Here is a 288,358-nt window from a genome sequence, read left to right as displayed (position 1 = left end):
AACAACAGACTGGATTTCTACATAGATTGCTTCCGTCAACGTGCAAAGGCTGAAATTGTGGATAAGCAACATCACTTGCCCCATAACCTCAGCCATGCTGAACACAACGCCATCTACAGCCTCAGAAACAACCCTGACATCATTATCAAAAAGGCTGACAAAGGAGGTGCTGTCGTCATCATGAATAAATTGGAATATGACCAAGAGGCTGCTAGACAGCTCTCTAACACCACATTCTACAGGCCATTATCCTCTGATCCCACTGAGGATTACCTAAAGAAACTACACCATCTGCTAAAAAAACTCCCTGACAAAGCAAAGGAACAAATCTGTACAGACACATGCCTAGAACCCCGACCAGGGACATTCTATTTGCTACCCAAGATCCATAAACCTGGAAATCCTGGACGCCCCATCATCTCAGGCATTGGCACCCTAACATCAGGCTTGTCTGGTTATGTGGACTCTCTCCTCAGACCCTACGCTACCAGCACTCCTAGCTATCTTCGAGATACTACTGACTTCCTGAGGAAACTAGAATCCATCGGTGATCTTCCAGAAAACACCATCCTGGCCACTATGGACGTAGAAGCCCTCTACACCAATATTCCACACACAGATGGACTACAAGCTATCAGGAACAGTATCCCCGATAATGTCACAGCTAACCTAGTGGCTGAACTCTGTGACTTTGTCCTCACCCACAACTATTTCACATTTGGGGACAATATATACCTTCAAGTCAGCGGCACTGCTATGGGTACCCGCATGGCCCCGCAGTATGCCAACATTTTTATGGCTGACTTAGAACAACGCTTCCTTAGCTCTCGTCCCCTAATGCCCCTACTCTACTTGCGCTACATTGATGACATCTTCATCATCTGGACCCATGGAAAAGAAGCCCTTGAGGAATTCCACCATGATTTCAATAATTTCCATCCCACCATCAACCTCAGCCTAGATCAATCCACACAAGCGGTCCATTTCCTGGACACTACTGTGCTAATAAGCGATGGTCACATAAATACCACCCTGTACCGGAAACCTACTGACCGCTACACTTACCTACATGCCTCCAGCTTCCATCCAGGACACACCACACGATCCATTGTCTACAGCCAAGCTCTAAGATATAACCGCATTTGCTCCAATCCCTCAGATAGAGACAAGCACCTACAAGATCTCTATCAAGCATTCTTAAAACTACAATACCCACCTGCTGAAGTGAAAAAACAGATTGACAGAGCCAGACGAGTACCCAGAAGTCACCTCCTACAAGACAGGGCCAACAAAGAAAATAACAGAACACCACTAGCTGTCACCTTCAGCCCCCAACTAAAACCTCTCCAGCGCATCATCAGAGATCTACAACCTATCCTGAAAGATGATCCTTTACTCTCACAGATCTTGGGAGACAGACCTGTCCTCGCTTACAGACAACCCCCCAACCTAAAGCAAATACTCACCAGCAACCACACATCACTGAACAAAAACACTGACCCAGGAACCTATCCTTGTAACAAAGCCCGATGCCAACTCTGTCCACATATCTATTCAAGTGACACCATCATAGGGCCTAATCACATCAGCTATACCATCAGTGGCTCGTTCACCTGCACATCTACCAATGTGATATATGCCATCATGTGCCAGCAATGCCCCTCTGCCATGTACATTGGCCAAACCGGACAGTCTCTACGCAAAAGAATTAATGGACACAAATCTGACATCAGGAATCATAATACTCAAAAACCAGTGGGAGAACACTTTAACCTGTCTGGCCATTCTTTGACAGACCTGCGGGTGGCTATCTTAAAACAGAAAAACTTCAAAAACAGACTCCAAGGAGAGACTGCTGAGCTGGAATTGATATGCAAACTAGACACAATCAACTCAGGGCTAAATAGGGATTGGGAGTGGCAGATTCAATGTTTGTAATGGCTCAATCTCCCCTTGTAAGTATTTTCACACTTGCTTCTTATCAAACTGTCTGTACTGAACCATCTTGATTATCACTTCAAAAGTTTTTTTTCTCTTACTTAATTGGCCTCTCAGAGTTGGTAAGACAACTCCCACCTGTTCATGCTCTCTGTATGTGTGTGTATATATATCTCCTCAATATATGGTTCACTCTATATGCATCCGAAGAAGTGGGTTGTAGCCCACGAAAGCTTATGCTCTAATAAATTTGTTAGTCTCTAAGGTGCCACAAGTACTCCTGTTATTTTTGTCAACAGCTAGTTAGGAGACTGCAATCATAACTCTCTAATGCAAACTTTGCAGAAACTTATTCATGTGTTTATTAACGTGTGAGCCAAGGTGGATAAAAAAAAAATCATATTTATTTAAATCAGTTTATTTAAATTAAATGCAAAAAAATTAAAATTAAATTAAATTAAAAAATAAATCAATTTAAAATCTATTTAAAATATAATTTGAAATTGACAACACATGTTAAGGCCTAAACTACTTGTTAAACTATTAAAATAATTTAAATTAAATACAAAAAAAACTAGAGTAATAGACATTTGCTGCCAAGTTTTAAAGAAAGTCAAACCACTCAACTGGGTGAAAAGTCACCTATAAGCACCTGGAACCAGAGTTTGTCGAGTGGCTAAACCAACTTTTGGCTGCAGTGGCCTCTTCTGCAGGTACAGAGACAATATTTTCTTTATTTCAGTTTATTTAACCAGTTTCAATTCAATGACAGTTTGCTCAAAGTTAAGAAGTCAAGTGAGAGTTGAAAAAGCAGAAAAGATTTTTTTTTTCTGTTCCAATCGAAGAATAAATAACTAGATGTGAGAGGATGAAATCTACTAGTTCTAAATCTTGAAGTACATTGTGACCAGAAACGATCAGTTCAGTTCACTAACAGCTACTTTGTATAGTAAATTAGTTTGCTTTCAATGCAAAACATGGTTTGATAAACTTCTTTCTTATGTATCCAGTACATCTAAGGTAGTTTTATTTAATAAAAAAATCCTACTTTTGTGCATTTTAATTGAATTTGAATTTCTATCCAATAAGTGCTTGATACAGATCACAAGTAAAAAATTAATCTAGCAAAATTTTAAGCTATACAATAGCTTAAATAAATGTGTATCGATCAGAGGCATGCACAAGGGAGGGCAAGAAAGGGCATGCCCCCCCCCCAATAATTGGCAGAGGCACAGAACTCCTCCTGACAGCTCCTCGGGCCCCAAGGTCACGTCGGGAAAAGCATGCTCCTCAGGCTTCCGGGGCTATGGGGGGAGCTGACAGCTCCTCCAGCCTGGGGCCATGGCAGGAGCACAGAACATGCTCCTCCAGAAGCAGTGAAATTTAAATTCCTGTACATGGTATAGATAAAGTGCATCCTTCTGGCTAGCAAAAAGAAGTACCAAGTTTAGTATAAAGGCTATATTTACTTGCAAATCAACAAGTTTCATGGTTATCAACCAATGAAAATCAACTTTTCTTTAGGAAAATAACTCAAAGGTAAAAATGCAAAACAATTAATCAATTATTTAAATCACAGTTTGCTGCTTGCTGATTTTAATCATGATTTAAATCAATTATTTATATGACTTTGATTTAAATCAATCCACCCTGGTGTGAACATATGAAATATGGTCAAGACTCTACATTGCTATTGTCTTTTCTTCTTGGTTCAACTCGAGATGGTGTTGTTTATGGGTTTCAGACCTTTCGGAGTTGGTTGGCAGTGGTTTTTTTGTTGCTGCGGTTATCATCATCATCATCATCTCATTTCTCTCCCTGTGCCCCACCACAGCAGCTACAGTTGGTTGGGATATGCTTGTTATTAGATAGGAGTTTGAACGCTCCAGAGCAAACCTTGGTTCCCACTGAAATCACTGGAAAAACTCCCATGGACTTCTGGTCTCAAACCCATTGAAATTGGCCCTCCAAATCTGGCAGCAGGACTCAGTTGAGAGTCCCCCATCCTTGGAACATTGATAGCCTGTCAGAGACAGAGTCTAGTGTCCGACAGGATAAGGAAGAAAACACATTCGTTGGCATTTGATTGACTGGTGTTTGTTGTGTGTTTTAATCATCTGTAATTTTGACTATTTTCAGAATGAGCATCAGAGGAACAATCCTAACTACTCAGCTGACAGTTTCTACTGCCCCCAATTCCCACTGAAACTGTCAAGAGTGGAGGATTCGCAGACGAGATACCAGAGAGAAATCTGCAATTTATTTGAATAATAATACAAACCTTTTAGTGTCTACAGGTAACGTTAATATACTGTATTAAAAACCTTCACCATCAGCATTACTTCAGGTTAGTTCAGCTTGCACACCAGCGGAGTGGCAGTGTTGGTGATGACTTGCCCATGCACCACTTCCCATTGCAGAGCAGTTTTTAAAATAACATGGCAATGCTAAACATCATGCTGACACACTATTTTAATAAATGGAGATCCCTGCAGAGTATATAGTACACCACATTTGTCAAGATAAGTGTATCAGTGAAAAATGTCATATTATCCTAGACAAAGAAATTGACCCAGATAGCAATGTTAAAAACAGAGTAAAGGGTCTAATTTAAACTGACAACACAAAGAATTTCAAAAGTTAAAGCTACCAATCTATTCTTAGCTCACTCCATTCTCCCTAGATATAGTAGGGCTCTCAAAACAGTAAGTAAATCTTATGTAAGGGATATTACATATTCATTTCTAATATGTGATAAATGATATTCCTGTCTACTGAACAATCTCCCACTGCACGTTTCAAGTAGTGCAGTGATGCATGTGGATATGCCTCAGATTAGAACTGAGCCTGTAATTTCCTTCAGTTCCTACATACATTTTTTTATAGTTTTGATGGATAAGATGGTTTATTTTTAAGCATTTGTCACAGTTGCATGAAATTATAGAGGGGATGTCAGACAATGGGGGTGTGGGCAATTATTTAATAATAGTATAAGTTGAGATTCTAAAAGTTAAAGCTTTATAATTGTTAAATCACAAATTGTTTAATGGAAGCTTTCCTCTTTAATTTTTTCAGTCTATATATGATAGTAGTAATAGTAATGTTCTAAATTCTCCTACACGTGGAAGAAAAAATTCTCAGGAGAGAGAAATAGGAAAATTTATCTGTGCCTATCTGAAAATTTTCCTTCTTCAAGTAATAAGGTTCACAGATCCATTATAATGGGTACTTGCCAGCTTGCAGCTTGGGGGCAGGACCAGAATTGTCAGTCACTGGCAGCAGGGAAATTCCTTGCTTCTTGAAGTTCCCTCTAAATGAGATAACTTGCACTGCCAAAATAATTCAAATCTACTCTTCTAAATAACATTGTGTGTTAAATATATTTTGAGAAAAAAGCACAACAATGTCTTAGTAAATTCCAGCTACCAACAACAAATCCAAACCCTTGAATGGCAATTTCCATCTCTACTCTGGATGATCCATTTTTCTCCACAATTTATTACTAAAAAAAAAACAAAAGGAAATTTTCAGGTAAGTACAGATAATTTTTCCTATTCTTTTGTACTAAGCTCCTCAGATCCATTACAATAGGATTTTCATAGCAGTGTGGCTCCAGGGTGGGAAGCGGGTTCACCCTTTAAATGGGAAAATCCAAAACAAGATAAATTTTATCTAAATAGCTTCTCTATCTTCCCCTAGGCACAAAGATCTGGAGAGACTTCTGCCAAAAGAAAGGAAATGGCATTAGCTAAGATTGGATGACCAATATGCAAAATTTGGTGAACTTATGTACTGATGGCAATGGGGCTGTCTAACAGTTCTCCATAAAGGAGACATGATTACTATGCCCTGAGACTGTCAGTGCTCCTAAGGACTGGATGTTGATGGATACCCAAAGGATGAATTTTTGTTGAATTCATTAGGGCTTGAATACTATGATAGTTGTGAGGACTACTCCTCTGAATTATTTTATCAGATACAGAGATTTGCACCACACCTCCTCTCACAGAACAGGCAGCAGATTTGTATCCCCTAAATAAGTACATGTCCTGGGATTCGCACAGATCTCTGAACACATATGGAGTCTGAGAGTAAATTCCTGGCTCCACTGAAATCAATGGCAAAACTCCCATAGACTCCAATAGAGCCAGGATTTCACCCTCAGTGTCTCCACACTACTTCCATGCCCTCCATTCTTTCCCACTGATGGGATTAGTGTTTTTTTTAAAAACTTGGTAAACCCCTGGGACATAGGGAAGTGGGGATGATGCCATATAATATAGAACTACCCATATGTCTTCTCTCTTCCTCTCCTGCTTCAGAGAGCCCACTATGGATGTACTACGGGGACTGGGACTACCACAGGATTGAAGTAAAGGAGGCAGCATGTTGCAGAATTAGTACTTCCTCTCTTTCATGCCCCATCCAACCTTGATGTACCCTATCCAGGTCCCCTCCCCTGAAGCAGATAGAATAATCAGAGCCATTAAGTTTTACTGCATGTTAAACATTTTCAAAGGATACTAAAGGCCTGATTATGCTGATCAATATTGAGAAAGAGGCTAAATTCAAGTACAGCATAGTACACCTCTACCTCAATATAACGCTGTCCTCAGGAGCCAAAAAATCTTACCGCGTTATAGGTGAAACCACGTTATATCGAACTTGCTTTGATCCACTGGAGTGCGCAGCCCCGCCCCCCCGGAGCACTGCTTTACCATGTTATATCCGAATTCGTGTTATATCGGGTTGTGTTATATCGGGGTAGAGGTGTACTACATACTCATATTCTGTAACTTGTTACCTTTATGCTTTAGGAGGATGCGGAAGTCAACATTTTCCCAGTATGTTTGCTGTAATTTTATGAATTATGGTTCTGAATCTAATACCATACATGTGAGGTGATATATTTGACATTCTTACACACACTTGGAGTGAACAAGAAGTCAAAGGGAAGTTCAGAGGTTTCTTTTCATTTCATAAACATTGCCTACAGCTTTGTTAATTTATTGCCATGAAAACATTGTTACTACTTAATGCACTACTACATTTGTCAATGGGCAGCTTTCCCTAAGGTATATTTCAGAACATTCCACTACTCATAGTTGATACAGGTATTCCAAAGCAACCAGATCTTTAGAGGAAGATTCATGTTTAAATCTAGCATGGGTGAGTGTTCCCACTTCTGCAAAGCACAATATTGCATTTGTTTCTTTATAAAGCATTGACCAAATTTTCAGTTTCTGGACCCAGTACAGCTGTTTAATTTAAAGGTGTATAGTTAGTAACCTTACCTCTTAGATATTATATATCTAAAAATATTCTATAATACCAAGGACTTAAACATATTGAAACTAATATCACAGTGATTAGCTCACAATTCTAATTATAGGATAGCATAATTGAAGAGTTGAGTCTTATTAGCATAGATCTTAAACTTCGGTGGGAAATGTGGGTAGATGTCTGCATAGATGCTCATTTGAATCTAGTTTATTGATTTTGAACATTTGTATGCACTCCTAATGTTATGACCTCAAATGTTATATTATTTTTAGTATACACTTCCAAGCATGCTGATAATCAGCATTCAGGAATAATATTGTGAATCAAGATGAGGTCACATAGGCCTATGTCACAGTACATGGTTTTATGAGAACTCTAATAAATATTGAAATCTATATCAGTACAAGTTTATTGCTGCTAAGCAAATCATCTTAACTGCTTGGGTTATTTTTTAATAATGTATGTATGTTTTAATGAATTTATTTTTATGTATTTGCAATTCTCAGTGGAAGAAAAATTGAATAAAGTTCCTCAAGAACAGGTCAGGTCATTCATTTCAATTAGAAGCAGTAATGAAATTTCACTATACTATTAGATGTCACTTAGACTATATAAAAGATAAATAGACTACTTAATTGCTCTTGACGTGTTCCACAGTTATATGTCCTGTAGTGAGTCGGTGTGGCTCCCCTCCTGTCCTGAAGAGGGAGCCCCGGCGCAAACACCCAAGTGGGCGGAGCCACCGCCACCTGTCCCCGCCCCCCGGAAGTCAAGGGGCGGGACAGGAAGTATAAAGGCCAGCAGCCAGAGCTCAGTCAGGCGCCGGCCACCGCAGGGAGCAGACGTGCGGTCGGGAGCTCCCCGCCAGGATACCTCGGAAGCCCGAGGTGGAGGCCCTAGCTGGCCGGAGCTGCCCCGAGCCCATTACGAAGAGGAGCCGCCGGAGCCCGTCCGCTCCCGTCGCTGGGAGGCGCCCGTGGAACTCCCCCACAGCAACCCTGAAGGGGAGGCCCCGCCAGAATCCTTCCCGCCCTGTTGTTATCCGGAGGAACCGCCCGAGGATCAGTGGCCGGATTTCCCTACAGAGCTACCAGACCTGCCGCCAAGCCCCGGCCGAGAGGAGTCCCCACTGATGGACTGGACCGCAGCCGATGCCACAGACGAGGTAGGCCCTGAGGGGGAAAATGGAAGTAGCCCGGGGGTAGCCGACCCCAGTCAGGCTACAGAGGCCTATGAGCCCATGGCAGTGTGTTTCGGTCAGGATACCCCACTGACCGGCAGCGACACTAATCGCTGCTAGGGCCCCGGGCTGGGACACAGTGGAGTGGGTGGGCCTGTGTCCCCCCCTGCCACCCCTACACACGGGTGGCAGGCTTCCCCCTCACCCAACGCAGGTAGGAACCTGAGCCCCTTTCCTGCCTAGGCTAATTGCCTGCTTGTGCTCCGCCCTGATCCAGGGCCAGAGCTCCTAAACTGCCTGTGTGCTCAGCCCCTGCTACAGAGGCCTGAGCTTATTGACTGCTTGTGCTCAGCCCCTGCTGCAGAGGGCCTGAGCTAAATTAACTATTGGTGCTCCGCCCTGACCCAGGGCCAGAGCTAAGGAACTACTGGTCTGCTCAGCCCCTGCTACAGAGGGCCTGAGCTTATTGATTGCTTGTGCTCAGCCCCTGCTCCAGAGGATCTGAGCTAAATTGACTATTTGTGCTCCGCCCTGCCTCCAAGGGCCAGAGCTTATAGACTGTGTGTGCTCAGCCCCTGCTGAAAAGGGCCCGAGCTTATTGACTGCTTGTGCTCAGCCCCTGCTCCAGAGGGCCTGAGCTAAATTGACTATCTGTGCTCCGCCCTGCCTCCAAGGGCCAGAGCTTATAGACTGTGTGTGCTCAGCCCCTGCTGAAAAGGGCCTGAGCTTATTGACTGCTTGTGCTCAGCCCCTGCTCCAGAGGGCCTGAGCTAAATTGACTATCTGTGCTCCGCCCTGCCTCCAAGGGCCAGAGCTTATTGACTGCTTGTGCTCAGCCCCTGCTACCGAGGGCCTGAGCTAGATTGACTGTTTGTGCTCAGCCCTGCATCCAAGGGCCTGAGCTTAGTGACTGCCTGCCTGCCCAGCCCCTGTTCCAGAGGGCCTGGGTTCTTGACTGTGGTTTCCTCAGCCCCCTGGACCAGAGGGGCTGAGTCCTGAGCTAACGGACTATTTAATTCGTGCAGTAGGGAGTCGGTGTGGCTCCCCTCCTGTCCTGAAGGGTCGAGCCCCGGCGCAAACCCTTTTACACGTGGCGCCCAACGTGGGGCCCGAGCCCCTGCCCCTGTGAGAAGGGGCCAGAAGGGGAGCGGCCGTTGTCCTCCCCCCGCTTCACCCAGATATGGATATGGAGCGTCTAGTCCAGTTATTGACGGAGAGCCAGGAGCGGCAGCAGACGGCCCAGCTGCTGCAGCAGCAGCAGCAACAGCAGACCGCTCAGCTCGCCCAGCAGCAGCAGCGAGATGCCGCCCATCTCCAGCTCCAGCAGGAGCAACACACGGCTCAGCTGGAGCAACAACAGCAGTTGATTCAGCAGTTGGGGAACCAGCTGCAACAGCTGCTGGTTACGCCCCCCCACACCGTGACGGGACCAGTGGGGGAGGCTGCGGGGATGCCGCGTTTGTCTGCTCCCCTTCGTTTGACCAAGATGGGCCCGGACGATGACCCCGAGGCCTTCCTGGTCACTTTCGAGCGGGTAGCCATCGTCGCCGGGTGGACCAGGGACCAATGGGCCACCCTCTTGGCCCCCTATCTGACCGGGGCAGCCCAGGTGGCCTACCGCGGACTGGCGGCCGAGGAGGCCCGGGACTACGACCAAGTGAAGGCCGCCATACTGGACGCTCTCGACGTCAGTCCGGAGACCTTCCGACAACGGTTCCGGAGTCAGATTTACCCTCCCGGAGCCCGACCACGGTTGGTGGCCCAGGCCCTAAAAGAGGCCTGCCGGCGGTGGCTGCAGCCCGACACCCGGACGGCGGAGGAAGTAACCGAACAGGTTATACTAGAGCAGTTTATATACACTCTACCCTCCCGGGGACGAACCTGGGTGCTCCGCCACCGGCCGGCGACGCTGGCCCTCGCCGTATCGCTGATGGAGGATTTCCTCGCCGCCGAAAATGCAGTGGGTCCCATCGTCCGACGCCCCAATGCAGGATCCGAACCCGCCCGCGGCGAAAAGAAAGGGAACCCCCCGAGCGAACCAAGGCGCCCCGAACCCCGGCCCGAGTCCCGCCGCGAGCCCCATGTCCGGCATCCGGAGTCGACCCCTCGGACAGGGCTATCGACCCCGGGCCAGGGGCCCCCAAGGGCTCGGCGGAGCCCCCCCCGGAGCCCGAGTCGAGGAGGACCCCGGAGCAGGCGGCTTGAACTCGGCCCATGTTTCGGCTGTGGAAAAATGGGGCACCTCCAGCGAGACTGTCCAGAAATGGAATGTAGTTATGCACAAGTATGGGCGGGCCAGAATCGGGCCCGGCCAGCCCTGAACCGCAAGCTGACGATCCCGGCGACCGTCGGGGGAAGAATTACCCAGGCGTTGATTGACTCAGGCTGTGGACAGACATTGGTCCGAAAGGAACTGGTACCGCCGAGCGATACCCATCTGGGATGGGTCTATTTACAATGTATCCACGGGGACGTCCGACCCTACCCCAGTGCCCGGGTGTCCCTGACTATCGGGGGGGTCACCCGGAATCTGGTGGTTGGCGTCGCTCCACACCTCGCATACCCCGTGATCCTGGGTCGCGACTGGCCGGCCTTCGAGGAGGTCCTTCGTCCCACGCCGGCCCTGGAGGCCGATAGGTTGGAGCCCTCCCCTGAGAACCCCGAGCAGGACTCAGCGCCCGAGGCGAACGACACGGACGAGGCGGGGCCGCAGCCGGAGCCTACCCCTCAGCCCCGCTTCGACACCGACTTCTGTCGGGACCAACGGGAAGATCCGACCCTTCGCAGTTGTTACGAACAGCTCGCGGCTGTGGACGGGAGTATCACGGACCCCCAGCAAGCTAATCGGTGGCCTCATTTCGAGCTGCGCCGAGACCGGCTCTACCGCGTGGACCGTGATCCCCGTACCCGGGAACCGCAGACCCAGCTGATGGTGCCTCTGTGCCACCGGCGGGCCGTAATGAAGTTAGCCCATGATGTGCCGGCCGCCGGACACCTGGGCCAGGAGAAGACCCTGGCTCGGATCCTGACGCGCTTCTTCTGGCCGGGAATCTATCCAGAGGTGAAGAAGTATTGCGCCTCCTGCCCCGACTGTCAGTTGGTTGCTCCGCCCGGGATACCCAAGGCGCCCCTGGTCCCCATGCCGTTGATGGAGACCCCCTTTGAACGGGTCGCTATGGACCTCGTGGGCCCGCTCCCGAAAAGCGCCGCGGGATTCAAATACGTTTTGGTGCTGGTGGACTATGCCTCCCGGTTTCCGGAGGCCATTCCCCTGCGGAGTATCACCGCCCGGACCATCGCGGGGGAACTCGTGAAGATCTTTGCTCGGGTGGGACTGCCTAGGGAGATTCTAACTGACCAGGGCACGAACTTCACGTCCCGACTGTTACGACAGGTCTGTACCATCTTAGGCATCAAACAACTCCGCACCTCCGTCTACCACCCGCAGACGGATGGGCTAGTAGAGCGGTTTAACCGCACTCTAAAAGGGATGTTGCGGAAGTTCCCAGCAGAGGACCTTCGCCACTGGGACCAGTTCCTGCCACCCCTGTTGTTAGCCGTCCGCGAAGTTCCGCAATCTTCGACGAAGTTCTCCCCGTTTGAACTACTATACGGACGCAGGCCACGGGGTCTCTTGGACTTGATGCGCGAAACCTGGGAAGAGTCGGCCTCCCCCGCCCAAGGACTCTTACAGTACGTTCTCCAGCTACAGGGGTACCTGACCCAGGCCGGAGCCCTGGCGCGCGAGAATTTGAGGGCGGCTCAGGAGCGCCAGGAGCGGAATTATAACAAGGGTGCCCAAGACCGAGAATTTCAACCCGGGGACCGAGTCCTCCTCCTCTTACCGTCTAGTGAATCGAAGTTGTTAGCCCGCTGGCAAGGGCCGTACGACGTTGTGCGCAAGGTGGGACCCGTCACCTATGAGGTACAGCAGCCGGGGAAACGCAAGGAGGCCCAACGGTACCATGTGAACCTGCTGAAGCGGTGGCATGACCGGGAGGGCCTCTTAATCAACCCGTACCCCCCCGAGCCGGAACTGGGACCCCGTGTGCCCGAAACAGATAGCGACTCGCTACCCCTGCTAGGCGACTCGCTTACCGAGGAGCAACTCAAACAGGCCAACTGCCTCCTGCAGGCCTTCAAAAAAACCTTTACGGCAGTACCAGGTTACACCTCCCTGGTCAAGCACTCGATCCTGACCGAGCCTGGGAAGGTGATTCGGGAGACGACCCGACCCCTGCCATATAGAGTGCGTGAAGAGGTTGAGGAAGAGGTAAGGGCCATGCTTGCTCTGGGCGTCATTGAGCCGTCCCAGAGCGAGTGGCGCAGCCCGGTGGTCCTGGTGCCCAAGCCAGATGGCACCCGACGTTTCTGTATCGACTTTCGGAGAGTAAACGCCGTTTCCCGCTTCGACGCCTACCCGATGCCCCGCGTAGACGAGTTACTGGGCCGCCTGGGGGAGGCCCAGTTTATTACCACCCTCGACCTCAGCAAGGGCTATTGGCAAATCCCCCTCGACGAAGCTTCAAAGGAGAAAACCGCCTTTGCCACCCCGACTGGCCTATACCAGTTTACGCGGATGCCGTTCGGTCTCCATGGAGCCCCTGCCACCTTCCAGAGACTGATGGACCATCTCCTACAGCCCCATCAGGAGTATGCGGCAGCCTACCTCGACGACGTAGTCATTTATAGTCGCCGCTGGGAAGACCATCTGCCCCGGGTCGCAGCAGTCATGAGGTCCCTACGACAAGCGGGCCTGACCGCCAACCCCAAGAAGTGCCGTATAGCCTGGAAGGAAACCACATACCTCGGCTATACGGTTGGGGGCGGCTGCGTCAAACCCCTCGTGGGGAAGGTCCAGGCCCTTCTGGACTGCCCCACCCCAACGACCAAACGGCACGTTCGACAATTCTTGGGCCTCGCTGGCTACTACCGACGGTTTGTTCCTCAGTTCGCTTCCATAGCGGCGCCCTTAACGGGGCTCCTGACTAAAGACCGGCCCCGGCAGGTACAGTGGACCCCAGAGTGTGAGACTGCATTCCGGACGCTTCAGAAGTGCCTCTACCAGGAGCCGGTTCTATACAGCCCGGACTTTAATCGCCCGTTCATCCTGCAGACCGACGCCTCCGAGGTAGGGCTGGGAGCAGTCTTATCCCAAGAGGTGGACGGAAGGGACCACCCCGTGCTATATCTCAGCAGGAAGCTGTTCCCCCGGGAGAGGAATTACGCGGTTGTGGAAAAAGAAGCCCTTGCCGTGAAATGGGCCTGCGATGCTCTCCGCTTCTACCTCCTCGGGGCCCCGTTCACTCTGGTCACGGACCATGCCCCCCTCCGGTGGTTGATGCGGATGAAAGACAACAACGCGCGCATCATGCGTTGGTACCTGGCCTTGCAGCCCTATGCGTTTACCGTACAGCATCGGGCTGGCAAGGACCATGCGAACGCGGACTTCCTGTCGCGCCTAGGGGAATTGGACGGACCTGGCCCCGGTATGCGGGAGCCAGTCTTGAGGGGGGGGGTGTGTAGTGAGTCCATATTGGTTGACCGGGAGGTGGGCGGGTTCACCCGCCCACTGCTAAAGGCCCCTCCCCCAACTTAGCGGGAGGGACCACTGGACCCAGAACCAAGTAATTCCGTGGGACAACTAATAAAAAAACAGGAAGTGAGGTAACAATCAAAGGTTCAAAATCAGGGAACCAAATGGGGACACCGAGCAAAGAACCCCGGACAGCGCCCACTGCTCCTCAAAGAAGGCAAGGGAGCCAGCGGACGCTGCCCAGTGGAACTCCGCCCGGAGACGTGAAACCAAAAAGGTACGAAAGTAGGCCTCACAGTCGCAGAGCACCCCCTCGGCCAACATCTTCTCCCTGGTATTATAGATGGTAAGCTTGGCTAGAGCCAGGAAGAGGTTGACGAGGAGGTCCCGCGACTTCGTGGGGCTACGAATAGGGTAAGCATAAATAAACAAGTGAGGGGAAAAATGCAGCCAGAACCTCAACAAGAGGTTCTGGAGGAGCCGGAACAGGGGCTGTAGCCTGGCGCACTCAAGGTAAGCATGCGCCAGGGTCTCCCGTATGCCACAGAATGGACAGGCTTCGGGAATGGGGGTGAACCTCGCTAAGTACACGCCCGTGCTCACGGCTCCGTGAAGGAGCCGCCAACCAACATCCCCGGCAGGCCGTGGAACCAAGGTGGAATAAAGACTGGCCCACTGGGGTTTCTCACTCTCCACAGGTATCAAATAGTCCCGCCACTTGGTGTCGGGGCGGGACACGAGGGTGAGAAAATGCAACGTGTGGAGCACGAGCGTGTACAGGTGGTCTCTGGGCGCGGTTCGAAACCGGACCGGCTGCAGAGCATGCAGCTGGCTCGGATTATGGGATCGTGGGAGCTGGGGGGGCTCACGGAGCAGGGGCCCGATAAAAAGATCTGGAGGGCCCGGGGTGAGGGGTGGGCGGGGAACGCCCTCCCGCAGGGCTCGCCACAAAAAGCTGATAGCGGGAGGTGACAGTGCAGCGCCCACCTCCTGGAGCACACGCAGAGGGGTCGTGAGGGTGGAGAGCCCCATGCGCCGACCAAGCGCACGGGGATCCACCCAGTCCCCTCCGGCATAGTCCAGGAGGTCTCCGACCCTAGTGATTCCCGCCAGGATCAACCTCCGGCTCACCGAGGGTGACTCCGCCACCTGCACACGGAGAGCAGGATTGTGTAGCAGGGGCTCCGCGAGGAGATCTGCACCCTCGGTGGCCACAGTGGACCTGGTCGCCGAGAAAAGCTTCCATGTCCGGAGAATGTCCTGGTAGAAGACCGGCAGCTCCGAGAGGTCACGCGGAAGACCTCTCGGGTGAAGAAAAAGGAGCTGCCGGTCGTAGCGGAGCCCTCGAAGGCGGCGGAGGAAGGCGTGCGCCAACGTGCTCCATGCCGGACTACCCGCACCATAAAGGAGCCTCTGCAGGGCCTGGAGGCGGAAGACATGGACCTGGCTACGAAGGCAGATCAGGCCCTGTCCCCCCTCCTCCAGGGGAAGACTCAAAACCCCCGCAGAGACCCAGTGCAGTCCCGGCCAGAAAAACTCCAGGGCTAACCTCTGGAGTCTGGCCAGGATCCCTGGGGCCGGGCTCAGGGTGTTGAGCCGGTGCCAGAGCATGGACAGGACGAGCTGGTTCAGCACCAGCGCCCTCCCTCGCAGGGAGAGACACCGGAGCAGTCCCGTCCATCTCCGCAGCCGCTCACCCACCCTGGCCTCCAAATCCTGCCAGTTCTCCGGCGGAGAAGGATGCGTGGCGGAAAGGTAAACGCCAAGATAAAGCAGCGGACCCGCGCTCCACCGGATGGCTTGAAGCGCGGGTGGGAGGGAGCTCGCCCGCCACCCGTCCCCGACCACCAGGCCAGAGCTCTTGACCCAGTTGACCCTGGCGGAGGAGGCCGCCGAATAAACGCCCTGGCAGGCCTCCACTCGCACCAGATCCTCCGGGTCCTGGACCACGAGGAGCACGTCGTCGGCGTACGCCGACAGGACCAGCCGCATCTCCGGCTCCCGGAGCACCAACCCCGCCAACCTCCGACGGAGGAGGCAGAGGAAGGGCTCGATCGCCAGAGCGTACAGCTGGCCCGAGAGGGGGCACCCCTGCCGCACTCCTCGCCCGAAGCTGACCGGCTCGGTCAGGGTCCAGTTGAGCCTGACCAGACACTCCGCCTCGGCGTACAGCACCTGGAGAAAAGCCACAAACAGGGGCCCGAAGCCGAACGCCCGCAGGGTGCCCAGGAGATACCCGTGGTCCATCCTGTCGAACGCCTTCTCCTGGTCTAGGGACAGGAGGGCGAACGACAGACCATCCCTACGCCCCAGCTCTAACAGGTCCCGGACCAAGTACAAGTTATTAAAGATACTACGGCCCGGGACGGTGTAGGTCTGGTCGGGATGGACCACGTCCGCCAGCACGGACCCCAGCCGCAGCGAGATGGCTTTCGCTACGACCTTATAGTCCGTGCTGAGGAGCGAGAGGGGACGCCAATTCCGTAAATCGCGAAGGTCCCCCTTCTTCGGCAACAGGGCGAGCACAGCTCGCCGGCACGAGAGAGGGAGGACCCCGCCCTGCAAGGACTCGGCCCAGACGGTAACGAGGTCCGGGCCGAGGACATCCCAGAACACGCGGTAGAATTCCACGGTCAGCCCATCCATGCCCGGCGACTTGTTGGTGGGCATGAGCTGGAGGGCTGCCGAGAACTCGGCTAGGGAGAGAGGCAATTCCAGCCGGTCTCGGTCGCCCGCGCTGACCGTCGGGAGCTCGGTCCAGAGCACCCTGCGGGCCTCAGCGTCGGTCGGATCCGGGGAGAAAAGAGCGGCGTAGAAGGCCCTGGCCCTGCCACGCATCTCCTCCGGATCCGTGAGGGGGGAGCCGTCCTCCGCCAGGAGGCAGGTGACATGCTTTTTGGCCCCCCTCCTTTTCTCCAGGGCGTAGAAGAAGCGGGAGCCACGATCCATCTCCCGAAGGAGACGGATGCGGGATCGAACAAACGCGCCCCGGGCTCGGTGATCTTCCAGGGCCCGGAGCTCCTCTCGCCTCTCCCGGTACGCCGCGCAGAGGGATGGATCCTCGGGGCCGGAGGCCAGACGCCTCTCTAACTCCAAGACCTCCCGCTCCAACTGCCCTATCAGCGCACCCCTCCGCCGGCTGGCGCCCCGGGTGTAGTTCCGGCAGAAGAGCCGCACGCGGACCTTCCCCACGTCCCACCACCGCCGCGCCGAGGGAAAGGCGCGCCGCTGCCCTCGCCATGCCAGCCAGAACACCCGAAAGGAAGCCACGAAGCCCACGTCCTCCAGCAAACTATTATTAAAATGCCAATAGGCCGGCCCCGGCCGCTCAGAACTGAGAGAGGCCGTCACGGTCACCAGATGGTGATCCGAGAACGGGGCCGGCCGGACGCTGGAGGCGTGGGCTTGGGCCAAATGAAAGCGGGACAGATAGATTCGGTCCAACCGGGAGTGACGCGACCGGTCGTCCTCCACCCGGACATAGGTGAAGGTGGTATCGTCGTCCGGGTGGTGTTCGCGCCAGACGTCCACCAGGGAGTGATGGTCTACAATCTCCCTGAGGACGCCCGCGGCCGCCTGGGAAGTCTCAATCCCGGAGCGGTCCTGGTCCTCGAGGGTGGTATTAAAGTCCCCTCCCAGGACCAGGCACTCGCTAGAATCCAGAGTGCCGAGGAAGGCCGCCGCCCGCTGAAAAAAAGGCACGCGCTCCGGGCCCTTGTTCGGGGCGTAAACGTTGACCAAATTCAAAACCAGCCCCTCCACGCGGGCCCGGACGTGCAGCAGGCGGCCCGGCACGACCTCGGTGACCCCCAGCACCTCAGGCCGCAGCCCCGGGGAGAACAGGGTGGCCACCCCAGCCGAGTGGGCGCTAAGGTGGCTAAAACAAACCCCGTCACCCCACTCCAGCCGCCAGCTAGCCTCGACAGCCGGGGCCGCGTGGGTCTCCTGCAGGAAAATCACAGAGTACCCCCCCTCACGAAGGAAGGAGAGCACCTGGCTCCTGCGGAAACCCACCCTACAGCCCCGGGCGTTCAACGAAGCAAACGTGGTGACCGTCATGCTGAGGGCTGGGGCGGATCCTCACTGGCAGAGGGATCGACGGCCTCCAGCGGGCCTCGCAAGATTCCATGCTCGACCCCGAAGGCCAACAAGGAGTCGCGGAATCTGCGGGCCCGCCGGTAGGCCGCGAAGTCCCGCCGATCGGACCCTCGCCCCTCCCCCAAAAGCGCCCTCACGGCCCGTAGAACGAGATGGAAGTCCCCCCAGCGCCGAAGGGCCATCGGCACCTTACCCTGGGAACCACGGAAATCTGATAAAAAGAGGCGCAGCTCATCCCGCAGCGCGGAGGGGGAGGCAGCGGCAGAGCCGCCGCCGCCCTCCGGCAGGGCCCCGGAAGGGTCCTCGCGGATGGACAAACAAGGGGCCGAGCCTCGGCGCTGCTGCGCCGGGCTGCTCGTCCCCAGTCCCGGCAGAGGAGAGGGCGGCTGAGCAAACAACACAGCCCCCACAGTGGCGGGAAGGGGAAACACAAAAGCTGCTCCCCGAGGGTCGTCCGTAGGCAACGGAAACGCGACAACCCCGGGGGTAGCAGGGGGACCCGAGGTGGCAGGAAAAGACACCTCGGGAACAAAAACAGGAAGCTGAACAGAAGAGGGGGTAGGACCAGGGATCGAAACGGGCTCCCCTTCACCCGCTGCTAAACCAACAGGGGCAGTAGGGACAGGGGAAGCTTCAGGGGCAGGTAAGGTAGAAGGGGTGGGATCGGGGGCAAAAACCGGCCGCTCAGCAACAGCCGTCGCCCCAAGGGGCTCGGCGGCTGTGCACGAGACGGTAGGCGCGGCCGGACTAGCAGGCAGGGCAGGTAAGGTGGAAAGGGCGTGATCGGGGGCAAGAACCGGCTGCGTAGCAACAGCCGTCGCCCCTAGGGGCTCGGCGGCTGTGCACGAGACGGTAGTCGCGGCCGGGCTGGCAGGTAGGGCCAAGAGTTCCCCCAAAACTAATCCGGGGGTGGCAGAACCGGGAATAGGAGGGGGAGGCGGGACTAAATCAACACCCAAATCGGGGCCCACTGGTGGAAGAGCGTCCTCCCCTTGGGTAACCGGGGTCAAACCCAGGGCCTCGATCTCATCAAAAAAGGAGGCGAAAGCGGTCCCCCCGGCCCCGGCGTCCTCCCCGCCAGACACAGGGACGAAAGCCGCCCCGGCATCGGCAGTGGTGGTGGGAGGCACGGACGAAGCAAGGACCGGGGAAACCGCCACCGAAGCTACCTCAGGTGGAGGCTCAACGATAGGAACAGAAGGTTCCCTAGCCGCTGCCACGGCATCTACGGTCTCCATGGCCAGCGCTTCCTGCTGGGCACCGTCCGGGGGCGCGTTACCAGAACCAGCAACTGCGGCCCCTCGCAACATCTTTCGAGGGTTTAGCTCTCCCTCCTCATCGGAGGGAAGGGAGAGAGCCTGCGATCTGTGGGCTCTGCGCTTCCCCCGGATGGTCACCCAGCCCCCTGAGGTGGAAGAGGAGGTGGAGGGCTGGTCAGCAGGGGCGGGGTCGGCTCGGGGCGGCAGGGGCAAAGGGCCACCAGGGAGAGGGGAAAACTCCCCCTGGGGCGGGCCCCGCCCCGCGGCTGGCAAAAGCCGTCCCGCTCGCTCCTCCACAAGCCTCGCCGATCCAGGGTCAGCGACGGCAAGGCCCGCCCGCTCGGCCGGCTCCGCTGCCAGAGCGGGAGTCACGGCAAAAGGAGGAGGAGCGGCGGTAGCAGCAGTGGCCGAACCGCTAGGATCGTCGGCGACGATAGGGCCGGCACCCGCTCGGGCCCCGGGGGTCTCGGACGCCCTACCAGAGCGGGCCAGGGGACAGTCTCTCCGGACATGCCCTGGCGCTCGGCAGAGGAAGCACCGGGCCTCCCCCGTCGAATAGTGCACCCGATAGTGGGCCCCGCGGTAGGGCACCAGGAAGGACCCTTCAAGCACCGCTCCGGCACCCGCCGCCGGCGGCAGCTGGAGCTGGACCTGCCGGCGGAACGACTGGATGTGACGGAGGGTGGGGTCCTTACAGCCCAACGAGAGAGGGTTTAGAATAGAAATGGGCTTCCCCATGGCGGAGAGGGCAGGCAACAGGGCGGCGTTGGGGAGGTAGGGCGGAACGGAGGTCAAGACCACCCGTACGCCCAGGTCCTCCAAGGGTTCCAAAGGAACAAACACGCCTCCCACCGCCAGGCCTCTTTCCACCGCCTCCTGCGCGGCGGCCTCCGATGCCAGGAAGAACACTGCCTTCCCATACATTTTGGAAGCCGCCACGATGGCCGTGGGCCCCACCACCCTCGCCAACGCCCGCACGTAGGTCTCGATATGGGGCGAGGCAGGCACAAGGTGGCAGCGGATGCCATGCCTCCTAGTTAGCGAGGGGAAGGGGCCCAGGTCGCCAGAGATGGGTCCGGAGGCAGCGGTCGGGGCGGAAGGTGCAGCGGTACGCGGAGGGGCGGCGGCCACCTGGGCGTACGCTCTGTGGGCTCGAGAGGAAACGCTCTCAGAGCCGGTGAAAGGGACGGCAGGAGAGGGAGGGGCCGCGGCCGATGTCGAGGCCGCGGCGGGGATCGCAGCCCCGCCCGCAGGAGGCTTGGTCCCACGGGCGGGGCCCTTGCCTTTCTTCCTCCCCTGGCCTTTCCTGCCGGTGGAAGAGGTAGCCGTGGTAGTGGCGTTGTCTAGGGCAGGGCCGGCCAAGGGGCCGGTCCCCGGGGCGGGCGGGGGCAACAGGGCAGAGGAAGAGAGCGGGGCAGGAGCAAGAACACGGGCAGGGGCAGGGGTGGTGGCGGGGGGAGGGGCAGGGAAAGAACCAGAAGTAGAGTCCCCCGCCATAACAACCTTCAGCTGCAAACGGGGCGGGAAAAAGGGGGGGAGAGGGGGGGGAGGGGCCTAACCACACCCTCCTAGAAAGCTACAGAGAGGGGAGGAGGGCGCCTCTGGGAGAATGCCGGCTCCTCCGGCTACACTGTTGGGGGGGGGGGAAACTACAACAACAACATAAGGGGGCAAAAACAATGCAAAAAGGGGGGGGCGCAACGAAACAGAAACACGAGCGCGCGCGGGGGGGAAAGGGGGGGGGGGAAAACAGAGCAGCGGCCCAGGAATATAAACAAATTCCCAGCCAACTGCAAAAACTTCAGCCAGCTGCAATTCAAGGACAAGGCCGAGAACACAGCCAGCAGGCTAGAAACCGTGGGGGGGGGGGGGAATGGGGGAAGGGGAGGGGGGGAAGGAGCACCAAAAGAACAAACCGAAGGGGCCGAAAAAAAGGGGGGGGGCGGGAGAAACGGGGGGCTACAGGGAGGGGACCCCCCCCAACTAAACGCAGCAGGGGGGGGGGGGGAAAGGTGCACCCACAGCGCTCGTGAAGCGGAGGTCCTGCCGCTCACTGCTGTAAACAAACAGTCCCGGACGGTGGAAGAGGGCGGGGGGGGCAAACAGCCCCGCCGAGGAACGAAGAGCAGGTCCAGGCGACACGCGGGACGGTGGAGGGGTTGTCGGCGGTGGGGGTGGTGGCAGATGGGGAACAGATGGACGAAAGGGGGGGGGGCACCGCGCCCCTCCCCGCGCCCCCTGCAATACAGGGGACGGGACAGAAGGATCCCAAGTCGACCTCAGAGTTTCTTGGCACGCGATGGCTCCCACTCCGAGGAATTACGAGCGGGAGGCTCAGTACCGTCCACACTCCACAGTCCGCTCCAGGGGACAGGATAAAAGGATCTCGAGCCGACCTCAGAGCGTCCTAGCACACGATGGCTTCCACTCCGAGGAATTACGAGCGAGAGGCTCAGTTCCGTCCACCCTCCGAACGCGACTGGAGGCAGCACCACCCCAGGAGCAAAGATGGCAAAGTCACTCAACAAAACACAGTTCTTAAGCAATCCCCTCCACAATCTCCCGAATCAGGAACCTAGTCTCCTCCGACTCCGCGACGGAGGCAGCGGCTCCCACACAGGAACAGCAGCGAGCGTCAGGCGTCCGGCCAGGCAAACAGGCAGGCAGGCAGGCAGGCAAACAAGCAAGCCAGCAAGCAGGTGGGCCCCCAGATGGTGTCGGTGTTGGTGTCGGGGGGGGCCGGTGCTTCTCCCTCCGGAGGCGAGGGGGGGGGGCAGGCCGGCAAGGCCCCCCCCTCCGCACTCACTCACTCACGCAGCAGCAGCAGCAGCAGCAAAGCCAGGGAGGGAAGGAGGGAGAATAGAGCAGGAGCTCTAGCACCAGGCGACCGATCCCTCCCTGTAGTGAGCCGGTGTGGCTCCCCTCCTGTCCTGAAGAGGGAGCCCCGGCGCAAACACCCAAGTGGGCGGAGCCACCGCCACCTGTCCCCGCCCCCCGGAAGTCAAGGGGCGGGACAGGAAGTATAAAGGCCAGCAGCCAGAGCTCAGTCAGGCGCCGGCCACCGCAGGGAGCAGACGTGCGGTCGGGAGCTCCCCGCCAGGATACCTCGGAAGCCCGAGGTGGAGGCCCTAGCTGGCCGGAGCTGCCCCGAGCCCATTACGAAGAGGAGCCGCCGGAGCCCGTCCGCTCCCGTCGCTGGGAGGCGCCCGTGGAACTCCCCCACAGCAACCCTGAAGGGGAGGCCCCGCCAGAATCCTTCCCGCCCTGTTGTTATCCGGAGGAACCGCCCGAGGATCAGTGGCCGGATTTCCCTACAGAGCTACCAGACCTGCCGCCAAGCCCCGGCCGAGAGGAGTCCCCACTGATGGACTGGACCGCAGCCGATGCCACAGACGAGGTAGGCCCTGAGGGGGAAAATGGAAGTAGCCCGGGGGTAGCCGACCCCAGTCAGGCTACAGAGGCCTATGAGCCCATGGCAGTGTGTTTCGGTCAGGATACCCCACTGACCGGCAGCGACACTAATCGCTGCTAGGGCCCCGGGCTGGGACACAGTGGAGTGGGTGGGCCTGTGTCCCCCCCTGCCACCCCTACACACGGGTGGCAGGCTTCCCCCTCACCCAACGCAGGTAGGAACCTGAGCCCCTTACCTGCCTAGGCTAATTGCCTGCTTGTGCTCCGCCCTGATCCAGGGCCAGAGCTCCTAAACTGCCTGTGTGCTCAGCCCCTGCTACAGAGGCCTGAGCTTATTGACTGCTTGTGCTCAGCCCCTGCTGCAGAGGGCCTGAGCTAAATTAACTATTGGTGCTCCGCCCTGACCCAGGGCCAGAGCTAAGGAACTACTGGTCTGCTCAGCCCCTGCTACAGAGGGCCTGAGCTTATTGACTGCTTGTGCTCAGCCCCTGCTCCAGAGGACCTGAGCTAAATTGACTATTTGTGCTCCGCCCTGCCTCCAAGGGCCAGAGCTTATAGACTGTGTGTGCTCAGCCCCTGCTGAAAAGGGCCCGAGCTTATTGACTGCTTGTGCTCAGCCCCTGCTCCAGAGGGCCTGAGCTAAATTGACTATCTGTGCTCCGCCCTGCCTCCAAGGGCCAGAGCTTATAGACTGTGTGTGCTCAGCCCCTGCTGAAAAGGGCCTGAGCTTATTGACTGCTTGTGCTCAGCCCCTGCTCCAGAGGGCCTGAGCTAAATTGACTATCTGTGCTCCGCCCTGCCTCCAAGGGCCAGAGCTTATTGACTGCTTGTGCTCAGCCCCTGCTACCGAGGGCCTGAGCTAGATTGACTGTTTGTGCTCAGCCCTGCATCCAAGGGCCTGAGCTTAGTGACTGCCTGCCTGCCCAGCCCCTGTTCCAGAGGGCCTGGGTTCTTGACTGTGGTTTCCTCAGCCCCCTGGACCAGAGGGGCTGAGTCCTGAGCTAACGGACTATTTAATTCGTGCAGTAGGGAGTCGGTGTGGCTCCCCTCCTGTCCTGAAGGGTCGAGCCCCGGCGCAAACCCTTTTACAGTCCCCACTTGTCTTTATATTGACAAAAGTGGTGACTCCCCTGTCCCATACCAAAGTAACTTTTTAGTAGCCATTAAGCAGAATTGTTCACAAACTTTAGGAGATTAGATATAGACTAACAAATCTGCTCTAGCACTACTACTTTGTAAAGAACAAATCGTGTCAAACCAATCTGATAGCTTTCTTTGATAGGATAACGATCCTTGTGGATAAGGGAGAAGCTGTGGATGTGGTATACCTAGACTTTAGTAAGGCATTTGATAGGGTCTCGCATGATATTCTTATCGATAAACTAGGCAAATACAATTTAGATGGGGCTACTGTAAGGTGGGTGCATAACTGGCTGGATAACCGTACTCAGAGAGTTGTTGTTAATGGTTCCCAATCCTGCTGGAAAGGCATAACAAGTGGGGTTCCACAGGGGTCTGTTTTGGGATCGGCTCTGTTCAATATCTTCATTAACGACTTAGATATTGGCATAGAAAGTACGCTTATTAAGTTTGCAGTGATACCAAACTGGGAGGGATTGCAACTGCTTTGGAGGACAGGGTCATAATTCAAAATGATCTGGACAAATTGGAGAAATGGTCTGAGGTAAACAGGATGAAGTTTAACAAAGACAAATGCAAAGTGCTCCACTTAGGAAGGAACAATCAGTTTCACACATACAGAATGGGAAGAGACTGTCTAGGAAGGAGTACGGCAGAAAGGGATCTAGGGGTTATAGTTGACCACAAGCTAAATATGAGTCAACAGTGTGATGCTGTTGCAAAAAAAGCAAACGTGATTCTGGGATGCATTAACAGGTGTGTTATGAGCAAGACACGAGAAGTCATTCTTCCGCTCTACTCTGCGCTGGTTAGGCCTCAACTGGAGTATTGTGTCCAGTTCTGGGCACCGCATTTCAAGAAAGATGTGGAGAAATTGGAGAGGGTCCAGAGAAGAGCAACAAGAATGATTAAAGGTCTTGAGAACATGACCTATGAAGGAAGGCTGAAAGAATTGGGTTTGTTTAGTTTGGAAAAGAGAAGACTGAGAGGGGACATGATAGCATTTTTCAGGTATCTAAAAGGGTGTCATAAGGAGGAGGGAGAAAACTTGTTCACCTTAGTCTCTAAGGATAGAACAAGAAGCAATGGGCTTAAACTGCAGCAAGGGAGGTTTAGGTTGGACATTAGGAAAAAGTTCCTAACTGTCAGGGTGGTTAAACACTGGAATAAACTGCCTAAGGAGGTTGTGGAATCTCCATCTCTGGAGATATTTAAGAGTAGGTTAGATAAATGTCTATCAGGGATGGTCTAGACAGTATTTGGTCCTGCCATGAGGGCAGGGGACTGGACTCGATGACCTCTCGAGGTCCCTTCCAGTCCTAGAATCTATGAATCTACTCCTCAAACACAGTGTTGAAATAGTCTGGTTTGCACTGACATCACCAAAAGGGTTTAATGAAGCAAAGGTCCTATCTTCTTTATTTAATCTGATTTAGTTGTTGCTAGCACTCTTCCCTCTCCCCAGAGAAGATATTCGTCTCCCCTTCATCTCACTTATTCCTCAAAAAAGGACTTTGTACTTTTCCTTCCTGTCTTTCATAAGGCAGATTCCTTTCAGAGCCTGCTTCTGGTTCTTTGAGTCCTGTAAGGTAGGCAAGTTAAGTCAGTAACAAGCTTCATTTCATGAATCTGTAATGGATTCCAGGGCTTCAATTCATTAGGGCTCCTTTTCACTATTAGAGCCATCTCCCAATAGTTGCTTTGTATCACATGTAATTCCCTCATCAATCAGAACAAAAATAATTAAAAACTGCAGATGTGAATTCTGTGAAGAGAAAGATTTCTCAGAATTTATTTTTTAAACCAGTGACATGTTTTCACACAAATCAACTGCCCTACTTGGCAGCTACTCCATACATGGAAACCCCCATTGATCTCAGTGAGGTTTCTATGTATAAAGCAGCTGCAGGATTGGGCCCCAACTGTAAACTAGAAATCCACCACCTCTTTAAGAATCTCACTGATACTTGTGACTTCTGAACGTGATCAGTCAGATATAGGGGACTTAAAAATAAAATAGGTAGCCTTCAAAATTCAAGAGCATTATTAGCAAGAGCAAAAATTTTACTTCTATGAAGTTTTCCTCAGTTAGTTTATCTCTGAAAAATAAAGAAATAATTAGAAAAAGTGCTTCCTTGCTCTAACTCCCATGTAAATCCACAATATGGTTAGTGATAGACCTGAATGTCTGAAATCACCCTAGGCAGATGGCTTGAATTCAAAATTCATTCTTCTTAAAGCAAGTCATATTAAATTATGTCAAGTAGTCATGACTGCTACTTTTAATTTGAGGCTAATTTTGTTTGTTCAGATTCAAAAGAAATACCATCCAGATTCTTTATCTCTACTGATGTGCAGATACATACTTCACCTGAAACACAAAAACAAAAATATCACAAGTGATGGCTTTACAGTCCCTCATCCCTACATTGCCATATAAGATATATATTCAATTTGGGTCTTCCAAGTCCACAGTTCACTAAAAAAGCTAAAGGACACAAACTAGAGGTGGTGGTAGTGTTTCCAGTTCCCAGAGACATTTAAAAATAAAATCCTATAAAACAGCCTGCATAAAATTTAATGTTTGAGGTCCTCCTAAAACATTTTTAATGGAAGCAGTAGGTATTCTCAGGAAACAAATAGAAATCCAAAAAATAAATATATTCTTATATAGCATTTTTCATCCACAGATGACAAAACACTTAGGAAAGGTAAGTATATTTTATCCTCCATTTACAATTGGGTAAACCAAGAGGAAGTGACTCGCACAATGTCACATAGCAGAACAATGGGAGAGCTGTGAAGAGACCTCAAATTGCCTGATGGCCAGTGCCCTACCCACCAGGTCATATTTACTCTTAGATTGACACACCTTTTGATGAATATATGCAATAAATAAGCAGTAAACCTTGAAAAGTTGTGTTTTATTACTCATTCAGCAAAATGTATGCTTAGCTTAGAAGATGATACTTGCAATTTCTTCTGAAATGCAGACTGTATATATCATCTACAAAAAATATAGCACAAATTTTGCTAAAGGCACATCAGATTTTCTTCTTCTAAAGTAATAAACTTCCAAAAAAAATTACTGCTGTCATACTAAGTCCATTTTCCACATTAGCTATGATGCAGCATGTTATTTTCTGATATTCAATGGGTGTTGTTCAGAGTAATACACCACAACGTGATTTTTTTCAAATGGCTCAAAGGGAATAGTGAAGACTGATTGTATTAATGGATGACACTTGGAACATGTTGAATAACATACACTTAAATCATGCCAACTCTATACTTTCTTTTAACATTATATGATATGAACTGGTTCATGAAGAGGATTTATAAAACCAAGAGGTTTTTCTAGTCTAAAAATATCATTCAAGAGTAAATAAGTTGGGAGACAAGCTGACGTAAATCTAGGAAATTTAAACTTAAGGCTGTCACTCTGTTCATCACCTACCCCTTTATACTTCAGTATGTTGCATTTGAGGCTAAAACCCTACCAACTTAATCATACAACTATACAAGTATTCCCATTAAAGTCAATGATACTACTTGCACAAGGTGAGCAGGGTTTGGTCTCAAGTAGTTAACCTGCACCCCATCACACATAAATAAAGAGAGAGTGAAAGAAGAAACAGCAACCATTGATTTGAAATTCCTTGATGCTGTGTGTGTGTTAGTATCTTAGTATTTTAATGTTCCAACAACACAGATATAGTAAAAGCTCTATTTGTAAGAAATGGGCCACATAATATGAAGATAGAACATTGGGAAAATGTTGTCTGCTTGTAAAGATCAAATATAATCGCGGAAATGGACAGCATGCAGCTCCAGTGAAACTTTCTGTGACAACTATTTAAAAGTTCTAGATTCAAGTGAAGGATTAAGAAAAAGAGACAGACAGAAAGACAGACAGAGAGAGAGAGAGAGAGAGACACCGACCTTTGATAGCAGTTTAGAAAACAAGAAGAGTCAGGCAAATCATAATTTGTGAGAGAAAACTCACTCTCATCCCAAATTACAGTTAATAAGTTTTCAGAAGATGATGTATTTACACACGATACAAGAATTCATATAGGCTTTGCCATGTCAGATCATGCCATTGGTCCATCAAATTTGATATGCTGCCTCAAGGAGCGGCCAATACCTGATGTTTCAGAAGAAGGTGAATAAAAATAAGCCACCACCACAATAGAGCTAGCCAACTGTTCAATACTATAGATGGGAAAAACAAGGAGAGGCCTTCCTTCCAGACCCCAGCAAGTGATCAATTTAAGTCCTGAAGCTTAAGATCCTTTCAGTCTTAGCATGAATAACTGCAACTTAATGGTCATAAAGTCATCCTTTTACACTTCAGAATACCAAGTTTCCTTTCTAGTAACTCTTCTTTCCAGTCTAGTTTTAGCAATCTCCATTCATCTGTAAATTGTGACACATCTCTGATCACCGTGAAAACTGTGGCTGTAACCTGCTCAAGTTCCTTGAAAAAGTTAAAATATTAAAGGAAGGTGAGTTGGAGCCTTTCAATTTCAACTAAATTTTACTATGAGGTGACCCAGTCTTGACACAGTTCTCCACATGAGGGTGTATACTGTTAGATATAGTATTACATTTTCTACTCCTTTTTAAATGTATCTAGACATCCTGTTCGCTTTTTAACTGGTTCTGCTGCATACCTGCCAAACATCTTCATTGAGCTATCTTTGACATCTGTGAAGTCTTTTCCACCCACAGAATACCACAAGCTCAGAGTCCATCAATGTATATGAGAAGTTTAGATTATTTTTAATCATGTGCATTAGCCTACACTTACCATAGTTGAGTCTCACTTAGCATCCTCATGTCCAATGCCCCAGTGGCAGTTACATTCATAGAGAGCTTCTTCACAATCCTTAATAGCTTTCACTAACCAAACCAATTTAGACTCTTCAGCAAGCTTCAACAACTAGCTGCCAGTTTTTTTTCCAATAAAGGCTTTTCAGAGGCACTGAGCACCCACAACTCTAACAGAAGTAAACGTGAATTGCAAGTGCTCAGTATTTCTGAAAATCAGAACCGAAATCATTAAATAAGATATTTACTAGCACTGGTCCAAAAACATTCCCCGAGGCACTCACCACTGACCTTTCTCTTAACTGTGAAGTAAACATACACCACAACACTTAGATTAAAAAACTGGTTCAGTGAAAGAAAACAATGGAATGACCTTTCACTTAACTACATGAGTATTTATTTTTCTTATCATATTTTCAGTACAGACTATCAAAGGCTTTATGCAATCCAAGTAATTTATATCTGCCAACTCACCTTCCGTTAATATTTTAACTTTTTCAAGGAACTTGAGTGGGTTACAGCCACAGTTTTCACAGAATGCGATTTCACCAAATTGGAATGTACTTTTCCAAGACCCGTACTTTTCTATCCTTTCAAATAGAGTTAGCCCCCTGTGCACAGACTAAATTACTCCTGGAATGGTTGATGAATAATCACACCACTCTCTAGTTAGCAAGAAAGTTAACAGAAGGAATTATTTTCTAGCATCCTTACACGGCGTTTTATAAAATATTAACCAACAGAAACGGACACCAAAAAATTAACTTCACCAATATGGATGATCCCTATAATTCCCATATATAATGGGGGAAAAAATAGAGGATAAAACTGGATTATGCCTATTTTTGAACTCAAGCCCCAAACTTTACTAGAGAACTAGTCTAGCCACTTTTACCACAGAGAATAAATAAATAAACCAAACCAAGATCTCAATACATCCCACCACAACAGCACCACAGAAACCTAAACTAAGCATTTGGATCCTGTTAGAACCAGCCAATTTTTGGCCCCACTGCTTTAAGTTCCTGTATTTAGGCAGTGAACAGGTTTATCCACTCCTATTGTACCCAGAAATCCCAACCACAAACGAAGGTAACTCAAGCAGATTTGGTACCTGGATCCAAACACAGTCAATCAATATTGGCACCTAACTCTCCAATTCCACTGCCTAAATACGGGGAATACGTTTAGCTCCTACAACAGTTTAAGACTCCTGACCCCGATGCACCCAAGCTGAGACGAATTACTGATGCAAGGGGTAGGGAGAAGGGAAAAGATACAGGATTCCCTTACCTTGTTGGAGTAAGGGGGCTTGCTCAGGTTGATCCCATCCCGGATGAGTTTATCCCTAATCATGATTTTAAGTTTCAGTTTTGGGTAAATCATCAGCTCCCTGCTGCGGGGCCCAAGTTTCTGGCTCCTGGGGGTCCCCTGGTTCCCCTGACGATGGCGAGGGCTAGGCTCCCTCCAAGCCTTAGCCTCATACTGCTCCACCAGGTGGCTAGTGTAGATCTCTGGGGAGGGAGAGGGCGAGCCCTGCTGCTGCTGAGGCTCCAAGGTGAAATAGAGACCAGCAGCGGTCTCGTCCTCCTCTTTCAACCTCATCACTGCTTCAAGAATTCGGCGCCTGTGGTGGGGCACCAACACCCCAATGGCATCCAGGTCCGGGTCCCCTATTTGCTTGCAAACCTCCAGGTCATCATAGCCATTATCTACGAAGGACTCCGCATACTGGGAAAGCTGCAGGGTCTTCAGCCACTCATAGACTATGTTGGTGCACATGTTAGCTGCAAAATAATAACTGCAACTTTTAACACCGAAGCCAGGCTCCCCTTTCCTTCTCTTGCAAAACAAGCAACCAGCAGACCAAAATCTGCGATCAAATTAAAAGAGCAACATGCACAAGTCAAGGTCTGGAAACCAACATCCCCCCGGAACAAAACAAATCTCCAAAGAAGCAGCAGCCGCAAATCGCAGGCGCTGCTGAACGAATCCTCTTATTCCTTCTTCTCTCCTACAACCAAGCAGAGGAGCCTGTGTCAGTGGAGAACAGAGACTTGGGTTGGAGAAAGGGGAGATTCGTAAGGGCGCACCCCCTAAAATCCCGGGTCACGGCAGACATACACTCTCTGTTGGAAGTAATTTGCTGTCACTGTGTTTTCTCCGCCTCCTCCTGATTTTAGTTTCCTTTTTCCTTCATTCCCATCTTCCTTTTTTTCTGTTGCATGACGCGTCTCTGTTTACTATGTGCTTTTTTGTTTAACGTAGTAAATACCCTGTTGACTTGAGGAAGAGTACGATCCTGCACGCTCGCCCAGCAGCGTGTGTCTGTGCAAGGCTTCCTACTAGCTCGCTCTTCAGGGCGTGCAAATCGTTGCTTTTCTTTTTCAAAAGACTCCTCTCGGATTGAAAAATAATCCCGGTCACTTCCCCGAGTTACTTTCCCCGCTTCTCCTTCACCTCTGCGAGGATGGCCAAGACGCGTCGCTAGCGCAAGCCCAGAAATTCAACAGTTTTCCACCCTCCCTCTCCTCCTTTAATCCCACCTTCCCCGCGCAGTCCTGGGGAGGGGGAGTCTCTTCTTCAGCCCCCACGCTCACTCCACTCCCAACTTTCTCGTGCCTGGGATGGCACTGTGACGCCGGGTGGCTTGGGGAGCCGCGGAGGAGGCGAGGTTGCCGGGCGCCAGAAAGGCAGGAGTCGGCGAGGGAGCCGCACGCGGCGCTGCTGAGGGTTTGTTTGGGTGGCGAAGGCGGCCCGCCAGCCCGGTGCATTCACGAGCGGCGGCCGCTACAATTTGTCTTCGCGGTGGATGAGCTGAGCTGCAGCAGGTTACTCGCCTCACCCCGCTGTCTTCTTGTTTCTAACGGGTTTTGTTTTCCCCGTGTGTGAGAGAGACACCCGCTGTGCTGCTCCGATACCGCCCTTCGGGCTCGTCTCCCTCCCCAGCCCGGAGCTCTCTGAAGCAAGGGGAGCAGATTTCCTCTCTACCTCGGGCACTCAGAGGGGTTTTCGCCCCCTCCTACCACTGGCTGTTGCCGGCCCTCTCTTCTCCCCCCCCCCCCTTCCCCGTCTGTCTGCGCCCCCCTCGCTCCAAACCAGCCCCAACTTCCAAGCCCTGGAGCAAACCCGCCTGAGGCAGTGACCCAGTCAGCTGCGCCGCCGGGCTCCTCCAGCGACAGGAGCCAAGGGCCCGGGACTGCCGGAACAGAGGCGGGGCCGGAGAGGGACAGCGGGGTAGGTCATCCACGCGTTTGCATGGTAGCAGCAACAGCCCCAGCTGGAAACATGCAGCGCCCTGCGTGGGCTCTGGGTGCTGCTGCGGGCGGGGAAGGGAGAAGGGTGCTAAGGGGTTGACGGGCTGCAGCTGGGAAAATGTCTCCCCGGCTCGCAGGAGTTTGGGCGTCTGTTGGAGCCCCAAACTTGATCCCCGGGCTTGGAAGAAAAAACACGTTGAGATCTGTGCAAGGCAGAGAAGCGGCAGCGCTAGGGTCCCCAGTTGGTCTTGCTGCTGCTCCCCTCTCTTTCCTGTTCCCCCCTTCTCCCGAGAGCAGCGGCTACCGGCAGGAATTAGAAGCCGAGGTGAAGCCGTGACACTATCATTGTCTGCTGGTGGGTTTGGTTCTCTTTGCACCCGGGAAGCAGCTGCAGAGGGATGCTCACGGGTGGGTGGGGAGTTTTTGGAGGAGTCTGTAAACTTTCCTCTAGGAATTTGGGGGTAGGGGAGAGGAAAGTCCCCAGGCTTCAGCCGCCTCTCGCGCTCTCCCCCGCCAGCGGGTGTCTGGCAATGGGCGCTGGGAAGCCGGCCTGCTACTTCAGTCTGTTTCTCTCAGGGTCTTCCCCAGCGCTTCTCCAGCGCTCTCCAACTCTGGACCGGCAGCGCCCTCTCAAGCCCTCTGGTGTAAATGCAGCCCAGAGCTGTCCCCAAACCACTCTAGCTACCTCCCTTCCCCCACCGCACACCCAGTGCTGACACCTAGTACCCCTCCAGCCCGTCACTCTCGCAGCCCAGTGCTGGGGCTTTCGGCAAGTCTCCCCTGCCTAGGGCTGGGTTCTGCCCTTAGATAGACCAAGCCAGCAGTGCGTTTAAGGGCTCTTCGTGGGGGGGGGGGAGCGGTTTAGAGCTAGAAGGACACGCACATAGTGATTTCCAGTGTCAGAGGGGTAGCCGCAGGGCCGGCTCCAGGCACCAGCTTGCCAAGCAGGTGCTTGGGGTGGCCACTCTGGAGGGGGGCGGCATGTCCAGCTGTTCAGCGGCAATTCGGCGGACGGTCCCTCACTCCCGCTCGGAGCGAAGGACCTCCCGCCGAATTGCCGCCGCAGATTGCGATTTTTTTTTTTTTTGCGCCGCTTGGGGCGGCAAAAACCCTGGAGCCGGCCCCGGGTAGCCGTGTTAGTCTGGATCTGTAAAAAGCAACAGAGTGTCCTGTGGCGCCTTTAAAACTAACAGATGTATTGGAGCATAAGCTTTCGTGTGTGAATGCCCACTTTGTCGGCATGCTCCAATACATCTGTTAGTCTTAAAGGTGCCACAGGACGCTGTTGCTTTTTACAGTGGTTTCCAGATTGTCTAGGGCACAGCCAGGCACCGGGTATTTGCACTTGGCTACCCCCCTTGCAGAGAAAGGACGTGCAGCTGCGGATCGGCAGTGGGGCAAAAATTTACTGAGTCTTGTGAAAGTCTTCTGTACTTGAAGGGCTCGGGAAGACCCAGCATGAATCGAGCAATAGATTATTTCTATTAGGTGTCTAGTATCAGGGGGTAGCCGTGTTAATCTGTATCTACAAAAACACCAAGGAGTCTGGTGGCACCTTAAAGACTAACAGATTTATTTGGGCATAAGCTTTCGTGGGTAAAAACCTCATCTGAAGAAGTGAGGTTTTTACCCACGAAAGCTTATGCTCCCAATACTTCTGTTAGTCTTTAAGGTGCCACCAGACTCCTTGTTGTTTTTGTAGGCATCTAGTAGTAACTCCGAATGGTGTCCGAATAGTTCTGTTTCTGTTGAGCTTTTGGGAACAGCTGTTTGGTTATGTAAGCACAGAAATGGGAGCTGTCCCTTTAACAATGGGCCAGGGCCCTCTGTCACACTGAGCCCTGTGTAAAAGGGGAGGGGTGTAGCCTGAAGCTCAGAGTACAAAAACTCAGCCTGTTTAAGCTTTTTTTTTTAAGTCACAACTGAGTTTAATGAAGCTTGTTCTTCAAAAGAGCAATGTTTCATTCTGGAAAGTGTAACACAAGTTTTCTGCAATGCCTTTATTCCAAGGCTCTGAGCTGATGGCAGCACACAACATTTCCAGTGCAAGGTAATTCAGGGTAGCCCAGTTTTTATGAGAGGTATTACATGTCAGAAAACTTTACAGAGCTACATAGTACAAACAATTGCAAACCTACCAAGGTACAGATGGCACAAAGCAGCAGATCACAAATTTACTTACAGCAAAAGATGACTGGAGAGAAGCCAGCATTCATTCCCTCCCACAGCATTTCTGATTTCCCTCCCTGTCCCTTCTCCCAGCATGTTAGGTTTCCCTTACCTTTCAGAAGCAGGGGAAAGGGAAGCACACACAAGATTTTAAACCTCCTGCCCAGGCCTGGGAAAGGGGTTTCAGCAGCATGATCTTCTCTTCTCAGACAAGGAGGGTGGGGTGGACTGGAAGAGCCAGAGCAGTTGCAGAACCAACAGGGAGGTGCTGCTTCTCAGACAACTGTAGCACTCCAGCCTTAGAGCAGGAAGGAGGAGAACACCAGCTCTTCCAGGTGCAAAGGGACCAGGTTGTCCAATGGTATGTTCAGCATTTCTGTTTGTCTGCCCTTTCTCAAGAGCGTTTTTGTTATATGGCAATACGGACAAGAGTGTAGGGAGTAGCCAGAATGAAAAAGTCACAGGCTGTTCAGTTTTCCACTCCCAGCAGGTATGCTCATGCCACATGAGGAGAAAAAGATCTCCCTTACTTCCTCCTGCCCACCATTCCCCTAGAAAGAGAGAATGAAGTAGATATCCCATAGGCTTGTGCTGTCCCCATTCTCTGAGAAGATAAATAACCACTGAAGATTCTAGAGTGGGAGGGAGGGAGGAAGGAAAAGAAAACAGGTCTGTTAGCCTCCTTCGAACAAAGACAACTACAGGTAGTGGGAATCTTTTGAGGGAGTCATCAGTAGAATGCAGGGGAAGGCAGGCTTCCATAGGTTTAAAATTCTGCCTGCTTATCTGAATCTCCAACCTTCAGAAGCCATAATAGTTAAGATAGTCACATTAACAATCCATATTCATTAGGGTTCTCATTTAAAAAAAACAAACAAACCTCAGTTTCAAAGGGCCTTAGAACCGCCCAGACAAGATGGCATTTTGGAGAACTGTCTATGGATAAAAAAATGGTAAATGTTTCCACCTGTGCAATGCAGTACATGCTATACAGATGGGATTTTTAAATGCACTCAGCTTGGCTTAATGGCTCCCATTGAAGTCAATTGTAAAATTCTCACCAATGTCACTGGGAGCAGAGTTAGGTCAATAAGCACATCTGAAAATCCTACCCGCTAATTGCTTTTGCCAGTTTAAGTCCAAACCTTAAATTTACTTTGAGCCATTTGAGGCTATATGGATGTTTAGCATATATGATATAAATGGCACTTGTGTGGCTCTGCTGTTGTGTGCTATATAACCTCACATCACAAAGACATCTCACTTCCTGAGATCAGAGCAGATTCTGATGTACCCTGAGATCTTGATCCTGCAAACACTTGAGCACATGCTTAACTTCACTACTTTCAGTAGTCCCATTGATTTCAATGGGACTAGGCATAGTAGTAAAATTAAGCAAATGTATAAGTGTTTCAGGATCAGGGCTTTAGTGTAGTAGTCAAAGGATTAATATAGTCATATGGCTAGATGCAATTTTTAGGAATTAAATACAAATTTTTCACATTAATTTCAATATCTATCTATCTATGCTATGGGTCAAATTTTACTTTTAAGTAATATAATATATATATTACTTCAGCTCTGCATATACCACAAGGGCAGAATTTGGCCTCACATCTAGGGCCTTTCCAAATAACAAATTAGAAATGAGTTGAGATTTAAGAGCAGGCACATCTGCATGTTTTATACAATTCCCAGGATGCACAACAGAAAGAGGGCACAATGAGTCAAAAGGCTGATAGGTTCAAGCTACACTCTTTCCATCCTGGCTCCCTCAACCCAATTTAAAAACTACACATGGCATGCAGATAACTTAGTCCAGTAAAAAGGAGGATTATACCAGTGCACAACATGTGGAATGGGTGCCTTTGTTTCTGACATTGCCAATGGAGGCAGGAACCAGAAGCTGAACATCTATGAGAGTGCTAGAGATAGCTCATCCTGGAAGGGAGATAGAAAGAAAACAATAATACCACCTAATTTTTATAAATAAAAGAGAACAAAGGGGCCTCTCCCCTTATGGTGCTCAACAGGAATTTCAGAAAGGGAATTGAGAGCATTCTCTCTGATCAGAGGGTGACTGAAGCAGCAGTTTGATATGAACCCCATGAGAACCAGGTAGACAGAGGAAAATTGCATATTTGGAGTCTTCTAGTGGGTTCTTCATGTGTGCAGATTGTGGGAACAAACTTTCACTCCTATATTACAGACAGCTCAGTGATTTTGACAAGCGTCTTCATGTTTGAGGGCATAAAATTAGAATCCAGCCCAAGGACAGAGAGCTCACAATCCAGAATTGTATACATACTTAAATACTTACATAGGAACTGATTCTGCAAACATTAATACATATGTTTAACTTTATACTGTGAATAGCCTAAAATCAATAGAGCTACTCACAGTAGTTAAGTATGTGTGTAAGTGTTTGCACTATCAGGACCATAAAGCTTGCATATTTTATCTATAATTGAATAAAAAGATTATTCTACTGAATGTTTGTAGGTTGATTGATAGCTTATTATATTTATTTTTTAAGTTTGTAGGGAAAATTTCAACTTTATTCTTCAAATCTTCATTAGGTCATGAAGGTGGGAAAATTAATTGGAATTTGTGCTGGAAATTCTAGTAATCTTTTAGGTGATGTACTAGGTTCCAAAACCTGCACATGTCTGGCTAGGCCTGTTGTAGATAGCAAGTACTTAATATTCACCGTTAAAGCAATAACTGAGTTTTTAAACCTATAAACAAGTTGGTACCAAACAGGAGGGTCCAGATTCTCCACTGCAAGATATGTGTAGCCATAGAAGAGTCAATGGAAGTTATTAATATTCTGTGCCAGGAGAATCTGGCCCCAAAATTAGGGTGGAAGGAAAACAAAATGCAACGTCTTAAATTATTTTCTTACTATTTTTTTCTGTAAGCTGTGCTTTTTTGAAAACTGCCAGAGTGGAGGCAATTCTTGGCCAGTCTCACCATGTCAGGCTCTATTATTGATATAATGCAATATACTATGATTGATGTTGTCAGAAAGGATGTTTCAAAGCAATGACAGGTTGGCTCAGAAAATGTAAAGGATGTAAAGCATTTATTTATATATACTTTAAACAGAAGTTCACTGTCTCGGTATACCAATAAGTGGCCAAGGGTTCATCCTGGCTGGACCCTTGGGGAAATTTCCAAACAGCATATCAGTCAATTTATTTCTGTTAAAGTGCATTATTTCAGATTGTTTTATAAGGGATAAGGGAGTTTGTTTATGGTGCTGTTTGAGAGACATGACAACACATTTTAAAATATATTTTTAATGTTAAGGATTTTTCTGTATTGTCACATATTTACCTCAATCTCGTCATAATTTTATGCCTGCTGTTGCTCCTTATAAGAGTGTGGATACAATCCTTATTGCCGTGAGAGAGGCATGTAATATCTGTTGGATCTCATCCAGTATGGATGGTGCAGGGAACATATTACGTGACTGGAAATGTCCTTTTCAGTGATGCAGGATGGGGTTGTCATGTTCTGGAATTTCCTCAAAACTATCTGTCCTGAAGGGTCCAGCCCTCTCCTGGAACACTCAGAGAAGTATAATGAGGTTTGTTTGCTCCTTTAAAGAGACAAAAGCACATTGCAATTTCTACTCCTGGGGGAATTCTGCGCCAAAGAAATAAAAATTCTGCACACAGTATGTGTCTGTAACAATCTAGACACATACACAAAAATTCCTCCAGGAGCAGAGAGTTAAAGAAACCCCTATGACAACCCAGCTCCCCCCAGAGCCCAGCCAGGGGGCCAGACACCCACAACCCCTCCCCAAGTTCAGCTGCAGGGGCCCCCCAGCCCAGACACCACCCCCCTCTCCCAAAGCCCAGCTGTGCGCGCGCCCCCCCCCACCCCGGACACCCACCCCCTGAGCTCAGACACTGCCCTCCTCCTCCCATCAGAGCCCAGCCGTGGTCCCCCCAGGCCAGACACCACCTCCCTCCCCCCCGCAGCTGTGGTCCCACCAGGCCAGACACCTGCCCTTTCCCCACCCCAAGCCCAGCCGTGCCTCCCCCCAGGCCAGACACCTGCACCCTCCCTCCCTGACCCCAGCCGTGCCTCCCACCAGGCCAGACACCTGCACCCTCCCTCCCTGAGCCCAGCTGTGAACTCTCTACTCCCCTCTTCCTCCCCACTCACCCACCCACCCCCGGCCTCCAGTGTCTTCTATGTGTGAGCTGGGCTCTGCCAGGTCCAGCGACTCCTGGTGGTAGCCAGCAGCACTGCAGCCCATTTCAGTCAGGGAAAGGAAATTATGCACAAAACCCATTAATTTCTGCATTGCGCAATGGCGCAGAATTCCCCCTGGAGTAAATTTCTTAACTTAATTGGAATAAATTCCATTCAAGCAGAGCACTGAATTAGTTTATTGTAAACATAAAACAAGTTTATTAACAAAAGCACATAAGCGATACCAAGAAGGTATAAAGTTTGAAAGGATTGCAAACAAAAGTAAAAATAAACTTTCTAAAGGCTAAGACCTACTTTAACCAGCTGCAGTCTTTCTTCATGGTAGTTTCCTTACTAATCTTCCATTCACAGAGACTTCAACCCCTTTAGCTGAAGAACTCATCTTTCTCGGCTTGCAAGAGCTCTAATCCCCTGTGTCTGTATAGTGCTGGGTGCCAAGATGGCTTCTCCTCTCTAATATCTTCCCAAACTCTTTGTATTGTCCCCAGACTCAGGATGACTGCATCCTGTTTTTCCCTTCCTGTGGTCTTCCCATCCACCTGCTGATCTGTATGTAAATTGGGCTTCCATTATGTTTGGTCATGCCTTGTTTCATTTCATTGAAGACCAGTAGATAGCTTCCTTCCCTCCTGTCTGGAAGAAAACCTGTATTTTCTGAATGGGTTGTCTTGAAACACTAAAAAAGTGACTTAATATTCACTTTGAGCAAAAAGACAGTGTTGATAGTGTGTACACTGCTGCAGTTTTTTTCTTTATTCCAAACGCTTTTCATCAAATTGAATGCTTATTCCACTGGGCCGTTGTTTCTGGTAAACACAGAGAAAATTCGACTATTTATTTTGTGGTAGAATCTAGGAATTCCAACTGAGGATCAGAGCTCTGTTCTGCTAGGTACTTTGTAAACTCTCTGGAATAGAGAGTTTCTGCAATCTAGTATTTCCACAAGAAATCATGTCAGAAGCATAATAGTTAAATAGCTCAACACAGTTTTCACTCACACAATTACCTGTGTTCACTTTCTGCTTATCTATCTTCTCGTATACAAACTTCTTCATGCTGGTCACTTCATCACAACCACAGATAGAGAGTACTCTATCAAGCTCACATTACAAACATATAAACAACAATCTTTCAGCAGCCTTCCATTTTTTTTTCCAGTGAGGAACAGAGTTTCAGTTAGAACACACACTCACCACATGATATGAATGAACGCATTATATGAAAGCACAGGAACAGGTCTTGAATAAACATGTTAAGATTGTCATTTCATGCTAGGCATTCTTAAAGAAGATGTTATATGGAAAAAAAAAAAAAAGACTGTCCTGATAAAACTGGAGGTATGGTTTCCTTCATTAGGTTATGCTGCCTGATCTAACAATTGTGGTGCTAAATCCCAACTCCCTTAATGGAGGGTGGGGATAATAGAGAAGCTGCCTCTTCCAGCGAGATGTCTCTTTCTGGCTCTTCAGACCTACAGAAATTAGCTTCTTGGTACTTTTAGGAGTATGACAGAACCTCTGTAAAATCAAAGGGTGAAATCCTGGTCCCAATGAAGTCAATGGAAAACCCTTCATTGATTTCAATTAGGAGTTAGGCACCTAGGGGCTTTAGAATATCTCATGAGGTGCCTATTTGCATCTTTAGGCACCTAAATACCTTTAAAAATCTGGCCCTTAACTTCTGCCCCTCCTACACTTGGGTACTAGACACAACTGCAGCTACTGCCAAAGAGAGGCCCTTCTCAGTTCCCCCTGAACATACGCTCTACTCCCCTCATCTATCTCCCCTAACTCTCCTTGCTCCACCCCACCCCCAGTCTGCTCTGTCTCCCACCCATATTTACCTGAACCACTGTGCCTCATTACTTACCCTTTTCATCACCTCCTGTCTGTCCCTTCATCCTCTTCCCTTTTGCTTTTTTCCCTCTCTAGCCCTACAGCTTCACCTCCCTGCTGATCATCCTCCCCTTGCTGTTCCATGACACCACCTCCACTTTATCCCCTCTCCGCTGTCATTGATTTTCCTCTAACCCCCATTTCTGAATTCCCATACACAAAAGCATTCAGTAGTGAATGGGATGAGCACCATCCCTGCAAGACTCTTTCTATCTTCCATAGCTCACCTGCTATACAATATATCTAATGTTTCTTGTCCCCCAACAGAGAGAGAGGAAATGCTAGCACGAACCACATATAGTAGCAACCAACAGGAAGAAGGTTGAGAATGTACATTCTGTGTCTTTGTCTGTCAAAAGTTTAGGCATCCTCTTTGCAAGAATGAGTCAAGGTGATTCTCCAAAGGAGTACCAGATAAAACTTCCTTCAGAGCAGTCAGTATTACTGATCAATTGCCCACAGGACTGAGCACAATGCATCTGTTAGCCCTGGAAGCAAAATATATTGGGCAGCTGGTGAGAAAGGGTGCCATATCAGTGGAGTTTGGCCCATTTATACCAGATTAGAAACTGGCTTCTGACCTTGAACTATCACCAGACCAGGTCAAAACAAAGGTATTTTAAAGCATGTTGTGTTTTTCTGAAAGCTCCTGTCCAAATAATCAACATTTTAAAGAATCAAATATTTCCCAAAATCCCCAGTAGAAGTTCCCATTTCAGAGAAGGAATGAGAAATAAATCATCCGTGACCTTACTGTCATGCTCTACCCTTTTCCAGCTCTACAATAGTTTGTCAGCCTTCCAGCTAGATCTCCCAAAAGACAGTGCTTCATGTCAGCTCTTGCCTTTCATGTGATCTTTTTCCAGTCACTGAGGCTCAGAGTAGGGGGAAGGAGTTAGCTGTTTTACATTTGCAAAGTTACTGTATATAAATGAGATGCTGCAGAACCAAACTCATTAATCCAAGTCTGGATCAAGGTTTGGGTTATACATGGCAATGAGAACCTGTTTTGATAATGATCTGAATCTGAACACCTTGAGTTTTCTGAAAGTTTAGATTCAAATCTGTATTTCAAGTTCCCAAGTTCAAAAGTGTTCAGCTCTAGAGCAAGGGTCTAGAAAGGTAAAGAAGTAGAAGACATTTTCCACCTGCTGGCAGTGCAAGAAAGGCAGCTGCAGGCAATCCTGCGAACTATGACAAATGTAAAAGGGTGTCTCCCTTTTGAGCACCCTCTCGTGACCTGGGGTCCGTTCTTGCCCTCCTCAATTAACTGTACACACTGGCTTCAAACACCCCTCCTTAGGTTCTGGAAGGGATTTAACAACACAGAAATTTAGAACTAAACTCCAAGTCCCAAAATAAAATCTACAATGTTCAAATCAGTTCCCTGCTATAGCAGTCCACTCCCAGCCCTTCCTAGCTGGAGCAACTACCCTGGTGTCTCAGTATCTTCACTGCAGGAGCCTCTCTCACTCTTCAGTCTCTCCCTTTTGACTCAGGTCAGCTGCAGCTTCAGGCTTCTGTCCTGCCTGGCACTAGGGTTGCCAGGCATCCGGTTTTCAACTGGAACACCTGGTTGAAAAGGAACCCAGGCAGCTCCTGTCGGCACCACCAACCAGGCTATTAAAAGTCCAGCTGGCAGCGCAGCAGGGGCCCAGGGCGAAGGCTAGATCCCTGCCCGCCCTAGCTCCGCGTGTCTCCCAGATGCGGCTGCCAGATCCCTGCAGCCCCTAGATGCATGAGTGGCCAGGGAGGCGCGCGTGCTGCCCCGTCCCCAGGGCCGCTCTGCAGCTCCCAATTGGCCGGGAACTGCAGGGGCAGTGCCTGTGGATGCGAGGGAAGCATGCAGAGCCTCTCTGGCAGCCCATGCATCTAGGGGCTGCAGGGACCTGGCGGCCATTTCCGGCGGTGTTTACCGTGGCTCCCGGGGGACCCCACATCCCAAACCTCATGCACCCAAACTCCCTCCTGGAGCCTGCCCACCAACCCCCTCCTGCACCCCAACCCCCTGCCCCAGCCTGGAGCCCCCTCCTGCACCCCAAACCCCTCAGCCCCCCTCCAAAGCATACACCCCCTCCTGTACTCCATACCCCTCAGCCCCAGCCCAGAGCCCCCTCCTGCAGCCCAAACTCCTCATCCCCAGTGCCACCCCAGAGCCCACACCCCAACCCCCTGCCCCAGCCCAGAGCCCCCTCCTGCACCCCAAACTCCTTATCCCTGGCCCCACCCCAGAGCCTGCACCCCCACCCCCTACCCCAGCCAAGTGAAAGTAGGTGAGGATGGGGGAAACATAAAAACGGCCATACTGGGTGAGACCAAAGATCCAGCTAGCCCAGTATCCTGTCTTTCAACAGGTTTCAGAGTAGCAGCCATGTTAGTCTGTATCCGCAAAAATAACAGGAGTACTTGTGGCACCTTAGAGACTAACAAATTTATTAGAGCATAAGCTTTCGTGGGCTACAACCCACTTCTTCGGATCCGAAGAAGTGGGTTGTAGCCCACGAAAGCTTATGCTCTAATAAATTTGTTAGTCTCTAAGGTGCCACAAGTACTCCTGTTATTTTTGTCTTTCAACAGTGGCCAATGCCAGGTTCCCCAGAGGGAATGAACAGAACAGGTAATCATCAAGCGATCCATCCCCTGTCACCCATTCCCAGCTTCTGGCAAACAGAGGCTGGGGACACCATCCCTGCCCATCCTGGCTAATAGCCATTGATGGACCTATCCTCCATGAACTTATCCAGTTCTTTTTTGAACCCTGTTATAGTCTTGGCCTTCGCAACATCCTCTGTCAAGGAGTTTCACAGGTTGACTGTGCATTGTGTGAAAAAATACTTCATTTTTTTTGTTTTATATCTGTTGCCTATTAATTTCATTTGGTGACCCCTAATTCTTGTGTTATGAGAAGGAGTAAATAAGAGAGGGGGATGGAGCAAGTGGGGGTAGGGGTGTTGGGTTTTGTTCCATTAGAAAGTTGGCAACCTGACCTCGCACCCCCACTCAAGCTCCTTACTCATTGTCAGACCTCTCCCTTATATCCCTATGCTTGGCCTGAGCTAGTCACATGTCCTTCTTGTCATGTGACCAAAATCATTCCAACCGGGGAGGTGAGCAGACCTTGTCACGGGTGGGATGAGGCCCATATCCCCTTGAAGCACCAGCCATCCTGTGACGGGGGGATTATCATCAATCAAAACAAATAGTTAATATATTTTTTTTAATGATGCAGTCCCACCAAATTTGGGAGATCTTTGCTTTACTTGGGTGGGGAGACCTGATGCCTTATGTTGCACTACCTCCTCAGATTTCATTACTGGGAAAGACTCGTAAGACATTCTGTAATGCAGTAGGGCTTCCTGCAATCAGTCCTAACAGCAATGGACTATAAAATGGCACAGGGCACAAAAGCTACAGTGTTGATATTGTTCTTGTACTTTTCAATGGAATCCCTATGAATATATCTGCTTCTTTTAATATTCAGCTATGCTAATGGTCCAAAGCTATTTGAGAATTGCAGTGTTCTGCATGCCACTGGAATAAATTGATTTCAGCATTATAAATTGGATTCTGTTTTGCTTGCATTAATTTTCTTCCCTACCTCAGAACTTGCGCTTCTCCATTTTTTTAAAAAGGGGAATCTAACACGCTAGCTAATTTATTTTCCTTGTTATGTTGCAGAACCTGCTTTTGCAAACTAATAGGCCCGGTCAGAAGCTGTTAGCCAACCATTGCAACTACATTTTGAGCAAGTCTTCAGATTTCAGCATAGTTTCTCTCTGAAAAGGCTGATTTATGTAGACGAATCAGTTGATTAACAGATATTTAGAAGTCTTACATTTCATTTGAGTGCAGAATTTTGGCCTTAAAGATTAAGGAGGGTAATGTAATTAATGCAAATCAACAGGGGTTTATGGAAAATAGATCCTCTCAAATTAACTTGATATTTTTTTTTTATCCAGAGGAGAAGTTTGATAAAGGTAATGGTGTTGATGTAATATACTTAGACTTTTGTAAGGTTTTGACTTGGTACTGCACGACATTTTGGTTAAAAAACCTAGAAAGATACAAAATTAACCTGGCACATACTAAGTAGATTAAAAACTGGCTAACTGATATGTCTCAAAATGTAACTGTAAATGGGGAACTGTCATCAAGTGGGTCTGTTTCCAGTGGAGTCCCTCAGGGGTCAGTTCTTGGCCCTATGCTATTAAATATCTACATCTTTATGACCTGAAGGAAAGCATAAAATCCTCCCTGATAATATTTGCAGATGACACACTGTAAAGGTCCAGACTCACCCCTGTGGCACCTCCTGCTGGTCATCCAGGGAATTAGCTCACCAGCCTCTGGAGCACCCTCTGCAGGCCAGTGATCTGCCTTATCATCTACACTGGCCCCCCATGTCCCTCCCAGGACCCTGGTGCCCCTTGCTCTGGGTGCTGCCCTCTGGCAAAACCCACACACACTGGGTCTCCCCTTCCAGGGGAACCCCTGCCCACTAACCCCACGTCACCTCAGAATAAGGCTACTGCCAGTCACCATCTAGCCCCACGCCCGGGGCAGACTGCAGTATCAGCCACTCATCACAGGCACGGTTGGGTTTGGACCTGCTGCCTTGGCCTACACCTGGGTTGCCCTCTGCAACCCCCAGTACCCCTTGGCCTAATACTAGGCCACAGCCTGGGGCTTTCCAGGCTGGAACTCCCCAGCTCCTCAGCCTTTCCCCAGCCCTGCTCCACTCAGGTATCCTGTCTCTGCTCCCTGCAGCCAGGCCCTTCTCTCCCTGAACACAGAGAGAGACTCTTAAGCTCCTGGCTCCCAGCCTCTTTATACAGGCCAGCTGGGCTCAGATTGGGGCGTGGCCCAGGTGCAGCTACTTCCCCAATCAGCCCAGTAGCTGCTTCCCTGCCCAGCCTTCTCCCAGGGCTGTTCCAAACCCCTCAGGGCAGGAGCGGGTGTCCACCCCGCTACACACACAAATTGAGGGAATGGTAAATAATGAAGAGGGCAGGTCTTTTTATTTGTCTGGGTGGATATCTCCGGGGTTCTTTACCCCTCTCCTCAGGCCAGGTATTGCAGGGAGGGAGGAGAGATACCTGCTCCCTTCCAGTGAGAATGGTGTAGGCACTTGGAGGGTGGGCAGGAGAGAGCTCTGACTGTCTCTCACAGCAGCTCTGATTGGCTGCTCTTTCCCAGGAGGCAGGCTAACAGGCAAAGCAGACGTTCCCCCCAGGCAGAGCTGCAATTCACCAGAGGCCTGAAGTTTCTCCATCATCACAAGACTCACTCACGTCCCAGCCAAATTCATGAGACACTAGGGTTGCCAGGCATCTGGTTTTCAACCCGAATGCCTGGTCAAAAGGGGAACCTGGCTGCTCTGGTCAGCACAGCTGTCTGGGCCACTAAAATCCAGTTGGCCGCAATGCCAGCAGGACAGGCAGGCTGCATGCCCAGTTCTGCGCAGCTCTCAGGAAGTGGCGGCATGTCCCTCCGTCTTCTAGACAAAGGGGCGGTTGGGGGGCTCTGCGCACTGTCCCCACCTGCAGGTGCTGCCCCAAGCACCAGTTTCTGGCCAATGGGAGCTGTGGGGGCAGTGCCTGTGGGTGGGGGCAGTGCGTGGAGCCCCCCTGACCGCCCCTTCACCTAGGAGCCGGAGGTACATGTCGCTACTTCCCTGAGCCATGTGGACTTCCTCCGTCCTCGGGAAATGCCGGGGCCGCCTGAGGTCAGCGCCACTCAGAGTCCACACCCAGAAGCCCCTACTGCACCCCAACCTCCTGCCCCAGCTTGGAACCCCCTGTTGCACCCAAACTCCTTCCCAGAGTCCGCACCTCCTCCCGCACCCCAATCGCCTGCCCCAGTCCTGAGCCCCCTCCTGCACTCTGAACCACTTGGCCCTAGTCTGGAGCCCTCTCCTGCACCCCTGTTCCAGCCTGGTGCTCCCTCCTGCACCCTCAACCCCTCATTTCTGGCCCCACTCCCAAACCCACACCCCCAGCCCAGTGCCTGTACACCCTCCAACACCCCAAGCCCCACCCAGTGAAAATGAGTGAGTGAGTGAGCAAGGTTGGGGGAGAGCGAGGAACGGAGGTAGGGGGCACAGAGTGAGCGGGTGGAGGGCCTCGGAGAAGGGATGGGGCAGAGGCGGGGCAAGGGTGTTTGGTTTTCTGCAGTTAGAAAGTTGGCAACCCTATGAGACTCATGAAGAAATGTGAGAGTAGGCAACATGGCAGATGATATCTCAATATTATAAACGAGGAAACTGAGGCACAATTGGGGCACAATTTCCAAAGATGCTCAGCATCCACAATTAGAACCAGATTTTCAGAATTGCTCAACTCCCATTTAAGGACCAGAATAAGTGGCCAGATTTTCAAAAAAGGTTAGGCTCTGAGATTTTTTGAAATGGTGGCCATAAACATCACAATGGGAACTTCTAGGTGTTTAGAGTATTCTGCAGCTGCCAGTCTAAGGCCCTGATACTGTAAGGAGCTCAGCCCTGTGGAGCTGTCTGCCCATGTGGTGTGCCTTGCAGGAGCTAGGCTAAGTACTGATTTGGCCTCCCAACACCCTACTACCACACTGAAGCCCTAACAGCAGTGGGTGGAGAGGCCTTGTCACTCCATCACACTATAGTACAGCAGCAATGAAATGGAAATATTGTCCTCTATTAAACAGACTTTTTTTATATTCACATGAGGCTGGAGCAAGCATTTCAACTGTTTATTTGAGTTTAACATTGCAAGATAGACTGCAGGTTACAGCCTAACTAATTAAATGCTCTTTGATTTGAGTGAAGTGTTCAGTGCAGTTTAGACAACAGAGCCTAATTAGTGCTATACACTTAATGGAACTAAAGACCCATGAAAAGCAAGAGGTGTTCGAATGTGAAGTCAGTGAAGGAGATGCACAGGAGAAGCAAAAACAAAACCAGGAGAATAAAATAACCCTTTGCAGCACTGGAAAGAAAATATCTCAAAATAAACTCCTTTTAATTATGAAATAGGATAAACCTACATTAACTCAAATGTCTAGCAGTCTGAGGTAATATAATGGAAAACAATCTAAAATGTATTATGCTGGCAAGCAGCAGAGTAAGGTATTTCATAGTTTCACTACATTTCATTACTTTAAGGCCACCCAATCACCCATGTATTTCTACAACGGAATAAAAACTGCACTCAAATTGCATTGTGCATTATGATTCATAGAAGCTCAGCAGGGAATAGAGTGTTTGCCTTAACAGCACCTATCCCTTTCAGTAAATGCAGCCAATGTATGATTTTCCTTGGCTGGAGAAATATGCAAGCAGCTACCCACTAAAATAATTTTGAAATCCATATAGTAGTTTTTTTTAAAAGTATTTTAAACAAGTGAATCTACTTTAGCTTTAAAGAGTTAAAATTTGATTTGATTTATGCATCGTTTCTAAGGGAGGAGTAGTGTAAAGTGGCTAGAGAACAGGATTGGGAATCAGAAGTTCTAGATTTTATTCTCAGCTCTGCCACTAATTTATTGGTGTCAATGGGAGTGGTGGGTGCTTAGCACTTCTGAAAATCAGGACCAAAGTATCTCAAATTCAGTAGCCAAAAGTAAAGAGAGTCAAAACCAGTGGCCAATTTTGAAAATTTTAGCCTTAGGCTCTCTCTGTCTTAACTTCCCTATAGTATTGCCACCTTCTTTGACATGTAATGGCAGATTTCAGGGTCTTGCAGATTGGTTTACCAGTAGAGGGGAAATCAGTGATATGGAGTGTGGGTATTTAGTTAGTGTAACTTATTTACACTATAACCATCGGTCCCTGAACAGAGGTGATAACAAATGGCACACAAACCATCACTCCCCTTTCAGGTACCCAGCACAAACACCAATGCTTGTTCTCAAAGAACCTGCAACACAAAAGCAACGATATAACATTTCTTTAAAAAAAAGAAAAAGTACATTGCTTGTCTGCTAAGGAAAAGAACTTGCATAACTGTGTTTAGCAGCACTAGGTGGTGACTCTCTTCATAAAAAATTCTGCTTATGTTCAAACACAGGGATCTTGTGTTGTGAGACTTAAATGCTTTTCCATACTCATTTGTTTCATTTTCTCTTAAATAAGACTAAGCACTTCAGGAACCATGTATTCTATGGTGTGTTTTCCACACTTTGCATAAGGGGTTCCAGTTCTGACTATTATTAATTATTTGTATTTCAGTAGTGCCTTGAGGCCTCAGTCAGGAGCTGGGGTTGTCACTGTACAAACATGTAGTGAAAAAGACGATCCCTGCCCAAAAGCTCTTACAATCGTAGCAACTGACAAGATTCATGATACAAACAGATGGGTTGGAGAGGGGAAAAGGAAAGATAAGATAGCAGTAATACAAGCACATTTTCATGTGGTCTAATGTAGCACACCAGGTTACCTGCCTTTTATCATCAGGTAGAGTTCTGTAGGCCTGACAACAGAACCAAGTCTTCAACAGAGATTTGAAGAATAATAAAATAGTGGGTTTCTGGTGTTTTGGGGGAGTTTGTGCCATGCAAGAACACATGGAGATGCTTTCCTTGTGGGATAAGTGGACTCAATGTTTGTAAAGGTTTTCTTTTTTAGTGGACCAAAGTCAGCAGTAAAAAAATCTAATAAAAAATGGATTTTCTAGGGAGGAGAGTGCTGAATCATGAAGGACCTTAGAGAAGAGGATTAGGAAAAGCTTATATGTGATGCAATGGAGAACAGGATGCCCGTGGAGGGACTCAAAGAGCAGGGTATGATTACTGAAACAATGAGCTAGGAAGAATTCCTCTCCTAGCAGTGGTATGAATGGCCTCAGCACCTTTTGGCATCACTGCAATACAAATAATAGTCATAATAATTAAAGATCCTTGGATGTTAAGTTCTATAGAAAATTAACATATTTTAATATTTTTCTCATATTTGAAAACTTGCCACTGGTAACACTTTAGCTTTTAATCTTGGTTTATACCATTATCCTTTTTTTCATCCTGGAGCATCTTTGCAGACACAGGGAGCAGTGCAGCATCACCATTCATTCCTACCCTTGTCTTATTCCCTTAGTAAGCCTAGCCTGGGTCAAGTCCCTGCGTATGCCAACCCACCATCTAGTTGGTAATCAGTCTCTAGGTCAGATTGATCTTGGGTGTATTTGCGTTATTTTCTTTGACATCCTATCATCTGTTTATCTTTTGCAGTGTTCCCATCATTGCAATCTTTTCAACTGTAGCCAATACAGTGCCCTGATTTTACATCCTACTTGCCTAACTTCTTAATTTGTCTTAAAAATAATTTCACTTTATACTTTCCATCTTTTGAAGAACTCTCATCTCTATTGCCTTCAACTTTCTGATATCTGTTTCATTTAATGCAGCTGATTCCAGGCCACAGAGTAATACTGCTAGCACACAGCTTTGATAATTTTTCACTTTGGTAACACAATGTTTTGATCATTCCATACTTTCGTCAATTTCTGTGCAGCACTTGGGACTAAGGCATGTCTCCTTTTAACCTCATCCTTGATGGAACCGTCAGCACTGATCAAGCTTCCTAGGTAGACATAAGTTTCTGCTTTTCTATGACTTCACTGCTGTTGCATTTCAACACTTATATCTATTGTCACTTTTCCAAGATGCAACCACTTTATCTTGTTGGCATTTATTGTAAGTCCAAGTCGACTGCATACATTTTTCAAGGTAGCAAAACTTTCCTACTTATTCATGAAAGTTGCATAGGATCCCAGTGACATCTCTTCTCAGAATTTCATTAAGGACTGATTGATTTTTGCTTGTAAAAATTATCTGCTTCATCATTATCTTTCATGTTGGTAGGATCATATGCTGTGATGGCAGTAAGATGCCCACAGCCATCATTAATTCAAATGTGTTTGCCAGTTGAATAAGGTCATCTGCATAAGCTAAGGAGTCATGCCCTCCAACTGTAACATTCTCTATGTCCCACTTAAGAACATGATGAAAAGCAATGGTGATTTCATGCCCCCTTATCTGACACCAACTTTGACTTGACCCAATTGCTCAATTTTCCAGCAATTCTTATGGCACTGCTGGAGTTTTTGTACATAGCTTTCATAATTGCTATTATCTTATCTGGAACTCCATATGATTTTGCTACTTTCCATAATGCTTCCCTCCAACCCAAATCAAATGCCTTCGTAAAGTTGATGAAAACAGCAAAAATCTTTAATCCCTATTCTCACTTTTTTTCAACTATTGGAGCATGAATCAATGTGATATTGGCCTGGTCTGTTGCTGCACTCTTCCTCGCCTGCTACTTTCTCTAAAATTGGCCTTAATCTGGTGACAATTACTTTGACCATGATTTTTCCTGGTACTGACAATCTTATACCTCTCTAAAATACACAAAATAAAGGGAGTGGCACATCCTTCAGGTGATCAGACTCTATCATGTAGGTACACAGTCATGTAGAAATGCCATTTCCATTACCCTAGGTAAGATTTAAAGGACTGAGTGTAAGGAGACTGAAATTTAGCATCCAGGAGACTTCCTGCAAACCAGTGACCTAGCTCTGTGGCCAAGGGAAGATCGGTGCTATGCCTTGCCTCGATGCACAATTTATTGGTCGAACAGAAACGTAGACAAAATACCAAATTAAAGTGGTTCCTCTGTCCAATATAGGCTACATTCCCAGAGGCCTTTCCATCACCTCTCTCATCCAGGAGCCCTGAGCACAGAGTCCTAGAAAAGCCTTTGGACTTCCTATAGTTCCCACTTCCAGGCCATCTACCTGGGAGTCACCTACTAACTGGATTCTTTCACCCGACTCTGGATTTGTACATCATGACTGTTGACCGCCAACAATTGTTCAAGAGGACATGAATGTGAAAAGCCCAGCCATGGATTCCACTGCTGTAATTATCCTACTATAGGAACAACAGACCTGGATACAAGAGAGAAAGTAGAAATTAAAGGTTTGTATCTGGTGATTTTTCTTTTCTGAATTCCAGGCTCACCAATTTGTGATAGATAATTAGAATTAAAGACATTTTGGACTAAGATATGCCTCTATCATACTCAATAGATGAGTAGAATGGAGAGAAAATTATTATTAGTGTTATTCTAACTTGTTTCTAAAAGTTCTTAAGGTATTTTTCACCTTTGGAAGCAGTCTTATCGTGGAGTTTTCCCGAATGGGGAGCCATGTCCCTCCATATTGTTTGAAAGGTCTGAGCCTGCCTTTTGAAGTTGCAGAGCAGTGGGAGTGTGGGAACCTAGATACTGACAAAATCATTAGGTATCAAGTTTTACTTTCCATCTATGGGTGACAAGAAGACTGCACCTTTTCCTTCTGGATTTGGACTTTCCTCATTCACTTGTGACCTCAGCACTCACTCACTTGTAATTCCTTGTATTTAAAATGTGTGCTTGGTAGCACGGGCTGCCAAGAACACATTGCCCCAGCACTGTGTTCTTTCCTGACCCTGTATTCAAAATACCAAATCAAATACAAGATTTCATTCATCTTCAAAGCCCTCTGTCCGACTGGCTCAAATTATCTGAGACCGCCTCACCCTGTGTGATCATGACCTCCTATTATATCTATTATACACTCCAGTGAAACAATGGAAGTGCCAATCTTTAGACTGAAACGTGTGTGTGTGTGAGAGAGAGAGAGAGAGAGAGAGACACACACAGAACTTTCTTGGCAAGTGGTCCAGGAATCAGGAACGCTGTACTTAGAATATAACAAGATGACCACAAACCTCTGCATCTTCATAGGAAAATGCAAAACTACTTCTTTGACCTGTGGACTGAAGTAGGGAAGAGAGCTAAATACATCTTTATGTGTACACTTAAGACTCTTTATGCCACCGTGATAAGTATCTTATAAGAACCTTGATCAATAAATAGCATGACATGGCCAAAAAATAGCACAGAAATCTCTGCTGAACGTGCACTCAAGGTAATCTTTCAACATAAATAACAAAAGCAATTTTATGGCTTGGAGGCTGATTGGACAGGGCAATAATGATAGTTCATTAGAGTGAACAAAAAGCAGATTTTCCTAGAGGCAGTTGGCTTAGACCCTAGAACAGAGATGTAGAGGACGAAGGGTTGGGGTGGAAAAGTAGTATTTAATACTTCTCAAGAGCAAGTCCTCCAACCAGTGAAGTATTGCTATATGCAGGGCTTTTAAGAGCGGTTCTCTCCTTTTTATGCCCTCAGATCCAGGGTGGGGAATCCTTGGGGAGGAAATAATTTTGTAAAGCATGTATATTTACTTTAGCAAATATTGATCTAGGAGTATTTGGTTACAGGGAGAAAATGGTTGCATTTGATCCTTTTGGGGGCTGTTACAAGAATCACTAAAATTTGTGGGAAGCAGGGGACGTGAACATGGGCCTGGTCTACACCTAAAACTTAGGTCAACCTAGCTATATTGTGCTGTGAAAAATGTCAGATCGTCTGTGACACAGTTACCTCAACCTGACCCCCACTGTAGATGCAACTAGGTAGATGGAAGAATTCTTCTGTTGACCTGTGTGCTGCCTCTCCAGGGTATGGCTTTACTACAGCAATGGAAAAACCTTTTCTGTCACTGTAGGAAGCGACTACACTACAGTGGCGTAGCTGTAGTGCTGCAGCTGTGCCACTGAAGTGTAGACATTCCTGTGGACAAGGAAGCTTGGGGGCACAGAAGCTGAGGGTGGCCAAGGGGACCTGCAGAATCTGACGGTGCAGAAGGAGCTAGGGAGCAACGGGCTGGAGGCAGAGGGAGCTGGAGGAGCACTGTGAGGCAGTCACTAGGAGGGATGAGGGGCAACTGGGTGAATAAGAGGGAGTGGTGGGGGCAAAGGCTGAGGAGGGTGGGGGAAAGCGGGGGTTGATGGGTAGTGTGGGAATGGGGAATGGAGAGTGGAGCTAGGAGGAAAGAGAGAATTCAGGAAGAGACAGTGAGCTAGTGGGATGAGCGGGGAGGAAAAGTGTAGACGGAATGTAGGGATTTATGGGGAAGGGGGCCTTCGAGATTAAAATCACCAGCAAAAATCTGTTTCTGGGAAAGATTGAGTCCCATTGGAGGACCCTACCAAATTCACAGCCAGGAAAAACGCATCGTGGACCGTGAAATCTGGTCTCCCTCCGTGAAATCTGGTCTTTTGTGTGCTTTTACCCTATGCTATACAGATTTCACGGGGGCGACCAGCATTTCTCAAATTGGGGGTCCTGACCCAAAAGGGAGCTGCAGGTAGAGTCACAAGGTTATTTTGGGCGGGGGTGTGTCACGGTATTGCCACCCTTACTTCTGCGCTGCCTTCAGAGCTGGGCAGCAGGAGAGCGGAGGCTGTTGGTCAGGCGCCCATCTCTGAAGGCAGCAGCACAGAAGTAAGGATGGTAATACCATACCATGCCATGCTTACTTCTGCGTTGCTGCTGGCGGTGGCTCTGCCTTCTGAGCTGGGCTCCTGGCCAGCAGCCGCCATTTTCCAGCCACCCAGCTCTGAAGGCAGCTCTGCTGCCAGCAACAGCACAGAAGTAAGGGTAGCAGTACCACAACCCCCCCGTACAAGAACCTTGTGACCCCCCCCAAAAAAAACAACAACTCTTTTTTGGATCAGGACCCCTACAATTACAACACTGTGAAATTTCAGATTTAAATATCTGAAATCATGAAATTTATTATTTTTAAAATCCTATGACTGTGAATTTGGGAGGGCCCTACCCATTGGGTAGTATGAATAAGACCAAAGCAGCACGACCAGATTAAGTGCTGGATTGCCCATGATAGTGGATGGGGTAGAAGGGGAATTATACTACTGGAAACTTCATGGGGTTGGCGGCCTCATGGTACCAAGGAGGAGGGTTGTCCCCTGCCAACATCCTGGGCACAATTATGCCCTGGCCTGGATCTTCAGAACATATGGAAAAACAAACGTCTGTTGTTTTAAAAGCCCGAGTTTTAACTTACCTGAAATAGAAATTGGAATTTTTAAAAAAAGGGACACACACACACACACGCGTGGATTGGCCTGTCTTGTCCATTATGTTGTAGGTGCACGTTTGGGTTACTTATTTTATATAAACAAGTTCAGCTTTTCCTAGCAGCAGTACACTCATTGCTCCTGTTCTCTGTTTAAAAGAAAACAAAAGTGTCTATTCTGCTCTAGGCCATCTTTAATTTTCCCCCCAAAGGATTTGCCCAATATGATCTGCAGAGACCCAGACAAGTATGTGGCAAAAATAATTTATTTTCTACTTGCCGCTATCTTAGCAGCCACCAGATTTCTAGAGGATCATTAACAGTGAGGAAAAGGAGAACAAAGAACCAGGTAGGGGGAGCAGATTGGTAGTTAAATTTACATTGAATTTGGTGTACTGTTTGAAGAAAGTGCATAGATGTAACCTTTATGTCAAGATGGGTTCCAAGCTTACCACAGCTCAATATTTTAGCTACATAGCCTGGGACATATTGTCAGAAATCAGGGCGTGCAGCAGAACCAATCTCTGGATAACCTAATGAGTGCAGCTGGCCTGTAGTAGGCTTCCTACTTGCACCTGACTTATTGAAAGAGTCAGCAGACCGGCTCTTAAGCCCAGCAGCAATTCAGTGGCTACTCAAAGTGGCTGTGACAGCTCCTGCTTGTTCCTGGTCTTGGTCCTGATAACCCAGTTCTGACCCACAGCTCAGATTCCTGACTTTGGCTGTGACCCTTGTCTCCAACCACTGGGCCACTGACACCTGTTCTGACCACTGGGCATGATCACCCACATCCTGGTCACTGATACATATCTGCTGATTAAAGGGGTGGGGGGAACTGCCACTGTTCGCAGAGAGAACTTTTTATGTGAAGAGATTTTTGAAATGGAGTCAGAGTGCACTTGACTTTAGATTTCTGGGTTTCATATCTACATCTTTTTTATTCTAATTCAGTAACCACTCTTTAGTGTCCATACCATGTCTCATGAGAGACAGAATAACAGAAACAGTATTAATATGTCTCTGTTGGTTCCTCTAATTAAGATGTGGCCAATAAAGCAAGAGACTCTGTGCACACTCTGATAGAGGGTCTCAGAGCAACAACAATACCAAATATGTTTGATTTATTATTATTTGTATTCAACTAGTTCCTAGAGGCTCAACCAAGACTGAGTACCCATTGTGCAAGGTGCTGTGTACACACATCATAGGAGACAATCCTTGCTCTGCAGAGCTTACAGTCTAAATACACGAGACAAAGTAGGAGAGGAAAAATAGAGGCAAAGAGGATGAAGTGACTTGCCCCAAGTCACATAGTAAATCAGTGGCAAAATTGGGAATAAAACCTCAGTGTTCTGATTCCCAGTCTAATACCCTAGCGACTATATCACCCTGTTTTCATTTTGTAATTATTCCTTTATCCTTGGATTTTAATTAAGCGTAAGCTTTGTTACATATTAGTAGCCAGTAGCAAGGAGATAAAGATAAATTAAAATACAAGGCGATAAAGCAAGGAGATAAAGATAAATTAAAGTACAGGAAATATAAACAGTTAAGATCTGGATGGATCACTCTAAGTAAAACAAGTAGAACACAGGCTGGGTTGCGGGGTGGAATAAGATCAGAGAAACATTAAAGCCTAAAAACAAGTAGGCAGAGGACTGCTGGACACTTGAGCATGAAGCAGAAGAGACTTTGCAGATGTGCATGATGATAACCCTAATGACTGAAATGAATTACACCCAGTTACAAGAATGGCTGGATCTCCCTTGAAGAAATACAGACTAGCCTGCGAAAAGGAATGCCATAAGACATTAGGGAACCACGTCTCAAGGGAAAACTATTCTTGAATTAATACAACCAGAACCACACACTCTAGGACTGTTGCTGTTGCCTATTAATTGGCAAAGCAAGCAGCACAAGTGGCTAGAGACTGAATTGCACTGATAAATGTTGCCTACGGTAGGAAACAAAGATTAGCTTTTCAGCCCCAGTGCTACAAGGGTGAAAACTGTAGTGTAGATAGTGCACAGGCATTTTTACCACTGGATCATCTAATCCCCTTCTAAGCCTCCGGAAGAACTAAAACAAAATGTAAAATGTTTTCTGTAACCAATTTCCCATTGCAATAGCGTTGCTGGAACTGAGGACTAATTCAGAGCCTAAAAGCCCTGGAAGGAAGGAAACAGAGTACATTAGTATTTATCTGTCATCAGCACACACCAAAAGTTGTTGAAACTAGAATATTTTTATGAAGACCTTTGGTTAAGTCTTTGATTGCTGATATATCAATGGCTACGTGTAATTTATATTTATGGCAGCCGCACTTCTACAGTGCTAGCAGTGGGGATATTAATCTTTCTTCAGTGGTAGATTGGCCCACAGTAACTTGATGCTTTTATGGTTGCTCTCTCTTGCTTTCAGTTCTAGATAAATACTTCCTGCTAGATAGTCTCTCTTAGCTTGTATTTCTGTAGCACCTTTCTTTGAAGAAAGCCCTTTACAAACATTAAGCCCCAGAACCTTCCTGAGAGCTAGGTAAGGGGAAATATAGGGATAGTGTCTTCTGTCACTGACATGATGCTGCCACTTCTGGGGTTAAATGCATCAGTAGTCCAGCAATTCACCCAGGGCCGGCTCTAGGCACCAGCAAAACAAGCTGTTGCTTGGGGCGGCACATTTTTAGGGGCGGCATGGCCGGCGCCAGAATGCCGCCCCTAAAAATGTGCCCCGGCCGCCCTAGCTCACCTCCACTGCTGCTGCCACGGCGCGCGAAACAGCTGATTCGCGCGCCGCTACTCGCCCTCCCTCCCAGGCTCTCAAACCTGGGAGAGAGGGAGATCCCGAGCGGCTGCGGCGCGCAAAACAGCCGTTTCGCGCGCCGCTGCTCCCCCTCCCTCCCAGACTTGAGAGCCTGGGAGGGAGGGGGAGAAGCGGCGCCTGCGCCGCGGCCACTCGGAGTCTCCCCCTCCCTCCCAGGCTCTCAAACCTGGGAGGGAGGGGGAGATCCCGAGCGGCCGCGGCGCGCGAAACAGCTGTTTCGCGCACCGCTGCTCCCCCTCCCTCCCAGGCTTGAGAATGAAACTCTTATGAAAATGCCATGGGAACTGTAAAGACCAAAAATAGTCCTAAAAATATCATCACTAGTAGCACAGGGCCCCTAACACCAACATCACCAGAGGTTCCTTAGAGGTTGTCTAAATACTGACTTGGGCTGACACTGTTTAGCTTTACTGCTTTAACAGGATCACAGCACCATGGGCCAGATTTTTAAAGGTATTTAGGCATGTACAAAATGTAGTGAGGTGCCATGGGGATTTTCAGTGTGAGTTAGGCACCTAAGTGCTTTTGAAAATCCCACTAGGTGTCTATCTGCATCTTTAGGCAACTAAATACCTTGAAAAAATCTGGCCCATTAACTTAGTTTTAAGATGGAGTTGGAGCCTAAGCTTTTGCTGCCCTGTGTTCTTCATAACACTAGTTAGCGTGTTCCATTGTTTTGTGTGTTAATGCTTGCTCAAGATTCCACACCGACAGAGTCAAGAATGGTTTGTATGTCTCAGAATGTTGTTCATGCTGTGCAGAGCTCACAGCTCGATTGGCATGGCACACCTGCAGAATCCAGGCTTTTTCCTTCGATCTTCTTTTCCTATTTACAATTCTGCCCAATGTATCCATTCACTCCCTGCCCCACAGTTGAGAGGAAGCTGCTCAAACTCATTTGTAATTGTTAACAGTCTAGGAACTACCACCAGCATGTTGCCACATTATAAAATATGTATTATTTTAAAACCATGGAATACAGTGGAATTGAAAACCAAGTAAAGTGCCTGAGCAGATTGAGGCAAACATGAAACATGATGAGAATTCAAGGGGGACAAAATGTGATCTGTTAACTCCTGCAGTATCTGAGCATGGAAGAAATCCGTCAGTCAGTATCTCTTATATAGGATGCCAGCAGAACCCCTCTCTCAGAAGAATCATTTGAGAATAGGTTTATCACAGGCTATAGAGATTATTCAGTTTCACAGCAAGGTTTCAAAGCCCAGTAAATTAAGGCTTTATTTAGAAAAACAGCAGACGGTATTTTCAGCAAGCAATGATGGGTATGCATCCTTGATACAGAGTTAGTAGGTGGAATAATGTATCTTCATATTTTGTCTGGCACCCAAAAACAATTATTTTCCATTGTCCATTCTAAATGGTAAAGAATTGTTTCCATGTTATTTATGTGTCTGCTAATACATTAGAAATGCTCAATGTCTGCCGCTTGAGATGACAGCAAATTATTCTCAAAGTGATTCTCAATAGCTGGCTAAGAATCTTAATAAAAATTCAAATTCTTTTTTGGGAACATTATTGGATTTAATGATCTCGTCTTTTAGAACTCTATGCATGTTTGATAAGGGCTTCTTGGCTTCAGCTGGCTAATAGATTTAGGACTAGCCAGTTTGTTCAATCCATATTCTTAGCTGAAATACTGAGCTTTGCTATTGCCTATGGCTGGCTAATGGGAATACCATAATACAGGAAGAATAATTGTCAGAAGTGGGGTAAATTGTTTTCTCTGTGCTTTATGCTACCATTATTGTTTTGAGTTTTGTATCAAACAAAGTTACCTAAACTGCCTGTGAAAGCCTTATTGCAATGTGATGGATTCCTACAATTTAGCTGACAGAACAGATTGCTTTGTGGTTGTAACATAATGCTGTACATTTTGCCCCATTCCATTCAACAGCCTTTGTCTTTTAGTTTCTGAGTACAAGTTACACTTGCATTACTTCACCTTCACTGCAATGCCATGACTGGAAGCTGAGCACTTCAAGCAGACTTCAGTTTTTTTTTTTCCCCAGGAGAAAACTCAACTCATGCAGATTTTATTGTAGTTATTGCAAACTAAGTTCTAGAGAGCAGAGACCTTTATGAAGAGGGAGACTGGCCCTAGTTGAATGAAAATACAAGTAAATTGAGCTCTGAATTAAGTCTTACAGTTAAAACAAAGTGCTACTCTGAAAAGTGATTGTATAAAAGTGGCCCCCTACTTGCACAACAGAACAGATCTATCATGGGGCATTTGCCCCTTATGAGGAGTTAGGATCCAGTCTGCCCATGCCTGCCTTGTGAAGGCACCACCTGGCTGTAATTGAGGGTATGTCTACACTGCTATGTAAGGCCAAGTTTTTGAATGGCTCCCTTCTGTCTACGCACAAATTGTGCTAACCTAAGGCTTGGACCTAGGGTTCTAGGATCTCACGGAGGTGGAGGATCCAAGCCTGAATCAAGCTGGGACCCAGGCTTCAAACCCTATTGCTTTGCACTGTAGACACAGCCCCACTGGGCTCCTACTCTGGGAGGTCACCAAAAATATCCCACAGGCTGACTTTCTTTGTCCTCTGTTCAGTCAAATTTGGTGGAAAGTCAAGTTTTCCCATACTGCACCACAAACAAAGGCTAGAAGGTGATAGGAAGTCTGGGATATTGGTGGTTGGATTCAGGCCCACATAATGCACAGTGGATACTGGAGACCCAGCTTGTGACCTAGGTATCAAAAATTCCTAACTTGGGGTTACAAATGAGTGTAGACTCTCAAGACCAAGGTTAACAAACCCTGGGTTTGCTAACTCGAGTTCTACTAACCTGAGGCTTACACTGCAATATAGACATACCCTGACTTCCCCAGGTGGCTAATCAGTAAATGAGCCCCTAGATCTAATAAGGTTACTCAAGCTCAGTCAGAGGGGAAACTCTAAAGGGAGATGAGAAGCTTCTCTGGGGAGGAGCCTGCAGGAGAGGCCTGAGCAAAGAGGGTGATCTCTCTGGGGGATCCACCACAATGGAGAGCCTGTAAGAGGTGCTCCTAGAGAAGGGAGCCTCCTAGATGGAGGGCTACAGTCGGCCGGCCATCCAAAAGGGCCTGGTCTCAGCCAGGGGTATCCCTGACATGACTGGAAGCCTGGCCTGGCCAGGATCACCTGCTGTCCCTGAAGAAGAGACACAGTGGATGGACCTCTCTGGACCCCTGACTCCAGTGAAGAATCTTACTCCAGTAGAGGCAAGAGGCCCAACACCAGTGTCATAAACTGGAACTGAGAGAACCCCTGGGGAAGAGTGTGGGTAGTAGTGAGCACTAGACTCAGGTCGGGGGAAGATGGGCTAGGAATGAACAAGTCATCCAGCTGAGATGTTGGTGTGAAAGCTTTTGTTTGTTGTGCATTGGCTTTTCTGTTAATAAATGAGACTCACCACACGGAGATGCTCTTTAGCATCTAACAGTCTGTTTCGACTTGCTGGGTGAGGAAAAATCAAGAAAGAACTCACCTGCAAGACAATGTCTGCCTGCAAGGGGGAGCACCGGAGCAGCCTGGAACAATGACCTGTTTCTTGTGTGTGTGTGTGTGTTGAGTCACATCTGCTTAGTTCAAAAGACAGAAATAAGTTTTTATTGGCTCTTACCCTTGAGACACAATAAATATGGAATTCCACAATGCCATTTAAAAGTCCTTTCAGAGCAAAACCACATTTTAAAGCTATGGGGGTGGGGAGAATCTCTGAAAAGACCATCTTTATTATGTTTTGTAGTGAAATTTGGAATTTCTCTGATATAGCCAATGAGGTAAAAATCTCTCAATCACCACCCTAGATATAAGAAACCACATGATCTAAAAAAAAGTATTTTTGCTGAATATGGTGCCTAAACATGGAACATGATAAGGACAGTTTTTCAGCCATAACCTTGAAATTACTAGCTTTAACATGGATTTAACATAGACCCTTAATGCTAGTGTAATACATTTCTTTTAGTAATGACATACAGTATTACTGTGTTATGTCTTAAGGAAGTGTGACCCAGGGACTTCCTGGTTCCAACTGGCAGAGGAGTGCATAAGGATAACAGGGATTCCCGGCTCTGGTATCTACATAATAGTTTGCCAGAGTAAGATCTCTGCTGAGAGCCTCTCTCACACTGGTCCTCATAATCATTGAAAAATGTATGCACAGATAATATGTACAGAGTTATGTATCGATACTGAAAACTGTTCTTAAGGTCTGTGAGTTGGGGCTGGTTACCAGAAGTGATAAACAAGTGAATTTCATGCAGTGTGGTTGTAGTCAGGGTGAAAATAAAATTGAACTCTTACTGGTATGGGGGCCGGCTCCGCCCCCCTCCTCCACCCAATGGAAGGGGCGGGGCCTCAGGCAGAAGGGGCGGGGCTGGGGGGTCAGCGTCCCCCAGCCAGCCCATCCACGCTGGCTGGCCCATGCCACCCGGGGCTCCAGTGGTGATTTAAAGGGCCTGGGGCTCCAGCTGCTGCCGCGGTAGCAGCAGTGGTGGCCGGAGCCCCGGGCCCTTTTAAATTGCCGGACTCGGGGCAGCTGCTCCTTTTGTCCCCCCCACAATATGAAGAAAGAGGAAGGAAAACCCAGCCATGAAGAAGAGCTCTGTGTAAGCTCAAAAGCTTGCCTCTCTCACTAATAGAAGATGGTCCAAAAAAGATATTTCACCCATCTTGTCTCTCTTTTTCTTTCAGGCAGGAGATGCTTATCTACCTGTCTGGCTACATGTAGACTGAGTATTATATATTTCACAATAATTGCCTATTTACAGTCTGAGCAAAATGCTAATCAAGTGATTGCAAAGTCTCCAGGGGAGATTCTAGACAGGAAAAAACAAGCAGCAGGTCTTGCCCTTTTACAAGTGAAAGCAATATATTGTTGGAACTATATCTGGGGGTGCAGAGGTATATCTAGTTATCCTTCACTGAGGGGACAAATTGCCAGCTGGCTTGTCTTATGAACAGAGGATCACAGTCTGTCTGGCTGTTTAATGCTGGGTGAGACACCTTGGGTGAGCTAAACTTTATGAAAGGGGAATGTCTTGTTAATTAAGTTTAGGCTCTAGGAAGCGTGTTATTTTATCTGTAACCATTTCTTTCCATTAATTCTACTTGCATTGTCTCAAATCTCTGTTAAATAAATGTATAGGTTTTACTATAAACATATCTAAGTGCTGTGTCCTAAGTGCAGCTGTGATCTAAAGTGTAATTGGTAAGCTGGGATGATTTGTTACTTTGGGAGCAGAGGAGATGGGGATTCTGTGAGTGTCAAGTGGATCATGTGCTGAGCACGTTAGGGGATGCTTGGAGTGTACCTATCATTAACCAGTAAAGACAGAGCAGGGTCTGTGGAGGCCTGGAAGGCAGTGCTTGTGTTGCCAGAGGCTGGTGGTGTTGGAGAACTGACCCATAGCAGGCTCAGACAAGGGTCCCTCATCACTAAGGGCAAGTGATGGCAAGGTGCCTCACAACCCTGGGTACTCCCGGGAAACATCACTGCAGGGTCTTGGAGTAAATGAAAATCGCATTCATTGCCTAGAGAATAATACTTTTGCCTTTCTAGAGAGTATAAAAATGAAAGCTGGGTCAAAATATAGGCATGGGTGAGTGAGCTAACAGCAATGGAGTTGTGCTGTTTTGTACATTTTTTTTTGAGGATTTAGAAATTAATATATTTGAAGTGACCGTTTAAGTGCAGTTGTTTACGTGACTTGAGTATTTCTGTGATGAAGCGAAGGACTCATCAATGTATGAATGTATGAAGAGTTGAAAAGGTGCATTTTATTTTAGATGTCCAGTGAAAAAAATTTCTTAAACCATAAATTTGGTTTCTAAACACACACAATAAATCAGTTTGTTGTTGTGGGCTTGAGCCTGTTCCTCTGCTATCTGGGTGAAGAAGACCAGGTCTTATATGGTCAGGGCTATGGTAAAGTTATCTGTTAGTATTATGAAGTAAAAGATAGCTATAAAATACTATTGGTTGTTTGAGGTCCTATCAGGGCAATTTGCCCGAGGAAGGTGTTGTGGATGACAGCCTCTGCTTGGAAAGGCACTGAATGTCTGATGAGTAGAATCAATGTATGAAATATAGTAAGAAAAATAAAACTATTCATTAACTATGGACTGACTTGTATTGACCAGCTCCAGGAAGTGCCTGCAGGGGAGTGTGGGTGAGGAGAATGCGGGTGACGATGAGCAATAGTGAGGATTTGTCTGCAATGAGAGAATAGAAATGAAATATTTTGGTGAGTAGCAGAGAGCCATGGGATATTTGTCAGTCTAGAACAGTTTCCAAATACGTATTTGGAAATTGATGAGTTGTAGGAATTGAGGTTTAAATATCACCCACATTGTTTACTTACAGGTCTTCTAATCAGGTTTTCGAAGCTGTGTTTAAACTGGAAGAGGAATATTTTTGCGTAACAGAGCTGAGAGCGCCTTGCTAGAATAATTACACGTGGATTGAAAAGAGATAAATTTGTATTGTCACTTAGTTTATCAATTGAATTATTTGATTTGTTCCTTATCTAACAACCTCCTAATGTAATTAAGTGATGATTGTGAGCAAGGATGGGTAATCAGTGTGAAAATTAGCTTTTTTGTTGAATTAATCATCTGTTTACTCTGCTTCCAATCCAGTTTTTAGCTATTATTTATACTCTACTTAAGAAGATTGCAACTCTTCAGCAAAACCACTGTCTTCAGTAAAACCACAGTCAGAAAGAGCAGCTTTTCAAACTGAAATATGTGTCATTTCTCATAGCAGTTGGATGTGCTATCCTTACTTAGTTTTGGCTTGGAAAGGAAATCATTATATTCAGATAATACTTTTCCCAGCCAAAATTATAAACTCATATGGAAAAGATTGACTGTTTAACTCCAGTAAGATCCTGTAATTTATGCATTGTGAATTTATAATAGAAGCCTATTGTAAGAAAAGGTGGTTTTCTTGGGGGAAAAACACACTCTTGAGAAAACAGATGATCTAGTGGTATGAACAAAAACTAAAGTCCTAAATTCTAATCTCAGTTCTGGCAGTGACTCGCTTGAATGGTATTCTGGGCAAGTCATTTAACCTCTCCCTGGGCAGGGTCCCCATCTGTAAAACCTATCCCTTACAAGGCTGTTGTGTGGATTAGTTAACATAAGTGCTAATTTATTATTATTACCAAATTATCTGGGATTCACTAAATTAGATTGAGGTAAAGGAACTGGCTGCTGCCTGGACTGGAGTCACTGTGCAAATGATTCATTCTCTCCATGTTTCTCAATTCAGAGGACACTGAAGTCAGGCACTAGCCACACAACTTTGGCTTGTGCTAGAGCTCTAGTGAGGTTTCACCAAAGTTACATCTTCAGGAAACACAAATTGGAGATGGAAAATACCTACTTATAGCTCATCCCTGCTCCTTCTCTCCACCACTCTGTGATTATAGTGTGCAGCCTTCCCTAGGGCTTGCTGCAGTTAAGTTTTAAATGACTCAGATGATGGCTGCTGTTGCTTTCTTTGACAGACTATTCCACAGTTTAACACAAGGAAAAAGACTGAGACACACACTTCATGGGGGTAATTCCTATATTACATTCTGTCAATAGGAGAATAGCAGAGTAGTTTTTAAATTAGAAATGAGTGATTCTAAAGTAGTCTTATTAACCAGATAGATACTTCATGCTTTAGCAGTAGCAATTTGCGCCCTGGCTAACAAATGTAGACTTTTGTTTATTGGTCAGTTAGAAAACATTGTTTATTCCTCTAATCAGAGTTATTAAAGAATGGTACATTTTCCCAGTAATGACTTAACGAAGAAGCCAATTGTGACAGGCAGAATACAGCAGATTCTAAAATTAATTTGTAGAGATCTAGGACCACCAGGCAGTTGAGTCACAGGATGAACACGAGCCACTGCCCTGTTTCCATGTAGCTTCAGCACATTTTCTGTTACTAACATATTTGTTCCATTGAGAAAATAAAGCTAGTGCAAGCCTTTACTTCGTATGGTACATGTTGATCAAATGGCTGAAGCGCCTAGAGATGCTACGTTTAGGACCATAGACTTTAGCTGGTGTTAGTTCATTGTGCAACTGCAGGGAGCATGGGTATGTCTATACTTCAAGCTGGGGGAGTAATTCCAGCTCGAGAAGACTTACTCGCCCTAGGTCCGACAGAGATCGCATGCTAAAAATGTGTAGCTGTTTCAGCATAGCAGCTGAAAGGGCTAACTGCCCAGACACCGTGACTATCACCTCATGAGATTATTTATCCCTCTCACTGCTCATGCTGCACTCTATATACAGTCAGAGCTAGTGAGTGTATGTCTCCTCCAGCTGGAATCACTTCCCTCCCCAGCTCAGACTGCCGATATGCGTTATACATAGGGAGAAAAAGGACTCTTGCTGCAGCCACCATGTAGCTGGTGACAGCTGATTTCCTGACTTCTGCAGAATGCTTTAAATTAAAAAGAAACACCCTTTTCTGTGCTCTCCAGAGCAAGCACAGTGAAGATGAAAGAGCCTTGAGCTTTGTAAAAACTTCATTATAAAACCTTAATTGGGGGCCAGATTTGACCTGACAGCATGTCTTGCAATACACCCACAGTGTATCTAGTCCAGAATATATTTATCTTTCCCCAATGGGCTGGCATGTGTCCGCATCTCTGCATGTGGTTTTGCAACTATAACCTCTATTTTATGTGAGGGAGCAGTTCCATACAGTATGCATCTGCTTATAGCTGTTGGCTTCACAGTTGCTGTTTACTCATAATTCTTCTGCTTTGCCTTGGGTTTCTAAGTCTGTAGATGATTCCCCTTGACACGTATCTCAGGAGCAGCTTTTCTCCAAGGGCCTGCTGTGAAGAGTTAAGTTTTGGCTGGAGATGGTTAAAACTAAAGATACTCTTATAGAAGTAAGGGAATTTTGCATTCTTTTGCCATCTCTCTATTAGCTGAGGTGCCCTGTATTTGAGTCCATGAACTCTTAGACATTAGATGGCTATTCAAGGGCAAGACTAATAGCATGGCATAAAAAAGACAAATTGATAAGTATTATAGGTCATGTAGCTTTTCTCACCATTACCATTCCTTTTTGTGGATTAGAAAAATTTCCTTGTTCTGCAGTGTTTAGATTACTGAAAGACATTACAAGCCTGCACTTGTTTAATTGCAGGTCATTAGGGAGTGATCTGGGTTCAACAAGCAAGCCTGAAGTTGAAAGCTCACTTCTCTTCCCCGCCACCCTCCCCCCCCCGACCCCAGATAAAATTTATTATGTATGCTTGGAAACATTTGCAGTCTCACTGTCTTCTAAGCACATATATTCTTAAACCTCTTGCCACACTGAGTATTACATTGAAAAAGTGCACAGCAGTAAAGCCCTGTCCTATATCAATCCACTAGTTCATGGCTAATCTCTCTTGATACTTCTTTTGATATCAGTCCTCCTAGAAAGCCATGCATTTAGCTCAAAAAAATTCTTCACGTTGCTGTGAGCCAAAAGAGAACATTTTATAAAAATCTGTCCTTTGGTTTTTGTGGATCTGCGTTTGCAGTTCTGGCTAGGAATGAATGGGTCTGGATCCACAAAGGGGCAATACTCAGCCTCGCAATAGCTAACTTTTAGGTGACTTGAAAAATCACTGGAATCCACAAACCTTGAGTTAGATGCCTAGCCTCCCTATACAATACATGGGGAGAGAAAGGCACCCAAAAATGGGACCCACAAAAGCCAGCACACTGGGTAGGGAGCTGCCTAAACTAGCCACTGGGTGATGCCAAGGAGAGGGCTGTGGTGGCTAGTCTACACTGGCAATGCTAAAGCGCTGCCGCGGCAGCACTTTAACGTGGCTTGTATAGTCATGGCAGAGCGCTAGGAGCCAGCGCTCTAAAAAACCCACCTCCACAAGGGGCGTAGCTCCCAGCCCTGGGGCACTGTTTGCACTGGCGCTTTACAGCGCTGCAACTTGCTGCACTCAGGGGTGTGTTTTTCACACCCCTGAGTGAGAAAGTTGCAGTGCTGTTAATTGCCAGCATAGACAAGCCATCCAAACTCTGTGAGGGGGGCAGGGTTTATCTCTGCCTGTGATCCACAGCCCTGAACCCCTCTCCTGGAGTCAGGTGGTTGAGACGGCCAAGCTCCTGTGATGGAAAAAAATCAATAAATGGAAAAAATGATATTAATAAACTTCTTATAGCTTATTCTTATGCCAGGTCATGATAAACCTTCCTGTGTCTTTACTGAAGCTTAAGAGCTATTTATCATCTTTCATACATACGATGAAATGCATACATTTTTGTTTAATTATATGAAATATTCAAGCTAACCAAGGGAATTCCAGCAGGCTTCTGCTTTCTGTTACCCTAGGGACAAGCAACTGTCAGGAAGATAACCCCTCCTTAGCCATAAAGGCATGTTTATTACCCCTAAGAGTGTTATACAAAGTCAGAAGAGCTGCATTCTAAACCTTACCTTGCTTTAACTTTCTATGCCAATTTCTCTTATACTACATTTTGAAAAAAGGATGTAAGCTTGGTTGCGACTGGGGTGTCGTACAGAATGTTTGATAGTTTTAGTTAGAAAGACTGCACCTGGTAAACATGATTTGGTCTAAAGGACTTCAAAGAAGTAGCACTGAAGATCCGTATCAAACCATAAAACCTAAGGGTAAAGTGAGCCCTGTCCTCCCGCTCTTTGCAAAGAAAAGTCTCTAAGAAAAACATGTGTAGTTGGAAATTTGTATATGAGAGATCCCCTTTATCCTTAGAGCCTAGGCAATTCCCTGCTTCCATCCCTCGGGCAGCATCAACCTCTCTATTCTTACAGATTTGTATTTCTAGTATTTCCATTTTGGCAGTTCTGGCTCCAATTCTCCCCTCTACACCCTGGGATTTCCAGTGAGAAACCTCAGATGGCATTAATGCTGTTTCAGCTACTTTAACACTCATAGAATTGCTTCTGCAGTTGCTACTGTGCAACTTTGGCAGTGAGTTTACTTATTTTTCCCCCTTCAGGAACAGAGGGAGTGGGGTTGCAGGATCTCTGTGCATCTTGGAAGACCCACTAGTTAGTTTTGGGTGCCAAGTCCTCTTCTCTTCTCCTATCAGAATAATAAGCAGGAAACTCTGCACGTCAATATTCAGTTTGCTGCCACTCCTGAGGAAAAGCCCACACAGGAGAATTTGGCATTTAGTGTGGGGTGTGTTTTAAGATTCCCTTGGCTTTCCTCTGATTCTGCATTTAACATATGGAGTAGTGAAGCCTACCATACAGCAGGTCAGCTGTTTATTCTGTGATTGTGTTGTGAATCTGACAGACAATCAATGTTCATATGGAATCTATGAAAAAATTATCATTAGTGTGTGGCTGAGAACAGTCATTAGAGGTTAAGTGATTTATGCTTCTCTAAACTCATACAAAAAGCCACAATTTTTGTGTGTTGTAAACATCAAGCTGGAACTGAAAGCAACACTCCATAATTCCTTTGCCAGTGACACATTTATGCAGCAGAGCAGTATTATAAAGGATGAGAAGTTTGTTCTCAAGACAGATTTTCAACTTTACAGATGATTAAAATGGTCAGTAACTCACACCAAGGCCTTTGAGAACGGAGGTATTGCTATACTCAAACAGGTAGTCAGGCTGTTAAAAGAAATATTTAGTTCACCTACATACACAGGACGAGTGGTAGCAGCCCACAAACTGTTCCCTGCACTAATCTCAGTGATTGTCTGTCAGATTCAGGTTAGCTGCAGGGAACTCCTCAGCAGTTATTCTCTTAACAATCCCTACAGCAAGCAGAGAATATCATAGGTCAGGACGGTGCTAGTTACATAGAAAGTGCACCTCCTCTTGCATTTGCACAAGGACTAACACAATAGGTGGGACCTGGCTGAGGCCTCTGGGCAATACTGAAATATACATTTGAAATGAGATACAGGGTAAAAATGTCAGTACTGGCTAAGTGATTTGGGAACCTACGTGCCATTTTCCCAAATGAACTGGGTCCTTCTGAGTTTTTCAAAAGCACCTAAATGCCATTGAAATCAGCAACTTTCTATAGGAGTTAGTCACTTAACTCACTATGGCACTTTTCTAAATCTCACTAGGACCTAGCAGCTGTGATACACACAGCTGGTTCAGGTGGCCCCTTGAACAAGCCAACAATGGTTCAAGTCAAATCAGCAAGAAAAGGGCTGAGTCTGTACACATAACAGAGTCAGAAGGCCCTGAATCCTCAGGACATTCAGCTCTGTTTACCTCTCTTGCCCCTTCGATGCAGTTACCAGTCTCTGGCAATCCAGTGCTAAGGATGTAGTGTGACTCCAGATTCCCAGGGTTGTCACTGAGAGCAGAATCAGGCATCTCTATCCTAATTTCTGTGGTACTGACCTGAGGTACAGTGGCACTATTTGGCACTGTTGCACACTTTGTCCTGTTTATATGCACAGGAGGAGTAGGGTTCTAGGCAGCAGCCCATAAACTGTTTTTGTCTCTGGGTTTAGCATATACAGGTGGTGGGGGTTTGGACGATCAGCAGGGAACTCCCCTGGAACTAGTTACTCCTTTAAAAACAAACTACTTTTAAATTATATAAACAATTTTTAGTCAAACTAAAGCAGACATATTAATCACAGCTGTTTGAGCTGCATTCACTTCTGTTGCGTGTCTCAAATTTCCAGAGTCAAACTGTAACTGCTCTGAGGAGAGAAACTGGTGACTTTTCTAAGCGGAATAGTGGAACAATGGAATAGAAAAATTTGGCTTCTTTCTTATCAGTGGTGTCAATCAAAATTTTGTCTCTAGTGATGCAGTCAGCCTGAAACTAAACATGAAGCTTCAGGGCTTAGCAAAAAGAGCGAAGAAATGAGAATTCCAGGGCCTTTTAGGTTCACTTCTAACATTGATTTTTAAATGTCCTAAAATGAATTAAAAAGGAAGTGTTTAGAACACTTGTGGATGCTGTGAAGTCACATGCAGAATTTGAGGCTGGCAACTGCTATAAAAGATACTGTAAATCTTAACAGGCTCATGACTGAGAATTTGCAGTAGTGATCCTTCATGACTCCCATTCCAGCAGTTATGTACTTGTTGCTGTTGCCCTTCTTGCCTCAGTGCCCTGCAGCTCTCGTGAAGAGTTTAAGAAACTTGGGGTTATCATTATGCAAATCACAGCATAACCCAATTGTTAGCTGTCTTTTGTAGCTCAACATCTTAACAATGATCAAGATGCCTGGTAAAATGTAAAGGGGAAAGTTATTTCATCTTAGAAGATTTATGCAGTGTTTAAGGTTAAATGAATGTTCCAAAAATCTGTGCGTCTGACAAGATGACGACGACTTGTTTTTTCCATTAAGAACACAACTGCTTTGAGATGTTGTACAGTAATTTTTGCCAGTGGCCAATGCAGAAATGCTAGCTAGGACTGCCCTCCTGTGGCAATAGAATGCTCAACCTTATTTGCTTATGACAAGTGAACAGGGCTAAGCACAGGGGTAGTCAATAGGCAAACCACAGGCCAAATCTGGACCACCAGATGCCAACATTTTTATGTATTTTTTATTATTTTCTTCTCTGGAGTCTGGACCTTGACCAAGAAATGTGGACCTTGACAAAAAATAATAGACTACCCTGATTAGTATGTACACAAAACTATTAATAAGTAAGGCCGGGGGCCACTGTGATTATCAATTCTGATCTGCGTAACAGGTAATTCCCCTGAATTAAAATTTGTTTCTGAACAGGTTTTTGAGAAACACATCCAATCTTGATTTTAAAAATTGCCAGTGATGGAGAATCCAATACAACATTTGTCAAGCATTAATTACCATCACCTTATTTGCATCTTATTTCCAGCCTGAATTGGTCTAGCTTCAACTTCCAGTAGTTGGGTCTTGTAATACCTTTGTCTACTAGACTAAAGAACCCTTTATAAATGTTCTGTTCCCTATGCAGGTATTGTAGATTGTGAACAAGTGGTCTCTTAACTTTCTCTTTGTTAAGCGAAATACATTGAGCTCCTGGAGTTTCACTGTAAGGAATATTTTCCAACTCTTTAATCATTCTCATGGACTTTTCTCTAAACCCTCTCCAATTTATCAACTTGTTTCCAGTAGCAGCCAAGTGCACAGATAATTTAGTCTCCGTATTTCTACTCCAAATATCCTCTTTATACATCTAAGGATCACCTGAGCCCTTTTGACTGGAGCGTGGCACTGGGAGCTCAAGTTCAACTGATGATCTGCCCCCACTCATTTTCAGTCATTGCTTCCCAGGATAGAGTCCCTCAGTGTGCAAGTCTGACTTATATTCTTTGTTTCTACATGTATAATTTTACATTTTGATTTATTAAAATGCCTATTGTTTGCTCAAGCAAACTTATCAAGTAATCCAGATTGCTCAGTATCAGTGATCCATTCTCTTCATTATTTACCACTCCTCCAATCTTTGGATGAGCTGCACATTATCACTGATGATTTTGTTTTCTTCCAGGTAATTGATAAAAATATTAGATAGGCTTACACTAAGAACCAATTCTTGTGGGACCCCACTAGACACCCCCCCAATGACATTCCCCATTTACAATTGCATTTTGAGACTTATAAATTAGCAAGTTTTTAGTCCACGTAATCCACCATGTTAACAGCATTATTCAGATAGCAAAGTCAAGCACACAAATGTTTGGAAATGCCAGATTTATGGCTTTCTGTGCAATCTTAATTCTGCCTCGTCTACACTGAATTAGGCAGGGGTTCTGTGGTAAACAATGTGATCATGTAATTAAAGATATCAGAATGTACACACAGGTTGCATGGGCAGCAGTAAATCTGACACAACATTTGAGTGCTTGACTTTGCAACCCAAATAGTGTTAAGGTTTTTTGTTTTGCAGGGCGGGGTGCTGTCTTTTAAAAAGAAAAAGCTTAAATATTCTTTTATGTGCAAGTGGCAATCCCCCATCAGATAGCAGCAGCACCTTTAACACCACAGCACAGACTGCTTTCACTTATTACGTTATACAAAATAATAGCTTGCAGAAGCTGTTATCCCAAAGAGGGATTGGATGTTGAATCCTAGGTGTGGTCAGCTGAAAGGATGAGTAGGAGAGCCCAGCCTGGCTTGTTTGTCTTCCTCTCCTACCCCAGAAGTTAAGGATGTGCCTGCCCTCTGTGTAGGGCCCTACCAAATTCACAGCCATGAAAAACACGTCACAGACCATGAAATCTGTTTTCCCCCTGTGAAATCTTTTGTGTGTGCGTGTTTTTACCCTATACTACACAGATCTCACGGGGGAGACCAGCGTTTCTCAAATTGGGGGTCCTGACCCAAAAGCGAGGTTATTTTAGGGGAGGGGAGGTCACAGTATTGCCACCCTTCTGCGCTGCCTTCAGAGCTGGGTTGTCAGAGAATGGCAGCTGTGGTCGAGCACCCAGCTCTGAAGGGGGCACCCTGGCAGCAGCAGCGCAGAAGTAAAGGTAGCAGTACCGCAACTCCCCTTACAATAACCTTGTGACCCCCCCCCCCCACCACACACACAATTCCTTTTTGGGTCAGGATCCCTACAGTTACAATACCATGACATTTCAGATTTAAATAGCTGAAATCATGAAATTTATTATTTTTAAAATCCTATGACCGTGAAATTGACCAAAATGGACCATGAATTTAGTAGGGCCTTACATATGTGATATACTGGGGAGGTGGATGGGGTCAGAAGACTGGACGATTGGGATCAGGGGTGTTTGGTGGAGGGAGCTTAGCCTTGTCCCTGCCCCATTAGGGTTCCCAGAGAGGGCGTGGATACTGGGGCCATGTGCCAAGTCCAAGGGAAGCACAGCCTGGATTTTTTCCCCTCTCCACTTCCCCACTACAGCTACTCTGGCAGCTCCGAGTCCAGCCCAGCTGCATAAGCCCAGCTTTAGAATGTTTGTGATTAGTTATTTCGGCACCATGCCAAAACTTCCCTGACAAATTCAAGTGAGAGAGGGGTTAATAATTTCTCTCTCAGCAAAAGCTGATTTCAGTTGGTGGTACAACTTGTTGCCAGTCAAGCCCTAAATGTAGGGGTTGCCAGCAGCTTGCCCTAAAATATTTTCTAGCTTCATGCTGCTGCATTCTGCATCATTCCATCGGAAAAGACTGGAGGCTTTGCCATAGCTTCAAAACCTGTTTTACTCTTTTTTTTTTTTTTTTTTTTTTTTACTGAATTGAATACATGGAATACCCCTCATTTCATTTCATAGTAAATTAAATTTTAGTCACTACTTTAAAACTTATAGTGTACTGCAGAATTTAGTATTTAAAATGCATAATTATAATAGAAGCTACAAGAGGGGAGCTGGAGGTTTTGGGGACTGAGCACCTAGGGAAGATGTAAAATGCAATTTGTATTTGAGCAGTTGGATGTTAAAATAACCAGTAGTGTAATATTTAATGTTGATAGTAAAGTTGACATTATTCTGTTTCAAAATCTACACTCCCCTGAGATGAATGGGGCAGTTCGCACATCTTAGAGCAGGGGTTGGCAACGTTCGGCACGCGGCTCGCCAGGGTAAGCACCCTGGCGGGCCGGGCCAGTTTTATTTACCTGCTGACGCGGCAGGTTCGGCCGATCGCGGCCCCCACTGGCCGCGGTTCGCCGTCCCGGGCCAATGGGGGCGGCGAGAAGCCGCGGCCAGCACATCGCTCGCCTGCGCCGCTTCTCGCCGCCCCCATTGGCCCGGGACGGCGAACCGCGGCCAGTGGGGGCCGCGATCGGCCGAACCTGCCGCGTCAGCAGGTAAATAAAACTGGCCCGGCCCGCCAGGGTGCTTACCCTGGCGAGCCGCGTGCCAACGTTGCCGACCCCTGTCTTAGAGCTATTATTTCAGGTTGTCTCCAGACTCAGGAAAATATCACTGCATTAAGTCTTACACTTGGTCTACATTTGGAAATTTTTCATCACAACGGTAAAGGCCAGAAGCAATTTTATAATTGAAAGTTAGAGACGATCAGCTGCAATTCAACAGGCACCACATCACAGCATTCACAGTGCACTGATTTCATCAGTGGAAGTTCACAAATGTCTCTATTCCCCCATAGTGAGAATAGAAAAAGAAAATATTTAATTTGGTCTCTTTCAATTATTAGAGATTTACTAAACAATCTTAAAATGGCAGTAGAGAAAAAATTGCCTTATAAAGTCTATTTTGCAAAATGAGTGATCATAACTGTCTGCTGGGAGTCCCAGGGCTAGCTTAGAGTCATAGCATTTAAGGCCAGAAGATACAACCGGATCATCTAATCTGACTTCCTATGTATCACAGGCCACTAAACACCACCCAGCCACTGCCACATCAAGCCTAACCAACAAAATTAGACCAAGTACTATAACCCTCAGGAGAATTAATTAGTATGTGCCACAGGGAGTGAGGTACACCAATGCCTGAGACCTCTGCGATGCCAGGGAAATGATTATATGAGATATACCCAGATGATCCTAGGAAGCGATCCGTACCCTATGTTGCAAAGGAAGGTAGGCGAAAAATCCAAGGTGACTGCCAATTCCTTCCTGATACTGAATTTATAAGCAAGACCCACCTGCCAAGTATCTGAGGACCAGCTCACTGCATCGATTGTCATCTCTCCAGCTGGGGCATCTTTGATGCTCCAGAGGAAGAAGACAAAACAAAACCAAGAATACATTGTGGAAATAATACATATCATCATGAAACTTTCTGATAAGCAGCCTCCTGACTTTTTTGTACAAAAATACATTTATAAATTTTTATGAGTTTTCTGGTCCCCCATTTATGCTTAGAAGCGTCTTTTGGATAGGTTTTTGGACCCCATTGTCCAGTATACTCAGGTCCAACCCTTCCGGATTGGCTGAAAGTCTCCCAGAATCGATCTCCTGGTGGCTACTGAAATCAGTCTGGGAGATTTTAATAGGCCGCTAAGTCCGGTTGGTGGCACAGCAGGGCTAAGGCAGACTCCCTACCTGCCCTGGCTCTGCATGGCTCCCAGAAGCAGCCAGCATGTCCCTCTGGCTCCTAGACGCAGGGGCGGCCAGGGGGTCTCTGCATGTTTTTCCCCACCCCAAGCACTGACTCCACAGCTCCCATTGGCCAGGAACTGCAGCCAATGGCAGCTGCGGGGGCAGTGCCTGCAGGCACAGGTAGTGCACAGAACTGCCTGGCTGCCCAAGCCTAGGAGCCCGACATGCCAGTCGCTTCCGGGAGCCGCCTGGCCGGAGCCCACACCCCAACCCTCTGCCTGAGCCCCCTCTCGCACCCCAACCCCCTTCCTGCACCCAAATTCCCTTCCAGAGCCTGCATCCCAACCCCCTGCCCCAGCCCTGAGCCCCCTCGCACACCCAAACTCCCTCCCAGAGCCCACACCCCCTCCTGCACTCCAACCTCCTGCCTCAGCCCAGTGAAAGTGCATGAGGGTGGGGGAGAGTGAGCAACAGAGGGAGGGGGGACGGAGTGAATGCAGGCGGGGCCTTGGAGACGGGGCAGGAGGCAGGGCAAGGGTATTAGAGTTGTCAACTGTCTAATCGCACAAACCCAAACCCTTCCATATTTGTGTGCACATTTGCCTGCTCCTTGCTGTTCATCGTCACTTTCAGTTCTGCTCTGGCTGCTGCTGTTACTGGCACACACCATCTGTGGAGCTTATTGGAAGGCATACATCAAACCAAAAAATGAAACTAGTATACTCAAATTGCTGTCAAATGCACAGAAACTAAAATGTTCTAACAGTACTATGCACAGAATTTTCAGACAATATGTTCGTCAGATGGGGAACATCCTTTCTGAATAGAGTAACTGGGTACTATACAATACAACGAAACAAGATGTACAGATCACATTCAGTAGAAAACAATTAACCACTAATTTAAAAAAAAAGTCAGTTTGATATCTTTCAGGAGAAATTTGAGTAGTTTATTTTGCCCAATCAGAGCCCTTCAGCATAATGAGACATTCATATACACATATATGAACATTTTTCTGAAACATTAATGTATAATACATTTTTCATTTAAAATACCAGCTGCACAGGTATTTTTTATTTACAAAAATATTCCATACTTAATTTTAACTGTTTTGTTATGATGACAGTTGAATTCAAGTACAAGTAAAATAACTCTACACAATCTAACATTTGTGTTTGTAACAGTACAATTTGCAGTTCATATGAAACTATATTTGTAGACAGATGGATTTGCAACCCTATCTAAAATGCATTTCCCAGTAATAACCCTCAAGAGCTAGGGGGGCTCAACAAGACTTAACTGAAAAATAAATTGCAATGAACAAAAAACCAAACCAAAACAAAATAAAAAAAAACACCATACACATGTACAAAGATATACATAAAGCAAGAACTGTACCACAAGCATGCTTACCCAAAAAGTGGGCAATATTAGAAAAAATTACCGATGTTTTTCATTTTTCCATTGTGCTGGTACAATGAAGCAGTAGCATAACTAGAAAGCAGCATGTTTCTTCTAGTTCTAACCACTGAACCATAATGGAGCTCAGGTCTACAGTAACTTAGTACGGTTTATTTACATTTTAAAAAGGGAATATTTAAAATATGTTCCCCCCTCTTGCATTGCCTGTTGCTGAATATTATTGGTGCTCCATATACACCTCCTTACATGTTTTAAACAAACAAAGTTTAATGTCTATGAATCACTCTTGACTGATACTATATAATAAGTATTAATAAAAGGCATGCAACTGTCAAAAGAAATTACTACAGTTGCATAACAAAATTAAAATAGTTTTTAGTGCTTTAACTTGAAAAATTAAAAGTAATACTGATTTAGTCACATCTTGTAGTTGATTATTTTCTGATTACATTTCTACCTTTAACTGCTATCTGGATCTCTGGGCCTGGAATTCATTACTCTTTCCTGAAGTGTAAAATATTCCAGAAATACACTGCTATCTTGAAACACTATAACCAAATATAAGGTTTACAGTACATTTATACAAGACACATGATGATTAGAAATGGGCATAATTTAAACCGCTTTGCTTTTCAATGTAAGTTAAACTGTCAAAATGGAAATAAAGTTAAATCAGTTACTTCAGCAGATCCACATACATTTTTCACTTTATCTTCACCCCCTCCCCCTCCCAAAAGTTAATTTCTGTCTACAAAGTATTTAAATTTTTTGAAGTGGCAGCAAAGTCATTAAAATCCACAGGAAAAGATTCACAAAAGACTATATAGGAAACTGGTTAGAATGAGGAAAAAGTGCAACTGAGAAACTACTCTGTAAAGGAAGGCAATCATTGCACACGATTCCATCACCACACATCAACACAGCACTGCAATTGCAATCCAATTTCCACCCAGGTAAATCAATCCATGAATAGAAAGAGGAGGGCACTTCAGCCACAGACAATATGCTTTTTAAAACATTCTGAAAACAAATAATATTGATCAGCAAGTACAAAACTGATGAAGAACCAAAATTAGTGAACTAGAAAAGGAAAACTTTAATTGACAAAAATACATAAAACTCCCTTTTAATATTTGGAAATTTATTTAAAAAGCTGAAAAAAATACCTGAAAAACTAGTAGTTTGTTACATATATATATATATATCTTAAAGCAAAAAAATTATGGTAAACATCCAACAGCAATCTGCAGCTATTGAGAGAGGTTTTACAATTAGGTTTTGTTTTTTGAAAGTAATACTTTCCCTTCCCTTTATTTTGGAATGTTCCAAAAGGGAGGTTACAGTAAGTAAGTATGATTCATTTCTGCAGAATATTTCTAAAGAAGAAAATGGGCTTTTTTTTTGTTTAGTAATTGTATCTCTATATGAGATATGAATGTATTTTCTTATTATAAGCTTAAAACAACTTTTTGTATGGATAATATACATACTTTTTAAGTACTTTGACTTAAATTTTAACACAAGTTTTTTAAATTAAAGGTAAAAGTGTACATATATAAAATCTTCTTTTAAAACTAAAAGTATTTTATAACAGTATGTATAAATATAACAGATTGCCACTGTATGATCTTGAAACAAATCTGAAAGTGTTGTTGTAATTTAAAAACCACAGATGCTGACACAGGGTAAGTGCCTTTCATTAGATTCTATATTGTATATATTTATATACACAATGTTTGCTGACTTAAAAAAAGCACACATTTTCTAAACTATATTCTAAACTGTAATTATCAATTGTGAAGACTAGTCTGTTCTAAGCATTGTGTATTGTATGAGTGTGTTTATATACAAATAATGAATCAGAACTACAGAAATATGGAAAGTAAAATTGAGGAATAAAATACCAAGCTTTTAAAGTGCAGGAAATAATTTCAAGTTTAAAGTTCAGGTCAGATCAGTGCTATTTGTTAAGCCAGGAAAAAAAATTCACTGCCAAAAAAATCACCTTTGGATATAGCTTTCTAATGTAATTGTCATGCAAGGAGTATCTCAAGCAAAATATATATATAAAAACAGACAAAAATAGAGTTGTAAATTAGTGTAATACTTTCCAATTGACCATTTCCAAAGAACAAATCTCTCCTGAGATGTGGGTGGTGTAATAGTTTCAGACTTATTTGGAATATGCTTATGTTTATATGAAATAACATTCAGAAAAAAATACAACTTGGCAGGATTTCTAAACTCAAGAAATGCTTCTTCAGTTTAAGATAATTAAATTAAATGTGATACACAACATTTAACACAAGTAGCAGCAGTTTCTTGCACTTCCATAAAAAAAGAGAAAAGTAATAGTTCAGTTGTATTCTGATATTTTTCCAAACACAGAAAAGCTAATCAACAGGATAAAAGGTGACGTCTCCCCTCTTTGTTTGAAATGTGGGTTCACTGTATAAAATTTGTCCAATAATAGCAAATAAAATGCCACATAGCTTCTGTATCACAAACTTCCTTCCAAGGAAAAACACTGACAAGCAACATTTTAGATTAAAAAGCAATTAAAATTGGCTATGTAGTCCCTATAATTGACTAAAGAGCCATTGTGCGTTCATTTTGTAAGCAACGATCATTTCACTAATTTTTCAAACTAAGTTATATACCATGACACATGAGAAACAGAAACTATGCTAAAGAAAATATGAGACTCTTCAGTGCCTAAGAAACAGACATCTTCCCTGTTCTAGTATATGCTCTCTCATTCCTTCCTATTTTGCTTTGCTTGCTGATGGCTGTCAAATGCTTCATTCTGGGAAGACTAAGCAAGACTTCCCTCTTAATCCGATGGGAGCATCCATGGATCTGACATCACAACTTAGAGCATCTCTCCCAAAGACTGATCAGAGTATCTTCTTGGATAGATTCCTGTTGCCCTGAAATGCAGTTCCACTGGGCGAAAGTAACAGAACTAATTTGAATTTAAGGGTGAGGGAAAAATTAAACAACCACTTCAGAATTTCTTTTTAAATTGATCTAATGTAAGTTTATCTGGTTTTCTGCTGCTGGATTGCAAGCAAATACAAGATTAATTTATATTGAATATACAGTAGGCAAACTGACTGCAAAAATGAAATAGGTAACATATAGAAGAGATGAAACAAATGTGTGGCCAAAATAGCTGGAGCTAATATAACCCTTATCTATATGGAGAACTATCAAGAATTTAGGATGCTGCTTCTTTGCATTTTCATGTCCACATCAGTAACTGCTTTCTTTGGTGCATCATTTTTTTTCCTAACAAAAATTTAAATACATAGTCAGACTTGTTATTTTGTGTGATACAGCACAGAATGGCAGGATGTGTGGTACACCCTCAAGTGCTGATAAACCAAAAGGCAGTCAGTGAATTCCATTAACTTCCTCACGCCAAAATAAAATTAAGTTATTTCACCAAAATATACAAATTCTGAACACATTTTCTGGGACAAAACTTACAATCTTTTGAACTGTATTAAGAATAATTAACCCTTCACATCTTGCATCTCTCAAATAATAAGCCAAATTTACTGTAAACTTGTATACCCATGACAGCATTTTTCAATTAGATATAAACATAACAAATTTTGCCCTGTGAATACCTAAAGAGGAGTGCATGACAAACAGATAGAGCTCTGGTGCTAGAAGGAGTTTATCTTAATGATTCAATATGGAAAACTTTTCAGAAAACTTCTCCGCTGTTATTCTCTAACTATTCCCCCTTGCAAAACACAATTAGTCACTATTTCCAATTTGAGATTAAAATAATGAAATCACTCAGTTTTTACAATGCAAACATTTTCTTCTAAGGAATTTTTTTTCTCTCTTTCCAACTCTGTTCATCCCTACAGTTATGGCTTTGGTGCAACAGTCATATGCTAACACAAGATGCTGCTTTGATTTAGCACAAATGCTTACATTTTTTCCTGCCCAAATTTAAAGAGTGGTCCTCCACTCCGTGAAATACTGAGAACCTCTTAATTGTTCATTTTTAGTATCACACCCATTTACTGATAAGATAGTTTTGCAGACTGACTCCAATTTTTAAGTAGGTCTTGAATGTTTGAAGCTACTAAGATACAGACTTGTACAGTAGCTCTACAAACAGGATTTAAGAAATAAACTAAAAGACTTATAGCTACTTAACATTAGATGCTTGCCCTTATCCTTGAAACAGCATCTTCACTGAGTTTAAAACTGTTTCAAACCTGAGTCCAAGGTTATTTGATTTGGTAATAAAGAACTAAAGGGGGATATAAGTTAGCTACAGTTTTTGCTTAGAACCAGCTCAACAAATTTAATTAAATGGCTGTAAAAAGATATTCTGTTAAACATTTATAAAAATTCACAGGATGAATGAAACCGATCGCCAATGCCAAACATTTTACAAACTGACCCAATAACTAGTTGGTTATTTTTTGGGTTGGGTGGGTGAGGGGGGCTGGAGGGGGAGTGGGAAAGATTTAGCTGAATGCAAGAAGACACATAAAAGACACTGAAGTATTCTTCTCACCACAATGGAGATGTTTTCACTTTTCACTTCGCACAGCCATAACACAAATGAAAACTCCTAGCATGAAACGCAATTCAGTCATGTTATTCACTTGATTTTTTTTTAATGCAAAAATGTTTTATCCTTTTGTTTTGCACTTGACAGAATATGATGTGAATACAAGAATACTAGATCAGGGGTCCTAGAAGAGACTATGAACAGGTCAACTGTATATACATTTTCAATATGGATCTTTCAGACTTCCAGCTTGTCTGATCAAAGAGATGGTAGCAAACAGAGTATAACTCTTCTTCAGTAATAATGGAAAGGAGGGTAGGTGAAGTCAGCTATTTATAGTTCAGTAAGACAAACACAACTTTATTTCAGCTCTTGGACCCCTGATTTATTGCCTCTCCTCACAGGAGGGTGAAACATTGGCAGCAGTTACAACAGAAACTTTTGGCATATGACATATTAACACAGGCTTGATCCTGCATTGCCACTGCCCATCTTGCATCTTTTCCCCTTTGCCTCTCTTCTCCAAGTGTCCTGTGTCACCTGCTCTGTTCCCAAGCTCTGAGCAAACCCACGGCTACGACAAACACTCAAGTTTTTGTGTGTGTCTGTTTTAAATATAATGCTCCTCAGTTAAAGCCATATGACTGAGGTAAAACTGTATGATTTGTGCTAGGAAACAACACCATCCAATAGACAGTGAATACTCCTCCAACTCCAATGGTCCTGCAGAAATTAATTAAAAGAAAAAAAAAGGACATTTTTCCTCCTCAAGATAAAGTTAAATTGATCTATTTGGATGCAGGTTGTCAGAACTGGTACCACTTCTTATCTTTGTGCTTCATCATCATCTAAAAATAAACAAAAAAGTAAAGATATAAATACGATTAACATTTCCATACAGTGCCACAGACATGCAGAGATACAATTACATAAAAGACAATCAGTTCTTTATTTTTCATTATCTCACAAAGCTTTTTAACATTGTGATGAATTTCTTCAACAATAATATCAGCAGATTACATCACAAATCTGCTAAGGGTGAATATGCTGCTGCCTTTCTGGCTCCTGATTGTGAGGGTGACAACTCAACAAGGACAGGAAAGTTCAGTGGCAGGTAGCAAGACAGGCAGAGATCTGGAGGGCCAGCAATGAGGGTATCTGTTCCCGGTGGCTGCTCAGAATGATCAAACTGGGATTTCTGCAATTGTTTGTATGCAGTTGGTCAATCTGCAGTTAAGGTCCTCGGGGCTCATGTGCATAGTGTAAATAGAACATGTACATAATGTAAATAAAGTACAGTTAAGATACTCGACTCCATGACATGAATTCCTTTAACAATGGAAACTAACCTGCAGTATCCACCATGACACATGCCAGATAGGCACAGTTCAGTTCTGTAAAAAATTCCTATATGGTGAGGCTGGTTACTTTAACAGCAGACATTGTCAGCTTAACCATTAGGGAAAAACGTGATGCGCCATAGGAAGACAAAGGAAGTGTTAAGTATTAATCATATTGATTCCCATTTCTTGCACATTTCTCTTTTTCAGTGAATATAAAGTTAATTGCACATCTTACACAACTCTGATATAGTAACATGTTGATGCACTAAAAGGACTCACCTCATGAGCATGTTTAGAGAAAGAATCAGCACTACTTAGCATAGCAGCTGTTCTTTCGTCCAATTCTCCTAGTTTCTGCCCTCTTTCATCTAGTGCAATCCTGGCTCGTGCTAGTTCACCAATTACTCCAGATGCTGATCCTTTAACACCTTCAATACCACCAGGCCCTGGGATATGCTGAGCAAGACTTCTTGATGCCTTTCCAGATGCTGATTCTCCAACTATATATATTCAAGGAACAAGATACCCAAAACAGAAAAATAAGGCTTCCTATAAACTGATTAACTTTTCAGAGGTAACATTAGACACTGTTTAACTCCAACTTCAAAGCAGAAAAAAATAGGAATTTAACTCAAAATGATTATCCATTTAGTCGTTCTGTTTGCCTAAAACAATAAATACTACTGTTTAAAAAATTCTATTAACCTCACATCATATGCTACTGTAAAATTACTACTTTTTTCATTAGCCAAAAGAGGGGCCAAATTATTTTTCACTTAGGACACCAAATAACTAATGGCAGACCTGACTAAAAATCATACTGATTATTTGATATTTGTGAGGTCAGTTAATCAGAGAAAAATAATTTTTTATAATAATCTGTTTAAGTCTTAGCTTAAGAAAACAAAATGGTGTCAGATATCAAAAAGAAAAAAAATTACTCGTAATTTCTGGAGCATTTTTTTTTAAAATTTCCATTTCAGTTTATTCTTACTGCGATCAGAATATGCACATTTCAGGTTGAAAGCGTTGTTGCAATATCTTGAGATTTTCTGGTCAGATTTTATATTTCCATACAGAATGGTTCTCATTCCATTTAACAATATAGAATTATATTACTGAGTGCTTATCAAAAGAATGGCATCAATGAATTGTTTCATTTAGATTACAAGTGGAACCTGTAGTGAGGCCTATAGTTAAAAACTACTATTCTGGAGACATTTTCAGATACTTCTATAACTTTGTCAAACTTTTACGTTTCATTCAGAAATTTGAGCCAAGACAGGTTTGCTGTTTTTGAGAAAAGCGTGAGTGAAAACACAAACATTTGCAGTTATAAAGTAACAAAACAAAACACACTTGTGGACATTTTTAGAGATAGGTCTAGAGTAGAGGTGGGCAAACTACGGCCCACAGGCCACATCCAGCCCGCGGGACCCTCCTGCTCGGCCCCTGAGCTCCTGCCCCGGGAGGCTAGCCCCTGGCCCCTCCCCTGCTGTTCCCCCTCCCCCGCAGCCGCAGCTTGCCTTGCCACCGGTGCAATCCTCTGGGTGGCAGGGCGGCGAGCTCCTGGGGCAATGCAGCTGCAGAGCCTGGCCTGTCCTGGTGCTCTGTGCTGCGCGGTGCATGGCTGTAGCGCCGCCAGCCACTGGTGCTCCAGGAAGCACGGTAAGGGGACAGGGAGGTTGGATAGAGGGCAGGGGAGTTCAGGGTGGTGGTCAGGGGGCGGGGGTGTGGATAGGGGTCAGGGTGGTCAGAAGGCAGGGAACAGGGGGGTTGAATGGGGCAGCAGGGGGCAGGGGTTCCGGGGGCAGTCAGGGGATAGGGAAAAGGGGTGGTTGGATGGGGCAGAGGTCCGGGGGGGGGTTGGATGGGGCGGCAGGGGGCAGTCAGGGGCAGGGGTTCCAGGGTCGGTCAGGGGACAGGGAGTGGGGGGGGTTGGATGGAGCAGGGGTCCCAGGGATGGGCCGTCAGGGGGCAAGAAGCGGGGAGGGGGACGCCCCCCTCCCCTAACTGGCCCTCCATACGATTTCCAAAACCCAATGCAGCCCTCAGGCCAAAAAGTTTGCCCGCCCCGGTCTACAGTTTCAGTGGAAAATTGAAAAGACTTGAAATATGGCAAGGATGTAATCCCTATCTTACAAATATGCTCTTCTGTGGCCTGGTGAAAATTGTTTTCCTTAGTTGTGTTACAATGGTTTAATAAACATTCATTATGAAAATACTGGTTTTTGTTATGTGATAAATGATCTGCAAACATTCTACTGGGACTATGCATAAGTGTGAATGGAAATGTCAACCCAAAAGATGATCTCTCAACATTCAATACATGAAATATGCTCATGCGTGGATGAGAAAGTTAAGATCAATTTAGTTTTTAAGATATAGATGCATGTGGTAATGGACTTCGATAATGCATAAAAAAAGTAGGAATCTCAAAGAGCCTTGATTCAATACAATAATTAACAGTGCATATGGAAAGAGACAAACACTCCTACCTCTGATTGCATATCCATTATAAAGAGCTTTACAGTGCTGCCTAGTAAGTAGTTGTACATGAATGATGGAATTAGTTTTTCTTCAAGCAACTACAAACAATCCCTCCCCTCTTAAAAGTCTCTATAAAAATTGCAGTAAAAGACTAGTAAGGTTGAAAATTGAAGTACTGGGGGGGAAAATTTGAAACGAAAAAAAAAATGTGTCCCGCACATTCTTAATTATACATCCTTGTACATGTGTATCACAATACAGTTTTTAATTACATGGTCATGGCTCCCCCCCACTGCCCCACACCATCTCTGCCTCTTTCAGTGAACAAGTTGAGTGGTGAGACAGAGATATGTAATGAATGAAGCACAGAGAACTCCTGCCTCATTCACTGTAGTAGAAGTTAGATGGTGTGAATGAATAAAGAGGTGGTCCTGACCTCAGCCTCATTCATAGATTATAAAGCCAGAAGGAAGCACTGTGGTCATCTAGTCTGATGCCCTGTACAACAGTGGTTCTCAACCATGGCTCTGGGGGGCTGCGAGCAGGTTTCAGGGTGGCCGCCAAGCATGGCCGGCATTAGACTTGCTAGGCCCAGGGTAGAAAGCCTAAGCCCTACTGCACGGGACCACAGCCTGGGTCCCCCAGCCCCACCACCCAGGGCTGAAGCCAAAGCCTGAACAACTTAGCTTTGCAGTGCTCCCTGTGGTGTGGGACCCTGGGAAATTGCCCTGCTTGCTACCCCCTAATGCCGCCCTGGCTTTCATATGCAGAAAAACTGTTGTTGTGGCACAGCTGGGCCATGGAGTTTTTATAGCATGTTTGGGGGGGGGGGAGGGAAAGAGGGAAAGGGGGGATAGCTCAGAAAGAAAAAGGTGTACAACACAGTCCATAGGACTTCGTGAATTAGTTACTGTTTGAAATACAGCAGATCTTTTAGAGAAACATCCAATCTTGATTTAAAAATTTCCAGTGATGGAGAATCACCAAGACCCTTGGTCAATTGTTTCAATGGATATTGTCCTCACTGTTAAAAAATTATGCCTTATTTCTACCTGAATTTGTATAGTTTCAATTTCCAGCCATTGGATATTGTTACATTTTTGACTGCTAGACTGAACAGCTCATTATCAAATTTCTGTTCCCCATGAAGGTACTTACAGAATGTAATCAATTCTCAGCTTAACCTTCTCTGTTAAGCTAAATAATTTGAACTCCCTGAGTCTATCACTATAAAGCCTGTCTTCTAAACCTTTAATCATTCTTGTGGTTCTTCTCTGAATTCTAATATCCAAATTCTGAAATCTAATAATCAGCATCCTTGAATTATAGACATTAAAACTAGACACAGTATTCCAGTAGTGATTGCATTAGTGCCAAACAGAGATGTGACTATATCATTCCCTACTCCTACTCAATGTTCCCCTGTTTATATATCTAAGGATCACATTAGCCCTTGTGGTCAGCATTGCATCGGGAACTCATGTTCAGCTGATTCACCACTAGGATCCCAAGGTGGTTGGTTTTTTTCCCACCGGAGTCACTGCTTCCCAGGATAAAGTTGCCTATTTTGTAAGTATGGTCTACATTCTTTGTTTTTAGATTTATAACTTAACATTTGGCCATATTAAAATGTGATCCAGATCTTTCTGTATTACTGACCTGTCCGCTTCATTATTTACAACTTCCCTCCCATATTTGAGTATTCAGTACAGTGGGAGGATGGTGCTCAGTGAATCAGGTATGAGGCCACATATGCATGGCGATGATGAATATAATTATGTATCAGCTGTTTTATTTATTGCACCATCCAACCCCTGCATAAATGAGGCAGAAGATTCAGTGGAAAACAATATGTGGTCTCGTACTTAAGGATTTCATTATGTTGCATATAAATAAGAGAGTTATGTTTGCACAGGAAATCTTATTTCCTAGTTTCCGAGTGCTTCTCTTTGCAACTTTATCTTCTTTTAATGTACAATTTGTACAGAATATTTAAATACATTCTGCACGGTTCACCACTTTCCTCATGTGGAAATACTTTTCAGAATAAAAGAAATGAACTTACAGAGTTCTTCTCTGTCGAGTGACTGTGCACCACCTCCAAACAGGCCTTTAAAGAAACCCCTATTTGGGGCTTCTGGTGTTTCTACTGGAGTGAAGAGCTCACCCAACATTTCCTTTGTAATGAAAAAAAAAAAAATTATTGCTAGCAACAACGTATTTCCTTTTTAAGACTCTTATAAAAACACAAGATTACTGTAGTCCATTTTCACTTTAACCATCTGCCTTTAGGGTTTGCAATTTCATAATGCAACATATTCACACTAGGACAGAACTTTTCAGCAAATATTCAGAACAATTTTATCTTCTAGGTTTGGCAATATGCCTGAATAGAAGTCAAAAACAGATCAGGAAACTCTTCAAAGTCATCTGCTAAATAATAGTTTGAGCTTGTAATACAGGAGTACTTGAAAAGTAATATTTGAGAATAGCCATGTCTTCCCCCAACTAAAAATTGGGCAACACTAACTATTTTCCTGGTGAAACTACATTTACCACGTGGAACATTAACATGTCCCGTTTATGTCCCAACTTATGTGTAGTTCATGTTATTTTGCCTAATTTTTAAATATTGGATAATTTCAAGACATCAAGTCATTTCCATAGCTTCTGATACACAAGTCTGTGGCTATCTAATATTTCATTGTGGCACCATGTCTTCATTATATAATGAGCTGCCTTTATGATTTTTTTTTCTGACTTCTAATATGCAAAACATACAAATTCAAGAACATGTAAATCAGGTTCAATTAAAACAAACACTCAGCTTCTTTTCTTTTGACTTACAACTGTGGCTGAAAAGCTGTCTTACTTCTGGAATTTTTAAAATGAGAGAACATTAGGATGGACAGCGATTGGATACTCATGGATTCACTTTTTGGAATTCTAGGATGAAATCCTGGCCTCACTAAAGTGAATGGGAGTTTTGTCATTGACTTCAATAAGGCCAAGATTTTACCCCTATTGTGTTACTTGAAAACTCCTGCAAAATGTTATCCTTTCAGGGACATTTTTCTCATTTGGCTCTATTTCACACAGAGGCTCATGAGCATGGAAAAAAACTGATCCAACAGCATGGGAGCAACAGTTCTCATGAACTTAACTCTAAAATAGATAGGTATGTAATAGTATAAGAAGATGTACAGTGCACACATTCCTGATGGATGTCAGAGGCTAGATTTCTTGTCGTTTCTATCCCAGAATTTCTGTTTCTACAGTGATATTAAAATTTGCACTTAGTGGCATAAAGGTATATGAAAACACCCTTACCTTTGATCGAAGTTCTGAGATGCTGGGTCCTCTCTAGATCCCCACTCTTTGGTCCCATCCCTTTTGTGGGAAGTAGACATAATGGCGGAACTTTCAGGTACACTTGGTGCTCCTTAACTATTCTCCCATTGAAATTAGCAGTTAAACTTTCACTAACTTCAATAGGAGCAGAGTCAGGACAATGCTGACTGCTTTTGAAAATCTCACCCAAGATGCTTACATGATATTCACAAGGTAGCCAACAAACACACTGAAGCATACACAGTATACAACACATCCTGGTATTTAATGGTCAGTTCCATTTTTATCTAAATTATTCTTATGAGAGTTATAAACCCAGAACAGATGACTAAGTGGACTAAGAATTAGGCTCATATGCTTACATGCTTCCAACTATGCACTGATGTTGAAGATCCCACAGTACTTTTCCAAAAAAAGGATAATGACCTAATCCTGCAACATGTTGCTTGTTGCATGTGCATCTTCCACAGTTCCAACACTGTGGGAATTCTTCCTCATCCAGAACTGGCGCTTGTGGAGTCCCTTTATGCTGCTCTGGGCCTTTTATTTGTCATATGAGGCCAAAAAAGAGATGAGAATCTCATTCGTCTCTGAAATTTCTGCAACATAATGCGTCAATCAAAATGCCTTGAGTTTGTGCTCCCTGCCTCTGGCAGCATGCATCTTTGATTACTACCATTTTGACTGGAGGAATTTTGAAGTCCTTACCTGCAAGAATTATCAAGGAAGTTTCACATGGAACATGACTGACAAAAAAAGGAAAAGACTGCCCCACAGATGTACAAGGGATGTTTCACACCACCATTTGGGAGAAAGGGAACTGAAGCACGAGAGATCATGATGTGTTATATACTGTAAAGCCCTCCAGTGCACCATAGCTTCTTTAGAAGGGGTTTTAATCTACCATGTGATTATCAAGAATTAAGATCAGGGACCTGTAGAGGATACCTACTTATGAAGAAACAACAGTATTAACAGTATAATCTTTACCTGTAGGTTTTCACAAGTTTCTTGACTGTATGTGATTCTCTGGATTTCTGTAGGTGAGACAAGATACGATGCCTGTCCATTGTTGGTGAAGCAGAATGTTCTGGCTATCCGCATGTTGGTAAGTGGCAGGTAATATACATCCAACAATGGCCTTAAACTTGGCAAACTTGAGAAGAGAATTAAAAGATCATTTAAATTAAGGAGGACTACCTTTATTATTATTGTTCAGTTTCTCAACTTATATTTACAAACTATAGTACACTATTCTTCTTTTTCTTATCCTTTTTAATCACATTACTAACAGTACTGCAGTAGACTGGTAAGTATAATTCAGTGGGGGCATGAAACCTCAGTGATAAACACAACATGTAGTGAACCAGGTAGCTCCTTGATTTTAGACCTAACCCCCCCCCCTCGGTAGTACAAAAGTTTATTGCCTAAAATTTAAAGTAGCATTGAACAATTAATTTCTAGCACAAAATTTTACTGCCCTTCCATATTAATAGAGAATTCAAAAATTCAAAATAGGTCACTTTTGGAAGAATTAGAGTTTCACTAGAAGAGACTTTATTTCATTGTGTAATTTTTTTTAGAGCATCTATTCTATTCATAGGGAAATGGGCATGGAAAGTACTCTCAAAAAGATTTCTACCATCTTGGTGTGAACTAGTCTCCCCTTTTCCCTAATTTGGTTGCAGTTCAAGAGAAAACAAAGCTTACCTACCTTGTACTTTTTTTTTTTTTTAAATATATAACCTTGCAGGATTCTCACTTCTTGGCCTCACTAGAACCAAGGCAGCAATAATGGGCTAGACCATAAACCATGCCCCGTACTGGTGATCACATACAACCTCTGGGCTGTAAACATCATCCTTGGAACTTTTCAGTCAGCTTTTTATGTTATTGGGAAGCATTGCTTTCCTGTAACCCCACCCCCTGAAATAAGTTAGCCAATCATAAATAAAATGACTGAAAGGATTAATTACTCAACGCAGACAAAGACAGGCCACCATCTTAAAGTTAGAAACTTGGGTGAGAGAGCAAAAGTCATGCAAGAGGTTATCTTCAGAGTTGAAGAATTACATGCCAAGTAGTTTCCTCCTACTCTAAAGACACCTGCTGTGTAGGATTCTAACTCCTGGAGATCAAAAAAAATGTAAGGCAAAAATGAAACTATAACTAGCAGCAAACAAGAAAAAGGGTAATAGCAACAACATGTACAAGTAGGTTTTTTCTTCATATGAGATCTCTCTTCAAAATATCAAGCTTATCAAACCTGACAGCCTGTTGAAAACACAATTTCAAAAGCATAGTCAACTAAAGGGACATATCTTAAGAAACATATCAAGGAGGTGGAGAGTTTGGGCTGCCCTGCTTCAGAAATAGGTTCTGCAGGAGAGAGACCAGAGCAGGATTCCTCCGTAGGGGCTGAATTCAAGCAGTATTGTTTTGTAAATATATGGTGCAGGGTTGAAGTGGCTGGCCTGCATGCATCTGAAACAGAAATAACTAAAGACAAAGAGGAAGTTGCTCTAAGGTTAATTGAGCCAACATGTTTTTCCAGCTTCAAGCTAGGTCAATCACAGATATCTTAGTGATAGATATCAAACAAAGCAATACATTGGGTGGACTTTGTGTGAGGTATTTAGCCTGCTCCATTAGAATGGAAGGAACTTATAACATCATGGACCTAGAGAAGGGCTTCGCCAGGGCATGTGAATATGAGAAAAATGTTGTCCTGTCAATATGCTCAGTAAGGTGGAGCTCCATCACTACTTTGAAGATGACTCTGCACCACCAACTTATCCTAGTAAAGCTTGGTCTAGGAGGATCAGTTACTAGAGTCTGAAGTTCATGCACTCTGCAAGCTCAAGTCTCTGCCATGAGGAAAATAATCACTGAGTGTTTTAAAAGGAACATAATAATTTGTCAGGACAATATTAACATTCCATGACACAGGAGGCATTTTAATTGGAAAGGGTGGTAAAATGTGTCAAGCCCTGGGCCCCTGCATGAACCTGATGATGATTGGGCTACCTTTGACCAATGAATGATAAGTCAAAGCAGCTACCCAACGAATGTAGATGGAGCTAGACTTTAGATTAGACTCAGATAGGTGAAGGTGGTTGTTCAAGCAGTTTCTGCACTACAGTGTGAACAGGTGGCATTTGGAAATCTATTCCCTAAAGAAGATTGTGCCTGGTCTGCTACCAGGCCACTGAGACCGGAATATCATACTGTGTCATACTAATGGGATGTGAAAAGCCATGTGTTGCATGCTTCAAGGTCCACTGCAGCTGCCTCACAAGGCCAAACATTTGTAGCATCATCCAAGATGTGACTTGCTGGCTCTTGCATATCCTTTCCACCAGACCAGCGGTCCCAGATCTTGCCAATCTATTTTAAATATTTCAAGTTAAATGACATATTTATGATCACTTTCTTTGACATTTTAATTAGCCATCATTTTGGATGAATTTGTTAATTTAGAAATAGTTATATCTTGTGACTGGGAGAAGACTGGATGATAAGATGAATAGAATAAACTTCTCCTTAGTAATTCTCTTCTTGCAAAATGACCAGCACTCTTATTTTGAAAGCATGTAGGACTAGTGATATTTTGTTCTTATGATTCTGTAGGCTAGGAGTTAAGGATTTTTGACAGAGTATATCTACCTTAATCTTATTTTAAGAAGTCCTTGAAGAAATATCTGCCTCACACTATAGAGTCCTAGAAGGACTTATGAGAACTGTTTGGCTGTATGTTATAATTATAGGCAGGGCTGGTTGCCTGACACTTCCCATTATAAGACCCTATTTTCAGTTGCGTGTATTAGTGGTTCTTAACTTTTCCAGACTACTGTACCTCTTTCAGGAGTCGGATTGGTCTTGCGTACCCCAAGTTTCACCTCACTTAAAAACTACTTGCTTACAAAATCAGGCATAAAAATACAAAAAAGTGTCATAGCACTTTTTAAAATAAATTCATTGGAATATAAATATTGTACATACATTTCAGTGTTATACTTGAGCTGGTTTTTCATTTGTGAGCCTTGTCTGAAGCCCAAGCGCCAGGTGGCGGGGCTGAAGCATGTAACTTAGCTTTGCGGGGACTCTGTGGTGTGGGGCCCCAGGCAATTGCTGTGCTTGTCACCCCCTAATGCCGGTCCTGCACTTGTGATCCCTCTAAACCCATGCTGTGACTCCCCAGGGGGCTGCAACCCCCAGGTTTAGAAACACTGATCTAGATTAATTGAATACCCCCTGGAAGACCACTGCCTACACCCAGGGTACACGTACCCGTGGCTGAGGAACCACTGACTTATATCTTTGCCAAATTTTAACCATTTCAGCTGAAATTTTCTGTGCCAAGTGTCTGCCTCAGGCCGTGTGTTTTTTTGGGTTTTTTTTAGTTCAGCCAAAATGGTTCAACAGTTTCTGAGAATGAGGCTAAGGGAAAATGTATTCTTTTCCCATGTTAAAATAGTCTGGCAGCCATCTCTTTGAGTATGTCTATACTGGAGCTGGATGTGTAATTTACAGCTTGGGCAGACATACCCATGCAAGTTCTGATGGAGCTAGCGCTAAAAATAGTAGTGGAGCCATGGCTGCACAGGCAGCAGGATGGGCTAGCTACTTCAAGTACGTACCTAGGGTCTTGGACGGGATTGTACTCAGAGCAGCTAACCCATCCTGTTGCCTGTGCAGCTGCGCATACCCTGTTAATTTTAGTATGCTAGCTCAATTGGAACTAGCATGGGTATGTCTAGCTGAGATGGAAATTACACCTCCAGATCCACTGTAGATGTACCCTTTGAGACGCTCTAGTGCCTAGCACAGAGTTTAGAACAATGGGCCCCGCTCTTCGTTGGTCTTTATGCACTCCTGTAATAAAGGTTATTAATCATAGAATCATAGAATATCAGGGTTGGAAGGGACCTCAGGAGGTCATCTAGTCCAACCCCCTGCTCAAAGCAGGACCTAATCCCAACTAAAACATCCCAGCCAGGGCTTTGTCAAGCCTGACCTTAAAAACCTCTAAGGAAGGAGATTCCACCACCTCCCTAGGTAACCCATTCCAGTGCTTCACCACCCTTCTAGTGGAAAAAGTTTTTCCTAATATCCAATCTAAACCTCCCCCACTGCAACTTGAGACCATTACTCCTTGTTCTGTCACCTGGTACCACTGAGAACAGTCTAGATCCATCCTCTTTGGAACCCCCTTTCAGGTAGTTGAAAGCAGCTATCAAATCCCCCCTCATTCTTCTCTTCTGCAGACTAAACAATCCCAGTTCCCTCAGCCTCTCCTCATAACTCATGTGCTCCAGCCCCCTAATCATTTTTGTTGCCCTCCACTGGACTCTTTCCAATTTTTCCACATCCTTCTTGTAGTGTGGGGCCCAAAACTGGACACAGTACTCCAGGTGAGGCCTCACCAATGTCCAATAGAGGGGAACGATCACGTCCCTCGATCTGCTGGCAATGCCCCTACTTATACAACCCAAAATACCATTAGCCTTCTTGGCAACAAGGGCACACTGTTGACTCATATCCAGCTTCTCCTCCACTGTAACCCCTAGGTCCTTTTCTGCAGAACTGCTGCCTAGCCACTCGGTCCCTAGTCTGTAACAGTGAATGGGATTCTTCCGTCCTAAGTGCAGGACTCTGCACTTGTCCTTGTTGAACCTCATCAGGTTTCTTTTGACCCAATTGTCTAATTTGTCTAGGTCCCTCTGTATCCTATCCCTACCCTCCAGCGTATCTAACACTCCTCCCAGTTTAGTGTCATCTGAAAACTTGCTGAGAGTGCAGTCCACGGCATCCTCCAGATCATTAATGAAGATATTGAACAAAACCGTCCCCAGGACCGACCCTTGGGGCACTCCGCTTGAAACTGGCTGCTAACTAGACATGGAGCCGTTGATCACTACCCGTTGAGCCCGACAATCTAGCCAGCTTTCTATCCACCTTATAGTCCATTCATCCAGCCCATATTTCTTTAACTTGCTGTCAAGAATACTGTGGGAGACCGTATCAAAAGCTTTGCTAAAGTCAAGGAATAACACATCCACTGCTTTCCCCTCATCCACAGAGCCAGTTAGGTTAATAATTATTAAAAATCTACCCCAAATCAGCCAATTTATAAGCCTTTTAAAATTTGTGTCACATCCTGAGCAGAGACTTACTAGTCCTTTGCACTAAGATCTATGAAGATTTTATCTGCACTGAGCAGGACTTTCCCCACAACTGTATCTTGAGCTGCTGGTGGCTGGGTGGTATACTGGGTCAGGGCACCAGAATTGAAAGCAGGGAGCCTGTCTCTCTTGTGCGCTCAATGCTCCTCCTGCAGGGCCCAGGCAGGTGGATGAAGTTTCCTGATTTGAATGCTGAGGAGGGCAAGGGCCAGATCTGGGGGAGAGTAAATGTGTTCAGTAGATTGGACAAGGAGCCTAGGGGAGGGGAAGAGTAGAACTGTAGGATAGTGGGAGTAAGGAAACTGGGATTGGGAGTTGGGATTGTGAGAAGAGTCTGGGGCTGTCTAGGCAAGAAGACTGGGAGCTGGGGTATGAGAACTGGGACTGGGAGTCCTTGAGGAAACAAAGAAAGGGATTGGGAGTGACTTGCTGTGTGTGCACAGACACGCTGAGATAAATAATGTCATCAAAGATGTGATTAAAGACTGCATCATAATGCATACATACACAGGGGACTAAATTAAAGTAACAAGAGCAACCTTAATTCTGGCATTTCCTAACTTGAGTGCTTGACTTTGCGACCTTAATAATGTTCTTTTGGCTTTTTTTTTTTCTTTTCTGTGCAATACTTTAGACAGATAAATAGTCCATGTTTCATGTTGTGCAGCAGGTCAGACTAGACTATCATAATGGTCCCTTCTGACCTTAAAGTCTATGACTCTATGGCTCTATGACGAGCACTGTTAGGAAGAAAGTAATTCCTGAGAATATTAAAGAAAAAAAAAATCAATACATACATAAATGAACAAACTGAGGGAAAAAGATAAATTTAAAATAAACCAAAACAAGGGATAGGAATAAGGAAGAGCAGGTTTTGGCTTTCAATATGTAATGTTTTTACACAAGTTTTGTAACACATCATGAAATCAGTAAAGTAAACTATGGATTTCATATGTGAAAACTTAAATAATACAAGTTTATATTTTACTTTAGAGGAGTTTAGCCTATGTTATTTGTTAACAATTCATCTGAACTATAGCTTGAACCCAATTCATATAGGAATAAATTTCAAGTTCATTATCATCCAGCTGCCAAATTACCCCCACCCCCAAGACGTTACTATTCCTACAGGTTTATCATCATCATTGAATACATATTTTGTTTTTTCTGTGGATTGAGGAAACAGGGTGCATTGGGGGACAGGGTAGGAGGTGGCAGGGAACTATAATTTATCTCTTTTTAATGTTTAAATTATGATTAAATAGATCTTACCTAAAAGTCATAATGTGTCCATTGGCACAGAAACATGCAAGGCAGCTACTATTACTCAATGCCACTATATCTCCACGAAGAACAAAAGAAGTCTCTGTTATGTTTTGTTTATGAATACAGTTCTGTGATGGCAGTGAGATAACTTTTGCTTGCTTTTCAGAACAGATCACTGCATATTGGTTTTCACTGATTTCCTGAGAAGAGGAGGAGGGGGACACTGAGACAGGCCGCCGTTTTTTCAATTTGTCCTTTTCATCTTTGTCTTCAGAAACATTGTGTTCTCTCCACGGTTCATATGCTGGTGGAACTATAGATCCTGTGGTGTCCAGAAAAGCCATTCTCAGGATTGCCCCTTTTAGCCTCAAAATGGTTCCTAGGATATAGAATTTGACATGATATCTAAAATAATTCTCCTGAATTGTCTTCCAAACTACATACTAATTGTCTTTGCCAATTTTTTTAAACATAAAAGAGATCCTTCCAAACAAAACCTTCAGATTTGCCTTCTGTCTCTTCTACAGTAAAACTCAAATTGGCCAAAATGTTCGTTAATTTAATTTAAACAAAAAACAAAAAACATTTAAACTTGTGCTTAAGACCATCCCTATTCAGGAAAGCATTTAAGCATGGACTTAAGTTTAAGTGTGTGTATATGTCCCATTGACTACAATGGAAATTAAGCATATACTTGAAATTAAGCACATCGACCTTCCTAAAAAGGGATGTTTTCCTGAATCAGAGAGACTGACAAGAAAGTGCTAAGAAATAGCTGAGGCTTTTAAAGGAGGACCAAGTTGGAACCCATGTGTTTTAAACTTAGATGTTAAAAATAAACAGCTTTCACTCTTTTCCTCATAGGCATTAATGCTTTCCTAAACACAGCATCAATAAATTGTACTGTGTGTTTATCATCATCTATGATGAATACTATTAACTGTCAGAAGTGTCAACCTGTGTTTCCTTCTTTGAATTAGACATGTTTAGGTATAAGCGAGCAGGCTCTCTTGCATCTTCCCTCATTGGCTTTGTGATAAGGGGAATTACAAAATAAGGTCTGTTTAGCAGGGAAGAGGATTTTCACCCACCATTGTTATTAACTGAATTGCTGTCTCCTGCATGTGTTAAAACTGAGGCATCTTTGTGCTGTGCTGCTTCTTTTGTCTAATGTCATTTTTATTTACATATAGTTAGATACATTTTGATTTGCCATCTACAGAGGAAAGCTTACTTAGGTCAAAATTCTCCTCTTAGATCCACACTGCAGATCTAGTGACTGACATTGTATTCAGCCTACAGCCTGGTCTATATTACAGAATTTTACTTTGTCTGAATATAGTTGCCAACAATCATGTTTGCTGAACAGCGGATGAATGCAATGTAGCAATCAACACAGGCCAGCCACATTCAGCACTACACATGATAAACCATATTCACCCTAACATGCTTGTTGGCAGAAGTCCTCAGGCACATCTGTGTGTAACTACCATTAAATGAACTGGATTTCTATAGAGAAAGGACTATGTAAACTTGAAATGGTATGATAGGAGATGGTGTTATAGGATAAGTGTTGCTTGTGTACCTATATGATGGGGTATGTTGTCGGACAAAGACCAAAAGAACATATGCCAGAGGGTGCCCAGAGACACAGAAGTTCGGACTCCTGGACAGAAGTTCCAACCAGACTGCTCCTTCAGAACTTTGGGATTCTGAATTTGACGAGTGGTGAGTTGGCTCGTGATGGGGGAGAGAGCAGGATTACAGAGAAGGCCAGGGAGCCAGACTGATCAGGAAGGGGAGCACTGCCGGGCTCTTATAAAATTAGGTTTTCCTTCTGGGAGTAAGTACTATAATGGTTACTGAAAGCTATTATTATGTTATGTTTACTCAGATTAAATATAAGTTTTTGTTTTTTCTAACCTGTAAATCGAAGGCATAATCAATCAGGATTTTTTTTGAAGAGATCTAGAGGGCCCTTGAAATAGAGGTAAGAAAAGCAGTCAGGCCAGATATTCACAGGCAAGTGTTCTGAGAGGATGCTGAGACAGGCAAAAGGGCTATACTAGTGACCCGAAGACACTGGTGTTGAACAAGGTGTGTGCCCAGGAAGGAGCAGGTCATGATAGTTTCTATGCATTGGGGGAAGGCAGAATATTAGAGCTGAAATCTGCCACATGGGTCTGAGAGAAGAATTTTGTCCTTAGCACATAGTACCAGCCGGTCCAATCTATGTAGTCATAATCAACTTTTATTCTTTTTTGTAGTGGGAAACCCTAATATGAACTTCATGAGAGGTAGGTGAATAAAAAGATTGTGGCATCTAACAATATTCTTCTCTTGCTGTCTCCCTCTAGTTATACTGTTAACACTGTGTGTGTTGCAGTAGAGCTACTCAAATGTCATTCTTTCTACACAAACAGTAGTCCATTTACCTGATATTCCTATACCAGGTTGTAAACTTGCAGTTCAGACTTAACCTGATTAGCAATTTTGCAAATCAGTTCTCTCTAACGCACAAGTGACATAGCAACTTTCTAGAATACCAAAACACTACACTGTCCTGACCTAAACAGTGAGCATTGTATAATTATTTATGGAATTACAGACACTCCCCAGGCTACGCAAGACCTGACTTACGCAAATTCGCACTTACGGAAAAAGTTCCATAAGCCAGAAATAGGATTTTTGAGTTGCGGAAATTTTTGTGTAACGTATGGGTATATGTTTCCAACTTACGCAAAATTTGAGTTATGCAAGGCTTTCCAGAATGGAACGATTGCGTAAGTCGGGGGGCGTCTGTATTACATAATTGAGAAAAAACAAAACCACATTAAAAACCCCCTCAAGAATAATAATACAGAATACCAGCTACGTTATGCAGCAAATCTCCTGTCTTGTACATACCACTGGGAGAAACAATTACTGGCTGAATTAGTCTTTGTTCTCCTCCTGGGGGTAGGTTCAGTACAATGACTAGCACTGTACCCAGAGTAGTCCCGACCCATAAACATGGAGAAGGTGATGTATCTGCTTTCCGTGTGAAAGTCTCACAGAAATGAAGAGCAGAAATTGCTTCTCGGGATTCCTTATCGATGCTAGTTACACTGGAACTCCGGGATCGACTGAAGGAGTTGTCTCTGACATCTGAAACAAGTTTACATTAATTAAAAAGCATTGCAAAATACAGTATAAAGTTTCAAAATAAACTATAGTTAGGATTTTTTAGCATATTTTGTAAAGATAGTTCTTTAAAAATCAAGCATGTAGTAACTTTCACTCCATAGATTACTTCCTTTTGCTAAATATTTCCCTAATTACATTTCCTCTCCTGCCCACTGACCCCATTTTCCATGCTGTATTCTAATTGCAACAACCACTATATAATTGTCCTGGATGGTAATTGTGTGTGTTCATCTTTTGCGTGGGACAAAAGACAGCAGTCATTTATCAAACAGTAGAAGCCTTTTATTATCTTACTAAGAGACAAACGTCTCAGTTTAAGCTTGTAAAGGGACCCACATACCATGGCGATAAATAGCTTGTCATGTTCTCCGACTTTAGGAGATTGATGGAAGGAGGGCTCATTGGCTATTCACATAAGCCTGAACTTCTGGCATAGGTCACTTAAAAAACCTAAGGTTCTTTGGTGGTGATGCTCAAAAACAAAGAAACTGGGTAGTTGAAGAGTTTCTTCTGGAGTGCTATAGAAAGTGACATTGATAAGCTTTTCTGGCAGTCATCCCTGGACTAAAAGAAGGTTGAACACAAAGTAGCTCCACAAACGGGAATTCAAATCATAAGCACAAAGTAATTTTGTTTTAATTTAATTCAAATTTACTGTGCGACTCCTTAAAAATAGGATATTACAATGGAAATGCTACCAACATCTGCGTCTGCATGTTATCAGCTGCACACATTGTAAATACCAGAGGGGTCAACATTTTTAGAGATTCTCTTCTGTACTCAAGCATCAATGTGATTTTTAAATTCCTGACAAATCATTCTCTTTCAGCTTGCATCTCCCAATGCTTTTACTAAAAGGCAAACCAAGTTTATCACTAAAAATATGGTGTAATTTACACTATGGCTTTGTTTAGGCCTAGATTATGCTGGTTTCAAGCCCTCACTGGTGCATAGATACAGTTGGCAACTCTATGCACTAGCAGGATTGAGATTTAACCAACAGAATTTACTTATGTAAATTATTCATAAAGGCATTACAGCACAGCATAATGTGCCATTTCATTAATGGGCTACATTGTTTTCCCCACTGAGAAAATCTCCTAGGGCTTTATTTGAAAAATTACTACTTTCTGCATTATAGTAAGAAAATATGGTACAGAGTCAGATAGCCAGTGAAAATAATGTGTAATGCACTATGAATCATTTGTTCTGCTAACTTCAGCTACTGATCATAGCACCCTCTTCAAAAAGATGCTTCTTCAGATTTTAATATTTACTGGGGAAGAAAACAAATCCAAGGGTCTTTCCATTTAAATACCTGTAACACCCAAATTAATAATTTGTAGACGTGATTAGCTACAGATTAATTTTTTCTGTCATTAACAAGGATTTTTGAAAAATCAGGAAAATCAGCTTAAAAGTCATCAGAAATTCTTTTTTAAAGAAGTGCCTTAATTATACTGTCTCCAACTGAGCTGCATATTGAAGATAAAATTGAATTGACCCATTACCAAGCGTAAGAGAAGCTAACCAAAATTCTGGTAACTCACTGAAACTGGGGGTTGCAAATGACTTCTTGAATTCTGTCCCTTTGACTTTTGATTTGCATGTACCTTTCTTGTGTGCATTATATAAGAATTCTCCAGTTTCTTTTTCTGAGCAAAATAGGATTGTTGTGACAGATATAAAATTAAACCTATATTTGTGGATTTAACATTCAAGTAAGACGTAACAATGTGCTGAAAAAAAATGCTTATTTTAAGCTGATTTAATTATGCAATGGAATGATCATTTGTGTTTCTAAACTTTAATATGCAAGCAGTACAACTAGAATGTTTACTGTGAAATTACTGTACTATGTCTCAAGACACAAAATCGTAAAATAACATTTTCTTATAACAGTTATACATCAACTTAGCTCTACACATTAGCTTTAAACTTGTAGTCAACTACAAGTGTAACTGTTTGCAGAATGGGATCTTAATTAAAATCTCCTGTGAGGTCTGTAAAACTTCGTGTTCCAGTTTTTTCCATGTTATGTGGTTCCAAACAGACATGAAATTTTTCTGGTAATATTCCTCTTGTAATATTCCTGACATCACAAGGTAACTGACATAACAAGAATTACAGCAGCCTCAAAAAATTCAGATAAAAATTTAACAACTATGCACAAATCTGTGTGCTGACATTAGGTTGACAACAACTGAGATTTTACATGTCTATTTAAACACAAATTTAGGATTCTTACTTTATGGAAATTTACTCTTCCTATAAAACACAGTTGCAATATGGGTCAACCTTTATTTTTGAACTTACCTAAATCAGGCTTTAGCTCAGTTGGCAAACTTAACTTTCTGGACATCTTTGCTGAAAAAATAAAATATATCTTTAAAAGAAATATGATAGTGCTGGCCTTTTTATTAACAGATGCCATTTTCCAAATGTTTAATACATCACAATTTATTACATCCAATTTCAGTACTAAGCAATTAATCCAAATTCTGTATGACTGAAACCTTGCGTTAAGCAGTGTTTCCACTAGAGTTGAGCCTGACTCAAAATCCCCACATCCAAAATCCCATTAACTTTTGGGGAGGAGAGAACTGAAATTCAGACTCAAATTTTTAAGCTTATGCCATCCTTAAGATCTTGCCTGAAACTTGACAAAACTTATGGATTTTGTTTGCATTTTTGGCTTTGTTCAAACCCCAAGTTTAGACCAAAACTGATGTGGGGAGAGGTTGTACAAAGCCCTGGCAACAAACACCGTTCACACAAAGCCCTGTACATGCAAACAGCTGAGTTTTACACAACTTTAGTGTACACCACTTTCTCTCAATGTCATCATAATCTTGACATATATAAAAGGCAGAAGATGTAATTTATAATTATGCCACATTAAGATAAAAGATTTTACAATTACGTATAGATTTTTTTTTAAATAAGCCAGCTTAAATATTCTGAAATTTAGGGGAACAAACATATGAAAATACGGAAACAACAAGCAATATATATATATATATATATATATATATATATATATATATATTATATATTGTATTATATATATATATATATATATATATATATATATATATATATATATATATATATATATATATATATATATATATATATATATATATTGTCTATATACAATATGCACAATGTTTTCTTAGGTAAAATATAGTAGAACCTTGATAATTTGCACCAATGAGGGGATCATTGTGAAATATTGAGTTTTGCAAATTAGTATGTTAAAAAGGAAAACATGATGCAGTACAATGTAATTTGTTCATTTATTTCAATCATTTATTTTAATCTTAATTATATAATAGGTAGTCTTGGCTACTTTAATCCTTTTCTGCTCTTTGGGGTGAAGAGACACTCGCTTCCTGTAGGATAAGAGGAATTCCAAGTGACTAGGGCTACACCAGCACACACATTATAGTTTTTGTTTTTTTTAAACAAAATAAAGTAATTAAGTCCTAGTAAAAGAAGATTTCACTACAGCACCTTGTATTTAAAATGGTGTTTTCCCCACATAAGAGCAAAGATTGGAATGAATTATAAGAGTAATCTATTAGCAAGGGTCTACTGTGAGAGTGACAGGTATGGCTGGATAATTTGTCAGTCATTCAAATTTTGACATATTTTATGTTAGTCACATAAAATGCAGGTTTGAAAATATGCCAGTCACATTAAATACAGATTTAAATACTGTAAATTTAAGGAAAACCTAAAAGTAGTCCCAAATAAATGCCTTTTAGAGAGTTCTTTAAATTACTTCAGTTGTTAAGATGCTTTTCTAACTCAAGCATAGCTAACATCTAGGATCCAACAGTGGGTTACCTTGCAGAAGACAAGGTACCAGTAGCTTTTTTTAAAAGTTTTTTTGATATTAAAAAAGCAAGCCTTATTAAAAATCAGTTTCTGGAACAATTAGGTTGATATTGCTAGATGTCACAGTGGGTGGTGCACTACCAATACGTAGACAGAAAATTGCTCTTTTTATGGACACAAACATTGCAAAATTAAGATACCAGGAGTGTAAAACAAAGTAATAAAAAGGTGAAACCATTTGTGACAGGTGAACTGTCCAATTCCTCAACTTGTCTCAAATTCTGACAGTCATTCACACACATTTAAAAGCCTACAACTGTAAAGAATGTAAATCCTTTAACACAACACAGAGCATCTAAAGAGCCTGCCGTTCCATACACAGTAAATAAATTTCTTGTCACAAAAAGTTTCTTCTAAAGAAATAAGACAACTATTAATTCTCTCTTATCACCACAAGCAATACTACTGATAGATTTTTAAAACCACTCATTTAGGGATTCATAGAGCTGCATAACAAAACCTGATTTTTTATACATCTCTACCCCGATATAATGCGCCCCGATAGAACACGAATTCGGATATAACGCGGTCAAGCAGTGCTCCGGGGGGAGGAAGGGGGGCTGCGCACTCTGGTGGATCAAATTAAGTTCGATATAACGCGGTTTCACCTATAACGCGGTAAGATTTTTTGGCTCCCGAGGACAGCGTTATATTGAGGTAGAGGTGGACTATAATTGTTCTAATATTGTTCAGAACCATCAGTCTTGTAATGAAGAAATGAAATTAAGAACATGGTGAACATTTATTTATAGAAAAAAGTGATTACATACAGCCTATTTATAAAGCAAGTATACAACTAAAATACTCAAGTTATAACTAACTGCTACTAGAACAATTAATTATCACACTTTTGTCTTTCTTATTATCAGAAAGGTGCTGTGTCTTAGGCACAGGACTGGAACTCAGGGGATTTGGATTTAATTCCCAGCTTCATGTGTTACCTTTGGTAAATCACTTAAGGCTTGTCTGCACTAGATGACACGTAAATTCTAATACACACTAGCATGTCATGCACTAACTGGCATGTGTGTACCCTGCTGGTGGGCACTAAAAGTTTCCTAGTGTGCATTAATGTGTGTACTGGGGAACTTTTAGTGCATGTCAGTAGGGTCCACATGGACCAGTTAGTGCACATCATGCTATTGCACATTACAATTTATACTCCAGTTACTGCAGACTATTGCACCAGGTAGACAAGCCCTCAATAGGGATACCACTTGCCTACCTAAAAGAAATGTTTAGAATACCCAGATACTACTATGATACACTAAGCAGATAGACAGACTCTTTCCCCTCAATTCCCCGGCTTCCCTTTGCTGAAAAACAGCTCATTCTCACTTGTCATCTTTGTTGAAATTAAATAAAAGTGTTCATTTTTTGCACCCACACCGATGACGCATGTGTGAGCTCCCTACTCTTGTAGGGTACAATACCACTCAGTCTTATCCTTCAGAATTTTCTTTCCACATGAAAAAAAAGTCTCAGATTTAACAATTAAGTATATTCTAGTATAAGTCCCAATTATTAAAGTACATTGAGGCAATTGTTTCACCCATGTTGCAAAATAAATCTAACTCAAATCTCTTGAATCTATTCTCTGAAATATTAGTTAATTGTAGGTTTGTAATCAGAGACTTATTTCTTGGTATACCTATATACCCTATTAATCAGAATCTTATTTTTAAAAACAAAGCAAATTATAGCCAGAAAACTACAGTAAAGAAGTGTTTTTCAGCTTTTCTCAGCCTTTAGGCTGCACAAATTACTCCTACTCTTTGGTCAAAGGCAATTCAATTTAACTTCTTCAAAGACATGAAAATCTTCACACATGGGAGTTGTGGACTTTCCATAACAGAAACCCAGAAATTCTGGAAAACATCTGCACAAGAGGAGTGGTGTTATGTATTCTGTCCCTCATTGACTCAATAGGGATAATATTTCCCTATCTGAAGAGATGTTTAAAATACTCAGATACTACTATGAAACAGGCCATATAAACACACAGATAGACACTCCCTCCCCTTCTTCCCCCGACTTCCCTTTGCTGCAAAAGAGCTCATTCTAACTTGTCTTCTTCAGCTAAACAAAAAACATTGGGTCTATGTATCTTAACTCCTTTTTGTACATATTATATCGTATGCATAGTATGAGATTTGTTGTGCAGAGGAGTCCCCTCTAAGATTGTCTACATTAGGGTATTTTATAACACAGTATACCTTAAGAAAACCTTCCTTGGCTGGGTAAATTTTGATCATTATTTAAAAATGTAGAATAGCAGATTTAACTAATTCAGCAGTAAAAGCTCTAAAGGCCACATGAGATTATGTGCACTGCTGTGTAGTAGCAAATATTTACCATGCCTCACTGCACATGTGGTTGTTTTGAGCAGTGGTCAAAGTATTTCCTATAGTATAGTTTGTAGAAGTAGCTAGTAAACCATGTTAAGTATTTGGGCTCCATCTGGATAAACAGAGCTATATAAATATAAGAGCATTATAATTATTCCATAGAATCATATAAGATCAGGGTTGGAAGAGATCTCAGGAGGTTATTTAGTCCAACCTCCTCCCCCCCCCCAGCTCAAAGTGGGACCAACCCCAACTAAATCATTCCAGCCAAGGCTTTGTCAAGCCAGGCCTTAAAAACCTCTAAGGATGGAGACTCCACCACCTCCGTAGGTAACCCATTCCAGTGCTTCACCACCCTCCTAGTGAAATAGTGTTTCCTAATATCCAACCTAGACCTCCCCCACTGCAACTTGAGACCATTGCTCCATAGTTAGCTTTTCATACAATTCAAATGAACGTTTGGCTATAATAATGAGCCTACAGAAAGGGATATTGTATGTGCTTTGGTGTCTGAGTCATGTTCATTCCTGAAGAGTCCTGGGAGTGTTACTAAAATAATCAAAATACTAGATAACTAGAATACACCTGGTAAATTTGGAATGGTGACTTTGACTCCAGTTTATTTTATATTCTTTGTGCTAACACTGCACTTGTGTGTGTTTAGGCAATATTTTTCAACAACCTAGATTTTTCTTGATCCTGTAACAAACCAAGAATTCTGACTCTGACATCAATTTGTTGCTATAGATATGAATCTGTAGGAATGAAGAAGCTTTACATAAGCACATATCTTCAACAAAATGATTAAAAGGAGAAAGATTTGTTTTAAGTAGAGCTGTTGATTAATTGCAGTTAACTCATGCGATTAACTCAAAAAAATTAATCGTGATTAATCCCACTGTTAAACAATAGAATACCAATTGAAATTAATTCAATATTTTTGGATGTTTTTCTAAATTTTCAAATATATTGATTTCTATTACAACACAGAATACAAAGTTACAGTGCTCACTTTATATTATGATTTTTATTACAAATATTTGCACTGTAAAAATGATAAAAGGAATAGTATTTTTCAATTCACCTCATACAAGTACTGAAGTGCAATCTCTATCGTGAAAGTGTAACTTACAAATGTAGCTTTGTGTTACATAACTGCACTAAAAAAAAAACAATGTAAAACTTTATAGCGCCTACAAGTCCACTCAGTCCTACTTCTTGTTCAGCCAATCGCTAAGACCAACAAGTGTGTTTACATTTACAGGAGATAATGCTGCCTGCTTCTTATTTACAATGTCACCTGAAAGTGAGAACAGGCGTTCACATGGCACTTTTGTAGCCGGCGTTTCAAGGTACACTTCTACCCCGATAGAACGCTGTCCTTGGGAGCCAAAAAATCTTACCGCGTTATAGGCGAAACCGTGTTATATCAAACTTGCTTTAATCCACTGGAGTGCGCAGTCCCCCCCCCCCCCCCCCCGGAGCGCTGCTTTACCGCGTTATATCCGAATTCGTGTTATATTGGGGTAGAGGTGTATTACGTGCCAGATATGCTAAACATTTGTATGCTCCTTCATGCTTTGGCCACCATTCCAGAGGACATGCTTCCATGCTGATGATGCTCGTTAAAAAAATAATGTTAAATAAATCTGTGACTGAACTCCTTAGGGGAGAATAGTATGTCTCCTGTTCTGTTTTACCCGCATGCTGCCATATAGTTCATGTTATAGCAGTCTCAGATGATGACCCAGCACACGTTCATTTTCAGAACAATTTCACAGCAGATTTGACAAAACAAAAAGAAGGTATCAATGTGAGATTTCTATAAATAGCTACAGCACTCAACCCAAGATTTAAGAATCCGAAGTGCCATCCAAAATCTGAGAGGGACGAGGTGTGGAGCATGCTTTCAGAAATCTTGAAAGAGCAACACTCCGATGTGGAAAATACCAAACCCGAACCACCAAAAAGAAAATCAAACTTCTGCTGGTGACATCTGACTCAGATGATGAAAATGAACATGCATCAGTCTGCTCTGCTTTGGATCGTTATCGAGCAGAACCCGTCACCAACTTGGATGCAAGTCCTCTGGAATGGTGGTTGAAGTATGAATCTTTAGCGCATCTGTCATGTAAATATCTTGCGACGCCAGCTAAAACAGTGCTATGTGAACGCCTGTACTCACTTTCAGGTGACATTGTAAACAAGAAGCGGGCAACATTATCTTCTGCAAATTGTAACCAAACTTGTTTGTCTGAGCGATTGGCTGAAGTAGGACTGAGTGGACTTGTAAGCTTTAAAGTTTTACATTGTTTTATTTTTCAATGCAGTTATTTTTTTGTACATAATTCTACATTTGTAAGTTCAACTTTCATGATAAAGAGATTGCACTACAGTACTTGTATTAGGTGAATTGAAAAATACTATTTCTTCTGTTTTTTTACAGTGCAAATATTTGTAATAAAAATAAATATAAAGTGTGCACTGTACACTTGATGATCTGTGTTGTAATTGAAATCAATATATTTGAAAATGTAAAAAACATCCAAAAATATTTAAATAAATGGTATTCTATTATTGTTTAACAGCACGATTAATCACAATTAAGTTTTTTAATCACTTGACAGCCCTAGTTTTAAGATTTAGACATATATAAGTTTCCTTTAGGGAGACATTCCTTATGGTCCTGTCACTGGAATAGTATTTATTTTTGTCTTCAGTTAGATGGGACCTAGATTTTCAATTATCCTTTCATGAGTGACATCTCCTTACCCTTAATTGCTGCCATGATGGCAGCATGTAACTGAACACAAGGACAAGATTAATATCTTCCTCTGAAAATAATACTTTGTAAGTTAGAGCAATGGGAAGTGTGGGTACTTTCACCTTATCTAATAACCAAGAGTAGCCTCTCTAATGGGATAAATTTGCAACAGGTTGGGGCCAAAGAATTCCAGAAGCTTATTTCTGAACTCTGCAGTTCATTGCATTGCCACACAAGGAACCCTATCATGCCACAAGACAACTCCCAGCTGATTATAAATTTGATAAACTGAAATGATTTGTTTTACAATAGATAAATAAAATTGGTAACAATAGATGGCACACATGTTTTACAAAATATCCCAATCCCCATCCAACTGATCACAATTCATTTTGAAACAATGAAGTGATAAAACACGCAATTATTAATGTCAAATAATGACAACAGTGACATTCTGCAATATGACACAGAAAAGGAAGAGATTAAAGTAGCACCATAAGCTCACAAAACAGCCGTGCAACATAAACATGCCACATACAATGTACAGTAAATGGCAATGCAAAAAAGTATTTTTGTTTTCACCGACTTCAAGCGGTCACTCCTTAATACATTTCAAATTGAACATTACACAACAATCCTATTCATTGCAGCAACATGAGAACCATGAAGATGGACATTTTCTAATTCTTCTAGGTAGATTCACTGGGCTCCTATTAAATACATTATTAGTAGGACATCTGTCTACTCACAACCCTAGTAAATAATTATGAGTGAGACGACAAAATTTTCAAAATCTTCTATGAGGTGTACAATTTATTAAACTGATAGCAGAAATTTCAGTTACAATGTGGAGTTCATGGACTGACTATGTGTCAAGCTAAGATTTTGTCATGGATATTTTTAGGAAAAGTCAGGGACAGGTCAGTGGCAATAAAGAAAAATTCACAGAAGCCAATGACCCGTCCCTGACTCTTCCTAAAAATTTCCATGATAAAATGGGAAGGGACTGGGCAGCTGGAAGGTGGCTGGGAGCTCTGGGCTCCAGTGGCGGAGGGGAGCCTCAGGGTCCCCCTGCCCCCTCCCCAGTGGCAGGGAGCTGCAGGGGTCCCCCTGCCCGTGGTGGCTGGGGCTGCGGGGGTCCTCCTGCCCCCCCACGGCGATGGCTGGGGAGCTGCCAGGGTGCCCCCACTGCCTGTAGTGGCTGGGAGCTTCGGGGTACCCCCGCTGCCCGCGGTGGCTGGGAGCTTTGGGGCTGGCTGCCTCAGGCAGCGGGGATACCTCACAGCTCCCTGCAGCTGTGGGAGGCGGAACGACCCTGCAGCTCCCAGCCGCCGGGGCTGAAGACACGGAGGTCTTTGGAAGTCCCAGATTCCGTGACTTCCGCGTCCTTTGTGACAAAATCGTAGCCTTAATTAATGCATATATTACACATAGTTAACATCAGTCTCAACTTAACTCTGCACATCACTTTGTTCCTGAAAGATGCAATTCTTTCAAACTTGTTCTAGAAAGTTATTTGAGCTGTGAAGCAAATTCAAGACCCTATTCTATTCCTTTAGAAAGAAAAAAAGACTTTAGGCTGGAACAGATGTCTATAATTCTGTATAATTATCACTGATTTGTTTTATTAATATAAATGCTGTAATATAGTGATGACAGTAGAAATTACATCAGAGTCAAATTAAACAGCTCAGACAGCCTGGTCAACAATTAACGTAACTAAAAGCAATTTTTTGCATAATATAGGTCATTTTTTTAAAATACGGAAAAGAACACTCCTTTTGGAACACTTAAGAGGAAGACAGTTTACCTCTTTACCAGGCAAAGATAACATGTAAAACATCAGGTAAAGTTTTTCAAGGTTTGTCAGATTACTCTACCATTGTGTTATAAAACGGACTTTCTACAGCCTTCTTATTTCAGTCCTGGGATGTTCAGAACAGAGAGAGCCTGTTACATCTGATGCTTTTATTATTGTGGCCAGCTCTCCAATCACGATTGGGACAAAAATACATCCTCTTTCGACCTTCCTGATGACTCTGGTATAGAGTCTTTTTACTAGATTGAGAGGCCTTTCTTACTTTCTCCATATGTGGGACAGGGTAAGAAGCCTTCACAACCTCCTCACATCAACATTCATACAGCTCTGAATTTTGAGTGCTATATTTTTCCCTTTAGTTGCTGCACAGTCATTACTTGTTGGTCTTCCTTTGTTCCATTCAGGTGCAGAAAAAGTTGTGAGTTGCCAAAGGTCAAACAATAAATCAGAGCCAGTAAAAATCCAATTATCTCAATTCCTAGTCTTATACCTTATTCAGCAAATTCTGCTGTTTGTAGATTACTCAGAAAATACCTCTATGATGAAGGTAATGGCACAAACTACAGATTCTTGTGTAAAGAGGGTTCAACCTTTTTCGTGCTTAGCACTCACAATTAAGATAGGTAGGGTCCCAGATAGACTCGTTACCTATTAAACTACAGTAGCTAGTAATTTGCCAGCCAGGAAGCATTAGAATTCCTCACCAGCCACTTTTGTCTCCACAGTACTATGTGGACATTACTTTATGAAAGAGGTCCAGAAAAGATCGTAAACGTGATAGCTAGGTACTAAAATCCTAGGGTGGAAGTTGGACATGTCATTCTGTATGGTCACTTTCAAACTTACTTTCACTCATTGTCTCAACAATTTCTTTATCTTTGGTAGATAATTATTACTACGCTATTAGTTATTCTTTCTATAAAGTATACTTATATTCTAAAGACATTATAGGTATACCAAACAATGTTGTTATATATAACAACACAGATTAAATCTTTTGAATAAAATATCTCCAAAGGAATATAACTAAATCTTATTGCTTATTGCTTATTTGTTTTATCTGCTATGCAGATAAAACAAATAAAAACCTTAAGGTACTAATGCTGAAATAAGAATAAATTAGAAAAATGAAGAGACCTTTTCCCAGAATATATCAAATACCCATTTGCCATATTTCCTTAGTGACCATGTGTTAGGTTATCAATCCATCATATTTCCATTCTGACCATAAAAGGGTTCAATTCATAGCTTGCATACAACATAATTCAAACCATTTTTGTCAATTAATATGCAACTTTTATTTAAAAGAATTTATAGACCGGTGACTTGTCATATTATGTCCGGATAGCATATACCGCTCTGGGTTATAGTATTGATAATGAGGATAGGTATATATAGCTATCGTTCAATTTTATGTTGAAGGAAAATGCTCTCCTACCACTATCTTGAAAACTTATAGGGGAAACTAGGCCTTATGGATATGGGTGTAACATTTAGAAGGAAATAAATCAGCAACAGTTTCTAAAGTATACTGCACCACGACAAATGTAATAATATTATGTTGCAACATGCATAGACTGAACCCTTCTAATATTTCAGAATAAAGTAGAACCTCTTCTCCCAAATAAATAGGAAGGTGCACATCATATAAATTAAAGTATTAAAACACCGTTTCTCCTTGATTTTGTTAATCATTGTGCCCAATATATTTAGCACAGAAGCAGCCCAAAGGATTACCATTTAGCACAGGGAAAGATAGATTAACTAAATAATGCAATGCAATTTGAAATTTTTTGCTGTCGGGTTAGTGTTGCATAGAGTAAGGCACTAGATTAGGAAGAAAGCAGAATTTTTCTAGCTCCTACCTATATCATTGGCTACCATCTTGGAAAATTTTCTGCCTTTGGTCTTCACTGTAAATAATATTTTAACAAAAAATGTCAAAAACTATAAATGTACTAAAAGAAAGAATGAACAAAATAAATAATGCTGTTAAAATAAAAATACTGTACCCTTTTCTATAAAATTATTCATTTTTTGATCATCATCATCATCAGAATTGTTTGGAGAACCAGAACCTATATGAGCGAAAACAGAATGAAACAGACATGCAAAATGGACATTCACAAAACAAGATACATGTACAACACTGATTTGACAGAAAGATTATGCAATATATTTAAAAAGACATGAGACATAACATACTGTCACACTGACTTCACAGCTAAGATACATCAAAGTACTGATCAAAGATCAAAAGATGAGTGAAGCTTTCTGTTATGTGATGGCACTAACAGGGCTGGCTCTGGCTTTTTTGCCGCCCCAGGCAAAAAAGCCTCCCGCCGCCCCCCCCCCCCCCGGAGTGTGGCAGGGGAGGGCGCCGAGCCCGGCCGCGGGCCTGCTCTCCCCAACCGGCCAGAGCGCCAGGGGGAGGGTGGCGAGCCCGCCGCGGCTCCGCTGGCGGCCGGAGCGCCGGGGGGAGGGCGGCGAGCCCAGTCGCGGCCCTGCTCTCGGGCCGGAGCGCCGCGCTGCGCCACCCCCCTCCAGGTGCCGCCCCAAGCACATGCTTGGTGGGCTGGTGCCTGGAGCCGGCCCTGGGCACTAAAATGCCAAATTCTTCGCAATAAAGGAGCGTACACAAAAATAAGCAGATAGTCTGAAGCAAAATTACTTATTAGTGCAAGACACCACAACAGAGTGCATCTGGGTTGTTTTGGTTAGAGACGTTTCTTTTATTTAATATAAGGACACCTAGTATGTTGGTCTGTAAATAAGAAGAGGACAAATAATTTATCCGAATTTTGATCTATAGAGCAAATGCAATATGGAGCACCGTTTGGGCTCTAAAAGTAAGAAATCTGTTTAGAGCAGCAATTTTATTCTGCAAACAACTCCTATCCCAACACCACAATAGAGTACTTAATTCTGCAAGCAGTGGTTCTAAAGACCACTAATGGTGAATGGGCTACGATTTGTGAACCACTGTTTTAGAGAGATTTAACTTGGCGGCTTTTTTAATCTTATTAAAATGCCAAACACAACAGGTTTTTATACCTCTAAAAAAAAAAATCACCAATAAAAAGGACAGAAAGTGTTACAAGGGTATTATTTTCTTACTATTTTAGGTATCTGAGCATGGCACTTTGTATATGCTATGCAACTTTATCCAGAGCACTGTATGAGGGGAACAAAGTTTAAAGCTTTTCTAATCTCTTTGTTTTGGTTTTCATTTTATTTCTGCTGTAATTTAGTTTTTTGTCTCCCAAAGCTAGAGGATGCTCTGCCAACTAGCAAGGGCATGGAGCCTTTTCTATAGCTGTCAATCTGTGTAACTTACTCAGTGGAGGAAGTTAGAGTGTAACTGAAATTGCAGCTCTGTTCATTTGGAAGATTGAAATTGTCACACCATTCATGCTGTAGCTTCAGTTGCCCTAAGATGTCTCAGACTGTCAGTCCCAAACAGGGGTGGCTCTAGGCACCAGCAAAGCAAGCAGGTGCTTGGGGCAGCCCATTTGCAGGGGTGGCAGCCGGCAGGGAGCCAGCATGGGAGCTGAGAACCAACAGGGGCCCTGGGAGCTGTAGTTCCTTGGTTAGCTCCCTGCCTATAGAGCCAGCCCTGGAGCAGGGAAAGAACTACATTTCCCAGCATTCCCTTGGCTGCTATCAACAGGAAAGGGAGGGGGAGGGAGTGAGGTAGCTGAGCCATGCTGCAGCTTGCTGTGAATGAAGAGCTCACTGCTAGAATGGAGTTGCACTGTGAATGGGGAACAAGTATGCCCAAGGAGTAGAAGGCTTTGCCCCAGATATCCCCTTCAGAAGACATCCCCATCCTGGATTAGGGATACTGGTGTGACCTCACCTTGCAACCCCCAAAGAAAGAATTGGGTGGACTAAATGGACAGTGCCCCTCTCTATCTGAAGCCTAGCAAGGGAGGTACATGGATCCCACTAGAATTTAAAATGAAAAGTAAGGGAGGGGAGACTCTGGACCTGGGCAGCTTTAGATACAGTACCAGGCACATAGGAGGATTTCCACTTCTGAGCCATGGAAGCAGAAATTGACTTTTCCTTTCCAGATATAACTAATATTCAGAAAGGGAGTCTAGCACCTGCCTTCCAGATTTGAACACCTCAAAATTCAGGAGTGCTCAAGCTCAATTTGGGCAGCTTTTACTTCATTTCTCCCAAGTCAAATATACTGATCCACTGTAACTTGTTGTAGAAAAAGTAGGATAAAATTGAGCAAGAAATGCTTCCCAGTGGTTATTGGGACTGGAATTGCTATTTTCAACAGCCATTGCCATTTTTTTTTTTTTTAGTTTTATTGGTTTAAAAGGAAGACAGTGATATTGCATTGGCAAATTCCCCATAGAAAGAAAGAGTGGAACAAAAGAATAATAAAGGCACCTCAACTTTTCCTCATTTATGGAGAACATATGCATCCAGATATCCTCTAATCACACAAGCTGAAAATTGTTCCACTTTACTGCAGTTCTGTAACCATATGGGAACCAATCCTGTCTGTGTTCTGTGCACATCTAAAATTCCTGCTGAATGACCCGCCCTGGGAGCGAGTTACCAGTGACCCAGGGCTGGGGTGGAAGGAGGGTGCAGTTGGCGGGGGGAGAGCCCAGGGCTGGGGCGGCAGGGGGTGCGGGTGAAGGGGGGAGAGCCCAGGGCTGGGGCGACAGGGTGTGTGGGGGTGGAGGGGGGCTCTGGTGGGGGGGAAGGGGGGAGCCTAGAGCTGGGGCGGCAGGGGTGTGTGTGTGGGGGGGGAGAGCCCAGAGCTGGAGCGGCAGAGGGCTGCGGGGGGTAGACCAGGGCTGGGGTGGGGGGCAGCCAAACATTTTTTTGCTTGGGGTGGCAAAAAACCTAGAGCCGGCCCTGGGTCCCAAACACTGATCTTCCAGACTGTTGTACAACCAGTCTCCTAATCAAGTTCTAGTTGAGCATTATTTTATAAGAGTAAGTTCCAAAACCATATTCACTGAATTTTTTAAAAATGCAAAGCTTAATGAAGTTAATTACAAAATTATATTTGGATATTGCAGTCTTAGCCCATAGCTAGTCTCTCCCTAACTAGACAAATTCCAACCACCGAAATCTGCCTTCTCCTATTCTCTGCAGCTTTAGTCCACCAGTGTCTGATCCTCTGATTTCTCCTGGCGCTCCTAAGTTCTAACAATATCCACTCCCCACCTTCCCAGCATCTCATGGCTCCTCCCCAGTCTTGTCGCCCTCTCTAAGGCCTTGTCTACACTACTGTGGTAAGTAGACCTAAGTTAGGCTACTCCAGCTAGGTGAATAATGTAGCTGCAGTTGATGTAGCTTAGGTCGACTTACTGCGGTCTCTACACCACGCTGAGTTGACGGGAGACGCTCTCCCATCGACTTAACTTAATCTTCTTGTTCCAGTGGGGTACCGGAGAGCGCTCTGTGGTTGATTTAGGGGTCTTCACTAGACTCGCTAAATTGACCCCTTCTAAATCGATCACAGTAGCGTCGATCCCCGGTAAGTGTAAACATGGCCTTGGAGTCCCTCTGTGAAGCCAACAACTTCTTATCTCCAGCCCCATAGATCCCATTTCTCCATTTTCTATTACTCCAAATTAATTTTTAAGTTATCTTGAGAAGCCCACTTCTGAATGTTAATGTAATTCAAGACAAAACGTACCCAGGATTTTTGTTTTGTTGTGTTACTCACCCAGTAGAGTGTGTTAAATTTCTGCACTATGCATGCATACTCTTTGGTTCTTCTATGGCAGAATACAAGTTAAATTTATTTAAATACTGTACCTGATCTCAAATTCAGATTGAAAAATTTGATGGGGGATGGGAGAGGGAAGAGATTATATTAAATGAATTTACTGAAATTTTTGAATTTCAAATTTAAGTACAGTGTTGAATCCAGTGTTTTTCCCCCCTCAAAGTCTTTGAAGACTGGTGATAATCTGGAAACACTGATCAAAAAACCTACCCTATTTCTTTTCTTCTTTATCACCTTCCCAGTCTTCTTCCTTTCTTTGTTTTTCAAGTTTTCCTTCCTAAGGAAAGTTAGTTTAAGCTTCTCTATATTCCTTCCACCTGCGATGTCTAAATAAAGATTTTTCTGGGGACCATGATACCTGACTTTCACAAAAGATGCTAATCCTTGCAGGACGAATATTTTTGGGTGTCTCCTTTCTTATTTCTCCACATTTTCTTTCCTCCCCATATGTTCCCCATGCTTGTTTCTCTTTGCTTGCCCTATCCTCATCCTCTTTCCCCTCTTCTGGTTGTCAGTCTATTCTTGTGAACCACACTCATTTACTCCTAAAATTGCTATCTTTTGAAAAAACAAAAAACAAAACAACCCATACATACCAAATAATTACACTGCTCTACAGCCAAAATGCTTCTGAAATAAATGTAGTCAAACTTTACTAATTCTGGGTCACTGAGAACGAAAATGACGCTTAAAATTGTTGATTGGCTCTATGCTATTGGGTCAGTCTATACGACCCTTGACTTGGGAATGGCGGAGGATAAGTGAGTTATAAAGGGAAGGGATCTCAATTTAAACCAGAAATGACTAAAATACATATTTGACTGGATCTATGTATAAATCTATGACTGGGTTTGGACAGTACTTGCTTTTTAGGCAAAACAATGAATGATGCAATCTGAAGCTGGTATTGCGTCATACATGATATGAATTGCATCATGTTATTCCTAGAAGTCATGGATGATGCAATCCTAACGAAGCTTACATCACTCTGCTGAACAAATTGCCCTATATCAGCTCTAGAAATCATACAGTGTCGTGCTCTCTTATTTGTCAGTGTTTGATTTTGCAAAGGGACACATTTCTGTTTAGCCAAAGTGAGCAGAGATGCCTCGTACTTGTGTGAACAGTGCAGATAACTTCTGCTATGTTTGTGGTGAAGTGACTTTTGCATCACAAAAGCGCAGTATACCCACTATGGTTAAGAAAGCCTATCACCTTTATTTTGGCTGCAAAATTGGAGATCAGGACAAGAGGTGGGCCCCACACATATGCTGCAACACTTGTGCAACAAATCTTCGCCAGTGGTTGAACAGGAAAAGGAAATCTATGCCTTTTGCAGTGCCAATGATTTGGAGAGAGCCAACAGATCATACCAGCAATTGTTACTTCTGCATGGTGCCTCCAGTTGGGAAAGGTGTGTCAAAGAAGAAAAAGTGGACTGTGCATTATCCAAACATTCCATCAGCTATACGCCCAGTACCCCACGGAGAAGGACTGCCGGTTCCTGATGCACCAGAATCATTCTCACTTGAGTCAGACGAGGAAGAGGAAAAGGATGAAACTTCTGGTCCTGAACCATCAATGTCACAGGACCCACATTTTCTCCCATCCTCCTCCTCTGAACCACACCTCATAACACAAGGTGAACTGAATGACCTTGTCAGGGATTTGGAACTACCCAAGAGTAAGGCAGAGCTGTTGGGCTCCAGACTACAGCAGTGGAATCTCCTGGCAGGTGATGTTAGGGTTTCCATGTTCCGTGACCGTCAAAAGGATCTTGTCCCATTCTTCTTCATGGAAGGTGATCTTGTAGCCTGCAACAACATCGATGGTGTGATGGCAGCCCTCAACATCGTTCACGATCCAGATGAGTGGAGACTGTTCATTTATTCCTCGAAGACGAGTCTTAAAGCTGTTTTACTGCATAATGGCAATGTTTTGCTATCAATTCCAGTTGGTCATGCAGTCCATATGAAGGAAACCTATGACAACATGAAACAACTTTTGAGGTGCATAAACTATGAGCAACATCAGTGGCAGCTTTGTGGCGATTTGAAGATTGTTGCTCTCTTGCTTGGTCTGCAGACTGGATACACAAAGTACTGCTGTTTTCTCTGCGAATGGGATAGTTGTGCAAGAGATTCCCACTACATCAAGAAAGATTGGCCACTTTGACAGTCATTGGAGACTGGGAGGAAAAGTGTTCAGCATCCACCACTTGTTGAATCAAGGAAGATTTTGTTACCACCCTTACACATCAAGCTGGGTCTGATGAAGAACTTTGTCAAGGCCATTGACAAAACACAAGCAGCTTTCAAGTACCTCCGTGGAAAATTTCCAAGGTTAAGTGAAGCTAAGATAAAGGAAGGTGTCTTTGTTGGTCCTCAGATTCATGAACTTCTTCGAGATGATGCATTAGACCATGCACTGCGTGGCAAGGAAAAGACGGCATGGAAAGCCTTCCAGTTAGTGGCAATAAATTTTCTCGGAAACAACAAGGCAGACAACTACAGGTTGTTGGTGGAAAACCTCCTCAAGGCATACAAAAGCCTTGGTTGCAACATGTCACTAAAGATACATTTTTGGCACTCTCATCTAGATTTTTTTCCACCGAACTGCGGAGCAGTGAGCGACGAGCACGGCGAGCGATTTAACCAGGACATTGCAACAATGGAGAAACGCTATCAGGGCAAATGGAGCCCATCAATGCTTGCAGACTATTGCTGGACAGTGACAAGAGATGCTCCATTTAATGAATACAAGAGACAAGCGAAGAAGCGCCAAGTAGACACTGAATAGGACTAAACTATGTACATAATAGTTTTTTGCCTTTTGTTTCATAATAAATTTTATTTATATAACCCTTTTGCTGATTTTTAAAGTGTTACATAAACAGGACAGGTGAAATATTATCATGTAAAGCAACCATAAACACATGAAAAGACCTAGGTTTACAATTTATGATTAAAACTCTACTATCTACACAATATACATAGACATAAAATGTAAAAACTTAAATATCTTAGAAACAGTAGCCAATCAGCTGTTTTAATTGTCATATTTGAATTCAGCACATCAAAATACATAATAAATAGCACATTTTATCTCTGAAGCAGACGACTTCTCAAAAATTGTAGACCAGTGTTATATATCAGTCAATATTTTAAAGTTCATTTATATTAATCCTTTTATATGAATTATCTCCTTAGTTCTATTAACTGAATTTTTTTTTTAATTCAAAACTTGCCTTAAATTTAAATGTCCAGGTTAGCTCATTTTACTTACTCTACCTGTCAAATTCAAGTAGTTCAGTTAGAACTATCACCAGCATCACCTAAAATGTGGGAGGAAGTGCTCCACTGCAACAACAGCAGGATACAGTAGGTGGATCATAGATTTTTCGCATTTACTGGGCTTGGTGGTGGGTGAGTGTTTTCTTCTTTTGTTACACAAATAGGAAGCACATCTTTGAATCCAAATGAGGGAAATACTTCTCTACACCACAGGATAGGGTAGCCCAAAATTAGGTTTAACACTTCAACAAATTCTATATTTAGGTAAGTATTTATATCATAGCAACACACTTCTTTAGTAGACATTTGTTTTTAAATGTAAAGTAGAATTAATCTACTAATCATGTCTTGGCAAAATTCCAATTCCATTCTCAATTTGCCCTTCTGAAAAGGAAAATCTTAACTGGTGTCAGAATGACAGTCTGATGATGTACATTGAAACTCTGAATACAGTTTGAATATGTGTCAAAACAAAATTGCCAACTCAAACTGTAAATTCAGAAATTAAGTTTAATACTTTATAAAAAGTTTTCCTGATAAAGCTTAAAAAAAAAGGGGGATATTTTGTTTTGTCATACATTCATATGGGTGATAAAGATGACATGCCTCTTGTCTAAGTGTGAGGGAGCAATGAGGATGTGTTTTCAGTTAATGGCATTCAACTTTTGAACTTGCATACTCCATTAGTCCAATGGGGGGCCGTCTACACTTACTGCACTGCAGCAGAGCTCCTGTAGTGCTTAGTGAAGATGTTACTTATGTCGACAGGAGAACTTCTCCCATTGGCGTAGGTACTCCACTTCCCCAAGAGGTGGTAGCTATGTTGACGGGAGAAGCCCTCTCATTGACATAGCGTTGTCTACACTGGGTATAACTGTGTCGCTCAAGGGCATGATTTTCTACACCCCGGAGCAACTTAGCTATACCAATGTAAGTTTGTAGTGTAGACCAGAGCAGAATATGAATTTGTTGACATTTTGGGATCTCTAAAAGGCATATCCTTTTTACCCAAGCTTTCAATAAGGGCTTTAGGCTATAGAGGGTAGGATCAAAGACTTTGGTATTTAGTATTCTTTATAGGCTGTAGTGGTGAGGATCATACATAATGGCATTAGTTTATTCATGAGATGAATTCATTTTAATATACATGTTCCCACCCGGTCCTTTTAGGCCCTTTTAAAATATCCAGATAAAATAAATCTGCAATTTTAAATCCTAATCTACCTCATCAGACTAGAGTTTCTGAGGGAGAATGAGTAAAATGATAGATCCCATTGAGAGTCTGATCAAAGTGATGGGAAAGTGAAACAGTGATAGATATTTCCAGACACTTTTGAAAATTCACGTTAATACTATATATATTCACTATCAGTGCATTCTTAAGTATTTGGAAGAGCAGGGCCCTAACAGCTTAAACTTTTGAGCTATTACAGCGGGGTGGGCAAACTTTTTGGCCCGAGGGCCATATCGGGGTTGCGCAACAGTATGGAGGGCCGGGTAGGGAAGGCTGTGCCTCTCCACACGGCCTGGCCCCTGCCCCCTATCCGCCCACTCCCACGTCCTGCCCCGACTGCCCCCCTCAGAACCCCCAACCCATCCAACCCCCCCTGCTCCTTGTTCCCTGACTGCCCCCTCCCGGGACCCCTGCCCCCTATCCAACCCCCCTGCTCCCTGTCCCCTGACTGCCCCGACCACTATCCACACCCCCACCCCCTATCCAACCCCCCTGCTCCCTGTCCCGACTGCCCTGACAGCCCCCCCGGGACTCCCACCCCCTATCCAACCGTCCTCTGCTCCTTGTCCTCTGACCACCCCCTCCCGGGACTCCCCGCCCCTAACTGCCCCCCGGGATCCCACCCCCTTATCTAGCCCCCGCTGCTCCCTGTCCCCTGACTGCCCTCCTGACCCCTATCCACATCCCCGCCCCCTGACTGGCCCCCCGGGACTCCCATTCCCAACCCTCCCCATTTTTAGACCCCCCCCAAACCTCCACCCCCTCCTCCCTTACCCAACCCCCCTTACCAGCAGCAGGCGCTCGCAGCCGCGACACCTGGCCAGAGCCAGCTGCGCTCCCCACACTGCCCAGCAGGAGCGGCGGGCCAGAGCGTGGCCCACACAGAGGCGTGGCTGCAGGGGAGGGGCCGGGAGCTCAGGGGCCAGGCAGGACGGTCCCACGGGCCGTAGTTTGCCCACGTCTGTATTAGAGTGAATCACCGCAGTTCTCCTTTAAAAATGCCAGCCCCAGTGTAATGGAAAAGCCAACTTATTTGGAGTGGAGAGCTCCTATTTTGGAAGTCTGCTAGCTTCCAGAAAGTTCTGAGAGCCTGACAAAAATTTTCAGCTACCACCCTAATGAGAAAATGGCAGTAAACTCACACTATAGAATTCAATCAAAAATAGCTTTCCCCAAAAAAGACACAGGATTTTTTCCCTTTATCACTGAGATATATTTTACCATATAAAACCATATTAAAAACAGAAAAACCTTATAAGTACCAGGTGGAACTTGTGATCTGCACAGAAATGGAAACTACTTAAACTATTATTGTAGTCACAAGTTGCAAGTGTGTTATATTACCGGTATCTCAGGAGCTCCACACCGCAATCTCTGGCCAAGATCCCTTTTCCTCCCTGGCTGTGCAATATGTGTGTGTATGTATATATATATATATATATATACACACACACACATATACACACACACACACACACACACACACCCCAGTGGTTTGACAACATTAATAGGAAAAGCACTCAAAATATACTGTAGCATGAGAACGTCACTTTCCTCACAGCCTCATAGATAGCATGCATTTCCAATCTAAGAATATCTTTGCCTGTGTGCTGTCTCCCTGAAGCATAAATATTTGAAACTTACACATGCCACTTGACTCATCCTTACCAGACACTACGTTTATATTTCCAAGTCAGATAAGTTGTCCTTGATTTAAACCAGAATTCTGCAATGGTTAGTGAAGTCTTAAATGGCAAAATGAATACAATGTGATGGAAAGAAAAATGCTACCATAGACAGTTTCTATATAAATTACTTAGCAAACATTCCTGGCACGATTTAGAACAATGCATGTCACATTCTGTGTGATTATAATGTTAAAGTATTTGACAAAAACTGTAGTTTTGTAGTTACCCGAAGTGGGTGACTTGCAGCGATCCTCTGGCACTGTAGTCCCTTCATTAATATCACAAAGACCTGCTGAAAAATACAAAGAACAATTTAAAATAAAAAATAAAATTGCTGTTTACAATCTTTCCTGAACTAGAACTTCAGTGAATTTTTAGCCTCTATATTACACTAAGCAAGTGGCTGACCTCAATTACAGCACTAAAATAGTCTGTTTGACAAAAGAATTTCAGTATTACCCAGAAATATTGAAACTTTTCACTTGATTTTTTTTTTAATCAATTCATCAATATTTAATCAGAAAAGTAATATTTGGCAAACATTTAAGAAAAAACGTATAGCCTTATATAATCAGAGAAAATTGTTTATTTTATTAGAGGTAGATATGTGCATTAAACATGTATACTGTCCAAAACAAAAGAGTAAAGTATGACCTAAAATTTTATTTATGTGAAATAAGAAAACTAATTTATGTTTGTGATAAAATCATATAGGAGGATTTCAATATTAAGGAATTCTATAAAATACTTTAAGATTAACATGTGACCACTATTGTGTATTTTTAAATAATTTCTACTTTCCTTTTTTTGGGTAAAGTTATACTATCTTTCTGCAGCCACACTTAGGTGATCCTGTACCATCAGTTTTTCAACAGAACTCACTGATTTCATTTAAGAAATGGACTGATGATATAAGGTGGTTATGGTTTATTTTTGGGGAGTGAAATGATTTTTCCCCTGTTGAGGACTTTCATATAACACTCAATATGACACCATCATCATACAAATCACAAGACTGTAGTTACAAGATTCTTTCACTGAAAGAAATAACTTTGCACACTTAAGGAATGCAGAATTAGATGCAAAGAAGGAAGTCAAACCATAAGGATCACAGATATTGCATATTGTGAACTGGAGATACAAATGGAGTTTTTGATCCCCCGTTTTCTTTATGACTTGACAAAGGATGTGTTGAAATTTAAAGTTACCAGTTAGACCTTTTAATTTTTTTTAAATTAAAAGCTTTCATTAATGTTTTAAGAATATTAACTTGTTCTCAGACTTACTTAAAAATAGTTTACTCTTTAGATCTGTTATGATGTACCATGCTAATCTAAATACGAGTACTAATTGCACAAATGAAACACAATTGAATCATTTGTTAAGGGGGAAAGTATCTGCCTGTGCAGAACAAGATTTTCAGCACAGTGCAATCTTAGTTCTTAGTATCTGAACCTTCTGAGGAAAACCCCCCCACAAATGTGTTGAGACTGTTGAGGAGATTGGGTGGGTTACACACGCCAAGTCAGAACAGACGGAATCAAATTGTACCCACTTGCACCTGTGCAACTCTACTGACTTCAGTGTGTTTGCATTGTTGATAGAGGGCAAAAGTAGGTGCAAGAAGCATTTTTTCTATTTCAAAACTCTGGGGTACTAGTTGTTATCTTCTGGAGTCTGGGCTAACAAATGAATATTTTCTGAATGCCAAAACCAAAGACTTATCCTGTGAGGGAAAGAAGAGTTACTTAGCCTTACTGTAACTATGGTTCTTCAAGATGTTGTCATCAATGTGGATCCCACTCAAGGTGTGCAATCGGAATCTCTTGAACTGCATTTTCCGTTGGGCCACACCTGCGCTATGCATGTTCTCATAGAAATCATAGAATCATAGAACTGGAAGGGACCTTGAGAGGTTATCTAGTCCAGTCCCCTACACTCAAGGCAGGACTAAGTATTATCTAGACCAGTGGTTCCCAAACTTGTTCCGCTGCTTGTGCAGGGAAAGCCCCTGGTGGGCCGGGCCGGTTTGTTTACCTGCCACGTCTGCAGGTTTGGCCAATCGCGGCTCCCATTGGCCTGGAGCACCGAACTGTGGCCACTGGGAGCCGTGATTGGCCGAACCTGCAGACGTGGCAGGTAAACAAACCGGCCCGGCCCACCAGGGGCTTTTCCTGCACAAGCAGCAGAACAAGTTTGGGAACCACTGATCTAGACCATCCTCGACAGGTGTTTGTCCAACCTGCTCTTAAAAATCCCCAATGATGGAGATTCCATCACCTCCCTAGGCAATTTATTCCAGTGCTTAGGGAAAATTTCCTAACAGTCAGAGTGGTTAACGTCCAATCTAAACTGCCCTTGCTGCAATTTAAGCCTGTTGCTTCTTGTCCTATCCTCAGAGGTTAAGAAGAACAATTTTTCTCCCTCCTCCTCGTAACAACCTTTTATGTACTTGAAAACTGTTATGTCCCCTCTCAGCCTTCTCTTCTCCAGACTAAACAAACCCAATTTTTTAAATCTTCCCTCACAGGTCATGTTTTCTACACCTTTAATTATTTTTGTTGCTCTTTGGACTTTCTCCAATTTGTCCACATCTTTCCTGAAATGTGGCGCCCAGAACTGGATGCAATACTCCAGTTGAGGCCTAATCAGCACGGAGTAGAGCGGAAGAATTACTTCTCGTGTCTTGCTTACAACACTCCTGCTAATATATCCCAGAATGATGTTTGCTTTTTTTGCAACAGCGTTACACTGTTGACTCATATTTAGCTTGTGATCCACTACGACGCCCAGATCCCTTTCCGCAGTACTCCTTCCTAGGCAGTCATTTCCCATTTTGTATGTGTGCAACTGATTGTTCCTTCGTAAGTGGAGTACTTTACATTTGTCCTTATTGAATTTCATCCTATTTACGTCAGACCATTTCTCCAGTTTGTCCATATCATTTTGAATTTTAATCTTATCCTCCAAAGCACTTGCAACCCCTCCCAGCTTGGTATCATCCACAAACTTTATAAGTGTACTCTCTATGCCATTATCTAAATCATTGATGAAGATATTGAACAGAACCGATCCCTGCGGGACCTCACTCGTTATGCCCTTCCAGCATGACTGTGAACCACTGATGATTACTCTCTGAGAACGATTTTCCAACCAGTTATGCACCCACCTTATAGTAACTCCATCTAGGTTGTATTTTCCTAGTTTGTTTCTGAGAAGATCATGTGAGACAGTATCAAAAGCCTTACTAAAGTCAAGATATACCACATCTACCACTCCCCCCCCCATCCACAAGGCTTGTTACCCTGTCAAATCCATGATGACTGTTATTTATCTCTTTATTATCTTCTAGGTGTTTGCAAATTGATTGCTTAATTATTTGCTCTGTTATCTTTCCGGGTACAGAAGTTAAGCTGACTGGTCTGTAATTCCCCGGGTTGTTCTTATTTTCCTTTTTATAGATGGGCACTATAGAAGCCCATAGAAGCACTATGCACTTCTACCCCACTACAGTGATGTTAACACTGCCTTTTCAAACTTGGCATTTGATCTTGCAGCTAGGTCAAGAGTATAGGTCTTAACAAAAGTCACAGGATTACTCTAGGTAGCTTGCAGCTTGTCTACTAACAGAGTGACCTTTGATATTTGGAGGGAAAGGTTTATCAGCCATTTCGTAGCAGAATGATATGCACTGTGTGGTCCATTTTGATATTCTCTGGCAGAGGAAAGCTTGACCCTTCAAAGCACCAAAGATGGCAATAAAGAGATGAGAAGCCGGGCTGAAGAACTCTGTAATATAACATGACCCTTTAAATGTCCAAATTGTGTAGTTTTTTCCCTCCAGAAGTAGAATGAGGTTTAGGGGAGAAAACAGGTAAACTGATGGACTGGTTCAAATGAAATTCCAAAACTGCTTAAGGGATAAATTTAGGATGAAGTCTCAATACCACCTTATGGCTGTACAATGTTGGGTAAAGGGATATCAATGATAAGAGCCTGGAGTTCACTGAGCCTGCAGCCGACGTGATAGCGACTAAGAGTATCATCTTGAGAGTGACGTCGTGTAAGAAGCATTCTGAAAGTGACTTGAAAAGGGGGCTCCATGAGGTTTGCAAGGACAATATTAAGATTTCAAGTAGGAGGGTTCTTGAACACATGAGTAAGTATGCAGTAACCCTTTCGGGAATCTGGTTACTGTGGGTTGTGAGAAAACTGAACATAACTGAACAAGTGGATGGCATACAGAGACTACTGGTAAGGTGGGGCTTTATGGAACTGAATGAAAAGCCAGGTTTGTAGGGATTCAGCCCCAAAAGGAAGCACTGGGAGGGGCTGAGCACAGGTCACATGCAGGTTTATGGGACTGCAACTGGGGAAGGCACGTCCCTGCATTTCCTTCCTGGCTGCCATCTTGCAAACCTGCCTGTAGAGCTGGGGCCTTTTTTCTCAAAAAATGTTGTCAATAAATGGAATGCTGTTGCCAATACCTACATACCATTTACATTAAAGTCAATGGTACAGTATTGGTTCCTGGCAAAATATTGTTATTAACTGGATGTTGTCAATATCCAGGTAGCTATTAAGTGGACTCCACTGTAATATGTTGCAAATGTGCTGTTTGTTAAGGGTTGAAGCGCGGAATTCTGTAGTACAGGCAGCAATGCTATGCAAGCTAATCTGATCACTTGCAGCTCTGGCACGTTTTGTGAAGGGACACATCTTTTTCAGACTCTATTTCATGTATCTGGAGGGGATTCAGATGGGCACCCCAACCTGTTCCAGACACATCCATAGTCAGTGCACTTGTGGGAGGCAGGGTAGAAAAGCCCCCTCCAAATGTTTCTGGGATTAACCACCAGGTCAGTGCTGATAGGACCACTGACAGTAATGCTGATAATTCTGAGTAGTATGGTGGGACCACAGCTCATGCTCACCTGATGTTTTGTAGGAGAATGGATGGATTTTAGTCAGGCTTATAATGGATGTGGATGAAATCTGGCAAGCAGTGTCACATAAATGCAGGCTGACATATGCTAGGCCATATGACATAAGGCCTTTTGACTTTTCACCAACTTTTTAAAATATTCCAAAAAAAGTTCATCTGGTTAATTCATTAACTGATGCATTTTACATAGTACATCAATGTTCTTTCTACAAAAAACGCATACATATAAAGAAACACCACAGACATAAGGCTGCTCGGGAGGTAAGGCAGCTATAGCTCCTGCCTTTCATAGCTAGTTTTGTTCCTTCCTTTGGTCGGAACATAACGGAAGAGGTTGATGAAAATGCAAGGGATTTCTCCCCTCTATCAGCAGTTCTCATCCCTACCAACCCTGGAAGAAATAGATTGACGTACAATAGCAGTATGTTTTGCTGTCACAAGTGCATTCTGACTGAACCTAGTTTGCTTAAAGGAGATAAAAGGACAGAAATCCTCTTGGCTACATACTCAAAGTACACACATCTATGATGTGATGCCATGATTTTAAAATAAGTTTTGAAATTGGTGCTCCCAATGCAGAGAATAGCAAGGTATTTTCAGTTTCTCTTCACGCAGCAATAGCATCAGTGAATTTACATTAATGGTTATCTAAGGGAGATGGGTAAGAGGACGACTACTAAGAAGAACATAAGTCTGTTATGAGGTTATCAGCACGCTATTGCTGCTGAAGATGTGCTATGCATAAAAATGCATTGCAAGTACTAAATTTTTAGATTTTTTAAAAACATCAAATTTCCACATCAAAAACCACTTTCCAAATAAATAAATAAATTGGAGAAGATATACTCCCTTTCAAAGCTCAAACAAGACCATGTTAATAGTTTGCATTTTGCAAAAACACTAAACCAGGTTATACCTGAGTCAGGGATGCTGCAAATAAAAAAGATTCTGATAAATTCACGCAGCTCTACCTTATAAGATATTTTACTTCTTTGATAGTTCTATTTAAACCAATTATGAAACACTATTGCTGTGTAATTTTTTGCAAGTAATGAGACACTAAGTTAAATATAACAATCTCTGTACTGATGAATCTGATGAAGTGGGTTATAGCCCACGAAAGCTTATGCCCAAATAAATGTGTTAGTCTCTAAGGTGCCACAAGGATTCCTCGTTGTTTTAATCTCTATACTGGTATGCATTGTGTTTCTGTCTTAGAGATGACCACAAGCCATAAAAAAAAAACAAAAATATGTTAATGGTGTGTTTGGAGGAAACCCTTTCCATTCTTTAAAATATTCTTGTATAAAATCTGCAGTAGTAGAGATTAAACATTTGGCTTCAATTAATTATCCATACTAAGGCATGTGGATTTATTTATCAGAGATAATGGTAGAGGATACAAAGGATTAGGTAATTGCATGGTTGCTGGAACAGTTTCCTTTCTTCCGGCAAAAAAATACATGCCAAAAGCTGGAAGCTAAAGATTAATTTAGCAAGCAAACAAGTTTTTAAAAAGTTAAATTAAAGTACACCTCTTTCTTCTCATAAGACAACAAAGTCTTCTATGTGATCAGTTATTCTCCTCTCCCTCATTTAAAAAATAAAATAAAAAACAAGAATGAGATTCTGTGTTATGCCTTTTTGAAGTGCAGCACAGAATAAGCTGCCCTGGGGAAGGGTTTTTTGCTTGCTTTGCACCCTCTTGATTATGGAGTATTCTAGAGGCTGGAGCAGGTCTAACATTTTATTCAGTTCTGTGGGTCTGTCTAAGTCATGGCAGCCTCCTGGGCTATGTGCTATAGCGCTGCCTTGAATCTCTGCAGTGCTATGTGCTACGGCCCTGACTAGATGTACTGTGAGCTCCAGCCATGTATGCTTGAGCTCATTAGGAGTCCTCAAGAGGCAGTCTTTCGACCCTCTTTCACAGTTCCTGTACCTGGAGAATCCTCCCATGCCCTCAACCAAACATATTTTGGTGGCGCCACAAGTAAAAGATATGGTACACATATATGATTGAACAGATCATGCCAAAATCAGTTTCTAAAACTAGAGACATAAGGTGGGTGAGATAATATCCTTTATTGGACCAACATCTATTGGTGAGAAAAGATATTACACCTGGTCCACCTTTTGTCTCTAATATCCTGGGACTGACACAGTACACCACCACTTTCTAAAACTAGATAGTTATTTAAATGGACTAACAAAAAATCCATGGTGAGTGAACAGCAAGTTATTAACCAGTACATCAAATTCAGATGTTCAAAAATATTTTATTGCCATTAAATGACTTACTTATATGAGAGGTGCGAAGTTTTTTCACAGACTCTGAATATAAATTAGAAATGCCACACATGCAAGAAGCCACAGTCAGCATTCCTTTTTTTCATTGCTTCATTAAGCTAAGACGAGACACCAACATAGTATGTTTGAGACAGAAAAACCTACTGAATAACTTGAATAATCAGAATTATACAATGCTTTTGCCAGGCAGACAAACTGTTAGTAAGCGCAACTAAAAAAAAAAAGTCTAAATATCTGAATTGACACAACAAGTCAAGATTCACACAAGCAAAGATTCTCTTTTCATTATCTTTATGAGCTGTACTGGATATTTCAGCTAATAAGCATGTACACAGATGTGACAGAAGGGTTCAGTTAATCATGCTGACAAGATGTTACAGTGACAAAGGCCAATAGCATTAAACAAGTAGTTTCTAATGACTTGTAATCTGGCTATATAAAAGCAGTATTTAAGATTACTAACATTTTTCCCTAAGAACCTAAAATATTAAGCCTATCAGACTGCCTGTCACATGGAGGTGAAGAGGGAAGTTTCTGTTCTTTTAAAATGGAACTTTTATCCATTAAGGAAAATCAAAGACTAAAAATCTTTGAAATGCTTTATAATACAGTAGGTAATATAAGCAGCAATTGGTGCCTTTTTAAAATTTTGTGTTCAAAGTTCAACTATTGAACTTCATTTTGTAGTTATTTTGATGTTTCTCAAACCAATAATTTACTATCAAGAAATACCTCTCAGTTATAGCATCTACAAATCTAAAAAAAGAATAGTGTGTATGTGACACTGTACCTCAAGATAGCAACTTGGAGCCCCCATATTCACTACTGTCATATGATTATGATATGTTTTGTACAAAGTATGCCTTGTGAGGTATACTTTTAAAAGTATTTACCTTAATATCCCATTGGACTGAATATACTATCATTGTATGTGAAGTGATGAAGTTTTCCTATATGTTGTGAGAAACACCCACAGCTTTCAGTTGCAACAAAGAAGCAACCATCATAGTCCAGACAGGTGTTAATGGCTCATCAAGAAGAATTTACTATCCCAGAGGCTTCTCAGAGAAGGCAGGTATGCAATGGGGACTGTCTGACCAATAGGGACTGCCTGGCCCCCATGTCACAGCAAGGATTTTTCTAGCTGCAGGAAGTATAAAAAAGGGACAGTGACATCATCACTTGTCTCTCTCTCTCCCTCCCCCCAGTCTCAACACCTGTACATTTGTCTAGAAGACAAAGACTTGAAAACTAGGGAGATTAGTCCCAGGCTGGAAGGGAGTCCAGTCTGCGTATTGAGGAACTGTAAACATCTGGTAGGGTGAGAGAGAGCTTGATTAAAATCTTGCTTAGTCTGTTGAAGTTAGAAACTTAGTGTAAATTCTATTTTTATTTCTTAGGTAACCAACTTTGATCTCTATGCCTGCTACTTATAATCACTTAAAATCGGTCTTTCTGTAGTTCATAATCTGTTTTATACTGTATTTTACATGAACAGTGTGTTTTTGTTTGAAGTACTTGGTGAATCTCAGCTCAGATTACAAAGGCTGGTGCATGTCAACTTTCCTATGAAGAAGTAGCAAACTTATTAATGAGTTTGCACTGTCCAAGGGAACCTTGAGCAGTGTAAGACGGTATATTTCTGGGGTGCAAGGCTGGGAGCTGGGGTGACTTGCTGGTGCCTCTCTCTGTAAAATTCATGAGTGGTTCAGGGATTATTCATGCAATTTAGCTGGGTGTGTGGCTCCACATGCTGATGGCTGAGTGATCACAGCGCCTGGAGGGGTTTTGCTACTTATCACTGGCATAGCTTTGAGAGACATTAGGTCGGCAAATTAAGGGGGCACAGCAATCCCACAATTCCGGGTTGTACCCTGGGGATCCTGTCACAGCCTGAAACACTTGAGATAAAATAAGAACATGCTTGAATCTTCTCCTGGCCCACTTAATCTGAACCAAAACTATCACTGGATGAAATTTTTCAAATAATTTCTTTTTCATTGAAAAGTGGCCATTTTGAGGTAATTTTTTCATGCACACTATCATTTATCATTTTCAAAATAACGTTTTTTTCATTTAAAAAAATCCACCATGTAACTAAGCTGAACAAAAAATTTAAAAAAAAATATTAGCTATTTTTATTTCAGAAATTATAAATGAAGAATTTGAACAACAAAAGGTCACAGCAATTTAAGAAAAACAGAATAGCGATTTCAACTCCTCCCCTCCACACCTAATTTTTTGACCCACTCTATTTTACAAGTTTGGATTTGCAAATTTAAAATATCCATTTATATTTCATAAACTGAGGTTTCCCCTCTAAGAAGCACACAATATTCTAAGAGGCCAGATAATTATGGACATTCCTAGTGATGAGAAATTTTAAACTAATAGCAGCAGAAGCAAAGGTAGCCAGTTGTGATGTCCCTTCTATGCTGAGAAAAGGGGTATATGTAAGTGTGAGAAGATCTATGCGGAGAGCAGATGTGCCACGGAAATTGCAGGATATTGCGTAGGCATATTTACAAAACTCTGACAATTATAAAGCGATGTTGGTTATTTAATTAAGATCTTTTAAAGTTCATATAATAACTATTTTGTATTTAATTTATACTTCTATGAATGTGTACAATGCTTTCCTATCTGTTGATTAAGGTGCTTTTAACACAAATTAAAAACACTACTGACCAAAATAAAAACAGCAAGTACCTCCCCACCATAAAGCTCAGTCTACAACAAAGCTTAGTCTCATATCACAAATACAACTTAACAACAAGAGAAAAATGAAATCTGGGAGGCTGGGACAAAAATGCAGTATTATACTTAATCAGCAGGAATCTAGGATAGAGCCTCTCAGATACTTCTGATTCAAGATATTGAATTGCGAAGAATCATCAGGCAGGATAATGCGAATACAAACCGATGTTCCATTAATTATTCTCAAAGATCAGACATGTAATATTCATACAAAAATATATGTTTTGTGTTGCTAATGTGCTTATATTCAAAGTAGTGACTGACAGCACAACTATGAGTTATGGAGAAAGGTACCATTGTTGAAATGCAACATCCAGCAATTCTTACCTCCTGATGGTTGCCGAGATTTGCGAGGAGATCGAGGTTCCCTACGATAAGGATCATTAGAGCCATACAATTCAATGGTGCCAAGGTTCAAGAGCACTGTCTTCTGCAGGTAATCAACCATTGCAATACCATTACAATTGCCAAAAACTACTCTGGAAGAAGAATCGTAGAGGAAAGATTAAGGCTCCAATAAAGTTGCTAATAAGCCAAAAGTTGCTATTGTTTTTATTCTTGTATGTAGTACTGTACTTGACAAAGAATTATAAACACACTTTTTATTTTAAATTGATCTTTTAAATGAACCTGAAAAAGGATTAAAAAAATACTTGTGTATAAAGTGCAGTTCACTGCTCTAGAAAGTGACTAAAAATAGTACTTCCTCCTCAATAAATCAGCTTCCTGTAGCTACAGAGTTCACTTCCTAAAGAGACAATTTGAATAGTTTTTACTCCTGTTTGACTCTGCAGAGCCAACATAGCTCTGAGAGAATTAACTGGATTTAATTATGACTTGTTCATCAACAGCACAATTGCTAACTAAGCTGTAATTGTAGAAACTGGTGATGTTTGAGTCTAAAGTACTCTCCAATAATATCCAGATTCTAAGTTGGGTTTGTAGAGCTGGCATTTAGCAGAACAATCATTTTATTTGCAAAATTAGCAAAATTAATCAGAAAGAATGTCTACAACTCATTTTATGAAATCCACTTTTTACAGTAGATGCTTTTTCCCCCCACAGTTAAGTTTCATCTCTGGAATTTACATTTCCCTGTATATCTTTTTTTGGAAGTCCAATATACATTTATGATGTTGTATATATAGATACAATTACCATAGGCCAAATAATTGGGCAAATTGCCTAATGAAAGATTCTCTTAAAGAAGCCTCCCTACAACCACCGGGACTCTGTCCCCTTCACTATAATGGATGCAAAATGTAACACTGCTGCCTATACAATTCCTTTTGGTCATTTACTTTATTATTTTAGTGACAATCACTACAATTACGATGAGGAAAAGGTGGACTAAAGTTCCTATTATAAATCTCTATTTTAATGAACTTATAACTTGCTCTTAGCTAAAACAAGGCAGCTGGACAGGATTCTTTTAAATATATGACACAACCTCACATACAACTCTGTTCATTTTAAGATTTTTGGTGCACAAAAAAAATCTGAAATTTCTTGTTCATATAATTAAAACATTTAAACTTTACATGTCTTTTTGTACATATAACTTTCAAGTTCTGTTCAGAGAATCATCAATGCTTTTTTTTTTTTTTTTTTTTAATATAAATTCAAATAGATTAGTTTAGGATATTCAGTAACAGTTTATAAATCCAGGTTTATAAACATACTTTAAATGACTGATTACCATGGTTACCATTAAAAAATCAAAATGTGCCAAAAGATATCACCAGTTACTATACAAATATTGCAGCTATTTATTTTAAGTACACCTCTACCTCGATATAACACTGTCCTCGGGAGCCAAAAAATCTTACCGCATTATAGGTGAAACCGCGTTATATCGAACTTGCTTTGATCCGCCGGAGTGCGCAGCCGCCCCCCCCCCCCGGAGCACTGCTCTACCGCATTATATCCGAATTAGTGTTATATCGGGTCGCGTTATATCGGGGTAGAGGTGTATAGGGGAAAACTGATAGCATCTCCAATATTCCTACATAGTGGGTATAAAGAAATGTGGACTTTTTAAATGACAGCCACTCTAGTGAAATTTATTAGAAAACTAGTAAAAAGTACAGAATATACTTACAGACCATAGGCGGAGTTCACTGCCAAACTGGTTAACTGCTGCGGAGGTTCTCCACTCACCCATACCAGCTGAATAACTAGTTCAATCTGGTAGCCTGCAGACTGTTTGAGGGGAGAGCTTTTTATTCTGCAATATAAAAATAATGTATAATGTCTTTATATTCATCTCTCCACTTTGATACAACAGGATCTAATTAACTTGTACAAGGCAGGGAGACTGAGAATTATTGAATTTTACAATCTACCAAATGAATACACACAATATAAATAAATAAGAATAATGCACCAAAAGTGTTCATTTCACCTTAGTTCCCATTATTTGTGATGATACTTAGATTTACTACTTAAAACAACCTGAGTAATGATTCTAAAAACCGAGGGATGGGAAAGTGCAGGACAAGGGTTAACAGCACTAGTATCATATGATGGCTTTAATAGAGAAAATGTTTCACAGATTCTGTGTTTCTAAGAGGGGAGAATTAGGAATTGTAGCTTTAATGGAAGAAGTTTATATTGAAGAGGGATTTGAATATGGTGTGTAAGTATGGCTAACTGAGGTAGGCAGGGGCTTTCAGGCTAAGGTTGCTGGTATGACAGAAGGGCACAAGAGTGCAAGGTGAGAAAGTGGATTTTTAGACAGATAGCTTGCCTGGAACAAATATCGAGAATTGGTTGCACCAGAGGTTTTGAATACCGTCCTATTCAAGGGTCTCCCATTTCTCCACAAGACACGGGCTCTGTGTGTGCCCTCCATTCTCTCTTTACTCCCCCACTTTAGGGTTCCTCAATCCCCCTGCTGGGAGTTTATGTCAGCGTAGTCTTGTCAAGGTTATGATCAATGAAAATAAGAAGATACAATATTATAAACAAAAGTGCACCATAAACTTTCCATGTTCTTACACTTACTTTAAACATGGGACATTATCACGGAGCCCATCAGATGAGCTGCTGCTTGTAGATGGATGTGACTGGGGGGCAATGGACTGAGGATTGGAACCTGTGCCTGGAGTTGGCAACGGTGGTGCTTGCTCACCATCTGGAGATTCTACATCATTTATTTCATACAACAGCCGTACTTCAAGCATCTGTAAATTAAACCAAAGCAAAAGCAACAATAAAATACACTATCTTTCTTCTCTATGAAAACCACTCTCCTTTGATTCCCACATTTGCCTCTTGAAAGCCAGAGAAACGTATATGTGAATTAAGTAAAGTGCTAATAAAAACTCAAATGGACGATCAATATGTCAGGCCACCTTTTGTACAGAAAAGCAGTTCAAGAATATCACCACTTTTTGCAGCTCTTTGCTGAACAAAAATGAAATACTACATACATAAGGGGTAAGGCTCAGATTTTTAAAAGGTATTTAGGTGTTGCTGCACTCAGTGTCAGGATGCCTAACTGATTTGCCTAAATCTCATTTTCAAAAGGGATTTAGGTACTTAGAAGCCTAAATCCCTTATGAAACTGAGATTTAGGCTCCTAAATCAGCTAGGCATTATGACACTGAGCACGCAGCAACACCTAAATACCTTTAAAAATCAGGGCCTATGTGTTATTCTCATACTATGTCAACAGTAAAATTTCTCAGTCATGAAACAGCACTTTCTTTATGTAGTTACTGCAATCTCTTTTAGGAGAAATAGGTAAAAAGAATGGAACTCAAAGTTAAGGGTGAACTGTACCATACTGTAACACTGGGTAGAACTGGATACATCAAAACAACATAATGAGTTTTCCCACTGTGCTGATCTCTACACTTTAGAAAACATTAGACAGATTTCACCCTTAATTCAAATTTCTCTTGCTTAGTTCTTTTCCTCTATTATAGCCTTATCATCATTTTAGTACAGTTTTTGGAGGGTGGATTTCCCCTCTTTTCTATTTTTCCCCTCAACCAAATATTTTTGTCAGCTATCAACCAGAACTTAACACATAGGTTGATATATAGCAAGTTTTACAGTAATTTGTAAAACTATACTATCTTGAAGAACAGTTTAAAAACTTTTTAAACAATCATTTAGAAGCATGTACCTGCTAAAATAACCTTTGGGTTAATTACCCATTGTTATACACAGGTAACGTCAAAAGATAAATAAAAGAAAGCATGCTTAAATCCTCAGAGGCTTTACCCAAGAAATAATATTAAAACCAGAAGAACTGCATTGTGATTAAACTTTGTTTAGGACACATTATAAAGAATTTAAAAACTAATGATGTCATATTTGTTATAGAGTTCAAAATAATTTATCATCTCTTAACAGTTTTGTATATGGGTATGCAGGCATACAGTATGACATTAATTCAATAAAACTCTCACCTAGATCTATCTTTGAGTTTTTGTACTGCCACCCATCACCCTAGTACCTGAAAGTCTTCCATGTAAGATCAGTAACAATAGCAAAATCTCTAATGGCCTTCAGAGCATCTCTGGCAGTTCTCCATCTATGGAGTTGTAACTCTGCTTTGGGTAGGTTTGTTTTTGGTGCCGGGGGAGGGAGGGGGAGGTTAAGAGTGGAATAAAAGACGTGTTTGACTGGCGAGTGTCATTTATGGTGCAGAGGCTTTCCCAAAGAGAAAGGCATTGCAACAATTTCCCAAAGAAATTCGGAAGACTGTTCTATAGCCAGATCCCCTTGAGAATACTCTGTCTCCTGCTCTCACCCAAAGCAGTGGTTTACAGATTGAAATTTGACCTTTGATGCAGCCTGGCCTTGATTCATCAATTGCTTTTAAAATTAGAACCAAAACCTTTAACTGGTATAGGAACCTGACTAGGAACCAGTAGAGGAACTTAAGCACATGCTTAAGTGCCAATGAAGTTAAAGTTAAGCAGGTGCTTTAGTGCTTTGCTGAATTGGGCCTATTAAAGACACACATCCAACTCCTATAAAAAGATACAAATAGGGAAATAAAACTTTTATTCAATTTTTTTTGCAAAAAGCTGCTCCTAGTTTTGAACTTCTCCTATGTATGAGAATTTAAGCAACAGGATGAATCATGATAAAAATCCAAACCATCAATATATTTCTATTACAGCCAAAATCCATACAATTAAAAAAGTGATACTATTACCGGAATGACTTCTGTTGTCACTTCCTGTTTGCTGAACCTGTAAATAATGACATGTGCAGAAACTCCTGCTATGCACAGCATCCTACTTTCTGGACACCACGAGATGATCTGAATGGCATATGGATCTTCATCTACTATATCTGTGTTTGGCTTGTCATCCTTATTTCGTGATTTTTCAAATACTTTAGCTGTTTTTAGCTTGTAAAGTACTTGCAGTGTTACTAGGAATAAATAAGAATATATAACAAAGTTACTTTTCAATTTAAACAGATATCTTTCTGTAATTCATTTCTCCTTTTTCACGCCTTTTTCCCTTTACAAAGGTAACCAAACAATTTTCAGCAAGAGGGAAGCACAGAAGCAGGGTTACACAGTGTTAACATTCTCAGTTCTTTCACGAAAATATATCCACATTTAGACATTTAAAAAGGAAAAAGCCCTTAGAACTTCATTAATCTACGCTAAAATCAGTTAATTTCTCCTAGAAAGAAATCAGGTGAAGATGGAAGAGTTACAAAACAGGATATCCATGCACCAGGAAATGTAGTACTCCTACAACATATAAAGGATAAATTTCTTCCTTTTGAGCTGTGCTTGAATACCAATGACACAACATGACTCTAAATATGTGTATGTACTTCTTTGCATACTAGTGTCAACAATGCTCTTCTAATTCAAAACTGTATCGGAAATAGTTTACTCTCTAAGCTTAGGACCACTGAATTATTTGGGTGCATTTATAGAGGAACTTAATTCTTTTTTGTGCTTTGCTAGCAAGAACTGTGGGAAACAACTATTTCTAGCTGCTATTATTTAACGTGAGCTTATATTTTGTAAATATACACTTGTTACTTTTTGCATTAGAAAGAACAAAATATAGACACAGAGGTACCTCACTAAAATTCATCTGTTTTTCTGCCCTTCTCCTCTCTCCTTTCTCCTATGTGCCAAGAGAGGAGAACGCCAGGAAAATAAGACAGAGGTTTTAAGAATGTCAAAATTCCCATTTCTTGTTCCAGCCTGCTCTAATAATTTGTTTTCTTTTGGGGAAGTAAAAATCAGTCAAACACTAAACTATTAAAAAAAATTGATAGACCCAAGTTAAGTCTATTACAATTCAAAGATTAACATAAGGCACTGACAGTGTGTGAAGCAGATAACATGAGAACAGCTTGCCAGCAATTATACTACAGAAGCATGCAAGTTTAGGGAACTCTTCGGCTGTCTGAGTAAGTTACGATAATTATTCAAAATACTTACTTGCGGAAGCATCCCAAAACTTGATTGACCCATCAGCATGCCTATGAAATAAAATTAAAAATTAAAAACCACATGTTCTTGGAAAAAATAAGGGGGTTAGCAATGAGTAGGGGAGATTTAGACTAGATTACATTAGTGAGTTAGCATAAACCACAGAGCTAGCATTAGTATTATGACTCTGTTGCACTACCAGTAAGTACCATGGCAAAGATTTTAAGAAGTGCTTAGTGATTTCAGGTGCCTCAGTTTCTGGTACACAGCTTGAGACATTTTAAGAGTTCTGAATTTTTCTAAGAGAGTTGCATGCCCAAATCAATTGAAGTTCAATAGGGATTAGGCACAGACATCTAATTTGCTTAGGCCCCTCTGAAAATGTCAATCACAGACTAATAGGGAGACAAGGTGGGTGAAGTAGTACCTTTTATTGACCCAAGCTTGAAAGCTTGTCTTTTTCACCAACAGAAGTTGATCCAAGAGAACATATTACCTAACCCACCTTGTCTCTCTAATATGCTGGGACCAGCATGTTCTACGGAAACATTGCATAAAGTCACAGACTTCACAAAGTCACAAATCTTCTAGGCAGGGACAGCATCCTTCTGAATTTCTGTGCAGTGCCTAGTTCAATGGGTTCCTAATTCTGATTGGTGCCTTTGAGTGCTAAAGAAATATACAATAAATGTTTAGTTCTGGCTCACGTTCTTCCAATGCTGTCCTGCCTGGTCTTTCAGAACCCCTTTTGACTTTTTCCTGCTACTCCTTTAGAGTGGAGTTGTTGGGACTTATTCTCATTTAGAAGAAAAAGACTGACAGGTTGGTAATCCTTTGATTACTGAACTCAACAGCTATCTAAACATGAACATATATTTAAAAGCAGTGTTTCAAGAAAGCCTATGATGTCAATTAAAATGGTTTAAACATTATCAAAGAGTTATAAATAGCAAAGGAAAATATATTTAAGAATTAGTGACAACAAGCAAATGCAATATGTTTGAGGTGGCAGCTTATTCTAGTGGATACACTTCCTGACTGGAATTATAAAATTATAGTTATAATTATAACAATAGTTATGCACTAGATCAGGTTAGCTAGGGAGGTTGTGGAATCCTTGTTGGAGGTTTTTAAGAACAAGTTAGACAACCACTTCTCAGGGATGGTCTATGTATGCTTGGTCCTGCCTTAGTATGAGGGGACGGACTAGATGACATGTGGCATCTTCCACCCTACAATTCAATGATTCTGTTATTATAACAATGATGGATACTAGAGACAAGAAAGTACAATGAAGGAATCCAGGAAGAAAAAGTGGTTTTTTTTTTTTTTTTTTTTTTGCAAAGAGCATAAGTAACTGTTGTTTCTAGATATATTATGCAATATGCAATAATGTATCAGGTATTTTAGTAATTGTCTACAAATTATGTGACAATGAGATGAGAATCTCCCACAAAAGCAAGTTGGTAACAATGACTCTGCTCCCATCCTGCTTTTGCATGAGGTTATGGTTCTCTTTTCAACATATAGTTGGCTTCACTTTGTTTTAAGTCCAAACACTTTGATAGAGTTGCACAGACAGAATATCATCACCCAGTGTACGTAATAGATACATATCAACCATATTTTTTCAGTGTGTTATACAAAAGCTATTACTTGTAGGTTTTTTTTATGATGAGTTTTTTGTACATTCCATTAATTATTCACCCTCCCATACAAATTATTTTGTTTTCTACAGGTTATGTGAATATGAACTATAAAAATGCACTCTAGTTATTTTAGTTATCACTTACCCTGTAACAATGATCTCAGGGTAGCTCTGAGTGACCAAACCCCAGTTGCCTCCACTGATAGGCCATTCCTAGAAGGTTAATAATAACGGATTGAAATAAATGACACTTTACACTGGCATTATCAAATAAGTATATGCACACTATACCATACCTTTTTACTGTAACCTTGACGTTTCTGTCGAGCCCCAACTGAATAAAGTGCAGGAATGAGGTCCACAGGACAATCAGCAAAATATTCACAACAGGTAACAGGAGATTCATGTATATTCAAAGGATAGGGATTCTCAAATATAGGATACCTTTATTGGAGGAAAGGGAAACATTGTTAATCCAACAAAAGAAAAGTGATCAATTTAATCCAGAATATAAATGAAGAACTGAAGCCTGTCAATTTACTTAAAAAATATTTGTATAACTTTACTATCTGCCAAATAAGTTACAGAAATGGTGCAGATTGGATTGTCCGCTTCTTAGGGCAGGAACCATGCCTTCTTGTCTGTCTGAAAAGTATTTAGCACACTCTGGGTAGCATTATGCATAAACCACAAATAATAAATGTGCCTACAGTGCAAAACAATTAAATGCAGCTACTGCACTCTGCAAAGGTTGCTCGCTCAGCTGATGAAGATGCTGAAAAGATATTTACTATCCTTGTAATATAAGTTTTTAAAATTGTCACTGTAGAGACGACTACTTAATGGTTCTGTAGCAGCAGAAATGAAAAAGTAAGTTACTGAGCTCTAGTTCTTGTGCTCTGCAGATAAAAGTTGATTTCTGACTCTTGGGTCTATGTTTCCAGGAGGAAGGTATGAAGTCTCAACTCTCCTTTTTTTAAATCTTGTTCTCTTTTCAGTCAGGTATCTTAGACTGCCTCACTCACCCTCCACTCTTCATTACCTAGTACGCTTTGACCAATTTCTCTAAATAAATAGACACACAAAAATCAATTCCCCTAAATAAAGAAAATTATTTCTATGTGTGGACTAAGGATGCTGAGTTTAAGATTAGGGTTGCCAGGGAACCTGGTGGCTCTGGTCAGCGCTGCAGATCGGGCCATTAAAAGTCCGGTTGGTGGTGCAGCAGGACTAAGGCAGGCTCCCTGCCTGCCATGGCTCTGCATGGCTCCTGGAAACTGTGGCATGTCCCCCTTCCGGCTCCTAGCATAGGGGCAGCCAGGGGGCTCTGTGCGCTGCCCCCATCCCAAGCGCCGGCTTTACAGCTCCCATTGGCCAGGAACTCTGGCCAATGGGAGCTGCGGGGGCGGCCTGTGGATGGGGCAGTGGGCAGAGCCGCCTGGCCACGCCTCCGCCTAGGAGCCAGAGGGAGGACATGCAGCTACTTCCAGGAGCTGTTTGAGATAAGGGCCGCCAAGAGCCTGCCCCCTTCCCCACCTCCCGTGCTCCAACCCCCAGCCCCAGCCCATATCTCCCTCCTGCCCTCTGAACCCCTCAGTCCCAGCCTGGAGCACTCTCCTACATCCCAAACCCCTCACCCCCACCCGAGAGTCTGGAGCCCCAACCGGAGCCCTCAATCCCCTTCCCCTCACAACCCAACCCCTCAGCCCCAGACCAGAGCCCCCTCCCACACCCCAAACCCCTCATTTCCAGCCCCACCCTGGAACCTGCACCCCTAGCATAGAGCCTGTACCCCCTCCCACACCTCAAATCCCTGCCTCAGTCCAGAGCCCCCTCCCATACTCCGAACCCCTTGAGGGCAGGGGACTGGACTCGATGACCTCTCGAGGTCCCTTCCAGTCCTAGAATCTAAGACTCTGGTTTGCTAGACATTATACAAAAACAGAACAAAAGGCAATCCTTGTACAAAGAGTTTACAATCTTAGCAAAATACTATAATGCTAGCAGACTACTGGCTGCTAGGTGCAGAGCATCAAAGAACTTTCTCCTGATGGGCTTAGCATGAATGAAATCACTAGAAGTTCTCTCTTATTAGCTGGAAGCCAATAAACTTGGCAGAAATAGAACAATATGGTACTCAATTATAAATGTATGCCATGTTACACCTACCTGCCAGAGAGTAGGCCATACTCAGAAGTTCTGTGTGATTATAAAAATATGGAAGTAGAAATTTTTTAAATAAAATCTAGTCCTTAAAACCAAAATGTAGAACAGAAACTTAGATGCTCTTTAAAAAGGATTTGCTTGTCAAGAGTCCATTTGGGAGTTTTAGTAAGGCAATCTCAAACATAGTTCCAGTAAGTCTCATTAAAAATTATTTTCATTTGCAAGTGGAGCGTTGATAGGTGACATCAAATGGATACACAGCGGCCTGCCATTAAGTTGACACTCCATATACCCTCCATTACACCCTAGATTCTTACCCATTTTGTGCAAGGTCTATAAGTACTAAATCCTTTTCTAGAAGAACCACCACAGCATATGGTTCCTGAAAATCTAAAAACAGACAAAAAGAAAGGTTACATATTAGTCATTTTAGTTCTCCTAACATATAGGCTCAGCAGTCCACATTGCAGGAGATTGCATACCACACACTTTACTAGCCATAAGCAGTAACACCATTAGAGCATGCACAGGTATTCACAAATCTGTTATGTTCAAAATTGAGGTTGTAGACCTCATCCACCTATCTTCATTTCCTCTCCCTCTCAATTAAATCCATTTCAAAAGACAGACGTGGGAAGGAAGGTGTTTTGATCTGCAAAAGCAATATTTTCAGAACTCCAGTTACTAACAGTAACCTTATTTCCCCTCACAGAATTGCTTCTGCAGATCTTCACTATGTGAGAGTAGGAAACAGTAAATGACCTAATTTACAAAAGGAACTGAAGGACTGTCCACCTGAAAGGAGCACCAGTGTGGTACCAAAATCTGGAGAATTAAAAGGCAATTCCAGAATTTTAACTTGGAGTAGGCCAGACATTCTGAGCCACGAATGCCAGCAAACTAGAATTTCTGTGGACAGCAAATGAACCACAATGTTGGAGACATGAGCAGTGTGCAATACTTGTTTGGACAGATCTTGTTCTTTCTTGATGGTCAACTGCACCTCTATCCTTTCAGCCTTTGGCAAAAAGTTTAAAGGTAAGACTGGGTGAGCAACATGCAAGTCCCACCACCAAGACATTGAACATACTCATCTGCTACAAGTATGTAGCTAGTACAAAAAGTACTCTTAAAAGAACCTTGCTGTGTCTCAATGTCCACCATTGGGACCTCTGAGGTACACCTATACTCAAATTTATGACTGAGAGTTCACAGTAGTTCAGTATCAGCCTACCACAACTCCAAACCCGCATCCAGTAAGAACTATAAATAAAAATAGCTGTTAGTAATTAATTAACTAGCAAACAACAAGATGAGGAAAATAGAAATGAACCAGCAAGTTCAGTGGTTGCTCTAGCTAATGGAAAAAGAGGCACTACAGAAGGATATGTGACTGGGGTCTTTTGTAACCATGGTTTAGAACATTTAGATCTGTGGATGTCGGACATATACACTAAAAGTTTTACTGCTTTGAATAACTCTGGGTCTTGAGACTTGACAGGTGACTTCCTAGAGTGGGGATGTGCACAAACTTTTCTCCCTTATGAAATTTCATTTCTTTTTTCAATTGCAAGCCCTGGAACACGCACAAAAATAATGTAATGCTTTCATTTAAAACATTAGTTTGAATATATTGCTGACATGATTCAACAACTCATTTTTACAGTGATCTCTATTCTGAGCATGTGATGTAATATCTAACATTTCAACACTGAAAATTTACACATTAGATGTATTGACATACTATTCTAATAATCTACAAAAGGTATTTCTTCAATAGGTACACTTCTAATAGACAATAGATAATACACTTCTAATAGGCATTTCTAATAGACAATAAAGAGATGTATTCTAATGGCCTGAGCACAGAACATAGTACCAGAAACCAATTTCTAATCCCAGATGAAACATTGTGCTTTCTCTGTCCATTTGGGCAAACTACTTAATCTCTGATGAAGGTTTCCTGCCTGTAAAACATGGATAACTTACTTACCAACCTCACAGGAATGTTACAATAATTAGTAAATATTTACACAATCACTGTAGATTAAAAGGCTTGGGTAAGTGCTAATCATTATTAATATTATTTATAACTGTCTTTGCATTGTAATGCATACAGATGTATTTTATAAATGCTTGTATGCATGCAAATTTAATAAATTGTACTATTTTTTAAAAGGAGGAAAAACCACATGTAATTACTAATTCTTTTCCAGAACATTATAATTGATGTTGGGGTTTATTATGAAACCTATTTCACCTTCAAAAGAATGCTGAAACAAAACTTGACAGACAATAGCTACAACAGATGTTAGTGTTCCAGTCCTGTCCCTCACAGAGATATAATAGTGAGGCAGGAGTAAGGAGTATTCTGGCAGAGTAAAGCTACAAAGAGAATGGGTAAAAGTATAATCTTTACAGAACCTACCATTAGGGTACGGAGTTTCACAGAGGGTTAGAAAATCAACAATAGAATAATCCATTTCTAGCACAGCAGTGCTTTTCCCATGCATGACTGTTAAACAGGGTCTTCTTCCTACAGTATCATATGACAAGCCTCCCGACAGAATGATAAAAGGCTCCCTGGAAATAAAACAGGCATTTATGACAATGAAAGGTACTGAAAAGGAAAGAATGATCAGTTTTCCCATTGCCCCATAATATGAGTTCAAGAGGACACAACTAATGGTAGATACATTTAGAGTAACTGGAAATAGCTATCCATACAGTGTGTACTCGGTCTGTAGCTTTGACTATTGATGGAGGTCAGAGTTAAGTGCTACAACCTGAGCAATTGAAGGGGAATGGATTGTCAGATGTCAGAGACTAACATTTTTTTTGGTTTTGTTAACACCACATAACTTAACTTCCTGACACAGGCCTGGGAGAAGAGTTCTCTGCAAAAGACATAGTTAATGGCAGAGCCAGTTCAGATGTGCTGTCAAACATCCAGTTGCACGGACATCCCACATCAGAGGATCCTGTCAGAGATGGGTTGAAATAGTACTATGATGTTTACTGCTTAAGTCTCCTTATTGTGCAATTTGGAGTATGAACTATTTTGTGCTTACAAAGCTCTATGGTCATAATAGCTTGAGCCCTTTGAAGTAACAGGATGTCTCCTCTTTTATAACTGACCTGCCTGATAAACTTCACAGATGTCCCCTTCTTTCCAGTTAACAGAAAACCTTTATCCAATGTACCCCTAAATCTCTACAAACACTCACCTATTCTGAGTGCTTTATCTCTTCTGCCCTGTAGCACATCACATAAAGCTCAGAGATAGTATATGAAACACAGCAGCTTCCCCCGGCCTCTCTTTTTAAGTCAACTTTAGGAAAAAGGAAGTGTTGTAATACTGAGGGGCTCATAAACCTACCCCAATTGTAAGCCTAATTGTGGGAAAGCTAATAAACATTTATAAAATGTTCCAATCACCTATAATAACAGATGTTGATAGGTACCAATGAGATACAAAGACTGAATTAATCCAAACAAAATATATACTAATATAACTCAAGGATGGTGTTAAAATGATGTTTGGTAAACAAGACAAGTGTGGGACCGGATATCAATTAACCAAAATTGGTGTGTTGGAAATTAGGCTTAATTGGTGGACAAAATAATGAGCAAATGAGCTATTCCACCCATCACTTCTTTTTGGGGTCCTTAAAGACTTTGGGGGAGAAAAATCTAACCAACTGTTAGCTGAGAGATGAGTGAACCAAAAGAGGCAAGCTTCACCATCAAGGCTGCATAACACACCCTCTCCTGGGACCCCAGGATCCACTGTGGCAGTTAGCCCTTTGTTGTCCTAATCTTGAGAGAAGTCCAGATGAAACCAAAAGTCAGAGAAAGGAATCCAGAGGACACTGCCACCTTCACTGGCTCTGGCTAAATCCCAAACACCACCTGGGATGTAAGACTTTGATTCCTGTACCATCCCGCCCCCTTCCCTACTGTGTCATTTTCCTTCCCTACCTTATTTCTTCTCTTTCCTATATCTTTGCATTGGTCTTCTGTTTAGTAAGAGTCTGGCTTAGCTAGTAAAGACTGTATATTTTGCAACACTGCTGTGAACCCGTGACCAAAGAAGCAATTCAAGACAGTGCCCTAAAACAGCCAAATGCAGGTACCAGTTTGCCAGGACTTGCAGTGGCTGATCAGAATGTGTGCTGGGCCTGTGTTTCTCCAGCAGTGAGGCTGAAACTCACTCAATCAGCCACAGAGGTGGAAGCTCAATTTTTGTTGCTCTTTTCTTTCCTCTTTTGTGTAAGCTTCTCTTGTTTTGTTTTCTAGGAGTGGGATCAGACGTTAACAGTAGCAACAGCATCAGCCCCAGCCCATCTCAACTAACTTCTCTTACCCCAAAAGGTCAGTTATCAACATATTTAATACCATCTAAAAAACTTGTTAGAAAAGGTTTTTTCTTCCTTCCTCTACAGCTAAAAGGAATAATATTGTGAAAATGAAAGCCTTGCTTCATACCTTACTTTTCAAAAGCTTTTCCTTTTCCCCCTTTATGTATCTTTAATACATAATACATACAATTATGTATCTTTAATACATAATTAAAAACAATTTTTAACTATGTGTTTGCCATAGGACTAAGCAGGCTGAAGTCACTGTATTCCAATACCCAAAGCCTGTTTAATGTTGTGCAGTGACAGTCACATTAACACCTTTAACTCTCTGGGCCAAGTTAGTCCCCCAAAATTAATAAACAACAATCAAATCTCAAACCAGATGATGTACTGCTGACCACCCACTGGTTAAAAAAACATTTTTCTCCCTTCCGTATGGCATCATGTGTTGAACTGTGGAGCTAAGTGCTTTAAGTTTCCCTTCTTCCTAAGTATCATATATGGGGCTCTATGAGAGGCAGGACACTGTACTTGAAATACTAATGGATCTAATGTGGTATGGTGATGTTGCTAGCTTATATTCACAAAGTATTTCAAAGTACAGCAATATAACTTAATAAGAAGGAATAAATACTTGTTTTTTTCTTACATTCTGTAGAATGGCAATAGAACAGCAATGTTCTCATACAATTATGGAACATCAGGTGCTTAATATGTAGGTGATAGAAGGTCAAAGAACTTCATTTTGAATGAAATGGAAATTGATTAATTGACTACATAGTAAGCGAATGTACAAACTGTATTGCTTGAGGAAAAGTTATACACACTACATTGAGATAATATTAGAGAACATTGCATTTACTGAACAGGCCAATGCTGGCAACAAAAAGTTTGTTACAAATAGGAAATAAAAATATTTAACTTTTTTTTAATGTAATGCATAAATATTTTAGAGTGATTTTGAGAGTAAAACCACAGATATTTAGGATTTTCAAACACGAGAACATTTTTTTCCTTAGAAATGCTGACAACCCTTTTTAATTTCAGCAAAAGCTTTCCACCTGTATCTGAGGCCAGAATATTGTCCAACCATTCATAATTCAATGACACTAACACATTGTTAGGTATGCTAATCCATAAAAATACTGGCAACACCAATACTGGCAACACCACTACTGTAATTTCAATTTTAGTTAATTTTATAACAATTACATAGGTGATTAAAAATCCATTTGGTTGTTCTTTGTTATTTACATCTTTAAAATAATACAGTTAATTTTTAACACAAATATGCAAAGTGGTCTTGAATTATAGAAATATAAAGTAAACCCATTTCTCTAATTGTTTGTGATTTTTTTTTATTTGAAGTGACAATTTAAAAATCACACTTTTTTAAAACTTACCATGAACATCTAAGTTAACTATACTGTAAAAGATGAACAAAATATTTTACTATTTCTCAATTTGTTTTCTTGGTGTATTTGACAGTATAATGTTTAGCCAAGTTTCAATGTTTTACTTGTTTGGGCTTTTCACACAGCTACAGGAGAAAAATATTTTGAAGATAAAGTGTGATTATAAAATACAAAAATGGCAGCAAGATTTAAGTGGAAGTATATACCAAAAACTACTTGTAGGCTATTTCTTAAGTGGACATTTTAAAATTTTGAGTTGACAGTGTCCCTTTAAATAAAGGCCCACAACAAAAACTTGAGTATTGTAAAAACACTCAATAACTAAATAAATCTACTAATGCTCTCTTCAAGTTGCTGATTCCGCCTTTTATGATTGTTTGATTACTTATAATAAAAATTAATAGCTTTTTGAAACAGAGGCAGCTCACCTGATCTAATTCTAGCCATAAATCAGTTTTATACTTATCTGGAGATGGTGTAACTATCACGTAAATTAAATTCCTACTGCTTAATTAACTTCTTTATATGACTGAACAAGGCAAAGACAAATTAGTTCTGCTTCATGGAAACATTTACTCTTCCTGTTGGGAAAGCAGATTATGGACTTTCCATTGAACTACTGGAAAGTGTTTTTTCACCTATATTACAATATTTTATATTTTTACACACACACACACACACACACACACACACACACACACACACACACACACACACACACACACACAGTCTTTTCAAAGCAAATATGCACAAGTTTACATTTCATTCAATAAAATTGCAAGAGTGAAACAGCTGAATATGTCTAGGAAATGGTTGAATAAGAAAGAAAAAGTATCCCATCATCAAAATCAGCAATAATTTTAACACTAGATACAATAAATCCCTTTGAAAAAATGAATCACAATAGATTGTCAACACTTTCTTGAAGGAAGGCAAATTGATGGCTTCTCTTACTTCAATATGGTCACTGCTCAAGAAGCCATAGCTTGGCATGGGCTTGGAGCCACAAAGAGAAAGCTGCAACATGCAACTTTTAGACACTTTGAAAAATCATTGAAATCCAAAAACCCTGGGTTAGGTGCCTAGGTGCCACACACAAGGCGTAGGTAGAGATAGGCATCTGAAAATGGGATCCACAAAAACCAACAAGCCAGGTGGGATGCTGCATAGGTTAGTCAAAGGGAGATGCTGAGGAGAGGAGTGTGTCTTAAATCCTGTGCCTCTCCCAGAGTTAGATACTTAAGTGAGAGCTGAAGGGAGGCACCTATCTTTGTTTGGGATCCACAGCCAGGAACCTTCTCTCTTGGAGGCAGACACCTATCCCATTCTTGCAACAGCTTAGATGTCTGCCTCCCTTCACAAAAAACTGCCAGGGTGGGGATAGATGACAGAAGTGGCCTCCTTTATAACCTTTAGCCCAGTGATTAGAGTACACACTCAGGATATGGAAGACCCCAGTTCAACTCCCCCCTCTGCCTGATGAGGAAAAAGGATTTAAATAGGGGTTTCTCACCTCTCAAGTGAGTGCCCAAACCACTGGACTATGGAATATTCTGATATGGGTCTCTCTCAGTCTCTCCTGCTGAAGCCATTCCATTTTGTATTAAAAAATTACATATTAATTGAGCTAGAGACAGAGAGAGGATGCCTCTATAGTCCAGCTCTGAGCATGCCTAACGGATCAGGCCACACAGGTGAGACACGTGTTACCCTGCCTATCTTCACCTGGTTTGAGGATCGCACTGTGTCTTAGGCATGAGATGAGTGTCTGGACATCTGCCTGAGCCAGCAGCGTACAGGCCCAGAGGCAGAAACCATTACAGCAATAACTATGGCCCTACCAAATTCAGGGTCCATTTTGGTCAATTTCACTGTCATAGGATTTTTTAAATTGTAAATTTCATGATTTCAGCTATTTAAATCTGAAATTTCATAGAGTGTAACTGTAGGGATCCTGACTCAAAAAGGAGTTGTAGGGTGGTCACAAGGTTATTGTAGGGGGGGTTGCAGTTCTACTACTCTTACTTCTGCACTGCTGCAGCCAGCGGCGCTGCCTTCCGAGCTGGGCAGCTGGAGAGCAGTGGCTGCTGGCCTTGGACCTAGCTCTGAAGGCAAAGCCGCTGCCAGCAGCGGCACAGAAGTAAGGATGGCATGGTATGGTATTGCCACCCTTATTTCCATGCTGCTGCCTCCAGAGCTGGACCCTCAGTCAGCAGCCGCCACTCTCCAGCCACCCAGCTCTGAAGGCAGCAGCGCAGGGGTAAGGGTGGCATGGTATGATATTGCCACCCTTACTTCTGCGCCGATGCTGGGGGGAAGCACTGCCTTCAGAGCTGAGTGCCTGGCCAACGGCCAATGCTCTCCAGCCACCCAGCTCTGAAGGCAGAGCAGAAGTAAGGGTGGGAATACCACAACCCACCTAAAATAACCTTGTGACCCCTTCCCTGCAACTTCCTTTTGGATCAGGACCCCCAAAGTGAGAAACGCTGGTCTCCTCCATTAAATCTTTATAGTATAGGGTAAAAGCACACAAGAGACCAGATTTCATGGTCCGTGATGCATTTAGGGCGCCTCCTAACCCTATTGGTGCCCAAACTCATTCAGCATCTCCTATTGCTAAGGCTGTGAATTTGGTAGGGCCTTAGCAATAGGAAATGCTGAATGAGTTTGGGCACCAATAGGGTTAGGAGGAGCTAAGTAGGGGTTTTGTGGATCCACAAAATTTAGGCACCTAAATCCCTTGATAAATCTGGCCCACTGACTAGCCTACTACCACTCTGTAAACCCAATCTTCCATTTTTTGGTTAAGATTATTAAAAACATTGTAGCAAGACATCTCTCACATTAGATACTACAGTGATAAGCTCAGTTCAAAAACCTATCTAGAATAGAATATAAAATAGCTGTCTCAGAGCTCTGTAACCATGGTCAATGTTTGTACCAACCTGGGTCTGGGACAGAGAGAATGCAATGGTTGTATTGGTAACTCTCTTCTTGGTGATGGAGCTGATATCATTAAATCTATCAGCTGATCATGAGATGATTTTGACTAGTTTGTGGATCAACATGATTAAACCCTTTCCTTATACGTAATGTATTTTCAGAAGGCAGTGCTGACAAACTCTTCCTCTCTGATAGTGTTTGTGTGGAGTTTTGCAGGGTTTCATTTTGTCTCCTGTCTTGTTCAACATTTATATGGGGCCATTGGGACGGTTAGTAAGGAGACATGGCTGCAGTGTTTTCACTATGCTGATGACATTCAGCTTTATGCCTAGATTTCATCTGACCTGGCCAAAATAGTTAATAGGCGCACACTGTGTCTGGACGAAATTGGTAAAGATAAGAGCTAGATGAGTGATGCTTAATACAGGCAGGACTGATCTGATGTTATGTTTTATTCTAAATAGGTTCTTTTGCTATGCTCATTGTCATAGAAACTAGACATCCAATAGCACTCATTTAGTAATATGACTAACATCTCACATGTGGTTCGTTCTGTTTCTCGTCCTCTCTCTGGAGCAGAACTTAACATGTTATCACCTTACAAGCCCTGAAATGCCCACTGGCTGAGGGCCGACTGTAATACACGTCTGGCCTGACTCACTCACTACCCCAACACACTGTTGTCATAACATGTATATAAAAGGTGTCTGGTAAGGTATCATATGTAAAAAACAGTTACTACACTTCCGTAACTGTTGTTCTTTGATATGTGTTGTACATGTTTCTTTCACACTTGGTGGGCGCCACCTACGGAATCAGAAATTTTTCCGCAGTGGTACCAGTTGGGACTGCTTGAGCGCCCTGTACTACTGCGCAGCACTTTGTCCCAATATAAAGGACCCAGCTGCCCCAGAATGTACTCTGCTCCTTCTTGCTGGACAACTCTACTGCAGAGAAGTAGGAGCAGGGGTCATGGAATGGACACACATGCAACACATCTGGAAGGACAACAGTTACAGCAGGTCAGTAACTGCTTTTTCTTCTTCGAGTGATTGCACATGTCCACTCTGCTCTTGGTGGCTCACAAGCCATAAAGCAGGTGGAGGATCGGAGTCTGTGTGTACACAGACTGGAATACAACTCACCCAAATTTACCATCGTTTCTATGAGTGATGGCATAATGGGATGCAAATGTGTGGACTGCAAACCAAGCTGCCACTCTACAAACATCCTGGATAAGGACTTTCGCAAGAAACGCCGCCGAGGCTGCTTGTGATCTTGTCAGATGTGCAGATACTTTGCTTGATGAGAAAATGCCAGCCAGTTCATAACATACACAAACAAACACAGGATGCTATCCACAATGAAATTCTCTGTGAAGAGTGTGGGAGAACTTTTATTCCTGGCTGCGATGGACATCAATAGTTGAGCTGACACATGAAATTGTTTAGTCCTGTCTATGTAGGATGCCAAAGCCCTTCTTCCTTGTTCACCTCTGTTGAAGTGCTGTGTCAGGTAAACTAGGTAAGTAAATGGACAGCTTAATACAAAAATAGATACCATTTTAGAGAGAATTCTTGGATTATGGTGCAGATATACTTTGTCCTTAAAAGGAAATTGTATAAGGAGGTTCAGATATCAAAGCACGCAGCTCAACCACGCTCCAGGCTGAAGTGATGACTACCAAAAAAGCCACCTTCATTGATAGATCTAGCAAGGAGCACGTTGCTTAAGGCTCAAACGGAGGCCCCATAAGCTTTGACAAAACTAAGTTGAAGTCCCAGGGAGGACCAGGTTATCGTATCTGTAGATACAGTATAACATTTCCAGGCTTTTCAGAAATCTGATTGATGTACCGCTAGAAAAAATAAAATGGTTGTCCATGTGGAGTTACAAAGATGATATTGCTGCCAAGTGGACCTTGATAGAACTATTTAGCCCAATTTCAATGTTTTAGGTACAATAGATAGTCCAGACTATGCTGGATTGAGGACTGTATTGGCGAAACCCTGAACTGACAAGAGCAAACGGAGAATCACTTACACTTGGCAATGTAAGTAGCCCTGGTGGAGGACTTTCTATTTTTTTTTTTAGCAAAAAATCCCAAACTTGCTCTGAGCAAGACTCCTCTTTAGAATTTAGCCATGAAGCCTCCAGGTTGTTAAATGAAGTGCTTGCATGTTCAGGTGGAGCAGCCAACCATGATTCTGCAAAATTAGCTCCGAGTCCAAAGGAAGCGATATTGGAGGCTCCAACAGATCCAGGAGAGTGGAAAACCAGTGCTGCCGGGGCTACTAGTATAACTTGGGCATTGTCCTGTTTGATCTTTAGCAACACTCTGTGAAAGAGTAGAATTGGAGGGAAAAGCGTAGCAGAGCTTGTTCGACCAGGATAGTACGAAAGCATCTGTGATGGAATATGGACTACGACCCTGTAGGGAACAAAACTAATGTCATTGCCTATTGGTTTTGTTGTGAATAGATCTCTCTGGGGATTCCCCCACTTCTGGAAAATGCATCTGGCTATATCTGGGTGTAGATCCCACTTGTGGTGACTTGTAAATGATCTGCCTAGGTGGTCTGCAAGCTCATTTTGCACCCATAGAATGTAAGAGGCTTCAAGATTGATTGAACTGGCAATGCAGAAGTCCCACAGGTGAGCTGCCTCTTGACAAAACAGGGAAGGGCTCCTCTCTGCCAGTTGAAGTATAACATTGTTCTCATAGACCACAGCAGCAAACAGATTTTTCCTTTGATCTGAGATAGGAAAGCCTGACAGGCTAAACAGATAGCCTTTGGCTTCCTGACACTGATATGTACAGACAGGTCCTGGGAGAACCATAAATCCAGGGGATATGCGTCCATCAATAATGTCAGTGAAGGCTGAGGGCAGACAAAGGGGATGCCTGCACTTACACTGATCAGGTCTGTCGACCAATCTAGAGAAGTCAGAATGTGAGAGGGCACGTACAGCACATAGTTCAGAAGGTGACAACTTGGCAAATAAATGGAGGCCAGTCAACTTTGAAGAATCCTGAGATGGAATCTGGCATGCTGGGCTATGTATATGCACAAGGCCATATTCCCCAGGAGCATCATACAGGCTTTTGCTGTTGTGACAGGGTGAGCAAGCTGAGATCTGCAACAAGAGATTGAATTGTTTGGAACCATGCCTCTGGAAGAAAAGTTCCAGCATGAATAGAGTACGGTACTGCTCCTATAAACTCTATCCTCTGACCTGGACAAAGGGTAGATTTTTCTAAATTGACCAGCAGACTCAGAGCCTTCACAGTTGACTGAATGAGAGACACACCAGATAGTGCCTGAGCCCTGGACCAATATCTTACTAGCCAGACATCCAGGTAAGGATAGACTTGTACTCTTAGTCTCCTCAGAAAGGCAATTACCACTACCCTATATTTTGTGAAAAACCAAGTAGCTGCTGACAGGCCAAAAGGCAGCATGGTGAACTGGTAATGAGACTGTTTCACTATAAATCTGAGACACTTTTGTTACCTTGATAAATCACCACATGAAAGTAGGTTATTTTTTAAATCAAGGGCTGCATACCAGTCTATAGGATCCAGGGATGGAATAACAGAAGCCAGAGTGACCATGCAAACAAACTATTTTTTCAACATCTGTTGAGTTGGTGCAGGTCTAAAATTAGTCTGAGACCTCCCTTTCCTTTCTGGATTAGGAAATAATGGGAATAAAACTCCTTCCCTCTGACATGCTGGGGAACCTCCTCTGTGGTTCTCACAGAAAGGAGAGATTGCATCTCCTAGAGGAGGAACTCCTCTTGAGAGTGCTCCTTAAAGAGGTATGGGGAGAGAGGGAGAGGTAGAAACAAATTGGAGGGTATATCCCACATCTGGAGTGCTTAAGACCCATTGGTCTAAAGTAATCTCGGACCAAGCACTAAGCAAATAGGGAAGATGATTTCCAAAAACATAGGGGAGATGGGATTTGGAAACATGGAAACTGGCATGGCATCCCCAACTGCCCCATCAAAATGTCTGTTTAGCACCCCTTGGGAGTCAAGATGGAGCAGGCATTGATGTAGAAGCAGAAGGAGGTGGTGATCTGCGCCTATAACTAAGGTTAAGATTTTATCATGGATATTTTTAGTAAAAGTCACAGACAGGTCACAGGCAATAAACAAAAATTCATGGGAGCCAGAGACCCGTCTGTAACTTTACTAAAAATCACTGGGGGGGGGGGGGGGGGGAGAGGAGGAGAAGGGGAGAGGCATGACAGCTGGAGTCCCATGGTTGGGACTGATAGGCCGAGCCCCACCGCCATGGGGGCTGGGGGGCGCACAGCCTCGACTCCAGTGCCGCAGCCACAGGGAGACTGCACAGCAACAGCTCTGGAGCTGGCTGCAGCTTTGGGACAAGGGCACATAGTCCTGGCTCCAACCACAGCCATGGGCGCACAGCCCCTGACACAGCCATGGGGATATGTGCACAGCTCCAGCCCCAGCCGGGAGGGGGAGGGAATGGGCACATGGCCCTGGCTGCAGCCCCTCATGGCAAAGGCTGCAGCCCTGGTCGCAGGTCTGGGGTGCACAATCCCAGCTGAAGCAGTCAGAGAGGTCTGGTAAAGTCACGGAATCCGTGATTGCCATGACCTACGTGACTAAATCATAGACTTAACTACAACCCCTACTCTTCTTTCTTTGCAGGTCCTGGCGAGGACTAAGGGCAGAGGATTAGTGGATCTGCTGCAGGTGAAAATGTTTCTTGGATGGTCAGGAGTATAATCCCCTAAGACTTTAAAGTCACCCTAGACTCTTTCAACCCATGGAGCCTAGAGCCTGTGTGCTCCAAAAAAAGTGATGACCCTTCAAAGGCCAAGTCTAGAATTGTTTGTTTGACCTTGTGCGGAAGACCTGAAGTCTGCACCTAAAAGCTCCTATGCATGGAAACTAAAGAAGACACAGTTATAGCAGCCAAGTCCAAGTTCTCATTACGAACTTCCCTCATCAGCTAAAGAGGAGAACCCTGGTTTAGCGTCCTCCAGCAACATGTCCTTAAATTTTAACATGGCATCCCAAATGTGAAAATCATAACGTCCCAAAAGAGCTTGTTGGATGGCAATTCTGAGTTGCAACACCACAGCAGAATAAACTTTTCTACAAAATAAATCAAGTATTTTAGCATCTTGTGACTTGGGGGGTTGCTGTCTGCTGACCCTGTCATTCTCTTTCCTGGGGAAACTGCCTCATCATGAGAGGACAATGATAAAGCCAGCACAGGTTGAAGGTGCCCCTCTTCTGTTAGCTGCCGAGCATGCTCCTCCTGAACCACCTCTTCCTGCGAACCACCAGTCCCAGTACTGGACTCAGAAACAGGTGGTCCCTGGTCGGTAGACTCTCCATGCCTCTCCAAGGACACAAAGCAGGAACCGCTCATGTAGGACCTGGAAACTGGGTGGAATTACCATGGGTTCGAAAACAGCCACTGGATGGGGCTGGGCCCTAATGACTCCCTGGCCAAATGCCTGATCCCATTCCAGCTGGAGAATTTCAAGGCAACCCAGGGTAGTAATGCATCGGTTGGGAGTAGTGTGACAGACTCCAAGACTAGGAAACATAAGAGCCAATCTCAGATTCAGAGGAGAACAAAATCACCATCTGCTGACCCAGGAGGAGCTCGCTCCTCACAGTGCCAGAGACCAGTGCTGAGTCAGTGAAGAACCAACATTGCTCTGTCTGTACCATTGAAGGGTAAACCGGCGTGAAGTCTGAGGCACCGAAGGACATCGAGGTACCGAGTACTGCACTGACGATACTGGTACTGGGAGTACTCTGTCTGCCAGTACTGGGAGTATTGTATCATGCACTGTTGGGGATACTGGTACCAATAAGCTCAGCAGAAGTCTCACCACCACAAACTCCTCCAGCGTGATGGTCTTGGGTTGCTGAAGTACCACAAAACATAGAAGGTGCCACTTTGGGTGCCTGCCTCGATGCTGGAGTGAATAGTGCTAGTTTTTGTAGTTCTCTTTCTGAGAAGAGAAGTGTTTAGATTTTGGCTGCACTCTACTCAACCACATGCTTAGTAAATGTAGGTGTCCGTGATCCTCCTCTCGAAGTCTCTAGAGACCTTATGTCTCTTTTTAGACAGTGAAGAGAGCAAGTCATGCCAGGTCTCAGACTGCATAGAAAGTGCACTCCTAACTGAAGCCAAAGTTCTCAGTGCCGAGTCACAATGGCTAGGCTCCGACGGAGATCTCAGGACTATCTCCAGGAGCAAACCCTTCAGCCTGGATTCTCAGTCTTTTTTAATCCTTGGGTTAAAGTCTTTGCAAATTTGACAATGATAAACAAATCTGAGTTTCGCCCAAACACTTCAAGCAGCTTGAGTGTGGGTTGCTCACGGGCATTGGCCTAGAACAAGAGAGACAGGGCTTGAAGACTTGTCACCGAGGTATTGTTCAGTACCAAAAAATGGAAACTCCAGATCTGGGGACTGAAAAAGAAAGTAAGTGCTATAGATAGAATTAGCTAAGTACTGGATAACTATTTACAAGAAATTTATAATGAGTACACAGAGTACTTGCTAAGGCAAGCCAAGCAATTCTAATGATCATCACAAGCGATAAGAAGGAACTGAGGAGGCTGGAAAAGCTTTCAACAGAGCTTACACCTTTGACAGTGGGTCTGCCCTCAGTGTCACGTTTCTTTTGATATGTTGAGACCACCATCTTATTTCCCAGAATTATCATGAATCCAGTCTTAGTATATCCTTAGACAATGAAGAATGTTTATAAATAGGGAAAAGAATATGTTTAAGGACAGGTGAAAACCTGTCTGGTTATTATGAATAACCAGCCAGTTTATAGATGGGCAAAGTAAGCAATCGTAACTAAATCCTATGGAATCGAAGAAACAATTGAAATCAGTTACTTAGAACAGTGCTTCTCAAAGTCAGGCCACCACTTGTTCAGGGAAAGCCCCTGGCGGTCCGGGCCGGTTTGTTTATCTGCCGCGTCTGCAGGTTCGGCCGATCGCGGCTCCCACTGGCCACGGTTTGTCGCTCCAGGCCAATGGGGGCTGTGGGAAGGGCGGCCTGTTCAATATCTTCATCAATGATTTAGATAATGGCATAGAGAGTACATTTATGAAGTTTACAGATGATACCAAGCTGGGAGGGGTTGTAAGTGCTTTGGAGGACAGCATTAAAATTCAAAATGATCTGGACAAACTGGAGAAATGGTCTGAAGTAAATAGGATGAAATTCAATAAGGACAAATAAAAAGGACTCCACTGAGGAAGGAACAATCAGTTGCACACATATAAAATAGGAAATGACTGCCCAGGAAGGAGTACTGCAGAAAGCGATCTGGGGGTCATAGTGGATCACAAGCTAAATAAGCGTCAACACCGTTGCAAAAAAGCAAACATCATTCTGGGATGTATTAGCAGGAGTGTTGTAAGCAAGACACGAGAAGTAATTCTTCTGCTCTACTCCAGGCTGATTAGGCCTGGACTGGAGTATTGTGCCCAGTTCTGGGCATCACATTTCAGGAAAGATGTGGACAAATTGGAAAAAGTCCAGAGAAGAGCAACAGAAATAACTAAAGTTCTAGAAAACATGACCTATGAAGGAAGATTGAAAAATTTTATTGCTAAAATTGTTTAAGCTGGAGAAGAGAGGACGGAGGGGACATAGTTTTCAGGTACATAAAAGGTTTTTACAAGGAGGAGGGAGAAAAATTGTCCTTCTTAACCTCTGAGGATAGGACGAGAAGTATCGGGCTTAAAGTGCAGCAAGAGTGGTTTAGGCTGGACATGAGGAAAACTTCCTAACCGTCAGGGTGGTTAAGCACTGGAATAATTTGTCTAGAGATGGTATGGAATCTCCATCATTGGAGATTTTTAAGATCAGGTTAGACAAACACCTGTCAAAGATGGTCTAGGTCAGTGGTTCTCAACCAGGGGTTCGGGGCCTCCTGGGGGGTCGCAAGCAGGTTTCAGGCAGTCCTCCAGACATGGCCGGTGTTAGACTCGCTATGGCCCAGGGAAGAAAGTCGAAGCCCCACTGTGCAGGACTGCAGCCTGGGACCCCGAGCCTGACCACCTGGGGCTGATGTTGAAGCCTGAGCAACTTAGCTTTGTGAGGCCCCCTGCAATATGGGGCCCCAGGCAATTGCCCTGCTTGCTATCCCCTAAAACTGGCCCTGGCTTTTATACGCAGTTGGGACCCAGCTGGGCTGTAGAGTTTTTATAGCACGTTTGGGGGGAGGGGGGGCTCAGAAAGAAATAGGTTGAGAACCGCTGGTCTAGGTAATACTTAGTCCTGCCATAAGTGCAGGGGACTGGACTAGATGACCTCTTGAGGTCCCTGCCAGTCCTACAGTTATAGGATTCCTGCATTCCTTTTTGGAGTATCCTGCATAAAGAACCATCTCCCTATTCTCCCTCCCACATAATCAGATCTTTTCCTACATGGTTTGTTTTCTTGAGGTAAGGATTACACTTGTACCAAACTGACATGTTATACAATAAGGAGGTGTTCTGGTCTAGATAAAAGTTTTTTTGGTTTGTCTGTCTCTTGACGTAAGCCTTAGAGATACATTCTGTTTGTTATAGCAATTCAACTGCTATTAAATAGTTCGTACAAAGCACAAATTTCAATACCCAATACATCTTTTAAACATAGCACAAAAGAACACAGTATGAAGTTAAAGCGAGTTAAAGTTTAAAATGCAGCTTTTCTGAATTTGTAGAACACTCCTAGGGGTAATAAACACGGTTTTATGGCTAAGGAGGGGTTTTCTTCCTGACAGTTGCTTGTCCCCAGGGTGACAGAAAGCAGAAGCCTCCTGGAATTCTTCTGGTTATAATTAAACAAACAAATATATGCATGTGAGGTACTTTTTTCCAAGCCTCATAGGTATGATAGTAATGATAAATATATCTTAACCTTCTGTAAAGGCAAGTTTAATAACCTAAGATTTAAAAAGTTATAATAATTTTATTAATATTTTTACATTATAGTGAGAGCTCTCCCTCACATTGGACTCTCAGGTGCTACTAGAAGATTAGGTAGCACCAGTCACCATATTAATTCTGCAGCATCATACCTGCAGAGGGCAAGAGTGTGACCACTCCTTTTGGATAGGGACCCTTCTACTGTCATCCATAATTTAATCTTGAAGTGACAAAACTAATGCAATGTGCTCTATGTAAAGCTACACCTTAAAGCCATTCAGAAACTGAAGCTGGTGCAAAATGTGGCAGTTGCTTGGTAAGTGGAGTATCTCACTGTGAGCTTGTGTAGCTGGCACAACAGGGAGGTTCTGAGTTTGTGTATGAGCCTGACAACTTCTGCTATGCATATGAACATTTATCTGTGTTAGACTATGTCTATACTACAGACCTTACAGCAGCACAACTGCACTGCTGCAGCTGTGCCACTGTAAGGTCTCCTGTGTAGCCGCTCTATGGCGATGGGAGCGAGCGTCTCCTGACGACATAGCGCTGTCCACACCGGCGCTTCTGTCATTGAAATTTATGTCAGTCGGGAGGGGGGGGGGAGGAAAGGGAGTACAACCCCCTGACTGAGAAAATTGCTAGTGAAGACATAGCCTTAGTTTTCACACCGCTAAAAAGGAAATGAAAAAAAATTGTACAGTCAAGAAACTTCACCATATTGAAGTTAATTGGTTTTGGTGAAAATGACCAATTTCAAATGGACATTTTACTGTTGTACTGCTACCCACAGAGACAACATACATCAACATACAATAATATATCTTGATTTGAGCAGCATAACCTATCATATTATAATGAATGTTGCATGTTGGTACCTGTAGTTTCTGCAGATTTCACTTCTGAGGTAAATTTGAGGGTAACTGGGCTGTACTTGGCAGGGTTTCTTGTAAACCAAAATAATTGTACGGTTGACAACAGTATCCAGGGAATCTATCAAATATATTTCTATCCCACAATTGACTCAACCAGAGGAGGGGGAAAAAAGCAATGGATTTAAGGTATTTAAATGTCATTTGGAAAGGATGACATAGTAGCTCCAATATGAGAAAAAGGGAGTCAAAATATAAAATCTATTGCAACAATGTTGAGATTAGAAAAAGAATTGTGTCAAAAGTATTTGTATTGCATTACTTTGCATATTTTGATGAATGAAATAAATCAAAGTTTATTATTAACAGTAGGTCCTAATATTGAAATGACAGTGTAATATAATTATGTTAGCTAATTATGCACTTTGAATAAGAACATGAAATTGAGATATGCAATACTATAAAAATCAGAATGCATGATTACATAATTGAGATGCATGATTGCTGTAAACAACCTTTTATGAACCATTTTGGAAATTATTTTAGATGACTGCGAACCAGGTTGGGTAATTACATTCTGCCTACCTAATTTTCTCTTGTAGTTTCAATTAGAAATAAGTTTTTCACTTTGTGGAATCGCTGCTATGCAGGATTACTGGGAGCTGTTAGAAATTTGTGGTTTAGCTCAGAAGCGGTTCTACTTCAGAGACAGTTGAAGTGATCCTTATAAATGTACACATTATTTAATTTTACAAATGATTTTGGCATCTTTTGCTATAAATCACTATATAAACCTATGGAATTAGACAATATCCTTAAAAATTTAATGGAAACTATTAAAAAGGAATCTAGATTATATCATGAAGTTTGGAGCAAGAATACAGTACGACAGACCATAGAGTAGCCCAAACCTACAGGGTGTTTCTGCTGCAGTTTAGTGACTCCATAAGGGGTAAGCCCACTACAAAAATAAGGAAATCAAAGACTTGGGTCAAAACCCCATTGAACATATAGATGGGTGAAGGATTGGATTATGTGCGGTGTCAGGCCATTACCACTGTATAATTCACTTTTCAGTCTTGGAAGCATTTTCAATCTTTTTTTTTTTTTTTTTTTTTGGCTGAAGAGGGTAGAAAAAATGTGGATGGAAGGCCCTCATTTAAATCTCTCCTAAAACACACTTTTGCAATGATCAAAAGGTGGCAAAAAACTAAACTTAAGTGATCTCAACCTCTGTACTTCCCTAGTCTTCTAATCTTAAATTATACGTTCAGGGGAGGAACTGAATTTTTGTATTTTGTAGAACCAAACACAGCTCCTGAGAGCTTAAAGGTGAATGGCAAAGTGGAAAGGAAAGTTGAGTTAAGCCCAAATTTACATGCCGAATTCTCTACATGTATATTGTACCTGGATATTGTAACATCTGTATAGGTTACTCTACACACACATGCACATGACCACAGTAACAACTGTAAGCCACAGTGGGATGTGCATTAGTAGGCTATTCCTGCATTTCTCTGGTGGTTGAAGTTACAAGGTCCTAAGGAGTGCTCCAATAACCTACTGAACATCCTCATAGCTTATTACTATATAAGAGACACAAGCAGGTCAGTGTGATGACTAGTAAAGGAACCTGCATAACAGAATTTCAATACAGATACTGGTTGATACAGTTTATTACTTAATGGATCATTTAAAGTGGAATGAAAAGAACCTCTAAGTTCCCCCCATTCTAGAGCATCAAATAGAGTTCCTTCAGCTAGACTGGGAGATCACTAACTTCTACATTTCCGCAGGCCTTCTGACTACTACTCCTGCCCTGCCGCTCCTATATAACCAGAACTTCGGGGTAATCCAGTGCAAGATGCCAACGGAACACATTAATTTTACCAAGAACTCCTGCTGGGCAGTTAGCCATGATAGCTGGACTGATTGCAGCCAGAATTCTCTCAGCAATCTTAGTTTGTGACTAGACTAAGACTTTGGATCTCTAATTCCTAATGCATGCAGCTCCACCAATGGAGGCTACAGTGTAAACAGGCCCAGGCAATTTTACCATCATCTCAATAAAATTAGATTTCATAGTGGTAGCTATGCCTGGACCAGGATGCACCTTTTCAACTCTACAGCTTTCACAAACACCAACTGTGAAGCACCACCTGTTGGAAACTACTGGTCTGAAAAATCCCTGCACAGACAAACCCTGAAGGGAAGGCAGGGTAGACTGGCTGTATGGGGCTATGTTTTAAGCCCCTGCTTGTCAGATATTATTGCAGGTATACTCACCCAGTCACACGACTCAATAAGAAATGAATAAAGAATAAATCCGTGATTCTGAATTGGTTTAGCTAATGAACTACTGTATTTTTAAAAGGCTTTTGAAATCAAAGGGAGCAGTGAAGGAAGGTATGGACAGTTAGGAAGGAATGAAAAGCTTGCCCCAATATAAGGCTTGACATAGACAGCCGGTAAGAGAATACTTTTAAAAAAATGCCATGTAAAAATCAGCAAGTCCCAATATATATTCCAGGGTCTATAACAAATTGAATAAACTTACTGAGCCAATGGCAATTCTTTTGAAAGATCATAGTGAACCTGATGTTGAAAAGATGAGAAAAATACTTGTTTTTAAAAAAGAAAAAAGATGGTAATTACCATCCAGTAAGGCTAAGTCTATCTTCAATACCTACTGAACTAAAGAACAAATATTAAGAAAAAAATAACTAAGCACTGAAGTCAGTATGGCTACTTGTGGAGCAAGGTACTACTCAACTAAGGAAAGGGATCAGAATCTGATCTACAGAAAATGAAATCATGAGCAACAGACCAAAAGGTTTATAAAAGCAACTAACTGCAAATTGGAGAGAGTCCAGCGGAGGGCAACAAAAATGATCAGGGGGCTGGGGCACATGAATTATGAGGAGAGGCTGATGGAACTGGGATTGTTTAGTCTGCAGAAGAGAAGAGTAAGGGGGGATTTGATAGCAGCCTTCAACTACCTGAAGGGGGTTCCAAAGAGGATGGAGCTCGGCTGTTCTCAGTGGTGGCAGATGACAGAATAAGAAGCAATGGTCTCAAGTTGCAGTGGGGGAGGTTTAGGTTGGATATTAGGAAACACTATTTCACTAGGAGGGTGGGGAAGCATTGGAATGGGTTACCTAGGGAGATGGTGGAATCTCCATCCTTAGAGGTTTTTAAAGCCCGGCTTGACAAAGCCATGGCTGGGATGATTTAGTTGGTGTTGGTCCTGCACTGAGCAGGGGGTTGGACTAGATGACCTCCTGAGGTCTCTTCCAACCCTAATCTTCTATGATTCTATGAACAGAATATTCTAATCAAAAGCAAAGGGAATGTGACATAAGTAATTTTTAAAGCAAGATTTTGAGTTAAGACAAAAACTAAACTAGTTAGAGCACCAATTGGAACCGGAAACAGCAATTTGCTAAACTCAGGTGCCCAGTGAACTGTTCTTTCAGAGATTAGCGTTAGGCCTTGCTTTATTTAAACTTCTCTATTATCAATATGAAAGATAGTGTTGTCACATTAGTGACATTTTCAAACAGGGTGGATAAAAATCAATGATTTAAAAAAAAATCAAAAAAATCAATTTTTTTGATAAAGTGCTTTTTGAGGGAAAAACCTATCTAAAAATAGTTTTAAATTAAGATACATTATAGCTCAAAGATATCTCATCATGGAATAGGGATTATAAATTCTAATTCTATAGTATGAGACAATATATTCATGTAATGTTTAAGAAAAGTTTTGTAAATGAGTTCTAATAGTTCATGGATTAAGGACCCAATCTTATGGGATTCCAGGGGCTTCAGTATAGATTATTTAGGTTAAATATTTCTATCTACCCAATGGGACTCGGTGCTCAGTCTAGAACAGAGGTTCCCAAACTTGGTTCGCGGCTTGTTCAGGGTAAGTCCCTGGTGGGCCGCGAGACGTTTTGTTTACCTGAACCGCAGTCACTGGGAGCTGCGAGCAGCCGTACCTGTGGATGCTCAGGTAAACAAAGTGTCTCGCGACCCGCCAGGGGCTTACCCTGAACAAGCCTCGAACCAAGTTTGGGAACCCCTGGTCTAGAAGATACCATCAGAGATGCTTAGTTTTGCAGTTCTCAAACTCTAGATTTGTGTCTCCAGAGATATGTTTGTTAACAGCAAAAATGTTTTTAAATAAATAATATATAGAAGTGAGAAATAACAGACCTCAACCCTATAATAATATATGGAGATTTGCCTATCTCATAGAACTGGAAGGGACCTTGAAAGGTCATTGAGTTCAGTCCCCTGTCTTCACTAGCAGGACCAAGTACTGTCCCTGACAGGTTTTTTTTGTCCCCTGCTGGTTCCTAGATGGCCCCTTCAAGGATTGAACTCACAACCCTGGGTTTAAGCAGGCCAATGCTCAAACCACTGAGCTATCCCTCCCCCCCATTGTCCCTCTGCAAATTTATGTACACAGAGTCAATCCCTTACCTCTCTCTAAGAGTGCAAAGTTTCAAAAATTTCAATGAATAGAAGATTGTTGGGGGTGGAATAGATCTGGACAAGGAGAAGTCTGGACCTAAATGTGAGAAAGGAGGGACAGGCAGTAGAAACAAAAGTGAAACTCTTTGAGCAGCATATTTCAGAAGTCTTGAGGTCTTTCTGAGTGTAGCCTTCATTGATTTGAGATTTACCATACCATTCTCTCACTAGAAGGGAAAACCTATAGCAGCCTGTAAAAGAGACCCAGTTTGGGAATATTTTAATGAAGTTCCTCTACCTGTGGATAAGAGAGGCATGCATGCAAAATGCAAACAGTGCAACCAAAAAATGCAAAGCTCTGCCCGAATGAAACATCATCATGAGAAGTGTTCCTTCTCAGGAGGAAGCTGCATTGAAGATGATGAAAGGAACATGTCTGAACATGCAGGATCTTCAGGTTGGTAAACTTTTTTATTTCATACTTCCTTCTTAAGGACTGCCGGTCTTCCTTCTGGACTATTCTTGAATTCTCATGTTTGAGCAAAAAATATAGTTGTTACTCTACGGTACTATCATTTTAGATGCAGTTGTGATAAAAAATAAATAGCTGAAATAGGCAGATCTTCCTTTTACAATTCCACCTTTAAAGTAGCACTGAGTGTCAGGGAATGCAATGAGTAATACTAAATGGTAATAATAATTAAATAACTGCATTGACTTATTTTGTTTAGGGGAATCCATCCCCTAGATTCTGAAGACTATCCACCTTCAAGATCACCATCATTTTCTATAGTTTCAGAGTTATCTGCCAATAATAGTGCTTCAATCACATCACGTCTGTCACATAGCCACAGTGTATCACCTGTAGCAAAAAGAAAGAAAAAAATCTCATCATCCAGAAACAACCATGGATGAATTTGTGATAAGAACCAGCAGATTACAAAAAGAGGTAATTGATGAAAAAATTGCCCGTTTTGTTTATGCAACAAACTCTCCTTTCCGTATGATTGAGAACCCCACACTTCATTAACATGGTTCAGTTATTAAGACCAGGATACAGTCCACCCAATAGAGAAGATGTCACAGGCAAACTGCTGGATAAACCATATGAAAGAGAAATTGAGTAGTGTGCAAAAGGTCTAGAGGGTAAAATTGTTAACCTGAGTCTTGATGGGCAGAGCAATGTGCACAATGATCCTGTTGTATGTGCTTGTGTGACAACAGAAGAAAGGAATGTCTTCCTTACAGAAACAATTGATACATCAGGAAATGCACACACAGCAGAATACTTACAAGAAGTAGTAGAAAAAGCTATAACAAACTGTGGAAAAAAATTCAAATGTGTAGTATGCAGCTTGGTCACAGACAATGCTGCAAATGTATCCAAGATGAGAAGAAATTATTTAGAAGAGAGCTAATAGAGAGTCCCAAGCTAATAACATACGCTTGCAGTGCTTATTTGATGCACCTGCTAGCCAAAGACTTCAGTGTTCCAGAAATAAAGGCTAATGTTGTGGAAATTGCAAAATACTTCCGGAACCACCACCCTGCAGCAGCTACTCTGAAAAAATGTGGGAGGAACCAAGCTAACTCTCCCACAAGCTTGCGATGGAACTCAGTAGTGGACTGACAAGAGTTAAATTACAAGCATTAAAAAAATGAATGGGACAAGCACGATCTCCAGCTCATTTTCTTGCAAATATTCTCAATACTCGGTACCAGGGTCAAACCTGAACTGCTGAAGAAGAGGAGTTGGCTATGACACGGACATCCAGCAATCATCCCTCCATAATGCCAACTATAATAAACTTCAGAGCTAACGGTGAACCATTCAAAAAATATATGTTTGCTTGATGATGTTTTAAAGAAAGTCACACCAGTGAACTGGTGGAAGTCACGTAAGCACTTGGATTCAGAGACTGTTGAAGTGATAATCTCACTTTTAACAGCAGTAGCTTCTTCTGCCAGTGTAGAAAGAGTATTTATTCCTTTGGACTAATTTGTTCCAAATTGAGAAATTGTTTGGGACCTGAAAAAGCAGGACAGCTTGTTTTTCTTTTCCAGATTATGAACAAACAGGAAAATGAAGGTGAAGATGACTGAGTTAGCTGCAGAAGACAATATTTTACGTTTCTCATATTGACCCGGCTGACATAGTTGATTTAAATTTTTTTTAAATACATTTAATTAAAATTGTTTTTAACTAAAATAGTTAAACAAAAACAAACCTTATTTTTAAAAACTTGAATATTTAACTTAATTCAAATGCTTGTTTTGTTAAAATATTATATGTTTGCTGTTGAAGAAAAAAAATCCAGAATATATAACATTGTTATTTTAGTTAAATAAAACAATTTAAATGTCTGTCTGGTGATGTTCTCCTCCTAATACAGCATGGCAAGAAAATCCTCCAAATATTAATGATTAACCTGTTGAATCGGAGATAGTTCACCTCCCAACGACTTCATAAATATCTGCTTCAATTACCTTTGGTAAATGAAATAACCAAACGATCGTTCATTTTCTGATATAACTGTAAAACTAATCTGAAAAGTCTTCAAAATAAATCACTTTAAAAATGTATAGTGTGTACCTTATAAAAATGAAACCTACATCTATCTCTGAGTTGTGAAGAATATGTATTAAGGTTATAACAATCAACAAGAATGCACTTTTATGTAGAAATCCATGATTAAATCAAGTCTTCCTGACTAGTGATTTAAATCAAATCCACCCTGTTTTCAAATGATAATAAATTTGACAGTGTTCTGAACACCATCAAGCATGAAAAATACCATAAAAGGACAGTTTTAAGGTAATAAATAAAGGTAGGGAACAAATTGAGACTCAACAAAACAAAATAATGGAAAAGGCAAAATAATCTTGGAAAAACAAATACAGTTGGAAAGCTATACTAACAGGAGAGGTTGTACATAGTTAAGCTTGTTTTATTGCAACTCCTATCTTGTTTAAACCATGTCAAAAATCAGTTAAAGTTTGCATGCTGTAAAAAAAAGTTACATTGTGGAGATTTCAAATTATATTTTTTAAATGATTGTTTGCAATGTGAACACTTCAAATTGTAGAATTTTTATCTTGCTGCATGTTTGAGGCTGCTTTTCAGTTATTTATAGCATAATTTGGGTCAGAAGCTTGGACACAACAGTTGAGTTGTCAGTTTTTTAACATATCGTGACTTCATGATTATTCAGTGTTTTTATTCCCTGTGGAAAGGAAATACTTGGACAGATGTAGACTGCTGCAAACAGTGCAATGGAACAATTGTTCTCTGACTGGGTCATGGCTTTTCAAAAAATTGGGAATTGGCTTCAAAACCTTAAACCTCTATTTAATTGACTTTTAGAAAAGGAAAAATGGTTCATATAACCATTAAAATTAACTGTAGAGCATATCAATATATATATATGGAAGCATTTGTTAAACTATCAGCAATTTTCAGTAGTCTTATTTACTTTGCAAACATTCAAGCAATACAGAAAGCCAAAAAGTAATAGAAGGTACAACAAATAAATCAACAAATAAAATGGAGAACATTATTTGAAAATTGAACATCTGCAAATAGCTCCAAGGATTTCCATGAATATTATGATTTTAAATAGCATCTTTCACCCAAGCATATAAAAATGCTTTACAACTGTAAATAAGAAACCCCACATTGTATATAAAAGGCTGAAAGTCTTCCATTAAGTTCGAGTGACAAGAACATGCTACTCAATATGCAGTAATTTCATCAAAGCCTCTTGTTGGAATTACTGCTTCATTCTGTATACACAAATATACATAATTATGCACAGTGATTGCATAGATTACTGCAGCACATGAAAAGAATTCAGCCATACTTCAAGCTTGTATTGCTTCACCAATAAATAAATAACTAAATAAAAAAGTTACTGATAGGTCTCATTACTAGATAAAGTAAGTTTAATTCTTCAAAGAAACAGATTTCCCTAAAAACTTAGTACAACTGAAAGTTTACTTAATGTGCTGCTAATTTATCAGTTTTTCCTTAATATTGCTAAAAGGTGACATGTAATCATGAAGATTTAAAAACAGCAACAAATACTATTTTATCACTTTTTTATATTTTTGCTAGCCCTTTGGTTTTAAAGAAGGAGCATATAGATAAGGAGCATTCATCAACATGTTGTTTTTACCTATTCTAGTCACACATATATTTTAGAGTAATGGCTATCTTTTACCCATCAGTAACTATAGTTCATCACTCACTACTGCTTTCCACAGGTTCCCAAGCTCATACTGGGTACATATCCCACAAATGAGAAGATACAAAGGACATTCTCAAAGACTACAAATATAGAGTTAAGAGTCAATTGACTTATAAGGAAAGTCTTACCCAGTTCTAGCTGTTTTGTATTCCACTTTTAGGATAGGTTTGCAAGGTTCTGGCTTCTTCCCATCTTTTAGCTGCTTTCCTAAAAAATATATATTTTCATATATTAAACATCAAAAAAAAATTCTGTAATGTGCTGAAATATTATGAAATTATTCTTTTAAATAAATTACAAATTAAAATATGCACACAATTTATTACATTGTCACATACTGTATTTTATGCCTCGATATAATGCAAAAGTACAGTTAATATTGCCATTCATCATGTAAACATGGAATGTTTGTTTGGGACAGCCTTCAAAAAGCAATATGGCAGAAACCAAAAAAAAATTGTCCCCTATAATGTAGTTCTACTCTGAAAACTGATTAAAACAGACATTGGAATAAACAAAGGGAGCTGATCTAATGACTAAAATTGCCCTTTTACATACCCTATTCTCAGAGAAAAAACACACTTATATCTTCATTTCCTACAAAATAGCAATGCAAACTATTTTATTTATTTGAACAGTCAATATACCTTTCATTTGGCTACTAGTTTGGTAATGGGCATATTCGCTTTAAAATGCTAGAATTTAATAGCACAATTTTGATTTACTTGCTTATCCACAGAAATATTTTAAACAATATATGGATTGCAACATTAAGCACAATGCAAACCATGCGAACTCTATGTTCATTCATCTGTCTAGCAATTGCCAAGAAATGCACTAGAGATGTCTCTGCAGACTTAGGAAGGCACTGATTTACACTATTCACATTCAGAAGTTTCTTTTCATAAGGGCTGGAGACTTTTTGGTAAACAACAGCTTGGATTTTGCAGAAGTTGTTAGCATACACCTAGGATAAAACTCCTTTTGCTAGGGGAGTAGTTTTGCTAGAATTAAATAAAACAGGATTTTATAGAAAGATTTAATGACATATTTCCAGTGTAAGAACTGCCAGACATTGTGTGTATTCATTCTCTTACCATGTGGAGTGATTGTCTGAAGTGGCTTGGCAGGGGATTTTATATTCCATATAGTCAAGGTACCATCTGAATGGCTACAAATGAACTGTTTTCCTTCATGATGCCACGCAACAGAGTGAATAGCCTGTGTAAAGAAAAAGAAAAAAAAGAAAAAAGAATTTAGAGTTTTCAGCAGAAAACCAGCAACTTAAGGCATGTCTACACTACAAAATTAAGTCTACTTAAGTTAGGTTGACTACAGCCACCGCAGTCATTGGCCGTTCATGTCCACAATACACTCCTTCTGCCAGTGGTGCATGTCCTCACCAGGAGCATTTGCACTGACTTAAGTGGGGCATTATGGGGGGGGGGGGGTTGACAGCTCAGGGCTCTGGCTGTCAACCCCGGGGCAGCGGAACTCTGGCTGTCAAAAATAGCAATAGACCATGTAAGCAACACAGTGTCTACATGGACACAGAATCGACCTAACTACATCGACCTAAGCGCTACACCTCTCGTGGAGGTGGTTATTAGGTCGGAGTAGTGGGCAACTTACATTGGTGAGAGCTACATTGTAGTGTAGACCAGGCCTTCGTGTGGTCTCAATTCCCTCTTCTTAAAGATCACACAAAAACCAAATTAAAGTGTTAGATAAAGTATTAAATAAAGTATTAAAGTATGAAATACCAAAACAAGTATGAATTATCCATGTTTAATTTTTCTGTTACAATTAGTATTTCTTTGAGCCGTTTCTTCTTTTAAGAGGTTACAACATTGTTTGTGTGTCAAAAAGTTTTGATAAGAAAAATTATTATCCTTATGCAGTGATTAGTGTTTGCATAAAATTAAAGAAAATTCTATTTGCCAATCAAAAAGCTACAATAAGAAGCCTGAAGAGAATCAATCTCCCTTTTCAAGCAAACATTTGGAAAATAATGCCTGGTACTGTTATAAGACACTAAGCTTTATTATTTGAACATTAACACCTGTGCAGCAGTTTCTATTAGATATATTCAAATCATACATTACAAGGCAATTTTTTTAACATACTTTTCAGAAACGTATTGGTTACTTAGGTGATAATGAGACTATCAGCTATATAACAGTGTATATCGAATGGTTATGAAGTATGTAGTTATGCACACCAGTATACTAGAGTTGTACTAAGCCTTTAGAAAAGGCAGTTTTACATTCCTTTGAAACAATTCAACACATTCTGAAAAATGTATACCCAATATTTTTCTCTTTACAGGATATGCTAGTCTGTATTATACAGCCTCACATTATATGGTTATACAATCCACAATCTTTGAAGTTTGAGAAAAAGTCAAGGGCCTAAAATTTATTTGTGGAATAACCTTTTAGGAACAAACTGCTAGTGTGTCTTGGATACTGCTTGTTACTTGATATTGCCAGGCCAATTAGAACTGTAACATACAGTCACACTTCTAGCTCCTAGTGGTCAATTAACATCATAAAGAGCTTCACTGGAGCAACAAAACTGCGAACGGCATAAAACCTAGTTAACTGAAAACTGGGAATTGCCCTGATGTACCAGACCAACATTCATCACCACCTGGGTCACTATATACACACACATCAATTTGGACTGCTGATGCCATTTTTATACTAGCATTGCTACTCCAAATCTTCTGTAAGAGAAATGAAAATCTGAAGTGACATTTATGACAGTGGATCAGCTGCAGTCTAAAAAGACCATAGCAAAATTATTTATGGCTGCTTTGATGTTAAAAAATAAACTAAAATTATAAACTCACCAACACACTTACACAGCACAAAAAAACCATATAGCTCTTCAGTTGATTTATAGCACAATTCTCTAGCAGGCTTTAAAACTTCAGTGCGTCTCCAGGTGGGTTTCAGAAAGTTGGGGTATTTTTGGTCAGAAAATTGTGAGTAGGTTTCAACCTATTTTATATTTTTTAAAGCCACCAGTCACCATAGAACAGAGGTGGGCAAACTATGGCCCGTGGGACCGTGCTGCCCGGCCCTTGAGCTCTCGGCCGGGGAGGCTAGCCCCCAGCCCCTCCCTCGCCATCACCTCTCCCCCATTGCTACGCCGCCGCGCGGGCAGTGCTCTGGGCGGCGGGGTTGCGCGCTCCTGCTGAGCAGCGTGGCAGTGTGACTGGCTCCGGCTGGGCGGCGCGGCTGCCAGACATGCTGCTCTGAGCAGCATGGTAAGGGGGCCGAGGTGCTGGATAAGGGGCGGGGAGTCCCGGGGGAGCAGTCAGGGGGCAGGGAGCAGGGGGTGGTTGGATGTGGCGGAGGTTCTGGGGGCAGTCAGGAGACGGGCAACGGGGGGCGGGGGAGTCAGATAGGCGTGGGAGTCCTGGGGGACCTGTCAGGGGGTGGGTGGATGGATAGGGGTCAGGCAGTCAGGGGACAGGGAGCAGGGGGATTGGATAGGGGGTGAGGTCCCGGGGGGCAGTTAGGGAACAAGGAGCAGGGGGGGTTGGATGGGTTAGAGGTTCTAAGGGGGGCAGTCAGGGGGTGGGAAGTGGGAGGGGCGGATAGGGGCGGGGGGCCAGGCTGTTTGGGGAGGCACAGCCTTCCCTACCCAGCCCTCCATACAGTTTTGCAACCCCAATGTGGCCCTCGGGCCAAAAAGTTTGCCCACCCCTGCCATAGAACCTAGGCATCAGTTGCAGTTATACATCATAGGCATTTTCAGTGGAATATGATGTTATTTAGTCTACAGCTGTAACATACCGGAAATTTTGCAACTGCAAAACTTAGTCCAGTGGCATGCAACATGAGGCACCTGAATGGTGACCAGACCTTGTAAAGAAAATGTATATTTGATTATGAATTAAAAATGTGTTTCCTGAGTCAAGCACCACAACTTTTAAAATTAAGGGTTTGAATTAATCCTACTGTGGTAGGTGAAGAGATAGGGGCGCAACCTCCGCAACTGCCTCCCACCACTCCTTTGGTAGCCTCACCTGGTAACTCTGCTATGAGCCAGCAGCAGTCTGAGCAAACCCACCCAACCCCCTAGGCCTGAGAGCCTGAGCTGCAGGCCAAGTTCCAATGTCCACACTACAGATATTTTTAGTGTGCTAGCGTGAGCCCCTGGGCTTGGAGGCTCACTCTCAGCTGTAGTGTAGACATAGTCTAACTGGCTTTGCATGTGCCTAGGGGAGCACCTAGAAAAGGATGGCTCCTTTCCTTCATACAGCCACCCAGGGGAAGAGCAGGAGAAGCTGATAACCAACCACCAGTTACAGTCACTGGATTTTCTGTCTCAAACCAGGTTAAAGCCTGCTTTAACTTCAGCCTGTTGGTGAAAGTTCACTAGGAACCAAATGCCAGCTGGGGATAGCTAGACGACAGACAGTTCAGCCACTCCCCAACCACCACCACTGAAGCATTTCTATGCATCAGAAGCTGCATGGGGTAGACATAGAAGCCAGCTACATTGGTTTTGGATAGAGAACAACTGTGTACTGAAGCCAGGCACTGAAGCGAATTCATGATGAAACTGGGATACGACCTTTAGTAGAAACTTGGGATGTAGGTGCAGGGAGACTTTGTCCTTATGGAATGTGGTGAAAAGGGTGTCTGCCATCATGGCCCCAAGTTCACCCACGCTTCTCACTAAAGTATTGTGAGCTTCCCACGCGCAAGGAATGTGTCTGTGATGATCATCCTGTCCACGAAGAATGAGAGGAAGGAGATCCCTGCACAAACTTGCTGCAGGTCCGTCCACCACTGCAGGGAATATCAGGGGGGACTGTCAGCATAACGTCCATGGTGTGCCACGTGGGTGAGTATACTCTCTGGAGCCACATTTGTTGACAGAGACGGTGAAGGTGAGCGAAGGTGGTGATGTACGTTCAGCCTGCCATATGGCCAAAGAGGGATAGGCAAATCTTGACTGGGATAGACTGTTGACTACCTGGGCAATGAGTTCCTGCAGAGTCTGGAATCGGTCCCTTGGTAGGTAAGCTCAGGCTGTGATCAAGTTGATGGAGGCCCCTATGAAGTCTACGTGAAAACCAAAAGTGGATTTTTACATTGACGCAGACTCCCAGGAAGGCAAGGAGCAACATGGGGGGTCAAGACTTGAGCTACGTCTCTGGATTACACTGCCAATAGCTAGTTATCAAGATAAGGGAATATAAGGACCCCATAACACCCGAGATGGGCTTCTACGAAAGAGAAAACTTTGGTGAAGACCCGGGGAGCAATGGTAAGTCCAAATGGTAGGACCCTGTATTGAAAGTGCTGAGGGCCCACCGTGAATATCTCAGGAATCTTCTGTGGGTTGCATGGATGCCTTTGTGAAAAATAGGCATCCTGCATATTGAGAGCCAGAAACCACATGCCTTTTACTAGTGATGGTACGATGGCTGCTCAAGTCACCATATGAAACTCAGGCTTGTGGATGAAAAAGTTGAGGAGACAGAGATCCAGGACTGGTCTCCATCTGCCTTTCTTCTTGGATACCAGGAAGTTGAATAGAACCCTTTGCCTTGATAGTTCAGAGGAACATACTCTATTGCTCCCCTTTGTGGTAAGGGCAAGGATGTCATGAGAATGGTCCCTGAAGAAGGATCGGGGAGGTGGATGTGGATGAGGTAGTGTGATTGTATATTCATAGCGGATGACATCCAGGACCCACTTGTCCATTATTATTGCTCTCTAAGCTGATAAAAAAAAGAGTTCTAGATACCCCCTGAAGCGGCAGTAGGAACAGTGGTTGACGGCTCTCTAGTGGCTTTCAGAAATATAGTTTTGAGAGGTTTGAACGTGTGATGATGAAGGCTGCAAAGGAGAGCCAGGAGGGCAGGACCATTGGGCCTTTTGGTGCTTGTGAGGTGGTTCACATGGTCTTTGGTGGAAGAACTGAGGAGTCCTGAACCGTTGTGTAGGTGGTGGGTGGTAAAATTTCCACTTGGGTGGGCAGCTGTATAGGTACTCAGCAATCCAAGTGTGGCTCTGGAATCCTTGAGGGAGTGGAGGGAATCGGTCTTCTGATTAAACAGGTGCAACTCATCGAATGGGAGGTCCTCAATGGTATTTTGCACCTCCCTGAGGAAACTAGATGAGTGAAGCCACGATTCCCTCCGTGTGACAATATCTGTACCCATAAAGTATTAAGAAGTATCCATCGCGTCTATAGCTGACTGAAGTGCTGTCCTCGCCAACAGCTTGCCCTCCTCCAGGATAAACTGGAAACAGGCTCCATCTTGCTGAGGCAGTTTTTTCAGTAAAGTTCCCCAATTTGTTGATAAAGTCGTGTTTGGCCAACAAGGCTTGGTAGTTCGAAATTGGAGATTAGCTGATGAGAAGACCTTGTGTCCCAGCAGGTCTATGCATTTGCCCTCATCTGTCAGGGTGGAGAGCAGGTGATGCTATCTGAACCATTCTGTTGTTGCTTTCACCAGAAAGGAATTGGGTGGGGATGTGTGAGAAAAGAAACTCAGACCCTTTAGGCAGTATGTAGTCCCTCTTCTCTGCCCCCTTGGGGGTAGGCGTGCAAGTGGCCAGGGTATGCCAAACTGCTCCAAACCAGTTATGGAAGATGAACCACTTAGGCCAAGACACTGTTTGAGCTGCTTGGAGATGGGCATAGTTGATCAGTAGAGCAACCCTGCTCAGTATCGAGGAATGAAGGATGTCCAGGAACTGAGCTGCTTGTCTTGTACTTCCTCCAGTGGAATATGAAGGTTGTCTGCCATCCTTTGCAGAAGTTCTTGGAACTGCCGAAAGTCATCTGGGGATGAAAGGGAAGCCGAAGTCATTGCAGCATCTGGAGAGGACATCCTTTATTCCTCGCTACCTCTACTGATCAACGATGCCAACTGATCCAACCAGCTCAAACAGTGACTCGGACTGAGCGGTTCATCCTCCATAACTGGTTCGGAGCACCTGTTGGAGGACACCCTAAGCGGGGATAGTGGCGAAGTCTCCCTTGCTGAATGGGCGGGTTCCGAGGGTGAGTATTGAGGCCAGGATTCCCAATAGGACCAGCAGGACGGATCCAGCAGATGCTGTGGAGGACTCCATGGTATGGGAAATCAGTGACTTCCCTGCTGCTGGATAGGAGTGTACTCTGGTGGTCCCTTTGGATACCCAGAGCGGCGGTAGGGAATAGGCAGCCCTTGTACTCCATTGGAATCCTCAGATGATCATTCAGATCCTGGTTCTAGTGGCTGTACCATCGGAGCCGGTGGGAGTGTGTGTGTAAACCATAGGATGATGAGTTGAAGTGTGACTTCACTGTGGTAGGTCCTGGATAGGCAATCAGACCTTCCTAGGCATGGATGGCAGAAGGAGGCATGGAGATCTCAGTTCTCCTAAGGTGAACTGTTCACGTGACTCCAGTGCTTTCTCTAATCTGCCTGGCATTAATGGTACTCCTTCCATAGCCAGAACCGGCGCCAGAATGGAAGACTGTCCCAGAACTGATGGATCCTTTGGTTTAAGGGAGGCAGACATTGAGGGTGTGCTCAGCTCTATACTGGAGGATTCACCGGTCTGCATGGTTTCTTGTCATGTTTGTGCATCCATGGCTGGAACTTGTGGAAGGTGCATTGTCCTTTTTCGGTTTGGAGGAAGACTTACTGCCATGTTTATGCGCATGCTTCCTTGCCTCCTGACTAGGTCATGGCACTAGGCTCGTAGCGGTGGTACCATCAGAGCCAGACTATCTCTGTAGCCTGAGGTGCACTCCTGGATGTCTAAGGCCAGTGTACCCAGGGGGGTTGGGAGGGGGGCAGGGGGGGTTCCCCTGGCCTGGATCTGACTGAGGCCTCATGGCAGCTCTCATGAAGTGCTTTTTAAGGCGGAGAGCCCAGTCTTCTCAGGTATGGTTCGGGAAGGACTGGCAGATACTACACCTGGATGAAATCTGGGCTTCTCCCAAGCAATAGAGGTAGCTTTGGTGCTTGTTGATCAAGAAAGAATGTGGGCAGGTGGTGTAGATTTTAAATATTGGTGTCTTCAGCATAGTCCAGTACCTGTGTGTGGGTACTGGGATGGGGAGGAACTGAAACAGATTCCCCCAAAGTCTCAGTTCTACTGAAACTATTACTAAAAACTAAAACTACATAAAAAACAGTAAAGACTAGAAGAAAACTAACTATATACAATTCTAAACATTTTTCCAAGTGCGTCAGAGATGGAAGATACTAGTAGCTTCAACTCTGATCATGCAGCAGTGAGAAGGAACTGGAGATGCTGTCAGCCCACCCCCACCCTTTATCGCCTTGGATGAACCATGAGGCGAAGCAAGGGCACATGTGCGGACCAACAGACACTACTACTTTCAAATTCTCTGGCTGTGGACGCATGTGAAATACAACAGGGACCATCACTTGAAAAAGTAGTTTAACATCTACTAGGGACAAACAGTTTTAAGTCAGCAGGTCTGGCTAATCTGCACCCAAGAGTACTAAAAGAGCTGGCTCAGTAGATCTCTGACCTACTGACGTTCATTTTTAATAAGTCTTGTTATACTGGAGAAATTAGAGAAGACTGTAGGAAAAGGGCAAACAGGATAACTCAGGTAACACTAGTTAGCCTGACATCAATCCTGGGAAAAATAAAAGGAAAAATTGATATGGGATTCAACTGATAAAGAATGAAAGGATAGGAATTGGTATTTCAGGCCCTCAAAGGGGGGCCCATACCATCAGGTACAAATGCCTGTCCCCAGCCTCTCTCCATTATACTAGTAAACATGTTTTTATAGAAAAAAGTCTCTTCAAACAAACCTGATTTCATTCTTTGATAAGATTACAAGTTTGGATGACCAAGATAACGCCGCAGATGTAATCCAATCCAAAAGTCTAAGTGTAAGGCATTGACTTTTTACTATATGACATTCTGATAAAAAAAATTAGTAGACAATATCAGTAGATTTCAGAGTAGTGAATAGAGTACATGTTAAATTGATTAAGAACTGGCTAACTGAAAGCTCAGAAAGTACGGCAGTCATCAGTGGGGAACCATAATCAAATGGAGATGTTTCTAGTGGGGTTCTGAAAGGACTAAACCTGATGCTGTTCAATATTTTTATCCATAATCTGGAAGTAAATATAAACTCTGCTGATAAGATTTGCATATGTCACAATTGGCAATGATTGGCAATCAAATTGGCAGATGATAAATAATGATGAGAACAGGGCAGTCATGCAGAGCATTCTGGATATCTTGTTAAGCTGGGCCCATGCAAACAAAATGTGTTTTACTACATACAAATGCAAACTAACAAGGGGAATGGTAGATGCTCCATCTCTTGATGTCTTCAAATCAAGATTGGATGGCCTCTGGAAGATATGCTTTAGCCAAACACAAATTATTGGGCTCAATACAGGGTAACTGGTTAAAATTTAAAAGTCGGTGATAGACAGGTTAGAGTAGTTGACCTAGTGGTTCCTTCTGGCTTTGAACTCTATGCATGTTAATTTAGGTTGCCAAGTCAACCACTTAAAAGTTAGGAAATGCCACATTTATGGTTATCAGTGTAATCTTAATTCTGATCCCTTGTGTACGTGCATTACGAAACAATCTTTACTTACAGGAGCATGTACTCTTTCTCCCCCTCCACCAGTTTCCCCAAGCTCCATGACTCATTCTGTGCACAGAATGGCCTCACAAAAGAGCAGAGCGTTAAGATGGCAGGGTGACTAAATTTGGCACTGACTTTTGAATGCTTCAATTTGCAATCTAACTAATGATCTTTATGAATTTATGTAAGTAATATTATATAGAATAAGTCAATTTTTAAAACAGTATGCAGAAATGTCATTCACTATCTCTATAAATGAGCATTTTTTAGTAGAAGCTGCTATTTTACCCATACCTGCTCTTACCAAAGAGTGATCCACTTTGATTCTGTACCAACAGGAGTAGGGCACTAGTTCTTGTTTGAATGTACAAGGAAGCAGGATATTTTCAAATTTGTTTTAAGGCAAGGCGTATGCTCATGTACTATTATTTTGGGACTGAACAAAATTAAAATAGTATGATTAAAGTTATTCTGTTTCCACGAGTATTTATGAATCAGTTTTGACATATATAAAACAGCCCAGCACTGGGCATTAGATGGAAGCAGACTGCCTGCTAGGAGCGCCGAGCAGCCTTGTGCTTCAGAAAGGTTCTTTTTCCTTCCCCATTTTCTCTCTCTCTACCTCATATCCATCCTGTCTTCTCTTTTCTTCATTTCACCATCTCCATTCTTGTCCTGATGCCAGTTCCTTAGCTTCCTTCTCACTTCCTCTCTCAGCTCAGTGTTTGCCATCCTATATTTCCCTCTGTTCTTCCACATTATTTCAGGCCACAAACCTCTGACCCTATTCTATGAGATCTCTCTCATCTCTTCCACATCCCACAGGAACTAGCCCCCACCCAAATCTCTACCTCTCTCCTTTCTATTTGACACTGATGATTAACTCTTCTGTGCAATTAAGTAGCAATTACATACTACTGGGAAGATCTGGTTTAGGAACTTTAGCCTTTTTTAAAATTAGCAATGTTTACCTTCGCCTGTTTTTAGAGTGCTGTTCAGACTTCACAAATCAAAGACACTTGTCAGGGATGGTCTAGAGAATACTTAGTCCTGCCTTGAATTCAAGGAACTGGACTAGAAGACCTCTTGAGGTCCCTTCCAGTCCTACATTTCTATAATTCTATGTACCCGTCTCATAATAGTATTTTCTGCTGTTCCTGGGTGGTAAATAGCATTGTTTCCCTATTTCTATGATCTTGCAAGAATGTATAAACTGAGCACAGCTTGGGAACTAGTTCAAAAGGGTGAACCCAGTGCCCTTTCCCTTCACTAATTCTCCAAAGTAGTACGAGAAGGAAAGAGAGATGGGATGGAATAAAACCATTAATTCCTATTTGATAAAAATGTAAACAATATCTGAAAGCATTTAAAATCCAATAGTATCCTGTCGAGGTATTTCTAACGCACCACTCAATGTGACATCTAGGTACCAAGTGCATAATAAAGAACTGCACAACAAACTGGTAACACTGTCCCATACTCTAATCTTCCATTGTCTTTGGTAGAAACAGATTTACTTCTTAACTCTTTTTGTATGGCTAACTTGCATGCATTTCTGACCTTTCTAAAAATACCATTTCCATTACTATGTGCATGAGAGAGTGTGGCGGGGGAAGGTTCCTGTCCATATCCATTCTTTTGTCATAAATAAATTGCTTGGTAGCTACTTTGTTGACTAAATGGCAACCCCTTGGGCTATTTTGATATATCCTCTATAAAGCTCAGGGATAAGCTCTGATATTTACCCACTTATCAGAAGACTGAGCCTAAAAATAGTAATCTATAATACATTTTCTGAGTTAATACTATTAAAGTTTAGTTTAAAACAGAGCAGGCAAAATTTTTCATTTAAAACCTGACAATTTTAAATGACAAAGTTACAACATTTCCAAACATTTATTTAAAAAGCAGTTAAAAATCATGCTCTAATGTCTTTGTTTTATTGTTTTCATGTCCACAAAACAGCAGAAAATAGAATTAATTTTATACTGTAAACATTCATGTTCATATTGTATGAATAAGGCATGAAAATGCTTTTTAATTACAACAGATATATTTGAACTTCAGAGCCTTTCAATACAAAGAAACTCACAAAGGAGACACAAAGAAAGCTAACATTTTCCATTCTATCATTTCACTGTGCATAAACATCTTGCAAGACAATGATAAGAAACTTACTGCACAGGATGGTTTGATAGGCATTATAAATAACTGCTCTAAAAAGTTAATTTATAACCACAGGTCTCTAACATTATAGCTATCAGATTCCAGACAAACTGTTTTTTCCCTAGCTCTGTTAAATGTGAATGCTAGATTTTGTATTCTTTCAGATGATTCTCTGTCAAAGAAACAATGGATCATGCACTATTCTTACAATACTACAGTTTTAAAATCCAACTTGTCTTGCATGAAGGGAGCAGTTTTTTTAAACACGCATTGAGTGTCATTCTATGAACTTCATCTTGCAAAGAAAGGAAATTCCCTGGCAAACAGGTTTAATTCTAGGTGTCCATGACTGTAGTTAGAATGTAAAGGCAAAGATTATATTGGCAGATTTCAGGTATCTTTGCTGTTAAATGAAAGGGATCCATAAAATCTTATTTCATTTCTGCCTGCAGAAACCTGCGCTATCATCCTCACTGCAGAGGACGGAATAACTGACTCGACATCCCCTAAACAATTTTGCTCAATGACTACTTTCAAACTACTAGGACAAACTTAGTGTCCTAAATGCTAAGTATTCTGTTCTCTACTTCTCACTGTCGACTGGAATGCTTAAGCTTTGTCTACACTACACAGTTTTGGCAGCAAAAGGCAGCTTTTACCGACAAAACACGTGGAGGTGTACACACTACAGAAGTTACTTTTGGCGGCCAAACACTGCTGTTTAGCCAACAAAATAAAACAACCTCGATGAGAGGCATAAAGCTTTTTGTGGCAAAGTTAAAGCAACAAAGCATCATTGTAAACGTTGCCGTTCGTTTTATTGCCAGAACTGGTCTCCCCCAGTATCCCACAATGCCCGCAGTGACCGCTCTGCTCACTGTTTTGAACTCAGCTGCCCTGCAGGCATGCGCCCCTCCCCTTTCAAAGTGCCAGGAAGTTCTGACAGCTGAGCATCTGGCAGCAAAGAGAAAGTCATTGAGGTGGAATCCTCCTGCTCTTCCTGGCACTAGGAACACAGTGGCAGGCAGGCTGCTGCTGCTGTGGAGCAGGGAGGTAAGAGGGGACTGCTGTGCTGTGCAGAGCCAGGGAGGGAGGCAGTGGCTGATGAACTCAGCTGCCCTGCGTCTAGCTATGTAGGCATGCACCCCTCTCCTTTCAAAGCTCTGGGAAGCTTTGACATTCCTTAGGGTGGAGAGCTCACAGAGCTGCTGGGGATGCCACTCCCAGCAACTGAGGAGGCTGTAGGAGATCTCAGAGGGAATCACAACAAAACCACTGGCAGGCAGAGCAGGCTGCTGCTGCGCAGGGAGAGGACAGGGGGACTGCTGTGCCCTGCAGAACCAGGGGCTGATGGGGGGAGGGAATTATCCTCACACTGTTTCTGTCTCTACTCCCCACACACACACACACACTCTGTCACATTCTTCCCCCCCACCCCCAAACTTCAGTTGAAAAGCAACTCAGATGCCCATGGAATGATGGGATTGAGAAACCTGCATCCTGTGACTGTACCTGCCCCATGAGGCATTGCAAACCCTTCCCAAAACACAGTTGCACAGTGGGATTGCACAGTGGGATAGCTACCCACAGTGCATTGCTCTCTGTGTTGATGCAAGAGCTGCTAGTGTGGATTCACTCTGCTAATATAAGGAGCATAGTGTGGGCGTGCAACAGCAGTTTAATTAAAGCAGCATAACTTGTCAGCAAAACTCTGTAGTGTAGACAAGGCCTTAGTCACTCTTTCAAAGTTTAAAGTACAGTAAACAACTGCAATATCTTACAGTTATTTCACAGGACTGGGAGTCATGATAGAGGATTCTATTCCCTCCTTGAACACAGCTCTTCCTGTGTCACATCTCAGTAGTTTCAGTTTCCTGATCTATAAATAGGGGATAATATTATCTAGTTGCTACATGGGGTCAAGGAAGCCTAATTCAAATGATATTTATGAAACTCAGACTCAGGTGGAAGGTGCTTTGGAAGTGCAAAGCATTATCATTCAAAGACTTTTTGTTTTCATCAAGTGAATGCAGAGTTCATGGAAAGTGTCATATATTTAGCATTAGAGACTGAAGAGCAGCACTGAGATATTTAGAAGCAAGATTTACCAGGAATCGCTTCAACTAGTACCAGGAATTGACTCAATTATGAATTATTATCTAGAGCTGAGGGGATGATCTCTAAGAGAAAGACTAATTTAGTCCACTCACCTTCAGTCCATAGATTATCTGCTGATAATGTTAACAACAGTACAGTTAGTGCTATTCAAGGTCTAGCACCCACTGGTGTTCACTAACCTTTGGCTGTAGGCCAAATTCCAGCCTTGGGGCATAGCCCAGGGGCACAGCCGAGGGGCACGTTAGTGACATCACACAGCCAAAATAGGTTTCTGCCTCCTTAATGTGCTGGAGAGGAGACACCGATCATAAGACGGCACAAAAATGGAAAATATTCTGTCTTTTACAGTATGCTCCCTTAAAACTGAGGTTATGCGCCTCATATTCATTATTGGTGCTCTCATGGGTGCTTGGGCAGTGTCTCAGCATACAATATAACTTCAAAAGCAGGTCTGCCTGGAAACCAGTCATTCATCTTCAAGTGCAGCGTCAAAGTCAAATACTGATATGCTATCACCACAACTGCTCCAAAATGGCTATAAGTGGGATAACTGTTCTAATGGAGTTTTAAGAACGAGAGAGGGTGAATATTGCTGTTTTGGTGGACGGCAGTGGGACTGCAAAAAACCAAAACAGACCCAAAAAAAACATGCTCCCATAGTTCCTCAGGTCTACTACTGAGCTGTAGTCTGCATTTCTTTGGCAGAATAGGTATTCTGACTAAAGATTGCTCACATAGACTCCAATTTAGCAAAGTACATAAACGTGTGATTAACAAAGTATATGCTGAATTGTGGTCATACAGGATCATCCCTGTAGATAATCACCCCATCCCCATTTTAAATTTCTTACTCCCCTCCTCCTATTTATTTGAAGGCTTTTGCAGACATATAAAGAGATCCACCAGATGGAGAATGTGCAGATACATTCTTAAGGCTGCAAGCCTGTCTCCTAAGTACATGGTACATACTGACATCTTAGCAACAAAAAAGGTAATGATCAACAAGAATAACTTTCTTTCTAACTGTAAAATTTATAACGTGAAATATGTCAGTGATGTGATAAAGTACATGTATGTTAAGTTTTGAGTTGGAGGTGGCTGTGGTTCTTTAGTGGTCAAATGAAAGCGAGACTTCTCAAAGCCCAATTTTAAAAGCTAATATGTTCTTATTTTCTACGGAAGACAGAGTTAATATTTTATCCAAAAATTGCCATAAAAACAACTCAGTTGACCTCAGAACAGTATTGTGTTAAATGTGGAGACTATTCAGTCACTGCCATGAGAAATAAAGAATTTTTAGCGAAAAGCTCAACTAAAGAGACACTACTAATGATTCAATAATAAGCAGACAGTTTGGTGTTCTGACAAACCTTGGAAACCAAGTTCTTTGGCAAAGGTGTGGGAATTTTGTGGAGGTGGAAATTAATCTAACCAGCTTTTTACTAGTGAGCCACTAAAAACGTAATCTGTTTAAGACATAAGATGAGGCTGACCAGACAGCAAGTGTGAAAAATTGGGACAGGAGGTGGAGGGTAATAGGAGCCTATATAAGAAAAAGCCCCAAATATTGGGACTGTCCCTATAAAATCGGGACATCTGGTCACTCTACATAAAATAACTGGTCACACAGGAAGTGTCTTAACTGTTCAATCACTATTAAAATAGGACAAGCTGGTTTATTATCCAACACCAAATCCCCATACTGCCAATGTCACACTTGACCATTTTAATAAAATTGTTTTGGTTTTGACAGCAAAAGCCGCAGAAACACCAACATAAGTTACATATATGACCCACAATCTACACATGATGAAAACTGTTGCAGTTGTTGAACTGAGCAGATTTGGTGCAGTTATGTTTTTTAGAGAGACTGCTTATAAACGTTGACAAGCCAATATTGTCAAATTAAAAATAGTTTCAGCCACATACGTTAACATATTATTGACCTTATTAAAAACAATGCCATACTAACTAAAAGCACAAACAAGAGCACATTTATAAATGCTGTGTTACATATGGTTGGTTTGAAAAATAGTAGCAAAATGACATTGTGAGGTTCCAGATTTACTCTCTCAATGACTTGCCATTTGCCGGAGTTAATATTTTTCTATTCTAGCAGCTAACTTCAAAACAGAGGTTTTGAAAAAGGAAATGAAAAGTAAGCATAGGAAAGAAACACTTAAATAGTTCACAATGAAAATAATTCAGAAAACTGTAGATGCAACACCAATATAAGACATATCAAATCATCATCCAGTTACTTTCCTTTTGAATCTTTTACCTGCCCGTTCAGATTCTCTAAAAATCATCAATCCAATGCAATATTGAACTTACTCTGACAGCAGCAACCAAGAGCAGCTTCCTCTCCACCATTCACTTCTACATAGATTGTTCTAATTTGTTGATGCAATAAGCAAAACAGCATTAATTTCTCTTTTTTGCATATTCAGGCTTCCCCAAATACAGAACAAATGGGATCTGACTAGCAATACTGAACCCAAGTTATAAGCTGAAGGAATCACTGTCCTGAAAACATGACATATAAGCATCTTGTCCATGGAGGAAAAGGTATCTAACTAGTATTGCACAACAAGGAATGAGCTAACAAATTGCTACGTTACATATTTTTCCTCTTCTGAGGGGAAGAAATATTTGCTGGGATGGACCCCAAACCAACCCAGACAAACTACTCTTTATTTTAAAACATCAAGATATACTGTACATACAATTATAGAAATATAGGGCTGGAAGGGACCTCAAGAGGTCATATAGATACCACCCCCTCATCCCCCCAGCTGAGGTAGATCCAAGATCTAGAATACTTTTGTTCAGTCATTTTAATATATTTCCCCCCCAAAAAAGTCATTGTTAGACAGTCTACCCTAAAAGCCACGCTCTTCTTTTTTACTACATGGACACCTCTGGGCAACGCTATACCGAACTTCAGGATCTAATCTATTATCTAAGCTAATACTCGTTATAGTACTTCAGCTGTTATTACGTTTACACTTGTCTGCATAAAATTATTGGAATGAGAGTCTGCAGAGTAAGGAAATATTTTACACTTAATTTAAACTAAAAAAGGCTAGAGACTATAGTGATTTTCTGATTTTTTATCCTGCAGATTTAGATTGCTCCCAACCCTAACTCACAAAAGGGCCTTTCCTACAAGTTCCTGATGGTAGAAGAGAGATCTTAAACACCCATTGCATTACAGTTCTCTCCAAAGCAATTAATACACTGGCCCTCCCAGCGCATAAGTAACTGCATTCCGGACTGTTCTTAGCCTGCAGTATTAACTAGATCAATGGTTCTCAACCAGGAGTCCGGGGTCCCTGGGGGAGGTGGGGTGGGGGCCGCGGGAGCAGTTTTCAGGGAGTCTGCCAAGCAGGGCCAGAGTTAGTCTTGCAGGGGCCCAGGGAAAAAAAGCCGAAGACGCTGTACAGGGCTGAAGCCCAGTATCACGAGCCCTGCCACCTGGGGCTGAAGCCGAAGCCTGAGCAACTTAGCTTTGCCACAGTCTTCAATTTTTTCTGTCCCTCTCTACTTTGTGGTAATGCACAGTATAGAAAACAGACAAAACAAAAAGGTTGTGAAAGTGTAAATTTAAACCTTTAATTCTCTCTATTTCATGATTTTCTTACATGAAAAATATGAAGAGTAGAAATATATTTTTATGCCTACAGATTTATACTGTGATTTTAAATGAGTAAGCTGTTAGAATGTAAATTTTAGATTCACATGTAAATTTGACTCATTTATTTTAGCACTTTCTATCAGTTTTCTCATCTATAAAATAGGATAAATATTTCAATATCAACTACAGTCCCTCACAGGACTGATTTACAGTGTTTACAATATGTGAAGCACTATGTTAGATGGGAGATGGGAGCTTGGGTTGCTTTTTCATCTGCAATCTGGCCAGGCATCCTTCCCAACCTGAAAAGTATCTCAGGTGGAGATCCAAATGAGCCCCCCCACTTTTCTACAGCCAAGTAGGACTGTGAGATAGACAAAGACCAAGACGGATTTGCTTCTCCATCTGTTGCCAGACACAACTCCCATCTCCAAACCAGAAGTGCATCTTAGGAGAAGCATTACCCTAGCTTCCCCATGGTACATCCCAGCAGTCCTGAGAGAGTGTCTACACTGCAACTGGAAGGTATGATTGCAGCATGTGTAGACATACCCAAGCTAGCTAGATCTAACTAGGTCAAAGCTACCTCAAGTAACAATAGCAATGAAAATGTGACAGCCTTGCTTGCCGCAAACCCTGGCTGCATACTTGAGAGGATGAGCTGTGCTGCTGTGGTTTCAGTGCTATTATTACTCAAACTAGCTTTAGTTCAAAGCCAGATATAGTTAGATCAAAGCTAGCCTACATATGTCTACCTGTGCTGCAATCACACCTCCCAGTTGCAGTATAGACATAACATGAGAGGCAGGCAGTAGCTGAACTCTACCTGCAGCCTGGCCCTTCTACTGAATCTGGGAGAAGAAAATCTGAGAACTATAAATATTTGTCGCTGCTTTTCTCTTTTTAGTTAAACATGAGATAGATGTAAGACTATTGCTTTACACTTACTGGTACGTGCAGGAGACATACAATGGAATAAGTTTCCTGCCTGCTTATATCAGTACAAACTGTGTTGGCAGGCTCTGGTGGCCAAAATTACACAACCAGGTTGTGCAAACCAGTCACAACTCCACCTGAATGGGGGCTGCATGGGTCCTGTGCAGACATAAAAATGCGAGGCACAGTCCAAAAAGTAAGCATTGCCAGGATGGCGTTAAACTGCACAAAATCAGCACCTCCCTTCACAAGATTCCATTGGTTTAATTTTTGTGAAGAAATAAAGGATATTGAAACAGTCTCCATGACACAAACCACAGCAGAGAATGGAAGAAAAACACTCCTTTGTGGCCTGGAGTACAATGGCTTTAACTGACACAGGAAAAAGAGTACTTCACACCCCTGTGCCATCTTTGTTGGAATTGGCCCATTAACTATTGATTAACAAGGATTTTATTTTAGATAACAATAGATTATTATTTGTAAGTTATTTTTATATATTTAAATTTTCACAGCTGCACAGAATTATGGGTTATAGGCTTTTTTCCCCTATTTTTCTAAATAAAAATTTTCAGTTGCAGGAAATTTACAGAAACTGAAAATATTTTAAGCATTTTAAACATATGAGTTGTATTTACCAAATCACTGCAAGAGAGTTAAAAAAAAAAAAGTTTTTTATTAAATGTCTTATTTAGAAAAAATGATTTTAATATAGCAAAATGCTTAGAAGCAAATGGTATCCTTGCAATAGACCGTACAGATTAATAATAATAATAATAATAATAATTAATGGAGATATCCCATCTCCTAGAACTGGAAGGGACCTTGAAAGGTCATCGAGTCCAGCCCCCTGCCTTCACTAGCAGGACCAAGTACTGATTTTGCCCCAGATCCCCAAGTGGCCCCCTCAAGGATTGAACTCACAACCCTGGGTTTAGCAGGCCAATGCTCAAACCACTGAGCTATCCCTCCCCCCCAAGATTCACTTACACTGGTATTACACAATTATGAGGAATACAGTATTCACTTCTAAACATCATTGTTCAAACATTTCCAATATTTAATGACTAAATCAAAATAGGAAAAAAAAAAAAAAAACATTGCAACACAACTGGAAATCAGTCAGCTGAAGAATAATGTCATTACCTCATCATGTGTGTATCTGTAATCTGCCTTCTTTGACTTGAGGTCCCATAATACTACTGTTCCAGACTCATAGCCAATCAGGAGCTGCAATAATCAGAGTAAAGAATGTTGAACGAAAGAAAGTTACTTGAAATACCTGTAATTCTTGTTCTATGAAGTAGGTACTACAGTAACATTAGATCCACCCTCTTGTATCTTTATTCCTACATGTGACAAGGAATCCTCCATGTGATGGGGCGCACTTGCCCCGCACTGATACCGCGAGGGTTAACTTCACTCTCTGGGCCAAGGAGCCCATGCCCCCCAGCCCTGCTGGGCATGCTCTAGCTGGAGAATAGGTATAAAAGGGAGCAGCTCAGCTCATTCAGTGAAGACCGCGAAGAGAGAGAACGCATGCTGCAAGCTCCAGCCCAGGAACCGCAGAAGTCCCAGACATCAGGAGCCAGGGACGCTGAGGCTCCAGAGAATGCCCAAGGAGTGGCGGAGCTGTTGAGAGCCACCCTGACTGAGGAGCCCAGAGCCCACGGACATGCTGGGACCCCAGTATCAGGAACTAGCTCAGGGAGACCAGTTATGGTGCTGAGTGGAGTCAGAGTATTACAGGCAGAATCCCTGCTGACTCGGTGGCAAGCATACTTGCTACCAGGTCATGCAACCCCACGGAAGGGGCAGCTATACTGATTCTGGCTACTAGGCCAAACAATCCTGAGAAAGGGCAGCCCTACTGAATCTGACTGCTAGGCAATACAGCCCTTCTGAAATCGGAGGTCATACTGACTCTGTCCGCTAGGCCTTACAGCACTACTGAAGTGGGCAGTTCGACTCACTTTGGCCATTGGGCTATGCAAACTTGAGAGAGGGGGCAGCCATACTGACTCTTGCCACTAGGCCACCCTGACTCTGACCACTAGGTCACATGGCCCTGAGAGGGGCGGCCCTATTGATTTTGTCCATTGAGCCACGCAGCCCTGAGATAGGGCAGCCCTACTCATTCTTGCCGTTAGGCCATACTGCCTTGCTGAGCCAGGTGGCCACACTGACTCTGATCACTAGGCGATACACCCTGGCCGAATCAGAAAACCATTTTGATTTGGGCAATTGGGCCCCACAGCCCTGTGGGAAGGGGCCGTCACCCTGACTCTGGCCATTGGGCCACATAACCTTGAGAAGAGAGCCGACAAATAAAAATATTGCTCAGGCATGCAGGAGTGAAATCAGGAAGGCCAAAATCACACTTGGAGTTGCAGCTAGGAAAAGATGTTAAGAGTAACAAGAAGGGTTTCTTCAAGTATGTTAGCAACAAGAAGAAAGTCAAGGAAAGTGTGGGCCCCTTACTGAGTCAGGGAGGCAACCTAGTGACACAGGATGTAGAAAAAGCTAATGTACTCAATGCTTTTTTTGCCTCTGTCTTCACGAACAAGGTCAGCTCCCAGACTGCTGCACTGGGTAGCACAGCATGGGGAGGAGGTGACCAGCCCTCGGTGGAGAAAGAAGTGGTCCCAGACTATTTAGAAAAGCTGGACAAGTACAAGTCCATGGAGCCAGATGTGCTGCTTCCAAGGGTGCTAAAGGAGTTGGCAGATGTGATTGTAGAGCCATTATCTTTGAAAACTCATGGCGATCGGGGGAGGTCCCGGATGACTGGAAAAAGGCTAATGTAGTGCCCATCTTTAAAAAAGGGAAGGAGGAGGATTCGGGGAACTACAGGCCAGTCAGCCTCACCTCAGTCCCTGGAAAAATCATGGAGAAGGTCCTCAAGGAATCAATTCTGAAGCACTTAGAGGAGAGGAAAATGATCAGGAACAGTCAGCATGGATTCACCAAGGGCAAGTCATGCCTGACTAACCTAATTGCCTTATATAACGAGATAACAGGCTCTGTGGATGAAGGGAAAGCACTGTTATCCTTTGACTTTAGCAAAGCTTTTGATATGGTCTCCCACAGTATTCTTGCCAGCAAATTAAAGAAGTATGGGCTGGATAAATGGACTATAAGGTGGATAGAAAGCTGGTTAGATCATTGGGCTCAATGGGTAGTGATCAATGGCTCCATATCTAGTTAGCAGCTGGTATCAAGCGGAGTGCCCCAAGGGTCGGTTTTGTTCAATATCTTCATTAATGATCTAGAAGATGGTTTGGACTGCACCCTCAGCAAGTTTGCAGATGACACTAAACTGGGAGGAGTGGTAGATACACTGGAGGGCAGGGATAGGATACAGAGGGACCTAGACAAATTAGAGGATTGGGCCAAAAGAAATCTGATGACGTTCAACAAGGACAAGTGCAGAGTCCTGCACTTAGGACGGAAGAATCCCATTCATTGCTACAGACTAGGGACCGAATGGCTAGGCAGCAGTTCTGCAGAAAAGGACATAGGGGTTACAGTGGAGGAGAAGCTGGATATGAGTCGACAGTGTGCCCTTGTTGCCAAGAAGGCTAACGGCATTTTGGGTTGTATAAGTAGGGGCACTGCCAGCAGATCAAGGGACGTGATCATTCCCCTCTAATCGACATTGGAGAGGCCTCATCTGGAGTACTGTGTCCAGTTTTGGGCCCCACACTACAGTAAGGATGTGGGAAAATTGGAAAAAGTCCAGCAGAGGGCAACAAAAATGATTAGGGGGCTGAAGCACATGACTTATGAGGAGAGGCTGAGGGAACTGGGATTATTTAGTCTGCAGAAGAGAAGAATGAGGGGGGATTTGATAGCTGCTTTCAACTACCTGAAAGGGGGTTCCAAAGAGGATGGATCTAGACTGTTCTCAGTGGTAGCAGACGACAGAACAAGGAGTAATGGTCTCAAGTTGCAGTGGCGGAGGTTTAGGTTGGATATTAGGAAAAACTTTTTCACTAGGAAGGTGGTGAAGCACTGGAACAGGTTACCTAGGGAAGTGGTGGAATCTCCTTCCTTAGAGGTTTTTAAGGTCAGGCTTGACAGAGCCCTGGCGGGGATGATTTAATTGGGGATTGGTCCTGCTTTGAGCAGGGGGTTGGACTAGATGACCTCCTGAGGTCCCTTCTAACCCTGATATTCTAGGATTCTATATTGACTTTAACTATTATTCCTCACCACCCCAATACAAAGGGTGGTCTTAAGGACGCAACCGTGGGGAAGTAACTACCCCGCCCCACCGCACGAGGGGAAGGGGTGCACTCGCCCCACAACACTCCACAACAAAGTTCTAAAACTATTAAACTACTTCACTATTAGACAGCAGGTACATGGTCTCAAAAGGTAACTCTTGGGCTATCAAATGTCTATTGCACCGTCCAAATTTCTGTAATTACAAAATATTCACATTTAATAACAAACTGAGTACTACATCATCACCAAACCATGTTCAACCCAAAGTTTCATAATTAAACACGTGTACATTAATACTGTGATGAAGACAATATTTTTACTTATATTTTGGGGTACAATGGCCTTAGCTGATACAGGAAGGAGTATTTAACTGCCAATTGTTTTTTGATTTATTCCATTAACTAACAGTGATTTTATGCAATAGAAAATAGATAATTTTAATAAAATTTGTATGGTGCTGAATGATTTTTCTTGATTCCTGCTTCTGTCTGGTCAGCATGCATTTTCTCAAAATTAAGTTTAAAGGACTGTTAAGCCAACCACTTTGCTCACTTTTAAAGTAAAGTTCCCTCCCAAACAACCAATTCTACCACAAATACATGTAAACTTTTCTTAAGCATGGTAGCTTGCTCTATATAGACAGGTCCTCAATATGGTGGAAATGTAAATCTCTTTATAGGTAGGTCTTCCATAATTAGTCATGTCGCAGAATACATATCTGTCATGTGTGGTTTGTTCTCTCTTTCTCATCTTCTCCCCAGGAGGTATATTTGTGTATGCTCTGCAGCATTTTCAGAGGGTTTTATTTTGAGGGAAAGTTTTTTAAATGGACACACTTCTACATGTTTGATGCAGAAGTAAGGTTGAAAAAAAAAATTTGCAAGGTCAAAGTAGTACACCTTGCCCTGGGAGCAGAAGGTGGTGAGATTTGTGATGGTCTTTTGTTCTGTAGGAGTTCACCCCACACAGATGAGCTCTCTCTCTCTCGAGGCGCCACTTACTACTGCCCACTCTAACACTGCTCTACAGCCAAAATGCTTCTAAAATAAATGTAGTCAAACTTTACTAATTCTGGGTCACTGAGAACAAAAATGATGCTTAAAATTGTTGATTGGCTCTAGTTTTCAAGATATGTATTAGGTCAGTATATACGACCCTTGACTTGGGAATGGCGGAGGATAAGTGAGTTACAAAGGGAAGGGATCTCAATTTAAACCAGAAATGACTAAAATACATCTTTGACTGGATCTAGGAATAAATCTATGACTGGGTTTGGACTGTACTTGCTTTTTAGGCAAAACAATGAATGATGCAATCTGAAGCTGGTATTGCGTCATACATGATATGAATTGCATCATGTTATTCCTAGAAGTCATGGATGATGCAATCCTAACGAAGCTTACATCACTCTGCTGAACAAATTGCCCTATATCAGCTCTAGAAATCATACAGTGTCATGCTCTCTTATTTGTCAGTGTTTGATTTTGCAAAGGGACACATTTCTGTTTAGCCAAAGTGAGCAGAGATGCCTCGTACTTGTGTGAACAGTGCAGATAACTTCTGCTATGTTTGTGGTGAAGTGACTTTTGCATCACAAAAGCGCAGTATAACCACTATGGTTAAGAAAGCCTATCACCTTTATTTTGGCTGCAAAATTGGAGATCAGGACAAGAGGTGGGCCCCACACATATGCTGCAACACTTGTGCAACAAATCTTCGCCAGTGGTTGAACAGGAAAAGGAAATCTATGCCTTTTGCAGTGCCAATGATTTGGAGAGAGCCAACAGATCATACCAGCAATTGTTACTTCTGCATGGTGCCTCCAGCTGGGAAAGGTGTGTCAAAGAAGAAAAAGTGGACTGTGCATTATCCAAACATTCCATCAGCTATACGCCCAGTACCCCACGGAGAAGGACTGCCGGTTCCTGATGCACCAGAATCATTCTCACTTGAGTCAGACGAGGAAGAGGAAGAGGATGAAACTTCTGGTCCTGAACCATCAATGTCACAGGACCCACATTTTCTCCCATCCTCCTCCTCTGAACCACACCTCATAACACAAGGTGAACTGAATGACCTTGTCAGGGATTTGGAACTACCCAAGAGTAAGGCAGAGCTGTTGGGCTCCGGACTACAGCAGTGGAATCTCCTGGCAGGTAATGTTAGGGTTTCCATGTTCCGTGACCGTCAAAAGGATCTTGTCCCATTCTTCTTCATGGAAGGTGATCTTGTAGCCTGCAACAACATCGATGGTGTGATGGCAGCCCTCAACATCGTTCACGATCCAGATGAGTGGAGACTGTTCATTGATTCATCGAAGACGAGTCTTAAAGCTGTTTTACTGCATAATGGCAATGTTTTGCCATCAATTCCAGTTGGTCATGCAGTCCATATGAAGGAAACCTATGACAACATGAAACAACTTTTGAGGTGCATAAACTATGACCAACATCAGTGGCAGCTTTGTGACGATTTGAAGGTTGTTGCTCTCTTGCTTGGTCTGCAGACTGGATACACAAAGTACTGCTGTTTTCTCTGCGAATGGGATAGTCGTGCAAGAGATTCCCACTACATCAAGAAAGATTGGCCACTCCAACAGTCATTGGAGCCCGGGAGGAAAAGTGTTCAGCATCCACCACTTGTTGAATCAAGGAAGATTTTGTTACCACCCTTACACATCAAGCTGGGTCTGATGAAGAACTTTGTCAAGGCCATTGACAAAACACAAGCAGCTTTCAAGTACCTCCGTGGAAAATTTCCAAGGTTAAGTGAAGCTAAGATAAAGGAAGGTGTCTTTGTTGGTCCTCAGATTCGTGAACTTCTTCGAGATGATGCATTTGACCATGCACTGCGTGGCAAGGAAAAGACGGCATGGAAAGCCTTCCAGTTAGTGGCAATAAATTTTCTCGGAAACAACAAGGCAGACAACTACTGGTTGTTGGTGGAAAACCTCCTCAAGGCATACAAAAGCTGTATGTATGGCATACATGTTGGTTGCAACATGTCACTAAAGATACATTTTTTGCACTCATCTAGATTTTTTCCCACCGAACTGCGAAGCAGTGAGCGACGAGCACGGCGAGCGATTTCACCAGGACATTGCAACAATGGAGAAACGCTATCAGGGCAAATGGAGCCCATCAATGCTTGCAGACTATTGCTGGACAGTGACAAGAGATGCTCTATTTAATGAATACAAGAGACAAGCCAAGAAGCGCCGAGTAGACACTGAATAGGACTAAACTATGTACATAATAGTTTTTTGCCTTTTGTTTCATAATAAATTTTATTTATATAACCCTTTTGCTGATTTTTAAAGTGTTACATAAACAGGACAGGTGAAATATTATCATGTAAAGCAACCATAAACACATGAAAAGACCTAGGTTTACAATTTATGATTAAAACTCTACTATCTACACAATATACATAGACATAAAATGTAAAAACTTAAATATCTTAGAAACAGTAGCCAATCAGTTGTTTTAATTGTCATATTTGAATTCAGCACATCAAAATACATAATAAATAGCACATTTTATCTCTGAAGCAGATGACTTCTCAAAAAGTGTAGACCAGTGTAATCTATCAGAACCACTTCAGAGTGAATTAATGCATTAATCTTTAATGTTAACGTTGCAAGATAGAGCAAGGAATTCCAGTTAAAAAAATTAGTTTAAAAAAAAATCTGTAATCTACCATTTCAGGTTCTATACAGAGAGTCAAACTTCTCCCCAAGCATGTCTTGCAGAACTATATTAGTGATTAGAAAGAAGCAGATATTGAAATATATCTTGTAAGGAATGCTCTCCACTTCTTTCAGAATAAGTTTACATCTTCCATAGATTGCATAACTAAATTTACAGCTGCTATAGTAACTCTTTCCCTCTTCCCTCCAGATAGCTCTGGTGTTCTGAGCAAATATATATATATAGAAAGGTGCCTCTCTATCTCTCTCACATATTCCTCCATTCTCTGTCCCTCTTACTTTCTTTTCCCCTCTATGGGTGCACACAAGATGACGCAATCTTCTGTACTCTAGTGGTAGCAGAATTGTCACACTCCCTTCTGGCTGCTACCAAAAAGCACAGCACTACCTAATTCTGCAAAGAATGGAAGCCCTGCAAGGAGAAACTTTGTCGAGGACAGCAGGAGGCGAGAAGCACTGATCAGTAAGGAGGAAGACAAACACAAAGTTACCCAATGCCTCTGCGATGTAACTATGGCATGGGGAGGGTGGGTTTACTGAATGAATGGACGGACATGTGTTACCTGAATTATCCAAAGACACCAGCTGCTTTTAGTGGTTCCAAATCCACTAAACATTTTATAAAATCATGCAGTCACTGATGACAACAGCCCTAAAAAGCACATGCTAAATTTTATCTATCTTGCCTCTGACTGTTTTCAGCCGCTCCATTTCTTTCACTATCTCCCTATTGCCCATCACAGTAAGCTCCTTCCTCATTTATACCTTCTAGGATCTTCACAACTAACCTTTCTCCCATCTCTGCTTTCATCCTTGCTTCAGCACACACACTCACTTCATTTAGCCCAAACAGCTCATCTGCTCAAACCCTTCAAGCCATTTTACTATGCCTGTCTCAATACTTTTGGGCTTCGCCTAGCCCTGGATATCCTTGCTATATCCTTTCCATCTTGAGTTTTTCCTCATTTATTGAGTACTTCCGCAAAATGCATGGCACTTATATCGGGTGGTCTTTGGTTTCTTTCTTTTTAAAAAAGATAAATAAATACACTTTCACATCACTCAATCTCACTCTGAGATTTTTTTATTCGTACAATTTTCAAATTCAACATACCTTTCCTTCATCCATTGGATTGTCACTAATATGGACAACAGGTCCTGGATGAGATTTGGATGACCTGAAGGGGAAAATGTTTCCATCTTAAATAAAAGAAACACATTTTTTCCCCAGAATATATTACAACTAGTTCCTATTGAGATGAGATCCTTTTTATGCATCCCAGGTTCACATTAGCTCTTTTGGCCACAGCGTCACACTAGGAGCTCATGCTCAGCTGATTATCCACCATGACTACCAAATCTTTTACAGTCACTGCTTTCCAAGTGAGGGTCCCCCATCTGGTAAGTATGGCCCTACATTCTTTGTTCCTATATGTATACATTTACAGTTAGGCATACTAAAACATACTGTATATTGCTTGCTTGCACCCAGTTTACCAAACAACCCATATTGATCTAAATCAGTGACCTGTCCTCTTCATTATTTACCATTGCCCTAATTTTTGTGTCATCTACAAACTCTACCAGTGATGATTTTATGTTTTCTTCCAGGCCACTGATAAAAATGTTGTGAACAACTAAATATTGCAATTGCTGCAACTACAGTGAATCTGTTACTATGTTACATTTATTTTATTTACCTGTATTTTGATTTTTTTAATTGAGAAGCAATGATACAGCAGCCTTTATTATTTTATCCCATAGTAGAAAAGTAGCCTTAATGTTGACCATTCAGTATGTGTAAAACAATGCGCAAAAGTGTATACTACCACTAACTAATTTATTAGCTGCTAAATCACAAAGTGGAAGAGAATGTAGGACTCTACATCCTCACAAATCATTAGCCCCAGCCACATCTCATTTTTTGGGTAATAATTTGCATATTATTATTGAAAAAAACTTTACACATTGACTGAAAGGCCCATAGATATACCTTTGTGTGCATCAGGGTATTGCATGCTCCGTTTTTAATCCATCAATTAATTATCAAATAAGAAAGCTTTGAAAATAATTTACAAATATGAATTGCTCTGCACTATACTGAAGCATTGGCTAAACACCCACTATTTTTGGATTTCTTTTCCATTTCTGTCAATACACTATCATCATCTGTTCCTTTCAGTTCAACCTAAACATCGGGATCATTTATTAAAGACAATTTCAGATAAGTGTTTTATTCCTAGCTATACTTAGTATGTGACAACTATTAGTTCAGTAATGAAAGAAATATTTCAGGATCAATAAAACTGAATTTACTTATTTTAACTAATGTTATTTAAGCCCAAAAATTTATTGTGAGCACAAAAATAATCCTGCTGAATTGTACAGTTAATGACTAATGAGTTTTATTGTCTATGGGCCCATCCTGCAGCTCATTGCATTCAAAAATGCCATTTAAACAACGGCATTTTTGACAAAGTGCATGCATGGGTCCAAAAGTTGTGTCCCTAAGTTAAAATTACAATAAATGTTCTGTTACAATGGCTGTTCCATAAAAGATCTGAACTAAAAAGAGCCCCAGAAACCTTTAATTAAATTACCATTACGATGATGCCATCTGACATTGGACTACAACAAAAGCTACCAGACAAAGTCATCTGGATGAGATAAATTAACACTTTTTGAACAGTACAATCCTGTAGTCAAATCCTTGAATACCAAAAAACTGGTTGGGAATCAGGCAGACTCAGGCTTCAGTCCCCACCCCCCCGGGGTTGTGTAGTAATTTTTGTTGTCAGAAGTGGGTCGCGGTGCAATGAAGTTTGAGAATCCCTGTTCTAGGAACATGCAGATGAGGATATAATATAGAAAACTCTACGCACTGTAGATAATTCACGGAGATTTACATACAAAGTGAATTGTACTGTACTTTAAGACTATCCTCCTATTAAGTGAAACTGCAGCTGCCAGACTAAGAACTATAAAATAAAATTATGTACTCCAAATTTCAGAAATCAGACAAATGAAATCCATACTGTACTTCAACATGATCTACATACCCATCCTGGCAATGCTTCTCACATCACATAAAAGATTTAAGGTTTTTTTGTCCCAACACTCATGTAGAAAAGAATTTTAGACCAGAACAAATGTATATGTTTCAGATTCTATTTAAATTTGTTATTTAACACAAATGACATTGCTATAATTAACAATGGTATCTGGCACAAAAAAAAATGTTTTCAGCTAGGTAATACTTAACCAGACTCACAGTTCAATGGCTTTATTCCACATGATGACATAGCCTGAGAGTGTAAAGGACTCAACATTGACAATGTGAATGTTTCCTCTTTCGGTACCCACATATAGCCATTTACTTTGGAAAGGCAGATGGCAAAATGTTATCCTGCAAGATACAATGCATTCAAAAAAAGTAATTAGGAAGATTGTTTATAAATCCTACAAATACTTTGTTAAAGCCCAATATCAGAAAACCCAATCCAGGAAGAGAGAACTAATTTATCTTTATCATATTTTATTTGTATTTATAGATCACTCAGCCATATGAAATTTTAAACTTCAGAGACCTGGTGTAATTGCTACATAAAAGAGCATGCTTCAGAAATTATGATGTAGTTAAACCTATCTATAACAAACAAAAATTGCAAGTGTGACGGTTAACCTTGGAACAAATGATAATCTTCATTTAAAATCTGAATACCTTATTTGAGATTTATTTTAAGATATTCTAATTGTACACTGAGTTTCCAACTGCTTTTTAAAATTAATCTCACCATATTACTACTTTTTTCCAGTTTCAAGGACCCAATGCATTTTAGATGTTGCCTTCTGTTTTATATATTGGTTTCAAGAGACACTAGGTTAATAAATCAAATACAATAAATATAAATTGTGACAAGTAATTTTAATATTATACCAAAAGTTTTTCTTCCAAAAATATTTAAAATAATGCAATATTGAATAATAACAAATTTCAAGAAAAGTTATTTAAAAATAGTTTTAGGTACTGAAGTTGCTCCAGTACTTCCCGGCTGAACGTCAGAGTTTTACAACCATATTTTTTTCCTCTGGCTCCTGTATTTCTGTCTCAAAGACCTACATAAACATGAGAAAAAGCTAATGGTCACTTATGCCTGCACAAAGCTGCTTCATAAGAGACAACAAGTATGTAGAAAACAGAGTTTTGGCCTAGAACTTGCTTTGGGCAGGGAGACTGGGATGAGAAGCATGAGGAGTGAAGACAGACTGGATAGGCAAGGAGAATGGGATTAGGGCAAGGGAAGTTGAATCGGAAGGCCTGGGATAGGGAGAGATTGGAGAGGACAAGGCAAAAAGTGTCAGGCTCTAAGAGGGACCAGATTAAAGAATCTGTGTTCATTTGAATTCACATTCCTTCACAGTCTGGAATGGAATCCAAGATTTCCTAGAGTTACCCTTCCTTTGCAGTCAATAAATAGCTCTGACACCCTGTGGGCAAAGTGTCTAGCCCTTCCCATTCCCCAATACTACTTGTCTAAACAAAACTGTCAGCAGAATCTTGCACTTTAGGTTCTTTGGACTCAAAGATACATATCATCCAGTCATGTGAATTTACCGTGCTGTAAGTTTCTATAGGCCTTAATATCTGTTAATTCTATACTATGACACCCTAATAAACAAATGCCCTTGTGAGAGAAATTTCCCAATCTTCTACAATAAAGTAAAATTGAGCTTCATTGCAACCTTGTCCTTCCCCTTTAATGACACTATTTATTTTTGGTGGGTTTGAGAACTGGCGTTATAATGTAATATACACTCTAAAACCCTTACAAGACTTACACTCAGTCTGCTTTTATTTGAGCTGTTAATCTAATAGAATGATAACCACAACATACCTCCACTGCAGTATTTCCTTCCTAAAGAAAGATGGCCTTTCTATGTGGTCTACACAAAAGGCAGTTAATATTGTTTCACTCACTAACACCTTCAATGGGTAGGCCTCTAAGATGCAGGGTGCTATAATAAGTGTAGGGATTATGTGGTTACTTCACCTAGAAGTAAGGTTATGTTTTAGTCACAGGTATTTTTAGTAAAAGTCACGGCAATAAACAAAAATGGATGGCCGTGACCTGTCCATTACATACTAAAATACCTGTGTCTAAATATCTTGTGTGTGTGGAGGAGGGGGGCACCAGCTGCTTGGGACTGCTGCCTGGGGCTGTGGACTGCAGCTGCTCTGGCTGTCCGGCAAGGGACTGCTGCTGCTGGGGGCTGTTGCTGCTCCGGCCGCCCACTCAGGGATCATTGCCCATGGCCACCCGAACAGCAGCCAGTGCGCCTGGCTGCAGGGCCACTCCAGCATTGGCCAGTGTGGGTGTCCCGGAGCCAGCTGCTTGGGCGGTCCAGGGATCACTCTGGCCTCTGCAGAAGTCAGAGAGGTTGTGGAAAGTCTCAGGTTTGAAATATTCTATGTTCCAGAGTTTAAAAAAAAAAAAAAAAACACACTTCACTTGGCAAACTGAAGTTAATACAGTCTGAACTCAAGAACGAAGTTGGGTTGCATGTAGCTTGTAAATAAGCATTTCATTTATCTCATTTCTGTTATTTTGTGTTCTTGTTATTTTCATTAAAGTCACTGCAGCTAGATAAACATGAAACTCTCCTTTGCCGTGATGCCCACAAAAAAGTTGGACAACAGTTAGGCTGTTGATGTGCTGAGACCACTGCCTATCACGTGACCAATATTGTCTCACTGTTGACTTTTACTCCCCCCATCTATTGTCTTGTATTTAGATTGTAAACCCCTTGAGAGGAGTTGTCTTTTCTTGTGGTCTGTACAGTGCCTATCACAATGGGGTTCTTGTATATTACTAAGGACCCTAGGCACTACAACAATACAAATAATTTTCATCATCAGGATCTGGAGACATAAGAAAACCTTCATTTTCATACCTACAGCACCACATAGCCCTGTCTCATTAAAAAAATGTACATAGGTTGAATCCATTCTGTGCATTGAATAAGACTGGGAGGTTTCTGTGGAAGTTAGTATGTGATCCAGCAGTTAAATATAATTATCACAATGAATACAGACACAAAGTGGGTTAAAGTAAGATTGATCAGAAAACAATTCTGGCATTTCCCAACTTTTGAGTCCTTGATTTTGCAACCTTAAAATATTTTTGTAATTTTTATAAACTAATAAATATATTCCTGTATGGGTCAGAGTTAACATAAAATATCAAAAATCTGATCCTTATTATTTACTCAAAGTATATTTTTAAAATCCTTACACCACAAAAAGTGCTCAATAAACTCTTCATATAATCTATCAAAATATGCTTGTACAACTGTAACAACTTTAAAGGAACAAAAATTGGGAAAATGCCATACCGAATATAAATTCACTGTACTAATCATACTACAACCACATAAAATAATCAGTTGCTTTGTTTCAGTTTTGTGTTAAATGCAGTAAATGAGCTGTTACATTTTCAAGAACGTTTCTTTTTTAATCTGTTCAAGAAACAAAGTAATGTTTTTAATTGCAATGAATGTCAATTAAATATTGGTACTACGGTGGCAAGTGCTCAAACCTAAAATATTTCAATTATACTAATGTCACACAGAAAAAGTAACGCATTCAACCTATGTACATTTTCTTCCACTTCAAGCAATAAAATCCTTAAGGGTTGATATCAAAGAGCAACAATTCTATGCTAGTTATAAACCCTAATCTTATTAAATGCAAATGTCAAATCAACATTAAGGCTGCACAGTTAACACTGAAGTAAGGAAAAGCAGAAATTAAAGTTCTAACAGCAACGTTGGCTATATTGCAGATCCTGTATATTTTACAGCATAGGTACTATAATAAGTTTTCAGTTCCCAAACCGGAGTGTATTTAACTGTTTGAATTACTTATTATTATGACGTCAGTATTTTTCATTGAAAAAAAATCTCTCAGATGTGCTGCAGCCTCACCAAAAATACGTTTGAAAATCTGGCATGCAAGCATTTATAATAAACATCTGATCTTCCAGACAATTATACATATTTAGGTGCCAGTAATGTGATGCTGTTCCAGTCAACTTGAACATACAGATAAGTGCAATGTAAAAAATGTGCAAGGTTAGATTGTGATTCAGACTTATCAGTTTGAGAGACTGAAATTGCCAATTTAACTATATGACGAACACCAGGTGGTAATATCACAGCATGGGTACCACATACTATTTCCTATAAGGTCTTATTTTCATGGATGGGTGTGCACAAATGTGTAAAAAGCTTAATTTACATGTGATAATACCATACCTGCACGTGCAAATTTATTTGTATATGGCCAGGTAGATGCCTTATCTGTATGTGCAAAAATATGAATCTATTTCAAAAGTCAAGGCATCATCAGTTAAAGCTGGAACAATTAAATTGTTCCTTTAAAAAAAATTTAAGTCTTCCCTGAAGAGTGTTTGGGGGGGGGGGGGAGGGAAGAGGGGATTCTTCTCTTATCAAGAAGTTTGGCCTGCATTATTAATTTAACACAAGGATCACGTATCAAGTTATGCAAGTAAAGCACAACAGTTTCATTGTATTTTCACCCCTTGAGAATGTTTTGACATATTGGTTAGTAAGTAATAAAAAAAAATCCTAAGTGAACAGAGCATTGCAAAGAATGGAGTTTTTCGGACAGAGCAGCTTGACACAGGTTCCAAACATCCTGAAATAAGTAGCAACTGCTACAAAAGAAAGCTACTGCAGGATCCAAGGTAAGCTGATTTGGAATATATCCAATACACAAAAGAAGGCCATGGCAGACATTTATTAAGTGGAAATTGACATTTTCACAGAAGAGCAACAAATTGACTAGCAGATGCACTGTCAGAAGGATGCAAAGGAAGGCATACTAGATTGAGCAGGTATTTACAGATGCACAGGAAATCTTGTTCCCTTTGAGCACTACAGGAAAGTCCATAGTTCACATGAGATAAAGATGGTACATGTTGAAAGATGGAGAAATGAAGATATCATGGAAGCGTAACTAGTAGGAAGACCAAAAGGGAAACCAATACAGAGTGTGACAAGGTTCCTCCTCTATCTTGGTGGGTCCTGCGCTTATTGGAGGATTTTCTTGCCTCAGAGATTCACCATGTGGGTTGGGGAACAGCCCAGAAACCTTCCCCTCTGGAAGAACCCACAGTCCAGGTCAATTGGGAGGTTTGGGGGGAACCCGGGCCCGCCCTCTACTCCGGGTTCCAGCCCAGGGCCCTGTGGACTGCAGCTGTCTATAGTGCCTCCTGTAACAGCTGCATGACAGCTACAACTCCCTGGGCTACTTCCCCATGGCCTCCTCCAAACACCTTCCTTAGTCTCACCACAGGACCTTCCTCCTGGTGTCTGATAACACTTGTGCTCCTCAGTCCTCCAGCAGCACACCGTCTCACTCTCAGCTCTTGCACCTCTTGCTCCCAGCTCCTCACACTCGCACCACAAACTGAAGTGAGCTCCTTTTTAAAGCCCAGGTGCCCTGATTAGCCTGCCTTAATTGATTCTAGCAGCTTCTTCTTAATTGACTCCAGGTGTCCTAATTAGCCTGCCTGCCTTAACTGGTTCTAGCAGGTTCCTGATTACTCTAGTGCAGCCCCTGCTCTGGTCACTCTGGGAACAGAAAACTACTCATCCAGTGACCAGTATATTTGCCCTCTACCAGACTCCTGTACCCCACTGGTCTGGGTCTGTCACAAGAGCAATTTTGCATTGCTGCAACATTAATAAATTGCCTTCAAGAACTGGAGAAAGAACAGGACTCAAGAGAGGTCAGCAGACTAACTATTAATCACAAGCCAAGCACTAAAGAAAACGGGAGCCATCACAAGGAAGTAACAGGTAACTAACTGATCAGTGCCACCATAGTGAGAAGTCTGGAAAAAGACATCTGTGGCTCACAAAGAAAATAACATGGCATGCTACCTCCCAAGTGCCAAGATAAATGATGTCATATGACACGGATGGGAAATTCACAATATTTCTAGTCCACATTAGAAAAACCACTCACTGGTGCACTTTATTCCTGGGGCATAATATTGGTACTTTGTTAGGAGTATAGTTAACAGACTCTTCAGGTGCACAATTTAAGAACTGATCCCCTAATCCTGATAACATTCATCCATTCAGGTTTATTCTTCACTCATGAGTTCAACCCGTCTGTGATGGTGTTTTCTTTTCCTGCAAGATAGGTGAGCACTATAAATGATGCTAGAGAATTAAATTTGCCACCACAGCTAAATCATGTGTTATAACAAGTGTTGCACAGCCAAAACTCTGTGCAGAGAAATGTTTAGTGTTACAGAGATGGTTGGTGCTTTCAAATCCAAAGTTCAGCACAGAGAACTGCTCTGGTGACACGAAGAGTAGAAAAGTAGAGTGCTCAATAGCACATTGTTTTTCATGCTCACCTTGATGCAATGGATTCTTCAAAGGAAATAGGACCAGAGCACCAAACCCAAGGAAGTGTGTGTCATGCATTTGAGAGAGGAATTCCTTGGTTCAGAGGAAAAACCTATACAGTTTTTGGAGGGAGGACAGGGAAGAGGGGAGAAGGATACAATGTTTTTTAATTATTTAAAAGTTTTTACCAAAGACTACTTTTGCTGGAAACAGTGTAACGATATGGTGTAGTGGGAGCAAAAGGGTGTTGATATGCACTGCATGAAACTTGGAGGAGTATTGCTAATTGGAATGGCACAGACCCAGAGGAACTCAATTAAACTGAACTGGACCGCTGACGGCAGCATGAGGCTTCCCCAGTAGAGCCAATGACTTGAAACTTTGAGCTGTAGGAGTGGGAATCCTTTAATATGCATATCTTTAGTGACAGAAAGACTTGTATCATGTCCTGCCTCATAACTTTGTATCCTTGTTTTGTACACTTAAAGACAGGATGATGGCAGACAGAGTGGGGCAACAGAAGCTAAAAAACAGAAGCTAGTTATGGAAGGGAAAGAGTAGGATTCCAAGACACTATCTTTCTATTGAAATTTGCAATAATTAAGATCCCAATTCCATCCACCCCCATTAAGAGTGGGCAAACTATTTCTGGTTTGAAGCCGCACTGGGACTCTGGAAGTACTTCCTCTGCAAGAGGGAGCAGGCGATTCAGTAAGATTCTAGCAAGAATCTCCCTAGCAATGGAGAGGAGGGCAATGCCTCGATAGCTGCCACAGTCAGACGTCTCCCTTTTTGAAAATGGTGACGATGTTAACATAAGTCGGCAGGGATTTCTTCGGTGTGCCAGATTTTGAGGAGCTTGTTAGTTGGTGTTTCTCCCCCCACTTTCAGTACTTCAGTTGGTATGCCATCAGGACCTGGAGCTTTATTGTTCTTCATTTGTTTAATTGCTTTGCAGACCTCCTCAGGTGTCGGTGGGTTGGCAAGCGTTTCCCAGACTGGGTGCTGAGAGATGGAGTCAATGGTGTCATCAGTCACAGTCGATTCTCAATTTAGAAGCCTTTGGTAGTGTTCCTTCCAGTGCTCTTTGATGGATTCGTTATCTTTAAGACGGGTACTAGATCTTCGTATTTCAGAGGTGTGAGGCCACATGAGCTTGGTCCATACAGGGTCTTCGTCTCACAAAAAACCTCCGCATTTCATGTCTGTCAGCAAATGTGTGGATTTCTTTTGCTTTGTCCTCCCACCATCTGTTCTTGATTTCTCGGATCCTCCTTTGAACTTCAGCTTTGAACTGATGGAAAGAGCTCTGATTCTGACTGGACAGTGGTTGGTTTTTTACCAGTCACAGAAAGCTTTTCTCTTCTGGTCCAAAAGGGTGGTAATCTCAGTGTTGTTGTTGTTGTCAAACCAATCCTGATGGCAAGGCCAATGGATTCCTTGCAAACCTCATGGATGATCTGTTTTAGGGCTTCCCAGTCTTCTTCAAACACTTGAGTTGTCATTTCCAGATGTGCATCTGGCCAATTTTTCCACTGAGGAGTGTTTGGAAGTTCTCTTGGTGAACTGAGGATTGAAGTCGTTGGATTTTTATTGCCATCTGTGTGATTTGGATAGCTTTCTATGTTTTGGTGCAATCCTGATGGACATGACTGACCTCACCAGTGGTGGTCAGTCCAGCAGTCATCAGCTCCTCTCATGAAAGGTGATTTGGACATCTCTTAGATTCTGTGCTCCTACAATGACAGTCTAGGAGGTGCCACTGTTTTGAGCAGGGGGTGTTGCCAAGTTGCTTTGTACTTTTTGCTTTGTCTGAAGTTTGTGTTTGTGATCACAAGATCGTGCTCTGCATATTTGCTGAATAGAAGGATGCCATTTGAATTGGTCTTGCCCTCTCCTTCCATCCCAATGGTGCTATTCCATACATTAGAATCTTGGCCAACTCTTGCATTAAAGTCCCCTAAGAGGATTATCTTATCTGTTTTTGGAATGGATGAGAAAATTTTATCAAGGTCAGTGTAGAAGGATTCTTTCCGTTCTTCTTCAGCATCAAGAGTTGGTGCATATGCACTGATGATAGTGGCAAATGACTTACTGACCAATTGGATGCGGAGGGTCATAAGGCACTCGTTAATGCTGATGGGGAGCTCAGGCAGGTAGTTGACTAGCAGGTTTTTGATTGCAATGCCAACACCGTGTATTTGCCTGTCGCTTGCTGGTTTTCCTTTCCAGAAGAAAGTGTAACCACCGCCCTCTTCCCTCAAGTGGCCTTCATCTGCACATCTTGTTTCACTGAGAGCAGTGATGTCAATGTTGTACCTTGAGAATTCTCAGGCAACAATTGCTGTTCTGCGTTTGGGTCTTTCACTTTTTGATCCGTCCAGTAGAGTATGGACATTCCAAATTACATGAAACATTTTTGTTTTTCAACCGCACTGGGAGTGATCCCTCTGGACATGGTTATCCAGTCAGGTATGGTGGGATAGCCTATGTTTGGGGCACTTTTTCTAGCCCCTTCCCAGTATGGGGTGAGCAGAGGGGTTCCTAAAAAGGCCTGCTCAATCATGACCACTGCTTCGAAAATGCCCCCCCATCTCAGTCCACGGGCACATGGCGACCATCTTGTAGTCATCGCCTGCGTGTGGGTATGTGACTAGGGACTCCTGGTGATTACTTCACCTGTCCCCTTCGCCACTCGCCCATCGTCACAAGACTCTTATGGGTGGTGGGGGGGAAAAAGTTCTTCCTGTGAAAGAAGCCTGCGTGTGAGTAGTTTAATGTGTGGGAGCGGATGCGCACCAGCAGCCACACAAATCTGGGAGGAAGAGGCACCTGTGTCTGGTGGCAAGGAGGTCCAAGATGACCAGGGGTTTCTCCTCCGTTGCAGCCTTCATCCGCCTTCACAGCCATTGAGAGGTGATCCTGCTTCATCCATCTGTTCTGCTGTTGAGGTCTTATACTGGGTTGTGTTGTGCTGGCACAACTGACATGATTTTCACAGCCAGGCAGATTCAGGAAAAATGTTAAGACCACCACCAGGAGCTGTATATGGCCTTTATCGATCTGAACAAAACCTTTGACTCTGTCAACCGTGAGGCTCTGAGGAAAGTCATGTCAAAGTTTGGCTGCCCAAGCAAATTTATCACCATTATAGGACTCCTCCATGACCAGACGACTGCCTCCATCCTGTGCAGTGGTCCTTTGTCATCCGAACTGGCATAAAACAAGGTTGTGTACTGGCACCCACCCTTTTCTCCATTTTTTTAGAACTAACCAAAGACCATCTACCACAGGGCATTGGCATCTAATATTGGATTGACGACAACCTCTTCCAACTTTTCTCATTTCCATGCCAGGACTAAAGTAATATTGGCAACATTAACTGAACTCCAGTATGCAGATGATTGTGCTGTAGTTGCACACTCAAAGGAGGATCTTCAAACAGCCTTTAATTGCTTCTCTGAAGCTTACAAAAGCCTAGAGCTAATTCTGAACGTAGGCAAAACAAAAGTTCTCCACCAGCCAGTCCCCAGTCAATCATCAGACCCAGCAAGGAATATCTATATCGACAAAGAACTGGAAAATGTAGAATACTTTGCCTACCTTGGCAGCCATCTCTCACAGAGGGCAGACATAGACATTGAGATTCAGCACCGAATTCGCTGTGCCAGCCTTGCCTTTGGCAGACTGTCTTGCCAGGCGTTCAACAATCACAACATCAGAACACATACTAAACTTTTAGTTTACAAAGCGGTGGTAATCCCAACTCTCCTCTGTGGCTGAGAGACTTGGGTGACCTACAGAAAACACCTGAAAAACCTGGAACGCCAGCACCAGCACTTTCTTTGGAAGAACCTAAAAAAATAAGTGGGTGGATCATCGCACCAATGTCAGTGTCCTCACAGAGGCAAACATCTTCAGTGTTGAGGCCTTGATTATCCAGTACCAGCTGAGATGAAGCAGGCACTGTATGCGCATGCCTGATGTACGCTTACCAAAACTGCTGTATGCACAACTCAGCAAAGGAGAAAGGAAACGAGGAGGTCAAGAGAAACACTTTAAAGACACCGTCAAGATAAACATCAAGAGATGTGGCATTGACACGACACACTGGGAGACAGCAGCCCAGGATAGGAATAACTGGCAAAGACTTGTCAGAGAGGTCTACTCTTGAGGAAAATTGCCTTGCCGTGGTCACAGAAAAATGCCAGAAAAGAAAGGAAAGACAACTGACACGCAGCAATCACACTCCAAACCTGTCTTCCAACACCTCCTGCTAGTCTGCCAACGAGTCTGTGGCTCAAGAATCGGACTCTTCGGTCACCAAAGGACCAATGAAAAATAAAACCTGTGAAAGAGATCGTACTCGACCGCAAGGGATCGCCGACAATGACTATTTCTGGTCACCTGTGCAAACTGTACAATGAGCAATTTGGTCAAAGTGCTGTCACTGCTGTATAGGATCATTGTGCACTTATAAGCAATCATTGTTTTTAATTCAGGAGTAGGCTACTCCTGTAGTGGAATGTATGGATCCCTGTATAGCATGTAATGTAGTTTAGGATTCCAGAGAATGAAAGGATATAAGTGAAAGGCCATCATCATATACATCTCTGTGCACACAGAATATATTAAATTAAAATCTCCTTTATCTTATTAGAAAGTTCACCTTCCACTTCTAAGGGGGAGGGATAGCTCAGTGGTTTGAGCATTGGCCTGCTAAACCTAGGATTGTAAATTCAATCCTTGAGGGGGCCACTTAGGGATCTGGGGCAAAAATCAGTACTTGGTCCTGCTAGTGAAGGCAGCGGGCTGGACTCCATGACCTTTCAAGGTCCCTTCCAGTTCTAGGAGATAAAATAAATTAATGGAGATATCCTATTTATTTATTTATTTAACTAACTCCAAACCTCTGAACTCTATTGAAAGGGAGATTTTTTTTTGTCAACTCTAGGATAAGTATATTTGTTTTCCCATACTATTTCTAGGGAGTAGTTTAATATAATACACTTTTAATAGAAAAATGTATAGAATAATCTAACATTTGTTGGAAAGTTTACTTTTTTCTAGTGATTTCCTCAGGGAGCCTTTAACTTTTGTTTAAAAAACTCAATGCTGCAGATCCTAAACAACTTGGCTGGAAATCTGAGTCTTGTGCTTTACAAGAAATACTTATAAGAGTGAAATAAGGTAACACATCACAGTGGAAAATGTCACAATGTATCAGAATGAACAGGAACTAGCAGGTAGTCTGGTAACACATTGTTATAACCTAGCATCTCATAAAATATACATCCTGGTAGTAGCATGTTTTATACCCCCATGGGTTAGCTCCACTGAATTTCAGCAGTTGTAGAATCACAGAATGCTGGGATGTCACAGCTGCATGTTAGTTGGTGAACCAAGCTCTCTAAAGACCTAAAATTCATCTTAAACAGCACAATGGAAAGCCTTGCTCCATTTCAGAATGAGATTTGGGCTTGGATATGGGCTAGCTAAATGAAATACAATCTAGCATTGGGAAAAACAAGCAAAAGAAATGGTGTAGATTGTATCACTACCAGTAACTACAGGAGAGCACCCCACATTTCTTTCTTTTATGTAATTTGGGTGGGTGGAGGTGTCTTGTAATACCGCTCTTACAATTTAGCACTTGGAAAAAACATCACAAACCTTTTATCTAGATGTAGATTGTGCTCTAGTTATCCATGCCTTTATAATCACAACATGTTCTACATCAGTGGCTCTCAACCTTTTCAGATAACTGAGTTGTCTTGCATACCACTAAGTTTCAACTCACTTAAACTGGATTTTGGGAAAGGGAGATGAAGATATTAGCCTCAAAAGAAGAGCTGAAAGAATTCTAGCTAAACACAGTCTGCACACTTTCAATGGACAACCATTTTCTTTTCATGTTTAGCTCTCACTACTGGCATATATCCACTAAATAAAATAAAACAGTTTCTTTGTTTACCTGAAAAACTATGCCTGAGAATGTGCCTTTCAGCAAATCAACAGAGTACAATTAATTATTATTTTTTCCTTCTGTTTTTTTATTTCTGACCAGAAAAATCTTCCAAACACAGAGGTATTTATAAGGTAGGTACGGCTGTGAGATGTTTCAATTTTGAATATTGATGTTTAACATGACTAAAAAATTTTAGATTGGATAAATCAAAATAGTTGAAATATGTTAGTGCTTAACACCTTTAAGAACATCCTAGCCCTTTCCTTCCCCGAAAACACAGAAAAAAGGTTACCTACAGATTTGTGTTTAGGGTCAAGACCAAGCATACTTGTCAAATCTATCTTTATGGATATACTTTTGACTATTTAAAAACATAGCAGCCAGGAAACAAAACTAATGCACCACTGACACAGAGCACCAATCCAAATAAACTTACTATATTAATTTTTCCTTATTTTACATTAATGAATTTTAAAACCTAATTTGCATAATTGTGGATTGGAATATATTAACAGTGACAGGCAGATCACTTGAGAAGAAATTTACAAACATGCTCCAAGGATTTCCTTTGCTAGTTGCATACCATATGCCTCTGATAAACTGTCAAAGTTACTTAAGAAAAATGTTTATCATGATCCCATCACAAGACATATCAAAACACTAATTATAACAAGAGACAGTTACTGAAAAGAACAACTTCATTATGGAAGTCTCAAAGGAGGATCACTGATATTTGTACTAGCTTTTTAAAAATTGTATTTTATGCATATTATGGAAATCTTATGTAAAGTACCAAATAGATAAGACTTATTCTTTAACAGTTTTTTTATTAAAAAAAACAAGTCTCCTTTAATTTCCCTACAGTAAATCACACTTTAATTGCTTGTCAAACCAATCAAATCAAAACTTCTATTCATCAGGTTACTCCCTTGCTTTGTTGAAGGACAGAGTGATAATATTTTAATCAATGGAGAACACTGATCTATGGAACTGTTTTTCATTCACAGTAACTAGATGCATTTCTAAAATGCAAACTGCAGAGAGTCATTAAACTCATGTAATTACTTGTTACATCATACAGTTAGGTCATTGTCAATTTACATGTAAAATGCCTTTGATCTTTCAAAAACAAACATTAAACAATAATAAAGTTGCCTTTTAGATATTCACATGTACTGTAATCTGAATGATGTCAACAAATACTGGTTCAAGTTTACAGTTTGAAAATATACTAATGTAAATTATTTTGTATTGGTTGAATTTTTTAATCCTAAATTGCCAAGCTAACCAAGCAAAATTTTTCATTTACCATAATTTCTGTTCATTTTCATCACAGCATTTGCATATTTAAAATGAAAAAGGGACTAAGTACATTAAAGTTAAGGAGCTAAGCAGTAGTTACTGGATAGGAGTAATGGGATTATTTCCAAATTCATTGCAATAAGAACTTTACACGCCACATGACACAGTAAAAAGGTTTTTATATACTGACACAGCAAAAACATGATTTAACATGCAAATTAACCTTCATGACAGTTAGTCTAAGCAGCTGCTTTTAATATAGAAGTCTGACTTCCCCAGCACTAACTAGTAAAACTGTACTTGGTGTCTTTGTGCACAATGTACAAATATTTTAAATATTTTTACTGCATACATATAGACTTTAAAATGCATGTGCACATACACGTGTATTATATACACATACACCTGTACATATACATATGTAGAAAGAAAGTATTGTATATTTCAATTTCAATCATCATCATTTGGGATACTTATGAGTAATACAAGTGGTAAAGTATCATGCAGGAATCCTTTGCTGCAACGGGAAAAGAGACTGAAGTCTCAAAAGTCTCCATCAATCTTATTTAGAATATGAGTCAGCTATAGTCCTAATGAAAGGGTAAATTCATCTCAATGAAAACCAGTTCATTTGATAGCCAGGACAAAATTTGAATTCTAAACTTAAGTATAACAAGGGTTCTTCAGAATTAACTAGAGGGCAGAGATCTTGACAGGTTTTTATTTTTTTTTATTTTTTATTAAAGACAGTGGTTGAAGATATTGGCTCAGTTCAACCTATAGTTACATTAGTTTATTTCTAAGCCTTCTTGCCAGTTATTGTGTTGCTATAAAGTTCTATCAAATTATCCAACTAAACAATCCTATTCTTGAGACATCAAGAATTCTGCATGGTCTGAAATACCATGTTTGCAGCAGCAGAATTTTTACAAAATAAATGGGTAAGTTTTCGTTTTATGGAGTAGAAGGGAATATCTGCCTCAAAAACAGTATTTTTGAGAATTGGGATATGTGTGCATAGCCTCTAGGCTAGGTTTTGGAATCAGTGTAATAGACAACTATCTTGATTGGCATCCTGATGAAGCAGCTATGTATGATCAGCATTGAGAGAAAACTGAGGAAGTGGAGATTGGACACAAAAGGGACTATGAAGGTGACTTAGTTTTCTACACTTTGCCTAAAAAGGAAACTAAGATGGGAAAATTCACTAGATTCAGTTTGACTCAGCTTAAACTTCAGAAAGTTGGACTACATTTGGAAATTGTAGATTCATGTTTATACACAGACTTCTTATGCTTCAGTGAATTTACTGTGGACTCTTTACAGTATTTTATAGGAAACCCGATTCAAGAGCGTTAAGGGAATTTTTATTTCTTGGCACTAGTGGAGGTCCCTGGGATATCTAGCACTTTAAATGGTAGAAGTATAATATGTTAAAACTAAATGCCAACAAATAAACTTCCTATATTATCAGATTTGCTACGAAAGGTATTAATCTACAGACCTTTCAATTAGAAGCTCAGAATCTTTGACAATCTGGCCACTTTGATTAAAGTATCTGAATATGAATTTAGGTGATTAACTTTATGGCCAGAATTTTCAAACTTGGATGCCTACTCTGTTATTTACTTTCAGGACCCTCACAATCTTAGCAGGAGATAAAAAAATACCCAAAATACAAACACTTCTTACCTAAAATACGAGAATTCAGTATGACTGAGGTTTTACCTGCATATAAGTCACTACATTAAATCCATGGTGATGTAAAACCTCCAATTGCAGAACTGAACTCAGTAACAAAAAAATAAAGTATAAAAAAGTATAATAAAGTATACTGTTAAAAAAAAAAAGAGGAGAGGAGATTCCAACACCAGACAAACTGTAAATTCCGTCGTCCAAACAGGAACTAGTATTTAGTAAGCAAGAGGCAATCAAATTGTCTCATCTCCTGCCAATATAGCGCTGGTGCGGATAGCATGAAACTTGCGCTGTTCAGGGTGGGGGACGCGAAGTGGGCAACATAAGTTAGATCGACTTAAGTGGTAATGTAGACCTGCCCATAACCATTCAGTTTTCCATCTTCTTTCTAACACCAGTACTAGCATACTCATCTGACAAATGGATAAACTACTACAGAGGATGAGTAGATTGCTCAAGACTACACAGTCAATTAGTGGAAGAGACAGGATTCAAACTCAGGAATCTTGATTTTCAGTTTTCTAGCAACACTGTTTCCTCTCAAATATGGGAAGGGGACAGGAAGGAAAGAACAGATTAAGCCCTTGTGACGAAGTGGGACTGTTCTTAATGTTTCCTCTGAATACTGTGAGGGTGCCTCAGTTTCCCCTATGCATTTCTTAAGTGTTTGGGGGTGAGATTGTTGCAGAGCAAAGGGCCAGTGCACGTAAATGGCCAACACTATCTCCTGGCAACTAATGGCCGGGGCCCTTCCCCCCTGTAAGGAGACAGCTAAAGGTGTTGGAGAACAAAGAGATCAGGTGACCTCTTGGCCCGGGAAAGGAACAAAGCCCAGAGGAGGAGGGGCTGGAGGGTGAGTTAGTTAGTTTGGAGCTGGCTGGGGACGTGAAATGAGTGCAGACGTGGGTGTCTGGCTCACTGGCCCCCAAAATGGACCCGGCTGAGGGGTCCTGTTCTCTGTACCTACAAGCTCTGTTTTAGACCGTGTTCCTGTCATCTAATAAACCTCTGTTTACTGGTTGGCTAAGAGTCACGTCTGACTGCAAAGTTGGGGTGCAGGACCCTCTGGCTTCCCCAGGACCTCGCCTGGGCGGACTCGCTGTGGGAAGTGCAGAGGACGCTGAATGCTCCAAGGTCAGACCCAGGAAGGTGGAAGCTGTGTGAGCTTCTTGCCCTGGAGACAGTCTGCTCACAGAGAGGAGACTTCGCCAGAGTCCTGACTGGCTTCGTAGGGAGCAGTTCCAGAGCATCGCCTGGGGACTCCGTGACAGCCCTTCACCCTTGCTGGCTGGATTGCCATTCGCAATGCACACTACTAGAAATGGCTGTAACAGTTCCAATGCCAAGTTAATGTCCATTTTCTTTGGGTTTCTCCTGTATTTTGAACCAAGAGGCTAGCCAAAAATTCAGGGTCTTGCTAGTTGTTCCAGTTAAGAGGAGAAAGTAATGATGAAATAGGTACCTTTAATGCAATCTTATTTACAAATAATGTACAAAGTCCTGCTCCCTGTAATCCCAGAAGGAATCAAATAATAGGATATAGTGTCTTTGCTTACAACCCCAACATTTTTTAGGTAGCACTAGACCCAAAAGCCCTCTCTCTATGCTTCTCACATACTGCTTGTCCAGCCGGATTCCAGCTTCCTTCTCTGTCTGTTTCTGTGTACTTCTCTGAAAGAAAATCAACCACAGGGTGGGATGGCAGTGGTCTCTTTCAACGAGCCCTTGAAGCATGTCTATTATTTCGGTGGAATTTACTGGCTGACACAGAACATGACCATTTTGTTCTAATCGGGAATTCACCACTCTGAATTTTCCACCCTCAACTTCCACAGCAACATTCTCAGTTGCAGGCGACAGCCATGCTGAAATCATGTCCCACCTTGAATAGTCCTTAGGGATAACTTTGGGCTTAGTCCTGGGACCCAACTGTATCCTATACAGAACTTCATTTATTGTGTCAGTACTGTATAGGGTCCCTCCAAAAGGTTTATATAGCTTTGACTCCTCCCCTTCTTTCTTCCAGGATTTTGAAACCAGACCAGGTTTAAACTCTTTAAAAAGTTTCCGCATATGATCTTTTCATCTTATTAGAAGCTATAATTAAATTCTCTTTAGCAAAGGTGTGAGCTTTTCCAGTTTTGAATTGTAGGGTTTCTACATAGTCCAAATCCCTTTATTCTTCTTCAGGATCTCCATACAAGAGGCTGCTGCTGTCCTTAGTGCAAGCCCAAACATGAGGAATGCTGGGCTAATCATAACATTCTCCTAAATGAGTTTTGGAACAAAAATATTAGTCTACTATAAAATCAGGAAGCCAACTATCTCGGCTCCTCTCACAGCACAAAGCAAAATTAATGAACTACTATAGAATGTTTACCCAATCCACTTAGGCATCCTTTAGCATTGCATAACACTTAAAAAATTTAGGAATAGCACTTCAATAATCAATGACAGTCTAGTTTTCTAGGCCACAAATTTTCAATTTTTGTACTCCTTTTAATTTCAAAGGAAGTTTATCACCCCCTTCTACTTTTCTCCAATACATATTTTGGATTTTTCAATAAAAAAATGAAATCCCACTTTGAAAGCCAACTCAATGTCTCACATAAGGATAATTTAAACCATCTAATGAGATTAGTAACACTAAAAATATTTTTAGTACCAGTGTTACTCTGATACACCGAACATGTAAATACAACTGATTATGAAGTGTCAAATTCAAAGCCCATTGACTCTATGAAAAGATTCTATTTACTTCGGTGTGTTTTGGATCAGGCTATAAGTAATTTTGATCATGGTGACTATCTTTAGCACACATTCTTGTCAGACAATTGAGCTGTACGTAACTGTGCAGAAAATAAAAGGGTGTTGAATCAAGTAGAAATACTAATGTATTTAAACTAACTTAGGTCCCAATTATCCTGCAACTCAAGTCCACGCAGTCAGTTGTAGGACCAGAACCTTAATCTGTAGCAGTTTAGGTCAGATATTCTTGAGATGGTTTGCAGTTCATCAATCTGTTCTTTAAAACATATTACATACACTTACATACACATACTCCATATACTTTTTAATATATACATACGCAGGTGACTATGACCCAATTCTTACCTTTCTCTGTTAAATTTGAGTGAATGAAGTATAGCAGGTCTCTTCTGACGCAAATTCCATAGGTGTAAGGTGTCATCAGCCAAGGCACTCACAAGAGCTCCCTTGAGAAAAAGGATCATTCAGATGTTCGTCTACATTTAAAAAGTTTATACTATCTTTCACTTGTATAATATTTAGTTTCCACAAACTTGTTTACCAATATCAATGTGAAGAAATTTTATAGCAAGACCACGATTCAAACTGAAAAGTGCTATAACAAATTTATACTACTACTTAAAGGAACAGCTTCAACTTTAAAAATTTACTTTTGGGGTAAATGTAATAAGAACATTAATAAAACATAGAAATGAGTACCAGTTTTATTTATTGAGAAGGTACATATTTTAAGCTACTGGATCACATTAAATACAATATACAATGTGTATTTCACCACAGAAAAAATGCCTAATTCTGAAATAAGTCACATATTGCTTTGTAGAAAGTAATGAAGCTTTTGGGGATATTCCTGATGGAGTATTTAGAAAAATATTTACCATTTCTTTTTAGAAGACTAGTTTTTTTATATCCCTTATAACTGTTAGTGATTTTACATCAATGTCTTAAGAAAACAGTAGTTTGTTCCATAAGATCCCAGAACTACTGTATCACATTTTATGAATATTCTTGAAACTAACACAAAATTGATAAATTAAAGTTTTTTTTTTAAACTAACAGTTCTGTCTGAAAATGCTCACACTTACTAACTCTTACAAATTACACCTCAGAGTACATTATTTAAGAGACTACAGGAAAACAAATATTTTTATTTTTCCAGCTTGTTTACTTCTCGCATATGACAGCATTTTTGTTAGTTTCCTCTGTTTGAACTAAGCAACAGGAGAAAGCAAAAAATAATTAAAACTCAGAATTGTGAAGCCACAAAACTTGGCCATGTGTTTCTGGAGCAGGTGTAGATATGTCATTTAAAAGAGATTAATGTATCTTTCATTTTAATGGTGTCCCTTTAAATTCCACATGTGTAGCTACTCAATTCACAATGTTTTTTTAATAAAGGTCAGACTAAATAGCTTCGGCAATGTTTAGAAAGAGAGATGATGAGTGAGGTAATATCTTTTACTGGATCAACTTCTGTTGATAAAAGAGACAAGCTTTCGAGCTTATCCATTCTGCAATGTTTGACCATAGTTTTTCTAAGAAAAATTAACAACACTATTATCTTGTTTACTGTGATAAAGTACCCCAAAGAGAAAATTACTTTAGTAATAATTTATTTTTGGACACTTGTATTTTTTTCTTGGAACAGAGCAAGAAAAAAAGTTAACTTATTCATTGTCCTTATATATTATCACTACTCATTAAATATATGAAACAATAATTCATATTCTTATTTGTATTCGAATGCTTTAAAACACAGCCTTAAATATACGATGTAAATTCTTTTTGAATTACAGTAAAGATTAAACTCTTTACTAACCTCATTAATCAGGAACTGGAGCTGGATTACTGCAGATTCACTGTCATGTTGGCAGTAGCATTCAACTCCTGGCCGACCAAAACTGACAATGCTATTAAGGAAGAACTGTTGTATGTAACAAAAAATTAGTAAAATGAATATTATAAAACACTTGATGTTTGTGAATGGGTGCTAAATAGCTTTGAAATTTGGTGCTTGTATTATTACTACCAATTATAAAACATGCTCCTGTAATAACCAGAAAGGTTATAAATCACAAAGCCATTTCAAAATGCAGATCAGACACTTTATTCCTGTTGTTGTTCTTATTTAGAATATAAGTTCAGACCCATCTTAACGATGTTCAAAAACTATTACTTAAACTTTTCACAAATTTGGCTGAGGAAGTCTCAAAGTTTGCAAGGGAATGGCAAAGAAGTACTGTAATTTCAAAGGACAATGAGGTATTATGGCAGTTGTGAAGTCACTGTGACCCTCTCTATTCTCAGAGGAGGATTGAAAGGCTTTCATATTGGTGGGATTGAGGTAAACCCAGGACTAAACCACAGAAGGTGAAACCTAGACTTACTCCTCAATGAGTCCTTTATTTTTTCCTTAAGAAATAAAAATTCCTCCTCTTTGGTGCCTTGCAGAACTGTAGGAAAAACATTACTTGCTAGTTAATTTTGATCTTTAGCCCTTTCCACTATCTCACATTGAGTTACAGAGCAGTGAGGAAATAGAAAAAGCTGCTAGAGCACCTTAAGACTGGCAGACGAATCAAACCAATCAGTGAAGAAATGCAGGGCCATGTTTAAATTAGTATTTAAAAGATTACTTGAGAGCTCTCTTTGAAGGAAATTCTAGTCTTCTTATGCTCTCCAGTAACAGTCTGACCCTCCTACTCCAGTTTAGGGTTAGAGAAACAATCAAAGGGGCTCTTCAGTGGATGGAACTTAGGCCAAAATATTATAACACTATCATATGTAATATATCGGTGGAACACCACCTTGAATACTGTGTTCGGGTCTTGTCACTTCATCTCAGAGGAGATATAGCAGAAAGAAAAAAGAGAGCCAAAGATGGGCAGATATAATGACTACAAGAATGGAAAGAATTCCATGCAAGGACAGATCAAAATATTGGGTCTGTTTAGGTTAGAGAGGAGGTGAATAAGAGGGAATGCTGTAGAGATATATAAAATAAAGAATGGTATGGAAAAGGAAAACAAGGCAATCCTATTTAATACAAAAACAAGAGGACATTACATATTGTTAAAATTCTTTTTTCAGTCTTTAGTTCCCTTTCAATTTAATTTAATTAACCTGTGGAACCCCCTGGCCACAGAAAATTGAGGAAAAGATGCAAGAAAAGATCATTTATATGGACATCATCAATTATATGGAAGGTTTAGACAAGTTAAGAAGTCTGGCATAAGCCAACTACTAACTGCTTGAGGGCAGAAAGAAGTTTTCCCTGTGGACAAAATTGTTCAATATTTGCCCAGTAATGGTTTTGTGCACCACTTTCTAAAGCATCTGATGACCCCTGTCTCTGATGGTAGTCATTTACAGTACACAGAGAGCTAATCTGGGCCAGTACAGCAATTCCTATCTGTTTTAACTCTTTAGAAGCTCCAAATAACACTGTTTGAATGTTCAATCATAATTACTTCCTAATTTGATTCAGCTATGGTGCAGAAAACTTGCATCACAATAAGATAGCCACAATTAGTTCCTTTCTTATTCTTGTCTAACTTAATTTGACATCTAAAGGTTTCATAGAGCACCCACGACTGTAGTATTGAAGTGACACTTGGTACCATAAAAGTCAGTTTACCGCCACAACCTCATGAAATGTCAACTTTTTGAAGGAACAGCCAAGAGAAAAACACTAGTTATTTCACAAAGAAACACATGGACTGTTAATTGATAAGAGATTGTAAAAAATGGGAGTTCTTAATCTCACTACAACGTTATAAATGTCTTATTTAAAAACAGGATTGTCTTTTCCTTTCTCACAGCAAAAATAATCTTAGTCTTTCCAGTGTGAATGGTCTGACAACAGAATCTGGTATACTCCTAGACAGTCAATTAAACTGTTAGGATAATATTTTCTGCTCCCAAAAGACAAAAAAGGAGGATTTAGCATTCGTGAAAGTTATCAGAGAAGCTTTTATTTATCTTTTAACAGGTTCTTCAGGAACAATAGTACACCTCTACCTCGATATAACGCTGTCCTCGGGAGCCAAAAAATCTTACCGCGTTATAGGTGAAACCGCATTATATTGAACTTGCTTTGATCCGCCGGAGCGCACAGCCCTGCCCCCCCGGAGTGCTGCTTTACCGCATTATATCCGAATTCGTGTTATATCGGATCGTGTTATATCAGTGTAGAGGTGTATATCCACACATCCACTACTATGCTAACTACTGAAAGAAGGTTGTATTAAAAAAATATATGTTTGTCACTTACATAGAACTATACATCTCAAAAACACTCTACAAACACTGAATATTTATCACAGGTACTATAGGGATAGCAGTAATTACCCCTATATTAACACTGCCAACCCATTACCTTATAAAAATTCTTCCAAACATTTTTTGAAAAGCTGCAGGACTGGCACCAGAAAGACCCAGTGACAATCCAGTCATATCTGGCCAGGTTATAAATAGTCAAAAAAAAAATCACTATTTTTATTTTGTGTTTTGCTGCCAAAAGCATCAAAATTCCATCAGTACAGGTCATGCACAGCTCCAGTCTCGTGCTTCGGCAACTCAGAGCACTAAGCCTCTGGAGAAAACAAAGGCAAATCATGATGCTTTTCCCCATCAAAATACCCTGTGCCCAAGGAGGTGGTGCACAGAGCTGGTAACTAGAAAACTGATGTCTAGATACACTTCTACTGATCAGTGTTGATTCAGTGTAGTTGTAACCTTTATTATTAATTGAGGTCTAATGCCCCACTAAAAAGTCACATGGCTGACAGCCTGCCTCAAGCATAGTACATTCTGACACTGTTTTAGTGTGTTCCATGTGCTCCACTAATGCCTAGTTCATATAGGATAATAGTCTTCTTCTGCTAGCTAATGTAGTTACTACTTTAACCTCAGCAGTAGAGGTTTGTATTAAAGTACTGAAGGTCCAAGGTACCTTGATGATATTTATGATGTGAGGGTGGACTGTGAAGATCATTACAGTTGCAAATAATAGAATTTGCTTTTATTTTTTTTTAAATCTACATAGTTACACACAAAAAACTACATTAAAAATGTTAAGACTGCAAAGTCAAGAAATCAGAACTCAGGAAATACCAAAATTAAGATTGTCTGTACAACTTTAGTGTGTATGCACAATGGAGCAGAATGGAACAGTCTTTAATTACATGGGCATATAGCATTTTATCCAGAGGACCATTGACTTATTCAGTACATAAAATGGATGGTGGTGAGGCACTCTTACTTTCTGGAGATGTTATATAATAGAAACAGAATTAAATGAGAAACCTCAAATAGAAATTGATTTGGCACATCCAAAAGTATAAAGAAAAAACCCACAATCATGTACGTATAATTGCGTTCAGAGCTATTTCTGAACATCTACTGCTGAGAAAACGGAGTTGTATAAAGTCTGATATACTGAAAAAGTCTGGTAAAAGTTACTAGCTGAGTTACTGGTTCATATCCAAATATCATTAGTGGTAAGCTATTAAGCAGCACCATCACCAGTAATGTAACAATTAAAATGATCAAGCTTTGTATGCTATGATTTCCTGGGTTTACACTAACAACAACAAAAATATTTGCAACAAAGGGTTTTTGCAAATAGCACTAAGCCACCAGAATGAATATCAACAGACAAATGACAGAGATTCTCTGTCTCCACACCAAGTATTTCAATTGTTTTAGTTTAGAATTTGCAACAATACGTTTCAAAAGTTTCTCTCACACCACCAATTTCAAGTTTAAATTAATGTAATTCACAATTTCACTTATAAAAAAAGATTAAGGGTTTTCTTCCACCCCAGGAGAAAGAAACACACTTACAGAAAAATAATGAAGAAAAAAAAGCAATGAAGAATACAAATGCTCTGTGTGAAGAAGCCCAGAAAGCAAGCTTGCACTTGTGAGGTACTCCCTTCTCTTCATGTGTTATTATATAATGCTGCATCTGTAACTTTCACTCCATGCATCTGAAGAAGTGAGGTTTTTTACCCTCGAAAGCTTATGCCCAAATAAATCTGTTAGTCTTTAAGGTGCCACCGGACTCCTTGTTGTTTTTGTGGATACAGACTAACGTGGCTATCCCATGATACTTGACACCATGCAAGGCACTAAATTTAGCCGTAGGGAGTGGAAATCCATCAACCTCAACAAAAAACTCGCACAGATATGATCTTCCTCTCCAAGTGCAAACAGATGGACATCATACCAAATGGACTGAAGGTAAAAATCCATTGCAGTCGACATACTACACTGACTATGGTGAGAGACTGTGCCACACACTCTCAAAGAAACTGAGGAACCACCTGATCAGCATCCTGAAGAACTCTGCATGGACTCTCCTGACACTCTCATACAAAACCAACCTTCCATGTGTCTGGACTTTACAAAAATGAGACAAGCCATTTACAATGCACACTTCACTTCTCTACAGAAGAAAAAGGACAGTAAACTATCTGAACTCCTACATGCTACAGGGGGCTACAACCGTGGTACCCTCAACTCACCTAACAATATTGTTAATCTATCCAACCACACACTTAGCCCAGCGGAAGAGTCTGTCCTATCTCATGGACTCTCTTTCTGCCCCACCATCCCCATGAACATGATACAGTTCTGCAGTGATCTGGAAGCCTTTTCGTCGTCTCCGACACAAGGAATATTTTCAACACACCTCTGAACAGTGCACTGACCCACAGGTACCCTCCTACCAACACTACAAGAAGAAGAACTCTGCATGGACTCTCCTGACGGTCGAAATGACAGACTAGACCTCTACATAGAGTGCTTCTGCAGACATGCACAGGCTGAAATTGTGAACAAACAGCATCACTTGCCCCATAACCTCAGCCATACAGAACGCAATGCCATCCACAGCCTCAGAAACAACTCTGACATTATAATCAAAGGGGCTGACAAAGGAAGTGCTGTAGTCATAATGAACAGGTCGGATTATAAACAGGAGGCTGCCAGGCAACTCTCCAACACCACATTGTGCACGCCACTATCCTCTGATCCCACTGAGGAATACCAAAAGAAACGACACCATCTGCTCAAGAAGCTCCCGGCTACAGCATGGGAACAAATCTACATGGATACACCCCCAGAGCCCCGACCAGCGGTATTCTACCTGCTATCCAAGATCCATAAACTTGGAAACCCTGGACCGCCCCATCATCTCAGGCATTGGCACTCTTACAGCAGGATTATCTGGCTAATTGGACTCTCTCCTCAGACCCTACGCTACCCGCACTCCCAGCTATCTTCGAGAGACCACCGACTTCCTGAGGAAACTACAATGCATTGGTGATCTTCCTGAAAACACCATCCTGGCCATCCATGGATGTAGAAGCGCTTTACAGCAATATTCCACATGAGGATGGACTACAAGCTGTCAGGAACAGTATCCCTGATGAGGCCACAGCACACCTGGTGGCTGAACTTTGTGACTTTGTCCTCACCCACAACCATTTCAGATTTGGGGACAACTTATACCTTCAAGTCAGTGGCACTGCTATGGGTACCCGCATGACCCCACAGTATGCCAACATTTTTATGGCTGACTTAGAACAACGCTTCCTCAGTTCTCGTCCCCTAGCGCCCCTCCTCTACTTGCGCTACATTGATGACATCTTCATCATATGGACCCAAGGAAAGGAGGCCCTTGAAGAATTCCACCTGGATTTCAACAATTTCCACCCCATCATCAACCTCAGCCTGGACCAGTCCACACAAGAGATACACTTCCTGGACACTACAGTGCAAATAAGTGATGGTCACATAAACACCACCCTATACCGGAAACCTACTGACTGCTATACTTACTTACATGCCTCCAGCTTCCATCCAGGACACATCACACGATCCATTGTCTACAGCCAAACCCTAAGATACAACTGAATTTGCTCCAATCCCTCAGACAGAGACAAACACCTATAAGATCTTTATCAAGCATTCTTAAAACTACAATACCCACCTGGGGAAGTGAAGAAACAGATTGACAGAGTGAGACGGGTACCCAGAAATCACCTACTACAGGACAGGTCCAACAAGAAAAACAACATAACACCACTGGCCATTACGTAAAGCCCCCACCTAAAACCTCTCCAGCGCATTATCAACCATCTACAGCCTATCCTGGAAAACAATCCCTCACTCTCACAGATCTTGGGAGGCAGGCCAGTCCTCGCTTTCAGACAACCCCGCAACCTGAAGCAAATACTCACCAGCAACTACACACCACACTACAGAAACACCAACCCAGGAACCAAGCCCTGTAGCAAACCTCGTTGCCTACTCTGTCCCCATATCTACTCTAGCAACACCATCAGAGGACCCAACCACATCAGCCACACCATCAAGGGCTCATTCACCTGCACGTCTACTAATATTATATATGCCATCATGGGCCAGCAATGCCCCTCTGCCATATACATTGGCCAAACCGGACAGTCCCTACGTAAAAGAATAAATGGACACAAATCGGACATCAGGAATGGTAACATACAAAAGCCAGTAGGTGAACACTTCAACCTCCCTGGACATTCTATAACAGATTTAAAAAGTAACTATTCTTGAACAAAAAAAACTTCAGAAACAGACTTCAAAGAGAAACAGCAGAATTAAAATTCATTTGCAAATTTAACACCATTAATTTGGGCTTGAATAGGGACTGGGAGTGGCTGCCTCAACATAAAAGCACCTTTGCCTCTCCTGGAATTGATACCTCCTCATCTATTGGGAGTGGACTACATCCACCCTGATCGAATTGGCCCTGTCAACACTCTCCACTTGTGAGGTACTCCCTTCTCTTCATGTGTCATTATATAATGCCTGCATCTGTAACGTTCACTCCATGCATCTGAAGCTTATGCCCAAATAAATTTGTTGTTGTTTTTGCACTAGAGTAGAAATTTTGACAAAGGGCTGTGTAGCTTGCTCTCAAAAATAAGTCAACTATTTAAAAGCACAAAGCAGCTCAGAATGTCAATTAGGAAAAAATGGAAAATATGCAATTAATTCTTTGTACATACAATGTAACCTAAAAGTTCACTACTGGAAACTGGCAGAACCTTGAGCATTCTGCAGTTCTGCAACTAGTTCTTGTGTGTACTGAAAAATGTGCAGTTGTAAAGTGGAATGCATATGATATATACATGTTTTGTGTACTGTCATAGAATATCAGGGTTGGAAGGGATTTCAGGAGGTCATCTAGTCCAACCCCCTGCTCAAAGTAGGACCAATCCCCAACTAAATCATCCCAACCAGGGCTTTGTCAAGCCTGACCTTAAAAACCTCTAAGGAAGGAGATTCCAACACCTCCCTAGGTAACCTAGTGAAAAAGTTTTCCCTAATATCCAATCTAAACCTTCCCCACTGCAACTTGAGACCATTACTCCTTGTTCTGTCATCTGCTACCACTGAGAACAGCCAAGCTCCATCCTCTTTGGAACCCCCTTTCAGGTAGTTGAAAGCAGCTATCAAATCCCCCCTCATTCTTCTCTTCTGCAGACTAAATAATCCCAGTTCCCTCAGTCTCTCCTCATAAGTCATGTGCTCCAGCCCCCTAATAATTTTTGGTGCCCTCCGCTGGACTCTTTCCAATTTTTCCACGTCCTTCTTGTAGTGTGGAGCCCAAAACTGGACACAGTATGCCAGATGAGGCCTCACCAATGCCAAAAGAGGGGAATGATCATAGAATATCAGGGTTGGAAGGGACCTCCAGGAGATCATCTAGTCCAACCCCCTGCTCAAGGCAGGATCAATCCCCAGACATATTTTTGCCCCAGACCCCTAAATGGTCCCCTCAAGGATTGAACTCACAACCCTGGGTTTAGCAGGCTAATGCTCAAGCCACTGAGCTATCCCTCCCCCCACGTCCCTTGATCTGCTAGCAATGCCCCTACTTATACAGCCCAAAATGCCGTTAGCCTTCTTGGCAACAAGGGCACACTGTCGACTCATATCCAGCTTCTCCTCCACTGTAACCCTTATGTCCTTTTCTGCTGAACTCCTGCCTAGCCACTCAGTCCCTAGTCTGTAGCAGTGCATGGGATTCTTCTGTCCTAAGTGCAGGACTCTGCACTTGTCCTTGTTGAACCTCATCAGATTTCTTTTGGCCCAATCCTCTAATTTGTTTAGGTCCCTCTGTATCCTCTCTCTACCCTCCAGCATATCTACCACACCTCCCAGTTTAGTGTCATCTGCAAACTTGCTGAGGGTGCAATCCACGCCATCCTCCAGATCATTAATGAAGATATTGAACAAAACCGGCCCCAGGACCGACCCTTGGGGCACTCTGCTTGATACCAGCTTCCAACTAGACATGGAGCCATTGATCACTACCCGGTGAGCCCGATGATTTAGCCAGCTTTCTATCCACCTTAGAGTCCATTCATCCAGCCCATACTTCTTTAATTTGCTGGCAAGAATACTGTGGGAGACTGTATCGAAAGCTTTGATAAAGTCAAGAAATAACACGTCCACTGATTTCCCCTCATCCACAGAGCCAGTTATCTCATCAGTTCCATTCAATGTGGAGCCTGCATATTAAAAGGATGACAACAAATTGCATTTACAGCATTCACTTTGGCTGGCTGCTAAGATCAGGAATGCTGTGGATGTAAACTGGCTAGTCATGTGCTTCGGACAACTTTCAAATGGGTGGTCGAGGGGGGGGGGAAGAAGAGTGAAACATAAGTGAGATTTTCAGGCAGGAATGTACTAATAGTAAGGGAGTTGGTCTTTGCAAGTCTTTTTAAACACTATACTTACAGAAAGTACAGAAATTAAAGTATTCTAAATTGCCATCTGCTTCAATACACACTAATATTGTGTTGACTGCTAAACTTCAGTTCATTTGTTTTTCCTCTACTACACTGATGAACCAGTACACAATTGACTAAGTGATGCAAAATGCAACGAACAGATGTCAGAGAACTCAGCATCCTCCACAATGCCAGCTTTATTCCACACAGAATTAGTAGTTTACTTTAACCCCCCAGGGTGAACAAAAATGCAACAGCTAGCTAGGTTTCCTTCCCAATCTTTTTACCGGGTTTCATCTGAATTTACAATATATATATATTAGTATCTTTACTATTTATTATTGTAAAATATCAAATTACTCAAATAATTTTTGGAGTTGGTTCACACAACCAGGCATACAATGATAATACCCTAGCATCAAAAACTATACTCTATTGTGCCCCCAAACAATTTTTTATTTATACCAATATTTTGCATGGATGAGCACAAGAAATAGGAAGATACTGTAAAACACAATTCCCAAAAACATTAACTGAAATTCCAAAGTAAATTTGCTTCAACCATGCTCATACCCCTTCTGTCTTCTCGAACTAAAATTTTACTTGCATGAATGCTCAGAAAGAAAAGCAGGTTTTTAACTCGCAAACTCAAGTGCTCATAGGTAGTGAATTTTCAACTCATGGATACGTATCTGCACTGCACTCAATATGCTTTATATGGAACAGGATACTATTCTACAAAGCAGGTTACAGGGTTTCCAAACCTTCCCACCTCCCCCCGAGCTCAAACAAAGCAGCAATTAAGTGACCCCACAAGGATTTATCTTCAGGTGTTGTGACTTGTATTGCACAAAAAGACAATTACAAAGCTGCAGGGGCAGAGAAATGGTGCAATGTGAGGCAGCATGCGGGGTCATGTGTGCCCCAGATTTCTGCCTTCCATTTAGCACAGAGTTTTTCAAACTGTCACCTCCAGCCAGGAGGCAGCAGGTTGGAAGCTGTTGGGAAGATGTCTGGGACTATCCGGCAGATAAAAGTGTACAGTGCAGGTAACCCCATGTTTATTCTGTAATTACCTGGTGGGCTTTTACCAGCGCCCCCTCTTTTTCCAGCCAGGTGTCTCCAGCAAATCCATTGCTTGGACCTTACTATCCACACCCCACCCTCGTAGGAGGGATAATGGGGGTTGGCTTCCTGCCGTACCAATCATGGGAGTCCCCAACTGCCCCACCCCACTCCTTTACCGAACACCTCTTTTTAAGTCCTTTTCCAAGCCATTTATCCGGTTACTGTATATCTTTCCTATGCAGTACCTGCACTGGACATCCACCCTACGCTTAAATAATGAGTTGTGACATATAGCCTATCGCCCTTCATGCCATGCATGAACAGAGTCCTTCCTGAACCTGCTGTGGGGAAGGCAAAAAACACCCAATGCCACTAGGCCAATATGGTGGCAAGAGAATAACTCCCTCCCAGCCCCCCTAAACAAAGGGGCAGCTAGCGTTATGCCCACAGCAGCTCTAGACCAAACCTGGTATTTTACCACCTAAAGGAGAGGGAGGGTGCCGCCTCAGCCTGCTCCATGCAACAGAGAGGGTTAAGGCACAGGGCTGCCCCTTTTAAATCCCTCATTCCCAGGGGATGAGTCAGCAACCATGCTGACCCTTTTTGCAGCTGTCTTCATCTCCCCTTCCCATAAAGCAGTTCCCTTCATTCGGTCAACCAGTCAAATACTTCCACAGCCCCTGCTTAAAGGTGCAGGGCAGTCATTCCAGCAAAATTCACCATTAGCCACAGACTACGTTCAAAAGCTTTGTTAGAAAATGAATTAAAATGGGTTTTGAAATTAAACCACTATGTAACCCTAACTTTGAAGCTTGCTACCGTTCCCACTTCTACACGCCTTATGAAAAGTACTTACTGCAAATGTGTACTAGCCATTTTATACTAGTAATAGTGTCATTTTTCAACAGAAAGCTATTATACCCTAAAAATTAACATGTCACATGTAGTTTGCTATAACCACAGCAAATAAATAAATAAATCTAGAGTTTTTGCAGAAAAAGTCACATCTAGACTGAGACCTTGAAAATCAAGTTTCTGTTCAGAGTAAGTAGTCTGGATTTAAAGTTTGATTTATAAACCCTGATGCCACCTTAATTATAGCTGCCCTAGAGGCTGCAGTTATAACGAGCAATAGCATACAACAGATAGGTCTGATATTAATCATGTTCAAGAGGGAAAATGTTGAAAAAGCTGGACTCCTCATGTTAGCAGGTCTATCTAGTCTTCCTTAAAAGAAACTACACATCAGAAAAAGAAATATTATTGCTTCAATGCACTAAATATATAAGTTCTGAAATCAATGAACAGACATCTGCTTATTGGGTTATAGTAAAAAAAAAAAAGACCAATCAAAAAAAGCAAAACAAGTTGTCAGGGTATAAATGGCACAGTATTTAAATGTGCAGAAAACCAAGAAGAAAATATTTGAGAATGTATCTGACATAACTGATATTCTTTATCTAATTCTTTGCTGTAACTCTTCCACAGGGGAACTCATTGCAACAATAGGGACTTTGTTAGCTTTTAGAGGCAATGTTATATTTATCTCAAAGCAAACTAAAGACTAAACTTAATCAAGAATATTTTCTGCATCCTAGATTGCCTCTTCCTTTAGAAATACAGTACTTAAAATAACCATGCCAAAACTTTTGCTGGAGGTCAGGATAGCTCAGATGATCACCTGCAAGTCACTAAACTCAAATCCAGCCAGAGTCATTTCTGAGTTGAAACTCTTGTCAGGAGGTTTCAGTGACATCAGAAAAATCATTCTAACATTTGATAACTTTGCTGGCAGTCTCAGCAAAGACGACAAGCAATAAATGAGCAGACACTGGTTTTCCTCTCCGATCATGAGACAATGACAAGATGGTGTAGTGTGGTGCAAGCATGTACTTGCTACCTATACTGCAGCTATTCTGTGGATGCATTAATGCAGTATTAAAGTTGTGAGATCAACAATTTTTTCCACAATTGCCAGATAAAAAACAAAATAATTTTTTTGCTTACTCAAAAAACCCAAACAAAACAAACCATCTTCAGGAAGGCATTAAACATAGGGAATTTCAGCCAAAAGGTCATTGTTCCAGAAAGCTATAAATATGTGAAAACCGGAGACTATAAGCGTAATTTTTTTCTCCCCAACTGTAACTACGTTGGGAGCTGTTCAATGCCTGCTAGAACAGATTTTGTTATTTAAAAAATAATGTAATTTAAATAAAAAACTGATTTAAATCTATTTTTAAATTGATTTTTATCCACCCTGCTGAATTCCAAACCCTATCTTAACTCTTCCTTGCTGAATCCCTTATTAATCTTAATAGAGACTGCCCCGCCAACAAATCCGCGCACTGTTATAGCATTTTGACGCACCTTGCAATCCTTTAATTGGTTTTTAACAGTCAGAGTCAAGGTATCAGATGCTTCAGATCTCTAAGATCCTTAAATTCCAAATACCTTTTTAAAATCTCTTTGCTCAAGCCCTTACTAAACCTGATAGAGAAGTAGAACACCCCCTGAATATATACACCTGAATATTTAAAGTACTACCTACTTTACACTCAGACAAAATTGGCCAAACAAGATCCAAGTTTCCAGAGGTCTAGCTGTGCCCTGGCTCTCAGTACCAACTATCAAATTCCACCCACCTCAGACTTTAAGTGACTTGAGCTGGCCTTTATCAATGTGGACCACTGCCTGACTCTCCTCCCTGACCCGACTTAAGTTCTTGCAGGTAGCCACTGCCACAAGGACAGGAGAGAGCTACTATGTGGTTATGCTCCCATCCCTTTCTGAATCCAGTGAGCACCGCTCAACTTTCCAATCCAACTCTGGCATCCAATCCTCCCTTCCAGGAAACCCTTTTGCATTAAGATTGACTGTTGGGAAAATAAAACCTCCATGTATTATTTTTCCCTTCAATAAATTGGGTCTGCTGAGGAAGCAGCCTACTGCCAAGTGTAAAATACCCACCCCAAGGTGTGTGAAGTTGAAGGTGGCCAATCTTGTAGTTCATGCAAAGTAATCTCCTTGGATGGCCCAACCCTCCTAGCCAACTCCTGCAACCCTGCCAGTTTAACAAGAGGGAGTACAGATATCTACCTACTTCAGTCTCTAACCTGTTTCCAGACAAGAAAGCCTACTGGGGAGAAAACTTTCTGTATTTCATCTGCTGATGATGCTCCTATCCTACCAGCCAATCTGCAATTACGTCACTGGGCTTGAGTCTTCTTGAAACCACCCTTGCTGCAAAGAAAAGTGTATCTAGGTGACCCACCACAAGCAAAGCTCATTTTAATAAAGCTGTAATACCTGGGCTTCAATTACTCAGTGTCCGGTGGCAAAGGGATTTAAGTCCTCCTCCCTCAGGCTATGGCATATCCTCTCTATGGAACTCCCAAACCAACCCCTCCACAGGTTAACCATGCTCCTCTCCCAAGGACAACTACCTCTTATGGCCTGGGCTAAAACTTACATCAACCTAGCTATGTCACTCAGGAGTGTGAAAAATTCACACCCATGACCTAAGCCCCCATGTAGACACCACTAGGTCGACAAGTGAATTCTTTCTTCAACTGAGCTCTCACCTACAACAATGGGAAAACTCCTTTCAGCTGTTGTAGCAAGCGTCTATACGACAGTGCTACAGCAGTATATGTGCAGTACCATAGCTATGCCATTATAGCGTCTATAGTATACACAAGCTCTCCATTTGGCTTCTGGGTGGGCTGAGAGTCAGTACCCCTTGACTGTGGCGTCCCCCAATATCCATGGACACCCTCTGTACTGGGTCCCTCTATTGTAGGTCCCAGCCTCATGGCTGCAGCCTGTGTATCTTGGACACCACGCCTCAGTTTCCCTAATAGCTACTGCAATCTTGTTTAAAGCCATCCTCAGCTGCTGATTGGTAACTGATATGAGAGAGTTCCTTGCCAAATGCATGGGGCATAAAGATCCTCCCATTCCCACAGTGCACACTGTTGATCACGTGGTTTGGCCACTTCCTGATCCCTCCTTGGTTCCACTCAGATAAGTGGAACCCAAATGCAGTAGAGACCCTTAAAGGAGCCAATCGCCTTTTCTTTCACTTGTGAGTGAGCACTTAACAAAAGCGTCACTTCTTTTAAATCTTTATTCCTTTAAGAAAAGGGAAATTGAAATTATACAATCACTGTTCTGTGTCACTTCCAAGCCCCACCAAGCCAGACTGCACATTTTTCATGAGTGAGAACTGGTTCTTATGCCTTTCTATAAAGCACAAAACATACAGTTGATGCTATAAAAATAAACTTCTTTTCTAGTACTCTAAATTCAGCACTTTTACTACATATACTTTTTTAAAATATAACATCTGATTTCTTCACTGAGAGTTGCAATAAAAACAGATCAAAATATAGTTTAGTGAAGCAGAAAAGAATACTAACTAACAGTGAAATTAAAATGAAAGTCACTAAAGAGAAACAGCAATACAAATTAATACAAACAGGATGCAAGTAAATCAATGAAACTTAGATAAAAGAAAACAATTAGCTGGAATCAATGAGAAGTGGAATTGAGGATATTTTGCAATGCTTACTTCCTCCAAACACATCATGTCTTGTTCAAATGCACTACAGTTTATATGTTAAAATTGATTTCTTTATTAGCTGGGAATGGGAAAATTTAACAACTTTTTTGTTTTAGGATAAGGAGCTATAGCTTTATTAGGATCTAATCCTTAAAACCATAAGGGGAAATATGTAAAACCCTAATGTGTTCTTAAAGTAGTTCCATCTGATTTGGGACCACAAACACTAAAATGCCTTAATCATAATCATAGGGTTATTGCACAGCATCACACAGGGCCGAGTTAAGGTTGTTTGGATGCCTTAATTCTATTTCATACTTTAACACGTATGCATTTTTTTTATGTTAATGCTAAATTTCCTGGATTCATTATGCTTAGTTTTAGGATAATTAAAACATCCCTGTAAGAAGTTTTATCCTTAAATTACCATCATGTACTCTCAATCCTAACTCCCATTTAATGGAGTTTTTTTGCCTGGGAAATGAAGTCTTCTCTCACCAACACTCAGCATGGCCCGATGCAGAGAAATAAAGCGCAGTGCTATAAAATGCTAGGACAGCCATTAATAATTATAGGAGGCTTTTCTTTAAAAAAAGGCAGAAGTTGTGGTGCCAAAAGAAGACTTACTTAAATGTTTGGAGGCTGTCAAGTTAGTAAAGAGCCAGCAAATGTTTTTATACCACTACCTCATTTGTAAATGTAAAATATTCACATTTTACAGAATTATGATTTTGTCACTACATAATTAAAATATGGTAGGGAAAATGCTCTGTAAGCAGCAGCAATTAAACACATTTTTATTTCAAAAACGGCTGGGAAGTTCATACTGTATTTTCTTAAAACAAAAACATTGAAAACACTGGGTAGAGGTAGAGAACAGAAAAAGAGCAGAAAGACAACATGGGAAGCTAATAGGATCTATTTACTGTGAGATTAATGTTAATCTTATGAAATGTATGTTTTCTTTATGCAAGGTAAGGAGAGCCTGAGGGAGCAGGAAATTGACATGCGGGGGGGTGTATCTGTAAACAATGAAGACGCTGGTTGCAATTCATATGAATGAAATACTATCTTAGGCCTGGTCTACACTGGGAGGGCGGGGGGAAATCGATCTAAGTTACGCAACTTCAGCTATGTGAATAACGTAGCTGAAGTCAACGTACTTAGATCAATTTATTGTGGTGTCTTCACTGCAGTGTGTCGACTGCTGCCGCTCCCCCGTCGACTCTGCCTGCGCCTCTCACCAAGCGGGAGTACAGGAGTTGACGGGACAGCGCTCGGGAGTCGATTTATCGCATCTAGATTAGACGCGAAAGTTCGACCCCCGCTGGATCAATCGCTGCCCACTGATCCGGTGGGTAATGAAGACATACCCTTAGTGTGTACCTTTTGGATAGAATGAGACAAGGATGGACCTGGTGATTGCTTGGAGGAAGAGTAGTCAATATTGTGCATTGCAACTGACAACAAATGCAACTACATTGAAGACAATTAGATAATCAGATTTGTGGTGAGGGATCAGGATAAACAGACAGCATAATTAAAACATTAGGGGAAGCAGGCAGCCATGTCCAATGGATAGAACACTACACTGGCAGTCAGGAAACCTGACTTTACTTTCAAGGCCCTTCACAACCAATACCTACCCTATCATCTCTCATTCGCTATGGAGCTGTCAATGCTCACCTCTGATTGGCCCAAAATGCCAGCTTCCATTGTCCACTTGTTAAATTTTCAAACAGGCACCTCATGCTTTGTTCCACAGATTTAGGAGGCACTCCCCATGAACATCTGTAAAGCTACCTGACTATCCACCTTCAAATCCCTCCTCAGAATTCTCTTTTGCTGTGATAAAAGACAAAACCCCCACACATGTTCACAACAGTTAGCCCATGGTCTCAGCAGCCTATTCAATAACCAATATTGTCTCATTGATCCTTGTGCTTCCTTGCTTGTCCATCTCCATTTGTTGTTGCTTGTGTTATACCTAGATCGTAAGCTTCTTGGAGCAGAGACTATATATATATGCTAGGCACTGTATACTGTATACACACACTCTGTGTGTGTGTGTGTGTGTGTGTGTGTGTGTGTGTGTGTGTGTGTGTATATATATATACACACACACACACACAGTGCCTAGCATGTGACCAGCTCTTAGGCACTATGGTAATACAAATAATACACAACAACAATTAGTGTGCTATTCCCAGCTCTTCCAGAGACACTCTCTGCAACCTTAAGGAAGGCATTTTACTTCTCTCCACCTCAACTTCCCACTCTTTAAAGTGTCTCTATTTACCACCTCTTTGGAAATTGCTTTGGGATCTATGTATGAGAAGCACTATATACATTGTAAACATTACTACTACTCTAATGTACCACATGTTGCGAGATAACTATATAAAAAGTAAAGAAGTATGAGACATCCATTTTTAATCAAGTGACAAATATTATTGAGTCACATTAGAAGGAGAGGCAAATGAAGCAGATGCTAAGCAATTTAAGTAGCCACAGAAACAGAAGGGCAAATGTGGCTTTTAAAATAAGAGTCTTTAGACAGCTGTGTGCGCGCACACATTTTTATCTGGCTTCTACATTTTAGAACTGTTGTGTTCATTTAGAACGCACTGTTCTTATTATCTACAGAGAAGAAAATATCACTAGAAGGCAATGCAAGGTTGCTCTTAGCCAAGGGGAAGCAACATCCCACCACTCTCCTTCGCTGGAGTTACTACCGGGTAAGAATGTGAGGTACTTGGGGAAAGACAGAAAAATAAAGGGAAAGATGGCTGCCTCGGGCCTGAGAGGCACTCAAATGACTCTCTCCCTTTAGGACTAGAGCAGGGGTGGGCAAACTTTTTGGCCCGAGGACCACATCGGGGTTGCGCAACTGTATGGCGGGCCGGGTAGGGAAAGCTGTGCCTCCCCAAACAGCCTGGCCCCGCCTCCATCTGCCCCCTCCCACTTCCCACCCCCTGACTGCCCCCCTCAGAACTCCCAACCCATCCAACCCCCCCCCCCGCTTCTTGTCCCCTGCCCCCTATCCAACCCCCCTGCTCCCTGACTGCCCCAACCCCTATCCACACACACACCCCGACAGCCCCCCCTCAGGATTCCCACCCCCTATCCAACGACCCTCTGCTCCTCGTCCCCTGACACCCCCTCCCGGGACCCCCCACCCCTAACTTCCCCCCAGGATCCCACCCCGTTATCCAACCCCCCCCACTCCCTGTCCCGACTGCCTTCCCGCCCCCTATCCACATCCCTGCCCCCTGACAGGCCCCCCGGGACTCCCACTCCCAACCCTCCCTGTTCCCCACCCCCTGACCACCACCACCCAGAACCTTCGCCCCATCCAACCCCTCCTCCCTGACTGCCCCCCAGGACCTCCTGCTCCCTGCCCCCTTACCAGCAGCAGGAGCTCACAGCCACGACACCTGGCCAGAGCCAGCTGCGCTCCCCACGCTGCCCAGCGGGAGCGGCGGGCCAGAGTGCGGCCTGCGCAGCGGCGTGGCTGCGGGAAAGGGGGGGGACAGTGGGGGAGGGGCCGGGGACTAGGCTCCCCAGCCGGGAGTTCAGGGGCTGGGCAGGACTGTCCCGTGGGCCGGATGTGGCCCACAGTTTGCCCACGTCTGGACTAGAGAAAGATGGAAAGGGGAAAATGAATAGGAAATGGAGTTATAAGAGAGTATGTTCATGCACCAAGAAAGCTGGAAATGTATTAACATTTTATTTTAAATTGTAACAGATAAAGATTACTAGAAAGCAGAAAAAAGTTTCTACTGAAGTTACCATTGAATTTGAACATACTGTTTTCCTTGTGAAAGTTATTGCATTAGATGGTTTAAAAAGTATCCTGTTTCAGACTGCATTGATTAAACTATACCAAGGTTTCCAAATACAGGTTTCTTGAGACTCTCCTTTAGGTTTGTTGTAAAAAATATTAATGTTTCTTATGCATTTTATTGGAATTACGTGGTTACATTTGAATTCAAGAACTTTTAGATAAACGGAGATATACAAGTGTCAGTGTTTCTCCTGAAAGAGATTAACCCATCAAACTGGAATTTTACACTCTGTGTACACTAAAATTAAGATATAGTGGTTACTCTCTCCCTATAGATGCGCAATAGGGGTGGATAAAAATGGATTTTAAAAATATCAAAATACTTAATTTAAATAGATTTAAAAAAAGAAAATTGTGTTTAAATTTTAAGTTTGACAACCAATGATAATGCTTAAACTTACTATAATCTATTAAAATCATTTTAATTTAAAATACATTCTAGCAGTACATGTTTGCTGCAGAAGTTATAAAAATAGCCAAAGTGCTGAGCTGGTCAAAGTCACCTGATAAGCACCCAGAATTATAAATTTATTGTTGTGCTAAGCCATCTTTTTGACAGCAGAAGCCTCTCCTGCAGGTGCAGAGAATGTTTTCTTCATTTCAGCTTATTCAACTAGTTTAGTTCGATGACTAGCTCGCTCAAAGTTAAGAAACCAATGGTAGTTGAAAAAGCAGGAAAGCTTATTTTCCTCTTCCACTTGATGAATAAAAACTAAATGTGAGAGGATGAGATCTACTACAGTAGTTCTAAAATCCTGAAGGAAAAGTTGACAAGAAAAATCAGTTCTATTCACTAACTATAGATAATTATTTATTAAACAAAGATAATGTTATTTTAAATGCAAAGCATGTTTTGATAAACTTACTTTCTCTCCTTATGCATACAGAACATTTAAGGTAGGTTTTGTTGTTGCGGTTGTTTAAACCAATTTTTTTTAAAAATGTAAAATGCTGTTTATGTGCATTTTTAATTGAATTGTAATTTTCATCCAAATGTAGCTTGACGCAATCACCAGTAAAAAAGATACTCTAGTAAATAAGAAATGCATTATCCACCATTTTTTAACATAGCAAAAAGAGTAAGAATTAAGAATCTGAATAACTGCTAAGTTATATAATTGCTTAAATAAATGTGTATAGATTTTGCTAACCAACAGGATACAGTAAGTACCATCAAATTTACATAAAAGCTATATTTGATTGCAAATCAACATGTTTTAATGGTTACCCACAACCTTTCTTTAGGAAAGTAACTAAAAAGTACAAATGCAAATCAAGATTCCCTTTAAGTGATTTAAATATTGATCAAAATTAGTGATTTAAATCAATCCATCCTGAGCACAACACTCATTGGTAACAGGGCACATCACTAATGAAAAGGTAGAGACACACTAATGTAAATTTAAAAATGGTCACAATTTTATTCAAAACACTAAACAAAATAACACCCACATGTAAGCCACCTCCATTATGGCTACCCTACACACCAGTCTATGAAGCAAATATAACCCATGATCGGCAAGTAAATTCACTACAGAATATCCTGATCTATGCAGTATTTTAAACTATTGCTACAGTCAAACAATACAAAGAATGCAAAAAAATAACACTAGTTTAACACACAACAGATATGTCAAATTGCTGATAATCCATTGTTCCATTTATAGGATATATTTTTTGCATTTCACCCAGAGATATAACCATAACACATCAATTCATTATGGTAGTTGCATACCTAAATCCCTGACTATAGCCAAAAAAATTTACATCTGATAGTCTGTCAAATAGCAATAAACTGTGGAAATCTTGGAATACTTTGGTGCTTAAGAATTCCTGAATACCAGAGAGGAAAAACAAAAACACATTAAACACAAGTATAAAATGAAATTTTGGAGTCAATTTATGCCTAAAAAAGAGTCAGTCAGAACAATAGCAGCCATCCTAAACTAAAATAATTTTGAAAATAAAAACAGTTTTTAGGGCAATTGGTATATTATTCTCCTCCTGTGACAAGGGGAGGAAAAAAGTACATAAGAAGCCGGGAGGATGGGGGGGACGGACAAACCACAGTGGTTATGTGTAGGTTTCATTAAAAATAACTGAATGAGTGCTTTTATACAGAGCTTTTTAAAGAGGGTGTATAATATACCAGTAAAATGACTAGTCTACAACACTGCTGTTGTGTCTACTAAGGAGGGGAAAAAAGCACACTCACACTTCCGTCTGATTTCTGGGAAAACTATATACAAAGAACTAAGACTTAGAACAAATCAGTGAGTAATAAAAGCAAAAAGCCATATATTAACTCAATATTAATTTTACATTCATGCTAGTCTAGGCATGTTGGTGAGCCAAACAATATGTGCACCCAATTCTCTCAAAATTGTTATTTAATTTGACACTAAGTTTCCTATTATTATAAACACTTTCCCCTCCCCCTTAACTATCATCTCCTTCTTGGTCTTTCAGCTTCTCCCTTGTCATCACTCTCTGTAGTCTGATGACAACACAGCTCACTGGACACTTAACCCTCTGTCCAAGCCCCTTAACCAAGACAGAGAGGAGATAGAAGTTTCAGAAGCCTTTCAGCACCTCTCCTTAGAGAGGTTCTGAAGGTTTATTTTCCTTGGGGATGCCACCATGAAATTACTCAGACAATAGTAATTTTAACCAAAAAAGATTAAGAACAAAAAGAGCGTATTTAAAACAATATTAACAATTTGCTTATCACTAGATATACACTTTTCATATGGTGAACTAGATAAGGAATGTTCATGTTAAGATATATGTTCCATGTGAAAAACAAAAGTAAACTAGTTATATGCTGCAAACAAAATCACTGTCAACATTTTGTAACAAAAAAATTGGGCTTAGTTCATTTCTTTTTCAAAACCTTAGTGCATTTAAGTTCAGATGTTACCAGGTTGAGCTACTAAAAGTTTGTTATTCCACAGAACAGATACAGCAGAGAGAATAATCAACTATTTCTTGATGAGGAAAGGGGGACAACCACCACTAGGGATGAGAAGGATTAGAAAAGTAAGAATTATTGTTGTGTCTTATGGTATTAACCATCCTACCATAGGATGAAATGTACATTAAATATTTTAAAAATAGCACAGGGTTATTTTCTTGGAGCTAATTATTCAAGGAAATTTTTAATAATTTAAGACAGTGCCCTGTTTACAATGTAATGGTATCCTCAGCTAAACATAAGGGCTGAAGGCAGAGTGGATTAGTACATCCTATTAATTAAATAACTATATTGTGAAGACCTCCAAATCATCATACTAAAAGCATGCTCTTCAGCTTCTTACCCTTCCACTCTAATGTTACTTTAAATTTGTGACGTTTTGTACCTCGTGGGAACACCCTACACCCCCATGTTCATCCTTATAATATGACTGTGTGGTATCTAATGCAAAATTTGTCATGTTGAGTGTCTTCGGAAGGCTCGTGATGTACTGAGCATTGTTGTTATGGTAATTTTATAGTAATCGTTGTTATAGTAATGTTATAGGTTGTAATTTCATGTACATAGTTATGAGGCTGAAAATGTGCCCTCATGGCTTAAAGCAAGCCCAGGCAAAAACTCCCCAAGAGCAGAGGGGCAGTTCACACCTCATCAGGGCATGTATCGGACAAACCCAGCCCAGCCTCACAGGAACAAAGGACACTGGTTCTCTCTTCCATCTCCATCTACAGACATCACCACCAAGCGACTGAAGCGCTGATCAAGGGGAGAGCCTGGTTGAAGAGCAACCAGCCAGCCTGTGGTGAGAAGCATCTAAGTTTGAAAGGGCACTGAAAGTGTTAAGATCAGCTTAGAATGCGTTTTGCTTTTATTTCATTTGACCAAATCTGACTTGTTGTGCTTTGACTTATAATCACTTAAAGTCTATCTTTGTAGTTCATACATGTGTTTGTTTATTCTACCTGAAGCAGTATGTTTGGTTTGAAGCGTGTCAGAGACTCCCCTTGGGATAACAAGCCTGGTGCATATCAATTTCTTTGTTAAATTGACGAACTCATATAAGCTTGTAGCATCCAGCGGGCATAAATGGACACTGCAAGACGAAGGTTCCTAGGGTTGTGTCTGGGACCGGAGATCTTGGTTAGTGTCATTCGGTTGCACAATCTAAGTAATTTACATGTCAGAGGCTGTGCGTGAACAGCCCAGGAATGGGGGTTCTCACAGCAGAGCAGGGTAAGGCTGGCTCCTAGAGTCAAGGATTGGAGTGACCTAGCAGATCACTGGTCCACATAACACTGGGGGAACATCACAAAGTCCCTCTGCTCCATTTAACTACTACCCTCAACATATTAATAAACATACATCCCTAATACTGATTGTGATGGGTTCCCCCTGGGGTGCCACCTGGAACTGGGGTACCGCTGAGCCCTCTGACCCACCAGCCTGGGCTCCCTCTCACTCTGTGCTGCTGTGACAAGCTGCAGACATGCTCCCAGTCTTACACTTCCACCAGCATATACACAGATAGGGACACACCAAGCTGCAGTTACATGCAGGCTCTCTGACCAGCCATTGCATGTGAACCAACAATAGAGAGGTTACAGACAATACTCTCCCCAGCCTAAGACACCAGAGCTGTACTGTCCTGATCAAAATGACCAGTATGACCATTTATTCCCCAGTTTGCCACTTCTGCAAAGGAAAGTGGACGTGCACCAGCTCTTGTTCACGAGCTGAGATTTTTCCACTTTGCACTTCAAACAACAGTGTTTTAGCTAAAATATAAAGTAGATTTATTAACTACAGAAAGATAGCTTTTAAGTGATTATAAGTGATAGCAAACAGCTCAAAGTATATTACCATAAGAAACAAAACAAAACCACAATCTAAGCCTAACATACTAGTTAGCATTTGAATCAAGCAGTGTCTCACCCACTTAGATAGTACAAGCAGGTTAACTTTTTCAGGCAGGCTTCCTTCTTTCCTGCCTGGGACCAGCACTTTCCCCCAATTCAATCTTTGTTCCTCAAGTGTTTCCAGGAGTCTTCTTGTGTGGGAAGTGAACAACAGATGATGTCACTCCCTGCCTTATATAGCTTTAGCATATGGCGGGAACCCTTTGTTTCAAAACTTGGTTCCCAGACCACTTTGTGGAAAAATACTGACATCCCAAGATGGAGTCCAGAATCATGTGGCCTGGTCACATGTCCTTGTAGAGTCATAGCAGCCATTACTTACAGGCTGTCTCGAGTGTTTTCAGGAAGGCTCACCAGATGGGAGATAAGCTTCTTCTAAGGCCTATTGTCTTCCCAGTGGCTCATTGCCCTGAATGAGCCCTTCCCAGCCAGCTATCCAGACTGAAAGCATCTTGTCTAGTGGGCGTTACCCAGGTAATCATATTCAGCAAATCCTAACTTTTCCAGTGACACCTCACGTGACTTATCTTGTACAGAATGCATCTTAATTATGCCAAAACCATATTATATTACTACTATGACAAATATGGGGTGCAGTCTCACAATGGTCACCTCAGCTTTTCACCCCTTCTTTAAGGAGCAAGGTAGATCAGATTCGTGGGAAGTCTTCTTTCCTCCCATTCCTACTAACAGTAGTTTCTTTTTAAATTAAGTTACATTTATTAATTGGGGTTAGGTGGTGATAGGCTCAAAAATGTAACTGAAGCCCTGGTAGTTCATATGAGAAATGTGAAGGATGAGATAGTTTGATGGTTCCCTTCTAGTTGGAGCAGCACATGGCTGGTGTTTTGGCCAGCTTTGGCTTTTGTTAGCTATTTTTATGCACGCACACACTCTCGCTCTCTCTCTCACACACACACAGTCCCCCCAACACCCCCCCCAAAGCTCCCTGCATCCAGATCACTTTCCCCAACTGGGCTGTGGTGGGAGGCATCAGGAGCTGCTCCTCTTGTGCCCTCTCCTTATGCAGCCCAGGCGGGGAAAGTGACCTGGGTGCAGGGAGCCTTGATGTTGCTCCTGACCCCCCCGCCCCATCCACCTAGACGTGTGCCGGGCAGAGGAGCAGCAGTCTGAGGGGGGGAGCGAGCAGCAATACCAGCTGCTTCATGCATCCAGGTCAGTTTCCCCATGTGGGTGCAGGAGGGGGATGCAGGGGTTAGGAATGAAAGTGGTGCAGGAATTTGGGGCAAAAGAGGGGGAGCCTGGGGAGCCTCATTCTTAGGAGCAGCAGTTTGATCCATGTCCTCCGTATAAGATAAACAGTACAAGGGATAAGTTAAACTTTAGTAGACACCAACTTAGGCTGAGAGAAAAACCAAATCATACATGAATAATGAGGGTTATACATTTCTTACTAAGAAATTACATACAATGCAGTGTTTCTGAACTCTCGTATACTTGTGAAAGACAAAAAGGGGTTGACAGAACTACCAATGTTTAAGGATTCCAAAACAGGTATATTAGGCCTCCTCAACCAATAGCTAGCTCTCAAGGTAGCAGAGACAAACACACACACACACACACACACTAACAAAGAGTTCTCTGTTAAAAACAAACATTTCTTCTGTGTTTGTACATCTTCCTTTTGATTAACAGGAGTTCTGGTCTTGCCTTTTTCAGGAACATACTTCTGCAACTCAGAAAGGCAGCAACAGTGAATTCAGTAGAGAGGTCAGAACGTAAAAGTACTATGCAAAAAAAAAATTTGGCACAATTTTTCCTCTACCGATCACTCATGTGCTGCTAGCACCTAACCAAAAGTTCCATAACTGCATATCAGAAATTGGAGCACTGCTTTTTTATATTGTATTTTATCATGTTGCTCTTCTAATATGTGAAGGGAAAGTATAAGACTTATGGAAGCTGAATAAAGGTTTTCAAATCAAATATGTCAAAAATTCATACAAACTGAATATAGGAAGTAAAAATAAAATATAATTTTCATTATTAGTTTTCCTTGCAGTCTTGTACAATGCAGTTTGAAATTTACAGTTTTTTCTTTAAGAGCAACAGAGGGTCCTGTGGCACCTTTAAGACTAACAGAAGTATTGGGAGCATAAGCTTTCGTGGGTAAGAACCTCACTTCTTCAGATGCAAGTAAAGGAAATTCCCAGAGGCAGGTATAAATCAGTATGGAGATAACCAACCCATGCAACAAACCTCGATGCCAACTCTGCCCACATATCTACACCAGCAACACCATCACAGGACCTAACCAGATCAGCTACATCATCACCGGCTCATTCACCTGCATGTCCACCAATGTTATATATGCCATCATGTGCCAGCAATGCCCCTCTGCTATGTACATTGGCCAAACTGGACAGTCAATACGCAAGAGGATAAACGGACACAAGTCAGGTATCAGGAATGGCAATATACAAAAACCTGTAGGAGAACACTTCAACCTCCCTGGCCACACAATAGCAGATGTAAAGGTAGCCATCTTACAGCAAAAAAACTTCAGGACCAGACTCCAAAGAGAAACTGCTGAGCTCCAGTTCATTTGCAAATTTGACACCATCAGATCAGGATTAAACAAAGACTGTGAATGGCTATCCAACTACAGAAGCAGTTTCTCCTCCCTTGGTGTTCACACCTCAACTGCTAGCAGAGCACCTCACCCTCCCTGATTGAACTAACCTCATTATCTCCATACTGATTTATACCTGCCTCTGGAAATTTCCATTACTTGCATCTGAAGAAGTGAGGTTCTTACCCACAAAAACTTATGCTCCCAATACTTCTGTTAGTCTTAAAGGTGCCACAGGACCCTCTGTTGCTTTTTACAGATTCAGACTAACACGGCTACCCCTCTGATCTTTAAAAGCAATTGATGAAAACTTTCGGTATTTCTAGTGTCCCATACCATGGTTTAAGCACCAGTCAATGAATGAGTATTTCTGGGGCCCTACTGAAACCAGAAGGTCAAGAGAAGAGGCTGAAGTCACACCAGCAGAAAATTTGGCTCTAGGGTTTTAAATCCCCAGTTTCTGGAATGTTTTCATCCTGCCAAGGCAGGCTGTGAAACTGCAGTCATTAGTACTAAAATGGAGCTATTAATACTACACTAGACATCCAACTATCAGCTGTTCTAAATTAAATTAATCCAGATAATGCAGAAGATGGGCTAGACCACACACTAGGGGCCCTTTCCAACTGAAATGTTGATTATGTGATCCTTGTTTATTATTGGCATTTACATCCATACATCACTTCTCTAATATTAAATACCTTAAAACTCTACTCCAAAACATTAAAGAGTAGTTTCATTCTGAAGAGTGCATATGTAAAAACTGCAGTCAAATCCAGAAAGCAGATCTGTTATCAGAGACTTATCTAAATGTAGTAACAAAAAGTTTTTACTGCTTTTGTTACCAATAAAGAGCCAACAGAGCTAAAATTGAGTGTGCTATATAGTTTCTGTTATGTCTCATGCATCAACAGAATTGTTTGCCACGGTCCAATCAGTTAAACCTATGAAAACCTATTTAAGGTAAAGCGGTTACAAAAAGTCTAATTTGAAGACAATCGAGTAGCACACATATAACTGAGGACAAAATTTCATCTACAAAAATTTTATTTCTGGCCACGGTGAGCGAAAGGTAAAGAACCCAGTTAATCCCTCAGTCAAGGCAGAATTTACAGGGCTGGCAGTTTGGGAGGAAAAAAAATCTTTCTACCTGTAAACCAAATATATTTGATAGGGAAGTTGATGTACAAAGACGGGTTCCCACAATGGCATTTTTGCAGAGTGACTGTTCAAATTAGTTTCTATCCGCTAATACTCAATACAGCAAAATCTGTACAAGAGACAAGTTTCGTTAAACAACTCCCTGATTTATAAGTCTACTCTAAAGCATCCTCAAAACACATACAAGTCTGCTCCACCTTTATTATCCATTAAGTTACCTATTTTTGCAGGTCCATTGAATGGTCACTAAAAATGGGTCTACTGCAAATACTGCTTGCATAGGTAGAATATGAAATAGAAAGAATGAAGCGGTCAAGTTATAGGCAGCTATATATGCTGCAGAAAAATCGAAGATTCTTCAGGACAGATTTCTAAAGGAATGGGAGGATAGAAACTAAAAGGAAAGCAATTTAGCAGCAGACACAGAGTTAGCTGAATCCACTGGATCTACAATCACCTTTGGCGGGGCACTGTTGTAGAAAAGCAGACATTGCCAGTACAAGAAAAGACTATGTACCTTCAAGAGAGAGGTTGCTGAACTAATCTTTCTCTACAACTTCTTATCTGGAATTCTTCCAAAAAATACTGTTTTGAAGAATGAGAGTATTAAAAACCTTACCATGTTAGTGACAAAAGAGATTACAACTAGTTACTTAACAGGAACTCTAATTGAAAAATTCTATGTTTACTTTCATCCGTTTTTCAATTGATTTCCTTGCTATAACCCAGTGGTTCTCAAACTTTTATACTGGTGACTCCTTTCACACAGCAAGCCTCTGAGTGCGACCCGCCCCCTTATAGATTAAAAACACTCTTTTATATATTTAACACCATTATAAATGATGGAGGCAAAGCGGGGTTGGGGTAGAGGTTGACAGCTCGCGACCCCCCATGTAATAACCTCACCCCCTCTGAGGGGTCCCGACCCCCAGTTTGAGAACCCCTGCTATAACCCAACTTCAAATTGAGATTTTCTGGCTTTATTTGTATTGCGCCAGTTTGATACACAAGTATCATGTGACAAGTGCAATACAAAGGAAGGCTGCAAAATCAAACTGTTATTTTAATATTACACGGGCAAAACATTGCATATGAGTAAGCATGACAGGTAAGTGGGGAACATGGAGACCTGGGAGATGGGTCGGAAACAAGAGGGAGTGTGGGCTATAATGGCAGAGAGAAAGGAGGGTCAGGGCAAAACTGGGAGGCAAGATCGAACCAGTATCTTAGATGCCTATATACAAATGCGAGAAGTATGGGTAATAAGCAGGAAGAACTGGAAGTGCTAATAAATAAATACAACTATGACATTGTTGGCATCACTGAAACTTGGTGGGATAATACACATGATTGGAATGTTGGTGTGGATGGGTACAGCTTGCTCAGGAAGGATAGACAGGGGGAAAAGGGAGGAGGTGTTGCCTTATATATTAAAAATGTACACACTTGGACTGAGGTGGAGATGGACATAGGAGACGGAAGTGTTGAGAGTCTCTGGGTTAGGCTAAAAGGGGTAAAAAACAAGGGTGATGTCATGCTAGGAGTCTACTACAGGTCACCTAACCAGGTGGAAGAGGTGGATGAGGCTTTTTTTAAGCAACTAACAAAATCATCCAAAGCCCGAGATTTGGTAGTGATGGGGGACTTCAACTATCCAAATATATGTTGGGAAAATAAAACAGCGGGGCACAGACTATCCAACAAATTCTTGGACTGCATTGCAGACAACTTTTTATTTCAGAAGGTTGAAAAAGCTACTAGGGGGGAAGCTGTTCTAAACTTGATTTTAACAAATAGGGAGGAACTCACTGAGAATTTGAAAGTAGAAGGCAGCTTGGGTGAAAGTGATCATGAAATCATAGAGTTTGAAATTCTAAGGAAGGGTAGAAGGGAGCACAGCAAAATAGAGACAATGGATTTCAGGAAGGCGGATTTTGGTAAGCTCAGAGAGCTGATAGGTAAGGTCCCATGGGAATCAAGACTGAGGGGAAAAACAACTGAGGAGAGTTGGCAGTTTTTCAAAGGGACACTATTAAGGGCCCAAAAGCAAGCTATTCCGCTGGTTAGGAAAGATAGAAAATGTGGCAAAAGACCACCTTGGCTTAACCACGAGATCTTGCATGATCTAAAAAATAAAAAGGAGTCAAAAAATGGAAACTAGGACAGATTACAAAGGATGAATATAGGCAAACAACACAGGAATGCAGGGGCAAGATTAGAAAGGCAAAGGCACAAAATGAGCTCAAGCTAGTTACGGGAATAAAGGGAAACAAGAAGACTTTTTATCAATACATTAGAAGCAAAAGGAAGACCAAAGACAGGGTAGGCCCACTGCTCAGTGAAGAGGGAGAAATAGTAACAGGAAACTTGGAAATGGCAGAGATGCTTAATGACTTATTTGTTTCGGTCTTCACCGAGAAGTCTGAAGGAATGCCTACCTAGTGAATGCTAATGGGAAGGGGGTAGGTTTAGCAGATAAAATAAAAAAACGAACAAGTTAAAAATCACTTAGACAAGTTAGATGCCTGCAAGTCACCAGGGCCTGATGAAATGCATCCTAGAATACTCAAGGAGCTAATAGAGGAGGTATCTGAGCCTCTAGCTATTATCTTTGGAAAATCATGGGAGACGGGAGAGATTCCAGAAGACTGGAAAAAGGGCAAATATAGTGCCCATCTATAAAAAGGGAAATAAAAACAAGCCAGGAAACTACAGACCAGTTAGTTTAACTTCTGTGCCAGGGAAGATAATGGAGCAAGTAATTAAGGAAATCATCTGCAAACACTTGGAAGGTGTTTACGTGATAGGGAATAGCCAACATGGATTTGTAAAGAACAAATCGTGTCAAACCAATCTGATAGCTTTCTTTGATAGGATAACGAGCCTTGTGGATAAGGGAGAAGCTGTGGATGTGGTATACCTAGACATTAGTAAGGCATTTGATACGGTCTCGCATGATATTCTTATCGATAAACTAGGCAAATACAATTTAAATGGGGCTACTATAAGGTGGGTGCATAACTGGCTGGATACCCGTACTCAGAGAGTTGTTATTAATGGTTCCCAATCCTGCTGGAAAGGCATAACGAGTGGGGTTCCGCAGGGGTCTGTTTTGGGACCGGCTCTGTTCAATATCTTCATTAACAACTTAGATATTGGCATAAAAAGTACGCTTATTAAGTTTGCAGATGATACCAAACTGGGAGGGATTGCAACTGCTTTGGAGGACAGGGTCATAATTCAAAATGATCTGGACAAATTGGAGAAATGATCTGAGGTAAACAGGATGAAGTTCAACAAAGACAAATGCAAAGTGCTCCACTTAGGAAGGAACAATCAGTTTCACACATACGGAATGGGAAGAGACTGTCTAGGAAGGAGTACGGCAGAAAGGGATCTAGGGGTTATAGCTGACCACAAGCTAAATATGAATCAACAGTGTGATGCTGTTGCAAAAAAAGCAAACGTGATTCTGGGATGCATTAACAGGTGTGTTGTGAGCAAGACACAAGAAGTCATTCTTCCGCTCTACTCTGCACTGGTTAGGCCCCAGCTGGAGTATTGTGTCCAGTTCTGGGCACCGCATTTCAAGAAAGATGTGGCGAAATTGGAGAGGGTCCAGAGAAGAGCAACAAGAATGATTAAAGGTCTTGAGAACATGACCTATGAAGGAAGGCTGAAAGAATTGGGTTTGTTTAGTTTGGAAAAGAGAAGACTGAGAGGGGACATGATAGCATTTTTCAGGTATCTAAAAGGGTGTCATAAGGAGGAGGGAGAAAACTTGTTCACCTTAGCCTCTAAGGATAGAACAAGAAGCAATGGGCTTAAACTGCAGCAAGGGAGGTTTAGGTTGGACATTAGGAAAAAGTTCCTAACTGTCAGGGTTGTTAAACACTGGAATAAACTACCTAGGGAAGTTGTGCAATCTCCATCTCTGGAGATATTTAAGAGTAGGTTAGATAAATGTCTACCAGGGATGGTCTAGACAGTATTTGGTCCTGCCATGAGGGCAGGGGACTGGACTCGATGACCTCTCGAGGTCCCTTCCAGTCCTAGAATCTATGAAATCTATGACTTTTTAAAATGACTAATAATTGTATCTCTAAAACAAAATAGTTTTCAACTGCAACAAGGTGAATTACTATTCTGTAAACAAATTAATGTATTTGAAAATATAACAAATGCTAACTGCATGAGGGGATACATACTAATGGCACCCAAGTACATTAATCCAGTTAATGTAAAATTAATGTAAATTAATCACAAAATCTATTACTGTATTCTCCACGATACCCAAATACAGTAACAAACAAGTAAACAAAAAGCAAATTAAGCACTTCTGTCCATCTATTGATAGATATCAGAACAAGTGCTGCCTCCTTCACAAATAAGATCAGAATTTTGCAGAGCAACTGTTATTACAACTTGAAACCACCATGCTGCATTAAATACAGGTTGGACTGATACTTCCACAGCTCTGCTGTTTTATTTAGTAATATATTATGACTCAATTTGTGTGTGAATTAAAGATTTTATTGAAAACTAAACAGTAATGACAGCAACTGTGCAATCAGTTAAAAAAAGTACAAGACCTTCGTAACTGCCTGCAGCCAAAATCTGCAAAAAAGTTAACAAAAATGAAGAACTCCTGCATGGTTTTCAGTGATTTAATGGGCACATTCATTTGTGCTTTAGGTGGCTGCTATTTACATCAAGATAAAAATCTCTTCTTTTTCTGTGATGGCCACAGTCCAGCTTCTTGCCTTCAGCTGGGACAAACAGTGGCTTAGCACTTGATTTTGCAGATTTGCAAAACGTGTATCTGCTCTTCACCTTATCAAATGTCCTAAGACCAGCCCTGACATCTATTTTTAAAGAAAACTGTATTCAGCATCATTCTTATTATGGAAAGCCAAGTTTTGGACACTTTAATCGGCATGATCAGCTTTGCTTGACATTGCTTAAAAACCCTAAAACAGAACTTCATTTACACTTTATTCTCTCTGTACTAATGAAAAGCATATGTTTCAAGACCATTACACATTAACTCCTCAACATTTTAGCTGACAGAATTCACTTGAATGAAAAACATCTGTGCTTAGAGCCTCTCTCTGATATAGCAGAAATACTAAAAGCAGAGAGATTAGGAGAGGCCTATCCCTGAATTCCAGCAATGCAAAATTAAAAACAAACATTTTAAAGAACTATAAGGTAGATAAATTCTGACTGACTTGTATTGCAGAATCTCTTTTGGCAGAACTACTGCAGCTATCTAGCATATACTTTTTAAAAGGGAACATGTTTGAATCCAATATCAAGTCAAAAAATTGTCTTTGCAAGTGGTGGCTAATTACAACAGTGAGTGACTCACCAGCTGGTGCACTGCACTGTGGCTAGGTGCAGCATGGCCAGGTTTCCCGCCCCCCCCCCCCCCATACACCTGTTGTCTTGACCCACTGATGGTCCCCTTTTGGCTTGTGACTTGGCCCTCCAGTCAGGTCACTTTCAGGTAACATAGCGTTTTCACCCAGTAGTCCTAGGATCTCAGACCAGGCTGATGGCCCTGGTCTAGGCCCAACAGTCCTTCTAGCCCTGTGGGTCTGAGGTCTTCCAGTTAGTTTTCCAAGAGATGTTGCAGGGAAAACCAGTCCATCCCTCTACTCCGGGTTCTGACCCAGCTACCCTTGTAGCAAGTAGTTAAAGTGTCTGGTCAGACATCTTGCTTCTTCCATGGACTACGCTGGCCCACCTTCTAATCAGAGGGCTCATATTCTCAGTGGGGGTCTGCTCTGGAGCAAAACCCTTAGTCCTCGTTCTCAAGGCCACAAAGGAAAGGAAACTAAATTTAACAAATAAAGAGCAGTACCAACTTCTGTGTCCTATCACGATCCTCCAGCCATTTGTCCTATCACTCTCTGCCCATAGGTAAGGCTGCGATTTAGTCACGGAATCCGTGACTTCAGCCAGTGCTGGCTAGGAGCTGCAGGGTTTAAATAAAAAATGAGGGAAATCAGGTTTCAGGATGAATCTCTATGCTTATCTCATCCTATAAATACTGTACATAGGAGTCATTACAGCCTACAGATTTACACTGCTTCCATACAACAGAATTAGTGGTCCAGAAACTGGCAAGCACAAACTGGGAGGTATCAGCATCAGTGTTATGGACACCAGCGATGGCCCTTGTATACTCCGCAGCTGAGTACTGTGCACCGGTAAGGACCAGAAGTAGCCATACTCGGCTTGCTGATGTTGAACTAAATACTGCAGTGCAATCACTAGAACCCTGAAGTTGACCCCAACACCCGGGCTGCCGGTGGTGTCACACATTGCTCCCTCATCCATTTGCCGCAATGCCACAATCCTCCGGGAATTCCAGAGGGTCATGGAAAATGTATGTCTTCCCATCTACCAGGACCTTAACAACATCCTTCACCATCACTTGAAGTCGCCTAAGCCCTTTTGGACCCACACATTTAACATTCAATAATGCAACTTCAACCCTGATGAAGCTTGGAAAGCCGAATGGAGTTCACAAGAAGTCACAAATAAACGCCTTATGAGAGACCTGATGCAGAAGATCCCTGGCTTTGATCTCCCATGAAGCTCATGAGCTACCCTAAACCATATCCGCACAAACCATGGTAGATGCGGATACTTGCTGCACAAATGGAAAATTAAAGACTCTCCAATGTGTGACTGGTCACCCAGAACAGACCATGGATTATATAACAACTCACAAATATAAGGAGGCATCACTGTAATACACTCTGCTACTCTAGATGCAATTATCTGAACATAAAATTATAGTGTTGCTCTACATTTACATCAGCCATACAAAGAAGAAATGGATGATAGCTTCAATTTTAACTATTTCCAAGGCTCTGTTTCACACCAGGCCATTTCCCCCAAGTTTTTAAAGTGGTGCACAGGGTGCAACTGCGATAGATTGTCAATGGTTTTTATGCCAGTAAATCTTTACATAACCCTTTAAAAGGGTAGGTGCTCACATTTGAACCAACAGTGAAGGTGGTGTGTGAACAAATATTTTAATTTACAAAGCAAATAAAGTAATAAGAAAAAACATTTTAATGCAAGATCATAATTAAGAGAGTGCCTAAATCAAATGACACAAATACGGGTCACCTCACACATCACTAGCTGACCTGAGCATTACAACCACTGGCATAGCCTCACTATGACTGTTGATCTGATAACACAACTCAAGAACCTACTGTGATTCAACATAAAACGAAATAATCAGGAATTATATTTAAGAAGTTGCTGCAAGACAGTCTGATAGCACTGGCAAGGCAATGTACTGCCATGCAGACAATTCTGGTTCACAACCAGACATGGGTCTCTTGTTCTCCTAGCCAGTGGAGAGTGAATACATCAGGTCTCCTAGTGAGTGGGATCATGCTTGCATGCAGAGCACACCTTAGTGAAAGTTAAATACCAGCATTCCCTTCTTCAAAAGGAAAGCACAGTCACCTCGTGATGGGAATGGGCCAGACACAGCAACAGAACAAAACGGGATTAAAGTATGACATCCATTAAAAACCTAATGTAACCTTTATTCTCACAAAGTTACCCTAAAGGGCGGTCTGCATCCTTCAAATGAGAATCAATTAGCATATAATTATTATGCAGGAGTGAATGAAAACTTCACCCATGGACTCGTATTATACAAATATTTAGATAGCATTTATCACTGTACTGTCATTCAAATACTGGCTACTACAGAAATAAGGATTTAGTTTATAAATTTGATTATCTTCTCTTTTCTGACAGACATTGTTCTAAGTAATGGGACTCTATTTAATATCCTTTCTCCCATTGTGTCTGTGCCTTCTGCAGTGTGAGGTCTCATCTTAATGTCACCTCATATCTGCTTATTGGACACATTAGCAAGACCAAAACTATAGCTTTCTAGAAAAAGGAGTCCATGCTGACATCAGGCTGCCAAAACTCTGTGGCTCTCATTCAGCAGTATATATGTCCAACTACCACACTGCATGTGCTGCTTTTCAGGGGTCCTACACTGTAACATAGAAGTTGAACATACTGCTACTGTTCCAGGCCCTTAATTCAGAGATAAAGCAAAAACATACTAACTGATGCAAATTCTACTGCTTTTCCAAAGCTAAGTGAGGACATCCTCTTCTAGAATATGCTCCACCCTCATAAACCTCTTCTGTAACCATGTTGTTTGGACTTTGAACAAATATGAATAGTAGGAAGGAGTACAAGAGTTTAAACAACAGTAGCAATAGAATAGTATGTCATGATGTCAGAACATGCTCTGCGATTACCTACCATATTTTGGAGACATATGTATTGCTCAGTGCTATTACATACTCATCCAAAATTGTGTTGGCACACATACAGATTCTGCTCTGAATAAGAAAGGACCTTCATCAGACAATTATTAAAAAAATGGTTATTGCACCACAAAGTGGCAAATTAATTTGACATTCTTGAATCCTCAAAACATATTTTTTAAAACATTAGAAGAAAAGATCTATATTGAAAACAAAAGTTAGTGTTTTACTCTGAATATATAGAGCCACTAATCCTATGAATCTACTAAGCCCTTTCCATTTCCCTGGAGACAGTGGGAAAGAATTAAAGCTATTTAATATAAGAAAAGCATCAGTCTGCCTCCCTGAAGGGGGGCAAAAAGTGGGGATCAGAACTGTATAATATCTTCACATGCACAGGGAATGTAAGGGGATATTAACAATGTTCTTTTAAAATACTTTCTATGATCTGTAAGAAAGTTAGTGATTAGTCTCTCTTCAACACAAAGAATAAATCAATACCCGAAGATGGGTTGCCACCAGACTCCTTGTTGTTATTATTGAATTAGACACCAAAGGACCAGTATTGAGAAAGCCTAGCAGCTATGCTTTATTTTTTGGAAGTGTATTATCAGATAAATATTAGACAAATCTGAGTATGCTAGATCTGTAGAGTGATTTCTGAACAAAAGGCGTTTGAAATGACTGAGAAAGGTGAAAAAATATTCTAAACGTTTCCTTGCAGCATCCAGGATACTAAAAAAAGTTTGTCTAAATTCTTAAGTATTTCTTAGCAGGTTCTTCCATCCAGGGAAGGGAAGGAATCTACTGACTTATCAAGTGCAAGAACTAGGGTCTCATCTGTGAACATGGCATACTATTAAAGATCTTTATCTTTCATGAAATTCTGGAAAGGAGAGAATGCATAGAGAAGTTCCTGTGCTCAGGACTAAGACAAGGCAACAAGAACCATGGTATCTTCTGCCTCCATCTACTAAAAAGTCATGTGATTTTTTTGAAAGGTCTAGAGTGAGGTCACCACATTTCTCTGTCCATAGCTGTCAAACCCAATTACGGAGACTCCATTCTGACTGATTCACTTGTTAACAACTCAGTCTGCTATAGAGCAGAGTTCCTCTTATTTGAAGAACTGAGATAGAGAATATAGTTTTCTATTTCAGGTGAATAATAGCTTCTCAAACTAGCACAATGCTGCACAAGGATATTTACTTAAAGTTTTTTTTTTTAATTAATCCTGTTAGAAATGTTCCTGATTCAAATTTTGCTAACAAACTCCTATGGAAATATTAATAAGAACCAATAGGTTGCATATTTAACCACATCTTCAGAACTATAGGGTGGAGTGGGCTTGTTCACTAGTTTGTCACTCTGAAGACACTGGGTAAGGTCACAAGTAGAAATAAGTTTTGTCATCTCTTCCTAGTACCTTATGGACTGCTCTGTTTCTCAAGCTACAACAAGATCAAAAAGCAATTGATGCTCAAGGAAGGAACAAGCTGGCCATGGAATAGCAAAGCCTTGTGTGAATAAGCTACCTGCCTAAGCAAAGTAAGTTACACCGACCTAAGTACCGGTGTGGACACTGCTAGATTGGCGGGGTAGCTTCTCCCACAAACATAGCTCTCCCGCTGGCATAATAAAACCACCTCCATGGGAGGCGATAGCTCTCTCCCGTCAGCATCGAGCATTTTCACCAGATGTGCTACAGTGGCACAGCCCAAAAAAAGGTGCATTTTTTTAATGCTACCATGTATGCTAAATGCTGATATTTAAACAAACAGTCATTTAATGTGCTAAAAACATACCTTTTATTCCAGGTGCACACATGGCCATAATAGACAGATATTAAATGGCAAAACTGTAGGGAAGGTGTCACACCCAGCCCACACTATGCATAGCTCTAACCAGTACTGATTTTAAAACTTGGAGCAGTTCAAAACTACTCACTAGAACAGTTTTTAAAATGGTTTAACTACTCAACGTAGACATGTCCAAAAAGCATTAAAATTGGTGAATAATATTCATTACTAGGTAGTCCCATGATTTGTAAAGCATTTTGGCCCCATTCAGTTTTGTGCGTTAAATCATGTTACCTTTTTAAATTTAAAGTGCCTTAGAACCCTGTTTAAAACTGCATCACGTAAAAATTTTAATAGAAGCAACATTGAGGCCCTCTCATGAAAAGCAATTTCCCATATAAATTGGTAGAGAAATGCCTAAAAACCTACTCATCATACCTCATATTGGATTTAACTTGGTATTAGACTGATTTGATTCTTTAAATGAGCTACAACAGTCATTACAACTCCAGAGTTAGAAATATGCAACGAGTAATAATGAGACACTAGAAAGATTTCATAACTTAAAAAATTACTTAGTATTTACTAGTCAGAGGCCAATACAAAAGACAAGGGGAAATCCCACCAATTAAATTCAGGACAATGTGGTGGGGAGACTTCTCATCTAGCTGAAAGACACCCTACTTCAAACTAAATGGTACCAGAATGTGTGGAGACAAAAAGATAGGTCTGTTACTCAATACCTTCCCTTAGGCTCCATTTTTGGGTCCTGTTCCCCCATGAATAGCTCTGGGCCATGTTTCTGTTAAGAGTATTCATTAAATCATCAACAGTGAAAGATATTCTTGTCAATTTCATTGCCCTCTGCAAGGTTCTGACTAATAGCAGTGAAAACTAACAAAGGTCAATTTCCCTCTCTTTTAGAAGGCTATTAGCAGCAGAGTCATGCCTATGAACTCAGGAAGACAAACATTGTTTTATATTTGGAATGCTTCCCCTCTCTAACAAATAAACAAACAAAAACAAGAAGTGAAGATTTAAATTCTGCAGAGACTGGTTTATCCCTCCATTCCAATTCCGACAAAATTTAAGTGCCTTTAGCAAGTGGATTTTTCAAGCCCTGTAAGTAATATCAAACATTAGCCAAAGATTTACCAGTTAGATGTTTCAGATAAGAACCACATTTTGAAATATTTTTCTCCTTTTCACTAGTTCAGTACAACTGTTTCAACATTTCCATTAAAATATCAAAAAAGTAAAACAAAACATTTGCGTTTATACTGCTGCTCAAGCTAAACTTGCTTGTCCTCCAAGAATGCTTACTCTTGCCTATTAAAAAGCAAGCACATTCATAAGGCACTATTACACTGATATTAGATATTCTTCATTTAACCACTTTTACAGATCACCCTCACTATAATCCTAGGGATGCCATGTATTGCTAATTTATTTATAGGAAACAAATAGCAACCTAACTGTAAGAGATATCTTCAATAGATAACAAATACATACTATTTACATATAAGGATAGTTTTAATAAAATGTCCTTATAATATGATGCTCCCATGAACAATGCACTATTCATCAATAAATTATAATAAAATACATCACCTTTGTATGTTTTTACACATCTTACCTCATTCAGTTTATATCTAAAATTCTCTCCTCTCTGAATCTCTCATAACAATTAACTTTTTGTAAATATAACTTAAATTGAAAAGAGAGCTTAAAAAGGACTGAAAATCCATTAATATTGTATTGTAATATTGTATTTCATTTTTAGTTGAAGGAGGTAGAGTTACCATGTTACTCAACTCCCAGAATACTATAAGCAGTAGCAAGGAGTAACAAAGTAGCAGCAGCAACAAGAAAAAGATGAGATTTACCTGCAGTTTATAAAGGGATTAACTTACTTTTCCTAGAAAGATGATTTGAAGCTTCTAGAAATGTCAAAACTTAAGTAGATTTCAGGATAATAGCAAATTCAATTGACTACATTCCCCTATTAAGTGATGTTCAGGCAATTCCAATCTGTTTTTGGAAAGACATTTAGGCCCCTTCTCAACCAAATAAATGCAACTAATTTTTTATTTAGTTAGCACTGTTAAGCACAGAAGAACACAGTTATTGTTGATTTAGGCTACAAATTCCATGCTAGTTTGAAATGTACAAGTTACTCAGTGTTGATGATAGAACTGTTAAAAGATCAAATGGTGCTGCTAAAACAATCTTTTGGTGGCTTAAAAACAAACGGCAAATAATTACAGCATTAGAAAGCAGCTCCCCAGAAGAAAATCCACAAACAAGCATGAAGCCAACATTTCCCTTTGGAAGATTTTCATGTCCAAAAAGACAACACCACCACAATCTTTAACACATCTTAGTACAGGCCTCTACTCAGATTTATGTTTAACTGCTGTAAAAATGCCAACGCAACAGAGAGTTCACAGACACGTATACCAACCCAAGATAGTGGAAACTGAGGAGCCATACATCACAGCACTGGCATATTCTCAAAAGATGTGTGCACACACAAAGACACAAAAGAGACAGAACCCAACAACAGCAACCAAGAGTTTTCCCTCTTCCCTCTCCTTCAAATGCAAATGCATACCTGATTTCCAGAGTGCTTCCTCACACTAGCTCCAGCAAAGCAGAAGAATAAGCCAGGACAGGACTCCAATCAGCAGCACAGTGATTTTCTTTTTATAACAGAATGAAAGGATACAGCCTTAAAGCTCCAGTCTGAGTCCCGATTGCCAGTATCCTCTGAACAGGATCAAATGCCAAGGCTGAAGGCTGATAGGGGAAACCATGGCGTACGGTCTAACAAGTCAGAGCAGTGAAGTAACGGTGGGTCAAGCAGCAGACCAAAAATAAATAAAATCAAGAGTGTATTAGGAGGAGGGGTTCAGTTTTAATGGCACTTCAGTAAGGAAACAAGCATTTAGGAAAAAAGATTTGATGCAAAACAGCACTTTAGCCTGAATTCATTACAGAAAATTTCTGGTAGAGAATCTATTTCATTCATCCTTGAACATGAAATAAAAGATGGTTACTGAAAATGGATTTGATTTTTACCTCTTTTCTTAAAAAAGCCACCAACTACTTCCATTTCATTTTGTCCCTTCCCCTATTCTCTGGCTTCTTGTTTATAGCTATGTACAAGGCATTTGACAATTAAAATATGAGAGGTTTCCTGGGACGCTTGACAACGCAGCCAGCACTGTAAATTAAACTATTACAAATCATTAGAACTGCTCTTCAGAGAGCCATCCCCATTTCTCTCAAGCAGGACACAGTGCATCCTCTCTCCAGGACAGCATTTTAAAAGAAATCACACATCCCCCCCCCCCCCCCCCAAACCAATACTTAATATTAAGCTATTGGAATGGCTACCTTTTTTGACTAGCCAGGATTTTAATTACTACTTGTGCAGTTATCAAATTAACTGTACTGTAGGACAATAATTGATTCAAATTAATGAATTGTGCTGTTTCACTGCATGACTCACTTTTCACACAAAAATATTAATATAGTGATCTAACCTTGATCACAGCTATGCAAATGAAAAAATAAAACCATACAAATGCTAGCTTTTCTATTTAAAAAAAAAATCTTATATTAAAATTACAAATAAATATACAGATGCCAGTGTGGTGATTTAGGACCTCAAAAATGCACACACACAGGTTTTACTTTAATGACGTTAAATAGGTTACGTTAGACAGCCATGCCTCTCAACTTTCAATAATTTTGCAAGTGATAAGGGATTACAGTGTAACTGTAAACAAGGCCATTTAACTCAACACTGCTTTTTCCTTTCCAGATCCCTTACCTCTTTTAAATTGCTAATAAAAATGCCTGGAACACTAGATAAAATGTAAAGCAATATACACAAACAAGCCCAACCAAATAACAAGTAGGCCCTGGATGTTGTAAAGATAAAGATGGGTGTTAATATTCAAATTAGTTTTTATTCCTCTTCATGCAGCTGCTGGATTAATTTGCTGCATCATCCTTTTATAAATGTATAGACCTCAAGTGCAATAATTATACCAGCAATGAACAACATTAACTTCTCTCCCACCTCAAGTTGAGAATATCAGAAGTGTCTACTTGATAACAAGCTCCAACAAATCCAGCATAAACGTCTACAGCCCATGTTAGGTGCAAAAGGATAAATGCACTTCCAAATAATGTGAAGGGTTAGGTTCCCCATACTGCCAGTCCATCACTCAAATGCAACAGCAATCAGATTTCCATTATACCCAGGTACCATTACTCTCCTCCCTACTTTCCACTTTCCCCCTCCCCAGCTTATTCTGAACAGACACAGTATTATGTGCATGAAATAGCCTAGAGGCAAGAGAATCAATCCAGACATTGTCAAGGGAGGGAAAAGATGATCGAGCAAACCCTTTACAACTCCCACAGCATTCCCTCCCCATCCCTAAAGAGTAGAGGGGTTCAGATAATTGTAGATATTGAAAACCCAAGAGCCCAATGCCTGCAGAGCCCATCATGGCTACGTTATCTCCCCCAGGGCTGCGAGCGGGGCTCCTGGCTGCAGTCTTCACCTTGCAGAGCTGGAAGTGCTCGGACTGGAGCGTCTCCGGGATGTCGCTCTCCCGGTTCCCGGACTGCTGTTGCTGCGAGGAGGAGGAAGCCGAGGAGGAGGACGAGACCGCTGTCAGGCCGTCCAGCACTTTCCTGATGTTAAATTTCCTCATGGTCTCGGCGGCGGCGCTCCCTGTTCTTCTGCCTGCCGCCGCCTCCCGCTTTTCCGGGCGCTCCCCGCCGCCTCAGCCCCCCGCGCACAGAGAGGGGAGCTGAGAGCCCTGCAGCGCAGGCGGTGCTAGGCGAGTGGTGCTGTCCAAGCGGTTCCCCTCATTCACAGGAACAGGGAACCAGAAGCAAGGCGGCGGGCGGACCCAGGCAGACGGCGAGCCCCTGAGCCGGCAGGGGAGGATAAATCCTAACGCAGGGGGAAGCCTAGGGCGCGGTGCGGAGACGGGGCACCCCAAGTGACCCCTAGAAGGTAAATCTGCTCCCCCCGCCTCCTCTCGAGGCCTCAGATGACCCCCTCCCCCCGACCTGGTCCCCCTTCCTGCAGCTGCCGAGGCCCCAGACGCGCACACAGCCTTGGCCCCGCTCCGGGCCCTTCCCGTTGCCGAGGCCCCTGGCCCCCGCCTGAGGCTGCCTCTCGGTACAGCTGCGACGTGACAGCGACGGCCTCGGCCCCTATCGCCCACCCCGCCTCACATAGCGGTAGCGGTGGCCGCGCTGCTAGCCCTCCATGTGCCCCGGCCGGCCGCCGCAGTCCCTGCCTTTCACGCTCGCCCTTCCTTCGGCTCAGCAGCCTCCGCGCGTCAATTTCAGTGCGGCGCGTGCCTTAGGAGAGAGCTTCTCGCTGCTGCTGGCTGCCGGCCCGCCCCCCAACCACCATTCTCCTGCCCTGCTCCTGCTCCAGCCGCCGCCGCCCCCTGTCTAGCCCTCTCGCCCCACAACGCGGAAGCGCAGCGCCCAAGAAGCAGCTGCCGCTGCCACTGCTGCTGCCTGCCGCCGCTGCCTCCTCACCCACCCAGCGGCGGCTCTGTAGAGCATGCGCGCAAAGGGCGCCGGCACCCGGATGTCGGAGTCCCTCTCCCTACTCCTGCTCTGGGGGGAAGCTTGACGGCCCGGGGAGGCCACCCCAGGAAGGGGTGCACGGTGGGATGGCGAAAGGCACCCTCTGAGCAGAGGCAGAGCCTCCCACAGAGGTTGTGGATGCCTGCTTTGAGTCCTCTGTGCAAACACCACAACAACCTTCTGTCACTCTGATGTGGCACCGGGGATCAGATGGCAGGTCTCGAGAGGCTGTGGTTCTTTCCCTCTGTCTGTGTGGTATCAGTGGTTCAGCCATACCCACAGGTACTGGGGTAAGGCACTCATGGTTTAACCATACCTAGTTATGGTCATGGGTGGATAGCAGCTGTGGTGAAGCTGCTCACTATCTCTTCATATTTAACCCATCCACCTGGGGAGATGGACTAGACCCCCCTGATGCTACATATCTAGCTACAGATCTAAAAACACTGACCACTGTCACTTGATCTCAAGAAGAAGCTACGTTAACAATGAACTTCCTTGTGTTCTTAGGAAGCGGCAATCAGCCAATAGCAATATGATCAGAGATCAATGGCAAAATTTTACTGTTCAAATCACTGAGAGCAGGATTTACAGAATCACTGAGAACTATTTACAGAATAGTAGCTAATATTTTTGCCTAATTACATATATTTTCGTACTACAGGTGCTTCATTGGTGTTCAAGGAAATGTAATGTAATCTAGAGCATAATGGAAGCTGGTTACAATCTTAACTATGGAGGAGCTACTGTTTCTCCATAACAAGTAAAGCAACTTAAATTAAGATAATAAAGAAAGTATTGGTAAGGGCTGTCCAGCCTCATTCTATAAAGCATAAAATGATTGATGAGGTTAGGAAGACATTTCCTTTCATTGGTGCTATTACACAACTGAACAATGTAGATGGGTGGAGCAGAGTTACACCTTTCTTTGAAATATCAGACACTGGCTATTGTCGAATACAAAATATCAAAATAGACTCAATTTCTCTGTTGCAGTATGATAGTTCTCATCTCTCACTTGTGAGTCATATACCCAACCATGAAGGGTAATGTCATTATCCTTGCCTCAAACATTAATTCCTTTATTTTTAAAAAAGTTTTAAAATATCTTCTGAAATGCAAATCATCCCCAGGTCTTCAGTTAGTGAATAAAGAGGGAGAATCTATTATAATTATGATTTATGAGGAAAATAATTTCAGGTCATAATTGCATGCAATCCTGGTAATGTTAGCCAGTGGCATTACCTATCTGTAACAAGAATATCTTAAGAATAGCATTAGACCAACACACAGCACTTACATAATATCTCTACATTATACCTAGAATAGAGGTTTATTGGGGAAAAGCACAATACATTTAAATGCACAGATTTAAAGGTTCCTCTTAGTCAACCTGAATGTGCCATAGCAGTGGTGGTGCAGGTGTTGTATAACTTGGAAAGATTATCTCATGGATTCTCCATGGCATCTCTGAGGTAACAGAAATGAAACTTCTATTCATTTTTTCCCTGGGATTATTAACTCAGTAAGTCAATTTGGAGTTGTATGCCAAGCAGGTCTATGTTGCATGAGTAGTTGGGAAAAGCTAAGATAGTTCTCATAGTTTTAGGAAATGGTTGACAGTCCTTAACTGAAACAGTTGCTTCCTTACATTACCTGTGAGAAGAGAGGGGTGAACATTGGAGTTCCTCAAATCATCCTCAAAGGAGTGCTCTCAGTTGACCCAAGAGATGGCATGAGTCTGTTGGAAATATTTAATAGAAATAGGCTTAGATAAGGGCCAGGGTACATTTTGTATAAAACATTAATGTTTTGTTGTTGTTGTTTAGTTCCTGTTTATAAAACAAATTCTGTTCCTTTTGTAAAATATGTAGGTAGCTCCAACTCCTGTTTTATTATCCATTGCTCTTATACATTGTTAGTCCATATTTTTTAAGTTTTAGTTTGATTTCCTCCATCTTCTGACAATTGTTTATACTATAAACAATAAACTGGGAAGGAAAATACTGCAACTTAACAGCTCTTCTTGTATGGTTACATGTATAGGGCTCAATATTGCAAAGACTTAGGCTCATAAGTAATTTTACTTTAGGAATGTGAGTAGCCCCATTGTGTTCACATTGCCAGCCCTAAGCTTGCAAATACTTAACCATGACCTTAACTTTACTACCATGAGCAGTTCCTTTGAAGTTAATAGGACTATTCACGTGTTACGCTCTGATTCACCTCAGAATAGCAATCTAAAAACACAAAAAAACCTGAAGCGGGACACACCGGTGGATTGTCAATCAAAACCTGTAACAACCATGAACTGGTGAAGTCAGCAACAATCTGAACAAAACATGATGACAGTCCGAACAGCAGGTAGGTAGCAGGAAAACAGGAAGGGGAACAGGAAGTAGGAAGCAGAAAGGCAACACACACACCAGTCATCACATCACAGTAGTAAAGTTAAGAATGTGCTTCAGTGTTTGACAATTTGAGGCCTATATAACTATTTTTTCCTACTATAGTCACCTTCATTTCCTGACCCTCTCTACTGTGTGCCCTCCAGTTAAGTACTAGTGTCTTTAAGTATATGGTAAGGTCTTTGGAGCAGAGACTGTTTTGCTGGTTTTAATACAACCCCCAGCACAAGAGGACCCTGATTCTGACTGGTGTCTCTCAGAACTACTGTAATACAAATAATAAATTATGATATATGCATTGTTGCTATTTTGTGTAGTACTGTAGTCTTCCCCACCCCCCACCCCCACCTCTACGACTGATGCATTTCACCAACTTGACCCTTCCTGCTACCTTAACTTCTGCTCCCATTGAAGTCAATGGCAAAACTCCCATTGACTTCCATGGGAGCAAGAGTAGGCCTTTCATTTTATAGTGCAGCAAACATCCTCCTTATCTCTTCTCTCAGGCTTTAGTTGCAGTATTTCAAAGCTTCCTCCCTCCCTGCTCCTCTTACCCAATAACCACATCCTCTCTTTGCAAACTAAACTGACTCTGCCCAACCTCCTCCTTGTGCCCTACTCAGACCTTTCTGCCCTGATGTCTGAACTCTCTTTCCAATGTTTGACACTCCAGTCCCAGTCAGGGACATCATTTGCTATGGGGCAACAGGGCAGTTGCCCCACCCCCTGACTTTGGTTTGTCCCCTCTCCAGATTTTTCATAGCTCCACATGCTCCATTGTGTCTTCCACTCCTCTTCACCCAACTCTGCGGGATATAATGTAATCATATATAATACTCCATATGCTGACACAGCTTTGACCACCCCACCCCACTCTGAATTATTCTGAAATGATGCTCCTGGTTCCAGTCCCAAATCTTTTACACGGCTGGGGAAGGGGCAACCAGACCAGGTTTCCCGGAAGATCCTTGGGCTTATCCCAACTGTCACGGAATCTTGTGGCTTGGTTGCTACGGCACCCTCTGTAGAAATGAGCAGAATTTCACTCAGCCTAACACTGCATTTTAATGGGCCTTATAAATTCCCCATCTGTTATTATGCCACATGGGGCCCTTAGCTTTACTGTCTTCAGCTAAAGACTCACCGTCTGCTGCCCTTGGAAAGGGAAGAAGGAGCTCTCTTGCTCAATACTTAATGCTCCACTCTTCAGTTACAAGAACTGAAACTTTTCTTTTATCTCCATAAGAAACTGAAGTTTTTATTTCAAATTTTCTGTTCCTGGAAAGGGACTCTCCTTCCGTGGCCTTATTTATATTTAAATCCCCAAACAGACTACTTTTAATTATAACATTCTTTATTATGGAAAAACTCTGCTGTACTGGTATAAATCTGAACTAATGCCATGAGATCACTGGAGCTACTCTGAATTTACATTAGTATAATAGAGCAGACCTTCACTCTACATTAGCACAATAACACTTTGATTCCATAATGTAGATTACTTAACTATTTTAACTTCTTATAGGTGTTTTTATTTTTTCTTATTACTTCACAATGGAATCTTGTAAAAAATACTTAATATATTTTACACATTCACTTGTCTCCAAAAAAGTCTTTGGCTTTCCTCATTGTATATTACTGATAATACATACAGTTTTTTATTCCCTTAGTTAAATATTGCTGTTTAAATCTCCATCTCATTTTCAGTAGATGAGTACTGTATCAATAAATGTAAGTTATTTTGAAGAAATATTTAAAATCCAGATCTGCTTTCTACATTTTCTTCATTGTCAGTCACTTCTTCAGTTCCTAAAGTAAGGTTTTCTTAGCAGCACATTCTTCTGGTTTGGCCCAGCCACTCCTTTAATTCTATCACTGTCCGAAGAAGTAATTTATTTTTCTGCTTATCCAAATCTTCCTTGGCCAGTGAAAGCACTTAATTAATTTCCTTCCAATGTTGTTCTAAGAATGCACAGTACTCTTCCTTTTATTTACGTAGTCCAGGAGTTGGCAACCTTTCAGAAGTGGTGTGCCGAGTCTTTATTCACTCCTATTCACTCTAATTTAAGGTTTCATGTGCCAGTAATACATTTTAGCGTTTTTAGAAGGTCTCTTTCTATAAGTCTATAATATATAACTAAACTATTGTTGTATGTAAAGTAAATAAGGTTTTTTAAATGTTTAAGAAGCTTCATTTAAAATTAAATTAAAATGCAGATCTTATCAGTTTAGTGTGATCCTTGCCCTTGCTTTTCCTTGCTGAGTTTTCCAATGTCTGGCACATATTTGGATATTTTAAGCTGCACACAGGCTTCTGAGTGATCAGTTGTTAACTGGCTCCGAGAGGGATAGAGGACAGATTTCATGTGTGAAAATACCTGTTCACACAGGTATGTGGATCCAAATGCTGAAAGCATTGCAAACGCAATTTTCTTCAAACTGTTAAATTTCACTGGCAGGGAGTTCCAGCGGGTGAGAATAGAGGCCCCATGATCTCTCTTGGTAGCTTCAAGTGCACTCTGCAGATCTTCAAACTTTGATGCCCACAATTCTGAGCTTTTTAACTGAATGAACTGCATTTCAAAATCTTCAACACCCATCCACTGAAATACAGACAAATCCAAGTTGCTTTCTTTGAACTTTTCAGGTTTAATTAGAAAAGAAAGCATTGGGCCAAATCGCTGGAAAGCTTGAAATCTGTCAGAAAATTCTGATTCCAGTTCTTGCATGTACATTATAATCTCAACATCAAACAGAGTGTGCTGTTGCATGTGGCGTGATAGTGATGTAAGCAGCAAATCAGGACTTAAAAATATCCCAGTACAGTGCTCTGGGACAATTTTTAAGATCGGAGTGCTGAGCTGCACCCCCTCTTGTCCCTGTCTGCACCCCTCACTGCCCCCCAGTGGGCCACAGCTGGGGATGGCTGCAGAGCCCCGGGCCAGCGGCTGGGACCCCAGGCCAGCAGCAGAGCCCCCCGGACTGGTGGCCGGATCTGGGGCCGGCAGAGGGCTGAACAGGGCCGGCAGACGGAACCCCGGCTGGCAGGAAGCCGGTGGCTGGTACTCCAGGCCAGCAGTGGAGCCCCCAGGACCGGTGGCCAGGCCCCGGGGCTGGCAGCAGGCTGAGTGGGGCCGGTGGACGGTACCCCAAGCCAGCAGCGGAGCCCCCAGGACCGGTGGCCAGGACCCGGGCAGTGTGAGTGCCACTGAAAATTAGCTCGCGTGCTGCCTTTGGCACACATGCCATAGGTTACCTACCCCTGACGTAGTCTGTCGATATCTTCTTGCTTTCTATGTTCCAGTAAGCATGAGGCTTGGCCAGAACAAATGCAGGAAGTTTGTCCTTTACTATCTCCTCTTCTAGTTTTTGTTTAGTATTTACTGTAGCCTTTTCAATGTTCCTAAGCTCTTTCAATAACTGATTTAATGAAAATCACCCACTTTGTTTAATATACACAATATTACTTTATAGAAGTAACCAACCATCAAGGGCTAGATCCACAAAGGTAATTTATACTCAGTGTGGCATAATCTTAGGTTAAATATTCCTAATGGAATCCACAGCATTGATTTAGGTGCCTAGATTCCCTATACAAAGTATGGTGAGAATTAGGTGCCTAAGAACAGGAACCACAAAAGCCAGCAAGGTGAGCAGAGAAGCTGCCTAAACTAGTCAACAGAAAATGCTGAAGAGAGGGGTGGAGCATAAACTGGTTTTAGGTACTTATCGCTACTTGGGAGTCACAGCTGTGAACCCTTTCCTGGAGTCAGGTACCTAAACCCTTTCTTACAAAAAGCCCTGACAGTGGTACCCTTATATCAGTTAGGCCATTGATTAGAGCACTCACTCAGAATGCAGGAGAATCAGATTAATAATCCCCCTTTGTCTGATTTGGAGCAGCGATTTAAACCTCTCAGAAGCACACCCTCACCACTGGGACATGGGATATGCTGGATTGGGTCTCTCTGCTATTGAAGCCATTACAGCCATGAACACATTTCTTGAAGACATATCAGGTCCCTCCTCAGTCTTCTTTCTTCAAGATTTAACACACCCAGTTTTTTTAACCTTTCCTCATAGCTCATAGTTACCTCCCACGTTTTACATACAGCACTCCTATAATAATACAACCCAGAATGATATTAGTCTTTTTTGCAACTGCATCACATCGTTGACTGTATTCACTTTATGATCCACTATAATCCCCAGATTCTGTTAAGCAGTACTAGTGCCTAGCCAGTTATTCCCCATTTTAGTGGTGTACATTTGATTTTTCTTACTAAGTGGTGTACTTTCCACTTGTCTTTATTGAATTTAAGCTTTTTGATTTCAGACCAATTCTCCCATTTTATCAAGATCATTTTATATTCTAATCCTGTCCTCCAAAGTGCTGTCACTTCCTCCGATTTTAATTGTATAGGCATTTTGTACCCATCTAGTTTGTTCCCTTTCCTAAGTAATGATATCTGCATGAAAGCAGATTATTTCTCACTAAGGAATTCATCTCCGCATGCTGGTTATGATGTGGATTCTTTGTTTAATTTATGCTTGAATATGCATGTATAAGATTATCACTCTAGTACAAGAAACAGGCAACAAAAATTAAAATGTGCAAATTGTGTACAACAAGAATGTTTAATAAAGCTGCTATTTATCTTCAAATTCAAGTCTACTTAAGGTGCATGGCGGTGGCTTCAGAGGTACTAGTAATGAATAATAATAGTAAAGAGTTTCAAATTTTGGCCCTGATTTAGGATAACACTTAAGTGTACTCTTAAAGTTAAGAATTTGCTTAAATCCCAATGAGTTCAAAGGGACTTATACACATACTTGAAATTAAGCCACATTCTTGAAATTTAGTAAACATTTTGGATGGTTTTTCTACATTTTCAAATATTTGATTTCAATTTACAACCCAGAATACAAAGTATACACTGATCGCTTTATATTATTATTTTTATTACAAATATTTGCGTTGTAAAAATGATAAACAAAAGAAATAGTTTTTTTCAATTCACCTTATACAAGTACTGTAGTGCAATCTCTTTATAGTGAAAGTCAAACTTACAAATGTAGATTTTTTTTGTTACATAACTGCACTCAAAAACAAAACAATGTAAAACTTTAGCGCCTACAAGTCCACTCAGTCCTACTTCCTGTTCAGCCAATCACTAAGACAAACAAGTTTGTTTACATTTACGGGAGATAATGCTGCCCACTTCTTATTTACAATACACCTGAAAATGAGAACAGGTGTTCGCATGGCACTGTTGTAGCTGGCATTGCTAGGTATTTACATGCCAGGTATGCTAAACATTTGTATATCCCTTCATGCTCTGGCCACCATTCCAGAGAACATGCTTCCATGCCGAAGATACTTGTTAAAAAATTAATGCATTAATTAAATTTGTGACAGAACTCCTTGGGGGAGAATTGTATGTCTCCAGCTTTGTTTTACCTGCATTCTGCCATATATTTCGTGTTATGGCAATTGCAGATGATGACCCAGCACATGTTGTTGGTTTTAAGAACACTTTCACTGCAGATTTAACAAAACTCAAAGAAGGTACCCTTATGTGAGATTTCTAAAAGTAGCTAGAGCACTCGACCCAAGGTTTAAGAATCTGAAGTGCCTTCCAAAATCTGAGAGGGACATAGGGTGACCAGATGTCCAAATTTTATAGGGAGAGTCCCGATATTTGAGGCTTTGTCTTATATAGGCTCCTATTACCCTCCCTACCCCTTGTCCCAGTTTTTCACACTTGGTGTCTGGTCACCCTAAAGGGACGAGGTGTGGAGCATGTTTTCAGAAGTCTTAAAAGAACAACAGTCCGATGCGTAAACTACAGAACCCGAACCACCAAAAAAGAAAATCAACCTTTTGTTGGTGGCATCTGACTCAGATGATGAAAATGAATGTGCGTCAGTCTGCACTGCTTTGGTTATCGAGCAGAACCCGTCATCAGCATGGAAGCATGTCCTCTGGAATGGTGGGCGAAGCATGAAGGGACATATGAATATTTAGCGCATCTGGCACGTAAATATCTTGCGATGCCGGCTACAACAGTGCCATGTGAACGCCTGTTCTCACTTTCAGGTGACATTGTAAACAAGAAGTGGGCAGCATTATCGCCTGCAAATGTAAACAAACTTGTTTGTCTGAGTGATTGGCTGAACAAGAAGTAGGACTGAGTGGACTTGTAGGCTGTATTTTATGTTGTTTTATTTTTATGAGTCCAGTTAATTTTTTGTACATAATTCTACATTTGTAATTTCAACTTTCATGATAAAGAAATTGCACTACAGTACCTGTATTAGGTGAATTGAAAAATACTATTTCTTTTGTTTTTTACAGTGCAAATATTTGTAATAAAAATAAATATAAAGTGAGGACTGTACACTTTGTAATCTGTGTTCTAATTGAAATCAATATATTTGGAAATGTAGAAAACATCCACAAATATTTAAACAAATGGTATTCTATTATTGTTTAACAGAGCAATTAATCACGCAATTAAAAATATTAATCACACAACTAATCATGATAATTTTTTTTAAATTGCTTGACAGCCCTATTATCAATACTAAACATGCATTTTACTAGAATATATTGCTTTCATAATTAGGTTTATTTTAATGCAGATTTAAAACATATTGATGTATTAACGAAAAGTTGAAATTACATTAGAAAAGTGACCACATACTGTACTTCTCTAGTGTCCCAGTGTTTGCATTAAAAGTTGTCCTGGATAAGAATTAGGTCTCAGTCCTGCAGTCTTAGCAGGCAAAATACCCACTAAAAGTAATGGAAGTTTTGTCCACACAAAAAACGGCAGGATCATACTTGATCATTTTTATGAATGAGCATTGTTTCATATTTATTAATCATAGAGGTTGTGTTGCATTGTATTTGCCACATAAGTACCACACAATGAGATGAAATATAATCTGTCTCCATTTAAAAGGAAGTAATATATTTTAAGTCAAATGAGCAACAGCCTTATAACAATCATATAAGGATGAAATATGATTATCTGCCAAGTGAGGAGGATTTTCTGACTAAATAAATTAAACTTAAAATACGGCCCAGAAAAGTAATTTATATACTCCTAAACAAAATTATAGTGCTACAACTTTGAAAATGGCTTTCCCGTATAGTGCTCAGTGCATGTACAATATTTTACATAAAGTATACAATTCCAGACAAAGAATCTTTCATCAATGACTCATTGTAAATGACTATCCACCTACAAGATTAAAAAAAAAGTGCCTCATTTTTACAACCGTCATAGTAATAAAAACACATCTCATGGAAGGTTTCATATTGTAGTGTAGATTCAAAATTCAGACAAGTATACATATGTCAATCGCAAGTATTTTTCATTTATTTAATTTTGGTATATGGGTCTTACATCTAGAATATATATAAGCAGTGATCACTGGAATGCTGCTATTTATTTCCAACACTCTATAATGACTATATAACTGACAGAATGGAACAGGAATCAGAAGTACAGTATAATAGGCCATTGTAAATAAGCAAAAATAAACAGTTCATTCCTCTATTTGCTATTTACTGCACATTCTATTTGTAACATGTTCAGGAAAAATGTCCATGCTTCAAAAAGAAAGTAGTAGTGCTATTTTCACACAATGATAATAAAAGGTTTCTAAAATCCGTTTGGGTGGAACAAGAATTCTGATCTTCCCACAGAAGTTGCCACATATTTATTAATATAATGAAACTGAACAGAGTATAATACAGTAATACAACTGCTGAACAGTTGTGTACTGAATATAATTGCATTTTGCATTAAATTACAGCTTGATGGACAGACAGGAAAATATCATTCCCATTATATATCGCTTCTAATTCTGACTGTACCTTCCCTTGCAATTTGTTCCCCTGAGATGGTCTGAATCCATGCTTTATCAAGAAAGAATATATTCATATATAAATAATGGGCTAGATACTTGACCACTGATACATCTCTAATAAATAAAGATATCCTAACAAGACATTTGGGGATTTCCCTTGCTTAGAAGCAGCCATGGCTGCCTCTACACCATTTCTTCTTGGCTACTCCCATCATTTCAGGAAGCATGTCTCAATGGTTCACAGCAGCTTCTGTGACTTAGGATCCCAAGAAAATTATTATTATATAAATACACAGAAAACATCTTTCTTCCTCCCTCTTTTTTCAAAAAATATCATACCCACCAACTCATCTCTCTAGGGTTTGATTCCTTACGACATAACACCTATAACTATGAAAGTTGTCAATTATGGGTAGTCCTCTTGAAAGAACCTACCCCCCAGGAAGAATTCTTCCAGAGTTGTTAAATAACAAAACTGCAACTCTCCACAAATACAAAATAGTAGCATTAAAGAACAGGAACAAACAGGATATGCAGAAAGAATAGCAAATATGGCAAGCGACCAGCTTGGCTTAACAGAGAAATCTTCGGTGAGCTTAAACACAAAAAGGAAGCTTACAAGAAGTGCAAACTTGGACAGATGACTAAGGAGGAGTATAAAAAATATTGCTTGAGCATGCAGGGGTGTAATCAGGAAGGCCAAAGCACAATTGGAGTTGCAGCTAGCAAGGGATGTGAAGGGTAACAAGAAGGGTTTCTACAGGTATGTTAGCAACAAGAAGGTCAGGGAAAATGTGGGACCTTTACTGAATGGGGGAGGCAACCTAGTGACAGATGATGTGGGGGAAAATGCTCAATGCTTCTTTTGCCTCGGCTGTGGGCTGTGGACGGCCAGGCCTGTGGACAGTCAATGTAAACATTGTCTTGCGGCCCGCCAGCGGATTACCCTGACGGGCCACGTTCGGATCGTGGGCCGCAGGTTGCCCACCTCTGAGCTAGGCTGTTCTCAGTGGTGGCAGGTGACAGAACAAGGAGCAATGGTCTTAAGTTTCAGTGGGGGTGGTCTAGGTTGGATATTAGGAAAAACTATTTCACTAGGAAGGTGGTGAAGCACCGGAATGGGTTACCTATGGAGATGGTGGAATCTCCATCCTTAGAGGTTTTTAAGGCCCGGCTTGACAAAGCCCTGGCTGGGATGATTTAGTTGGGGTTGGTCCTGCTTTGAGCAGGGGGTTGGATTAGACGACCTCCTGAGGTCTCTTCCAACCCTAATCTTCTATGATTCTATGAACACTCCTTTCTAATAAAAATAACACAGTACAAAACTTTTTAGGATGAGTAGAAATGTTATTTCTGAGCAAAGAAAATGACTGGTAAAGTGGAGTAAGCATTGTAACTTGTATTATAGGTTCTTATTCTGCCCTCATCACTGTAGTATCCGAGTGCCTTCTAATAGTGCATTAAGTGACATGACTAACATCTATTATGTGCAGTTTGTTCTTTGTCTCAGCCTCTGGAGAGAATTGTTTGTGCAGTGTATTGTGTTGTTTTTGTTTGTACACACTGCTATGTGTTTATATAAAAGAAGGGAGGGTTGAAGTAGTATGCCTTGCACTTGGAGCAGAGGGTGGTGAGTTTGTGATGGTCCTTAGTTCTTTAAGGGACACTGTAATATGTATTTGATGCAAAAATTAGAATTCTGTAAAAAATACGCATTAAAAAACCACAAAACAAAAAGAAAAGTTTTTTTTAAATAACCCCATCCCCAAAAAATAAAGAAGGAAAAAGTTTTTTCTAAACAAACATTCCCTTACAGTGTTTGAAGCCCAAGCATTGACCTAAATGCTGAGCACTGCTGAAGATGAAACAAGAGGGAAACTTTCCAGTTTATTTTCATTGTGGGAAATACAAGGTAACAAAAGAGTAGACAATGAAAAGTAAAATAGATTCTGCTTTCTTTTTAAAATATAATCAGGGAAGGATTTTGCCACCAGTACACATGTTGATTAATACCTTACTCCTCAGGTAGTTCTACTGAAATAATACAAAATAAACCAATGTCAATATATGAAATCCTCCCCAAACCACACAAACGTTGACTTTCCTACTATCTAATACAAACTACTCAACTAAGAATCGCCTGGGAAAAAGATGATCTTTGCAACATGACCTGAAGGTCAGCAAATTTGGGCTCTAGTGAATTAACACAGAAAACATGTTCCAGAACTGAAGATCTTTCAGTGAAAACATTCTGCCTCTAGCCCCTTCCTGTTTCAACCAGGGGGCTGTTAGTCTGAGCACTTCATTGGATCTCAACTGTAATGGTACTATATGGGGATAGAGGCATATACAGAGGTGAAAGTAAGCCGGTACGCCCTGGTACAGCGTACTGGCAAGAGCCGGTGTGCCGTACCGGGGAGGCCCGGCTTCCCCAGGCGGCAATTTAAAGGGCCTGGGGCTCCCAGCAGTGTCTGGAGCCCTGGGGTAGCAGCAGCAGGGCTCCAGGGGTTATTTAAAGGGCCGGGGCTCCCGCTGCCTCTACTGCCTTTAAATAGCCGCTGGAGCCCCGCCGCCGCTACCTCAGGGCTCCAGAGGCTATTTAAAGGGCCTGCATGGTAGAAGCAGGGGAGTCCTGGGTCCTTTAAATAGCCCCCAGAGCCCTGGAGTAACGGCGGGGCTCTGGGGGCTATTTAAAGGGCCCGGGGCTCCCGCTGCCTCTATGGCCCCAGCCCTTTAAATAGCCCCCAGAGCCCTGCTGCCAGAGCCCTGGGCTAGCAGCGGCAGCCAGGGGCTCTGACAGCAGTTTAAAGGGCCCGGAGTGGTAGCAGCGGCCGAACCCTGGGCCCTTTAAACTGCAGCCACTGCTACCCCGGCGGGGGAGGGGAAGGGCACTTAACAGTACAGGGTGGGCCAGGGCTGGCTCTGACCCCCCCATCCCCACCCCTTCCGCCCGAGGCCCCACCCCTTCCGGGGGCCAGAGCCGGCCCCAACCCAGCCCCGTACCAGTAAGTCCCTATTTCTACTTTCATCCCTGGGCATAAACTAAAGACAATTAAATTATATATAATTTTCTCATTTGGTTACAAATTCTTTTCTTCTGAATTGTTCTAATCAGTGTCCCTGTCCCCCAGTTAGTTCTGTTTGTTCGTATGATAACGTGTGGATACTTTAAAGCTGGGGATAACAGTACAAGTAATTGTTAATGGTTAATGAAAACTTTTGGGAATATATTTGATACAGAAGACTTTTTACAGAACAGTGGAAAGGGATAATTTTGCATGCAAATTTGAGAACTTTCCACTGACATGGAAACGTGCATCTGCTATATCAGTGGATATCAAGTAATCATCAGGGAGGACAATAGGCCTTTAGTGATGCCATCCTGTCCTGGTTTTTCTTCTGTTGCACTGTCCATTCTTTCTGCCTCTCTTTTGGTCAGTTCTCATTCTCTTTCTCACTTTCAGTGGGAGTTACCCCAAGTCACTGTTCTTGCCCTTTACACCCAGTCTCCAGGCAATCTCATCCATTTAGATGGTTACAACTGCCATCTCTATGACTGATTTTCAAGTTTCTGTCTCCTTCCATCCAATCCTGAGTCTCAGCTCATCTATTTGATGTTTCTCTGTAGATGTTTCATTGTCATCTTAATGCCTTACCTCAACATAACGTGTTAATAATCAGACTACTGAGTTCAATTCCCAAACCTGCTCTACTTTCCCCCTCCTCTATTACAGTTGAAAACCCCACCTACCACCTCATCACTCAGGTCAGCAACCTGGATGTTAGTTTTGACACTCCCATCTCCCTTGACCCACACAATTAAGCCAGGTCCAAATCTTGCCTCCTCTTCCTCTTCAGTATCATCAAGATCCACCTCTTTCTCCCCCCTCCTTACATTTATATTACTCATTCAGGCGCTCACACCCCACATCCACTACTGTAATATCTCTGCAACCTCCCTAAAATCCATATTGCCTCCCAGGCCATATAAAATGCTGCACTGCAAGTTATCTTCCTTGCCCATCTTTTGATCATGTCACTTCCTCTCTTTGAATTCCCCCACTGACTCCCCATCTGATATTACATCAAATTCAAGCATCTTGTCACCACTTTCAAAGTTCTATATACCTCTAACCCTCCTTACATGTTCAAATTCACATTTGCTGCTAAAGTTCTTAACTTTCATCGCTTGTTTATCACCTTCTCCCATAAGCACTTCAGTGTCTTCTCCTATGCTGCCCCACATGCATGGTATGACACTGGCAGACTAGGTGCCAGCTCATGCCAAGGCCCCTAGACCTCATAGAACACTGACAAGTGCATAACTAGAAACCAGTCTGGCTCACCTGTGTGTTAGCAGTGTTAAAATAGAAGTTAAGTTGATAAAAATGTGTTCAGTGTTTAGACTTGATGAAATGCTTGTAGGATGCTGAATGTATTAATCTCACTTATAACATCCATAGCCCATGGTAAAAAATTATATTGAGTGTTTGCATTGTAAACCTCTGTAATTGTGTGACTCACCAAACAGGAAAGAATCATTACTTAGTGTAAAGCGTTGGTTCTGCACACAAAATGGCCCTCTGAAACCCTCTGAACCATTGTGAAACATCAAAAGACAAAGACTTTGTTGATTGCCCTGTGACACTCTGTACCTCAGAGTAGCACCCTGGAACCCCCATATTCACCACTTCTTATAATTATGATGTATTTTATACAAAGTATGCCTTGTGAGGTATCATTTTAAATGTCTTGATTTTTTAACATTAATATCCTGTTAGATTGTATGTGTTATCACTATATGTGAAGTTATTAAGTTTTGCTATGTGTGTGTAACTGAAATATGTTGTGAGTTTGGGAAAACCCACAACCAGCCTTTCAGGTACAAAATGGAGTAGCCAGACATGCTGATGGCCCATTAAAAGGAATCCACTTTACCAATAGTCATTCCAGAAGACTTCTCAGAGAGAGCATGTAGACAATGGAGACTGCTTCTGATCCCCACGTCACAGCAAAGATCTTCCCAGCAAGCTGGAATAAATTATAAAAGAAAAGGAAGTGACATCATCACTTGGCCTCTCCCCCACCCCTCCGAACTCAACACCTGGAAAAAAACATCTGGAGGACAAAGATTTTGAACTTGGGAAGGATGGTCCCAAACTGGAAGACAGTTCCAGCCTGTATATTGACGATCTGTGACCTGTTTGTACCATCTGTCCGGGTGAGACACTGCTTGATTCAAATCCTGTTTAGTTTGTAGAACTCAGATTGTGAATTTATTTTTATTTCTTAGGTAACCAACTTGATTTCTATGCTTGCTACTTATAATCACTTAAAATCTATCTTTCTGTTGTTAATAAAACTGTTTTATATTTTACCTAAAACAGTGTCTTTTGGTTGAAGTCCTTGGTAAATCGCAGCTCAGTTTACAAAGGCTACTGTACGTCCTCTCCACATCGAGGGAGGGGCAGACTGGGTAATGAACTTACACTGTCCAGGCTTCTGACCAATGTAAGATAGTACAGTTCTGGGGTGCAAGGCTGGGAAGCTGGGGGGAATTGGCTGGAGCCTCCCTGTTGATGGTTCATGAGTGCCTGGGAGATCATTCATGTCACTCAGTTGGGTGTGTCCCTGCCTGCAGATGGCTGTGTAAGTGCAGTGCCTGTAAGAGGTTTCTGGCTTGACACAGCATCACAGTGTGAGATGGATACCCCAGGTTGGTGGGACAGAGGGATCATCAGTCCCACATCCAGGTTGCACCCGGGGGATCTCATCACATGCCCACCACACATACCCATGAAGAGGAGACAGGTGCTGACACTTGTTCCATCAGTGTGAACTCTGGGGGAAGGGAATAAAAATGCCTAACCAGAAGGAACTGTATCAACATGTTGCTTGGAATTTAGAGAGGGCAATATTTCTAAGCATAAGCAGGGATCTCCAAAACTGCTTAGCTTGGGTTAGCCCTAAAGGGCATATAGAGCTTGTATATTACAGCAGTTTCTATTACCTTTTGAAACCCAAGACTAACTCATTTGTGTACCTATGTTTACCTGCTTTAACCTTGTATATAACTCTCATTTCTTTTTTGTAGTTAATACATTTTAGTTAGTTTATTATAGTATTGGCTACAAGCGCTGTCTTTGGTGAGAGATCTAAGGTATAATTGACTTGATGTAAGTGACTGATCCTTTTGAACTGGGATAACTTTAATATTGTTGTGACTTTTGGTGTAAGGGACCATCTATCACAAAGGAAGCTTACCTAGGTGGCAAGATAGACCAGAGTACCCAAGGGAACTGTCTGTGACTCCATGTTAAGTCTATTTTAGTGCTTGAGGAGTTCACACTTGATACTTGGTTGCTGAAATCTAAGTATAGAATACACAACCAATTTGGGGTTTGTGTCCTGTTTCTTAACAATTTGCCCTGAGGTTGGCACTCATGGTCTTAGAATCATAGAACTGGAAGGGACCTCCAGTGCTCATCTAGTCCAGTCTCCTGTGCTCATGGCAGGACTAAGTATTATTTAGACCATCCCTGACCGGTATTTGTCTAACCTGCTCTTAAAAGTCTCCAATGATGGAGCTTCCACACCCTCCCTAGGCAATTTAACCACCCTGAGAGGAAGTTTTTCCCAATGTACAACCTAAACCGTCCTTGCTGCAGTTTAAGCCCATTTCTTAGTGTCCTATCCTCAGAGGTTTAGAAGAACAATTTTTCTCCCTCCTCCTCCTTGTAACAACCTTTTATGTACTTGAAAACTGTTATCATGTCCCCCCTTCAGTCTTCTCTCTCCAGACTAAACAAACTCAGTTTATTCAATCTTCCCTCATAGGTCGTGTTTTCTAGATCTTTTATCATTTTTGTTGCTCTTCTCTGGACTTTCTCCAATTTGTCCACATCTTTCCTGCAATATGGTGCCCAGAACTGGACACAATACTCCACCTGAGGTCTAATCATCACAGAGTAGAGCAGAAGAATTGCTTCTTGTGTCTTGCTTACAACACTCCTGCTAATACATCCCAGAATGGTCTTTGGCTTTTTTTGCAACAGTGTTACGCTGTTGACTCATATTTAGCTTGTGATCCACTATGACCCCCAGATCCCTTTTCACAATACTCCTTCCTAGGCAGTCATTTGCCATTTTGTATGTATGCAATTGATTGTCCTTCCTCAGTGGAGTACTTTGCATTTGTCCTTATTAAATTTCATCCTATTTACTTCAGACCGTTTCTCCAGTTTGTCCAGATCATTTTGAATTTTAATCCTATCCTCCAAAGCACTTGCAATCCCTCCCAGCTTGATATCATCCACAAACTTTATAAGTGTACTCTCTAAGCCATTATCTGAATCACTGATGAAGATATTCAACAGAACCGGATCCAGAACTGATCCCACTTGATATGCCCTTCCATCTTGACTGTGAACCACTGATAACTACTCTCTGGGAATAACTGGTTTCCCAACCAATTATGCACTCACTTTATAGTAGGTCACACATCTAGGTTGTATTTCCCTAGTTTGTTTATGACAAGGTCATGTGAGACAATGTCAAAAGCCTTACTAAAGTCAAGATATACCACATCTACCGCTTCTCCCCATCCACAAGGCTTGTTACCCTGCCAAAGAAAGCTATTAGGTTGGTTTGACATGATTTGCTCTTGAGAAATCCATGCTGGCTGTTACTTATCACCTTATTGTCTTCTAGGTGATTGCAAATTTATTGCTTAATTATTTGCTCCATTATCTATCTGAAGTTAAGCTGACTGGTCTGTAATTCCCCGGGTTGTCCTTATTTCCCTTTTTATAGATTGGCATTATATTTGCTCATGTACCACTCTAGACAGCTTGACACATGGTACGAGCTTCCTGAGCTTATCTGCTAGGCTTCTACTCTGTCTGCACTTAAATCCCTCTCACATACCCAGTTCTGCTTTGATATCTCCAATGAAACATGTTAACATGTATATTAAATGAAAAGGTTATTTCCCATTCAATTTGTTTATCTCTCTATCTGATTGTGAACTCCTTGGGACACAGACTGCTTCTATTTATCTGTCTGGGATGCACTAACATATAGTTAACACTACCACAAATAAATACATAAATAAATACTTATAATGATGAAGAATATATTTGTAATAGTGACAGAAATGATAGTGACAGATCCAAAATCTATATCCCTTATGCTTGAAAACCTTTTGACATCTGTGGGAAATTTTCATGTATGAGGGGGATTGAAATGACTCCTTCTGAAACAGTTTTATACACTTAGATATCTACACTGTTCAAAGACTCTTTGATTTGGACATCACAAAGAGTGTCAAGAGGAGCACTAAACATTTCTAACTCTGGTTCTATCTCCATGGGCCCTGTTTTATCTGCAGGGCATAGTGTATGGTCATGTTTATAATCTTTTACTTGGTTACTTGGTATTGGAGACTACTTGAGGTATCCCTACACTACAGCTGTGAGTGTGATCACTGTACTCTAGCTAGCTGAGTAGAAATGAGGATGCCATGGTACAGGATTTGGTACAGACAGCACAAGTCTGCCTGACCCCCCCTCCCCCCCCCCGGGTACATGCTTCCTTGTGCAGCTCCTGGTGAAGCCCACACCATGGTGTCCTCAATTCTGTTTTTAGCGAGCTAACTAGAATACAGCTAGCACAATCACATCCACGCAAACTGTCTTTCATGCCACCAGCTGCAACATAGACATATCCATAGTTCTCATTTCTTGTGGCTCTGAATACAAAAAGAGTATTTCTGAAACTTTCTTAGGCTAAAGGGATAAAAGTAATTCTTAAACCTGTTTGGGGTTTTGAAATCTCTCTTGCCTATTTTGTAAGGAAGGCCCCTTAATTCACTACTTCTTGGAACAGGTGTTTCTAGAGGTACAAAAAGAGAAGCTATGCTTGAGTTAGCCCTAAATAACACAGAAGAGTTATATCAAGAAATAGCTATAGCTATACAGTGACCACAATATAATTAGATTTCACATCCTTGGGGGAATCAAATCAAACACTCGTATTATGGTACTACACTTCAGAAAAGGAAATTTAAAAAAAGTTACTCAAAAAAGTCTAGGGTTGCCCAACTTTCTACTCACACAAAACCAAACACCCTTGCCCCGCCCCTCCTCCGAGGCCCCACCCCTGCCCTGTCCCTTCTCTGAGGTCCTGCCACCCACTCACTCCACACACAGCCCCGTCGCTTACTCTCCCCACCCTAACTCACCGGGCTGGCTCAGAGGGTTGGGGTGCAGGTGGGGGTGAAGGCTCTGGTTGGGGGTACGGGCTCTGGGCTGGGGCCAGGGTTGAGGGGTTTGGAGTATGGGAGGGGACTCCTGGGTAAGGCAGTGGGTTGGGGTGTGGGAGGGGGTATAGGCTCTGGGCTGGGGATGCAGGTTCTGGGGTGGGGCCAGAAATGAGGGGTTCAGGGTGCAGGAAGGGGGCTCTAGGCTGGGGCAGGGAGTTGGGTATGTGGGGGGGTGAGGTCTCTGGCTGAGGAGCAGGGATTTGGGGTGCAGGAGAGGGGTCTGGGCTGGGATCAAGGGGTTCAGAGGGCAGGAGGGGGGGATCAGGGCTGGAGCAGGGGGTTGGGGCACAGGGGCGGGGGGTGCTTCAGCTGGGGGTGAGGGCTCTGGGGTGGGGATGGGGATGAGGGGTTTGTGGTGTAGGAGGGTGCTCCGAGGCTGGGACTGTGGGGTTCGGAAGCTGGGAGGGGGCTCAGGCCTGGGGCAGGCGGGTGGGGATGCGGAGGAGGTGAGGGCTCCGGCTGGGGGTGCTGGCTCTGGGTTGGGGCCAGAGATAGGGATTTGGGGTGCAGGAGGGGGCTCCAGGCTGGGATCGAGGGGTTTGGAGGGCAGGAGGGGGAATCAGGTCTGGGGCAGGAAGTTGAGGTGTGGGGGAGGGGGAGTGAGGGCTCTGGGGGTGTGAGCTCTGGGGTGGAGCTGGGGATGACGGGTTTGGGGTGCAGGAGGGTGCTCCAGGTTGGGACCGAGGAGTTCGGAGGGCGGGAGGGGGATCAGGGCTGGGGCAGGAGGTTGGGGTGCGGAAAGGGGCAGGGGTGCAGGCTCTGGGCGTCACATACCTCAAGCAGCTCCTGGAAGCAGCGGAATGTTCCATCTCTGGCTCCTACGCAGCGGTGCGGCCAGGTAGCTCTGCGCGCTGCCCCCGCTGCAGGCACTGCCCCTGTAGCTCCCATTGGCCACGGTTCCCAGTCAATGGGAGCTGCAGAGCCGGCACTTGGGGCAGGGGCAGTGTGCGGAGTCCCCTGTCTGCCCCTACATGTAGGAGCCAGAGGTGAGACATGCTGCTGCTTCCAGGAGCTGCATGGAGCCACGGCAGGCAGGGAGCCTGCCATAGCCCTGCTGTGCCGCCAACCAAATTTTTAGCGGTCTGGTCAGCAGTGCTGACCGGAGCCGCCAGGGTCCCTTTTCGACCGGGCGTTCCAGTCGAAAACTGGACACCTGGCAACCCTAAAAAAGTCCCTAATATCAGAAAGGCATAAAATTAAAATCCTAGAATAGAGGCTACTTGAGCATTCTACAATAGTCACAGAAGGGGTGCACACGTCAAAAGAATAAAGAAGCAAAGAAAGCAAGTAAAAATCCACTACAGTTAAACAGCAAGATTCAAAAGTGTGAGCCAAACATCATCATCATTAATATTACTGTAGTGACCTAGAGCTTGTCAGCTAAACAGTGGATAAAGGAAAACTGGTAGACCTGCTTTATTCAGACTTTCCAGAGTCTTTGACAAAGTCCATCACAAATGGCTATTAAGAAAACTAAGTGGCCATAGGAGGTAAAAAATTGTCAAATTAAAAACTGGCTAAGAAGTAAAGAGCAAGAGTAAAATAAGACCGAGTAGGAATAAATAGTAAATTAAAAATAATTAATATTAGAGTGTCCAAAGCGATGTTTAATATACTTATCAATGATCCAGAAAAGAGGGTTAACAACAGAATGGCAAATTTTTCAGATGACATTATTTAAGTTATTAGGGAGACAAGACGGTAACATCTTTTATTAGACCAACTTCTGTTGGTGAAAGAGACAAGCTTCCGAGCTACATGGAACTCTTCTTCAGGTCTGGGAAAGTTACTCAGAGGATCTTTCCCCAGACCTGAAGGCAACCTTGAAGCTCTTCTCTTTTGCCAATGGACGTTGGTCCAATAAAAGATGTTACCTCATCCACCTTGTCTCTTTAATATCCTGGGACTGACACGGCTACACCACCACTACAAACAATTATTTCGGATAGTGAAGACTAGAAAAGAGGAATGTCAAATGGATCCAACAAAGCTAAAAGAATGCAGGGTTTGGTGGACATGGAAATTCAGTGTTGAAAATTTAATGAACAGAAGAATTTCAAATTCTCATATCTATTTCCAGGTTCTAAATTAACTGTAAACACTCAGGAAAAACACCAGCATGTTACTGTGGACAGCTCAATGAAAAGATCTGTGCAGTGTGTAGTGGCAGTTAAAAAAGCAAATGAGCTTTGCATAAGGATGTATGAATAATTAATAGAAGATATTTCTGAAAATATTTTAATGCCATTATATAAATTAATGGTATGGTCTTACCTGGGATACAGTGTTGATTTCTGGTCACTCTTAAAAAAGACAACATATATATCGAGATGGGTGATAAAATGGTGAGAGGGATGGGGAGACTTACATACCAAAAGAGACTGAAAAGCATGGACCGATATTCAACTATTATTCATAATTCAAGAATAAGGTGAGATTAAATGAAATTGAAATATAGCAAATTAATGAAAGTAAATGTCTTTTTACACCACACACAATTAACCTGTGGAGCTTATTGCCAAAAAATTCGAGTGAGGTCAAGACCTTAGTAAGATTCAAAAAGGACTAGAAATTTATATGGCAAGAATAATCACAATTAAATTAGTTAGGATAACTTAAAAAAAGGGGGGGGCATATAAACCCTCATTTTCCAGGGATAAGGCAATCAGAAGGAATCTGGGATTGGGAAGAAACTACTTCTATAAGCAGTTTATTTGCATTTGTCCGTTATGGGGCTTCTTGTAGCTTCATCTGGAGTGTTAGATATTAGCCTCTGTCAAACTGGACAAGATGGACTACTGATCTGAACCAGTATGGCAAATCCTATGCTCCTTAGTTTCAGGTAAGGCAGCATTCATTTCCTCTGAGATATTTTTTTTCTTCACTATTAAAGGGTCTTCTTTCTACTCACATCTTCTGGCAGGCACCTCACACAGTTTTTGGGGGGGAGTGGGGGTGAAATGGAACCTTGGGGCCTCTCTTACCTAAAATTTCCCTCAGAGTCTTGGGACAAGCATTTACTGCACTCTAATGTTGGTGGGAGGACACATCATGTTCTAAGTAATATAAATAAGAAAAAGGACCACTAGTACATTGTGTGTGTGCATCTGAGATTTTATCCTAAGCTTCATATATATTTGGCAAATAACACCTGACATTTAAAATCTTATTAATATTTGTATTAGAATGCCAGAAGACACCTGAAACTTATGCAGCCAATATGCCTAGACCTCTGTAGTAAGCTTTTTCTAGGTACAGAGTAGCCACTTTTTCTGTGAAGCATTTCCAAGATTTTGATCCAGGATTGGACAGAGTTACAGGAGATGTAAGCACTCATAATCATAACTCAAAGCTTTTTAATGGTTTTCTTAAATATAAGAATTCCCTCATTATTTCAGCACCTAATAAAACAAATTACACATTCTAATTTATTTTTCACAATTAGTAGTGTTTATTTTTTGCACTATATTCAGGTTAGAAAATGAACACCAACAAGCTGGTTCAATTTCAGATTTTCACTTATTAGCACAATGCATTTTGGGTCACAGACAATGCAAGGAAATATTTAAATCCAAACACACACACCCTTTTTTTCTTTGATTTTTATATATTCATTTCTGTTGATCAGAGCTTTTATCTAAAAGCCTAATTTGGGAGCATCAGGATAGCTAGGTGCCTTAATTACCGAGATTAAAAGACAGAACAAGAAAGAAAAAGTGTTAGTCAAATGCTAATCAGAAAAATTGCATCTGGCTTCATGCCCTGAAGATTGCAAGATTCAGGCTCTGCAGGTCTATTGGGGACTGCAAATCCCAATAGATCCCTCAAGTGAGAAATTTCTGACACTGGTCATGGTGGCTGGATTTAGCCTCGATGTTACCAGATGTAACTCCAGAGCTGTTCAGACACTGCAACGATGGGGGCCATCTAAGGCAGGGGTTTCTCAACCTTTTTCTTTCTGAGCCCCCCACAACATTCTATAAAAACTCCAAGTCCCACCTGTGCCACTATAACTGGTTTTCTGCATATAAAAGCCAGGGCTGGCATAGGGGGTAGCAAGCATAGCAGTTGCCTGGGGCCCCAGGTCACAGGGGTTCCCGCAAAGCTACATTGCTCAGGCTTTGGCTCCAGCCCCGAGTGGTGGGACTCAGGGCTTTCTACCCTGGGTCCCAGCGAGTCTAATGCTAGCCCTGCTTGGTGGCCCCCCAGGGGGCTTTGGACCCTGGTTGAGAACAACTGATCTAAGGTATTTAGATTGGTAGAGTGTCGTTGGTATTTCATATACACTTGTTAATGTCAAGCCTGTAACGGGCACAGAAAGTTTCAATGCAGGTTCTAATAGATAACGCTTCCAGCTGCCATGATTGGTAATATGCTTCCTGACCATCCAGAGCTTTAATCATCACCAGCACCTTCAATCTAAAAAGAAATGAGTGCAGAGACCTGAGCCGGGCTACTACATGTTCAGACCAGCTCATGCCTCTCACGAAGCAGGCAGCTCCATTCTACACTTGTTGTAGTTTCTAGATGGGATTTAAAAATGTTATTTTAACTAGAGTATATTATATGAGTGCAACCCTAGAGCAACAAAACCTCTGGATCCACATTTGTCAGGCATGGGCACTGGTTCTTTTTGAGCTATAAAAGGTGAAAAGCACAAAGTACCACTGCTGACATCAGGGAATCCGGGAACAATGACTGGCCCAATAAGATATTGAGGCTGAGAACCTTTTGTTAAAAATTGGTTATTCCTTTAATTGATGTGGCAGGAACAACTTCTATATCCTCCCCCAACTGGCTGGGAAAACCGAGAGGTCTGGCTGCTTGCCAGGAGCTAGGATTCACGATGTGACGGAGAGACTGTCGAGACTCATCAAGCCCTCAGATCATTACCCCTTCCTACTTCTCCACGTGGGCACCAATGATACTGGCAAGAATGACCTTGAGTGGATCACTGCAGACTACGTGGCTCTGGGAAGAAGGATAAAGGAGTTTGAGGTGCAAGTGGTGTTCTCGTCCATCCTCCCTGTGGAAGGAAAAGGCCCGGGTAGAGAACATCGAATCGTGGAAGTCAACGAATGGCTACGCAGTTGGTGTCGGAGAGAAGGCTTTGGATTCTTTGACCATGGGATGGTGTTCCAAGAAAGAGGAGTGCTAGGCAGAGACAGGCTCCACCTAACGAAGAAAGGGAAGAGCATCTTCGCAAGCAGGCTGGCTAACCTAGTGAGGAGGGCTTTAAACTAGGTTCACCGGGGGAAGGAGACCAAAGCCCTGAGGTAAGTGGGGAAATGGGATACCGTGAGGAAGCACGAGCAGGAGAGTGCAAGAGGGGAGCTCCCAGACTGCTGCACTGGGCAGCACAGCATGGGGAGGAGGTGACCAGCCCTCTGTGGAGAAAGAAGTGGTTCAGGACTATTTAGAGAAGCTGGACGAGCACAAGTCCATGGGGCCGGATGTGCTGCATCCGAGGGTGCTAAAGGAGTTGGCGGATGTGATTGCAGAGCCATTGGCCATTATCTTTGAAAACTCATGGCGATCTGGGGAGGTCCCAAAGGACTGGAAAAGGGCTAATGTAGTGCCCATCTTTAAAAAAAGGGAAGGAGGAGGATCCGGGGAACTACAGGCCAGTCAGCCTCACCTCAGTCCCTGGAAAAATCATGGAGCAGGTCCTCAAGGAATCAATTATGAAGCACTTAGAGGAGAGGAAAGTGATCAGGAACAGTCAGCATGGATTCACCAAGGGCAAGTCATGCCTGACTAACCTAATTGCCTTTTATGACGAGATAACTGGCTCTGTGGATGAGGGGAAAGCAATGGATGTGTTATTCCTTGACTTTAGCAAAGCTTTTGATATGCTCTCCCACAGTATTCTTTCCACAAGTTAAAGAAGTATGGGCTGGATGAATGGACTATAAGGTGGATAGAAAGCTGGCTAGATCGTCGGGCTCAACGGTCGTGATCAATGGCTCCATGTCTAGTTGGCAGCCGGTATCAAGCGGAGTGCCCCAAGGGTTGGTCCTGGGGCCGGTTTTGTTCAATATCTTCGTTAATGATCTGGAGGATGGCGTGGACTGCACCCTCAGCAAGTTTGCAGATGACACTAAACTGGGGAGTGGTAGATATGCTGGAGGGTAGGGATAGGATACAGAGGGACCTAGACAAATTAGAGGATTGGGCCAAAAGAAATCTGATGAGGTTCAACAAGGACAAGTGCAGAGTCCTGCACTTAGGATGGAAGAATCCCATGCACTGCTATAGACTAGGGACCGAGCGGCTAGGCAGCAGTTCTGCAGAAAAGGACCTAGGGGTTACAGTGGATGAGAAGCTGGATATGAGTCGACAGTGTGCCATTGTTGCCAAGAAGGCTAACGGCATTTTGGGCTGTATAAGTAGGGGCATTGCGAGCAGATCGAGGGACATGATCATTCCCCTCTATTCGACATTGGTGAGACCTCATCTGGAGTACAGTGTCCAGTTTTGGACCCCACACTACAAGAAGGATGTGGAAAAATTGGAAAGAGTCCAGCGGAGGGCAACAAAAATGATTAGGGGGCTGGAGCACATGACTTATGAGGAGAGGCTGAGGGAACTGGGATTGTTTAGTCTGCAGAAGAGAAGAATGAGGGGGGATTTGATAGCTGCTTTCAACTACCTGAAAGGGGGTTCCAAAGAGGATGGAGCTCGGCTGTTCTCAGTGGTGGCAGATGACAGAACAAGGAGTAATGGTCTCAAGTTGCAGTGGGGGAGGTTTAGCTTGGATATTAAGAAAAACTTTTTCACTAGGAGGGTGGAGAAGCACTGGAATGGGTTATCTAGGGAGGTGGTGGAATCTCCTTCCTTGGAGGTTTTTAAGGTCAGGCTTGACAAAGCCCTGGCTGGGATGATTTAGTTGGGGATTGGTCCTGCTTTGAGCAGGGGGTTGGACTAGATGACCTCCTGAGGTCCCTTCCAACCCTGATATTCTATGATTCTATGATTCAACATTACTCCTGTTTTATCTGGACTGAGCTTTAGCCCGCTCATCTAGATCCCTATCTGTCAGAGCCTGGCCAGATAACAAAAATGTAGAATTTGGGTTTGCTGAAAAGGAGAGACAGCTGAATTTCAGTATATTAGTCTCACTACAGTCCAGAATGCCTCACAGTATCCCTTGTGGCTTTATATGAAACACTGAACTAGAGAGGTAATAAGATGGAATGCTGCACGACCTTCAGGAAAAGCCTTTGAGGACAGGAGCAATTGTCCAGCACTCTCCTCTAGGATTCCCTATCCAGTGGTGAGCTGGAGCCGATTGTTAAATTTAGAAGCCGGTTTAGAACCGGTTGTTAAAGGGGTGGGCAAACTCTGGCCCGTGGGACCGTCCTGTCCAGCCCGCCTGAGCTCCGGCTGGGGAG

General features: G+C 42.2%; 2 protein-coding genes across 5 annotated transcripts in view; both read right to left on the bottom strand.

Annotated features, from left to right (window-relative positions):
* Positions 1-30,460, bottom strand: part of LOC135876128 (SAM and SH3 domain-containing protein 1-like) — an 873,117-nt gene extending 842,657 nt beyond the window's left edge. Inside the window, exon 1 of the mRNA XM_065401311.1 lies at positions 29,972-30,460. Within this exon, the coding sequence (XP_065257383.1) occupies positions 29,972-30,460 (489 nt within the window). The remainder of the gene's footprint in view (positions 1-29,971) is intronic.
* A 50,614-nt stretch (positions 30,461-81,074) lies between these two features.
* STXBP5 (syntaxin binding protein 5) lies at positions 81,075-260,455 on the bottom strand. Of its 4 annotated transcripts, XM_065400761.1 has the most exons (28): positions 260,303-260,455; positions 258,451-258,548; positions 218,506-218,587; positions 217,032-217,132; positions 198,777-198,911; positions 196,620-196,683; positions 188,713-188,796; positions 170,192-170,315; positions 169,223-169,301; positions 144,264-144,418; positions 142,153-142,225; positions 139,966-140,113; positions 139,815-139,882; positions 138,031-138,071; positions 136,771-136,991; positions 134,601-134,779; positions 133,696-133,821; positions 131,922-132,073; positions 121,812-121,877; positions 111,616-111,681; positions 111,469-111,516; positions 101,086-101,136; positions 98,491-98,730; positions 95,590-95,962; positions 89,123-89,288; positions 86,847-86,958; positions 82,571-82,791; positions 81,075-81,796 (listed from the first exon to the last, which is right to left on the bottom strand). In XM_065400761.1, exons 1-28 carry the CDS (start codon positions 260,453-260,455, stop codon positions 81,755-81,757), a joined length of 3,468 nt encoding a protein of 1,155 aa, XP_065256833.1. In that variant the 3' UTR covers positions 81,075-81,754. The 4 variants fall into 4 exon arrangements, with proteins under 4 accessions (XP_065256833.1, XP_065256834.1, XP_065256835.1 ...); XM_065400762.1 differs by lacking the exon at positions 111,469-111,516; XM_065400763.1 differs by lacking the exons at positions 111,469-111,516; positions 111,616-111,681.
* Between the last annotated feature and the right edge of the window lie 27,903 nt (positions 260,456-288,358).

The sequence above is a fragment of the Emys orbicularis genome, chromosome 3 (assembly GCF_028017835.1).
Source record: "Emys orbicularis isolate rEmyOrb1 chromosome 3, rEmyOrb1.hap1, whole genome shotgun sequence".
NCBI classification, from domain to species: Eukaryota; Metazoa; Chordata; order Testudines; family Emydidae; genus Emys; species Emys orbicularis.
Note: the sequence above shows the minus strand (reverse complement) of the source record. Positions and strands in the feature narration are given on the sequence as shown.

Bases quoted from the DNA above. Each gene is read 5' to 3' on its own strand.
- STXBP5 (XM_065400761.1), bottom strand. From the start codon at position 260,455: ATGAGGAAATTTAACATCAGGAAAGTGCTGGACGGCCTGACAGCGGTC. The intron at 144,419-169,222 runs GTAAGACTTTCC...TTTTATTTCCAG, and splicing joins TACAAAACAGCTAGAACTGG to GGAGCCTTTTATCATTCTGT. The intron at 134,780-136,770 runs GTAATAGTATCA...TTTAATTTACAG, and splicing joins TGACAACAGAAGTCATTCCG to ATGCTTGAAGTACGGCTGTT.